Below are 249,395 nucleotides of genomic sequence, written 5' to 3' on the forward strand. Positions count from 1 at the left end.
CCGTCCTTGGAAGCAAACCTACTACGAGAGGAGGATTCTCCAGCCTTGGCCCTCGAGTGCTTAGCCCTCCGTGAAATCTGGAGTCCCTTTTCCGTATAAATGGCCCATTGGTCCAGCACCCTCTCTCTTCGCAGGGATGGAGGAGCTTCCTTCTCCTCACGGAAGAAAGTTCTTGACGTGGTTTGGAAAAAGAACAGGCCAGCTCCTCCACTGGGTAGTTCTGTTGACTTCAATCCTATGATGATTTGCACCAGCTGGGGATCTGGCCCACTGACTCCCATGGACCCATGCTGATTTACACCGGCTGGGAATCTGGCCCATTATCTCCCATGGGGCGATGCTGATTTGTACCAGCTGGGGATCTGGCCCATTGTCTCCCATGGGGCAATGCTGATTTGCACCGGCTGGGGGTGTGGCTGTAGATGTTCCATGCTGCCTTCCCCAGGGCAACTTCCCCTGCACGGTGAACATGGCGGTAACTGCTTGGCCAGTGGCCCTGCAGGGGACTTACAGGACTGATTATAACCACCCAGACTGGGCATTCGCCTCCGTGCTGGCCCCGGTGCAATGATGCAGGGGAAGCAGCTGGTGCTTCCCTTAGCTGGGGCCACGGTGCCCAGTGCTGGCGAGCGCAGATTTCACGTACACCTCCGCTTCCCCTTGGGGGGCTTTGTGGGGTGCCGAACCCACAGGGTGCATGGCTAGCCCCTCTTCCACCCTCTCCGGCCCAGCCCGGGATGTCCCCTGCCCCGGGCTCCGTGCCAGGCATAGGGCCCCAAGCTGGCTTTCTGCTAGGCAGAGGGGTCGGAGCTGGCATAAAGGGGCTGCAGGCCAGCGCTGAACGGGGGGCCTGGACTTTCCATGGAGCTGAGGCAGCTGCACGGCTTCTGGGGCCTGATCCAAGGATTCCACTGAAGTCAACAGAAAGATTCCCAGTGACCGTGACGGGAACAGGAGTGGGCCCTTGAGGCCGCCTTGCTGTCCGTAGGAAAACTCCCAGTGACTTCAGCTGGCGCTGGATCATGCATTCTGAGGTCATTCTCCTTCCATTTGGATGCTGGAGCACTTCTTCACCTCGCTTATCCCGACAGCTTATTTGGTTCATTTCATTCCGTCGACGTAAGTGCCTGGGCATTCTACCTGTAATCCCTTCCCACTGCGAGTCCAGGAATCAAATCCCCACCAAGTCACTTCTTCCCCCAGCTGTTTGTCTTTTATTGAGTTCTTTCTGTGGCAAGACAACGTCACTCGGAAATATAAGTCGAAAGGGAAATTCTGAAGCGCCTTCCTGTTTCTTATATTATTCGGTGTAATAAATTCTCCATTCTCAAAGAGGTGACTAATATTTCAGGCCACTCTCTACTAAGCTGATTTCCTGGCTATGCAGAGCAGAAATATGAAGTTGAGGAATCGGAGTAACTGGAGTTTCTTGATATCTTCATTCCCTGTGTTATTCAGGTCCATAGCCAGCGGGCCAGCATTCAGGGGCGGCATAAAAAGCTTGGATTTTCTACGGAGTCTATGAGAGTTGGGTGTTGTTCTCCCCGTGACTTTTGATCTGATTCAAGCACCTAACTCCCCTGGGAGTCTGAAAATCCCAGCCTTCTGGTATATCCGTTACACTCAACCTACGGACGATTTACCTGGACAGAGAGGCAGTATAGTCCAATGGTTAGATCACTAGTTTGGGAGACTTGGGTTCAATTCCCAGTACTGCCCCAATCTGTGTGTGTGACCCTGAGCAAGTCACTTAGCCCCTCTGGGTATGTCTACACTACAAAAAAAAACAAAACAAAAAAACCCCCAAACCCAACCAAATCAGCGGCAGCGAGTCTCAGAGCTCGGCTCAAGTGACTTGGGCTCCCGCTCAGGGGTAAAAATTCAGTGCAGACATTCCCGCTCAGGCTGGAGCTGGGCTCTCAGACCCATCCCCCTCACCGCCTGACCAGGAATGTCTACACTGCAAACCCAAGTCAGCTGAGCTGGGCTCTGAGACTTGCTGCTGCTGGGTTTTGGGGATTTTTGGCAGTGTAGACGTAATCTGTGCCTCAGTTCCCCACCTGCAAAATGTGGGTAACAGCAGTGCTCTAGCTTGCAGGGGGAGTGTGAGGATAAACCCATTTAAGATTGTGAGGGGCTCAGATACTCTGGTACTAGGCCCAGAGAAGTACCTAAAATAGACAGAATCCCTTTCCCCATGGAAATCCTGCTTTCCATCGTTCCAAAGTGCAGTTGTAACATGCTGGCTTATCTAGCACTATGGTGGCTGGTCTACACAGAGAATAACTTACTACTGTTCCAGCTACTGGAGACGCTCCTTTAGCTCAACTAGGAGAGACCCAAGCTTGCTCAGGGCTAGATTCACTGCGCAGCATCCACAGTTGGGGCCTGATTATGGGTGCTGAGCTCTTGAAAATTCTGGCCCTAGCACGGACAGTTGTGGTTTCCCTCCCTGCTGTCAGCTCAGTCAGGAGGACTTCTTACGCTCATCCCAACGGGGAAACTCTGATGCCTTGATCATATTGCACAGCATCTTATCCCACAAACGGTCCCACTGAAGTCAGTGACTCTGCCCCTGAAGTGAGGAGCTGCCCAAGATGAATGGGGGGTGGGTGGGAAGGATTAGAATCTGTCCCTAAATTTGCTTCCCAAGAATACAGTTACAAGTCTCCTTGTTCTGTGGATTTTTCTTTTAACAAGGGCTGTCAATTAATCGCAGTTAACACAAGCGATTAACGCAAAAGCAATTAACTAGATTAAATCAAATAATCGCAACTTTAATCCCACCGTTAATCAATAATAGAATACCAGCTGACATTTATTATAAATATTTTTGGATGTTTTTCTACATTTTCAAATGTATTGATTTCAATTGCCACACAGAATATACGGTGCTTGCTTTATATTATTATTTTTGATGACAAATATTTGCGCGGTTCAAAAGATAACCGAAAGAAATCACATTTTTCAATTTGCCTCACACAGCTCAGTGGTTTGAGCTTTGGCCTGCTAAACCCAGGGTTGTGAGTTCAATCCTTTAGGGGGCCATTTAGGGATATGGGGCAAAAATTGGGGATTGGTACTGCTTTGAGCAGGGGGTTGGACTAGATGACCTCCTCAGGTCCCTTCCAACCCTGAGATTCTATGATTCTAAGTGCAATCTCTATCGTGAAATTGCGATTTATAAATATAGATTTTTTTTCACGTAATGTCACTCAAAACCTACAGGCCATTCAATGGACTTGAAGAGTCCATTTTTTCGCAACATCCAAGAAACGCTCTGGACACGTTTCAGCATAATCTCTTCAGTATGCATTACTGTTACAGCAAAGACTGCAGTGTCCAGGCAGCATCAATCCGGTGTGCCGTGACTCCAAGATCACTGTGATTGCTCAAAGATGGCCAGTGGTCGCCAGTCAAAGCAACAGCTCGTGCATTTTTTGGAAGCTCCACCTTTGTAGGCTTCTCGTTGTGATGTAGGTCACGTATTTGCGATGCAATGGTTCCTCGGGAGGGCAAGGAGTCTGACGGATTGGAAGATGCAATTTGAATAACATTCTGCCATTTACAATGCTGCGTGATCTACAGTCCATAGCTATCTGCTTTGCAATAGCATTGGGTAAGCTGTGGGTGATCAAGTATTGTTTGATCCATGGGCTTGTAGCCATCCCAAAACTCTGGAAGCGTACTCTGTCACGGCTGGCAGGATTCATTTGCAAGAACTGGAGATGAAATCATGGTTAGCGTGCAGATGATACTGCAGACTTGAAGTACGTTGACGGTGTTGGAACTCAGCCTTGCAACAGCTACAGATAACCCTCTTTATATCCAGGGACCAAGCTGGAAGTTTTCTTAAGAATAAACTTCTCATTCAAAATCCCTGAACTTTTGCTGCTTTGCTCATTAACTTTTTCCGACATTTAATCACCAGATCGTGAGAACACAACAGAACTGCGCTAATGTCCGCCAAGCGGTGAAGTACCATAAGTGAAGAGGGTCACATCAGAGGGGTGTTCAACTCGTGCTTGTTTTAAAAATACTGCGCTCATTTGTTTTGCATTAATCGCTTGCGTTCACTACGATTAACTGGCGGGCCCTGAAAAAAAAAAATTCTACCTTTGTAAGTTGCACGTTCACGACAAAGAGATTGCACTCCAGTACCTACCTGTCTGAGGTGACTTGAAAACCCACGATTTCTTTTATCTTTTTTTACAGTGCAAATATTTGTAATGAAAATAGTAACATCAAGTGAGCTCCGTGCACCTCCTGGTCTGTGCTGTGACTGAAATCAACACATTTGAAAATGTAGACAAATACCCGCAAATATTTATAATACATTTCCATTGTATTATTCTATTATTATTTAACAGTGCGATTAAACCTGTGATTAATTGCGACGATCTTTTTAATCTCGCGGTTAATTGTGATCCTTTTTTTTCATCATTTGACAGCCCTACTTTTAACCCAAGGTTTTTAAAAAGGCCACGTACCCTGATCTCTCCCAGTAACGGGCACAACAGGTGCACCAAACCCCACTCCTTGGGGTCCAATGTTTTACTCCAATTCTATTCTCTGTAGGTTCTCATCCCGCCCCCATCAAAGCAGTATCCCACTGGTCAGTCGGGCATGAAAGCGACGTGCTGGACATCTGTCCTTCTCTTTCCCATCCTCTCCTCCGGGGGAGAATTGTGTGGTTGCCATCCTGGAGCTTTGGGCTTGCTTAAATTTGCAGGGTCTAGCCCTCTGAACACCTTGCAGATAAGGACCGGGACCTTGCACTGGACTGGCTCGTCTGTGGGGAGCCAGCCCGGAGAGTGGAGGACAGCTCTGATGGGCACGTGGCATATGGGCATTTCCTGTCTTTAACAGAGCAAGGCCAAGCCACTGGCCCGACCCCAAGGTCCTACCCTGCCCGCCTCGGTCCCCAGACCATGGCTGGTGAGACAGCCCTGGTCAAGAGCAGAGCTGATCAATATTTCCCAAACCCTGCCAGTTATAACAGAGGCCTGGGAACTCCCGGCCCAGCTTCTCCCGGCTCCCTAGTGCCCATAAGTTTCCTGCCAACCCACCCGCCATCTCTGGATGAAATGCACCACCTCCCTTTGCCCAGCGCACACAGCCGCAGACTCCACTCCTTTCTCTGCCTCGCTTTCCTGACGCACAGGTGCAGTGGTGGACAGAAAACACAGGGGGCCAGCAGACAAGCTTAACATCTGCACAGGTGAGGAGACTGGGATCTGATGACTAACACAGATGCTTATCCAGCTGTCTGCGGCGGGGGGGGGAGAGTGTGTGTGTGTGGAGGTGGCAGGGTGTGTGTGGGTGTGTAATGACAGGTAAGGTGCCACAAGTCCTTCCTTTCTTTTTGTGAATACAGACGAACACGGCTGCTACTCTGAAACCTGTCATTATGCAAGGCACTGAAAAAATTTAATTTGTTAGTCTCTAAGGTGCCACAAGTACTCCTTTTCTTTGTGTGTGTGTGTATGTGTGTAGGCGGCAGGGTGGGTGTTGTGCTTGGAAGGATTTCATTTTTCCTGGGCCTTTATTTCCTTCCCGTCAGTTTCTTCAGCGATATCTGCATTGCGTGGGGTTAGATGATTCCACTCGTCTTGAGGGGACTGACGCTGGATTCCGCTAGTCCTTGGGAACAGTTCATGAATGACTCACCTGCAACTCAGGCTTGTGATTCATCCCTCCGCTGGGTTTTCGAAAGCAGCCCCCTCCCCTGCACACACGCACACACCAAGGTAAATACATAGTGTAGGCCCAGCGCTGCTCACACAAACAGGGCATGTCATCCTGTCATCAGCTTCTCCTCTCCTTCGCTGCTCCTTGAGCTTAACCCTTGGCAGGCGACGCTTCCAAAACCCTTTGCGCTCCCTGGAGCTGCAGCCTGCTTTAGTCACACTCCACAGGATGGACGGTGGGAGTGCCCTGGGGAATTTGTTTCTACACCAAAATAGTGCAGAGCTCCGGGGCCTGGTTTTCCATCACCCTGCCCCTGTGCAGTGCTTTACGTCAGGGCAAAGTGCGGGCGGATTGTTCCAGCCCTGGTAGTGCGTTATATCTGTTTGGCACCGCAAGGCGGAGTCGAATAAGGTGATGCTGCCAGCGTGAGACTGGGCTCCCGCTAGTGTGACTTATCGAGTAAGCAGTACCAGTGTGCGAGCCTTGGTCTGTATCAGTACAGTGCGTCTACATTATGGATTGCACTGGCCGGCCGCCAGCAGTGTAACCAAACCGGTGCCAGTTTCCCTAGACAATTAGCTTGTAAAGAAAGACTTGATTCCAGCTTTGGGGCCCAGAGCCAGGGCAGGATGGGGGGAAGCCTTCTTATTTCATCCCTGGTGCGCCCTTGCTGCTGGCTCTCATGTTCCTCCCGGTGTCAAACGGTTCCTACGCTAGTCCCTACACCTTCCTCTGAAGCGGCTGGTGCTGGAGACAGGACAGCAACTGAAGGGAGCTCTGGTTTGATCTAGTGCAGCCATTCCTAAATGCATCCCGATCTCCTTCCATGGATCCCCTGTTTTGCATCCCCAGAAAATAGAGGGTTAGAAAGTCAAGCTGTGGGTTGGTGCTGAAAGGAGCGAGGCCAGCTGCCAGGGTGAAGAAGATCCTAGCAAATGCTGCATCACCATGGAGACCTCCTTCCATCCTGCCCTTATGGCCCAGCGCATCAGTAGGGTAGCTGCAGCTGGTCAGCTGTCTCTTCGTGGCTCTTCCCACATTGCATGGACTCCTCCCACATTTTTTCAGACCACACCCCTCTGCCCTTTGCAGAGAATGGATCTGATCCTGCTCCCATGGGAATCAGCTGGAAGAGTCCCGTTGACTTCAGCGGGGCCAGATCTGTCTTTGTGAGTTGGCCTGGGGACAGGAGGCCGGATAGGAAAGTTTAGCTTCTGCATGAAGACAGGCCTTGTAGGAAGTTGCGACGCTCTTTGTCTTGCAAGCCACAGGAGGCTATAAACTTATATTTTCTGAGGATTTAAACCCTTTCTGCACCATTTTACTACAATGGACACCTACGGCCCATGACCCATAGAGCTGGCAGATTTGGTGTCGTTACCATAGTGAGTTGTGGATAGTTTCCCACTGTAGACTCCAAGCCAGGAAATACACCAGAGAGACTGACTTGCTGTAAACAGCTAGGGTTTCCAAAAGAGCCTAAGGGAGTTAGACACCTCTTGACAGTCAGTGGGATTTGGGTCCCTAGCCTCTAAGAATTTTCCAGCCCCTAAACAGAACATATTTTCAAGTTGGGTTTCTCCATCCTGGCAAAGTAGGCAGAAAGAAAAGCTATCTGGGGATTTCGCAGTGAATGGAGAATGTGGTGTGCAGTATTGAGACTGGAATGGGGCCAAGTGGTTGATATTTTCCCCAGCGCATCTCGGAAATATTTGAGAACCATCTGCCAGCATCAGATTTACAGCCTGCCCACAGAAACTTCACCTCACACCTCTGGCTCCTCATCCTCTCATATCCGGGGCTACGTCGCAGCCTCTTCTGGGCCAAAAGCCCGGGAGAGCAAGCATCTGATCCCAGACCGGCCCAGTGTCGGAGAGTTTGAAGCCAGAAGAGACACCAGACCTTCTCATCTGACCTCCCGCATATCACATGCCACCCACTCCAGCACCCGCACACTGAACCCGGCAACCCAAACTGACCCAAAGTATCATAGCCCACAGGAAGTGACACTATGGTGTGCCACAGGCAGAAAACAGGAGGGACCAAGGTGCCCCCAAGTGCAGGCAATTGATTGAGCGAGCCCCAGATGATCCTGGCAAGCGACCTGCACCCCACGCTGCAGAGGAAGGCGAAAAATGAGTTGACGGATCCCTTTGTGCGGCTCGGGGCTTGCTGTGTTTTACCACATGTGGTAATTAGGGGGATAGAGACTCCCACTTGCGGAATGAAGGGCCAAAACTCAGGGACAAACCACTGGCTTACAGTTTGCATCTCCAAGCACCCCACAGCCTTACAACCGTGCCCCCGCTGGGCCAAATTCGCTTCTGGTGTGAACAGCTCCACGGACTGCATCAATTGATGCAGCAGAGAATTTGGCCTTCAAGGTGGTATGCGTGGATCCCCGCATTGGATGTTCGAACCTGTAAGGGCACTGCCGAGTGTTGGCCTGCTAAATAACATCACTAGAGTCCAGCATCGCCATGGGAAATCCGGCCCGGGGTCCATCCAATCCAATGCCAGCAGCTTTCTGCAGGAGGCCATTGTGGGATAACTGACCCCAAGGAACATTTTTCCTCCTGACCCCATCCGGATGACTTACGCCCTGAAGCAGGAGGGTTTATAGCACTTCCAAAATTCTTGGGGCCGGATTCCTCTTGAGGCATTCTAGCCACGTAAAGGGGCCTTCAAGTGGTGATTTCCGGGACTATAGACTTCTGTGTGGGGAGCTGGTGCAGCTTTCTGCCAGGGGAGAGAGCTCCCCCTCAGCTGGGGAATTCTCAGCTGGCCAGCTATGGTTCTATGCTGGCTCCTTTGTGCCCCTGCAGAACTGAATCTGGGCCTGCAGCTCTAAACCTCGAGCCAGTTTAAAAAAAGATTTCTGCTGCCTTTCGCTGCTTGGGCACATGGAACCCGCTGCAAGAAATCTACCGAGATTTAAAGGCACAGGACACAGAAATAGCCAGAACAGTTCCTGCTGTTAAAACCCTAGAAAGGTAGGGCTGGAAGGGTCGTCCCCCCGCCATGCTGATATGAGGACATGCATGTTCCCTACTGCCAGTTTAACTCCACCATAAACTGTCTCCGTGAGGGCAGCATCCTTTTTGATCGTCCTGTTGTTCTTTGTCCTCCACGCCTTCTCTTCCCCCTGGATGGAACCCAATCCAAGATGTGCCTTGGGTGTCAGTACGGCCAGACCACGGTAACCTTCTCCATCTAAGGACTGAGTCTGCAGACTGCTGACCCGTAGGGGGCAGCACTTCCACGTTGGTTCTGCGATCTTGCCAATGAATTCCCGAGTCTTCTTAACCTACGCTGGTGGAACGCGTTCAGCTTCCTTTTGGGGACTTCCCCCATCTGCCACGTCTCTGAGGCAGACCACAGAGTTGGAAAGACAATAGCGGTGTATTGCCTTACTATGCCCATTTCACAGATAGGGAAACCGAGTCACGGAGCGTTGCTGTGACTCGCCCAAGACAGCTGAGGGAGTCAAGATCAGAGGTGGGATTAGGACCCAGGAGTCCTGACTCCCATGACCACTGGGCCCTTCAGTTTGCTGACAGCAATAAGTTTGCCCTGCAGCAGGCCAGAGCTAAGGGAGAGCAAACTGGATTCCCCTCCGCCTTGCGCAACAGCAGCAGAGTCCCCAGCTCCGTTCTGAAGGCAGGACCGACGAAAGGGGAAGCTGGATTTTCCAGTCCCAGGTGGAATCTGAAGCAGGAGTAGTTTAAGAGGAAAAAAAATATTTTGACTTGTGCACTGAGCTAATTTACCCTGGGGTCATGCAGAGGGGGTAGATAGGGAAACCCCAGGGGATCACCGATCTCTGCTCAGAAAGCTGTTTAATTGCTCAATGAGTTTCCATGGGCAATGTAGGGTCACCAGTTAAACACAAACACACACACACAGACACGCTGCTGGGTGTGCTGTGGAGCTATCCTACAAATACCAAGGGGCCAGATTTTCAAATGTGCCCAAATCACTTAGGAGCCTAAGATCCATTTTCAAAAGTCTCTTAGGGCCAGATTTTCAAAGGCCTTTATGTGCTTAAAGATGTAGATAGGCACCTAGTGGGATTATCAAACGCACCCAAGCAGCTTAGGTGCCTAATTCCCCTGGGAGATAGGCACCTAACTTGCTCCCCACAAAGTGCCCATCTATGTATTTAGGTGCATAGAAACTGCCCTTAGGAGCCTACATCTCACTGGCTTTCCAATGAGATTTGGACTCCTAAACTCCAGATCCTCCAAGGTATTTAGGCACCTGATGCCCATTGATTTAAATGGGAGGAGCCTAAATGTAGCAGGGAGGAGCTCTGCTCTCACTCCCTAGGGAGAAGGACGAGTTCTCGGGGAGAGGAAGCCCCGGGGATCCTGCCCTGGTCTGCAGAGTCTGGCAAGACGCTGAGAAGGGCAGTAGCCACAGGGAGTGGTGGCAGCTCAGGCTGGTAAATCCCGAGGCGAGCGTCCCCTGTGACCGGTGGCTTTAAAAATTTGATTCCTCCCCTCCCCGGGATCCATTTAGGCACCAAAATAAATGGCCAGGTCTTTGTCGTAGGTCAGCCTGTAGTGCACTGGGGTGGGGGGCAGAGCACTGCTGGGAAACCCAGCCCTGGTTGTGGGTGCTGACTCTGAGCCCTGGGGAATTGTCCCCGAAGGCTCAGCAGGTGAGCGAGGTCTCTTAGTACCACAGAATGATGACCTTGCCTGTCCCTGTCTGAGCCTGGAGCGCGGTGGCCTGGCTTCCCTCTGCTCCAGACGCCGGGGTTATTTCTAACGTGCTGTTTGCCCACTTGGCTTTAATAGTAAATTGATTACAGAGGTCCAGGCTGGGCCGAACTCCTCTGCCAAGATATTACAGCCTGCAAAAGAGTACAAGCACAAGGCGTGTGTCAGAGCTTGGCGCATCTCCACTGGCTTCCGGGGCAGACAGAAGAGCCTTGGCAGGGTCAAAGTGGGACCCAGACTGTCTTTGTAAAAACTCTGGGGTTTAGACATGACTTAAAAAAAAAATCCAGACAAAACAAACCTACATCCCCTGAGGTATCTGCATCTCAAACATAGTGCTAATGCACTAAAAGCCAAGTCTCCTCTCCCTTGAGCTCAAGGAGAATTTCCTTTGTGTTGTCAGTATAGGGCTGATGACACACAGGTAAGAAGTTCTGATTCCATGTAGTAGCGAGCAGTGCTCTCTCTCTGACCCCCCACCCCTCGATGGAGTATTATCCCCATTTTACAGATGAGGAAACTGGAGCACAAAGAGGTCAAGTGACCTGTCTGAGACTGTACAGCAAATCTGTGGCAGAGATGAGACTGGTTCTTCAGGAATTCCCAGGCCACTAGACAACACTGCTGCCACATTACTCTGTTCTCCAAGGGGCCTGAAGATCTGAGCGCCCGGGATATAGAGAGCCACGCTGCCATTGCTGTCTCTGAAGAATCAGGGCATGGTCCTCTCCCTCCCGCCCAAAAAGACAAACTGGGGCAAGGGGTGAGGATCAAGCCCTGGGTCCCCTTTGGTGGTAGCAGGGGTGGGGGGCTGTTGGGAAGCTGGTTCCAGCTCCCTGATTCTCCTCCCAGTTCCAGTGTAGTGCCACCTTGGGGCTGCTCTCACTTACACCAACTAGCCCAAGAGACCACCTGCCAACAGAGCGGGAGCACAACATGCTCTGGCTGCTCCTCTTCCCTGTCCCTTGCGCTGATCTATAATCTATATCCCTAATCCTGCCATGAGCAATCAGGGAGCGGGCTCAAGCTGCAGGATCAGGGCTTGAGTTCCTAACATATGAGACTGTAGGGAATTAAAAGCAAGAGAATTTTTAAAACCCAAGTTATCTGCCATTCTTTATAGGCTGTGTTTACCTGCCACATGTCTTGCATCCTGGTTTTCATGGTGGCAAGTCAGTTTCATTTTCAGGTTGGCAGGGCTGCAATTGCTGCAGTTCAGACATTCATTTGTTTAAAAGCAACTGATGGCACTAGTTGTCGGGATTTGTCTTTGAATTGTGGAAGTCTTTGCACCGGTTTGAGGCTGGCTTGGTTCTGGCCACCTTTGAAGTTGGAGCGAAGTTAAAGTTGAGGGCATTCCTTTAATATTGAGTTGTCTTCAACTGGACAATGCAGGTGCACAAAGTTAAGCGCGTGTGTGCAGGATCGGGGCCCAGGACGGTCATGTTTTCACCTCCTTTGCACTCATTTTGCCAGGGTGACAGAAAATGGTGAAGGGGGCTCTGTTCTCTGGAGTGAGTGTGTGCAGGATCAGGCCCTTAAATTGTGTAAGTGGCGTCATGGGGATTACCAGAAGAGAGAGACAAACGTGTAAAAAGCAGTCAGGACTCGTTCAAGGTGGCTTAGAGGAGTGTTAATTGGTGCATAAGGAGCCAGATTCTGAGCTCTTTCCAGAATTACTCTGGATTTACACCTGGCCTCACTCTGGATTCGCTTTGCTGTAAGTGGGATCATACACTCTCACTTTCTGTATCCTAGGGCTGGGAGTGTTGCCTTACCGGAGAGAGAGTCCAGCGAAGGGCAACAAAGATGATTAGGGGTCTAGAACAAATGACTTATGAGGAGAGGCTGAGGGAGCTGGGATTGTTTAGCCTGCAGAAGAGAAGAATGAGGGGGGATTTGATAGCTGCTTTCAACTACCTGAAAGGGGGTTCCAAAGAGGATGGCTCGAGACTGTTCTCAATGGTAGCAGATGACAGAACGAGGAGTAATGGTCTTAAGTTGCAGTGGGGGAGGTTTAGATTGGATATTAGGAAAAACTTTTTCACTAAGAGGGTGGTGAAACACTGGAATGCGTTACCTAGGGAGGTGGTAGAATCTCCTTCCTTAGAGGTTTTTAAGGTCAGGCTTGACAAAGCCCTGGCTGGGATGATTTAACTGGGAATTGGTCCTGCTTCGAGCAGGGGGTTGGACTAGATGACCTTCTGGGGTCCCTTCCAACCCTGATATTCTATGATTCTATGATTCTATGATACCGTGAAGGTTGCCTACCACTTCCCATTAGAATATCCTGTTCCCAGTTGCTTAAAACGTTGCCAAACGTTAACGGGTGGGGACGATGTTTTCCATGCCCGGTATCGACCTCACGCTGAATTTTTCTGGAAAGTTTCACCTCAAACAGTTCAGCCATTTCAGAGAGTGAGAACAGGGGAAACCCACTTGTTTTGCTCATGTTACAAAACCTCTTGCCACCATTTCTTCAGGAAGTGCCTCCATGCTTTGGAGCAGGGGTTTGGAACTGGGCAGGAGTCAGGCCTGTGCCTTTTGCCAGCTCTGTGAAAATGTGCCCAAAGTTGGCCAAGTTATAAGTCTCGGCAAAAATTAAATTTGCACATGCTCAGTAGAGACTTGTTAGAGCTCGGGTGATAAATTCTGCCAAAGATGCCATCCGCACGGAGCATGCTCCATCCCCCTCATAGCTCCTACGTGTGACCAGATTGTGCATGTGACATCCGCACAGAGCAATTTAGCATGCTCCAGCCCAGGACTGCAGGGACCGAGCAGGACTTTCCCTTGCAATTGCTTTGTCTGGCTGCCAGGGGTTGCTGCCACACCAGGAGATCGGGGTGGGTAGGGGCTCTGTGCTCTCAGTGCTCCCCCAGCTGGAGCCCAGGCAGCCTGGAAGAGAAGGAGGGAGGTGAAGGCTGATTGGGATGAGGATGGGGAGGAGATGTGAAAAGGGATTGCAGGAGCCAGAGGTGGGGAGGAGCGGAGGCAAGGAGAGGGGTGGGGGAGGATATGGGTGCAGAGGAGGGGGACAGGAGCTGGGCAAGGGAGTAGATAGGAGAAGGGGGGGGCAGGGGCAGGAGCCAGGGAGGAGTGACTAGTGGCAGAGGGGGATGGGACAGGCCAGAGGCACAGGGGCCGGTTGGTCTAAACTGCTAGCGCTCACTCCAGCTCCCTAAGCTGAAACTGAACCCAGGAGTCCTGAGCCTCCACCTTCCTCTGCTGCTGAAACCCACCGGCCCACGGCGTCGCAAACTGGGCCCTCAAAACGAGTGGACGCTTTTGCCACATCTTGGCCCGGGTGCGTCTCTGGGCCTCAGTTTCCCGTCTGTAAAATGGGGATCCTGGGCCCTCTCCCAGGGCGGTTGACACGCTAAGCGCGCAAGGGGCCGTGACACGCCCGGGGCGCCCCGGCGGGGAGGAGCGCCCCGGGGAGGAAGGAACCACGCCGCAGTCGGCGCGGGGGTTCGGGCGGCGTGCGGGAGGTGAGGCCCAGGGCTGCATATGGACCGAGGAGGAAAAGCCACAGGGCCTGACGGCATGAGCCTGGGGCCGAGGCACAAGGGGCCCGAATTCGGGTTGCCCCCCGGGAGGGGGTGGAGGGGGCAATTCACGGCATGGGCTCACTTTTGAGCGCTGGGCTTTGCAAACCTCTGCTCACCTCCTTCCCTGGAGGGGCGACCCTTTGCAGCCAGGCCTCAAGCTGCCCCCTCCCCCCCAAAAAAATATTCCTCTGGCCCTTTAAGACAGTGTCGCTGAGGCCACGCCCCCCGGGGACCAGGCACAGGAGGGGGGAGGAGGAGAGTGGCGGCGGCGGCGGCGGCCGAGGGGTGGGGGGGGGAGAGGAGGCTATTTTTAGCCCAGGGTTCCGTCACGTGACGGTGAGTGACGTCACCGAATGTTGTTGTTGGTGGCGGGGCCGGAGGGAGCGAGCGGAGCCAGCTGCAAAGATGGAGGAGAGGCGGAGCGGGCGCTGAAGGAGCCGGAGCGGGGGGCAGCCGGATCCCTGGCGGAGGTGGGGCAGAGCCAGCGCAGGGAGGGGGCCCCGAGCCCGGCTGGGCCCAGCTGCAGCCACCCCCCCTCTGCCCCCCCCCCGGGGGCAGCAGCGCTGCAGGTAAGGGAGGGGCCCGCCCGCCCCGGGGACGCAGCGCCCCAGCCTCTCCCGGGCTCCTGCCCCGTGCCAGGGGAAGGGGAGCCGGCCCGGCGGCGCTCCTGACCCCGGGGGGGGGGGGCGTGCAGGGTGCAGCCCCCCCCCCAAGAACAGGCTTTCCAGCGGCTGCAGGGAAGCCTTACCTGTTACAGGTAACCGACCTGTGCGTGCCCAGGGGAGCAGGGGCCCGGGGGCGCCCAGCAGCTGTTGGTGGCTCAGGGCTTTGTTAGGGAATGTTGCAGGGAGAGGAAGCGCTGGGGAGGTGGGGGGGGGCGAATTGGGCTGGGCGGGTGTGGGGGAGGCAGGCACCGCCTGGCAGGTGCATTTGCAACGTGTGTGCACCCTTGGGTCGGGGTTGCTCATGCATCCTGCTGCCAGAGATGCCCCGTCCTTCCCTGGGATGGGTAAAAGTCTTTTTTTGGGGGGTGGGGGGGCATCCAGGCCCCTGGGTGTGCAGGGGCTGCCAGGACGGGCCCTGGGACAAAAGGCAGAGACTGGATGGTTATGAAACGGCAGCGCAGAATGCCCAGGCTGCCTGCGTGTATGGGGGGGGGGGTGATCCGGCGCAGGGGGGTTGGCAGCGGGAACGTTGCCTCCTTTCGTCAGGACTGGCTGAGCTCCAGCTTGTGTTGTGTGTGTCTGTCTGTCTGTCTGGTTGGTAGGTAGGTCGCGATTCGGAGGATGTGCCTGGGGGTGTGAGACAGGCTGTGTGCGCGCCAATCGCACCGCACTCCTTGGAAGCAAATCGGGGGCACATGGCTCTAGATGAGCAGCGGTGGTTGGGGGGGCAGGGTGGTGGGGTGGTTTTTCCCCTGGGGGCCTTTAAATGGGAGGGGGATCGTTCTGGAGCTCCCCAAGAGGGTGCATGCTCCCCCGGCTGCATTCCCTTACTGGTGCCTGGCCTTTGCAGCTTCTGGAGACTACTTGTGGGGTGCAGCCCTGCCTCCACCCCCTGGATCCCTTTCTCTGGACACCTGCCCTCGTAAGGGCTTAAACTTTGTGCCGTAGAGACCAAGGGGATGCAAAGCCGGTTTGGATGCATGAACACCCCCAAATCCCCATTATTTCAAATCGAAATCTTGTCTCTTGACCTTCTCGCTGGACGGCTTCGGCACTTCGTTTCCCCATTGCTGGCTGGGATGGGAGAAGGAAAACGGGTGTATTATTGCCCATGAGACAAAGGTTTGCTGATGCCTCGTATTGCACGCTAGCCGTGTGCTATAAATACAAAGCGGGGTGTGTGTGTGTGCACGTGGGGGGAATGAAAAGGCTCCAGAGCAGCAGCTGCTCTTAAATAATTTATACTTCCTACTTGCATCCTTTTGAGGAGGACCGTCTGGAATATTGCAGCGCTTGCAGCCTCATTGCCGGGCGATGGGTTTTGTTCCTGTGGTCCCTGGGCCGTTCTGCTGGTGGATGCGTTTGCTCCTGCACCTCTGGTCTTTGGGGCTCGTTTTCCCTTTTGCTTTTGGAGCTAGATGGCTTGCCTGCTGAGGCTGGGGGGGCGGGAGGGGATGATGGGGGGGTGTGGGATTCACTCCTCTCCCTGCTTTCCTTCTCCATCTGTCCCTTGTTATCCTTGCAGGTGACCAGCAAAATGGGGCCATGGTAGGAAAGATGTTCCTCCGGGAAAACTGCTTGCTAATGGCTTGTCTGTGTGTTCTGTTCAGATCACCAGGCCCAGTGCGCCCCGGTGCTGCAAAGGGTGAGCCAGATTCTGCTCTTGGCCACGCTGGTGTAAATCCGGAGTAACGCTATTGACTTTGGCGGGGTTACTGTGGATGGATGCGGGTATAGCTGAGAGCAGAACCTAGGGTGCGAGCTGGTATGCACGGTGCAATATGCAGTCTGGTGGTGACCGTGAAGAACCCCGGCAGGATCAGAGAAGTTAGAGCTGAGAGATTGGTCAGGTGCCACCCAGCCCATGGGGGAATGGACGACAAATGCTCTTCCCTTGGACAGGTCTTTCCATGCCCTCACGTAGCTCGCTGCCGGGAAATGTTTCCTAGTATTCATCCTCGGTTTTTTTCCTCTCCGTTCCTGTCCTCCTTGCGTAATAAGTAATGCCTCCTCCCTGCGTGCTTACACCCTTTCGGATGTCTGCAGAGCGTTACTATTTCTGTCTGCCCATTGTTTAACTCTTTAAACCTTTCCTCCCAAGGCAGAGCCCTTCGCTAGTTTGTTTCTCTTCTCTGAACTCCCTCCTCGCTCTCGGGGCTCACGCTGTGCCCGGGACGGGGTGTGATCTTCCAGATGCCATCGCTCCTACCCTAGAGGAGGCAGGATGATGGTTACAGAGGCCTCAATTGGGATCAGGGTCTCATTGTGCTGAGAGCTGGACCAATTTACCATGAGACAGTCCCTGCTCAAAGGAGCATATGGTTTGAATGGGGACAAGGGGTGTGGAACACTAAGAGGAACATGAACAGCACTGAGAAGGGAGTTTGGTCTAGTGGTTTGAGCAGGGGCGGACTGGCAAGTAGGACTCCTGGCTTTTAGCCCTAGCTCTGGGAGAAGAGGGGAATCGGATGGGTTAGGGCGAGGGTGAACAGGACCTTGCTTTATATTTCTCTAATTCAGACAGAAATTAATTCAGGGAAGTCCTCTGGCCTGTGTGATCGAGGAGGTCAGAGCAGATGATCACAAGAATCTCTTCTGGCTTAATAGATGAAACATTTGCTCGTCCCAAGAGTTCAAAAATCACGAGATGGGCATAATAAATTTCATGCTTTTTTTAAATGTGGGGTTCTTCTTCTTTGACTTCCGGTGCAGCTGCCTTTTGAGGCTTCATGGTTTCAAGCTTTTCTTTGCGACCATGAGGAGCAGAGAATTCTTGAGGTAGGTGAAGGCTGTGAGATGCTCCTCCTGTAATCACATGACTGCTTGTAAGAAAAAAGCCCCGGGTCCCAAGACGTGCAATAAAGTCACAAGCGTTGGCAGTGCTGTGTGCCCTTAAGTACGAGCCTGGTCCAGAGCCCGTTGAAGTTAATGGAAAGGGTCCCGTTGATTTCAGTGGGCCTTAGATTCAGTTAGGGTGACCAGATGTCCCGATTTATAGGGACCGTCCCGATTTTCGGGGCTTTGTCTTACATAGGCTCCAATTGTCCCCCCACTCCGTGTCCCGATTTTTCACACTTGCTCTCTAGTCACCCTAGATTCAGTCCTATGGACTGGACTTTCCAAAGCTCTCAGTCCCCAGCAGCTCCCATTGTCTCAGTGGGAACATGAGCATTCTGGAGGATCCAGCCCTACAGTGTCTGCTTTGGAGGAAAATCCCTGGCTTTACGTTATTATCCTTGGGGTTTCCAGTTCCATTTTTTTAATGTTTACATCTCTTCTTGGTACCCCATTGTTAACCACTTGATGGGGCTCCCTAAAGACCTCACTTTATCCCTTTCCAATGGGACAAGTCTGTCCCGGGCGAGACCTCACTTTATCCCTCTCCAATGGGACAAGTGTGTCTCAGAGGGGCCTCACATCCTGCCGTGGGGCACGAGAGCCTCTCGAGAGATTCAGCAGGAAGAAATTATTATTAGTTTATGAGCCTTCTTGCTGTAGCACTTTGGAGCTATAGTCATGGACCAGGACCCGTCCTGCTTGGCGCTGTACAAAACACTGAATGAAGAGACAGCCCCTGTCCCAAGGCTCTTACTAACCTTGGCCCAAATTCAGATCTTCCCTGGGTTGTCTCGAAATTTGTCAGAAATTTGCAGACTCAGATCTTAAATGTTGTGGCTAATTTTGGAATCATGATTTTGGCAGCCAAATCCCTTCGGTGGCTTTGAAAACTGGAGCCTTATTTGTTGTCCTTTTAGTACTGCCACGCTTGAAAGCTAGGCTCTGGGCTGCAGGCAGGGCCAGTGCGCGGCTTGGTATTCAAAGCTTTGGCCCAGCGGATTTCTGATCCGATCAGAGGGGATTTGATTTCAGAAAGGGCCTTTCCTGATTAATTATGTAGCTAGCACTGCTCACTCAGAAAGGGTCCACAGGGGTTTTCCGTGCTGCTGTATGTACAGAGACTCTAAATGCAGCTGATTCTGGGGTGGGGGAGGAAATAGCAGCTGGTGCGTGGAGGGTAAACTTTGTCTGAGCAGAGCTATAGGCCCATGAAAGATGCCATGGGCTCTTGCTGTGCGGAGAGGATTTATTAAAAAGATCCACCCATGGACCTCAGTGGGTTTTACTCTCCTCTCTCTTAGGCTGCCTTTCTGACTTACGGGGGGCTAAATGAGAGAAGATTAGGGCCCACTTGATCTATGATCTGTAGCGTCTAGAAGTCCCTGCTGAGATCCGGGCTGCATTGTGTACACACGCATCATAAGAGACAGGAGCTAACTGTCTAACACACAAGGCAAAGGAAGGATTATCTCCATTTTACTGTTGGGACAGTGAGGCACTAAGGGACTTGCCTGAGGTTGCACAGGGAGTGTGTGGCACAGCAGATCTACCAAGTTGCAATGCAGAGCTTTAACCACAAGACACGCCCTCTCCAGGAAGGATGCTCGATGGAGACAGGCTTGCTCGGATTTGAAGCTGTGATTCCGGGGAGCGTTTAATGAAATCCTAGTGTTGTGGTTGTGGATGGGCATTTTGCTACTGACTTCAACAGGGCCAGGATTTCATCCCGGGCTAATGGCTATGAAGCCATCTCAAAAATGCAGCTGTGCTCCATGGTTGTGTCTGTGACTCCAACCAAATGTTCACAGTTGACTAGAGGAAGGATGGGGCTGGTGGGTTTTTGTTTTAAGCTGTCTGCCCTGGAAACTCATCTGTGCATCCAGCTGGACTTTTTCCTTCTCCCCCGTCGTCCTGTCATCTGGATCCAGCCTGCAGAATCTTTCCCTCGGTGACACCTGTGTGGCCCTGCTGTCTTCAAGTGCAACCGGAACTGGAACTTAGTTAATGGATTCCACTGCTGACGTGGGAGTCTGAGCTGAATTCAGCCCATTGTCTCATAGCTCTGCAGGGTTAGTGTGAATGAGAAGCGTTGGCTGCTACAATCAATAGGTCTGACTGTGATATGAGCAGCTCTGTAGGGTAGGAGGGGGCTGGTTTCTTTACACCATCGTTTCTGTGAGCAGAACCGCGTTTTAAGGGACTGCTAGACCCCGTGTGGGCTGGATTTCAGGATTGTGGCTGATACTGACCAGTGTAGTAATGAGGTGGTTCGAGTACAGGCTTGGACATGAAGGCCTTTTCTTGTGGGATGAGGTGGGGAAGATACTTGGCCAACCCCCTGGAGTTATTCCTCTTGGGCCAGATCTCCAGCTGGTGTAAATTGGGATAGCTCCAGTGTGTTCTTTACCTGCCATAGGAGCGTGATCTAATGGGTAGGATTGGGTGGATCAGTGAGCCTGGAATGTGTTACCATCTCTGCCACTGAGCTGTCGGGTGACCTTGGGCAAGTCGCTTCCCGGCTCTGTGCCTCTGTTTTTCCTCCCACCTGGTGTATTTAGACTGTAAGGCCTGGTCTACGCTTTCCCGGCATAGTTGTGTTGGTTAGAGGTGGGATTCTTACGTAGCTGGGCGGATAAAAGCCTGACTGCGGTCAGTTCTATCCATATAAAAGCCCTGATAGCTCAGTGAAGCTGGCCAAGGGAAACTGGCTAGTGTCGCAGTTGGTTTCCCTTAGCAGACTTCCAGTTTAAAGAGCTGGCTGCAGGGGGAAACTGGCTGGAGTTTGTCAGTTTCCTTCTGCAAGCTGTTTATATCGCCCAGGGGCGAGTCCTTTTGTGGTCCCTCTGCGGGCCTGGACCATGGGGGATCTGAGTCTGTCACAGCCCCAGATCTAGGAGGATTGGTCCCTTAGCTGCAGCTGTAGGAGCTTTGTGCTTTTTGCTCTGGAGGTCTCCCGTTAAATCCCTGCATGCTGGCCACGGTGGTACCCCTCCCCCCATCACATAAGGAGCTGGGAGTGGAAGGGTCTGTGCTATCCATTGCCTTTTAGCAGGCTCCCTATGCACTGCAAAGAAGCTGGCTAGAAGGCCCGGTGGGTTTTCCCTCTGCAGGCCTCCTGGGTGAAAGCCCTCCTGGCTCTTGCGGTTTCTGATAACCCTGCCGTCAATCAGGGAGTGCTCCAGCCGGGGTTGGATGAGCAAAACTGGGAGGATAAAATGGCTCAGTTACTTGCAGCAGCAGGGGTCAGGGTCCAGAGTGGGGTTTGAACCCAGCAACTTCAGGGCTAAGATCACGAGGCTCTGCTGCGCTGGCGGGAGGAGGAGCACCATTCGCTTGCCGTTGCGGGAGACTTTTATCCTCTTTTGTGGACCAGTGTCGCAGAACGACTGACCCTCGGGGAGGGTGTAGTTCATCTGTGACTGGTCAGCTGATTTCCAGTTGAGGCGAGATGGTATCTGGGCCATACGAAGAGACAGCCCCCGGGGTGAGGGAGTGTCAGAATGGGGTTGGTGGAAGCTGTCTGAGAACAGAGGAGGGAGAGCTGGAGCAGGGGACAATTTCCTGCGGAAGGAGCAGCAAGAGACCTGGGGTACCAGAAACTGGGAGCTGCTGGTGAGGTGCTGGGAGGACTGGGCTGGGGCGCGCTGCAGGAAGGCTCATGCAGAGGCCGGTAGGAAGGAGGGCAAGAACCAGCTTTGGTTGTTGTGAGCGGGGCCCAGAAGCCAGGCGTTGGCCGGGGAGGGAGGTTCCTCCGAGCAGGGGTAGGACCGTCAGGTGAGGAGGCTTGGAAGCTGCAGGCAGGAGACCTGAGGTGACTTCGGGGAGAGAAGCGGGCTTGGAGCTCCCAGGGGGGATGGGCTGCGGAGCGGGGCCCTACCAATGGGACTGCGGGGTTAATGACTCTGGGGTGGGTGACCTGACGTTGAAGAGCTGCTGTGTTGTAACCTCGTCTTACCCCGGGGTTTGGGGAGGAACTGGGGCCTGTGGCTCCGAGGGGTTTGAATTCGCTGCTAGCGCATTCCTCTGCATGGGTGGCTGAAGTTGGAAACCGAGGCAGGTTGTGTCAGCACCCACGTTGGAGGGTTTCCCCCGTTAACGACCAGCCACTAGCGGGGCAAAGACCCACATTCTCCTGGCACAGCTGTTCTCCACCGGACCCATTCTGGGCACCCCTGGAAATCCCTTCGTCTATGTAGGTTTTTGGAACGTGCTCATATCCGGAGTAGCCATTTGTAGGCAGAACCCCCCCCCCCCATGCCCCCTGCCCATTTAGCAGCGTGGGAAAGGCTGGATGGCCGTTTTCTTCTGCCTGGCTTGTGACCCCCTGGCCATAGGGGCAGGATCTCTTTCCTGAGAGCTCCGTTCAAGCTGCCCCAAGCACGCCCTCCCTCGCTGGGTTCTGCTCTCCGCCCCTCCCCTGCGGTCGGTCGAGCCTTATGGGTTGCCGGCTGTATTTGCTTTAGCACTCAACCGTGCTGCGAAAACCACTGAGTCAGGTGGCCCCGCTTGTCCCATGCCAGGGCTAGAGCGTGGTCTGGGCTGGCGGCGAACACGGGACCGGGTTGCCTCCCCGAGCCGGGCCACGGTGTGAAAGCGTGCCAGCAGACCCAAGGCCTGGGCAGGCTGAGACGTGTTGGAACGGCCGGTGGGGGTGGTGGGTGGCAGGGGGAGGCATGTCGGGCGGGGTGGTGCAGGTGGGACCAGAGATCCGGGAAATGGGGCAGCGGGCACAGGAGCAGGGCGGGGAGGAGACCCAGACTGGAAGGTGAGGGGCCGGACGAGGCAGAGGGTCCTTGCCTGAGAATGTTCCTTTGAAATGCCGCGGCATCCAGTTCTGTAGCTGTCCCGGGAGGAAGAAGGCGTGATGCCAATGCCCATCGGAGCTGTGAGCGCTCCATGCCAGCCCTGCCCTTCCTACCCTCTGAGCTGGGGAGCCGGTCACGCCCCTACCTGGCATTCCACCGGTCCAGAATCTGCATGTGGACCCGGCCTGAGCAGGCCTCCTTATTGTCCTGACTGCTCGGACGCTAGTGGGGAGTTTGGCTCTCACGTGCTTGCCGTGGGCTGTTTCCCTGTCTGCGGCTATGGAGGGAACCTCTCAGCCCAGCGGTTACAGTAACTGAGTGGTTACGGAACAAGAGCGGGAGGCAGAGATGCCCAGCTCCTAATCCTGGCCGTGTCGCTCGTTCCCCCTGGGACATTGCGCCAGTCGCTTGGGGCCTGTTTCGGTTTGAAAGGGCAGGTCCGGCCTGCCCCGCTTTCCGTCCGTGCGTGACCACCGCCGTGGTGCACCAAGATCTGGGGCTTGTGGCCGTGCGCAGGGCCGGCTGTGCATCTGATTGGCCCTGTGGGTTTGGAGCTGCCTGACTTATTTCTAGTGAAATCAGGGCCGTCGTTTAACCTTCTTCCGCACCTCGGCTTCCCCGTACGTAAGGTGAGGATAGCGACCCTGTCTCTTTCTCTCTCGGGAACAGGTGGGGCTTAACAAGCCCATGTCTGCACAGGGGGTTAAAGAGAGGCAGGTGCGTGTTGTTGCTATCGGACAGAGACCATGGTCATTGTTTGTGGCGCTGCCTCCAGGATCGGGGCCTTCCTGTGCTGGGCGCTGTTCATACACAGAGCGGGAGGCAGTTTCTGCCACGAATGGCTTGCAAGACAAAGGGTAGGAGGGGGGAGACTGAGGCACGGAGGTGCCCTGTCTTGTCCAAGGTCACCCAGCAGGTCAGACCCAGGAGTAGGGTCACAGGCAAGTGCCCTACCCACTAGACCGCACTGCCCCTCTGCAGCACAGTCCAGCATGATCCATGTACATTCCTGGCTGCTCCGTGCCCGCAGGCTCATGGGTATCGGGCAGCCTGGGAGCCATTAGATCCAGCCCTGTGTCGCTGAAGTGTGGCCGTGACTGGTTGCGTGTACTGATTAGTCACTTTCAGCTCACTTGCTCTCTCACCCCTTGGCGATAGTGCAGAGCTGGTGGCTTTATCTGTGTGTTCACACCATACCCACCCCTCTCTCCCCAGGGTCACTAGGGTAGATAACAGCTATGGGACTGGAAGGGGAGACCTGGGCCAACCCACCTGTTGCTGAGTCGTCACAGGACCAAGCATGTGTTGGCGCGGAACAAGGGAGAGCACAAGGGATGGACAATCGCTCCCTGCCCCACGCTGTGATCTCCTCTGTCCTCCACCTCAGGCTGACGCGGGTCAGCGAGCGCTCAGGACCTGAGTCCTGGGACCCTGCCGGGGGGCTGGTATCAGCCCTGGAGTCCTGGCGTGACTTGGGTCCAAGCCCTGTCATGCTGCAGTCTGGGCGGAGGTCGAGCCGCAGGTCTGAGTGGTGCAGAATGGCCGCGTTGGCACCTGGCTCTGGGCGCTGTAAAGCCAGGTTTGCAATGCAGTGCAGACGCTCGAGTCCAGGAGCCCGGGTCTCACAGACCAGGGTTTCCAATGTCATGTAGGCAAAACCTTAGAGGGAAGGCCTGTTTTCCCCTCTCTGCATGCTCTTCCCCCTGCCCTGGTGGGGGGCTGGTTAGCCCGGGGCCCTGTAAATGGTCAGTTCCTGGCCCTAGGAGCGACCTGAGCATCTCCCAAGGGCCTGGCTATGGTGTCTGCAGCATGGCCGAGCAGGCCGGGGTGGTAGCGGATGAAGATGCTTTGCCCTTCTCTAGCTTAATGCAGCTTCCCTCCATGAGCGGCGCCTGGATGCTCCCTCTGAGGCTGGTTAACGTCAGCCCTGTTCCACGTGCTGGGCAGACGAAGCCCAGAGAAGTGAAGCCGCTTAACCAAAATCACAAAATGCGTCCACAGCTGGAGCAGAAAGAGATCCCAGGAGCCCTGAGTCCCACCCCCGGGCTCTAGTCCCTGAGCCTTCTGCCTTCCTAAATGCTTGTGCCCACAGGCCGGCGGCCACTTCATGACACTGGCAGTTATTAGCTGGGGCGGGGGAGATCTGTTTTTTAATCTGGATTCGCTCTTGAGAGCGAGCAGTCGCTGACTGCCCAACTCCAGAGTGTGTGTGTGCTCACAGCCTGTCTAGAGAGCTCTTCCCCTTGTCTGCCTGTTAACAGCTGATACAAACGGAGGTGACAGGGAGCAGCCTCGCTGAATTCCCCCCCCACCCCGAGATGAGAGCCTTTACCTCTCTACGGCAGCCTTCACCCCACAGAGCAGCTGTGAAATGCAGCCCCCACTGGGCAGAGGGCAGCAGCCAATTCAGAGCATGCTACTCCGGCGGCGGGCAGGAAGAGCATTTGACCAAGGTTACTGGGGCAAACCCTGGCTCTCACAAATTGTGCCAGGGGGTGTTTGAACCCCAGATGGAGCAGACAAGGACACTCCTTTCCTCTGCGCTCTTTGGGCTGCAGCCGGCTAAGGCAGATGCTGCAAACGTTGGGACAGATTCTCAGGGGTGTAAATTGGCATCGCACCAGTAACTTCAATAGAGCCACAGCGATTTACGCAAGGTGAGGATCTGGCTCTTTTTGCTTACACCTCCGTGCCAAGGCCGTCTGCTAGCAGTGTCTGGCACATGGCTGGCTGCATAGAGTTTAAAGCATTTCTATGTGAGCTACATTTTCTGGGGCTCCATAGTTGCTTGGAAGATGCTTTAAGCCGGAGAGCTTTCCTCAAGTCTCCCGATGCATTCCTAAGTGAGAAGCCTCCCCTGTGGCTTGCGGTCGGTCGGACACCTTCTCTGCTTCAGGCTTGGGAAGCCTTTAAATAGGCTTTGGTTGTCAGACAGGTTTCTGGCGCTGATGTTCTCAATCCTACAAGCCAGCCCTGCTATTCCAGCTCCTTCCGCTCTTTGCAATCAATCTGTCCAGGCGAGAGATGCATGCCGGGAGCGATGCCCATGGAGCAGGGCAGTGGAGGGCATTTGCACCAAATCAAAGTGTTGCTCAGAGCTGGGGCATGTGGCTACCCAAACTGCAGGACAAACTCTGGTGTCTCCTGTGCAGAGTTAGAGATTGTGGCAGCTGCCCCCATCTACGCCAGCTGAGGATCTGGTCTGGTCGAGTTAATAACAGATAACCATTTGCCCTCCTCTATCACTCTTCATCTGAGGATCTCAAAGCATTTCACAGACATAATTTGATTAAGCCTGACAACCCCGCTGCGAAATAGGTCAGGGATTATATACAGCAGGGTGTTCTCTAGAGGGGAGAGTGTGTAGCAACTGCAGGCATTGGGACTTCCAGCTCTGCCACTGATCTGTTGTGTGACCTTGGGCAAGTCACTTTGCCTTTCTGTGTCATAGGGAGAAATAAGAGTCTGCTTCAGAGGGGGGTGTAAAGGTTATTTTGTGCATGAATGCCAGTGAAGTGCTTTGAGGACATCTGATAGAAAGTGCAAGGTAAGTGTTTCTTGTGGCTCACTTCACCCAACACTGACATGCAGCCACCACTGGGTGGAATTGCAGCAGTTGTTTAACAGCACACAGCAACAGTGTAGATCGGAGAGCAGAGAAGCTTGCTCTGTCCAATGGACAGAGCAAGGAAAGAATTCAAGGTAAGCCAAAGGGGACCACCAAGCTCTAGTGAAGAGTGCCTGAGGATCGCTGATGAGCCCAGGGAGTCAGGGCCACATCCGTCTAAACGGGCGGCACCCCCCGATGATGAGGATAATCTTGAGGGGGATCAGTACTGGCTGATTCACTACTGAACTGCCCACCTGCACTATGGAGGTCTCCCATCCAAGTTCTGACCAGGCCAAGCCCCCTTAGCTTGTGAGCTCTGGCGCATTCCAGCGTGAGGTGGATTGGCTGCTGGAATGGGATACTCCCTGTTCTTACTGGCGGGCAGGGCGGTGATGGTGGTGAGGCTGCGTTTGTTCAGAGGGGCTTTCAGCACAAAGCTCTAACGAAAAGAGTGGTCAGCTGCGTGGCCCCATCGGGCTGGCTGGTTTGTAGGGTGGTGTGGTGAGCCTGGGATGCAGGCGAGGACAGCATCGGGGCAGGGGGGTCTTCGCTCCTCCGAAGGATCCAAATTACTTCCCACCGCCATCTCCCTAGTAAAGTCACCTAGCAAAGAGGGGAGAGGTTGAGACTCCCTGGCCCATGGAAACCAGCACAAGAGCCCTGCCTGGGTGAGAGGCAGGTGTAATGCAGGCCAATCCTGTGCAAATTCCCTAGCCCCGGTCCTTGCCCACAGCATCTCGCTCCCGACCTGCAGCCCCTCCCTGCTGGTCCAACCCTGGGCGCCTACCCACAGCTGGGCTGATGCACCTCACTCCCAACCTGGAGCCCTTCCCTGCTATTCTGATCCTGAGATCCCCGGTATAGCCTTCGCAACGCCCCACTGTCCTGACCCACAGCACCCACTGCTGTTCCAATGCCAGCTTCCTCCCATCTATCCCTCTGCAGCTCAGCCCTGGCCCGCTCCAGGGCAGCCCCCGGTGCTGATTTCAGGGGTGGGTTTGTGCGGTGATCTCTCTCACCTCAGCAGTGGCTCAAACCCGGTACTCTGAAGGGTTACGAGGGTTCCCTCAGCCTCTCTGACTTACGAGGAGAGGCTGAGGGAACTGGGGTTATTAGTCTGCAGAAGAGAAGAGCGAGGGGGGATTTGAGAGCAGCCTTCAACGACCTGAAGGGGGGTCCCAAAGAGGATGGAGCTCGGCTGGTCTCAGTGGTGGCAGAGGGCAGAACGAGGAGTAATGGTCTCAAGTGGCAGTGGGGGAGGTCTAGGTTGGATATTAGGAAACACTATTTCACTAGGAGGGTGGTGAAGCACTGGAATGGGTTACCTAGGGAGGTAGGGGAATCTCCATCCTGAGAGGTTTTTAAGACCCGGCTTGACAAAGCCCTGGCTGGGGTGATTTAGTTGGGGTTGGTCCTGCTTTGAGCAGGGGGTTGGATTAAGATGACCTCTTGAGGTCTCTTACCACCCTCATCTTCTATGAGTCTATGATTCTAAGGGTGAAGGCAAGCCCCAGTCTCTCTTTCCCTCCCCCGATTGGCCCTCCGAGCAAGAGCCGCTTTCTGGGTTTCCTGTCCCATCGTTTGAGGGGCTCGGAGGGGGAAGTGTGGCATTTCGGGGAAGGCAGGGGTAGGATCCCTGCAATTCCCTAGGGCATGGCTGGCGGGGCTGAACTTGTTGGATCTCCAGTGGGGCCCAGCACCGCTGCTTTCCGGCCCCCGTGAGCAACTTGCTGGAGATCTTGGCATCTCTGATTTGGAGGGCGAGATCCATGCAGGCTCACGGCGCTGCGCCTGGCCTGAGCTGACCTTCTCCCTGCCCTGCTGCAGTGACCCAGCCTGTCCCCCTTCCTCCTGGGGCTGCCTCTGCCTAGCCAGCAAACCGTGCCTCGAGCGCTGGGCCATGCCGCCTGTGGGCCATGCCGCCTGTGGCCCGTGCGGGGTTCAACAGCCTGCCAGCTCCCTTCCAAACACAGACGCGCCTGGGTGCAGGCTGCCAGGCTTAGTGAGGAGACGCTAACAGGGCCACCTGTTGAACCGGCTCTCTGGGGATGTTGGTGTCAGAGCTGATTACAGATGCGGGGCTGTGTGCAGGGATCCCGGATGGGGACAGCAGGGGGCTGTAGGTCAGGATTGAGATGCACTGTTTGGGGGGGGGTGCGCGGGGGGGGCAATCCCAAGACTGGAATAGCAGGGGGGCTACAGGGCTGGATTGAGGGTGTGAGGGGGATCCCAGGGCTGCGCGGGTGGGGGGCGCAGCAGGACCAGAATGGCTGATCTGCAGAGCTGTGTGTTGGGGACCCCATGAGTGGAATAGCACAAGGGGACAGTCAGCAGAGCTGTGTGTGTATATGGTGGGGGGGGTAGCCTGGGGCATGGCGTGGGGCAGAGGCAGGGACTGGGATCACCTCTGGTGTGGTGTGCCCGGATTGAGGTGCTCAGAACTGGGATAACGGGGATGCTACATGGGAGGCTGGATACCAAGGCCAGGAAGGAGATGCCCTGACAAGCCCCTAAAGTCCTGCCAGGAGATCCTGGGGAAAATGTCCGTCCTGCAGGCCCCTGGCTGGCTTGGGGGAGGTGGCTGGATCTCCTCCCCCATCTCCCTGTTGTGGGGCTGGTGTGGTTGTCCAGAGGGGCGAGTCGCCCTGCCCCGGGGCGTAGCTCTTGGCAGAGCTCGCTAGGGCAGGTGGAAAGGAGTCAGCGCCGTGACCTCCCAGCACTCTGGACCGATACCCGCGTCCCTGAGCCAGTGCTCAGCGGACGGGGAGGGCTGCTCCTCCTGACTTCCCATTCCCACCCCAGCTCTTTCACCCTGTCAGCCCACGAACGCTGCCTCGATCCGGCCGGGTGCAAAGCTCTGTCGGCTTCAGCATGGGAGCCCTGCAGGCCCGGGCCCTGGGTGATGTGCAGATTGGTACCTTCTCTTATTGCCCCTCCTCCTGGTTCCTACATACCCCGGGGGGGCTCCCTCCTCTCCCCCCCCCCCCCCCGTTGCCAAGTGCAGCGGGTCCTCTCTGACCCAGCTCTCCTTTGCTGCAGATGCCCATTGCTGATCGCGATTTCTAGGTCATTCTTCCTCACTCCTCTCTGCCTGCCGCCTTGTCTCCGCTCTTCTGGCCTGGGGGCTCTCCTGGCCTTTGTGGGGCCGGCCCTCGGGACAGCACCCCCTTTGTACGCGTCCTCTCCAGGCAGGGACGCTCCCTCTGCCCCGACGTGACCCCCTTCCCCCGACAAAGAGGTCGCGGGGCTGGGCCCCTTTGGCAAGGGCAGATCCGCAGCTGGGAATGTGCGGGCTGTGGGCTCTGGGGCACCGCACTGAGGGCTCTGCCTTCAGGATGTGCCCTGTAGGTCCTGCTCCTTCATCCCTCCCACCCCACTCCTTTGCAGGAGGAGGCTGCAGCCAGCTTGGGGAGGGAAGCACCACTCCATGCTGTCCTCTTTTCCAGGCACTAAACCCGGGGCATGGGCTTCCCGCAGCAAGGCACCAATCTGGTGCTGCAGAGCCACGGGCGGGCGACGGGCAAGACTAACCCAAACCTCCAGGGAGCGCACGGATGGATATTTCCCTTCACCAATCAACCCGCTCCAGCACATCGCTCCTGGAGGCGAGACATGCATGGTGCAAAGCCATTGCCTGGGTGCCCGCTATAGGTCTGGCCCATCTGTCTGTACAGGGCTGCAAGCTAACCCCTAACCCAGCCCCCCGCTCCCACGCTGGGGAACCCATTTCCCCAGCCTTAGCAAGGAGGGGAGTCCCCCGGGCATCAGGGGCCTGTTTAATCCCAGCTGGGGAAACCAGGGCTCCTGGGGGTGCCATCCAGAATCTACAGTCTTCACTCTTATGCCAGTAGTAGCTGGCGGCCCCCTGGCGCAGGGTGCTGCATGAACCATGTCAGAGAGAGAGACTCTCAGCCCATCCAACAGGGCAAGGGAGCCAGAGGCCTTGAATGGGGAAGCCGAGTGTAGGCTGCAGGTGGCAGAGCCGGGACTAAAACCGAGGTCTCTTGAGCCCTGGTCTGGCGCTCTACCCACTAGACGATGCTGCCTGCCTGCCTGCTTCCTCAGCTCTCCCCTGAAACAGCTGGCTTGCACTGGCAGGGCCCTCTCTGGCGCTGCACGGAAAAAGGGCTAGATCCTGCTGCTGTTGAAATCAAGGGAGGCTTGGATGCGGAGCAGGGCTTGGTCCTGGAACTGTGCAGATGGATTAGTCCTAAAGAAATGTTCGGAGTTAACAAATGACTTTCCATCATTGCTCTGGGTGCCTGATAATAATCATTTTTAAATCTCAAGCGCTTTCCATCTGTCAATCTCAAAGCACTTTACAAAGGAGGTCAGTATCACTATCCCTCAGATGGGGAAACTGAGGCACAGAGGGGCACCAACTTGTCCAAGGTTACCCAGCTGGTCAGTGGAAGGATGGTTTAGGTGCTAGGGCTCAGGAGGCCTGGTTCGCTTCGCAGGTCATTCATCTCTCTGTGCTCCCATTCCCCGTCTGTAAAACGGGATCATCGTGCTTCCTGTCTTGTCTATTTGGATTGTAAATGCTCTGGGCTGGGGGTTGTCTCTTGCCATGTCTGTCCAGCACCTGGCACAGTGGGGCCCTGATCTTGGTGGGTCATGGAGGTACCACTGGACTAGACTATCTGTAGAATTAGTGTCACTGCTTCCCCTTACCGGATGGAATCGGAACTGCTCATCTGTGTGTCAGAAGCCCTATACTGCTGATAGCTGGCGCTGCTTCCTCTAGCTCAGCCGGCCTGTGCAATGGGAAGAGGAGGATCCCAGCTCTTGCGGTCGAGTGCCGAGTGACCCCAACGTAGTCAGCGGTGGCTAGGGCTTGGTGACCTACCTGGCTTGCTTTGTGCAAGGCACCTGCTTGTACCTGGCCAGCTGGGTCAGTAGCTTTGTTTGCAGGCAGGAGCCCTGCTGTGCGCAATCCCACCGGCTCAGCTCTCTCCAGCTAGGCAGAGAGAGGAAGCTGTGATCGAGGGCCCCGTTCTCTCACTCGCAGCACCGCTGGCTCTTGCTCTCCACCAGTGCCAGGGGAGAATCGAGCCCCCCGGGCGACTGGGTCTGTAGGTAGACCGGTCTCTCTCCCACGTGCCCAGGGCTCCCCCAGTGGCAGATTCTGGGGTCCAGCTCAGTCTAGCCAGTTCTGGGGAGAAGCCCAACTCGCAGAAGGAGGCGGCCCATCACCCTGTCCTTTCTTCTGCAGGAAGGAGGGAGGGGAAAACTGGGGCGTCTTGCCTCGTAGCCCTGGAATTGGGAGGGGTGCGAAGCCTCTGACTGTTGTTGCTCTCCAGCAGGGATCCGCCGACGGGCCGGCCACGAGGGATGCCTGAGACCCTGGGCTGGCAATAGAACTGCAGCCAGCCACGGCTCCGGGGAACGCTGTCAGACGCCCGCCAACCCGCTTGCTTCCCAAAGACCCTTCGCCGACCGGTCTCTGGCCAGGACGCCGCCCGCCTACCGGACAACATGAACTCCCAGAACGAGTCAGGTGAGTGGGGAGCTCTGTCGGCTCCCTGCCCTGGGCTGGGACAGGGTTGCATTTGGTACTTGCAGCTCGTGGCTCTAAGGTGGGGGGAGGCAGGAGGTGGCCTTGAGGGGCCTGCTTTGAGTATGTGGTTTCCAGCTACTTGGAACCAAGGGCTCATTCGTGAGCAGGAATGGCTCTGCTGTAGACTCGCTTCCAGGCGGCTTTCTCTTAAACTCCCTGAGTCTTCACTCTGGGTGGTTGCTAAAGAGTGTGGGGGAGGGAATGTGTGTGTGTGTGAGGTGGCTGCTGCCCTCCACCCCAGAGGTGGCCGCATTTCAGCAGGTGCTCTAGAGACGTAGCTGTCAGGATCCGTAGCCCCCTCCTTGTGTGTGAATTAGCCTGTCGGGGCCAGCGAAGTTCTTTGGCCTAGGTCCAGATGAAAGGTGACTTGGGCGAGTCCCTGTTTGCACTTGCGTCGTTGGTTGCAGTGTAGTAACTGGGTTGGTCCCGGGCTATTAGGGGGACGAGGTGGGTGAGGTAGGATGAGCTCTGTGTAGCTCGAAAGCTGGTCTCTCTCGCGGACGGACACTGGGCCAATAAAAGATGTTCGCTAACCCGCCTTGGTCCTCTTGCATTGGTTATGTGAGCGGCTTGGCAGAAAGCGGTGGGAAACCAGATTCTCGGTCTTCTCCCCCTGCCGTCGGGCAGCCCACAGAACGGTTCTGACCTATACAGAGGGGGAGCTGGTCCCCCACCAGATGTCCACTTCCATGGGAACAGGCCCAGCACTGCAGCGGGGAAACCAGCGGGACGGGCTTAGGTTTGGGGGAACTGGCCTAATGGAGAGGCCGATTTGGCAGCAGCAGAAGTCAAGTTGGAGAGCGGATGTGACGGGGGTTTCCTGTTCGGGTGGTAAAGGGTTAAGGAGCAGAAAGGAGACAATTCCCTGTCACTTCAGCGGTGTGTGTTTGAGATGCTGCTCTCAGTAAATTCCACCCCGGAGCTCTGAACTGGTTAGTTTCCAGTTCCCAAAAGAGCAGGCCTTTGTCCCGCACTGTAGCCCAGCCGGGCCGGGGGGAACCGGGAGCTCGGTTCATCTCACGTCCATCACACTCAGTGTAAAGGGACGTCGCATCTCTGCTGCGGGCACTTCCCAGCCCAGGATCTTCCCTCTGCTGCTGGGAAGTTATAGGTTGACCTGAGGCTTGGTATAGTGCTATCTGGGGGCTGACCCATGGTGCCGGGCAGGCTGGCGTTGGTTCAGGCCTAGAGTATTGTCCCTGTTTTACCACTGAGGAAACGGAGACGCAGGGAGTGGGTAGTGACTTGCCGGCCAGTGTTTGAGCAGGGAAGAGAACCCAGGAGTCCTGTGCTTTCACCACGAGGTCACATGTCTCCTGTCCTCGTTGGCTGGCAAGGTCCCGTGTTGTGCTGACTTTCCGCGGAAGAGCAGGGAGGCCAGTGTGGTGTCAGAGGTTTGGGTTGGTGAAATCCTGCCCTGGACATACAGGTTCCCTGTGTCAGGACATCTCTGTCCCGGCGAGGTACCAAGGGACACGTCAGGTGTCCCTGCCAGGGATTGGGGGAGTGGGACAGACCCATTCAGTCTTCTGGTCCCTGCTCCTGCTGGCGCTCGATTGTTCCCCAGAACTTATGTGCTCAGAGGTGCTGAGCACCTAGAGGGCCCCAAGCCAATGAGAGCTGCAGTGGGCTCTGCTTATGGCAGGATTTGGCCCTGTATATATTTGATAAACCTCTTCACATTTTGGTCCTGGGCGGTTGCATTGTCAGCGCAGGCTGAGAATGGCACAGCACGTGTCTCCTATGACCGGGGGGGTGCCCGGGTGAAGGTTACATCCAGTGTTGATCTGCCAGGAACAGACTTCCACTTAGCTCTGTGGTTGAGAGATGTAGGCAGATGTGTTCGGGGCTCTGTTGGGATTTTGAGGTTCTTTGAGCTCTTTGCCGGGTGTACCTTGTATTGTAGCCATTTGGGTTGCTTGCTGCAGTGTGTGTGTGTGTGTGTCCCCTGCCCTCTACTGGGTGGAATTGTGAGTGCTTGACTGTGTGTCAGAAGAACTATACAGCAGAGAGCTTGTGAAGATTCCCCTTTGGCTCAAGTGGCAGGGACGCGGTGTTTCTCCAATGAGGAGCTGAGTTCTAGACCCCTCTGCTGCTGGGAAGTTACGGGTCGACCTGCAGCTTGGTGTCGTGCTAACCGGGGCTCTGGCCCATGGCTGGGGCCCTGGGACATTGTTGCAACCCAGATAATGGGGTATAGGAGGGGGGGCACTGCAGGACCTTGGCACGCAGTTCCCAGGCCCGGATCGCGGTGCCAGAGCCAGGCTGTTTAGCTGGCTAAGGAGGCTCGTTGGAAGTAATTTAATGACCTTTTTTTTTTAAAAAAAAAAAAAAAAAAAAAGCAGCAAGCTGTAAACAAAGGTTGCGAGGAGCGAGGTGGCAGCGAGCGGTCTCCTTGGCAACAGCACATTTGTGGGCATCGGCGCCCAGGCTGGGAGCAGGCCTCTCGGCGGTTCTGGAAGACGTGCCTGGAAAGCCGCTGCTGTGTTTGTTGCCGTTGAATTTGTGATCCCTGCAGGCCTAATTGATGCGTCTGGAAATGCTCAGGCCAGGGTGGGATGCTCCTTTTTTGTGCTTCTCCCTCTGCCCCCCTCCCATTCCCTCGGGCTGTTGCATTGTGCGGTAACCAAGCCGGAGGGGGGGAAGGCGGGGGGCTGATGGAGGGCTCGGGATGTGTTGCGGCTTGCTTGGGGCTAAGGAGCCTTTGCTTGCCCCTTGCTGGCATTTCCCATTTGCAAGTAGGGCCCTGCCCGACTCAGCTGAGGGCCGTGGCGTGCCGGGTGCTGTACCATGCAGTGTGGGAGACAGGTGCAGGGCCGACCCAGCAGGCCCCCGGGCTCCATTGCAGAGGAAATGTTCCGTACAACCCTGTGTGGTTTACCCGCCGGATGGGAAACTGACCAAGGATGGTCCTGTGGGACTCAGGATGGCTGGAGAAAATTCCTGCCTCTGCTACAGACCTTGGGGATGAGTGCCATACCCATTTTACAGATGGGGAACCGAGGCTCAGTCATGCCTGGGCATCTCAGACTAGGATCAAGGCTTTATGCTGCCAGGCACTAAGAATACCACTCGCTCCCTCCCCTACCGCTTTGTCTGGCTTGTCTCTAGATTATAGACTCCGTGGGTCCAGGACTGTCTCTTACTGTATGTTCATCCAGCGCCAGGCACAATGGTGCTCTGATCTCATTCAGGGCTCCTCGTGCTGCACTAATAATTTGATCTTTTCGCTTTCCCGTGTGCCTGGTCCTCCTGAGGGAGTGCTCGCTTAGTGAAATACAGAAGTGCTGAACTGCACTTAGTAGCTTGTGAAAACCCAATTCCCCCTGCTGTCGCCACCGAAGTAAGTTTATTTCATAGGAGAAATCAGGCCTGATTGGACTTTGTTTTTTTCTTCCTGTCGGACTAAGGCAGTGGGTATCAGTACCTGGACGAGCACCTGTATTGTGCCTTAAAACTCTGCAGCCAGGTGCTTAGAGGGAGGTGTTGGTGCGTGGCCCTGGGCATTACGTTCGGCAGACGGCAGTGCAATTGCTAACCAAGTTGGCATTTAAGTGGTCCTAATTAGGCTTTAAAGCTAACAGTCTGTGACTGGGGAAAGTTCACATGTCCCTGGGGGATGACGCTTTGGCCCTGGAAAGAGGCAAAAGGGACAATCGCTCACCACTCGTTTACTGTGTAAACCAGTGGTTCTCAGCCTTCCCAGCCTGCTGGACCCCTTGCAGGAGTCTGACTGGTCCTGCCTACCCCCGAGTTTCACCTCCCTTAAAAATGACTGGCTTGTGAAATCAGACCTAAAAACACTGAAGTGTCACAGCCCCACACTGTTACTGAACAACTGCTAACTTTCTCACTTTTACCCTATAATTATACTATAAATCCATTGGACTATAATTATGGTCCTTCCATTTCACTGTATAGTCTATAGAGCCCTATAAACAAGTCATCGTCTGGATGAAATGTTAGTTTGTACTGGCTTCATTAGTGCTTCTTACGTAGCCTGTTGTAAAACTGGGCAGATCTCTAGGTGAGCTGATGTTTCCCCCTTGGAAGACTGCTGTGTACTCCCAGGTGTATGCGTATCCCTGGTTGAGAACCACTGGAAGGGCACAACTGGAAGGGTTGCTGGGGTCGGGCAGCGGGATGGTATGGCCTGTAAAGTTCTCCCCCAACTTCGAGCTCCACCATGATTGCTGGTGAAAACGAGCAGTGGATGGGCTTGTAATTGGAGCTCTGACCTAGAATTCAAGAGAACTGGGTTCAATCTCAGCTCTGCCACAGACTTCTTGGGTGACGGTGAGTAAGTCGCTGGCCCTTTCTGTGCCTCAGTTCCCCAAACATAAAATGAGAGAAATCCTTCCTTTGTCTACGTCGACTGGCAGCTCCTTGGGGTAGAGACTCTCTGTACAGCAGCTTGAACAATAGGGCTTCCATAGGACAAACAAAAATACCGGTGAAACTGACATTGGATTGGCCATCATTAGGGTTCAGAGTCAACACAGCAGCAATCGCAGCTGGAAACCCAGCCGCAGCCAGCCAGGCAAGGTGACACTTGATGGGCCTGGTATTTTTAGAGTCAGGAGGTGGGAGGGGTGGGGTGGGGGTCAGCTTCTGGAATTCACAGGTTTCAGAGTAACAGCCATGTTAGTCTGTATTCGCAAAAAGAAAAGGAGGACTTGTGGCACCTTAGAGACTAACCAATTTATTTGAGCATAAGCTTTCGTGCAGCTCACTTCATCAGATGCATCCGATGAAGTGAGCTGTAGCTCACGAAAGCTTATGCTCAAATAAATTGGTTAGTCTCTAAGGTGCCACAAGTCCTCCTTTTGGAATTCACGGCGTCCATGGATTCTTATCGTCCTGGGTGGTGAGAAATCCAGATGGTACCAAGTGTCCCCAGCCCCTTCCTCCCTTCCAAAAACAGAGCAGGTTATATAAACGCTGCTGCTTGGCTCCTTTTCAGTTGTTGGGCTGCCTGCATTAAGGAAGTGTCATGCAATTGCTGCTGCATCTTCTCCAGTCCCCCGTAGGCTGAGCTCTCGTTGCCTTCCCTTCTCCTTCCTGGCTCTGGACTCCCTTCCCTGAGCGTCCTCGAAGAGCCCTGGGGCTAGTCGTAAGAAATTAATTAAGCCAGAAAGGGAAATGCGGCTTGTTCCCGCCTTGTGCTGTGTCACCCTAATGGGAAGAGGCACGCGCCCCAGCTCTCCGACCTCCTCAATTTCTTGGAGCCTGGTGGGCTGGTATCTCCTGTTGCTGATCTCTGGATGTAGCTGTTCCCTAAACCATCTAGGGTCCCCCACTGCACGAAGGACCTGATTCTCTAGGGCCCTGCACCTCAGATTCTTGATAGCACCAGAAGAGAATGGATACACACCGCTGCCATTGGGATTGGGTCGCGTTTCATACCCGCTTTGCAGTGGCGTAAATGACCCCGTGCAGGTTCAGAGCCATGGAGAATTGGGTCCTGGATATTTTCAGAGGGTTGCTTTGCACCTGGAAAGTTGGAGTCTGGATCTTCCTGTCATTTTTCACTAATTTAAAAAAAAAAAATTAACAAACAATGCAGGAAAGCCGTGGTCTAGTGCTTTGAGCATGTGGTTCTATGAATATCTGGCTCTTTTCTGCACTTTTCCTCCATAGATCTCAAAGTGCATTGCAAAGCAGCTCAGTATCACTATCCCCATTTTACAGATGGGGAAACTGAGGCACAGAGCAGGGAAGTGACTTACCCAAATTACCCAGTAGCACTGCTGGGATTAGATACCAGGTCTCCAGAGCCCCGGTCCAGTGCTCTGTCCTGAGTTCTAATCCTGTCTCTGCCACCGACTTGCTGTATGACCTTGAGTGCAAGTCATGTGTCAGTTTCCCCGTCGGTTAAGTGAGGATAATGGTTGGCCACCATTTTTAAGTGCTTTGAGATCAATGAATGAGAAGTGCCCAGTGTTTCACCAATGGATTTTGAAGCCAAGATTTAATAAAAGTGTACAAAGGAAGGTTCTTAATTCCGCAGTGAAGCCTCATGTTCAAGAGTGTGAAGCAGCCAGCTGCTCCCATTGGGGAGCTCACGTACATGGGGGCCTATATAGAGGCCCATGTGTCGGCACCCAGTTCTGAATGTTTGGTCCGAGTGTCTGATCCAATAGACATATGCAACCATTGATAGAAAAGAAGGTGGCTACTTGGCCTACTGGGCAAATCCTTGTTTGCCTTGATTAAAAAAAATAAAATAAAGAACGAGGAAATGAGACCCCGAGCGCCCTGTCCGTGTGGCCGAGGTTTTAGAAACCCAGCACTGGGAGCCATGTTCTGGTTCCCACAGCAACCCCAATCCTCCTGCAATGCCCAGAGATCAAGGCAGCGAAGTTCCTCGTTATAATTAGCAATAGAAAACCCTTAAAACACACACGCTGAGTCCCACTAAATCCAAGACAAATTCATAGTTGTAAAATGCCTGCTTTTCATTAGAGCATCGTCCATCCCGGGATCTGAAGGTGCTTTACCGATGTTAATTAAAGGCTTGTCTTAACCCTGGGAGGTATGTTAATCAGGATTATTCTCTGTTTGCGAATGGGGAAATTGAGGCAGAGAAGCACAATCACTTGGCTGAGGTCACGCCATAATGATTTCAGAGCAGAACACAGAACTTCTGACCCCTCCAGTCTCTGCTCTAATCACTTGGCCACACTTCCTCACTGTTCCCGTGACTCATCTGGCGAGAGAGTAAGTCACGCGGGAACTTTATTTTTTTTGGCGTTTAATCTTTGGCTATTTAGTGCTGAAATCTGCTTAAATAAGCGGCTCATGTGATCAGAGATTAGGCTTGTGTGTTCCTTCTGGAGCGGTTCCTGTTAATAGGAGATTGGTTCTATCACAGTTATTATGGAAGCACCTAGAAATCCTAGCCAAGACCGAGGCCCCATTGTGCGTCTGAGCTGTGTGCGTTACCTTATCCCCGCCTCCAAGACCGGATCCAAAGACAACTGGAAGTCGGTGGAAAGACTCCCATTGACTTTGGTGGAGTTTAGATCAGGCCCTTGTGGAAGACGGTGGCTGGTTTGCTGCTGGCCTGTCAGGATTGGGATTGTAGGGGAGGGATTCAACTGGTTGAAGAAATCAGGGGGTTGCAATGCTGGCCTGCCCAGGGTTCATTGGGGGTCTGATGGAAAATGAATTGATGTCCGTGCAAAGGGCTCTGTTGATTTCAGTGGGCTTTGGATAGACCCTCGTTTAATGGGAAGATGCTGCCCATGGAACGGTGCTGCCTGGCATGTCTCTGCTGAGCAGCGAATTCCTGCCTTACTGGCCCTCCCCTGGGAAGTCCAGGGGCAGTTGGCAGTGGGGTGAAAGCTGGGGGTTCAAACTGGTCCCTGTGTATGCTGGGTAAGGGTGGAAGGAAATCCTGTTCTCTACGTCACATCTTTCTGCTGCGGAGGGAGGCGTGGTCTGAACATGGCGTCAGAAGCCGAGGACTATTTGGTTCCAACCCCAGCCCTGCCACAGGCATAGTGTGATGTTGGGGGCAAGTCACTTCCATGCACTCTGCCTCAGTTTACCCCTCTGGACTAAGCTTAGTCCTTACCGCACAATGTGGGAAACCACTGGTGTTTGTAGGATGCTTGGGATCTAGGAAGTGCTCATGTAAGTGCTGGGTATTATGCTAGGAAGGGAACGGAGATGTCTTGGGGGGTAGGGAATGTAACTTATTTTTGTGATGTGCTTTTTCATAGTGCTTGAATTAAACCCCTTGTGCAGTCGGTAACTATTATATTGTCCCCATTTTACAGATGGGTCAGTAAAGGCACAGCTAGATGTCAGTGGTAAAGCAGGAAATAGACCCTACAGCTCCTGAGTCCCAGTGCAGGGCTTTAGCCACAAGATTTTCCTTCCAGCACGCTTTGGGTGATAGAGCATCTCTCCGTGGGTTTCCTGTTTCAATCAGGGCTGGCTAAGCTGTGACAGCCTGTCAGTGGAGAGGTGTTGGCATCTTGCTCTCAGCGGAAAGGCCAATAGACTTACAAGCTTCCCTGGCTCCTCTGATGTCAGAGGACCTCCTTGCTGGTTTTTCCCAGGTCTGAGCAGAGGCAGGGATGTATGCACTGCCTGTTTATAGCTGCCTCGTGGATTTCAGGTTTCACGCTGGTCATTATGTTTAGTATTAAGAATCTCCTTGGACTGGAGTATCTCTTGTTCCCCAGCTGAGGGAGACACTGCACTGCTCTGAGCTCCTAGGCTGAGTGACCCAGGTTGGATCGAAGAGGCGGATTTGAGTTTCGGGAAAGGATGCGTTTGTTCCAAAGCCAGGCGAGCCACCGGGAAAGAGAAGAAGAAAAGCACGTTGGAGAGTGCATTTAAATTCTAGAAAACCATTACAAATAAACACGGGAACAGCTAGCGACGGGCAAGAACCACAGCGCTGGGCCTGCTCCTTGCCCTTAGGATCAGAGCCCAGATTGCGACTGCTTGAGCCCGTCTCCAGAAACCGTTCTGGGGGGTGACTTGAAACAGGCCCAGTTAGCATGGCCTTGCAGCACCTTACCACCTTTAATCCTCCCAGCACCCCTGCCAGGCAGGGCAGGGCTCATCTCCCCCCCATTCCAGATGGGGCCCTTTGGCCCAGAGAGACTAAGGTGTGTCTACACAGCAAACAGCAGTGAGTCTCCGAGACCGGCTCAACAGGCTCCGAGGCATACGCTGCGTGACTTGCACCGGGAGCAGGGAACTGAACCTGCATCTCCAGGGTCCAGGCACCTTAATTACTGGAGGAAGGGCATCTGCACTGCAAGCAGAGGTGTGACCTAGATCAAAGCCAGTGGAAGTGTCTACACTGCGTTCTGTCACACACTGAGTGCAGGGTCGGCCTACCCGTCCAGCGTGAATCCTGGTTGCAGTGTGAGGGGTGAAGGGACCGGCCAACATCTCTCAAGAGTGCCAGCTCCGTTAGGAACCTGGCATGAGATGTTTCCGCAGCTCTCGCTGGTGTCGGTCGGACCTGTGGGTGCTCAGGCCCTTGGTGTCTCAGACTTTGTCTTCGCTAGCAACAGGGTGCTCCGGGGTGGATAAAGATTGAGGGTTTTTTTTAAAAATTTAAGTCAGATTTTTTGTTTGTTTGTTTAATTTATATTTTTTTCTTGTTTAAAATGAAATCTGACTTTAGTACAAAAGATAGTAAGGCCTAAACTCCTTACACACACACACACACACACACACACACACACACACACACACACTGTTTTGTGTGTGTGTAAGGAGTTTAGGCCTCACAGTGCATCAGGATGGTAACTGGAATTTAGTTACACTTACACACACACACACACACACACTGTTTTGTGTGTGTGTGTAACTAAATTCCAGTTACCATCCTGATGCACTGTGACACCAATTGTGAGCACAAAGTTAATGACCTAGGAAATAAGCAATATCTCACCATTATCAAGCATACGAAACATGTACAATTAATACGAATCTGAAAATGTGATGCAATATAACGACTTACATAAATGTGTCAGTAGTTACAGGGGACCCGCCTAGCCTGTGGAAAGATGGACCAAAGCTAGTGCAAAGGCTCTGGTTGTAAATCAGCGTGTTTTAATGGCTATTACAACCAGTGAGACGGCACCTTTCTTTAGCAAAGAACTGAAGTACAAATGGAAAAGTTGATTAAAATCAAGGCTTAAATTCTCATAGATTATTTCCTGGAGTCCCCCTTCCATGCCCCCCTCCCCCATTTGGGGTGTTGGGCTTCAGCTGTGATGTGAGGGTCTCGGGGCTTTAGCCCTGCGGGAATGGGGGGTGCTGGGGCTCGGGGCTTTAGCTCCACGCAGGGAGGGTGGCTCAGGGGCTCGGAGTTTCAGCCGCGGGGCCCCACGGACCTCCTGAAATCAGCTCGCGGTCCCCCCAGGGGTTTAAGATATTTGCCAGAGCTCCACTCTGAACAGTTCTGTTTGCATTTTAGCCCTGATTAAAATCAGTTATTTACGTTGAAAATCCGCTCCTGTGGGTGTGTTCCTAACTCAGGTGAAGACAAGGCAGTGTCACAACAAGTCACAACAGTTAGTGGGTTGATTTCAAGGCTGCAGGGGGTGGTGGGGAGCCACATGTGGAATGCAACCTGCTGACCAAGTGCAAAGAGTCCCCATTTCTTTCACTGAGCAGCCTGAACTGTGTTGGCTTGTTGAACAGAATCCCTGATTCACCGGGCCCGGCTTCCTTGGCACGCAGCCTTAGGAGCGGGGAGGGTTCGTGCAGCGGGGGCCCGTCATACGGTCCAGGCGGTGTTCCGAGGCTGGCTAATCCCTCTTGCTGTTGAGGCGGCAACGGGAAATGGCAGCCGGGTCACGGAGTGCCCGTGGCGAACTGGGGCCGGGCGTCGGCTCTGCAGCTGTGTCAGGCTCTGTGCTGTACCGGTCCCAGCCGAAATCCACCAGCCAGAGCTGCCCCTGGAGTCTGATTTCCCCACTGCCATGCACGCCTCGATGACGCCACCGGGTGAGAACGGGAGGAAATCCACAGGGGCTAGAAGTCACGAGAACTAAAAAGGCCGTGTAGGAGTCGCTCAAGGGAGTGGAGGGTAAAAACAGAGATGGGAGGAATTGGGATTGGGGCAGCTCAAGTTACCAGCTGGTAGGAATTCTCTGGGGACCTGAAGGAACAAGGGCACGGGATGCAGACCCCTGGGTGGAGGTGCTTATATTGGTTTAAAACTGGCTACCATACGTTTAGCTTGCCCTGGCCGGTTGAGATGCTAAGTCTGTGCATTGTCAGGGTCTTACCCCAGTTGGGGCGATGCTGCCCCAGACCTGGTTCATAGAATATCAGGGTTGGAAGGGACCTGAGGAGGTCATCTAGTCCAACCCCGTGCTCAAAGCAGGAACAATCCCCAATTTTTGCCCCATATCCCTAAATGGCCCCCTCAAGGATTGAACTCACAACCCTGGGTTAGCAGGCCAAAGCTCAAACCACTGAGCTATCCCTCCCTCCCTGGAGGAAGTCCATGGGGAACAAGGCCTTAGGTAGGGAGAGGGGGCAAAGTGAGGCTCCATACAAATCACGATTGGCTTCAAAACCAGAAGATTTTTTTTTTTCTTCCAAAAAATGAAAAAACATTTGGTTCTTTTTCTCTGTCGGCTTCCTGGGTTTGGAGCCTTCAAGAGTGTTTTATTGTCTAGCCTTTTTCCACAATCACGGGAGCTAGAAATGTATTTATTTTTAAAAGGAAAGCCAAGGTTCTCATGGAATCATGGGACTCCAGGAGCTGGGGCTTTTAAGGAAAAACACCAGATTGTGTGTGCCTTGGCATCTGTGGACCTGGGAGAGGGCACAACTCTTGTCTGGCGATGGGCATGTGATGCCTTGAATTACACCAGGAGGACCGTGCTCTGGTTTAACACCACTGCGGCTCTGCTTCCTTCACCAGATTGGCACTGGGGCAGCTGAGGCAGGGTTGGTTCCACCTGGGAACTGTAGAGCTTCCTGTCCGCTCTGTGCGCGTCCATCAGAGCAGAAGCCCTTTTGGGCAGGGGCCATCTTTATTTTGCGTCTCGTATTGATGCGGGACTTTGGCTCCCCGGGGGCTGTGGAAGGGCAGGATTGGGCCCCCATCCCTGTGCGCGTAGTGAAGGAATCCTAGAACTCTGCCTGCAGATGGGACTTGCGCAGCTGGCTGGGGGCTGTGTGTGTGAGTGACAGAGCTTTGGGGGAGAGGAGAGACTCTAGACTAAGCAGTAGTTATGCTAAGCCAATTAGCTTTGTAATCTAATTTGTGGATCTAAAAAGTGTATGGGGGGGTGGGGGGGCATGATAAAGATCTCGCTGTGGGGTTGTGCACAGAGGCCGGAGGGTCAGATGCACCCTCTGAGCTCGGCTCCAACGCCCAGATCACATTGCAAAACATCTTTTATTTGAACGTGGGGTCGTTTTTTAAATCCTTAGCCGGGGCCATCTGATCAGCCAGCCCGGGACTCTGCCCAGGGCCAGCTCCGAGGTTGGCTGGTCTGTCCCCAGTCTGTCTGGTACGTTTCCGTGGGTGTTCCATGCTGGTGGAAGGTGCCGGCCTGGTGAACCCTGCGAGGGTGGGTGAAGCCTGTCAAAGCCGAAGGCCCGCCCCCTCAAATGGGGAATTGGCTAAATGGGGGAGGACAAACGATGGAACCAGGACCCCGGTCACAGGGTCAAAAGGATTCAGCCTTGGCTTTGGCACCACGAGCCCCGGACGGTGCCGGATCAATTCAAGGAGGTAATGCGAGTTGCCTGGAGGAACTCTGCCCTGATCCAGGAAATGGATGAGAGACCCGAAAACAGACCCTCCCCCAGTCTGAGGGTGTCTTCCCCCCTCCCCCACCCTCACCCCCATTCCTTCTGGATGGCCCCTGTCTTAGCCACGATCCGGTGAGGCCCCAGACAGGGAGGCCAGGAAGGAAAAGCTGCAGGGAGAAGTGCCCTGGAAGCAGGCAGGTGCCAGGGTCTCTGTCGCCCCATAAAGGGGCGGGTGTCGGGGGCTGAAAGCTGCCAGCCTGGCAGCCCTGGAGCCCAAAGGGGCGTGAGCAGCAGCAGGGCAAACTCTCTCTGCAGGCCCTGGTCTGAAGCCAGAGGAGTCTTCTTTGCCCCCGGCCCGTCTGCTACTTGGCCTTGCTGCCGGAAGCGCGTTTAGGGTAGGGCGACGCAGCAAAGCTGGCCGTGGGCTACCCAACCTGAGCTAGCTTGCATCCAGCGAGCGCGGCTAACAAGAGTTGTGTAAACAGCTCCGCGTGGGCCAGGGAGCCGGGTACGCACCCTGGGGGCCGTGCTGGGCGCTCTAGCTTGCACGGAGACTTGTGCTGTGCTCTGCATCCTGCTGTTGGTACCCTGCTAGCTGCATTCACGCCCATACCCTGAGGCATCTCCCCTTGGTTAGGACCTAGCCCCGCTCCTCCCCGCGGATAGGCAGCGTGCTCTTCAGTGCTCGTCGCTTTTGATGCGCTTCGTCGTTGAGTTCCAGGCTGGCCACGGCCGCAGCTGCAGGGTTGCACCGTAGGGACGATGGTGCATGTTACCGAGCAGCAGTGAGCACGGGCGGGCCAGCCTCCCTCCCTCTCGGGGTGATCTATTCAGTCTGGTTTTGCCCTTGGTGCGAATGCTGAGCCCTTCCCACTGAACGCGGGTGGTTTCTGGAGCTCCAGGGTCAGCATTCAGTCGCTGACCTGCCCTGGGCTGTGCTCCTTCCCGTGAGCTGGAGGGGGGAGCGGCTGCTTGTTCCCTTCCCATCCCTTGAGCCTCCCAGCCTCGCCCTTTTCAAGGGGCCCCGGTTCTGTGCAGCGCCTCTTAGAGGCAAAGCGGCAGGCGGTCGCTTTCAGTCATCTCTGCACTCCCTGGATTCTGGGTGAGCTGGGCGTAGATTAGAGCAGCCCCGAGGGCGGCCTGTGGCCTAGAATCTCCAGAGTGGTGTGCTCTAGGGATGAGCCCCCTTTTGGCCCCGCTGTACTGTGACCTGGCCCTGCCTCTGGCACGCGCCCCTAACTGGGAGCTGCAGGTGACCGGGGGAGCGCATGGCCACTTGTTGTCCCTACCTCCTTCGGTGCAGGGAATTCTCTGGCCCCCGTAAGCTGCTGGGTGTTGTCAAAACGTAACACAACTTTAGTTCTTAGAATTCAGAACGATAACACGTAAGAGCCCAATCAGAGGGAGACAGAGCAGGCTGCTCCCTAAAGCAGTGAGACCCAGCTCCCCCCATCTTAGGCCAGGTTGGCTCTCTGCAAACTGACTCTGCTCATACGGCCGCTTCCCTACGGAGGCCCTAGCCCGCAAGCAGGACCAGCTAACCCCTTCCAAAGCAAAGTGAGGGCTGGTCACTTTAACAGTTTTCAATCCACCCCAGCATGCAGGAGAATCTGTCCCAGCGTAATTTATGTTGCAGAAGATTTGGCTGCGCCGGCGAGTGATTCTTGAGATCTGTAGGTTCCAAGCCAGCGCCCGCTAACGTGTGTTGTTTTGTTAGCTGTGGGCTTTTTCCAGCTGTTGTCCTCCGTTCTATATTCATCACGACTGGATTGTCGTCAAACCCACCCTGTAATTTGTCCAGTGGGAATTCCAGTGACATCTGGGCTGCCAGGGATACAGCCTGGTGGGACCCACACTTCAAAGCAGGGCCTGGGATGGCTTAGTCTAGCAACATAAAGACTCGGCCTGTACCAGTAGGAACCGACACCTACGAATCCCACTTCCCTGAAAGCGTCAGAAACAAACACGCTTTCCTGCTGGCGTGTGCATGCGAGACGTCCGTGTCCGATGTTTCTGCATGCTGCCATTCATTTGGTGTTCTAACTGGTCTCTTCGCGTATCACCAAAACAGCAATGACATGGAGATCTCAAAGCACTTCACCAAGGTAGGTCAGCAGCATTGTCCCCACTTTGGGGAAACTGAGGCACTGAGGTGAGGTGAAGTGACTTGTTCAAGTTTGAATAGCAAGGAAGAGAGCGCGGGAGTCCTGACTCTAACCACTCTGCTCTAACCACTAGGCAACCTCCCCTGCGAGGTTTGGGAATAGAATTCAGGACTCCATAAGGCCAACACCTTGCTCTACCACTAAACAACACTCCCCTCCATGAGCTGGAAATTGAACTCAGGAGTCCTGACTCCCAGCCCCCTCGCTCTAACCACTAGACCCCACTCCCCTCTGGGAACCCAGAAACCCAGAGCCTCGTGCTAACTGCTAGACCCCACTCCCCTCCCAGAGCTGGGACTCCCAAGAGTTCTGACTCGCAGTCCCCCTTCCTCCAACCACTGGACCCCACTCCCCTCTGTGAATGCCAGCTCTCCAATCCAAACCCCTCTGAAGTTTGGGACAACTCCAATCAGGGTTGGGATTTGATGGCTCGGACCCTTCGTTGCTTTTCTATAAAACCACAAAAGAGCCAAAAATAAAATAAGCTCCATGGCCCCATATTTCTGCGCCAGGCTGAGTGAGCCCCCCAGGTGCTGGGAGTTCCAGGGTAGTTTGAGGGGGCTGGGTCGATGCAGCAGGGGCTGGTCCCTTTTGCATACAGATGTCCTCTATGGCTTTTGCTGCCTGCCAGGGCTGTTTGGGTTCTTCCCTTCCCCCTTTCAACGCGCACTGTATTTTTAGAACTCTGTTTTCGTAGCTCACAGGCAAATCCCACTTGTCTGGAAAGCCGCCTCTCCCTGCCGCAGATGGGAGCATCGTGGGGTGAGCTCTCTAGCCCCCCCAGCTGCGAGAGCCAGAGCCTTGTGGCATCCTAGTGGAAACTACGAGCCCCCCACCTCCCCACCTGGGTGCTCCGATCTTCACTGTGGGAATAGCCCGTTGCAATTCTGCGTGGGTTTATGTTTCTAATCTCATGGGAATTGCCAGACCCGATCAGATCAGTGGTTCATCCAGCCCAGTAGCCCATCTTCAACAGCGGTGCCATCTGCTTAGAGGAAAGAACTTGGCAGGAGGCAGACCTGCCCTCAGGGTATTTTTCCTCCTGACCCCTACACCTTGTGGCACGAAGCAAGAGTGTGTGCAGCCCCTTCCCAAACTCGCCAGATTATTTTGGCATGGACGGTGATGACTCTAGCTATTCCTGTCCTCCCGCATACGCCTCTTGAATCCCTTTTGCCATCATGCTCAGCGTTTGGCTATAGCGGTGTCCAGTGGCAATGAGTTCCACAGGTGAACCGGGCATTGTGTGCGAGTGGGTTTTGGCTGGCGAATGTGCTGGTCTGTGGGGATTTGGCATGCCGGAGGAATTGGTTAGGACGGGGTGTGGCCGGCTGGGGGAAAAGTTATGCAGACCTGGATTGTATGTGGTAAGTAGCATACAAGGCCATGGGGATGGGTGAGACCATCACAGGGCCTCTCATACCACTCAAGTCACCAACGTTTGGAGCCTCCAGTAACAGCTGGTCTGTATGCAGTGAGTGGAGCGGGGGGGGGGGCTGTTTTAACTCCTTCATGGCTGTGCCTGAGTCCTAGTGGGCAGCTTTTAAAATCCATGGGCCAGGAGGGCACCCGGCTCATGGGCTCCGCAGATCAGTTACTTTGGGCCTGATCCTGAGACGTCGAAGTTAGTGGCCGATGTGGGTTTGCTTGGTGCTTTTCAGGCCCAGGCCCCTCTGTCCTAGGCTGGCAAATGGTGGAAAGCGGTGAGGCCAGCGTGCCGCCCAAAGCCACAGATCACACCCTCAGCAGCAGCAGTAGGATTTAGGGGTGAGTTTTATTTCTCCGGCTCACAAGAGTTCCCCGTCCGTCGGCTCCTTTGCTCTGCCCCAGACTCTCCTAGGGGTATTTCCCTGCATGGCTTGCTCCCAGCCGGGCTGCGTCTTGGCCTTTTATCCAAGGACCAGCTGACCTGCCGGCTATGGCCGGATCCCTGGCCTCAGCCCCGTCACCCAGAGGCAGCTACCCCTTAAAAGGCCAGCCCGCCCGGTGCCGCATAACTTCCTTGGCAGCCGCTCGGCCGAGCGTGTTGGCCTCTTTCTGTGACGCTCGGAGCACGTGGCAACTGTGAGAGCCAAGCTCTCCCCCTGCTTGGGAACTGAGCCCCTGCCATGAGTGGACCCTGCCCCTGGCTTCCATTGAATTCCACCGAGTTCCTGAAACGCAGCCGGCCCCAGAGCTGCACGCATCAGTTACCCACAGTCCGCTGAACAGAGCAGCCTGCCATGGAGGCCGGTGTTTGGGTCTGATTTGCATTATTCCCCCCCCCACCCCCCCGCCCGGCATATGGCGCCCCTTGCACCAAGACTCCCCTGCATTGAGTGTTTAGCCTGGAGCCGCTCTGCCCTGCCACAGAGCAGTTCAGGATAGAAACCTACCACGATCTCCACTCAGGTGGAAAGCGTGGCGGGCAGGGCGTCCCCTTCCCCCAGAGCTGGTGGGGCGGGAGGGGGCTGATCCCGAGCGCCCTGCCTGCTGCTTATGTTGCAACGCTGGACCTTGACGTGATCCGCGGGGTCAACCGCGCCGAGGGGGGAAAATATCCTGTGGCCTCCTGCCCGTTTGCAGCCGCAGGAATAGCTCGTCTGACGTCAACTCCAAAAGTGCACCGCGGGGGGGGAATGGCCCATAAATAACCCTGCTATTAAAAGTCTAGGGTTCGGATTAACACACTGATAAATAAACCAGCGTCCCCTTTGCTGGGCTGGGTCAGAAATTTAAACACCGCCCCAGAACGTAGAGCCTGAGCAAGCCTGAGAGCACGCGGGGTATGGGGCCCTGAAAGGTGATCCTTGGCTCTGTTTCCATGGGCACCTTTGCCATGGGCCGGATCTACTGCCGGGGCAGTTGCCTGGGGCAGTAAACATGGGATGGGGGGGAGGGGGCGGGGGATGGGAATGATCAGTGGGTATTGACGGTGGTGGATTGTCTGTCTGGATGTGGGCAACCTCGGTTTTCGCCCAGGGCTTTGCTAGAAGGGTGCTGGGGCTGCAGTGGAGCCAGGCCCCCTTGGCGCTGGGTGCTGTACAAACCCGACCTAAGTGACGCTTTGAGGTTGGCTTTGCAGTGCTTGGTGCCTTGTGTGAGCATCCCCCAGGACGGGTGCATCGGGGGCAGCGGCCCAGCAAGCTTCCCCTGCCCGTGTATCTGTCCTCGGTCCTGGAGGGGACCCCAATGTATGGGAAGGGGGAGTGAAGTCTCCCTGTCCCACACAGGCATTGGCCAACGAGGGGCAAGTAGCATAGGGCACGGGGTGTCTTTGGTTTTCATGATGCCTGTCCTCTAAGAGCCTCGGTTAATTTCACACACGTCATCGGCCAGCGCGCGGTAACGACTTTCGGTCCCTCCCAACTTCGGCTTGGAGTCGGAGCGGCGACCTAGAGGAGAGGCACCGAGTCCTCGCGTCTTCCCCTGAACCTCGGCCCAGTCCCCAGCGGGCTTCCCGGGAAGGTGCTGCAGGAAGTGCCGCGAGGATTCCCACGTTTGCCCTGCCGGCATCCGTGCTCACCGCTTGATTCACGGTGCGTTTGGCCCGGTCTGGCATCGCAACCCCTACGGCCAGTCCGTCCCGCCGACAAGCCCCAAGGAGGCTGGATTCAGTGCTGGTGTAAACACGTGCCGCTCCACAAGAATCAACGGAGCGGCGCAAATTTGCTCCAGCAGAGAATGACCCCCCCACCCCCGGTTCCCAGGAGGCTGCAGGCCACTAGCTCCCCCCGGGAGAAGTGGTGTTGCTAAAGCCCAGCCCCCAACGCTTCCCCCCCCCTGTCCCGCCCCCGGGGCTGCTTTGCGGGGGCTCCTCAACCTGGGACTGGGGGAGGGGAGGAGCATTTTTTGACCCTGGTGAATAGTTTTGGCCCCGTGGCTCAGGCGTGCTGAGGAACAAGGGCCAGAACTTTCTCTCCCATCCTGCACCTCTCCGGGTTCTGTCCACGGGGTGGCAAGGTGCAGCCCGATAGGCGGCAGCTTCTCGGGTCAGCCTGGCCGGTTGCCGCCGGGGCCCGTGGCCTAGTGGGAGCCACCGCGGGAGCCGCGTGCTTGCTTTCCCGGCTTGCTCTTACCAGGGCCCCGAACTCCCACGCAGAGATTTTTCCCCTTCCCGGCGAAACCTGGGGTTTTATTTCTGGCAGCGCTGATGCGGATTAACGTCCGGGGCAATTAGGGCCTCTTGGAGGGAGCTTTCGCAAGCCTCACTCGGTGGCTTGAGTTACTGAGCCGGGCTGGCCTTCCATGCAAAACAACACAAAAAAGGGAAGAGACCGCATCGAGGTGGAGTCTGGGGGGAGCTGCATTTGTGGCTTCCCGTGCAGGCTTGGTCCCGGCAGCAGAGGAAGAAGAAACAACTCGCTGTCAGATCCCCGCCTGCCAGGACAGCGGGTTAAGAAGGGCCCGGGGGGCGGGGGGCCACTGATTGAGCTCTGCCAGCTGGGGCCTTCTGCCTTTACCAGGCCCTGAGCTGTTCCTGCTGCAGCCATACGTGGGCTCCAAGAGGTGGGAGACCTGGCTCAGGCTTCTGGGAGAGGCTGCGCTGTGGGTGAAGTCTCCTAAGCTGTTGGGTGGGTGTAGGCAGGACACGGGGGGCCGCTGGCTAAGCCATGGAGCAGATTGCTGGGTGCTCCCTGTGGCTAAACGGGGGAGGAGCGGCCGGCCGGCGCTCTGAGCCCCACGCGGGGTGGGGGATGCTCTGGCCAGATCAGCCCCTGCTGAGGGCCAAGCTAGCTCCTGAACTCACACTCAGCAGCTCCGTCCCTCACGGCTCGGGGCAGCCTCCGTCTGCCAGGTGCGTCTCTAGGCTCTGTGCGGCTGGGTCCGCTGGCTGGCAAAGGGCCTGGCCACGGGTTGAACGAAGCCGGGAGGGGCTTGGCCTGCTGAGCGAGGCGCGAACGCAAAGCCGCCTTTCCCTACGGGGACCTTCCTTCCTGTGGCAAACCCCCTGTGTTATCCCCTGCGTCCTGGTGGGGGGGTGGCAGGGGACGCCGGGCTCCTAAATTTTCAGTAGCAGCCATTGGCCGTGGGTGCCTGCCTGGAGACCCAGCTAGGGCGGGAGGTTCCCTGCCCGTTGTCCAGGGTCGCTTTCGTTCCATCAGATCGCTTAGAACAAACAACCTCCACCCACCAACACCCCCCCCCCCCGCAACTCCGGGGCCTGGGTCCTCGCCCCTGCCCTAGCTATCCCTGGTGCTCTTTGGGTGGCTGACCTGCGCAAGCAGAAAAGTAAACTAAGTGCAGCCATGGGAGGGGGGTGAACCCCAAGCTTGGGGAGGCTAGTCCCCCCTAGCCACGCCCCTTCCACGCCCACCCGAGCCCTGCCCCCCACTGTGGCTGCTGGCCCCTGCCCAGTGACCCAGACTCCTGTGGCCCCGGAGAGCTGGGGCAGCACGGGCCCAGTCCCCCCGGCCCCAGAGCGCTGGGCCGCGTTGCCCAGCCCAGTCCAACCCCAGGCCAGCCGGCCTCCTCTCCCAGCCCCTGAAGGCATCCCCCGGCCGAGCTGCCAGCCCCGGCGCTGGACGGGCGGGCAGACGGCATGGTCAGAGTGCCCCCAACCCCAGCGCTGGGCAGGCGGACGGGCAGGAGGTGCGGCCGGAGCGCTGGGAGGACGGGTGGCGTGGCACAGCCCCGGGGGCACACCGCAGCCCCTAGCTTGCCTGCCCCAGCCTCCGGCACAAAGGGAAGCCTAGACAGGCTGGGGTCTGGGGGTGGAGCCTGGGCAGGGGGACATCAGGCTGTTTGGGAAGGCAGAGCCTTCCCATGCCTATGATACCCACCGCCCATGAGTGCAGCCGTGTGAGGGTTAGTTAGCCAGTCCTGTTTGCTATTGCTAATCCATGCTGTCTGGCTGTTGGGTCTGTCTCGCTGCCCCTCACCGGGGTATCTGAGCACCTTCCACATCAAATCAAGAGCCAAGCCCCTGGTGCGTTTCGTGGGGTCTCTGGCCCTTTTGGGGCTCAAAACTTGGGGGAGGGTTTTGTTTTGAGGTTTTTTTTAAAGATTGGATTAATTTCCTCCAGTCTGGAGGGGGGGGTTAGGGTTGAAAGTTGGGGTTTGAGGGCAGGAGGGCTGGTCAGGGTTGTCTGGGGGGTGGAGGGGGGATAGGGCAGGAAGGTGGGGGTCCCAGTTGAGTGTTGGGGTCTGGGGGTAGCAAATGCAAAGGCTATTTTGAAGCCATCCCCCGTAGACCTTCTGCTGATCTAGTCAATTTCAGACTGGGGCAAAGAATACTGTAGAAATTAACTTTTTTCTCCCCGCCCCCTCTCGTGTTTCTCCCCCCCCCCCCCCCAAAATCCAATCTGTCTCTCTCCTGGCTCTGTTTGGTAGGGCTCTCAGCCCTCCTTCCCCTCTCCCACCCCCAGGGAGGCAATTCCACTGACCCCTTTGGTAAAAGCTTTATCTGCTAGGCAGGCCCCTAGGAACAATCCCAGGTCCCTGAGCATTGGACTATTTATAGCCGGCTCCTCCCCTTCAGTTCTATTTTAGGTCACCCTGGGCAGCTGCTGTCTCACTGGGTGGGAAGGATGGGAGAGGAAAAAAAAAAAATGAGATAAAGGGAATTGTCGGTGGCGCAATTAGCAAAGGGCTTCACGGGCAAGCCCAGCCCCTTCTGCTTCGCAGGACATCTTAGCTCAGTCGTGTTTTGGTGACGCTGGGAGCCAGCTCTGTCTCCGCTCCTGTGCGGATGCCTGATCAGTGCTGTTCTTCCCCGGGTGGGGAGCTGCCTCCCGGCGTGAATCAGACCGTGCCTGAGATGTGAAACCCTCCTTCTTCTCTAGACTAGCGCCTGGACCCCCTTCCGGAACAGCGGGCCCTTCCCACGCCTGGCCTCTGCTGTCTGCAGTTGGCATAAACAGTGACTATTAGAATTTTGTTTGCAAGATTTGAATATTATTTGTTTGGCCCAGCAGACGAATCTTTTTGGGGTTGCTGTCGAACGCTGCTCGCTGACTCGGATGCTTTAACTTTTCCTCGGAGACCTCCGCCTTTTGCTCTTTGCGGGTGGAGGGCGGGGGACGTCTGATGGTTTTCGGCTGAGATTCGGCACAACGGACCCCCCCCGCCCCGGCAAAGGAAAGCTCCCTTGCCCTGCGCCGGATTGTAAGGCGAAGGTGCGACAGGGAAGGAAGCCAGCGTGGATTGCCTTGCTGGGCCCTGCGGTAGCTGGTGTCTGAGTAGTTCCTGGCATGCTTCTCGTGCCCAGGACGCTGGGGCCGCCCGCGATGTTGCAGACGATTTACGAGAGCGAATCGTGTTTTTCTTCAGATGGGGTATCCGGACGCGAGCAATCGCTGGAGCTCCTTTCGCGGACTCGGATCCATGGCCTTCCCGTGGCAGGTGAGTGCCGCGCGATCGTTAATTCGGCCTCGTCAACGCTGTTGATTGCCCTGAGTGTCTAGAACGGAGCAGGAGGTGCCTCTGGCATTGGTGGGGGCTGGACCCTGCCATGGGGCCGCTCCATCCGTGCAGGGCGCTGTGCATCTCGTAGGATTGGGCCCATGGTGTTGCAAATACGGAGCTGGGTTTATAAAGTTGCCCGGGGGGACAGGTTTTCGAGGGCTCAGCGCTGGTGCTCTGGGGCAGGTTTTCCAAAGGGCGCTCTGCCCCGCTCGCCCTTTCGGAAATCTGGCCCTCATTCTGGGTGCTGAGCTCTCTTGGGAATTCTAGTCCTAGGGCACGATCCTGCCGTGTACGCTGAGCCCCGCGATGGAAGAGTTGCTCAGGGTTGGGTTTACCCTTCGCGGAGCCAGGAGCCAGGCAGATGGTCAGGGTTTCGTAATGCCATGTGGCTTTTCTTTGGATCCTTTGAGTCTTCACTCCGGGGTTAAGGTGCTCGGAAGCTGAATGAAAGCCTGGGAATATGGGACGGACTTGCCTGCCAGCAGCTGCTTCTGCCAAGCACCCTTTTCCTTTCCCTGTCAGAAGGACTCAGCGCATGGGTTGATTTTGATGGTGGCCCCGTGATATTCCAGCTCCTGCCACGTCCCTGAGCCAGCCAGCTGCGGTGTGGGCCTGAGCCAGATCCTCAGCGGCTGTAAATGGATGTAGCTCCATTGGGTTCCACCCTGACTTACAATTGAGCAGCTGTCTCTGTTGCCTCAACAGGGATTCAGCCTCTGCTGCCCCTGGGAGCCGGATCCAAAACCTGGGGGAGTGTATGGCAAGACTCTCCCCTCACCCCCACCAGTGGCTGCGGTGGGCTTTGGATTGGGTCCTCAGGACACAGCTGGCCCTGAATAGAGACCGTGGTGGGTGGCGGCCCGCACCAGTGCCCACTGCCGAGGTTTTGGCTCCGAGCTGGCACAGATGGCAGCTGCAGAATGGGTCACTAAATGACCTTTGGCCTGGAGAGGTGGCAGCCCGGTTTCCCCTGCGGTGCGGGGAAGCACGGTCCGTCGCGGCGTGTCCGTGGAGGGGTTGGGTCTCTTGAGGTTGTGTGGGTTGGTGGGAGTGACACGCGACCTTGCGCTGAGGGACGACGCGCCCAGGGCTCGAGGCGTTCGGCAGGGCACGGCTCCCGTCCCTTCACGCGCACGCCTCGTTGTCCGGCGTTGATTCATTTAGCTGCCGGCCACCTCAGGGCGAGGGGCTCCGGCTTTCTAACTTCCCAGCGCCATCAGCCTCGGTGGCGTTTAAGGAATGAGAATCGCTTGGAGCGTCAGTTTCCAGCATGGAGCAGGGAGGGTTGATCTGTCAGTGACAAGGGCAGGGGGTGGATGCAGGGACATTCTGCCCTGATTTACCACCCCTACCTCTGGCTTCCTGAGATCTTCAGCCCTCCTCTGAAGGCAGAAGGGAGATACTCCCTCCCCTCTTCCAGTTTGGCCTGAAGCCCCATTCAATGCCCGGCTGCAACTGGCTTCTGCAGATAGAGCCCCATGCAGCGCCGGCAGCCCCTCGGATCTCAAGTGGACAGCGTCAGCTTCCATTTTAGCCCCAGCTCGCTGCCTTTAGGTACCTGAGATGTTAATAGCACGGCCTCCCTTCCTTCCTTCCTTCCCTGGATTGGGAGATGCCTCTGAACCACTGGGCTGCCCCTGCCCCTCCTGTAGCTGACCGCCTCTCAAAATTGCACAGCCTGTGCCCCCCGCCCTCCCTTCTCATCACAAAGAAGGGCTCCGTGTTCACAAACCGCATCCATGCACTTGCGTCAACTGGGATGTGGAGTTCGGAGCTGGTTCTCACAGGGTGAAGGAAATGGGGGGCAGCAGAGGGGCGTGGGGGTGCGGGAGAGAAACCCAGAAGCCTGTCGCCTTTTGATTGCATAGAACCGTGCGCAACGGGGTCGGTGCCTGCCAGGCTGGGAGACGCGCTGGCCCGTCAGTGCCTGGCCTGGCAAATGGGTGAGTGTGGGTGTGTGACAAGGGTAAGCAAGGAAGAGGATGTAGGGCTGGATGATGTGCAAGTAATTGTCAGCATTACCTAATCCTGGTGGAGTTTGCAGCTGGCCGGATCCCCTGGCTTTGGGAGGATTTGCTTGTGTGTTTGCGTGCGTCAGGATTTGGGTGCCTGGTTACTACAAGTTGTAAAGCAGCCTGGCTGGGGCTTGGTCTGACTCCGCTTGGATGCTGTGGCTCCGTGGGAAGTGATGGGTTTGATGCAGGACTCGCAGGGTGAGCTTTTTTCACACAACGCACAGTCGACCTGTGGAACTCCTTGCCAGAGGATGTTGTGAAGGCCAAGACCGTAACAGGGTTCAAAAAAGAACTAGATAAATTCATCTAGGATAGGTCTGTCAATGGCTGTTAGCCAGGATGGGCAGGGATGGTGTCCCTAGCCTCTGTTTGCCAGAAGCTGGGAATGGGTGACAGGGGTGACACTTCTTGATTCCCGGGTCTGTTCATTCCCTCTGGGGCTCCTGGCATTGGCCACTGTTGGAAGACAGGAGACTGGGCTAGATGGACCTTTGTTCTGACCCAATGTGGTCATTCTTATGTTCCCATGGCCTCGTGTTCAGTTATCGCCGGACTCGCCTGGAGACGCTCTCAGGACGAGCTGCGGGGTGGGGAAAGGGTGGGGAGTGGGGGGGCGTGGGCATGATCCTGGCCCTTTCAAAGCGGGATGGTTCTGGTGTGCAGGTGAATGCAAAGATACGCCTGGAAATCCATCCTGGGCAAGGTTATGACTTTGTCACTGAATTTTTTAGTAAATTTCGTTGCAGAGGTGGGGTGGGGGGACCAATAAGCCACAGAAAGGTCACCAAATAATGTTGTTTTTTGCTCCATCAGTATACACAAGACAATAGTGGGGGGCGCTGAAAAGTGAGGCCGGGGGGCGGAAGGGGGAGAGCGAAACTGATCTGCACTCACCTCACAGCGGCAGCTCCTGCCCACGAGTCTGGGCCCAGTTCCTTGCTCTGGGCATTGAGACCCAGGACATGTGGTCGTAGGTCACTCAGGTTTGGCCTATCTGCCCCTCTCTGTCTATGGAGGGGTGGACGGGCCAACCCGGAACGGCCCAGCGACCCCGTGCGTCAGGTCACAATGCCGCTTGGCTTGGGGGCTCTGATCACCTTTGGCCAGCTCAGGGGTAACGCAATGGCACCGGTTTTCAGCCCAGAACGGAGGTGGTCCCAGCTGGAGTCTGCCTCGGGCTTTATTGAATAGAATATTAGTAGCCACCAGTCAGGCGCTTTCCCGCGACGACAGAATCGGGGCAAACAGTTTAACTGCCCCCCCCCGATTCACAGCGGCGTTTGCCCTTTAACTCGTGCTGCCCTATAGACAGCAGCTGGTCAATGCGGTCTGACCCTGTGCATCCCCAGGGCTCAGAGAGGCAGCCCTGCTCCCCATTTCACAGAAGGAGGGAAAGTGATTTGCCCAGAGAGACACAGCAAGGCAGTGGCAGGGCTGGGGATTACATCTAGGTCTGTGCTCCCCGTCCCGTGCCCTGCCCCACCACTGCCTCCAGAAGTGGGCCTCTGTCCAGCTCTGTAACGGTTCAGCCTGCGGTTCCCCAGAGCGCAGCAACCGGCGGGCCCTGGGTTGTGCTCTGCTCGGTGCGTGTCACCCGGGGGAGGTGCTGAACGAGGCGCGATCGGGCTCTGAGCACTGCTGAGCCGTGAAGTTACAAAGCGCATCCCGGATGGGCGCCCTCCCGTCATGGAAATGGACGCGGCGCGTCTGATCATGCCTGGGTGGGGGGTCGGCACGGAAACCCCATCCGTCTTGCTGCTTGTGTCCAAGGGAAGCTCGTGCGTCGGCCCCTCGGTGCGAATGTTTAAAAGGAGCGCAAGTCGCCGTTCGCCAGCCGTGAGTCACCCTGTCTGCAAAACCAGAGGGCCGGGAATGCAGGGCCGCTCCGGCCAGCTCACCGGCTTGGCATCTCCGAGGGCACTCGCACAGCATCGCCGGGCCATGCTAATAAAGGATTTTTTTTTTTTTAGAGGGGGAGGAATGTGGAATGTAAACACACGTTTCAAATAGAAACCTTGTAACCTTCTGGGATAAACAGGCGGTCACGGGGCAGGGGGAAAGGCCGGAGACTCCACATGGGACATTTCAAGTGATATTCCACCCCTCTCCCCTTTCATTGTGGGGGTGAGAAGAAAGATGGCAAAGGAGTTAACCCTGGGGTTCGTGTACACTGCATGCTAAGCCCAGACTCAGGTCTGAGTCCAAGCCCTCCTTCCGCCCACACGCACCTCAGTCTGACTTGGATTGGCGTGCACTCAGGACCCGGGTCCTAGGACCCTGCGAAGGGGGCTTGTCAGAGCCTGAGTCCTGCTGGCACTCGGGTCCAAAGCCCCGTCCTTTTGCAGGGGGCACGCAGCTCAAGTCGCAGTCCCGAGTCAGAAGGTCCGTGTGGTGCAGTGCGGACGTGGCTGAGAGACCCAGCAACTGCCAACCCAGGTTTACAATGCAGTGTGGATGCTCCGGCACGGGGTTGGAAATGCCAAGGCCACAAACCTGGGTCCTACAGACCCGGGCCCAGTGTGCGGTACAGACGTACCCTCTGTGTCTTAAATCGGGGCACCCAAGAACTGAGGCCCGCAAAACTAGAGGCACGTTTGAGATGGCGTTTCTACAGCATTTTGCTCCAAACTGCTTCAGAAATGATCAACGCTAAAATGCAGCCAGCTCTGGGGTGGAGGGCAGCAGGCCCCTTGGCACGCTACACACAAGAGTCAGAAGGGGATTGGATCTGATGGCTTCCACCGGATCTTGGTCCGCACTGTGTGTTGGCTTCTCCTGGCCGAGTCTGGGGCTAGTTTGGGAGGAGCAGACAGCAGGCGGGGCAGAGACGGGGGTTTGGGATAGCACAGCATCTTGTCGGTCAGGGTTAGTGTCTTGGTAGAGGGATGGGAGTGGTGCACAATAAGAGGTACTGCAGGTCAGGAACCAGGGGCTGGAGGCAGTGGGGTCGTGGGGAGTGGCAGGAAAAACCAGGAGACCTAGGTTCCATTCCTGGCCACTGACTCACTCTGTGGCCTTGGGCAAGTCATTCAGCGTCTCCGTGCCTCAGTTTCCCCATATCTTGTTTATGTTACAGAAGTGACTAAAGGCCTGATTGTGCTCTGTGCTGTACAAACACACAGTGAAAGATGGCCCCGGCCCCAGAGAGTTCCTAGGATAAATAGACAAGACAGCTGTGGGATGGGAGAGGAGGCCACTTGCCAGAAGTTGCTCATCAGCTCAGTGGAAGAGCTGGGAATGGACCCTGGGTCTCCTGATGTATGCCACCCACTAGGTTGGAGACTCTCTCCCCTGCCTGATAGCAGCTAGAGGTGCTGACCTACCCTTGTAAAGTGATCTGAGCCAAACCATAACGGGCGGTGCTGAAAGATCCCCATCCCAGCTATTGAAATTCCACTTTTGTCACTGTGAAAACCCGTCTGGCTTTTACGCTGCTGAATGTTTCTGGGGCTGTTGCCTTGGGAAAAGCCCTGCGCTGGTTTTACAACCTGCTAGGCTGTGGGATTGCGGTGTGCACACCATCTGGGCTGCTGTTACCCTCGCTGCTCATCAGGGCTGAGGCAGGCCAGTCCGAGCCTCTCCGCAGAGCTGTCTGGGTGTCCCCTCCCCCCCCCCCCGGACGCAGTACACAAGGTTCAACCCTGCCCTGCAAGGGAGAAAAGAGGGGCATGTCAGGAGGAGGGTAACCAGACAAGGGGTCTGCAGACCTGCGTTCCATTCCCACCTCTGCCACTGCCTTGCTGGGTGATCTTCGGCAAGTCACTTTAACCTCTCTGTGACTCAGTTTCCCTTCTCACTCTGTTTTCAAGTGGGAGCTCTCTCAGGCAGGGCTGTCTCTCACCAGCTGTCTACGCAGTGCCCAGCACGGAGGGCCCTGATTTTGACTGTGGCCGCGGTGCTACTGGAATAAAAGTAATCTGCCTCCTAGATATGTCCAGCTGGGGCTGTGATAACTGGGGAATCTGCCCACTGGGCTGTGTGGCTCATGGTGAGTGGGGTGATGTTGTATCTCCTTTATTTCAGGCTGGACACTGTCACTTGCTGATTCTCACTCACCAGCCCTGTGCTGCCAGTCTGGTTGAAATGTCTCCTCTCCCCGCCCGAAACAGCTGTCAGAGCGAGGGACCGGCCACCCCGGGGTGCTGGATTGCAAAGCCAGCCCAGGCTGTTTACTTGTGACTCCGCCCTGAATGTTATTGGGCTCAGATTGTGCTCGGCGGGGTGTGTGTGTTTATGACAGCAGGGGAAGGGGAAAAAATCGCCGCGGAGGTGGAAGTGGATCCGAAAACAGGAGAGAGAGAAATGCAGAGAGGAGACTGACGGAAGGAGCAGAGACGGGAGAGAGAGAAACCCCCTGTGTACTGACCTGTTAACGATTTATATTTCGGTGCCACCCAAGGGTCCCGATCGTACCCAAGCGTGGCGTGAGAGGCAGTCCTTGCCTAGTCAGGCTGTCGCTAGGGCAGCCCACTTATCCTGGTCGTGTGTGTGTGTGATTTGAACTGAAGCAATCCCTAGGGCCTCCCCCCCAAAGCGTGCCAGGTACTGCAGAGATGTAGTGAGACAGCACTGGCCCCCAGGAGCTTACCGTCTAGAGAGACTGGGCGGACAGCAGAGAGGGGTTCTGGGACACGGAGGCTGGTTTTTCAAGGGCTCAACCCCCCACAATTGAGCCCAGATTTTCCGAAATCCTCAGCCCCCAGCGGCAGCCACGGTGACCCCTCTGGCACTGCTCTCTGGAGAAAGAGGCCCCAGCCCTTTCGAAAATATACCCTAGTGTGACGTGCGTAGGGCCCCCCAGGGAGTGTGTCTGGGCCACCAGGTCTCCTGTGACCCAAGCCCCCTTCCTTGCCTGAGTTTCCACCCTCTTGTGTCTTACAGACATCAGATCCCACCAGACTCCCCCCTTTTGCTGGCAGGAAGAGCACTCCTGGGCAGTTGGGGTGCGATTGGCAAAGACCGATCCCCTGAGCATGATCCCCGTCACTGGTGTGAGTCCAGAGGCCTGGGTGGAGCTCACTCCTGGTTTACGCTGGTGAAAATGGGCCAGCTGCGATAGTGGACTCGCTCTGGTGGCTCCAGACCCGCTCGCTTGATTTCTCAATCCGGCTATTCCCGGTGGCGATGTGATCCTGTAGGGCGCTTTCGAAAGCATGCCAGCGGCTAAGAATACCGGGCCGGTATTTTTAGAGCTGAGTTTTAAGCTGCTTTTCGCTGCCAGCTTGGCAGCAAGCGCTGCTCTCATCCCGCTCCACTGCGGAGCCTGGCAGCTGTGTTTGTTGCGGGAAGGAAGCTGCGCTCCTGCCGTGCCATGGCCTTGCCAGGCAGCCGGCTGGGAAGGAGAGGTAGAGCAGGTTCACCAGCCTTAGCTGTACGGTTTATTTCTTTGGTCCTGTGTAAAGGCCCAGGAGGCACACAGCAGTTAATCATCCCTCTCTGTATGGTGGAGATAAGATCTGACCCCACCAAGGATGCCACGCCGGGCCGCTAACCTCCCTGTCTTCGCCCAGGGTGTTCTGTACTGCAGTAACCTCCAGCGGCCCCAGCCGAGATCACGGCCCCATGTGCCTGGTGCTGTACGTACGCCTAGCAAAAGACAGCCCCTGTCCCGGGAAATTGACTATCGAAACAGTGGGAGAAGGGACCAGCCGTTGTACTGAGAGGTGACATGCAGGGAGTCTGTGGCAGAGATAGGACGCACCGTCTTCCAAGTTTGAGGCCAGGGCTTTTAACCACAAGGCCAGCCATGCTTTATGCCCTGCCTCCCTGCCGTCCAGCCTTAGCTACATGGCTGTTCACGGGAGAGAAGTGTTCACGCAGGCTGGCCCCTGTTAGCCAACCAGTTTATAAACCAATTCAACTCATAAACCAATTCAACTCAGCAAGATCTTGTGATTCTTGTGTAAACAAGGCTCCAGGCCCCAGGGGGAAGGCGTGATAGTTTCCCGGCCTCTTGGATGGGCCGGGGAAGGTATCACCCCAGCCTGAGCCGACGTGGCCGCTGCAGGGGATGTGAAGGGTGGGGGATCCAGTCCTAGCCAGGGAGGGAACTGGACAGGTCCAGTGCTGGCCGGCGGCTGCCGTCAAGGCCCGTCAAGGTCTGGAGAAAACTTTCTCTGATCTGGAAATAGCTAACGCAGGGGCATCGTGCAGCAAGTGTAAAATCCCCTATAACGCCGGGTGACGCCTCCCAGTGGAAGCTGCTCCTGGCGGCCGCAGGTTTTAAACCCTGCTGGTGGTTCTGCAATCAGCTGCATCTACTCGGCTCTGAGCAGAGCCTGGGAACCGCTGCTGCCTAGCTCAGAGCCCTGGCGGCTGGGGTTCTGGTTCGGCCCCCGGGGAAGCTGCCAGGGCATTTGGTTTGGGCCCTTCTCTCAGCAGGGGAGAAGTTTCAATGGCAGAGCAGCGGGGCCGGGGAGAGCCCAGACAGGCGGAGGCTAAAGTCGCCCTGTGCCCTGCAGGAAAGCTGTGCTCCTGGCCCTGGGGCTCTAGTGAGACGCAGCGTTGGGTTCCTAGTCCTCACTGCCACCAGCTGTCCAAGCCATGAGGAAAGAGAGGGCCCCGGGCTGGACCTCAAGGGCTTGCCACTGGCCTTGGGCAAGCTGATGGATCCACTCCCCTCCGTCACAGGGATGTTGGGAGGCTGGAGTCCAGCAGTGAGTGCGAGGTGCTTGGAGGCCTGCATGGCTGGGGCGCTGGGTGACCTCTGAGGGGCTGCTGGGAGCTCAGGTGCTGGGTGGTTGCTTCCAACCAGAGGCTCCCCCTGTCCCCCGCGGTGTCCCTCCCCAGCCTGCTCTCGCTCCCTGCGATTGGGGTGCAGCATTGATTCCTGTACGGTGTCACCTCTGTTTTACAGGTGGGGAAACTGAGGCACAGGGCCATCCAAGCCAGAATTTTCTTAAGTGTTCAGCACTTGGGGCTAGATTCCCACCCCGACTCACCCGCAAGGAGGTCAGTTTCCCATTTAAGCACCTAAATAAGCAGCCTTATTCATAGAGGGACTGGGGATTCAGGATGTGGGAGAGTGTGGCCTAGTGGCTAGAGTTAGGTGGCAGGACTGCTTGAGTCTCTTCCCAGCTCTGCCACTGATATGCTGTGTGACCTTGGGCAAGTCCCTTTCTGTGCATAATATTTTAATGCTTTTGTCCAGGGGGCTTTCAGATCCTTGGGGGGAAATGCTCTGTGTGTCTTTATCTGCTCCCCCCCGCGCCCCGGCCCGCCTGTCTGGAGCAGGCTCCGATGGGTTTGCAATGTTCGTAGCTCTTTTGGAGGAGAGGGACATTTCAGGAGGACAGAGCATCCTGGTTCGCCCCCCTGCACAGAGTGATTCTGGCCCTGAGTCCTCCCTGCAGGGGCTCGCCCTGCTGTCACTGCTCCATGGGGAGGAGGCTCCCGCCAGCAGCCTCTCCCCTGGCCTTGCAGACCCTCTCTAGGCAGTCCTCAGAGCTGTTTCCTTGGGCGCTTGCAGCTGGGTATTGTCCCTGCTGCTGAAGAAGAATTGCACCATCTCCTTGGAGTGGAAAATTAATTGCTTGCAAGTGTCAGGCGCGAGGTCCCCTTGGTCCCAATTAAAGCAGTGGGAGCCTGTTTGTCGGGGGCTTCCTACCTACGTAAATCCCTCTCTCCAGAGTGCCTGCCACCCCTGAGGAGTGTCCCTCGCTTCCAGGCATGGCCGAGACTTCCCTGCGCCTTAGACTGCCCAGGGGTGGGGCAGACCAGGGAGGGAAAAACGCAGGAGGGATTTGCGCCTTCCTTCAAGGAAATCTGAGCTTTGTATACTCGTCCTTTCGCAGTCCCTGTCTCCCCAGGAGGGGGTGCAGTGCGGGTATGGTTGCACTGATGGGGGGAGCACCCAGCCTGTCCCAGCAGGGGGTGCGGTGGGGGGATGGTAGCGCTGACGGGGCCGGGGGGGAGCACCCAGCCTGTCCCGGCAGGGGGTGCAGTGGGGGGATGGTAGCGCTGGTGTGGTGGGGGGGGGGAAGCACCCAGCCTGTCCCAGCAGGGGGTGCAGTGGGGGGATGGTAGCGCTGGTGGGGGGGGGGTGGGGCGGGGGGGGAAGCACCCAGCCTGTCCCAGCAGGGGGATAGTGCAGAAGTGTCTATGCCCAGCAAACCAATGCAGGTTTCAGGAGGTGGCTGTTCAGTGGGGATCTCTTTAAAAACCGGGATCCTGCACCTGATGCCTCGTGCAGGCTGAATTTCTTCCCTGGGTTTTTAGGGGGCCAGACCTGGAGTGCTCTGGATTTCAAAAGCAGGGTGCAAGGGCCAGCTAGTGGGTTGGAACCCGGGGCCGGAGAGCCAGCACTCCCGGGTTTTCTTTCAGGGGCTCAGCTCCTGCTTCGTGCTTAGAGCAGGGGCCAGGGAAGCAGGACTTCTGGGTTCTCGTCCCAGCTATGCCAAAGGCCCGCTACGTGACACAGAGCAAGTCGGTTCCCCACTCGGCGGCTCAATCCCGCCGGATGGTAGGGTGGGGTAACCCCGATGCGCCGCTCGGGTTTACCGTTTGCAAAGTGCTCTCGAGACCTTTGGACAAAATTCCAAATCTATTATTATCCTGGCTGGGGGTTTTCTCGGCGGGGGGATTGAATCAACACAGACGCCAAGACTGAGCTCGGAGACGAATTCCTTTCCCTTAAAGAAACTGAGGAAATCTCTCCAAGGGCTTTGGAGTCACAGGACTGGCACCAACCGCGCTGGGTTCCCGAGGCGGCATGGGGACCCCTTGGGAGCTGCCCTCTGCGCCCCGTACTTCTGTCACCTCGAGATGTTCCACCACCCAGCAACCTTTCCTTTGACCCCGATGATCTCACCACTGTTGCTTTCAGAGGTTGCCAACCTGGCTCTGACGCAGCCTCCAAAAGCGACTGGCCCAGCTCGGGGGAGGTAGATTCCACTCTCAGATGGACCCGTGGCTACCGCAATCCCTGGCCACAGCGGTGGTTTGATTGCATGGTTTGTTTACAAAGCTGTTTTCTTCCCCTTCAAACCTTCACGGGCTCTTTTAAAGAGACACCGTTCTAAAGTAAGAGTGAAGCTGAACTCACAGGGCCTGGATTTTCTGTAGAGCCTGATTCTCACTCCCATAAATCAGGAGTCTCTCCACTGGCACAAAACGGCCAGGTGCAGAGAAGAGTCAGGCTCAAAGGGTAAAAATACACCGAGCGTTTCTGGTGACGACCATCGTAAACCAGGGTCATGGCAGCAAAACCAGAGGCTGGCAAACAGCACCTGCTAGGGAGTTTTGAGGTGGGTTGTAAAACTCCTGAAAATAGACTCAGTGCAGGATGAAACTGCCGGCCGGCCGTTTTGCTACCACCCCCCATCAGTCTGGCTTTGAACATTCCTTTGCAGCAGTAGCGTGGCCTAGTGGGTAGAGCACTGCGGTAGTGGTCAGGTAATCTGTTTTTGCCCAGCTGTAATTTAGCCCAGGGACTGGGGTGACTGTTTATTTTGGGTACTTAGCTGGCCCCCAATTACTGTGATATCCAAGCACCTCATGCTCTTCGGTGTATTTATTTTCACTCCCCCCTGTGAAGCAGGGCAGCGCTGTTATCTGTATTGTACAGATGGGAAACCGAGGCACGAAGAGGCTAGGTGACATGCCCAGGATCACAGAGTCTGTGACTGAGCAGAGGTTTGCACCCACCTCTCCCAAGTCATAGGTCAGCACCCTAACCACTGGGACGGTGACGGGTGAAGTTAGGGGCCTGGAGATGGTGGTGTGGTCCCAGCCCTAGACGAGGGCTTAGGAGATCTGGGATTTATTCCCAGCTTTGGTTCTTGACTCCCTGTGTGTGACCGTGGGCAAACCACTGAATTTCTGTGCCCCTCAGTGTCCCACTGTAAAGCTGGGACAGTTCCCCCTCCTGCCTGGTGTTGTCTTCGGCTCTTTGAGTAGGGCCTGTCTCTGCAGCACCCTTGGGTGCTGCTGTCATATATAACGGTAAGGAAAGGATGGAAAGCCCTGGATCTTCCAGTGCTCTGGCCCCGCGGTGTCCCCGCTCCCCTCCCAGTGAAAGAGGGAGACGGTTGAGGGCAGCGCACGCTTTTCTGTCACACCCTTGGAAAATGACTGGGTGTGTGTGCAAGGCGTGGACCTGGGTGGATCATCTTTCCAGACCACAAACGCTGGCTCTTGTATTTTTACATGCGTCTAATTGGGGCTGTCAGGGGAGAGAGGCCGCTCCTGCTCCTCCTCGGCTCCCTGGGGCTTTGCCGTGGAATTTCCCTTCCCCTTTTGGGGAGGCGGTGGGAGAGGGTCGGCCCTGCCTTTCGCTGACCAGGGCGCCGGAGGCGTACGGGGTGGGAGAGGGGCCCACGGAGGCAGTTGTGGTACCAGCCCCTCTGCAGGGCTCTGCGTGGTTGTGCCAGGTAGCCAGCCTGCTCGTGCCCAGGGTTGTGCCACAAGTACCCAGTGTAGGGAGGACCCAGAGGATCCCAGACACGTACCCTAGAGCGCTGGTTATGCCATGTAAGAGCAGCGGGGCTGGTATGCAAACGAATTTCTCGGACCCGTGCAGCCGGCAACCTGGCTGCTTTGCAGAGAGGCTCTGTGAACACTGGGGATTGCGCAGCGGCAGCGGGGCGAGAACTCAGACAGCACAGGCACTGGAGCTGAAGATTCTCTGTTAGCCATATAGGGCCTATGACACACAGGTAAACAGTTCTGTGTCACCAAGTAGGGGGCAGCAGTGCTTAGGTGTAAATGTGATGCCCAGTCACCAAGTTCAGCGCCTGAGATGAAAGTTCCCAAGGTTCTGACCTGGGGTTTTTTGTTCAGCCCACTTTCTGACGACTATTATCTGTGTTTTTGCTGGGGATGAAGGTGCAGTGCAGACAATGTGATGTGTGGGTGGGGCTTGTTCTGATTAGCACCCGATAACCATGTGCATCGGGGCAAACACTTTCCAAGGAGCCGTGCTCGGGTGGGAACCGGATCTCAGCAAATACATGCACTCGCCTCCAGCAGAGGACTCCTACTGCCCAGTGCTTAATTTGTACCAGGGCTGAGCCCCCGGCACCTCTGGGCCTGGCCGTTCACAGCCCCCGGCACCTCTGGGCTTGCAGCATCAGTTATGAAAGTAAAAAAAATTGCTTTGAGCCCTGACACCTTTCATTACACATTAAGCCCTGCTGCTACCCCAGCAGGGACTGGACCGTCCAGGGCTGGGAGATGGGGAGTAACTGACTAGGGATGAGGACAGGCTCTCCAAAAGAGCGGGTGCTGTGATTGTTATAGAGAGGTGGAGCTAGTCACCTTGCTCCCCCCAGAGCTCACTGGAGCCTGGCCCGCTCTGGGGGGCCTCCTCTATATAGCCCACTTCCAGAGGGGCTCCGAGTGGAGGTGATGGGAGCATGGCGCAGGTCGGCAAGGTGCCCCGTACTTTTCTCATGGCGGTGCTGGGATTGGAAGCGACTTCCTGGGAGCTGAAGTGCAGCCGGGCCTCGGCTGTGATGTGATTTGGTTCGAGCCCCTTGCTGGTCGGTCCCTTCGCTCAGAATCCTTTTGCTGCCCCATGCGGCTCGCCGAGGTGAAGGGGGCAGCGTGGTCTGCCCTGCCGTGTAGCAAGCGTGTCGGATATCTACCCTGGGTGGCTAGTGGCTCCCTAACCGTAGATCGGGATATCTGTGTCGGATATCTACCCACTGGGCCGGCCATCCTCTCTGCCTCACCGTCCTAGGCTATAGTCCGTAGCTGCGCCCGACGGAGCCGTGGGCTGGGCAACTCCCCGCCGCCTGCCCCACCGCACATGCCCTGCTGCTGGCCGGCCTGACCTCCCATCATGGGATGCCAGCTGTGAACTCTTGCAGCTTCCCCCAGGCGGGTGTTGGGCTCTCTCGGGAGCCAGCCAGGCTGTGCACCCTCTGGCCAGAGAAAGCCACTTCTAAGCAGGGCTAAGTGCGCATTTGGCAGGGGCTGGCCCAGGCTGCCCCCTTCCATCTGCTGCAAGGTCAGGATTATTTTTAGACTCCTTGCCCTGGTGCTGTTGAGGCAAGGGAGAGTTCTCCCCTGTCTTGGTGTGGGATCTCAGCCACTAAGGTGTAAGGGTATCTGCCTCCCCCCCACCCCCATTCCCAGAGCGTCCTCCGTGGTTTAACCTCCCCGCACGCTAAATCCCGGGCTCCAGAGTCGCTGGCTAGTGCCCTAACCACTGAGCCATCCTGCCCCTTCCCCTTCATCCCTCTTCCTTGCAAGCCAACACCCAGGTGCACAATCTCCAGTCCTCCTCTGGGCCATTCTCCTCTCCGCCCTCGTGACCCGGCCTTGCTGGAAATGCCAGCCGCTCGGGGACCCCCTCATGCAGCTGGGTAGAGCAGGCACGTAGGGCAGCAGAGACCCAGAATGGATGCATGCATCCGGGAGCGGGAGCTGAGGGGACGGTGGGCGCAGAGGGGATGGGGAGCCTGTGATGGGTCTGAGCTGCAGTAAAGGGGGAGCTGTCCTGCTTGGGAAGGAGGGGGTGCCAAGCCCCATCGGTGTTTCATGCTGGTGCCCCTTGTTCTGGGCTGCCCTTCTCAGGAGCCACAAGCCTGCAGGGCCACCAAAGCACCATCTGGATTCTGGGCTTCTCTGGAGCCTGGCAAAATAGCAAGTGCTCTGTGTGAGCGGCTACCTGCTCACCTTTACACCCTGGTGATGTGGGATGGTGTATGTCTGTCCCCCGGCCCCCAGCACCAGGGGAATTTGCCCTGGGCCCATGGCAGCCCCCGGATCCAGCCCGCCTGCCCCCCTCTTCCCAGTCAGCCCTGAATGCAGAGGGTGAAGCAAATGGAGGGTAGCTGGGAACACTCACATACGCACACGCACATCCCATGCCTGCATCGCACAGCAAACGGGGGGGTAGGTGGGAACGCACACGTGTAGTACACACACACACGTGCAGCAAAGCGAGGGTAGTCGGGAACGCACACGTGCAGTACACACGTTGTGCAGCAAAGCGAGGGCGGCTGGAAACCCGCACCCCGCCGCATGCTGTGCGGCTGCTGGACGACCGAGCAATCGCCGCAGCCCCACGGTGGTTCCACGCCCCGGAGAGGGCCAGCCAAGAGGCTCGGCTGCCTCCCGTCCCTCCCTCTGCCAGGGGCGTGCTGGCACCAGGGAAGGAGCCTGGGCTGGAGCTGCGGATGCGCCCAGCGTGCCAATCAGCTAGTGCGGCTGCCGGCGGGCGCAGGGGGGAGGCTCTGTCTCGGCTTGGTGTGGTAGCCGAGCCGCGTCCGTCCTTCCATCCGTCAGCGTCAGGGCGTCTTGAGGAATGATCCAAGATGGGGGAAAAGGGGCATTGATATTCCAGGCCATCCTCCCCTCCCCGCCCCCCATCCACCGCCCCCGACTTCCTGTTTGGCTTAGAACAAGTTGTTCATTCAAGTATGCCGGCCCCGCCGCTCGCATACAAATGGGCTTGCGTCGGCAAGGCGGTTACTCACGACCGCGGTGGCAACTCAGCTCCATTCATCCGCAGCGCGGGCCAGGCCCAGCTCCCGGGGAGGGGAAGGGGGGACTGCACAGCGCTTGCCGGCCGGGGCCCTTCTCTCCCAATTTCCAGGGGCCTGCCCCGTTGCAAGGGGGCCGCTTGCAGTGGACGGGCTTAGCACAGTGAGGGCTAGTGCTGTGGGGGTGGACTGGGAGCCAGGACGCCTGGGTTCTGCACTGTGCTCTCTGCGCCCCCTTGGGCGGGAGATCAAGGCTGCAGTCGCCGGTAGTTTTTTAGGGATCTGCTATGAGACTCTTTAGATCTGTTTTCCAGGGGCTCTGAGTGTCAAAGTCACTGGGAGCTGCGGGCCCTCTGGCCAGAGGCACGCTCACGCTGGCTGTCTAGACGTGGAAGCATCTGGAGACACCGGCCTCCTGGCTCTCTGCGCCTTGGCTTTCCCATCTGGGAAAGGGGGCTCCCGTCCCCGCGGGGCTATGCTAGGCAGTTTTACCGATGCCTGTTGAGGGCTTGGGGAGCAGAATATCCCCTTGTTTCGGCAGCTGGGTCAGATTTTTCGTGACCATCATTCATCGCCACCCCTGCTTTCTGGGGCAGACCCCGCAACCAGGACTGGAGAGCTCGAGTCAGTTCTCGGCTCCATCGCCGACTCCTTGTACGGCCCTGGGCAGATCCTTTAATCTGCCTGGGCCTTGGTTCCCTGTCAATCATCTGGGAGTAACGAACAGCCAGCCTGTTGCTGGGCTTGCCTTGGCCGATCTTGAGCTCACCAGGGCACGGACTGTCTCCTAGCACAGTGGGCCCTGATCTCAGCTGGGGCTTTTAAGCATGGCCGCAGTAGTCGGAGTAATAAGTACAGTCAGATGCATGCTGCTAGTGAAATACAGCCCTGTCACGAAAGGCCCCAGAGCATTGTATGGAGATTTACTGCCACTCATTGTCTCCTCTCCTCTCAGAATGGATCCGCATTGGAAGGGGACACTGAGGCCCAGAGAGGAGTAGTAACGTGCCTCGGAGCACGTGGCGGGTCATTGGCAGGGTCGGGAAGAGAACCGGGGACTCCCAGAGGGCTGCTCTAGCTGCCAGGCTGTGCTCCTAGAAGTGGAAATAAACCTAGGGGTCGTGATTCCCATTCCCCACCCTTCTAACTGACGAAGGGCGCTCCCTCCCATACCGATGCCGGTACGAATAAGGGAGTTATGGATGCTTAAGGCAGCATTGCCTAGTGCCTAGAGTACTGGACTGGGACTGGAGAGACCTGGGTTCTATTCCCGTGACCTGCTAGATGACCTCGGGCAACTCATTCTGCCTCTCTGGGCCTCAGTTTCTCCATCTGTAATATGCGGACAAAGATACCGACCTCCACTTTAATGTGCTTTGAGGTCCACTGCTGAAGAAAGCTGGGCGGGGGGAGGTTATGCCGGGCGGCTTCCAGGTAGGATTCTCTGCTAACGTCCAGCCCAATTGGCTCAGGAAATGAGGACCAAAACGTGAGGAAATTCTGATTTCCCTCATCTTTTCCAAGACCCCCCCATAGCTCAGCGCTGTCCCCACAGCCAGAGCACTGGAGGAGGAGATTTCTGCCACAGCAAAGCTGGAATTGTCCGCGCTCCTGGCAGGGGGAGGCGGGGTTGGTGTTGCGTGAACGGCCGGCACAATGGAGAGCAGGCTCGGCCCCTGGCTCAGCGAAGGGCTGGATCATCACAGCGTCGCGGTTGGGTGCTGGAGGACTGCTCTGGTGGCGTCACCGGGCAGCACGGCTGAGCAGCCCTCTTGCCCTTCGACTCCCTGGCATCCGGTGTGGGAGTCCGTGCCAGGGAACATCGCTTCTCTCGGAAGCTCTGCAGGCTGGGGCCTGCCTTTAGCCAGCGTGGGGCCAGCCCTGCCAGTGGCCCTGAGGGGAGACGGAAATTCAGTCCCGGCTTCTCTGCCCTGCACGGGGCTTACATCATCTGCACTGACGTTTAGCGCACAGGTCATGCGGTTCACCTTAAAAGGGCTTCCCACAGGTGGCCTGGGGAAAGCGAGATGCCAGGACTTGACTAAGCAAGTCGAGGTAGAGCTGGGGATAGAACCCAGGAGTCCTGACTTCCCTTGCTCTCCTGACTAGACCACGCTGCCCTCCCAAGTCAGGAATAGAACCCAGGAGTCCTGGCTCCCAGCCTCGGAAAGTGCTTTGGGATCCTCCTGCGAAGCACCTTATCGAGGAGGGAAGTCTGACTATTCATTACACCGAATGTCTTGTGGCAAGGAGGGAGATGCACCGGCCAGGTCAGGAAAGCCGGAGGGAGGTCCCACTGAGCTGGCTGCTCCGAGCCGGCGACCACAAGCCCGCCGAAGGAGGGCACAGGCTCGCCGATGGACGGATTCCCTGTGCTGGAGGCCGGGCTGGAGCCTCTTTGTTCTCCCGTACAGCTGGTTAGGGAGCTGACGGTGCATTTGGTGTTCACGGCTGGGAACGGCCAAACCCATGGTCCTAGCTTCCTGTTCCGGTGCGGGGCACTCGCTGGGCAGATGGGTGAGGTTCCACGTCCGCTTTCTCTTCCAAAGCCAGCTTGGTGCCTCCCGGCCATCCCGCAGAACAGCGGCTACGTGCCACTTGGCGCAGGCGTGGGCAGAGTCCGGACCTGCCGCTGGCCGTCTGCCCCAAGCCCTGCCAAGCCGCAGCGGCATCCCCTGGGCAGCCGCACCCGTTGTCAGCAAGGGGTAATTTTGCTACGGCCTGGGTGTGACCATGTGCCGGGGCCTCCTTCATTAGGAGCGAGTGCAGTAAATGAAAGGGGAAGACAGCCCTGGGAGAGCTTAGGTCACAAGGCAGAGAAGACGGCTTTACTCCGGGTTTCTGCGCTAGACATGCCCTGCTGGGCCCAGTCACCCATTGCCCTGCACCGCGGGCAGGCGTTCACAGCCGGGCACAAGGTTACCGCTCGGATCGGAGAACAGGGTTCTTCTCCCGTTGGGCGTGGATCGAAATGGGTGCTGGAGAATCAGTGCCATGGTGGAGCCGCGTGCAGCCCACCACTGGAAACCTCCTAAACCCTCAGGGCTGCTTCTAAATAAATGACCTGATCTTTGCAAAGGGCCGAGGACCCTGCAAACCCCATAGAGGTGGCAGGGAATTGACGGAGGTGGGGGGAGGATGTGGCCTCTCTGCTGAACAGACCAGGTCCCCAAGGGCTGGAATGTGAAATTACGCGCTTAACATTCGGATCCTCTGGTCAAAAGTCTTGGCTGTCGCTTCCAGATGTGGCACCGATTCTGGCTGCACCTGGGGTCTGATTTCCAGGCAAGACCAAGCAGCCACGGTTTCCGGCTGAAGGCTTCAGAAGCTGATGGGGGCCTAGGCACATATAAGGTGTCTGTTTGGACCCCCCCAAAAATCATGGGCCGCTTTATAAAATATAGGCCAGAGGGTATCGAGGCCTAAAAGGCGTTTAGGTTCCTAACTTCCAGGGAATTCAGTGGGTCTTTTCAACGTTCGTGAGGACGGACTAGGGCAGGGGTTCTCAACCCAGGGGTGGGGGGTTGTGACCCCCTTCCCCTCCACGTATTGCTCAGTAAGCCCAGCTGGCTCCTTCCCCCGTGGGAGGGGAGAACGTGGGCCAGGTTCCCAGAATGGAAAAAGGGCTTTCAGAATGCAAAGGGGCAATTCGCTCTGGAGCCAGGCATACTACAGGCCCTGGGGCTGGGATCCTGGAGGCCTTTCAAACCCCAGTATAGGGCAGTCTTAAGAAGGCCTTGAAAAAGCCTCAGAGCGGTGGGCCTGATCCAGTATCTTTTACTCACGCAAGCCACCCCATTGACTTTAACCGGCATACTTTTCTGCATAAGGGCTGTGGTGTGTGCGATCCGTCCCCAGGACTCCTGGGTTCTATTCCTGGCTTGGGAGGAGGCTGTCATCCAGTCAGTAGAGCAACGCTGTGGAGAGCAGGGGAGAAAATAAGAACACAGGTTCAATATCGTCGGAGTTGCACGGGGCTGAGAATTGGAGCGCGTGGAGATGGGGATAGATCGGAGTTGCGTTTCACTAGTAGGGTACTTGTGTCCATAGCATTGGCGATCACAGATGAGAACAAAGTGTCAAACACTCTGGGTCAAATAGGATTGCCCTGCTTTTATAGATGGGAAAACTGAGGCATGACACAATGAGGAAAGTGACTTGCCCAAGGTCACGCGGCAAGGCAGTGACCTGACTGGGAATAGAATATAACTCTTCTGATATCCAGTGCGGTGTTTTAACGAAAAGGTCATGCCTTCCCCCAATATGTTGCACGCTATATATAGTCCGTCACGTATGTATAATAATATTTCATGCTGTCCCTCACTAACATAGGTCTGGGAGGGATTCCCTGGGTCTAGGAGCCCAGGCCCCTGTTACCTCACGGCAGCCCTGTCATATCCTCCTGTTCATACACATATCGAGGTCCGTCTTAATCCAGTTCGGTTGTTTGCTCCACTCCTGTTGGGAAGCTCTCCCTCCTCGGATGGTTATTCATTCATATTTGATAGTGCCGCCTAAGGGTATGTCTGCCCTGCATGCTAACCCCAGCTCTGACTCAGGTCTGAGCCCAACCCCTCCTCCCGTCCATGCACAAATCAGTCTGATTCAGGTCAGCAAGCACTCAGGATCCGGCTCCTAGGACCCTGCTAGAGGGGTAAGTCAGAGCCCAAGTCCTGCAGAGACTCAGGTCTAAGCCCTGTCAGTTTCCTGTGTGGACACAGCTCAAGCCACGGACCCGAGTCAGAAGGTCTGCACAGGGCCATGTGGACACGTTAGCACGGCTGAGAGACCCAGATTTACAATGCAGTGCGGATGCTCAAGGTGTGGGCTTTGAAATACCAAGTCCACGAGCCTGGGTCCCACAGACGTTGATTTCCAGTGCAGTGTAGATGTTCTCCGAAGGGCTCAGCTGTGATCAAGGCCCCGTTTTACTTACACACATTGAGCTCACAATCTCAATAGACAAAGAGCAGGAGGGGAAACTGAGGCACGGAGTGGTAAAGGGACTTGCTCACGGTCTCCCAGCAGGTCAGTGGCAGAGCTGGGAACAGCCTGGTGGCACCCATTGCTGTGTCGTAACTACAAGATGAGTTGTCTTCTCTCTGTTTTGCGCCGTGTCTGGATGTTGTTGCTAATGATCTGTCTTGCTGGGCTCCTTGGCGTCCCAGGCACAGACCCAGAACCCCCTGGTGCTAGGTGCTATACAAACAAGGAGAGTTAGGCACCTAAGTACCTTTGAGGATTGGGGCCTCAGTTCCCCGTGTGTAACATGGGCGATAATATTCCTATCTCTGAGCATCAACGCAGTAAAGCTTGTAAGGGGCTTAGACGCTATGGTAGTGGGGGCCATGCAGGTGCCATAGGGAGCAGTTGAATTGCTACATAACATATATGGGGCCTGATTCTCCCTCGCATGGCAGATTGTGCCATGAAACTGATCCCGACAGCGTGTTTGCAGCCCCTGGACACAAGCATAAATGATGGTGCAAGGTGGTAGATAATCAGGCCCTTGCCATCAAGACAGTCCCACTGCTTCACACCCAAATGATATGTATAAACAGACCCTAACGCAATTCTCCACCCCCTCCCCCCCACCCGCCAGGTTTATACAGATTTAATCTCTCTCATTTGCTGGGAGTGTTAGATCAAAAGCCCCGAGGCAGGGCCCACCTCCGCAGAGACGCTGGGACAAGAGGATAAACACTCTTGATTTGATGTCAAATTATTGAACTGAGCAGGGTCGTCTGTGTTTGTCGCTCGCCCTACGCACGGGCTTGTACCACGTCACCGCCGCGTCAGCAGCGTTGCCATGGCGAAGGAACACAAAGGTTCGGGTGTTGTGTGTGTCTGGGAGTTGGCGGGGGTGTTGTGTAATTCAGCAGACTGGAGCTGTTAATCACCGTGGGGAAGTGCAGGGGTTGTGTGTGGGGAGCTGGCTGAGCCTTGACCAGGCTTTCGCTACCAAACCGAGCTGTCTAGATGCGTCCCCTGATGGGCATTCTTGTCTCGGTGGTTGATTCTCCTGGGGTTGGCTGGCACCGCTCTCGGGCATTTCTAAAGTGCCCATCCTTGCAGTGCCCAGGCACCGGTCTGGTTTCCTCTCGCATCTTTCCTCTGCCTGCCCCTGATTATTAGCTGTATTGGAGTAGCGCCTGGGAGCTTCAGTTATGCTAGGCACCGTCCAGACACAGAATACAATGACAGTCCCTGCTCCAAAGGGCCACAATCCGAGGATAAGACCCAGGCCAACCGGTGGATTCAGACTGGGGAGATGACTGAAATGACCGGACCATACTGGCTGGGCTGAGGGGCAGTGGCCTCAGCTCCCAATCTGCCTAGCAGTTGCCATGTTTTTTGTAGCCCCCTGCCACAGCCGGGCAGAGCTGGAAGAGGGGATTTGAAACCCCTCGCTTCCTCTCCACCTGCGGGCTGTTACATTAGTACCATTCGTAGCAGGAAATATTGACGTGACGATAGCGCCCAAGTCAGGCTCGGGGCACTGTTGTGCCGGAGGGTCGCACGCCCGCGACTGTGTTCCCAGGCGGGGGGGGATTATTCCGGCTGGAAAGCGAAAATGTGACTCGCTCGTTCCGCCGTCTCTGCTTCGTTATTTCTCCGGCCGTCGCAGCGAGGGGATGCCTGGTTTGCGTGGCGCGTGGGGAACACTGGCACCAGGCAGAACGTCGCCCCTGGACATGCAGTTCACTTGCCAGGGCTGTCTGCCTTCCTCCAGGAGGGGGCTGCTGCTGTGGTTCGACAGGGATGCCAGAGAACTGGAGGTTCTCTCCCCAGCTCTGCCACTGACCTTGAGCAACGTGCCTCAGTTTCCCCACACCTGTGGAATTGGGTTAATGATACTGATCTACCTTCGGCTGTGAGCTCTTTGGGGTAGGTGCCTTCTTTTTGTTCTGTGTTTGTACAGCTCTTAGCCCCATGGGTGCCTGGTCCATGCCTGGGCTGGCTAGGCACTACCGTAATTTACCTAGTAGCAATAAAAATGTACAGCACCTAGCACGTTGGCTTTGTGGTTCGTGACTGGGGCGCCGTAGGTGCTATCACTATGCTCAGAAATAATACAGTACCTCATAGTGGGGGGCAGTGGAGGGGGTGTGAGACTTAACTCATTAACGTTCAGAAAATGCTTTGAGATCCTCACGGGGAAGGGACGGCGGGCAGCGATCTTCTCTCTCCTCTTTCCTTTTGTAGCCTCTTCCCCCTTCTGCCTTTCGCAGCCACGCTCACGTGCCAGCTCTCTTCGGGGCTGTCCTCCACCTCCCGCTTCCACCTCCCCACCCTGCTCACAACAGCTGCTGTGGGGCATTGTCTATATTTAGCCCTGTGTGTGTTGGTCCCCCCCGCCCCGCCATGTCATTACAAGAAACCTGCAGAAAGGGGATAATTTCCTGGAGAAACGCCTCTCGCTCCAGGAGAGGGGGCCTGTGCCGGATCTGTGCCTTTGCGGGTTAATGACCGCGCACATGGTTTTACGACAGACGGGGAGACAGTCAGAGGAGTGAGCGACTGAGTCACGCACAGCTCTCGACTCATTCACAGCTTGCCAAAGCCCTGGTGCCCGGCGCAGCCCTGCCAGCGGAGCCGACGGCGCACAAGGGGCTGCACGGTGGGTTACGGTGCCGTGGGCGATGACGGGAGTGTCCCGCTGAGCAGCGAGGCTGGAGGAGCTGGACTCTGGATCTGCTGAACCCCAAGGGTTGCAAGGGGATGGGGACTGGCATCCCATTCCTGCTGAGCCTCAAGGCTGCAGGTGGGGATGGGGAATATCCTTCCTCTCCTACCCTGGGCTCTGGCTAGGCCCCCCGCGCTGGGACCTGCATCCCAGACTTGGATCTCTGCCTTGGCAGTGGGGGACGGTGGCTTTTGCCTCCAGGAATCAGCTCTGCGCAGCCGATCTGGGAGCCTGTAGAAGTGACTCTGTGAGGATCCGGCCTGGAGCGCTGGCTACTTCCCGCTAACAAGTGTCTCCCCAGTGGGCATCGGATCCCACAGCGCACGTTGGCCGGTGCAGGGGGGAGTAAAGGGCTGGCCAAGAGGGGAAATGGTGCCCCCTCCAATGCCCTGCATTGTGTCCAGGGAGTGAGAGGTCACTGCATTCTGGTGGGTATGCAGCCTCTGCTGCCAGCAGCGAATGCCCCCTTGCCGGATCTCTGCCAGGAGCGAGGGGTCCGCAGGGGCTGACGGACACAACACTGGACACAGCCAGCCTGATCGACTGTTTGTTTAACCCTGATCCAACCCAGCCCCCAGGTTAGCCAGCGTGTGACACTCCTAGATGGGCTGAATGGACGGAGGCTCTGGGACTCCATTAACAGGGGGCCGTGTCCGGCCATGGGCAGACAGAGGGAGGGTGGGAACGGGAAATGCAGGAGTTTCCATGACCTGGATTGATTTGACTTGGCCCCATTCTCTAAAGCACCCTGGGACGCTGGGCCCACCGGGGCACCCCAGCTGTTCTTGGGGCGCCGGGCCCACTATGGTCCCCTGGCTGCTCCTGGGGTGCCGGGCCCCCCGGGGCCCCCCAGCTGCTCCTGGGGCACCGGGCCCACTATGGTCCCCCGGCTGCTCCTGGGGCGCCGGGCCCCCCGGCTGCTCCTGGGGCGCTGGGCCCCCCGGGTCCCCCCGGCTGCTCCTGGGGCGCCGGGCCCCCCGGCTGCTCCTGGGGCGCTGGGCCCCCCGGGTCCCCCCGGCTGCTCCTGGGGCGCCGGGCCCAGCGGGCAAGCAGGCGAGCAGAAAGGGGAACTCTCCATTGCTTTTCGCTGAGAGGGGGCGTCCTCTCGCCCTCCCCGCCAGCTGGTCCCCGGCGGGGGCGGGAGGGGGGCCGGTTCCCAAGGCCTGTCTCTGTCTGCTCCCCAGCGGTCGACGTGAAGCCGGCGCTGCCCGTGGCCATGCCGAACTCCTGCGGCGCCGGCGGCCCGGCGGCCCTGCGGCCGGAGGCCCGGGGCGGTGCGCCCAGCGTGGACCCCGCCCTGCGGGAGCAGCAGCTGCAGCAGGAGCTGCTGGCCCTGAAGCAGCAGCAGCAGTTGCAGAAGCAGCTGCTCTTCGCCGAGTTCCAGAAGCAGCATGAGCACCTGACGCGGCAGCACGAGGTCCAGCTGCAGAAGCACCTCAAGGTGAGGCGCCCGGCGGGGGCTGCCCCCGCCCCGCCCCCCGGAGGGCCTCTCCGAGCCCTGCCCAGCTCCGCCAGCCCGCGGGGCTCTCCCTGTCGGCACCGCCCCGCAGGCCCAGACCCTGTCCGCACTCAGCAGCTGAGCAGGCTTGAGCCTGGCTGGCGCCCGGAGGGGAGACCGGCCCGGCAGGAGGCTGCAGGAGTGGGTAGAAATGGCTGCCATGGCGCCCAGCCCCCTCGCCTGGGGGGGTCCACCGCTCTAAAGCGGCACAAAGCCTTCTGGGAGGAGTTAGTGACTCGAGAGGGGAAGGGCTGGCCTAGTGGGGTGGGGCCCAGCTCTTGCCAACCTATCCTGAGTTGGTGTCTCACGGTATCAGGCCCTCTTCTGAAAGCCCCAGCTCCCGGAGTCAGGTGAGGCCTGAGAATTGCGGCTTTCGTTTAAAAATACAAACAGTTCGAGCCCCACCCCCTGGGTTGCGGAGAGAAACGCGACCCTGAAAGGCTCCAAAAGCAGAAAAGGAATTAAAAAAGACAACCCCCCCCCATTATTATTTTTTTAAATCTCATCATTCGGGGTGGAGGGGCGTGGCTTCTGGGTGAGGTTTGAAAGCCTGGGGTTGGCCAGGTTGTTGTTACCATGGCACAAGGGGGCTCTGGTTTCAGCTGAGCTTCAGAGCCAAAGCTCTCTGATCATTGAAATCCTGTGGCCCTTTTCATGAGGACCCTGGCGTCCTGCCGCATTCTGATTGGGGGGAGAAAGGGGGTTGACTACACTTCACCAGCCCAAGATTCCTCTCTTGCTTTAGCTGCGGGCAGCGTTCCTCCTCATTTCCCATCCGAACCTGCTGTGGAACTGCTAGCACAGGGTGGCTGCCCCGTTCCACCCCAGAAGTGGCTGCATTGCAGTGGTGGGCAGAGGTTGCAATCCTGTGGGAGACCTTTGGAGGCTTCCAGAGGCACTACATAAATCAACCACTAATTATTATTGTTACTCATATCACCGTGGCATCTAGGAGGCCTAGTCATGGCTCAAGTTCCCACCGTGCTGGGCGCTGTACAAACAGAGTGCAAAAACGACAGTAATACACAATTGTCCTTCCTTTCCCCTGCGTAAAGGAGGGAGCTCTCCCCTATGGAGCACTGCAAGCTTCTATAGCTCCTTTCATCCTGAAGGATCCCAGATCGATCCCTTGACATGCAGCCACCTCTGGGGTGGTACCCCACCAGCACATAGCATGGCAATGCCAGGGGAAGGGGCAAGAGAATTTGAGACAAGGGCAACCCCCTGCTGCTCCCCGGCAGAGCCCACAGGAGCTTGCTTTACCGAGGTCTCGTCCAGACAGCCCGCATGCTGCATGGGGTGGAACGTACCGCAGCGGGCTGAGCGGCCGGGGCCGGCCCGTGGACTGTAGGTGCAGGGGGCCTGATTCTCTGCTCGTTCACCCCTGAAGCCAACACAGCTGCACTGGTGGGTAGGAGAGGCGTGTCCGGGTTTCAGACCGGAGGCTGAGAACCCAAAGCCCCCCCCCACCCACCAGCCTGTTATAGCCAAGGAAGGCAAGGAATGCAGGTGGGACAGACTGTGCAAATTTTCCCAGCATCCCTTGCTGGCTCCCTGCATTGCCTAGGGCTCGATGTCCCAGCCGTCCCTATTCCATCTCATTGCATCTTTGACCCCCCCCCCGCCCCGTGCTGGCGGTGCAGGCCTGGCTCTCGTCGGATGGGGGGGCTTCCATGCACGCTGCCCTGGTGGGGGGCGCTTTGCCAGCTCCTAGCAGGGCTGCTCTGAGCAGCTCCCTCTCCTCAAGGAGCCCGTGGGAGAGCCGGCCGAGTCCTGGGTTTAATCCTTGCTCGTGGCGGGATGCCTCCTTGCCCACCTCCAGTGCCCCCCCACCCCCAGCCTCTGAGCTGAAAGAAGCCCCATTGCACCAGCCACAGCCGGGCCTTCTGGGAACCACCCCCCCCCGGTCTCCCCTCCCTGCCAGCCCCGCGCCGTGGGCTGTGACTGGGCCCCGCAGGCAGGGGGTGTGTGCTTTTCTGACGGCAAGAGGGTGGGGCCCCTCCACGCTAACCTGGGTCCCCCGAACGAGGGTCTCCTCTGCCACCTGGGTTCACCCTCCCTCCCCCTCTCACCTGTCCCCCCTCCGGCTCTCACTTGGTCTGCCCCCACCTAGTCTCCCCCCCAGCTACCCCCTCCCGCTCTTCCCTGGTCTCATCCCCCCCGCTGCTGGCTTCTGCCCCCTCTGCCCGCCTGATCCCTGGCCCGCTAACCCGGCCCCCCTCTGCCTGGCAGCAGCAGCAGGAGATGCTGGCAGCGAAGCGGCGGCAGGAACTGGAGCAGCAGCGAAAGCGGGAGCAGCTGCGGCAGGAGGAGCTGGAGAAGCAGCGGCTGGAGCAGCAGCTCCTCATCCTCCGGAACAAGGAGAAGAGCAAAGAGAGTGAGGGCGGGGCGGGGGCGGGGGTAGGCGCTCGGCCCCCCCCCCCCTGCCCTGCGGAGCTTGGGCCCAGCTGGGGCAAAAGCTGGCCCGGGGGCCGTGGGGATCGAAAGCCTCCCGGCCTGTATTTTTGATCTGGCTGGGCTCCAGTTTTAACTTTGAGCGGTGATGCCTATGCCAGGAAGGCCCAGACTTGCCCCGCTGAGGGTGCCCCGTGGGCAGCTGGCCGGGAGCTCCAAGGGGAGTGGCCTGTTATTCCGACAGGGAGCAGATGGCAGCTTGCCCTCCTCTTTGGTAGGCAGGGGCGGCCCGGGGAGAGCGCAGATCCCAGCCATGCTCCGTCTGGATCCCGGCGGAGCTTTGCTTGCTGGGAGTGTGGCTCGAGAGACAGCATTGCATGCTGGGGGAAGTTGTCTCCCTCGGCCCTGGGGACACAGTATAGAGCTTTGCAGGGGGGCACGTGGCCCCCGGCAGGGGCCCAGTTTGCACGTGACCTGGAACCAGAAGTGCGGGAGGGGCCCCGGGTGAGGCCCACGCCCCTGAGACTCATGTCGGGTCTGGGCTGAGCGTTCGGTCCTGACCCGGGTCTAAATAAAAGACCCAAGCCCCTTGTCTGCCAGCCTTGGTGGGGATCTATTGGTGCGTCCCCGCTCAGCGCCCAAGTCCAGAGGTCACCCAGCCCAGGAAGCATTAGCCCGCGCTCAACGCCCGTGGGGCTCGGGGAATCCTTCTCCCCAGCCCTGCTCTGGTCAGCGCTTGGTCAGCCTGTGCCTTTCCCGTGGACCACGTCCTGTCTGTCTGCAGGTGCAATTGCCAGCACAGAAGTGAAGCTAAAGCTCCAGGAGTTCCTACTCAGCAAGTCAAAAGAGGTGACGGCAGGCAGCTTCAACCATTCCCTCCCACAGCACTCCAAATGCTGGTAGGTTGGCCGGCGGGCGTGGCAGAGCCAGAGAGGAGGAGCGGAGCGCTGGATGAACTGGCTGGGGCCTCTCAGAAGACTGAGATCCCGGACTCCTGGGTTCCGTGCTCTGCCTTGGGAGGGAGTGTGGTGCAGTGGTTAGAGCTGGGGGGGGGGGCGTCAGGACTCCTGGGTTCTCTCCTGTGCTGTGGTCTGGTGGGCCATGCAAGCCTGGGTTCGCAGTCCCTCTGTCTGCTAAGCCACGCGCCCCCCCCCCTTGTTTCCGGCAGGGTATCTTTGTTGGAGCCCTGGGGTGGGTAGTGGGGTGTGTACAGCGTAACATCCCAATGGGAAGTCTCTGGGTGGCGTATGGATGCGCCAGCCTTCCCCAGGAGGCCAGGGCATCACTCAGGGACGTGTGCGGTTAACCCGAATCCAGTCAAACCAAAATGGCCCTGTTCTGGGTCCCAAGGAGGGACCCCGGCCCGGCGCCGAGGCTGGGAGGTGGCTGTGACGTCTCTCTTCGCCTCTGGCTTTAAAAATGGGCTGGCACACGTGGTGGCTAATTGCATCCCAGCGACCTACTCCACTTCCTGAGCCCAGGGATGCTTAGGGGATAAATCCACTTAACCGGCTAAAAACAGATCCCTGACGGGCCGTCCCCCTCCCCCGCACTTCCTCCCGCCTTACCAGTAACGTTTTGTGTTTTCACCAGGGTCCACGCACCCTGGCCGGGGATTGCTCAGAGACCCCGGGGATCCCACCGAAATTGTTACCCCCCCCCTCCATGTACACATTTCTCCTGATCCTCTCCAGAGCTCTGCCAGGAGCTGTGCGTGCAGCCCTGGCCGGGGGGGATCCCGTCACAGCCCGATGGTCCCTCTGCCCTGGTTAGAACGTGGTTGGGTCTTGGAGCGGAGCCAGGACCTGTCCCACGTCGCAGCCTTGGCTGGAGCGAGTGCTTTCGGTCTAGACGCTGGTGCCCCGCTGCTCGGCCCGAGGATGTAGAACCCAGCGGAGGCAGGCCTCAGTCCCATCCGGACAGCTGCTTTTTATCCGCCCCGGGGAGGGGATCGGGTTGTCACTTAGGTCCCCCGCTCGAGTTGATGGGGCCTGAGTTACACTGTGTCACCTGGAGGGCATCCCCAGCTAGGCGGGGAGAGAGGGGTTGTGGGTAGGCTCAGATAGACCCGTCTCCCTGCATGGGTAGGACTGACGGGGGGCTGGATCAGAGTGAGTCTGCACTCAGGCTAGGGCACGGGGCAGCCTGTCTCTCTACGGCCAGTTGGGTGCACAGGTACCAGCTAACGGGGTGGGCCTCTCTAACAGCTTTGCTTCTTGGCCTGTCTCCGCAGGGGAGCCCATCATACCTCGTTGGACCAGAGTTCCCCTCCCCAGACAGGCAGCCCGGGAACACCACCCTCCTACAAACTACCCCTACTCGGCACATACGACAGCAGAGATGACTTTCCGCTCCGGAAAACCGGTCAGTGCCGCTGGAGGGGAAGGGAAACTTACAATCCGCCTCGGTGGGGCTGGCTGGCTGGATCAGGGGAACAGGAGCGGCTTTGCCTCCGGGCCACTGGTTCGAATCCAACCCAGGGCAGTAGCCGGCGGCAAAGGGTTGCCACCTGCTGGCTGTTTGGGAGCCTGAGTGAGATGAGCTGGGCAGGTCTCAGTCTAGTTCCCGCTGGGCAGGTGTCACAAAAATGTGTCTGGAGGGAGGTGGGGAGGATCTGTGGTTGTAGCTAGCACAGGTTCACCCTAGCATGGGGAGGGCTGTAATTATTAATATAGGACCTAATATTCACAAGAGCCCAGTTCTCATTTGGACACCAGAATCAGAGGCCAAATTTTCATCAGAGTCCAGCACCTTGTGAGCTGAGCATGTCTGGAAATCTGGCCCTGATACGGGGAGTGGAGCCCTGGCAAACCTGGCCCTGAGCTCTTTGCAAAGCCCCTAGGGTAGAACGTTAAGTGCTTTACGGACCAGACCCCCCGCCCCAGAGACCAAACAGCCATCAGAGGGCAGCAATTGGTGCTCACTACCGCCCCAGGCTGGATTTGACCCGCCCGCCCGGAGGCAAAGCTGCTTGAGTGCCCCGATCCAGTCCAAACAGCTGGTGTCTAGAAGGGGATGGCCTGCTGTTGTGGGTGGAACGGGCCCCTGAGGACTGAGGGGTGCAACGGACACCCTGGGGTCCCCCTGGGGAAAGGGTCAGCGTGACAGACAGAGCGGAAGGAAGGTTGTTCCGGGCTCTGGCAGGAATGTAGGATCCGGGGGAGAGTGAGCTGATGTCATTCACTCAGCCACAGCCCCTCTAGCTGAGAGCCGGCAGGAGGCTGCTAGAGCCACGGGCGCCGGGCACTGGCCAGGAGCTGCCAGCGAGGGGCTGGGAGGCAGTGGGAGACGGGCCTGGGGCAGCGAGTCAGGGTGGGACCGTTCATGGTGCTTTTCCTTTCCCCGTCCAGCCTCGGAACCCAACTTAAAAGTGCGCTCGCGGTTAAAACAGAAGGTGGCCGAGCGCAGGAGCAGCCCCCTGCTGCGGAGGAAAGACGGGACCGTCATCAGCACGTTCAAAAAGAGAGCCATCGAGATCACGGGTGAGCGACGCCTGCACGCCCAGGGGCCCGGCTGGCGGGCTGCCTGCGGGACAGACTCGCGGGGGCTGCCCGTCGGCGCACGGGAGCCTCTTGATCGTTCAACACGGTGCTTTGATTCTGATTAAACGGAAGTTGTGTCTGGTGTGGTCTAGAGAGGGGAGGGGGGACAGCGTTGTGCAGTGGATAAAGCACCTGGCTGGGAGCCCAGACTCCTGGGTTCTAACCCCAGCTGTGCCACTGATTTACCCTAGTGGTGAGTCACTTCCCCTGTCCATACCTCAGTTTCCCCATGTGGGGTGGGGGGAGGGATGCTGCTGCTGCCTCCCTTTGTAAAACACTTGGGGGTCGATGCCTGAAACCTGCTACAGTGTAGAAGCACTAGATACTCGTATCATTAATTGCTGGGCAGCATGGTCTCCAGCAGAACTGTTCCTCGGACACATGACAAACAGCCACCGTGATGAACAAGCCTTTGGGGATTGGGCGTGCTCACAGCTGTGGCTCCAGTCCATTGTTATTTTGCAGAAAAGCTGAACCCCAAAGGGGTGAGAATGTGATGTTCAGAAAGGAATGGTTGGGCAGGGAGCGATCGTCTTTGATTAGACCCGCATGGTGACCTTGAATTTCTGTGCGGGGCTCGGACAGGACAGAGAAGGGCGTGGTAGATCCTAAGCAGAGAGAAGTACATAGGCTGTGTCCTTTCATTGCTTCACCCACAAACATCAGCCGGGTGGAGCACTGGGTCTCTGAATATCATCACGCTGACCTGCGTCCAGCGAGATCTCCTGCTGCGTACGCAACCGCGCGCCTGATTTGAACCCGCGGCCATGGGGAATGCACGCGCAAATCACGTGATCGTGCGTGCAAACAGCAGCTAAGGTGCAGTTGTGTGCGTGCTCCTTTTGCTTGGGAAAGGGGGAGACTCTCCATTGTCATTTCGCCTCGTTTAGCTTCGGGAAGTGCGGGGAGGGTCAGTTAGAATTGCTGGTCTGTGCCTGGAGCCCCGGAGAGGCTAAATAGAGAAATATCTGGCTGGCGTGTGCGGGTGGTGAGTGTTGTGTGCACAATTGGCTCTGCACTGGGAGCGTCCCGTTAGCCTCTGGGGCATGGATGTGGGCAAGCTGGCTGATGCTCCCTTAAGGGAGAGACTTGTAGAACAAACATCCCTCGCAGAGACACAGCCAGAGTTCGGTCAGTCGCTTAACCCAGTTGCGGAACTCTTTGGAAGGAAGTTTTTGCCCGTGTCCACACTAGGGCTGGTGCTGGCAAGGCACTGTTGGTTGGGCACATGAGTGAAACTTCCTAGAGCAGAGCAGGCCTGGAGGAGACTAAAGCCTTGTCTACATGGGTACATTTCCCCAGTTATACCGATATCGTTGTACAGGTATAATCCCTGTTTGGACCGTCTCAGCCCTGAGCGGTTTTTCTCAGCGTGGTTTAGTCTCCTTCCCCAGTGACATACGTGATCCTCTTATGCTGGAATAAGATTGTCCTCACGGGGGTTGTACCTGTACAACTATCCGCCGTAGGTTGCAGCGACGCTGCGCTGTAGTGTGGACACTCCCTACATCGACGGAAGGGGGTTTTCAGCGATGGAGGTGAAATCCACCTCCCCGAGCCACAGTACCTAGGTTGGCTTAACTACGCCATTCAGGGGTGTGAATTTTTTTTACCTCCCTGAGCGATGGTGTTTGGTCGATCTACATTTTAAGAGTAGACCAGGACTTAGGTTATAGCAAAGAAACTTTACTGTGTATCCAAGGCCTGGGTGATGCTGGTAGATCTGAGGATGGATTATAGTCTGCATCAGTCCCTTTGACTGTGTATGTGTGTCCGTTGTTGGCTACTCGGGTTTGCAACTTCCAGGGTAAATGTCTGGGCCAGAGCTGGTGACCGGTCCAGCCCCCGCCTGCCTGTTTCCCCTGCAGACCAGAGCACGGCACTGAATTTCCATTTGGAGACCGAAGATGGAAACCTCACTTATTAAGTGGAGGGTCTTGATGGTAGCAAGGCTCTGGGGCCCTGACTGGCTGCCTTAGTGTCCTGATGTTGGCTTTGACCTAGGAACCCAAACAGCTAGGATTTTCCAAAGCACATCAGATGCTGGTTGAGTGACAGTGGGAACTGCTGGGCCCATTGTGAAAACCTGGCTCTGATTTCAGCATCTGAACGAGAACTGAGCTCTGGCCCTGCAAGTGGCTGCATGCCTGCATCTGTAATTTTCACTCCATGCATCTGAAGAAGTGGGTTTTTCACCCACGAAAGCTTATGCCCAAATAAATCTGTTCATCTTTAAGGTGCCACTGGACTCCTTGTTGAAATTTGGCCGAGAGCTCTTTTGAAAATCTGTCCCTGCGTGGCGTGGAATCTGTTTGCCAAGGCCGCCTGCCACCAGCCCTGCTGGGCGAGCTGACCCGCCCGAGGTTTATGAGAGAGGGAGCTGCTGACAGGGTATCCCCTGGATGTTGAAATTCAGGCCCCCGTCGCTGGTTGGAAATAGCCTAAATCTGGGGACCGTCAGGGCATGCTGCAAAGCCCATTCCCCTGGGCTGGGGAGGGGCATGGATTCTGTGATGGGGATTTTTAGTGATGGTCTCTGCAGAAGGGCTGGGGTTTGTGGGCTTGGCTGCTGCTTCCCTCTTGCGTTTAATTTCCTGGTTGGATTTAATATTGTGCCTGGCCCCCTGGAGCCTGCGCAGACAAGCAGGGACGGCAGACATGCACCGATTGACACCCGCTGGCGATCGGGCCCGTCCATCTCTCCGAAACCCAGGCCGGCCCGCCCCCGGCGACGGGATCCCGGCTCCGCGAGGAATGAGCCAGTCGCCCCAGCTCCTCTGGCGGGGCTGCAGCCCGCTCGCAGTTATGCAACCAAGCGTTAATATCGAATTAAAAAATTAATCCAGAGGCCCTGTAATCTGTGCAGGGCCGTGTGTGTGTGTGTGTGTGTGTGTGGGGAGGAGGGGTGGATAATCTAGGAGCATCTGTTGCTCTTTAAGGAAATATTTTGCAGGGGAGTGGGGTGGGGACAGATGCAGCAGCTGCCTCTGAGCCGCTGTTATATAACGTCCGAGGCGTTCTGGAGCCTCCCTGGGGCTGCTAGTGGTGGCAGATGTCAAGGGCAGGGGCAGGTACTTGTTTTCCTGAGTTGCAGGGTGGAGTCCCTCCGCGGAGCGTCAGTGGGCCCGATCTGCAGCTGGGGCAAGTCTGTTGACGGCCATGGGCCAGATCCCAGCTGATGTAAATCAGCATCCCGTGGAAGTCAATGGAGGGATGCCGGTTGACGCCAGTTGAGGATCTGCCCCCTGGCATGTAGGTGGTGCTTGGAGATCCACTTTCCCCCACCTAGTGACAATGGGTGGGGGTGGGAGGGGTGCAGAGCAGGCTGGGGACGGGGGCATGAAGCCAGCGGTTGTTTTCGTACCTGTCTGGATTGGAGGGTTGTGCTGACCTGGATTTCTAACCTGGAGTGCCCAATGGCCTGGGGCAGCTGCAGCCGGGGAATGGGGAGGCTCGGGGGGGTGGGGGGTCCATGCCCACCCTGCTGTGTGGGAAGATGGGATTTTTTTTCTTTTCGGTGCATTGCATCTGGATTTGTGTTAAATCCAGCAGTCTCCGTGGCGCGGTCATTTGCTCCATCCACTACTGACTCCGACCGCTATCGGCTTACCCTTGCTTGCACCGGGGCCCACGAGGGCGCAGCCCTGGGGGATACGGGCCATGGCTGGGTAGGGAACGTGATCTCGTTCCAGCCGTGCGAGAGGTGGCAGCGGGACCATAAAGCTCATGATCACAACTGCATGTGTGGCCAGCCCCCCCGATTCCGGACCACGCAGGGAGCCGTGCGGAGCGGTAATACCCTTCGCTGTAAAGGGTCCTGTGTCAGGGATTTAGCAAGCCCTGAGCCCGGCTCTGTGCCCATCCTTTGGGCCCAAGAATTGGGGTCAGCTGATGATAATTACATTTCATCCTTCCCTAGCTCCTTCCACTCAGGGCTTGCAAAGTGCTTGGCAAACACTACAGAATGTAACCCCTGCAGCCCTACCCCTGCGAGGAGAAGCAACAGTCGGGGAAACTGAGGCATGGAGCCAAGCAGTGACTTGAACGCTCCCCGAGCTGGGACTTGAACTCCTGCTGAGTCTCCTGTCTAACCACTAGACAACACTCTTGCACCCCTCTCCCAGTGTGGAAGGAGTGCACTGACGCTGGGGAAGTCTTGCCCAAAGGCAGCGTCCCTTCCTCCCAGACCCATGGCGGGTCAGTTGTGCAGATATCCATGCCAAATTGGCTGGTGCAGATCAATGCCTTTGCTAGTCTGGCCCTCAGGGCCGGTCCAGGTCCATGCTGGATGCCCAGGACAGGGTGAGCCCACTTGGGAAGACCAACGAAGATTGCAGGGTTTAGCTCCCGGCACTCGGGAACGACATCTGGATTGGCCTGGCATTCGGGAGCATTGTGGGGAACGGGCGTCTGTGCCGGCAGCTGATGACGTATACGCAACTCTCCCTTTCTCTTGCAGTCTCCTCTGTGTGCAACAGTGCCCCAGGGTCCGGTCCCAGCTCCCCGAACAGCTCCAACAGTACCATCGCTGAGAATGGCTTCGCTGGCTCTGCCCCCAACATCCACACCGAGGTAAGGTTTGCAGAGGGAGCCCCCCCGGGGGGCGCTGGGCCTCCCCCACTCCAGTCCTTGCTTGCTTTCTTCAGCGCGAGCCCTGACCAAAGAGCTGAAAACTCGTCTCCTCAGTGGACCTGCCCCGTCTCCATCGACGCTGCACTGATACGCGCTCGGCACTTTTCCTTGTTCTCCCCGCTCTCCGGGCAAATCTTGTGGCTGTTGTAACGTCAAGGACGTTTCCCTCTTTTCTGTCTTGTCTCTGAACGTTTTCTTTGGTTACAGGAGGGCCGCAGCGTTCCAGGAGGAAAGGGTTAATATTGTGTCGTCCTGTGGTGGGGATTGCTGGGGGCTTCACATCGCTGGCGTGTGACACAAGCGACCCGCCCGCGTGTGCGAGGCGTGTCTGGGTGGATGCTAGTGGGACGATGGACTTTCTAGTGGAAACGGCGCCGATTCTCTCGCTCGCCGCAGTCGCGTGACTCCCAGAGGGTTGGGGGAAAAGAGCCTTTGGGTGATTTGGGATTTTGAGGGTATTTTTAGCTGGGGCTGGGAGAGTGACAGGGCCTTTTTCTTCCTCTGTAGTTGGGATGCTGCCATTGGGAAAAAAAAAACCCAAACGTATGTTGCCTAAAAAATAAAACAAAACAGCCAGTGACCAAACTAACCCCCCCAGATACCTTCCTCAGGATCCGAGTGACATGAGCTCGGTAGAGTCAGGCGGTCGTTTAAATCTCATTCCCCGTGGTTGCTGCCCTTTGTTTACTTGTTCCGGTTCCTTCAGCTGGAAGCTGGTCAGTTACCCTTCCTGCTCCTTGGTGTTTTCGGAGGGGAAGGTCCCCAATGCAATCGCCGTATGTAGTTTCAGGATGAGCAGACGTACCGGAGCGGCTGGTGCAGAGAGATTGACGGCCCTGGTTGTGGGGTGTGACGGGGACAATGTCCCCTTTAAATCGTTAAAGGGACCATCCTGGGGCGGCCGAGCTGGGCCCCCCATGTGCGTGCTGGGAGAGGACCGGGGACGTTCCACTCACAGGACATGGGGCGGGGTTGGGCGGGCTCTGGTTGGCCGACATGGAGTTCCTCGCGACCACTCGCAGCCCTGTGTCGGCCACAGCTAGTGTTTTTTGTGTCCACGGGCCCTTTGGCTGTGTCCCTGGTGATGCACAGTGCCGGATCTCGGCGGGACGCGGGTTCTAGGCTCCCACCATCAGCCTATCAGCTAGGCCCTGCTGGTCGTCATCAGGGGGTTCCCTGGCCTGGTCCTACAGCCTGCAAGATCCTCTGAAAACATCCAGGTCCGAACCCAAATACAACCCACTTGAGCCATAGGTTTGTTCAGGTCTCTGCATCTCTCTTCCCCCCGCCCCGCCGAACGAACACAGGAGGGCACTGCTCTGATGGTGGTCTCTGGGCTGCCGCTTGGCGTAACTGGTCGTGATCCAGGCGCTTTGCTGGAAGAGACGGGGACGCCCCCTCTCTCCTGCTGTAGTGGGGAAGCTGGAAGCATGCCCAGGATCTCCGTTAACTCCGCCAGGCCCAGGATAAACCGGAGGGACAATGGAAGTAAGAGGCAAGCACAGGGCGAAGGCACAGAGAGAGATGGGGCAGGGCTGGCCGTGTGCCTGCCCAGGGGAGCCATCCGGCGGGTCGGCAGAGACATCTCTTATCGCCAGTCAGCCTGAGCTGCTGCCCCCCGATTTCTGCAGTGGGGCTTAGCTCCCAGATGCAGGTTGCTGCGTGGATAAGGGCAGAGAGGGCGAGGCTGGGAGCGCCGAGGGGACACCTCACCTCGGGGGCTATGTGGGCTGAACAAATCCATGGAACGAAGTCTGGGCCCTACAGTGTCGGCGCTGAGTAGGGAGGGTGCTCACTGGGGGAGGGAAGAGGGCATGCTGGGGGGCACCCTTTCCTGGGGCACCGGAGCTGAGTAGAGGTGGAATTAGGGGGAGGTTCTTCTGGGGTGCTAGGGGCGGGGCATTCACCCTCCTGGGGTGCCAGGGCTGGGCCGGTTCTCCCTGGGGTGCTGGAGCTAACGTTTTACCCACCGTATCTGAATTCAGCAGGGGGAGTTGGGGGGGCCGGATCCCAGGCCATCCAAGGACAGGAGCTCGAGAGGTGCCAGGCTGTGGGGCTGCAATGGGGCTCAGCAAGTTCCTCGGGGGCAGGGGCCCAGAGCAATAGTCATTGACGCGGGCAGCGTCTCTGCCCCTCGGCTGCCTGCAAGCCAGTCCCATTACCCTCCGTTTTAGGGATGGGGAAACTAAGGCACAGAGCAGGGACAGTGACGTGCCCAAGGTCATGGGGGGAGTCCTTCTTGGCATCTAATAGCTGCAGAGCTGAGACCGTAGGGACCACCCCTCTCCATCCACACGCTGCTTCCCCCCCACCCTTCCCCAAGGCCCTTGCTAGGACAGAGCTTCGGGCTAATCTGCTTGTTTGACGCCTGCGTTGGAAGAGAGCACCCCCTGCTGGCTAGTGCTGCCCTAGCAAGTCCTGTTTCTGGCGGGCTGGGGCTGACCAGCCGCACCTGAGCTGTTGCCACGTCCTCCTCTCTCGCTTACGTAGCTTTTTACCCTTGTCTCTTTCTTCCCCACTCCCTCCCTCCGTCCTTCCTTCCTTTCTGCAGCAGCTGCTCCCCCAGCACAGAGCCCTGGCAATGGACGGGTCCGCTAGCCAGCTCAGCCTCTATACCTCCCCGTCACTGCCCAACATCTCCCTGGGACTGCAGGCAACGGTCACCGTGACCAACTCGCACCTCAACGTGAGTATGGGCGCAAACGTGCGGCAACCCGACCCCCCCCCCAGCGAGGATAGAGGCAGTAGGGGGAACAGAAGCCGCGCTTCGGGGCAGCGCCTGGCACTAGGGAGAGTGAGGCAGACCGTGCCCATGCCAGGGGTGTGCGCTGTCGGGGCACACCAGGGCTGCATCGTCCCGTGCACCAGCACAGGGCGGGGGCAGCGTGGAGCCAGTCTGAGCTGGGGGCCGTTTCGCACCCACGTCGCGCGGATGTCGATGACGGTGGGAAAGCCCGGCCAAGAACCCAGGAGTCCTGGCTCCCACACACTAGAGATAATCTGCACGAAGGCAGAGCTTTACCTCACAGCAGGGGTAGTTAATAGGCAGACTGGGGGTCATATCCCGACCGCCAGATCCTTTTGAACAGACCCTGAAATCTTTTAATTTGCTGCTGCTTATCGTTATTGTTGGGGGTGTTTTTAAAATGATTTTCTCTGGAGTCTGGACCTTGACCAAGAAATTTGGACCTTGACAAAAAAGAATGGACTATCCCTGCCTTACAGGGTGAGCAGCACTCGTTTCCCTCGAGTTATTTGAGGGGGGCAACAGCACCCCCATTCTGATAAATCTGGGTAGCATTGCTGTAGATTAAGGGTGAGATGAGCTTAGAACCTCAGCCCCTAGTAGCAGGAAAACGACAGGCAGAGGAACGTGCTCTGCTGTGTGCCAGGGTAAAACTGAGCAACCCTGAGAGCCAGGAGCTCCTGTGTCCTGAGCCTGGCTCTGCCACCGGAACCTGGCATGGCCTTAGTTAAATCACTTAGCGCTCTGTGCCTTAGTTTCCCAGGGAACAGTTCTTCACAGGAGCATAGTGAGCAGCAGTCAAAGCGCGTAAAGCACTTTGCCGGTGAAGAGCTCCATAAAAACAAGCCAGTCCTCTTAACCTCCATTTCAGGGATGGGGAAACTGAGGCACGGACCGGGGACAGCGACGTGCCCAAGGTCGTGCAGGGAGTCAGCGATGGAGCCAGCAATAGAACCCAGGGGTCCCGACCCCTCGTTCCCCAGCCCTCGCCACTAGGCAGCTCTCCCCGCCTGAAAGAATTGTCATCCTAAATAGCGCTAGATAAATGCTAAGCTGTGGTTATTGTGGGGGTAATGGGAGAGAGTTGCTGCAGCTGTAGCATGGTCCCCCCCAGGCTCATGGCCCCCCAAGGCTCTGTAGGTGTGTCCAGGGCTTTGCATGCCCTGCCTGCAGGGGGAGCTCCTAGGAGATTCTCTTTGCAGCTTACGCTAGTGTCGCTAGGGGCCCCCCTCTGATCTGCCACCCTCCCCTCTGCAGGCCCATGCGCTCAGACCCCCATGCATGGCCAGGTCCCAGAGCAGAGCTGCAAACCCTGGGATCTCAGTGCAGCCTGGAACTGGGACCGTAGTTTGGGGGCCAGCGTGCATTGGGGGCCGAGGTGTGGGGACTTCCAGCCCGGTCAGGGTGGGGAGTTTTCTGATCACCCACAAATGGGTCTGGGTCTGTGAACCTGCTAGGGGTGACTCGGCCCCGTGCAGCCAGAGGGGGGTGTGGGGCTGTTTGCCTGGCCTGGGGATGTGCCCTCAGGGTGAGCTGGGCTCCAGACAGAGAAGCCCCTTGCGACTGGCTGCGTCTGGCCGCTCTGCAAAGCCCAGCGTCTCGCTGGGACCCCACTGTCCCACCGGCGGGTCAGGCTGCTTCCACCCCCCAGGGAGGGAGGCACTTTACCCAGACAGGCCAGGCTGCTTTGGGGACCCGGTTCTGACCCGGCTGATTCTGCGCAAGCCCTGGGCTGAGGGGCCGACTTCAGTTCTGTGGTGCGGGTACCGGCCGGAGCCTGCTCCGTCCCCCTTGGCCTGGTCCCACTGGCTCCCCTCTCTGGGGTGCTCAGCGCGTCGGACCCTGCTCCTGTCAAATGTGGCTGTACCGGGGAGGCTGAGTGCTCACCCCACCACACGCACGTCCATCCGACACACACACACAGGTCCATCGGCCACCCCTCCACCCCCCACAGGTCCATCACACACCCACACACGTCCATCACGCACACACACAGGTCCATCTCTCTTTCTCTTTGTCACACAAACACAGGTCCATAAGACACACCCACACCCACACACGTCCATCACGCACACAGACAGGTCCATCTCTCTTTCTCTCTATCATACACCCACACCCACAGGTCCATCGCACACACACACAGGTCCATCTCTCTTTCTCTGTATCATACACCCACAGGTCCATCACACGCCCACACCCACACACGTCCATCACGCACACACACAGGTCCATCTCTCTTTCTCTCTATCTCTTTCTCACACAAACACAGATCCATCAGACCTCCCACACCCACAGGTCCATCCCACACCCACAGGTCCATCACATACCCACACCCACACACATCCATCACACGAACACAGAGGTCCATCTCTCTCTCACACGCACACACATATGTCCATCAGACACACACACACACAGCCATCACGCCCCACCCATCACGCTGCCCTCACCAAACAGCCGCCCGTCACACACAGGTGCTATTGAAGAACCCACCAGGTACCGGTGTGGAAAGGCCTTTGCAAACCTGGCACTTTGGAGTCTTGGTGGCATTAAGGGCCCTAAGATGGTTGGGCTCAGTACGGGGGGTAAGCGGGTAAAACTCTCCGGCCTCCTTGTTTGGAAATGATTGTCCTTCCATGCGGCCCCCTCCTTCTCTTCGTTACTGTCTCCACCCTGTCCCGCACATCAAACAGTCGGGGCATCCGTCACCTTTGACTTTCCTTAGCTGCTTGTGGCTCTGTTGGTTTTAAACCGTAATTAGCAAATCCGAACAAAGAATAATACTGAAGAAATCAACTGTTTCCCCGAAAAAACAACAGCCCGGCTTGAGGATGGGCCCACGGCTGCAGAATGGGTCCTTGCCCACATGTGGGGACCGCGGGGTTCGGTCAGCTTCCCCCAGTTGCTGTCACATTTTTGCACGTGATTTCCTCCCCTCTTTTCCATCTCTCCCCGCAGGGCGGGAGGAGGCTGCAATGGGGCGAATGCAGGAGAATGGGGACTTAGCCCGGTCTGGGCTCGAGGCTGGGAGGAGTGGGGCATTCGCTGTCTCGTGTCTCGCGGGTGTTATCCCACTGCTCCGATTCTTGCATGCCCGGGAGAGAGCAGAGCTGCGGGGCGGGGGGCTGCAGGGCAGGGTTCGGGTGCGTTGGCAGAGCGGGGTGCGCGGAGGGGCAAGTGCAAATATTGAAGATGCGTTGGCAGAGTTCGCTGCGTGCTCCAGCCACGCCCTGTGCTCCTGTGAGCAGCTTACACAAAGTGGAGACCTCGTCCCTGAGAGCCGAGGGGCCGAGCAGCTGTTTGGATGGGAAGGGGCTTGGCGGGAGAGGGATTCGTCCTGCCCGGAGACAAAGCCTGCTCCTGGGGTTGGAGCCAAGAGGCCGCTGGTCACTCCAGTTTCCTTGAGCCGAGTGAGGCCGGGTGTCCAGCCAGGGTCTGTCTTGAACAGTGGTTTTCAACCTGGGGTCCGTGCAGCCTTGGGGGCCCACGGACTATGGCTAAGATTTCCAGAGGGGGCCGCGCCTCCCTTCGAAATTTTGTAGCGGTCCACACATGAAAAAAGGCTGAAAACCCCTGGCGGGGGACCGTCGAGAGCCCAAGATTTCAGGCCTGCGGCAGCGTGGGCATGCCAGGCGTGGCTCTGAGGTGGCGGGAGCCTCCCTGGTGGTGTTCGTGGTTGTGATGGCGGTGGGCAGAGCGGGCCCTTCAGCTCAGGCTGGGGGTGTCGGCCCAAGGGCTTAACCCTCTTTAATGCGGATGGTTCCAGGCAGATCTAGGACGGGCACCCAGCTGGCCGGTGCCACTTCTCGAGCCGGGCGTGACTGCAAGCCCATGGCAGCCATGGGTGGGCACGCTGGCCACCAGCCAAGGTGCACAGGGCATGGGACATCTTTGTCAGCTCCACCTTCACTGGGGCAGGGCTTTGCAGCCATCTGGGGAGGGGAGCAGAGATGGGGACAGACCCGGATGCGGGTTACTTCATTCATGGTCCTAATACCCCCCTTCCCCATTGGTAAGCCCAATGGGTTTGTGGTCCACAGGAGACCCTGCTGCCCCCGTCCTGGCTGGGAGCCCTGAGCAGGCAGAGGTGTGTTTGTTGGGGGGGAAGGGGACATGATCGCGCCCTCCTGTGCCTGGCCAGCTTTCAGGAGCAGGGCAAAGGTCTGCAGAGGAGCAGCCCCCCCCCCCCCCCGACACTCTCTCTTCTCTCTCCTTCCCCCGCAGGCTTCCCCGAAGCTCTCCACCCAGCAGGAGGCGGAGCGCCACGCCATCCAGTCGCTGCGCCAGGGCGGGGCCCTCACGGGCAAGTTCATGAGCACCTCGTCCATCCCCGGCTGCCTGCTGGGGGTCGCCCTGGAGGGCGAGACCAACAGCCACGGGCACGCCTCCCTGCTGCAGCACGTGCTGCTCCTGGAGCAGGCCCGCCAGCAGAACACGCTGATCGCCGGTGAGGGCGGGCGGGGGGGCCCAGGCCATGCTGGGGGAGGGCAGGGGGCCATCACCGAGGGACAGCTGCCCTGAGACGGGGCTTGGTATCGTTCGGACGCCCAGTCCCCGGCTCTAACCACTAGGCCAGAGCTGGGAACAGAGCCCGGCGTTCGGACGCCCAGTCCCCGGCTCTAACCACTAGGCCAGAGCTGGGAACAGAGCCCGGCGTTCAGACGCCCAGTCCCCGGCTCTAACCACTAGGCCAGAGCTGGGAACAGAGCCCGGCGTTCGGACGCCCAGTCCCCGGCTCTAACCACTAGGCCAGAGCTGGGAACAGAGCCCGGCGTTCGGACGCCCAGTCCCCGGCTCTAACCACTAGGCCAGAGCTGGGAACAGAGCCCGGCGTTCGGACGCCCAGTCCCCGGCTCTAACCACTAGGCCAGAGCTGGGAACAGAGCCCGGCGTTCGGACGCCCAGTCCCCGGCTCTAACCACTAGACAACACCCCTCTGTGACAGAATCGCCAGCCTGCGGGGGGCCAAGCTGGAGGCAGGCCAGAGGGGTCGTGGGATGGATAGCCTGCTGGGAGGGGGGGCTGCCTTGCAGGCGCAGCAGGGGGCCGGGGCGCAGGGTTTCGTTCCCGGCCGTGCCCCCGCCCTGCTGCCTGGCGTCGCCCTGTGCGTGTTTAGCGGCGTGGCAACCTACACGCCAGGAGCAAGGCCGGCCGCCTGCGCAGTGACCAGCGCGGGGGGGGGAGAACCCAGGCGTCCTGACGCCTTGACCAGCAGCCCCCCGTGCGTCCCGCTTGACCCTCCGCCCGGGTGCTCTCTCCTTCCAGTGCCGCTCCATGGCCAGTCCCCGCTGGTGACGGGCGAGCGCGGCTCCACCAACATGCGGACGGTCAGCAAGCTGCCCCGGCACCGCCCGCTGAGCCGCACCCAGTCGTCCCCGCTGCCCCAGAGCCCCCAGGCCCTGCAGCAGCTCGTCATACAGCAACAGCATCAGCAGTTCCTGGAGAAGCAGAAACAGCAGCAGCAGATCCAGCTTGGCAAGGTTGGCCGGGGGAATGGGGCAGGGCGGGGCGGCTTACGGGGCGGGGCGGCTTGAGCCTGTCGATCACCAGAGAAAGCCCCCCCTCCCCTTGGGCCACCTGCGAGGCAGGGGGGGGGGGCGTATCAGCTGCCATACGTGGCCCCGGGCGCCAACCCCTTGTGCCCGTAGACAGCCCCAAGAGCCCTTGCCCCTCTCTTTAAAGATCATCACCAAGACGGGCGAGCTGCCCCGCCAGCCCACCACGCACCCCGAGGAGACGGAGGAGGAGCTGACAGAGCAGCAGGAGGTGCTGCTGGAGGACAGGGTGCCCCTGGGGCCGGTGGCCTTGGTGGTGGACGGCTCGCCGGAGAGCGAGAGCACGCAGGACGAGCTGGAGGAGGACGAGGGCGGCGAGCCGGTGAAGGACGACGGGGGCGCGAGCGGGGATGAAGAAGAGCCCATCGACTCACCGGAGGTGGAGGAGCTGGGCATGGCTTACAAGCAGGTGAGCCCCTCCCACTGCTCCCCTAAGTGAACTCGGGTCTCCTCTACCTTATGCATCATCTGCCAGGAGAACGGCCCCTCTCTTTAGGCTGACAGGTGGATTCGAACCCAGGACTGTCAGCGCTAAGGCCTTGTGCCGCTGCTGCTTGGGCTAAAGGAGTGACTCCCCCAGCTGGCACCTGTAGTAGGCTCGTATCCTCTTCTGTGCTCCAGCCACCAGAGGGCGACGCTGTGCTAATGGGGGATGTGGGACCCCTGGGAGGAGGGGGCAGCCGTGGGAGATGCTCGCCCCAAATGTTTACTCCAGCTGCAGCGTGTGGCTGCAGGGGTCACGCCGTTCCAGCCTGCACAATGGGTAGGGGTGGGGCAGCTGTTTGCCCTGCAGATCCTTCCAGCCCGCCTTGATCCAGGCACGTATCCTTGGCCCATCACCATGTGGGTCCGGATCCCAGCTTTCCCCATCCCCCATTGAGGGGTTTGGCTCAGGCCCCCAGCTTCCCTTGCCAGGGTGTGTTGTGCTCATGGGGGGCTGCACCGAGGGCTCGTCATGCTCACAGCTGGTTGGGAGGGGGCGTCCTTCTCTCCTGAGGCTCCCCACCGGGCTGCTGGGAGAGCCAGGGGGGCTGGGAGGTGGGGGGCTCGCCCTGGCCAGCCAGCTGTGGCGGGGCAGGGTAGCAGGCGCTCGCCCCGGCCAGCTGGGTCCAGCTTACACAGAAACGGGCTAGTGAGATCATCGGGCAACTGGAAGGTGGCTAGGGCTGGCTCCTGATGAAAGCCCCGGCCGGCAGTGGAAAGTGGCCCCAGTCGCGGGGCTGGGCGCATGAGCAGAGCCACAGCTGGCAGTGGGGCAAAGGCCTGGGCACAGTAACCACCCGCTTGCATGCCTGGCCGTGCTCTGGTATGCAGGCCCACCTCGCGTGGCCGGCCGCACGCGCCCCCGGGGCGCTCTCACGCCTGATCGCACCCTCCCAAAGCCCTGCGTCCTTTGGCACGCCCCGGCCCCCGTCTCCCATCCTGCCCAGCTGCAGCCGTTCGAGCCAGCTCTCCGCGGCCCGCTTCGGCTTTCAGCTCCGCCTCTGCCGAGCCTGCTGCCTGCCAAGCCGGCTCCCCATTCATCAGCCCCGGCTCTGAGGGGCGAGTGACTCATCCACACCCGCGCATCGCCCTCTTTGCTCCCCGCTTCCGGCCCCCGCACAGCCCCCCCCCGCGTCGTACCCAGCTGCTGCTGCTTCCGGGGTATGACTCATCCAAAGCCTCTCGCATCCCCGCTCCCCCGGCTGCTGAATATTTGATCGGGCGGGGGTGCGTGTGGACGCGCGGCGGGAAGGGATGAGTCTCGTTCCCCGGAGGGGATGGGGTTTGTAAAAGGAGAGCGGTGCGGGCGGGCAGGTGGGAAGCCGCTGGTGTCTCAGCAGTGCCAACGGTGCGCTGTGGTGTTGTCGGGCCCTGGCACGAGGAAAGGGATAGACCTGGGAACTGCACCCCTGGGCCAACCCATGCCCTTAACCTCATCACCGGGGGTACCTGGGGCACTGCAGGCTGGTTTTCTACAGGGTTATAAACATGACACAGAGGAAAGGGGCAGGAGGAGCCTGGCTGCTGGGCGAATGCGGATGCCACAGCCTGGGTGTTGTGGGGCATCGAAAGCCAACCTGGTTCAGCGGGAGGCGGTATGGGGCAGATTCGGACAGATGTGCGAGTGCCCAGAGCTGGCTGAGTGGGACTGAAGGTGCCCGCTTGCCCCGTGCGCTGGGCCCCCTGCCAGCTGGCCATGCCTCTGCACAGATCCTGTCTCTGCCCTACAGAATGTACAGTCTTAATAGGCAGAGCAGACAAAGGATGGGAGGGGAAACTGAGGCACGGAGAGGGGCCTGGGTGGGTCAGTGGCAGAGCTGGGAACAGAACCTGCGTCCCCGCTTGTTGCCCTGCCGCTGGACCGTGCTGCCTCTGGAGGGCTCGGCCGTCGGTGAATTTTCCGCCCTGTGTACATCCTCTCTCTGCGCCGTGTTCTGGCAGGTGTTCCCAGACGCTCAGCAGCTGCAGCCCATCCAGCTCTTCCCAGCTTCCCTGACAATTGCCACCCTGCCTCACCAAGCGCTGAGCCGGACCCAGTCCTCGCCTGCCACCGCGGGCATAAAGACCACTACGGCTGAACCCCCGGTCAAACACCTATTCACTACCGGTAAGAAGTCATGTGTCTCGCTCCTCCCAGAGGTCACCTGGGGGGAAAAGCAGCCCAAGCCATGCCCACAGCCCAAGCTCCACCCTCACGATGCTGAAGTGGGGTGCTGTTTACAAAAACGTGCAGAAGCACATAACGTGATCATCCCTCTCCTTTCTTGAGTGCTTTGATCAGTCGGGGAACCGCTAATGCAAACAGTCATCATTAGACTTCAGAGTGAACATCCCGCTGCGCTGAATGGGGCAGCTCAGGCCTTCTTCGTGTGCTTGTCTGCGGACTCAGGTGGACATCAGGATGTGGCTCATGCCCGGGTCAGCTTTGGACGGTTTCTTTTACAGCCCTCAGGCCCAGAAACTTTTAAATGATTGAGAAAATGAAAATGTAAGATTCTGGAGCAGGGTCTGGCAGGAGGAGTCTCAATTGGCCGAGACAGCCAAGTTCTCTCTGCTTTTCCGGATGATCTGCCTTAGAAAAGAGACCCAGGACTACGCTACAATAAAAAACCCGCGGCACCAAGTCACAGAGCCCGGGGCAGCTGGCTCAGGCTGCGAGTGTAAAATCGCAGTGTTGATGTTCAGGCCCGGGCTGGAGCCTGGGCTCTGGGACACTCCCGCCTCGCAGGTCTCGGAGCCCGGGAAGAGCCCACACGTCTACACTGCAATCTTACAGCCCCTCAGCCTGAGCCCTGCAATCTGTCTCTTCTCCCAGCCGCCACACCGAGTAGGGTGGGTGACACCTGCTCACTGCCCCTAGGAAAGCCTCCAGGGCTGTGCCCCAGGCCATGGGCTGCCCCACAGCCAGAGGGATCTTGGCTGCCATGGGGTTCCTGCCGTACTTCCTGTCCCTTCCCTTCTCTCCCCCAGGCGTGATCTATGACACGTTCATGCTAAAGCATCAGTGTATGTGCGGGAACACTAATATTCACCCAGAGCATGCTGGGAGAATCCAGAGCATCTGGTCCAGGCTCCAGGAGACCGGCTTGCTGAGCAAGTGCGAGGTGAGGATCCTAAGGAGGAGGCTGGGGGAACGCCCCTGCCCTGGTGCAGGGTGGGGGGATGTGGGGGCTCAGGAGGCAGCTATCAGGGGTTGAACCTCGTGCAGAACGTGTCATGGGACCATGAGTAGCTGGGGCCTTGGTTTATTGTCCCACCTCAGAGATGGCAACCGTGGCGCCCCGGCACCATCTCCGACGTCGTCACTGCAGAGTTAGCCCCGGTGATGGGCACCCGCCCGCGCGTGAGCAGCCATGGGGCAAAGCCCTGCCCAAGTCACGGGGCCCTTGCTGGCACTGCGTTCCCCCAGGTGTGTCGCTGGGACTTCCGGGGGCACAGCCCCCCGGTTCTTGGTGTTGCACTACACAGAGCCGCTCTGTGATTCTCTCTCGTGGGAGAACTTGTCTGTCCTTGGCCCGTGGGGGGATTGTGGGACTCGGCGTGCAAAGGGTTTAGCCGGCGTTCTCGCTGCAAAGTGAGGTTATCAGCCCGAGGGAAAGCAGCACCCGGGCGCCAAGCCTCAGCCGTGCCAGCCAGCTGGGGTTGAAAGCCCCACCAAATCCGGCGAGAGGGTTTTGGGTGTGGACGGGGGCGGGGGGAGAGCCCGGATTCACTGTGTAGTGCAGACGTCGCCCTTCCTAGCGCAAGAGACTCGGGTGGGGATGGACCCTCCCCAGCTCCATCCAGCCCGGCCAGCTGCCCGCCAGAGGTGTCAGTGAGATCGGATTCCCCCTGCGTGGAGCAGCCTGCCCCGCAAAGGGGGTGGCAATAGCCCACTGAGAAACCCCCGCCCCTGCCAGCCTAGGGATATGGTGGGGAGGGGGTATGGCTGGAGTGTTCTGTGCTGCTGCTCTTCTCTGCTGCCCACGGCCTGTAGGGGGCGATAGGAAGTGCAGTACAGGTTAAAGCAGCTCTGGGGTGGCTCTGAATTACCTCAGGGGCTGGAGAGGGCTCTGCACGGCCTCCGAATACAGGGAGCACACCCCCTGCAGTCCTGCCCCACGGGAGGGGACCCCAGTCAGCTGACTGGTCCCCAGCACGTGAGGTAAGAGCATCCACGATCCAGCCACCCCTGGCTGCAGCTCACCCCGTTCAGAAGCAGGGTTGTCACCTCTGAGGTGCAAAAACCCAGGACCCCCGGTGCTGATCCTGAGCCCCTCGAAGCGGACGGCTGGCCGTGTGCCCCGAGCACTGAGACAGATTTCCCAGCCCAGCTACCTCCATAAAGCGACGATCCTGGGACCGTCTGGCCAGGCACAGCCCCGCCGGGGACCTGCCCTCACCCCTCTCTCTCTCTCTGCCAGAGGATCCGGGGCAGGAAAGCAACGCTGGATGAAATCCAGACGGTCCATTCGGAGCATCACACGTTGCTCTATGGAACCAGCCCCCTCAACCGGCAGAAACTCGACAGCAAGAAGCTGCTAGGTATGTAGCCCTGGTAGTGCCCCGTCTGAGGGTGACTTCGGGCCCTGCCCGCTCCCACCAAGTCCCTGGGCTTTTGGCTACGGCGGGAGGCGGGTTGGGCTGTTCACGCTCCCTGCCTCGTGTGCACAGCAGGGGCAACGTCGTCTTCATGGTGGCTGCATCTTTTCTTTTACTCTAGCAAAGGCAGGACTGCCTAATGGTTAAAGCAGGGGCCAAGGCGTCAGGACACCTGGGTTCTGTCCCTGGCTCTGGGAAGGGAGGGAGGCCTGTTGGTTAGAGCGGGAGGGGGGAGGAGGGAGTGGGAGTCAGGACGCCTGGGTTCTGTCGCTGGCTCTGGGAGGGGAGTGCGTCGTAGTGGCTAGAGCAGGGGGGACTGGAAGTCAGGGGGACTGGGTTCTTTTCCTGGCTCTGGGAGGGGAGTGTTCCCTATGGGTTAGAGCAGGGGCGTTGGGTTCTTTTTCTGGCTCTGAAAGGGAGGGTGACCTGGTGGGCCGAGTGGGGACCGAGGACCCTTTCTGCTCTGGTGAGCGGTTGGATGTTGGACTAACTAGTCCAAATCCAGTCCGTTACTCCGGCAGCCGCTGGGACACAGCCTCAGTGGGCCCAGTGGGGAGATGTGTCATGGCAACTCCTACACCCCTGTGTCCAGATTCCCCCCCATTTTTACCTCTTCCCAGTCCAGATGTCGAGGGGCGGGGTGAGGGGGACCGTGCCCTCCCCAGGCAGGGGCGTGGGCTCTTGGCTGTCTGTCACTGCTCCCTCTGCTCTGCCCAGGTCCCATCAGCCAGAAGATGTATGCGGTCCTGCCCTGTGGCGGCATCGGGGTGAGTAGCTCCTCGGGGGCGGGGCTGGGGAGCTCGGGGACTCCACGGTGTGCCCCCCAGGCGGCCCTGGTAACGGCCTGGCTTGCTTTCTGGGCAGGTGGACAGCGACACGGTGTGGAACGAGATGCATTCGTCCAGCGCCGTCCGCATGGCCGTGGGCTGCTTGGTGGAGTTAGCCTTCAAGGTGGCCTCGGGAGAGCTCAAGGTGAGTCTCCCGCACGCAGCCAGGTGTTTGGGGGTGCTCCGTCACATCTCCCTCTAGTGGCGGAGCATGGCCACTGCAACGGCCTGCTCCTGTCTGTCGTTATTTGTCATACTGTAGCGCCAAGGTAAGGGGTGGGCAAATTTTTTGGCCCAGGGGCCACATCTGGGTATGGAAATTGTATGGCAGGCCATGAATGCTCATGAAATTGGGGGTTGGGGTGCGGGAGGGCTCTGGCTGGGGGTGCGGGCTCTGGGGTGGGGCTGGGGATGAGGGGTTGGGGTGCGGGAGGGTCTCCGGGCTGGGACCGAGGGGTTCGGAGGATGGGAGGGGGATCAGGGCTGGGGCAGGGGCATGGGAGCGGGGCAGGGGGGCACGCTGTGGCCGGCACTTACCTCAAGCAGCTCCCAGAAACAGCAGCATGTCCCCACTCTGGCTCTTATGCGGAGGTGCGGCCAGGTGGCTCTGCTCGCTGTCCTGTCTGCAGGCGCCACCCCTGCAGTTCCCATTGGCTGCAGTTCCCGGCCAATGGGAGCTGCGGGGGTGGTGCTTGGGGCTGGGGCAGCGTGCAGAGCCCCCTGGCTGTCCCTATGCATAGGCACCGGAAGGGGGACATGCTGCTGCTTCTGGGAGCCATGCGGAGTGGGGCAAGAGCTCGACCCCGCTCTCCAGCTGGAGCACCAGAGTCGGGAAAGCTCCAGACACTGCTTCCCAGCGGGAGCTCGAGGGACCGATTTAAAATGTCTGGAGGGCCGAATGTGGCCCCCAGACCGTAAGTTTTCCCGCCCCTGGCCTAGGGGCCCAAGTCATGGTGCTAGGCGCTGTACACACACAGAACAAAAAGACTCTCCCTGCCCCCAGGGCCTTTCCATAGCTGGAGGGGCTGACCCTTTAGCTCAGGGAGTAGGGGATTGTGATTTTTGGTGCTGGAGGTCCCAAATTCACATGGAGCTGGTTCACATAGAGGATAACAACCTACTGCTGCTAGCAACTCAGGGAGTTCTCCCTCAGCTCTCCTGGAAGAGAGCTGTGGTGTGGAGATGAGTCCTCACTGATCCGTGTTGGGGTTCATCAGAAGGAGTTAAGGGGGGAGCAGAGCACTCCCCCAACACTCTCCCTCCTCCTTGACTGCGGCAGAGAGAGCTCCCCTCCCCTGTCCCAACCTGCTTTAACCCCTGCTCCTCAGACTTCCCCCTTGGGGCTCCAGCAGGGTGGGTTTGCATATGTTGCTGGGCTCGCCCACGGGGAGAACACTCCGAGGCCAGTTGCCAGGTCAGAGGAGCCATGTGGGAAGCAGCCTTGCCTGCATCGGCCTCTCCCGCATGGTCTTGCTGATGTCGCTGGGATCCGGCAAACCAGCCCCCATGACCCTGCCCGTCCTGCCCTGCCCTTTGGATTCTGGCTGTGGTGGCCGCGGAGAAACTGGGCGGCAAAGGACAGGCTCCCTCGAACGCAGTCGCTCATGTATTTACCCCCAGCCTGCTGGCACAGGACTGTTCGTTGCCCTGAGTCAGGGAGAATTGGGGACGGGGGCTGTGTCAAAGCAATGTCCCAGGGATTCTGGGTTCTGTCCTGTCCGGATCAAATGCACCGGGTTTGATCAGAGGCTGTCTCTATCAGCCAGCTGCTGCTGAATTCCCCTTTCCCCCGGGGACCAATAGAGGGGGACACGGCCTGGGATTGGGGGTATCCAATATTCCCATGGCACAGAGCACGCAGGGACGTCTCCCGCCTGCGATCACGGAACCCGCCCCTGGGAAAGGAATTCCAGGAAGAGACACCTGGGAAAAGGAGGCCCCCGAGTGGTATTCGGAGCTCCTTTTTACACTATCCAGCCACTGGAAATGAAACGGAGTCACAGCCGTGTGACTGGCCTCCGGGGATCACAGTATTGTCTAGGGGTTAGAGCAGGGAGGAACAGGGCCGCAGCACTCCCGGGGTCTAGTCTCAGCTTCGGAACGAGGCGTGTCATTATGTCATTAGCGCAAGAGAGCAGGGGGCAGGACTCCTGGGTTCTCTTCCCAGCTCTGCCGAGGAGTCGCCTCGTGTGACCTCGAGCGAGTCTTTTTACTGCTGCGCCTGGTTGCCTCGCCTCTGAAACGGGGCACGCGGGACGAATGGCGGCCGAGGCGCCCAGATCCGCCCGTGAAAGCTGCTGCTGTTTCTGGAATCCAGCCTCTTCCGTGAGCAAGACTCTGCCGCTGGAATCCAGCTGAGGACATTGATGCTGATGGAAGAGGCAGGGTAGACTGGGCTAACAGGAATGGCGGCTTCCCTGCGGGGGGAACACCTGCAGGGTCGCTCCAGGGACTGTTGTGGGTCACCCTTCTGCTCGTTCTGTTGTCATTTATTGTCTGTATTGGGCTGGGAAGCCCCAGTGATAGACCCGGGCGCCCATTTGTGCTAGGCACTGTCCCAACCCAGGACAACACGTCAGTCATAGAATCATGGAATCGTAGAATATCAGGGTTGGAAGGGACCTCAGGAGGTCATCTAATCCAACCCCCTGCTCAAAGCAGGACCAATCCCCAATTAAATCATCCCAGCCAGGGCTTTGTCAGTCCCTGCCCCAAAGCTCTTACAAGCTAAGTGAAAATAGCCGCTCTAATTTCACGTCCCCTCCCGACGTTTCCGGCCATCCCTGAGTCTGGCCCGGCCTTTCCTGAGCACCGTTAGAATGGGGTGCGGGAGTTTCTAACCTGGCTCGCTCCTTTAACCGCCCCGTCTCTCTGGTTCTCTGTGCAGAATGGATTCGCCGTCATCCGGCCCCCGGGGCACCACGCGGAGGAATCGACGGCCATGTAAGTAAGGGCAGAAGTTTGTTCCCTTCCGTCCTGGCAGGCAGGGGAAAGGGGCAAATGGCAAAGTGACCCAGAAGGGCTGGTGTCTGCCCAATTCCAGCCTGGAGTTCTCACCCCATCAGGGGGGCGCACTGTCACGTGGCTGGGGGGCTATCGGGTTCTAACCGAGATCAGTCCGCTCCAGCCCTGGGGTGAGATTTGGGGCGCCCCGCTAGAGATGCCGCCAAGGGGCCTGGTACTCAGGAAGTGCCTGCCCCTTGGAAGTGTCCTGAGCTGGGCACTCAGAATCCCTCTTTGCCCAGCTCCAGCATGATTCAGCAAAGGGGCCAGGACCTGATTTGGTCTCATCTCCACCAGCCAGGCTAGATCCGTTCTGTCCCAGAGGATCTGCGGGGGCCCCCCTTTCACCTGCATCTCCAGGGAAATATTACGGGTGTGTGGTGGCTGGCATGGCTAGAGGAGGGCATGCCCCTCCCTTGCAGGAATAAGGAGGGACCCCTGCCAATGTCAAGGTAGAAACCGTCCAGGCTTTGTCTGGGTGATGGATGAACCTGGGGTAGCATCGGCTATGTTTAAATGAGAGGTGGGGGCTCAAGCTACAAATCTGGGTCTGGATTCACTCCTGTCCTGGCCAATTTGTCCCACTTGCATGGCACAAAGCAGTGGACTCTTGGCCCTCACTGGCCCACGAGAATTCCCATGCGGTGGGGGGCCCGTCAGCTGGCACAGGGGGTGGGGTGGAGCAGCCGCTGATTCGAACTCAGCGTACGATCCCAGACACCTCGCAAGCTGGTATCAATTAGAGCAGCCTGTGAGCTGCTCTAAGTGGTGGCAAGAGACTGGGACCAGTGGAGAGGCCCTCAGGAAACCCTGGAGGGGAGCTGGCCCCTTGCACTGAGCTGAGGGATGTTGTCACAGGAAAGAATCAGGACCCGGCTCTGGTCCCATCTTTCGTTCTAGCAGCTGGGGCTCTAGGCCGCTTTCTCTGTCCAGTGCAGGCAAAGAGTGTGTTCTGGGCCCTGTCCCAGCCCAGCACTTCACCAACCCTCCCCCTGCCCCGCACGCCCAGTCCCCAACCCCCTGGATGGTTGCCGGAGCATTTATGTGACCTGACTTTTGGGGGGCCTGTCTCCCCAGCCGTCATTCCCGGAGCACTGCCCTGCTGCCGGCTTTTACCCACCATGCCCCGTCGCTCTGCCCCGAGCAGGATGAAATGACGCTTGGTGCTCTCCGGGTGCCAGGGCTTCCCCAGTGGCGTGGCGCTGAGCCAGTGGAGCGGTGGGGGGCCCGGAGAGCAGAGAAGCCCTAGCGTAGATGCAGGCAGATCAGTGGGGCCAGTTCCCCGCTGCCCTGGCGCTCACGCTGGCTAGGAAGAGGTAACCACATCTCTCTCCTCTCCTGCCTCCTCAGGGGCTTCTGCTTCTTCAATTCCGTCGCGATCACTGCCAAACTCCTCCAGCAGAAGCTAAGCGTCGGCAAGATCCTCATTGTGGACTGGGTAAGGAAGGTGGCCAGGCCAGCCAGAACATACCTCCCATTGGCTGGGAACTGGATTCCTGCTCCCCTTGCAGGGGCTGGGGCCTTCTCTCTCCAGCCAGCCCTGCAAGAGAAAAAAAATCCCCTGCCTTTGGCTAGCTTTTGCCCGGCGTGATGGAGAACGAAGGGGGTTGCGGGGTTGACGGTGTGGACGCAGCCCCTTCCCTTATTCCAGCCCCCCTGCAGTTTTGCTGTGTAGCTGCATCTACACTAGGGTCTCTAGCCGGCACAGCCATGTCAACCAGGCTTCACGCCCCTGCTTGCCATAGTTACGCCAGCAAAGGGCTGTAAGGCAGACCTGGCCATGGCTAGATCCGGTCAGTCCTCTCCCTGACACCCGGGGTTCACCTCGACTAGCTGCCCCAAGGTCAGAACTAGGGCACCTGGGATCAGACAGCCGGACAGCTGATGAGTTAGCATCGGGGGCTGGAACTGCACCTTGCTTTGCAGTGAAGACCCAGCCCCTGGCCTGGTCCCACATCCAGGTTTTGGACCAGTACAGCGTTGTCCATCTCAAGCCCTGGTTTGGTTAAAACCCTGGCTATAAAACCCCGCTTCCTCTCAGCCCAGCCAGGCTCCCTGTCTCCAGACGCTAGACAAGCTGAGTTACTCATTCAAAACACAAGCAGAAACAACCCCCACCCCCCCCACACCCCCTGCCTCCCAGAGCCGACTCTGTTCAGAAGCTAAAGAAGACCCCAAGCCCCATGATTTATGTTGCTTTCCCTTTGCAGGTGGTTTCAAAGCCCGGAATGGGTGACAGCCAGCTACCCGTTCTCTGTACCACTCCCATCAGAGACGCTTCTCGCCCCCACCCCTGCAAATGTGGCCAAGTTCTTTAGCACCTTAAATCCTTTCCCTTGTAACTGACACGGCCATCCAATCCGCGAGGCCCTCAGCTAAATAAACCCAGGAGGTTCGCCGCACTAGACTGACGTGGAAAGCAAAGGGTGTGGCAAAAGAATCCCGCTAACGGCTTTCTCTTTCCACTCCCGCCCCCGCCCGTCGCCCCCTCTTTGGGCCCCCGTCAGCTTTCCCCTCCTGGTACGAAGATGTTTGCGGGGAGGGCTACGAACGCAGGTTGCAGGAGCGAGTAACTGCACCGACTGTTCCCAAGGGCGGCTACAGTCAGTGCACGTGCGGCTGCATTTGTGTGCACGGTTGCTGCCTGTTCTCGGGTGCCATCATTAGCCTCCAGAGTTAACACCCGGCAGAGACAAAAGGGGTCTCTGGTCACGGCTGCTGCCCTACACCATGGCCTCATTGGGAAGGTTTAGGGGCTGGAAAGTCGCTCGCTGTTTCCCATGGAAGCAGGCTCGGCGCTTGCCAGGGGGGCATTGGGTACAGCAATCGGGCACCCTTGCCATAAAGGGGCAGCTGAAAAGGGCCGGAGGGAGGGTGGCCGCTGGGATCCAGTCAGCCCCAGTCCTGATGGAAGCTCGTTTGTATCTACCGGTCTCTGCATCAGCACAGGGAGGCCTTTGGCCAGACCCGACCAGTCCCCACCCTCCCGTCAACGGGGGAGCCCCCTAACCGTCTGTGCTCCCCGCAGGACATTCACCACGGCAATGGCACCCAGCAAGCCTTCTACAGTGACCCCAACGTGCTGTACATCTCCCTGCACCGCTACGACAACGGCAACTTCTTCCCAGGCAGCGGGGCCCCCGAGGAGGTGAGCGCAGGGCCGGGGGGCTCTGGCCAGAAAGGCCCAGTGCGCGCGGTCTGGAGGGCGTCTGGTGACGGGGCTCAGCGCGGGAGCTGGGCCTCTTGTCCGAGGCCCCAGCGGGGGAGCCTGTCCCAAGGCAGGCGGAGGCATCAGGGTGGGGGTTGCAGAAAGGGGGTCTGAGGCAGGACCGATGGGGTGTGGGGCGGCTGTCGGGCCCGTCCGCCATCAGGTAGGGCTGGGATGTGACAGCTCCCAAGGATCTGACCCAAGGGCATTCCCTGCTTGGGGGTTATACAGTGCTGGGGGAAAGGGGGAGGACCCTGAATCCCCTTGTAAGGCTCCCTCCGTGATCCCCCCGTCCCCTCCCCGAATAGCTAACCGAGAAGGGGCAAGATCAGAGCAGCTGGAATGGCAGAGCCCTGAGCCGGAAGGGCCCCCCTGTGCCAGGTTCTTCCACAGGGGCTGTGGGGGCCGGGCTTCTGCTCGTGGTTTGGCCCATGGATCCATGCACGTCCTGTGCACGTCTCCTCTCTTGCAGGTTGGCAGCGGGATGGGGGTGGGGTACAACGTCAACATAGCCTGGACAGGCGGAGTGGACCCCCCCATCGGAGACGTGGAGTACCTGGCCGCGTTCAGGTAGGGCTCCCCCAGGGGGCACCACATCGCTGGCTGCGGCCGGCTCCTCTCCAGGGCCGGGGTACCCCCCAGGGGCAGTTTGGCCTGGATTGCAGGACTCCTGGGTTCGCATCCTGCCTTTGCCTCAGCGCCTCGCTGGCAGGTAGCTCTGGCCGAGAGGAAGGAGAGACCCAGGGCCCTGCCACTGACTCACTGGGTGTCCTTGGGCCAGTCACTTGGCCTCCATCCGCCGCAGACTGGCTGGTGCTGGGAAGAGGTTCGGGGCTAGTAGGACTGGTGTGACACTGACCCCGATCGGGCCGGGCCAGGGCAGTGTCTGCTGGGCCAGCATGGCTGCAGCCACAGTGGACAGTGCCAGCAGCTGTGGCCCTTTGAGCAGCATTATCCCCACTTCGCAGGGGGAGAAACTGAGGCACGGAGCAGGGAAGTGACGTGCTCAAGGTCAGCCTGCAGGCCAGTGTCAGAGCTGGGAATAGAACCCAAGAGTCCTGCGTGACCGTCCTACTGCCTTCCCTGCTTGTTCTGGCTGCCGCGTCTCCATGTGCCATGGAAGCGTAGCTGTTGCGGGGAAGGGGGCCTGCAGAGAGCCCTCCCTAGGGTTGGGGACTGGGGAATGCTTCATCTCTTTGGGCCCAGAAAATGCTTTTGTTTTGCTGTGGGGAGCCAGGCAGCGGGGGCGGGGGGGGGGAATCCCAGAGCAGGAGGGGGGCAGGGACAGGGACAGGGGTTCCCAGGAGGCCAGGGCAGGAGGGGTGTAGGGGGAGGGTTCCTGAGGGCGGGGAGGGGAGGGGAGTAAGGGAGAGGGTTTCTGGGGCAAGCCCCGCTCCTCCACAGGGTCCGAGATGTTCTGTGCCCTCTCACTGGCCAGGGAGCCGGTCTCCCAGCCCCGGATGACTCAGCCAAGGGTTTCTTGAGGCTGGCGTGCTCTGCTGGGGGCCTCACTCACGGTCTCCCCTCCCCCAGGACGGTGGTGATGCCGATAGCCAACGAGTTCTCCCCGGACGTGGTCCTGGTCTCTGCCGGCTTCGACGCAGTCGAGGGACACCTGTCTCCCTTGGGCGGCTACTCCGTCACGGCGAAATGTGAGAGCGGGGCCGGCATGCAGGGGCCAGTGGGGCTGCCTTGTGGGGGTCGAGGGCCTGTGTTTGGGGGCCAGTGGGGCTGCCCCATGGGGGTTGGGGCAAGGGCCTGCATCTGGAGGCAGGCAGCGCTGCCCCATGGGGGCTGAGGGCTTGCTTTCGGGAGCCGGCTGGGTTGCCCCATGGGGATCGGGGCAAGGGCCTGCGTTTGGGGTCATGGCTTGGAGCAGAAAAGCGAGAACCATGAAAATTGCAGCCTGCTCCCTGGGCCGGGGCTGGGTCCCCATAACGCCTCTCGCCAGCTCATTTGTCCATGATCCAAGGGCTGGTTCCCCAGGCGGGAAAGCCCCTGGAGGGTCAAATGCCCCCAGGCAGAGGGTTGGCACAGGGTCCGGGCGCCACTCGCTCCCACTTCATCTTCCAGGTTCAGTGGCTTGGGGGACCCTAAGCGCTGAAGGGGGAGCTCTGATTCCCAGGCGTGGCCTGGGGATGGATGTCGGAGCCAGGAGGGACCCAGGCCAGGCTCTTTCCCTGCCGGGTTAGCCCTGGGCACCTCTACTCATTAGGACCCAGCAGCTCCAGGGTCTCCGAGCTGGGCTGCACCTGGTTCTCCTGAGCTCCCAGCAGGCCCCCGTAGCCGTGGGGCTGATACAGAGATAAGTGCTCTCGGTGCCCCCACCTGGCTTTCCTGGGTGACAGGGGGAGAGTCACTGCCCTGCTCTGTGCCTCAGTTTCCCCATCTGTGAAATGGGGGCTTAATCCACTGACAAAGCAGTTTGCAATCCCCAGGTTGTGGGCAATGGTTAGTCTGTCTGTCTATCTCCATGCATGCAGGCATACCTGTCTGTCCATCTGTCTTTCTCTTTATCTCCATGCCTACGCCTCTATCGCACTGGCCCCTGTTATCCCAGTGCCCCTGAGTGCTAGGGGAGGGTCTTGTCCCACACTGACCAGGGCAGTTTCTCCCCCTCCCTGTAGGTTTCGGACACCTGACCAAGCAGCTGATGAAGCTGGCTGGAGGGCGCGTGGTGCTGGCTTTGGAGGGAGGACACGACCTGACAGCCATCTGCGATGCCTCAGAAGCCTGTGTCTCCGCCCTGCTTGGCGTGGAGGTCAGTGGAGTTCCTGCCCGGCGCAGCCCACACGGGCTCATCTCTGGGCCTCAGTTTCGCCTCCCTGTTTAGCCTGCAAGCTCTTCTGGGCTGGGACTGCGTCTTACTTTATCTGTGCAGCACCTGGTCTCAGCTGGGCCGCGAGGTGCTCATGTGATACAGACAATAAATATTATCAATTGATATAATTTAGTATCTGCATTACAGCAGCGTCTAGGAGCCCCAATGACAGGGCCTCCATTGTGCAAACACAAAACAAAGAGATGGTCTCTGCCCCAAAGAGCTAACTAAAGAGGTGACCGCAATACAGGGGAAAGCGGGCCCCAGACTGGGCCCAAAAGCCCCAGTTCAGGACAGCATCTCTCTTCGGGACGGCCCTTTGGCATGTGGTTAACTTTAAACAGGTGCTTCGGTCCCCTGGACCGTCCCTGGGTGAAATCCTGGCTTCACTGGGGTGAGATTTCACCCAATGTACTCAGCAGGACTTCAGCACGTGCTCCGAATAGTTTATTGTTGTTATTGCAGGGGCTCCTCTGAGCCCCCAGCGGGCCGGGTCCTTGGTTGTGCTGCGCAGACAAGATGGTTGCACGTGCTTAAGTGCTCTCCTGACCGGAGATGGATTTAATCGCACGCTTAAATGCGTTGAATGGGAGCCCGCGGGCTGCCAGATGCGCAGGGAACAAACTGAAACACAGGGACAGATACCGGTTCCCTCTATTTGCTCTCTCATGTCTCTCTGTCTGGTGCCCTGCTGGCCAGCTTGGCAGAATTTGGTTTGGGGTTGTTGTTTTTTTTTAATTTTGATGGATAAAATCAAATTTTCTTTTTAACCTTTGTTTCTATTTTTGTCGATTTTTTTTTTTTGGTTCACCGGCCCGTCTGGGGGGTGACAGACCCCCATTGCGGGGAAGGCCCCCCACCCCCCACTGCTGAATGGCTCCTCCTGGGGGCTCGTATTCCTCCTCCACCTTGCAGTCCTGGTCGGAGGGGGTGGGGGTCTCTGCTCTGCCCTGCCAGGACCGTAGCCTTGTCCTTGTGCCTGCAGGGACCGTATGTCAGTAGCTCTGCGGCTGGGCAGAGACCCCAGCGGGTGAGCGAGAAGTGGGGCTGCAGAGGGCTCCCTGCCTGGCCGTGGGGCCGGTGACACCCAATCCCAGCAGGCGCAAGGCATGGGAAGGGGGAGACTGCACTCGCTCCAACTGTTATCCGTTGATATGCTTTGTCAGTTTCGGTGTGTCAGCTGAAATCAGCACTGATCGACCCTTATCCATTAAAATCGAATCCTGCCATGTCTAACAATCGGCTAGATGTACCCTGGGTGGTATGGGATTTTTCTCTGCCTTTCTCTGAAGCATCGGAGACAGGACACCGAACCCGGCGGGGGTGGGGGGCAGAGAATCCTCTTGTAGATGCCTGTCTCTGGGGTGTTTTGCGCACATGCTCAGGGTCACCCTGAGCTCCAGATTTGGAGCCGGGAAGGATTTTTCCCCTGGTCAGATTGGCAGGGACCACCGGGGGTGGTTTCACCTCTCTGCAGCGCAGGGTGTGGATTACGGGCTGGGATCCTCTGAGCATCTCTCACCTGATCAGTTCCCCGCCATTGCAGGAAGCTCCGGAATCGGCAGCCCTTCAGTCTCTCCGGTTCCCTGCCTGCTGGTGGCAGGTAACAGTTTAGCCTCTCGAGGGCAGGTTTGATCTAACGAAAGTCTGAATACAGGGGAGTTAACGGCCTGTGCTGTGCCACAGGTCAGGCTGGTTCCAGTCGGGCCCTAAACTCTAACCTCTGTGAAAGTTCTAGTGATCCCAGCTGAGCCAGGTACCTGACCAGGAACCGTGAAACTGACTAGAAACAAGCGTGAAACTGACTATCACCATGGGTAGGGAGGGAAGTAGGAAAAAGAGAACAGACCTCAGAGCAAGGGATGAGTCTGGCGCTATAAACCCTCCCAGTGTGTTACCAGGGGAAGGGGGCATTTGGGAAGGGCATTTTCTTTTAAAAGATACATTAATTATGGTCCTGATCCTGCAGTTGAAGCGCACAGGCGGGTCCCGTCTGCCTCTAAGGAGCTTCTAAGGCTGCCTCTAAGGCGAGATCCCCCGCCCCCCCCCCCCCCCCGATCAAGGGTTGAGGTTTTCAGAAGTGCTCAGCATGGGCCTCACTCCGCTCCCAACAAAGGCGCTGGTAAAACCCCCATTGATTTCAACAGGAGCAAACTGAGGGTAATTGGAAAAGCCCTCCCCAGGGGATTCAACTGGGAAGCCAGGGCCCCTCCCAGCCCCAGGGGTGGGGCCCATCTTATTACTGTTGTAACTTTTATATGATGGTGTCACTGTATAATAATAATAATGTGGGAAGTGGGGACCCCCCGTCGGGGAAAGTAGACTTGAATGAAGCGAGGGTGGGGAGGGGGAGGGTACAGAACATGCCCCCAACTCTTTCTGAGTCTCTCTTCTCTCCCCATCCCCCCTCTCTCCCAGCTGGAACCCCTGGATCAAGCTCTCCTGCAGCAAAAGCCAAATGTAAATGCCGTGGCCACGCTGGAGAAGATTATTGAAATCCAGAGTAAGTGGAGGGGGAGGGGCAGCCCAGGGCACTGGGTCTGGGGAGGGGTTGGGGAATCCCTTCAGTTGATGGCCTTTAGTTTCACCTCCGGGCAGAACTTCAGAGGGGGATAGGAAAAGCGAGTCCCAGATGTGCTGGGGGTGGGTCATAGGATGAGGAGGCTTTAGCTCTTCTCCCAGCAGGAGGCGCTGTGGCGGATGGGGCAAGAGAACTCCCAGCTATTCCTGCCCCAGCCTCTCCCAGCAGGAGGCGCTGTAGGGGGTGGGGCAGGAGCGCTGGCTGTGGAGGGAGCTCCCCTCTGTGCCCGTCCCAGCCACCCCCAGAAGGGGGCGCTGTAGGGGGGTGGGGCAGGAGTGCTGAAGCGGGTCGTCAGAGTGGGGTTGTCAGGCGCCCCCAATAACTCACTCCCGGTGCCTGCAGGCAAACACTGGAGCTCTGTGAACCGCTGTGCCTCAGTGGTCAGTTGTTCCTTGCTGGAGGCGCAGAAGGGAGAAGCCGAGGAGGCAGAGACAGTAAGTGCCATGGCATTGCTCTCGGTCGATGCCGAACAAGGAAGCACAGACTGCAGCCCCAGGTATGGCCACCCCCCCGCGGCACCCTCTGCCTTTGTACGTCCTCGGCATCCTGGATGTATTGTACCTTGTTGCTTACAACTGGGATTAGCCTCCTTGCTTGTATCCCCACAATACGGGCCCGAGTGCGGTCCTCAGCTGGCTCATTGAGCCATTTTTGTTGGAGGTGGACTTGAGTCTGGGTCTAGATCTGGCTCTAAACTTCCCAGTAGCAGGGGGATAGAGCTCCAAGCCTCCTGCCTCCAAACAACAGGCCCTTGAGCTAAAGGACAATCTCCATTAGCCCATATCTGTACAGGGCCTATGACACAGAATTGATCAGTTCTGCACCCATCCAGTAGGGGGCAGTGGTGCAGAACTGATCAATCCGGCCAACTGACTGCAGTGTGAACCTGCTGATGCTTCTTCATTGCCCAGCTCAGTGCATGCCAAGGGATTTGCGTTTGCAGGTGAAATTCACCCTGGGCAGCGTGTCACTGGGACAATGCCTCATGCTGGTGCTTCCACACGGGGGGGTCATTTCTCCTTTCTCCTTTGCACGCCCTGGCTTGTGAGACAGCTCGTCCTCCCCTCCCCCTTTTTGCTCGCCTACTTACAGCACCTGGGCAAGCTCCCACAGGGGAGCTGTGGCTGAGTTGAGGCCCCTTGGAAAAGTGAATCCATGGAGTCCATTTTCCTCCTGCCCGCTCGCATTGCTAGTGACCAGTAACACGCCGCAAAGACCCCAGTGCCCCGAAACCACAAGCAAAACTCCTCCAGTCTTTGGCGCAGCCGAGACGGTGGGAACCATGTCCCGGCAACCAAACACCGCGGGGTCTGATCTGCTTCGGTGGGGTCTGTGGCGTGTCTGCGCCCAAGGCCCCAAGGGCTGGGGGAGACGGGGAGGACAGCAGATCATGGGCCACGTTCTCCTGCCCGCTCGCAGGAAGGAGGGCAGCAGGAAGCGATTGGATAGCATGGCGAGGATCATGTTCCAACACACTCATCCTCTGCCCCTTGTCTCCCCCCACCCGCCTTGCGTGTAAGGGAGCGAGCAGGGAGGGGGCTCAGACTCTGGCCTGGTCTAGAGGGAGAATCAGCCCCAGTTTCAGTCACAGGGCAGACCCCCGAGGCACAGAGGCAGGGCTAGGCTTGATGCTGGTGGAGCTTTGTCCTGGGGTCAGCTCGAGGGCCGCAAAGCTCAGCTTTCCTTGGCTGCATTTGGGAGCAGCTGGCCAGACTCTGGTGCAATCAGGAGCTAATCCCCAGTGTGTGCAGTCTCCCTGCGCCTGGCACGTCTCCTTATTTGTGTTCCTGTACCACCTACGAACCCTGTGTCGCTAGGTGCTGTACACATATTGTACACAGACTGTCCCTGTCCTCAAAGAGCATACAATCGCTAAGGCCCGACAGACATGGACAATCAGCAAATACAGATACTTATCCCCATGCGTAGCCCCGACCCTCACTCCTTTGCTAGAGGGACACGTTTTCTAGCATGTTGCGGGGGCTGAGCAATTTGGAAAGCCCAGTTATCTCTGTCACCCCTGGAGTTACCGAGTGATGAGGACTTTTGAGAACTCTTTATTTAGGTACCTAAATGGGAGCTGGGTTCTTCGGATGGTCCGGGCTCCAATTGCGTGCGCTGAATGCCGGGGACCATCCGTCCCTGGAACACAACCTGAGATCAGGCCTTCCGCCTGAGAGCAAGCGCCCGCCCCATATTAACAGCTGGTGTCTCTCTCTTTGCCCCTAGACAAGTGGAGGAGCCGATGGAGGCGGAGCCTGTTTTGTGAAGTGCCAAGCCGTCGTGGAGCTGTCACTTTTTTGTGGGTTTTTTGGTCATTTGTGATTTCGTTCCCCCTCCCCCTCCCCCCCAAAAAGGAATTTTTTTCTATTAAAAAGAGGAGAAAAAAAAAAAAGGCATACTCGACTCCACAACAAAGCCGTGTGTGTGATTGTGTCCGTCTCCACGCAGCTGAGCACACCAGCCTCTGTCTTGTCCCCGCACCTTTGGGAGTCAGGGGTTTGGCTGGTTTCGATTTCCTTCTCTCCTGTCTTTCTTCATCCTTCTTCCCTTTGGTGACACACGGTAGCAGCGAAACAAGAAACTGTTTCACTTTGGGGGTCCTTCATGCTCTGTGCTCAGGAGAGAGGAGACGACCCGGCTGATTTCAAATCCAAACGGCAACACTGTCCTGTTTTCTCTCCCTCTCTCTCCTTTTCTCGTTCCCCTTGTTCGCTCACACCGCAATCCGAGCTCGGTGACTTGCTTTCTTTTTTCTTTTTAAGCCTTCACACCTGAATTCATCTTTCTGTCAATTGTGTGGAAGTGTTTCTGAGACATAAGTGACTCTGAATGCTAACTGAGGACGGTCTCTGGGGGAGGAGAAAGGAAATATTCGTGCCTTTAATTAAGTCATTTTTTTTAATGCCTTAATTTCTCTGTGATTTTCATTTTGCTCTTTTGAGTTACCGTTTCTGAGGGAGCTATACATATATAAATACGGGGCAGGGGAAGAGAGTCACACTTTTAGTTTGATTCTCAATCAGCCCCCACCCCCAACCCTCCCTTCTCCTACCACACACACTGTGTAATTAATCCCATTGTAATTAAGAGAGCCATTGTGCATCCGTGTTCACGACCAATGCTTTCTGGAAGTTCTCTTTGTTCTGTTCTCACAAAGCCTCGTCTCGCTGTAAATAATTTGATTTCTTGTCTTGTGTGCACAAAAAACGTTGTCCATTCGTAAAAAAACAAAAACAAAAAACAGAAAAAAAAAGGAAAAAAAATATTTTTCTTTTCCTGTTACTTCACCAGCCTAAGAGAACTTAGAAGGATTTTAGCTTTAAAAGAGGAAAAAAACAAAGGTATATAATTTTATTACAGATGTATTATTTAATAGTATTTTTTTAAATGCACTGCACATGCTTTTCCTTTGGAAAGTTGGGTGGTGGGGGGCCGGAGATTTGCACCAAGGACAGAGCTGGGTGGTTTTGTTTTAAACAATTTCTAAGTTTTGGGTGATGTCAGCCTGCGTGTCGTGTGGTTTTTCTCTTTGGTTGAAACCTCTGATGAGGTCTGTCGGGGTCACCGTTCCCTTTGGGTTTAATGCTCCCAGGGACTCCCGGTGGAATGGCCTCTTGGATCATCTCCACATTCGGATTCACCTTTCTGTTCTGCCCTTTTCGTAGGCACCCACGGGTCCTGGCTGTGGTTGTGTAGCGAGGAGATACAAGTCACTGGGGGGGATTAGGTTTGTCCTGGTGTGGAGGGATAGGACGATGCCTTTTAAAGCTGTGGGCTGACAGGAGACTGAGGTGGTGCTTAGGTCTGGGGCTGGCCCCGGCAAGGGGCTGACCTGTTGCATTGGAAGGGGGGTGAATTTCACCCCGGCCTACAGGAAGTGATGCGGGAGGATTCCTTGCCGCCCGCCACTGTGCCAGGCATTCTGGGAAGTGGCGGGGTGGATCTAGAGCCCTTGGCTGCTGAAGGTGCTGCAGTTTGCCCCACCTGCAGGAGTCTCAGTACTAGACCCAGATCCAAACAGCCCCAGAGATAATCGCTGGCCCCTCTGATGAGGCAAACCTGAACCCTGGATCCAGCCCCCTCTAAGCTTTGGGGACTGTCCCGCTGCCAGAGGACCCTTCTTTGTCGTCAGTTGTCTTCCTCTCCCCGGCTCAGATCCCTTCTCTCTGACACCGCAGTGGGAGTAGCTGTGCTGAACTCCCCCCATGAAGGCCCTGTCTACGCTGGGGTTCAAGCCCTGACTGCAGACAGGGCTAATGGCCCCTCCCAGAGATACCCCAGGGACTCTTCACCCCCCTTTGCAGGGTGAGGTGCTTTGGGGAGGCTAGAATCCCCCTACCACGCTCCCCAGGTTGCTCCCCCAGCCCAGGGCAGGCCCCTTCCAGCCTGAGCCTGGGGATCAGACTTTGCCCCCGCGTTCCCGAGTTGCTGGCTGAGCACTGGGCCCCTTTCATGGTCTTACTTGTCTCCCTCCCCCATACGGTTTCTTAGCCACAGGGCCCAACGGCACGAGCCCATGCAAGCGCAACGGGTGTGCGGACGAGAGGGAGCGTCACAGCACTCTCGGCCCGAGGCTCCCTGCCTGCTGCCCCGCTGCAGCACCCTGCCCCTGAAACAGAGAGGCAAGCGGCCACTTGTCTCTTGGGCCCAGCGCTAACTGAGCAGAGCTGGGGGGACTTAGTGTAATACGTACTTGTGAACGCTAGCTGGTGCCGTTTGGCAAGGCAGCTCTGCTCCCTAGAGCTCTGCGCTTATCACTACGGCCCCTCAGTGCCGCCAGGTGATAAACGGGGTCTTTCCCTGTAGAGCAACTCGCTAACCCTTGGAGGGGAGAAGGATCTATGCAGCTTGGCCTCCTCCTGGCTGGCTCTGAAGGGGGTTCCCCTGGGATTGGCGCGATTGCAACAGCTCCTTAGTCGGGGTCATTTGGCGCGTGGCTAAACCTGCCGGGGGTAGTGCCAGGCCAGCTCACCTCACTTGTAGGCTGGACTCCTGACCCACCCAGGAGGCCTGGCAACGTGTCGGTAAGAAACCCAGCTCTCTCGTTCCGAAAACCAGTGCCCTAGAAAGAGCGGCTGGGTTGACAAACTTAACTCAGGTGAAACTAAGAGAGATGGATTATTGATCCTCTCTAGGATAGGACGGTGGCGAGGGAGGGACGGGACTTATGCGGGTTGTTCTTCCATCTCTGCTTATATGGCTCCCCGTCCCATCCCTTCTCTCCAGCATGGTGCTGGCCATTAGCTTTGACTGCAGTGGGGCGAAGGTCAGATGGTCTGTTCAGAGCCTCTTGAGTCTGGGCTCTTGCCGAGCTGTTAAAGGCAGAATGAGCAGGGGTAGAAACAAGAGGGGCTGGTTTACTGGCAGCTGGGCAGCTTCACCCTGGCGGCTTCTTTAGGAAACCTGCAGTGGTGGCAGGGTCCGTGGAGCAGTGACTCTAGGATACGCTGCATTTCCCTTTGGTTGTCGGTTCAAATGCAGCTCAGGTCGGCAGTGACTGGGTCTGTCTACACTGCACGGTAAACCCAGGCTCAGACTCACATTTGGGCCCAACCCCCCTGCCATCCACACACAAATCAGTCAGGCCCTACCTGGGGTGGTTGGGGGGCGGGGCGGGGCGGGTGTAAGCCTGAGCTCCACTGTGAGTCGGGTCCAAGCCCTGTCATTTTGCAGTGTGGATGCAGTTCAAGCTGCAGACCCGAGTCAGAGGTCTGCCCAGTGCAGTATGGGCCTGTTAGCATGGCTGTGAGCCCTGGGTCCAACACTTGTAAACCCAGGTTTACCACGCAGTGTGGACGCACAAGTGTGGGCTTGAATCCATAAGCCTGGGTCCCACAGACCCGCGTTTGCAATGCAGTGTAGACATACTCAGTTGGGTCCCAGTGATGCGCTGCAAGGCAGACATACTCGGTAGGGTCCCAGTGATATGCTGCAGGATAGCCAGACTTGGTAGGGTCCCAGTGATGCACTGCAGTGCAGACATACTCGGTCGGCTCCCACTGACGGAGGTTCAGCTGCGCAGCCTGGATGTCAGATTTGTCTCTATAAATACCTTTTGAGCAGGTCACCCTGGGCCCTGGCTTGGATCTTCACCTCCGCCTTTTGCCAGCAGTGCCGAGGCATGACATACAAAGCGAGTCGGCACTGAAAGTTGGAAGGCTCCGTTCAGTTCTGAGCCGCCCACCCCTAGCGGAGACGTCGCCCAGTCAGGCGGCCGTGCAGTGAGGTGGGGTCTCCGAGCATGGCCCTGGGGGCTAATACGGAGGGTGGATTTTGCCCAGGTGACAAAACCCACCTTCCCACCTGGCGCCACTATTCTGTCTTGGCAGAGATGTCCAGGATTGAATTTCCCTTTGCCCTGCCAGGGTTGCCCCCTTCAGGGCAGAGCTGGCCCGGGGGAAGCTTGCCCATGCTCAGCGGCTCCATTCTTCTTGGCAAGGCAGGAGATGTGAAAACCCCGGCAGAGCTTCCCAGACTAGGGGCTCGCTGATCTCAGCTGGGCTCTAGCCCAGAGGCCAGGAGAAGTTAGGCACAGAAGGGTCTACTATAGCTCGCCTGAGCACGCAGGGAGTTGGAACAGGGATCGCAGCCACCACTCGCTGGGCAAACCCACTGGAGGAAGGGCCCCGATGGGTCATTCGAAGCCATGGGTGGTCCCTTCGAGGTCCTGTCTCCACTGAGCTCCCAGATCCCCTTCTCCCCTTCCCAGAGCAGCACGGAGGTCGTTGCCAGGTTTCCAAGGGGCATATCCGCAGGCAGGGTGGTTTACAAGGTTTCGCTCACCTGATTAAAGGCCTGTCTAGAAGCCATGCTAGGTCCGTTCTGCCAAGAACCCCTGTCCAAATGTGAGTCCCGCTTCCCTGGGAAGGCCTGGCCGTGGCTTGCCCGCTGGGCAGGCAGAGCCTGAGTTCCCTGCTCGAATCCCAACTGCTTGCAATACCAAGCAAGGCACCCTCAGCTCTGTCACCACAGCTGGCTCCCACGTGGCAAGCCCTGAACATGGCACCAGCACTGCTGGGGCTTTGCCTGGAAAGCTGGAGCTGAGCCCCTTGAAAGGCTCAAGCTTGTTCTTAGTTACCCCTCCCTGAACCATACTGCCCCCTGGAGCCATCCACTAGCTCCTAGGTCCGCTCCGTGGAAACCCCACGGGCCAACAGCAGCAATTGCACCTGCCTCTTCTTTGGGTGGGGAACCTCCCCTCTGACCCACCTTGGCTAAACGATGCCCTGATCTTGCCACGATGGTAGCACAGTGCCCTTCATCTGCCCTGTCTGCTCTAGAGATGCAACTGCCCTCCCTCCCCCGGTTACAACCCTGTTTCGTTTTGGAGTGTAGATGGGACCTCATTTTGTAGCCACGCTATGGCACCGCTCTAACCCAGTTCCAAAACGCTGGCAGCAACCCGTCTCCGCTCCGCAGCGCAGCCCTGGTGTAGCCAGCACGGAGACCAGCCGGTCTGGAACTGTCACCTGGACGCGGCTGTATCGGTAGAACCCTTCGACTGTCTGATGTACCAGTAACCAGAGGGTCCTGTTTGCCCTCACCCTGCACCTCGCACAGTCATTTGGGTGTAAAACGCTACCAGATCAGACCAGGCGTGTTTCACACCCTCAGGGCACTCGAGCAAATGACTGGCATGGGGGTGACAGGCCCATCTGATCTCAGCTCCTGAATACAGTTGAGCCCCCTCTGCCCAAGTAAAGCCAAACTGTTCGAATCAAACACTGATCCTAGAGTTCGGGGAGGTGGCGGGAACCTTTTTGCTCATAAAGTCCTCCAGTCTTAAAGCAACCGAGAGAAGAAAAGCATTTTCCCCTTGGTCGCATTGTTCCTCATCATGGTAATGTTTCTTTTGGGACAGGGGAGGGCAGTGAGCCGCCCTCCCCCCTTTTGCAGTCTGTCTCGGTTGCATTATGGGGGTGTCAGTTTCTGCCTGGGTTCTATTCTTCATTCATTTGCAAAAACAAAACCAAAAAAAAAAAACCCCAAACCAAGCCATGGCTCCATTGGACACCTGTAAGTGTTTGTCCACGGGTGGATTGTGTCCCATGGTCTCATTTCTGAGTTTCACGCCGTCTCTGCAGTATTACGTTGTTGGGGGTGGTCTGTGCCGTTTTTGTTGTTCCTGTCCCCTGGACGCTGCAAGATGCCACCCCCTCCCCGGGGTGGGAACTGTTTCTGTCTGAGGGTTTGGTTTTGGTTTTCTGGTTTTTTGCCCTGCTCTCTGTCTCGCTCTCGCTATGGTTTTCAGTTGAGTATTTTGTAATCTGTTACAATGTTTGTCCTTGTGTAAATAAAACTGTTTCTGGCAATACCCGCTGGTGACGCTGGCGTGCGTGGGTTTGTTTGGGGTTGTACCTTTCCGCCAAGCCTGCCAGGGCCCGAACAGGGCCGCACCAGCCCTGAGTTTCACCTCCATTAAGGCTGCCGCAGCGGCGTTGGATTTGCGTTGGATTTTGATTACTGGCCTGATTTTCAGAGGTTTCCCGCAGCATCAAGGGGATTTGATGGTCCTTTCCGCTGTCAGAAAGGGGCTGTGCGGCAACTCACCAGGTCGGAAGGCTGGTCTAGTCGGTAGGACACTGGAAGGCACTCTAGCCACCTGGGTGCTCATCCCAGCTCTGCCGTGTGGACTGGGGCACGTTGCTTCAACTCGCTGGGCCTCAGTTTCCCACCTGATACTGCCCTTGCTCCCACAGGGGTTGGTGCTTGTGTTAATGAGCAGAGGCACTACAGGGATGGAAGCCTTCGAAGTACACCCACAAATAACTCACCCTGGAAAGGTTTTAAGGGCGGCCGGACTCCCTCTCTGAAAGCTGGTGTAAATGACTCTCTAAGTTCCGTGAACTGCATGATGGTCCGGGGGGGTGGGGAGGGGTTGATGGACCAGTTCAGCGGCTGAGTTAAACCCCGTGGCTGGTTCTTTAGAAGGGTTTTGTGGAGAACAACACAGGGCAGGCAAACCCAGACCTGCCCCTCTCACAAAATGGGCTGTGTTGCTAGCAGAAAACCAGCCCCTTTTGCACTGGTTGGGGAATTCCATGTGCACCGTCTGTGCTGGTGGGGAGCCTTTGCTCCGCATCATGGCCAGTTCCTCCAGACTGGGGGGACACATCACGCCCCTTCAAATCCCCATCCCCGCCCAGTGGTGGGGTGAATGAAGAGCGGCTCACTTTGAATGAGGTGCCAGGGATCACACAGGCAGTTCCAGGGTCCTTTATTTGGTTCTCAACACCAGGAATAAATACGCGCAGCCAGCACTTGGCCGTTACCCTGTAGCACCTGGGCACCCCAGTCACGGACCAGGCCCCTGCTGTGCCAGGTGCTGGCCAGACACATGGCTGAATCACTTCCCCCTCCCCCCACACAATCCTCCCCCTAATGTTTCAAGTCACAGAGGATTTGCAATGACACAGACAACATACGCGAACAGAAGCATTTTAGCTACAGCCTGTAAGTGCCGCTACCACCGGAGGGAGGTTGGCCTGTGGCCTCGTCACTCAAGGCCTTTGGCCCTGTCAAGGCTAAGTGATGAGACGCTGCTTGGGGCACCGTGACCTTGTCCAACACCTTGGCCTGGTTTCCACCAGCACAACTGATCCCCGGTTTCCAGCTAGTCTGCACCAGCACTTAACAACGTTACTAGTTTCCTGGCAGTGTGGCCTACCGGCTAGAGAGTGACTGGAGAGTCAGGAGCCCTGGGTTCCATTCCCAGCTCTGCCACTAGTCTACTGGGTAACCTTGGGCAAGTCACTTCACGGCTCTGGGCCTCAGTTTCCCTAGCTTGAAAAATGGGGATGATGACTTGGTCTTTCATAAAGCGCTCTGAGATCTGCTTCTGAAACGCTCTAGCAATGCGCTAGATGTTAGTCTAGAGACCATAGCTGGAAAGAGGCAACGTACTAAACAATCAAATTGGAAGCAGCTAGAGGATGAGGCCTAGCCAGCATGGATTTGTCAAGAATAAATCATAGAATATCAGGGTTGGAAGGGACCCCAGAAGGTCATCTAGTCCAACCCCCTGCTCAAAGCAGGACCAATTCCCAGTTAAATCATCCCAGCCAGGGCTTTGTCAAGCCTGACCTTAAAAACCTCTAAGGAAGGAGATTCTACCACCTCCCTAGGTAATGCATTCCAGTGTTTCACCACCCTCTTAGTGAAAAAGTTTTTCCTAATATCCAATCTAAACCTCCCCCATGCCAAACCAATCATGCCAAACCAACCTCCTTTCCTTCTTCGACTGGGGTACTGGCCTAGTGAACAGCGAGGGTGCATTAGACGTGATATATATTGATTTTAGGAAGGCTTTTGACACAGTCATGCATGACAGTCTCGTAAGCAAACTAGGAAGATGTGGGGTAGATGAAATTACTATATGGTGGGTGTAAAACTGGTTAAAAGCCTGAAGTCAAAGAGTAGTTATCAATGGCTTGCTGTCAAACTGGGAGGATGGATAGTGGGGTCCTGCAGGCGTCTGTCCTAGGGCCAGTACCTGTGTCTCTGATAGTGGAGTGCAGCATTCGCTTATAAAAGTTGTAGCTGACACTAAGCTGGGAGCAAGGGGCCAAGCCCTTCGGAGGACAGGCTTAGAATTCAAAAGGACCTTGTTAAATCAGTGACTTTGATCTGAAATCAACAAGCTGAAACTCAATAAAGACAAGTGCAAAGTACTTCACTTCGGACGTAAAAAAAGCAAATGCACAGCTACAAAATGGGGAGTAGTTGGCTAGGTGGCCGTACTGCTGGAAAGGAGCTGGGATCAATCCTGACTCACACATTGAATATGAAGCCACAAGGTGATGCAGTTGTGAAAAAGGCTAATATCATTCCGGGCTGTAGTAACAGGAGTGTCATACGTACGACACGGGAAGTAACCGCCCTGCTCTTCTCAGGACTGCCGAGGTCTCAGCTGGAGTGCTGTGTCCCGTTTTGGGTGCCACGCTTTATGAAAGATGTGGTCAAACAAAACAGAATCCAGAGGAGAGCAACAAAAACGATCAAAGGTTTAGAAAACCTGACCTGTGAGGAAAGGTTAAAAAAGACTGAGAAAGTTTAGTCTTGCGAAAAGAAGACTGAGGCGAGACCTGACAACAGTCATCAAATATGTCAAGGGCTGTTACAAAGAGGATGGGGATCCACTGTTCTCCATGTCCACGGAAGGTAGGACAAGAAGTGATGGCTGCATCTGCAGCCAGGGAGATTAAGGTTAGATATTAGGGAAAGCTTTCTAACTCTCAGGGTAGTGGAGCTCTGGAACAGGCTTCCAAGGGAGGTTGTGGAACCCCGTCATTGTAGATTTTTAAGAACAGGTTGGACAAATGCCTATCAGAGATGGTCTAGGCGTACTTGGTCCTCTCTGAGCACGGGGGACTGGACTAGATCAGTGTTTCTCAATGCCCGGTCCATGGACTGGTGCCAGTCCCTGAGAGCTCCCTGCCTTTAGGAAGGCAGCAAGATGGTCCCTGGTATCAAAAAGGCTGAGAAACACTGGACTAGATGACCCCTTGAGGTCCCTTCCAGACCCATATTTCTAGGAGCCTATGGTAGTCGCAATGCAGCTGGAGAATAGAGTACCACATTTTCTAGTGCGGATGCACCCATTGCATTCACACACAACTGTCCCAACCATTGGATGCCCAGGACGAGGTCTTCAGTACCAGCCAGAACAGTTTCTCTGCAGTCCAGACAGGAAGCTACCAATGTTGGAGCCACAGGGGGCCAGCTAGTCCTCCAAACAGCCCACCTTGCGACACACTGCCTCGTGTTAGGGTCTTACCCAAGACCCCTTTCTCCCAGCACAGATAAACCTCCTTGATGCTAATGCTCAAGAGGCCAGATTCAAGCTGCTGGTTTATTTGGATCCTTCTCACATGAGGCCCCATCTAAGCCAGAGGAGAACCTGCATTAGCCAAAGCAGGGCTAAGTAACTGAGCTTTCCAGCAAGGTGTTCTAGCCAATGCAATCCTCCTCTAGCCCAGAGCCAGCTGCTCTCATGCACAGCCGCACTGACACACGGGGCTGAACCAGCAGACGGGAGAACAGCATTTGGCCTCTGTTGCATCTAATGACGCTGGAGGCTGGGAGGAGGGATGCTGCTACTTGCTGGGAGATTTAGTTTACATGCCTGCGGGTAGTTCCAGCCACGCCCCCTAGGGTGAGTGACCCACCGTCTGTGTGGGTCACTGATGCACCGGACGTGCTACTCGGAGCGTGGCCGGGTCTGCGTGAGAGGGAGTGACCGGACCAGCCATGGAACAAGCGCCACCACCACCCATGGGAAGCTGGCGTATTTCAGAAAGTTCAGGCCATACCACAGGCCGACCTTCTCCGGCTGTGCCGTGTTGTTCAGGCCCTGAAGGGCGGCGAGGGCCAGGCCGGCACCCGCGGCTCGCTGCTTCCAGCCGGGTCTCTCGTGCCTCAGCTGGGCGTAGAGGGAGGAGTGGGTGGCCAGCCCCAGGCCCAAGGCTGAGGCTGTGTCCCGGCACAGCGACGCGAAGGGCCTCGTGTCTACGCGGATCCACTCCGGGTTCAAGCACCACTTAGTGGCCAGGTGAATTGACCTAGACGAGCGGTAGAGAAATGTCAGCGCCTGAAAGCTCTTCGCGAAGGGCCCCGGCAGTAACTGGCATGGCGAGAGGCCCTGCCACCCCAGCTCTGAGCTTGTCAGGCCTGCTCAGCCCTGAGGAATTGGCCAGCCCTCCTGTGAGTAATTCAGTAGGACAGCTGGAGTCCACATTGAACCTGGGCCTTAGGGCAGTGCCAGAGAGGGGCTTTCTTCCAGCCCCTTCCCCCTCTGGGGTCATAAAAGGTCCTGTCAGAGGGGAACTGGCCCTTTAAGAGAGTGCAGGGTCCTGAGGACCTATGACTGATTAGCTGCCTCCCACATGGGCTTAAAAGGGGGTACCTGGGCCCCAGAGGGTGGAGTCCTGGAGAGTCAGAGCTGCCAAGGAAGAGCAAGGAAAGGGCCACGGGAAAGACAGGGAAGCTGCAGAGAGCAGAAAGCTCTGCAGGCCCTTCCTGGGACTAGGGAGAAATTTCTAAGACCAGCTGAGGGGCGACCAGCTGACCTTCCTGAGCTGCAGAGCCAGTGCCGGGGGGCTGAGGGCTAGGAGACCAGTGGAGTAGCTAGCTGAATGACCCTCCTGCCCTGAAGAGCCAGAGCTGGATGGCTGAGAAGGGCTGAGCTGTTGGTCTGTGTTCTGAATAAATTATGCCCAGAGGTGGCTCCTTGAATTGGGCCAGGAAAGAGCCTGTGCTCTTCTTAGACCTGGACCAAGGGGATGCTGAGGCAGACGCACCGGTGGTGTGCCTGCCTGCCTGCCGCAGAGTGGCCCAGGCAGGGCCCCCTTGGCGCCACTCCCCAAGGCACTTTCAAAGAGAGTGGGTGTTATCCTGGTCCCTGGGCACGTTCTCTCTTGGGCAATTCTGCCTCCCTCAGCTGGAGTGACTGTGTCGCACCCCGGAGGAAGGGCGGGGATTCCTGTGCATAAAGCCCTGGGGGAAGGAAGATGCCACAGGAAGGTAAGTTGCCAGTAACCTGAGGAGCAAGAACCCGGTGGGTTTGTCTGCCAGGGTCCTGCAGCCGGTCAGGCCACACTGGGCCTGGGTCTCTCCAATCAGGAAGCTGTGCAAAGGGACCCTCTTCCCGTGAGACGCTCACCAGTCGATGTCCACGCCAAGAGCGACCATGCTCCAGTACAGCCCAATGGCGCCCAGCAGCAGGGCCAGCGAAGTGGCAAGGTAGAAACTCAGCTTCCTCTCTGCGGGGACGCGGGCCTCCAGCATCCAGCCCAGGGCGGCTCCTAGGCAGCAAAGAGACGCAGGGCAGAAGGGCAGGGAGTCTTGGCCGGCAGCAGCCTGAGGACTGGGACAGTGAGGAAGGGGCTGTAGCTTGAGCAGAGACTGATGCTGCCCGGCAGTGAGGGAGGAGGGTGCTGGCCACAGGTCCCTGCCGATGAGGGGAAAGAGGGCTCAGACACCACCAGCTGAGTGGGTCCTGAGGAGCTGATGGTTGCTGGATTCCCGCTGCTCGGGTCAGCTGGGGCTCAAGGTGACGGCTCACACAGGGAGGGGTAAGTGTAACCCACTGCCTGCCATCCGCCAAACCTGCTGGAGCTGTGCTGGCCATCGAGGGTGGGCTCGGAGAGGGGAGGGTTAGCAGACTCTTAGGGCCCAACAGCCCCAAGCGGATGATTGCAGTGATCTACCTGAGCCTGATGGCGGCAGGGCAGATGGATGTGCCCCAGCGGGAGAGGCGCTAGCCAGATCCCTTCAGGGACAGCAGCTGCCTCCTGAGGACAAGTCTCCCACCTGTGCAGCCTCCTCTCCCACGAGACCCCGGTGGCACCCTCCTCACTGGGGCTTAGAGCAGGCTTGCGGCAAGGCTGCAGGCTAACTTGGCCAGACCAGCGTGACCAGGGCCAGATCACATGGAAACCGAGTAGAAAAGCCGTGCTGGGACCTAGGCCAGACCACGCTGGTGCCAGCCACGAGGGCCTGCCAAACGGCTCGGCTAGTACAGCCCCCAGCCCAGATGGGGCCAGTGTCTGAACGCAGTCACCACCTCCTTTCCTCTGGGTGACAGCCAGACAGCCTCCTCCCTCTGCCTGCCAGGCCCGAAGCATGCCAGGCCCACCACTCTCCCAGCCTCCCCCGGATCTACTAACCAGCCACAATGCCGCCCAACACCTGGTGGGGGAAGTGTGCCAGGATGAAGATGCGTGAGAGCCCCACAGCCAGCAGGAGGCAAAAGTAGACCACGAAGGGGGTTAGCTTCACCAGCCAGCTGTTGGGGGAGGAAAAGTAGACCACGAAGGGGGTAAGTCCAGGTACGTACCACCAGGGTACCTGAGCACTGCACGGTTCGGTCCTAGTCACCAGCGAGTCTGATCCCCTTTGCCCTGCACCGTGAGCAGTCACTTGCACTGTGACAGGCGTTCTGAACGCTCTGTGCTGGCGGGAGCGACCGTGTGAGGTACAGGGCGCTGGAGAATTGGGCCAAAGAAGAGGGGCAAAAACGCTTATACGTGAGGCAAAAAAAGAGAGTCGAAGGGGAGCAGGAAACTACAACAAACCGGTGAATTTTTAGCAGAGATTTTTCTTGGGTTTGTGGGAATTGCCCCCAATTTTTCAGAGGGTTGTTTTCTTTTTTGCAATAGTCGCTCACAGCGGGACAGGGGCACGTGGCCAAAGGACAAGTGCTACATTTCCTGGAAATGGTCCCATTTTTGCCAGGGGCTTCCCAGTCACTCACTAAAACCCTGTATGATACAGCGTGGCCAGAAGGCAGTAGGAGAATGATCTAGGAGAGAGATGTAAGTCCCAGGATAAGGAGAAGCCTTATTCCCTGTAGAGGGAAGAAAGGTTTCTATAGATTAATTAAAAGCACCTGAAGCCAATTAGAGCACCTGAAGCTAGTCACCTGATTAAAACCACCCTGCTTCAATCAGCCAGGGGAAGGAGTTGGAGCAGAGTGCAATCTGGAGGAGTTGAAGTAGAGGAGAGTTTGGAGAAGTGCTGTGGCTAGCTAGAAAACCAAGACCCTAGGTAAAAAGACACCCGGCTTGTGCAGAGAGAGGGGGCAGGAAGCCCCACAAGCTGAAGAGCAGGAGAGGGAAGTAGCCCAGGGGAAAGAAGCACTAGTTCAAGTGGTTTACCATTACCCCTAGGGCCCCTGCGCTGGGACCTGGAGTAGAGGGCGGGCCTGGGTCCCTCCCTCTCCACTCCCCTTCTCTGGGTTATTAGTGGGACAGTAGATACACTAGTTCGGGGCAGGAAACTGCACCCTGAACCCCCCTCCAAGAACGGGAAGCGCGGGACCCATCGTAAATCATACCGGCAATTTGCTACACCTGTCTTGGGCCCCAAGCCAGCAAAACATGAACGCCCAGATTTGGAAGGTATTTCGGTGATGCTGCACTGAGTGGTGTGATGCCCAACAAATTTGGGAGCCTTAAGCCTCCTTTTCAAAAGGGATGTAGGCACTTAGCCCAGACTTAAGGCTCCTAAATCAGTTGGGCACTGCAACGCTGAGTGCAGCAATGCCTAAATACCTTTAAATATCTGGGCCTTAAGCCCTTGGTTAAGTCCCTCCCTGCTCAGCAAAGCTCTTATGCACATGCTTATCTGTGGATGCACGTTCAAGTAGATTTAAGTGCTCCCTGAACAGCTAGGCACACGTATAAATGTTTTGCTGAACAGGGACCGCCTGCTGAATCGGGGCTTAGTTTAATAATACAATTAGCTAACATGGTATTAAGCCCTTCCTAGCACCTAGTGGAGACAGGGTTTAACACCTTTCAGACACGCTGGGTTTAACTACTACTAGCGGTGACAGATGCAATGTTTTGGCAGCATGGAATACAGCACGATCGCTCTCCCGTTAGGCCAGGAAAACAATTGCTAGGCGGCCCATGAAGCTACACGACAGTCTCGGAATATTCCATATGGCCGTAGCATCTGTCACATCTCAATATAATCGTCTTTGAACATTCCGTGCTTCCAACGCATTGCATCTCTCACCCCAGCAATTGCATTTTTAGACACCCGGGGGACAGATTCTTCGCTGGCCTGGACAGCACGAGCTGGGGATGAAATGCTACCAGATCTGAATGGCTGTAGCTTTCCACCTGCTTTGCACCTATGATGACAAAACATTGGGGGCAATGAAGCCTCGGGCCCTAGGGGACTGATCCTGATTGGGGGGCTCAGGGCACTACTGTAGCACTAATTATAAATATAACCAATAGGGTAATAGTTGACCCATTGGAATAGGACATGCCGCAGGCTAGATCTGTACAGCAGGGCTCAGCTGTGTTACGACAGCCTCCAGGCAAATGCCCACCCTGCCAACAGTGGGGTGTCGGGGAACTGCCCGTCCCAGGACCCCTGCGGTACCTACCTAGTGGAGTGTTGGGATGCCAATGCCGTGAGAGCAGTGGCGATGGGCCACAAGGCTGCCCCTGTGATCATGCAATGGCCGGAGGGGCTACCTGCATAAAGGGAACACGAGAGATTAAATAATTTTCCTGCCTGTATCTGTGAGAGGATAGTTAGGATCTGGAGGTAGCATGGCCTAGTGGGTAGGGCATTGGACTAAGACTCAGGAGACCTGGATTCTATTTCCAACTCGGCAGGGGGACCATGGAGTGGGGGGGGAGCAAGTGTGCGCCTCAGTTTCCCCATCTATGAAATAAGAGAAAATGACACTGACCTACTTCGTAAGGTGCTGTGAGATCTACTGATGAAATGTGCCAGGAAAGAGCTGAGTGTTAGTCGTCTCCTTGGGGAACGAAGGGGTACTGACCCATTCGGCAAGACTGTTTGTAACCAAAAGTCACACAGCCAGTCTGGCCCCCAGTAAAATCCATCGGCCTGTGCTGAAACCACCACTGCTAGGGACTCCTGGCCAGATCCTCAGCTGGTGAAAACTGGAGTAGCGCCCCAACAGAGGGGCTGGCCCTCACAGTCTTATTCTCTGCTCACTTAACACCAGTGTAAACAGGGAGTAGCTTCAGGGAAGTGGCTAGCGTTACCCAAGTATGAGAGGGGAACTGAGCCCAGAGAAAGGTGGCAGTATCAAGGAGATCACAGTACTATAAAATGCTGTATTCAAGCTGCATTGTTTCTATGACTTAGATCTGGGCGGACTTCTGGGTTCTGTGGCTGGTGCATTACCCTGCGCCCCCCTCACTATAACGTCATGGGAAAGGTGTGGTCAAGAATGGCCTCAGGTCTCCCGCTCTTCTGGTTGCTGGCACTCAAAGTTCTCATTGCATGAGTATCCACACCCCAGATGCATGGAAATAGAACCTTCCTTAGAGCCATCTGCCCTCGTGGGCTGGCACCCAGCCACCGGGGCAGGAGACTGGGGCTTCACGGGGCAGAGGGGAGGGAATGGTGATCCCAGGAAAAGGAGCTGGAGGCTGGACTTTCAGGGCAAGGGGGAAGTCAGGCTGGGAAAATCAAGCAAGATTCCCCTTCATTCCACTGCCTGCTGTCAGACAGCAGACCTTCCCAGGGATTTCCTGGCCTAGAAGCAGGCAGTGATATTTATTACTTGCCAGTGTTGATGGCACAGATTTCACTTCCCACCGTTCACTAATGTGTTCTGCTGAGAATCACAGGCTAATTAATGGCCTTACAGCTGAGCTCTGTCTCTCCTGTGCCATGATCCAACTGACTGGTTACTTAAGGCTGGGGCACTGTCTGTGCTGTCCCATCTCCAAGGCCTGGACAAAGTGGGCTGCAGAACAACACGTTGAGCACTGTCAGTCCACCAATGCAGACGGGGCCTGCAGCCGGCCACATTCTGTAGATGCCCAGGGCCCGGCAATATCCTCCTCGCAGATGGCATGAGCCCTCTGACGACAGTGGGAGTCGGATCAGGCCCCGAGAGCCCATTGCCGCTTAGTCCTCAGAAATCAAAGTGGATCTGAGGCTACCTTTGTGTAACTAGCCACCCAAGAGACTAGGAAGGAGTTTGTGTGCGTCCCATTAGAAATCCCCTCTGGCCTCCTTTTAGGACTGCCTCTTACACAACAACCAACAACAATGACCTCATTGATTGCCCTCTTCATCTGTAAAAAGAACAGGAGTACTTGCGGCACCTTAGAGACTAACAAACTTATTTGAGCATAAGCTTTCATGGGCTACGGCCCACTTCATTGGCTGCATGCAGTGGAAAATACAGTAGGACGGTTTTATATAGCAGAGAACATGAAACAATGGGTGTTAACTCTTGTTATAGAGTGCATGGTAACACCCATTGTTTCATGTTCTCTGCTATATAAAACCGTCCTACTGTATTTTCCACTGCATGCAGCCGATGAAGTGGGCTGTAGCCCACGAAAGCTTATGCTCAAATAAATTTGTTAGTCTCTAAGGTGCCGCAAGTACTCCTTTTCTTTTTGCAGATACAGACTAACATAGCTATTACTCTGAAACCTCTTCATCTGTGGATCTCAAGGCACTTTACAAAAGGAGAGTAGGAATCCTCATGGCCATTTTACAGATGGGGAAACTGACGCAGTGGGAGGTTAAGTGGGCAGGCCTTCCGTAATGAGGGGACTCGGCTTCCAGTGATGGTACAGGGGTGTCAATCAGCTGTCCTGGCCAAATTCCAATGCTGAGTGTTGCCTTCTGCTTCCCTAAATTCCTTCTGCAGTTTCAATTCAGTACCACATGCTTCACTTCCCATCCTGAACTCTTATGTAACAAAGCTATGCACTGTTAATCAGCCGCCACGTTCCCCCCTCAGAGGGGACTGCATGTCAGTGGTTGGTAATGTGATTCCTGTATATGTGCACGTGCTGAAAAGCACTTTGCAATCCTTTGGGAGGAAGGGGCTAATGGGAATATAGGACACTGCTGTTAAGAGCGGTGGTACTTTCCAGAGACATACATACTGAAACTTTAGCCATCTTAATAACCAACCTGGCCCTGTTTCACAGGAGACAGGGAACTGGCGAAGCAGGACCTTTTCCTTGCTGGAGAGTCCAGATTCATAGACCCACCAGAATGGCCGTTCACCAAACAAGAACCTAGGGGCAGAAAGAGGAGACAGAGCTGTGAAGGCTAAAAAACAAAATGCCCAAGTCTCCCAGAAGCCACATCCTCTCTGGAGCCAATAGCCCCATGGGACACAGTTGAGGGCAAAGCCTGATCCATAACTTAGGGTACATCAGGGCTGATATGTGACCTCAGTGCTGGCCAGGTCCTTTCCCTCTAGATGGCTGGGGAAGCAGGTCAGCTGATTCTGGTTCCTGGTTTTGATAAGTCTGCCCAGTCAGCAGGCCTGTGGCCATTGCCCAGGGATCTCCCAGCAGCACACGGCCTGGCATATGAGCCGATCTGTTCCGACTGACACCCAAGTAACTCCACTGGCGGTAGCAGAGTAACGCTGGGTCTGCACCAGTGTGACTGAGCTCAGGATCCGGCTGCGCGTGCCTGTGGTTGCTATTTGCTGGGTTATTAAGAGAACGCCTGAAGGTTATAAAAGGAGTAGGAAGGGAGTGGAGAGGAGCAGAGGAAGAGAGAGAGTAGAAAAGAGGAACGTAGGGAAATAGAGACGAGCTAGGTGATATTTATGGGCTGTGTGGGCCTGACCCATAGCCCACTGAAGTCAATGGAGCATCCTATTTTGATGGGAATAGGATTGGGCCTGACTCAAAGCTCAGCAGAGTCAATGGACAGCCTCCCATTGATTCCTATGGGCTTTGAGTCAGTTCTAAGACCATATATAAAGCGGGGAGGAGCATACACTGCTTCAGACCTTCCATGGCTCTTGGCAGCGCTGGGTGCCACTGAAGTCCTGAGCCTCTTTGACCCCCACACTCTTTGCTCCTTGGAGAGCACAGCCACCTGTCCAGGAGCATTAAAGTCGGGTGAGGTGGCAGGAGCAGGGCCCTGTAATCATGATGACTTTTCTAACTGCTGTTGCTGCACTTTCCACCTGGGATCTGGAGTCACGCTTGGATCTTTCTGCCTCTGCCATTGCTGTTAGTAATAAAGATCCCACAGCTGGGATTTACCTGATGCATCTGTCTTGAGGCAGAAACAGCCTCTGGCTCACTCTCCCACAGTTGGGCTAATGGGAGTGGGTACTTTTAAGTGGCAATAGAACATAGGAGTGTAGGAACTGCTACAATGGATCAGACTGGTGGATCCATCCAGTTTCCCCGCTTGGATGGTGGGCAATTCTGGATGCTTCAGAAGACGAAACCATGCAGTGAGCAGATTTTATTTTTTAAGGGGAAGCACATGATTTGGCAGGGAGTGGCTTTGTCTCACTCTGCTTCCTTATTGCAGGAGCAGTGACTCATGCTTCCCGTAAAAGTGGCGATGCCGGCAAGACAGCGTGTGCCTTACTCAGTTTTCCTAGAACAACATAAAAACCGATCACTGGGAAGATGGGTTTCATTAGTAATAACATCCTGAGCACATGGGTCTCTTGGTCCAGTAAGTCTGCTACCTGGGGCAGTGCAGGGGATTCTGCCCCTGAGCTGTGTACGTGTCTATCGGAATGTCTTGGAAGAGACCTTTTCTCACCATTTAGCCACTATATTGAGCCACTCGGAGATTAAACCGATCCACAGCACTGCCACCCCGACCTTCCGGTCCAGAAAATACGCCAGGGGGAAAAAGACGATGAAGATACATTTGGGATCGGCCAGGCAGGTCACCCAAAGCCAGAACCTCTCCAGCCAGGGCGGCCCGGACTGCAGCCTCTCGGCAAACAGAACTCCGCTGCTGTATAAGGCGTCCATGACGGCGAGGCTGAAAGGACAGGGGAGAGCGTTAGCCTGGCCTGGACCCGCGACCGGGCGCAAGTTGCGCCCGCCACGGCATGGGGCGCAACTTTAAGCCCCCCCCCCCCCCCCCCCAGTTTGTGTGACACGGGGGAGGGGGTGCGTGCCTGGGCTGAGGCAGAACAAGGGGCCGGGCTGATGTCTAGGTCCCTCTGTATCCTATCTCTACCTGCCACCGTATTTACCACTCCTCCTAGTTTAGTATCATCCGCAAATTTGCTGAGAGTGAATTCCACACCATCCTCCAGATCATTTATGAAGATATTGAACAAAACCGGCCCCAGGACTGACCCTTGGGGCACTCCTCTTGATACTGGCTGCCAACTAGACATGGAGCCATTGATCACTACCCGTTGAGCCCGACAATCTAGCCAACTTTCTACCCACCTTATAGTGCATTCATCCAGCCCATACTTCTTTAACTTGCTGACAAGAATACTGTGGCAAATTGGAGGATTGGGCCAAAAGGAATCTGATGAGGTTCAACAAGGATAAGTGCAGGGTCCTGCACTTAGGATGGAAGAATCCAATGCACCGCTACAGAGTAGGGACCGAATGACTAGGCAGCAGTTCTGCGGAAAAGGACCTAGGGGTGACAGTAGATGAGAAGCTGGATATGAGTCAGCAGTGTGCCCTTGTTGCCAAGAAGGCCAATGGCATTTTGGGATGTATAAGTAGGGGCATAGCCAGCAGATCGAGGGACGTGATCGTTCCCCTCTATTCGACATTGCTGAGGCCTCATCTGGAGTACTGTGTCCAGTTTTGGGCCCCACACTACAAGAAGGAGAGACTGAGGGAGAGGCTGAGGGAACTGGGATTTAGTCTGCAGAAGAGAAGAATCATAGAATCATAGAATATCAGGGTTGGAAGGGACCCCAGAAGGTCATCTAGTCCAACCCCCTGCTCGAAGCAGGACCAATCCCCAATTAAATCATCCCAGCCAGGGCTTTGTCAAGCCTGACCTTAAAAACCTCTAAGGAAGGAGATTCTACCACCTCCCTAGGTAACGCATTCCAGTGTTTCACCACCCTCTTAGTGAAAAAGTTTTTCCTAATATCCAATCTAAACCTCCCCCACTGCAACTTGAGACCATTACTCCTCGTTCTGTCATCTGCTACCATTGAGAACAGTCTAGATCCATCCTCTTTGGATCCACCTTTCAGGTAGTTAAAAGCAGCTATCAAATCCCCCCTCATTCTTCTCTTCTGCAGGCTAAACAATCCCAGCTCCCTCAGCCTCTCCTCATAAGTCATGTGTTCCAGTCCCCTAATCATTTTTGTTGCCCTTCGCTGGACTCTCTCCAATTTATCCACATCCTTCTTGAAGTGTGGGGCCCAAAACTGGACACAGTACTCCAGATGAGGCCTCACCAATGTCGAATAGAGGGGAACGATCACGTCCTTCGATCTGCTCGCTATGCTCCTACTTATACATCCCAAAATGCCATTGGCCTTCTTGGCAACAAGGGCACACTGCTGACTCATATCCAGCTTCTCGTCCACTGTAACCCCTAGGTCCTTTTCCGCAGAACTGCTGCCTAGCCATTCGGTCCCTAGTCTGTAGCTGTGCATTGGGTTCATCCGTCCTAAGTGCAGGACCCTGCACTTATCCTTATTGAACCTCATCAGATTTCTTTTGGCCCAATCCTCCAATTTGTCTAGGTCCTTCTGTATCCTATCCCTCCCCTCCAGCGTATCTACCACTCCTCCCAGTTTAGTATCATCCGCAAATTTGCTGAGAGTGCAATCCACACCATCCTCCAGATCATTTATGAAGATATTGAACAAAACCGGCCCCAGGACCGACCCCTGGGGCACTCCACTTGATACCAGCTGCCAACTAGACATGGAGCCATTGATCACTACCTGTTGAGCTCGACAATCTAGCCAGCTTTCTACCCACCTTATAGTGCATTCATCCAGCCCATACTTCCTTAACTTGCTGACAAGAATACTGTGGGAATTTGGGGGGGAATGAGGGGGGATTTGATAGCTGCTTTCAACTACCTGAGAGGTGGTTCCAAAGAGGATGGTTCTAGACTAGTCTCAGTGGTGGAAGAGGACAGAACGAGGAGTAATGGTCTCAAGTTGCAGTGGGGGAGGTTTAGATTGGATATTAGGAAAAACTTTTTCACTAGGAGGGTGGTGAAACACTGGAATGCGTTACCTAGGGAGGTGGTGGAATCTCCTTCCCTAGAAGTTTTTAAGGTCAGGCTTGACAAAGCCCTGGCTGGGATGATTTAATTGGGGATCGGTCCTGCTTTGAGCAGGGGGTTGGACTAGATGACCTCCTGAGGTCCCTTCCAACCCTGATCTTCTATGATTCTATGATGAGAAAACAGGTGCCCCCGAGGGACAGGGAAGCCTGCCCCCCCCCACCCCCTTCCCTTGAGACTTCCCCTTTAAGGCGGGGGGAGGGGCACCCGAGACAGGGAAGCCCGGCCCCCCTCACACCTCTCCCTCCCCCAAACCTTCCCCTTTCGCGCATTTCCTCCTCCAAGGGGCTCACGGGGCCTGTCCCACCCCCCTCCCCCAACGAGCCGCGTGAGGCTGACGCAGGACTCGAACCCGGCTCTCCCGAGCCCCCTCACCCCCCCGGCTCGTGCCCTAACCACCGGGCCGCCCGAGCCCCCGCCCCCGCCTTTGAGTCCTTCCCCCCCCCCAGCCCGCGCGCCGCGCCACTAAGTCCTTCCCCGCCGCCCCGTTACCCGGCAGCTCCCGGATGATGACGCTCCCGCTCGGGCTGCGCGCCCCCTGCCCCGCGCCTACATTTCCCAGAGGCCTCAGCGGCCGCCGGGGTTCTCCGGGGAGGAGGCGGGGCCGCAGCGGGTGCGCCACGCGCGCTCTCTGCCCCCGCCGGGGCCCGGCTGGGTGGCCGGCCGCGCCCCTCCGCCCGCCTCGTCCTCTTCCCGCCCCCGCCCCCGCCTCGTCCTCTCCTCCTGTGCCCCGGATGTCCCGTCCCACGGCCCCTAAGTCAGCTCCTGGACCCAAATCCAACGCCTGCCCCCCCCAGTCCCACCTGTAGCCCCCCCCAGCAGTCATCCCACCTTGTAGCCCCCCCCTCCTTCCAGATGCATCCCCTAAACTAGCGCAGATCCCACTGACCTCTTTCTCCTTATGCCCCACTCCTACCTGTATCCCAAATCTCCCCCCTCTCCACCCTGTTTCCCTCCCTACGCCCCAACCCTACCCGCTATATCCCTCCCGTGCCCCACTCCCAGCCTCCCTCCTCCCCTGTACCTCCAAACCCACACCATGCACCCCCTGCATTTAGAGTGACCAGCTAGCAAGTGTGAAAAATTGGGACAGGGAATGGGGGGTAATAGGTACCTCTATAAGACAAAGCCCCAAAGATCGGGACAGTCCCTATAGAATTGGGACATCTGGTCACCCTGCCCACATTTATAATCTCATTCTCTAACCTGGGCCCTCAATCCCATATAGCCTGCTGTTACTCCCGTGCCTGAGTCAATGTGCCTTCAGTTCCATCTTGTTCAAACCAGGGGATCGCACCACCATGTTGCGTGACGGACACTTGACAAAATTACCATACTTAGTGACCGACGGACGGACAGACGGACGGGGGTTGTCATTCAGAGTCATTCAATGTTTCTTGAAAAATTACCACGGACCTGAAAATTTTTACCACGGACACATTGCTGACCTCTGGTACAAACCCAGTAAAGCAGTAAATTAAATCTAAACAAGATTTTTTGGGAAGGGGAAGTAACCAGCATATTAATAGTCACGTAAAACCACTGGGAGATACTAGAAACCTTAAAAAGAAAAGGAGGACTTGTGGCACCTTAGAGACTAACAAATTTATTTGAGCATAAGCTTTTGTGAACTACAGCTCACGAAACCTTGCGTGAAGTGCATGTCTATGCTATTATTTATGTATTGCTATAGTGCATAGTAGCCCCACTGGGAAGTTTACTCTTAAAGGTGACCTGCAAAGTGGTGGGAGGGAAGTAGGTTTATGCCATTGTTTGCTGCTCTGGACTGGGATGTTTAAGAAGGTTTTGGGGGGTTCCCCCTCTTTTTACAAAAAAAGTCTTCCTGGCTGCTTCTTTATGTTCAAAATGTAAGTATTTCCTATCCTGGAAAACTCTGTGGATGACTGGAGGACTAGACAAGATTTGATATCTCTAAACAGGGAAGAGGGGTAGGGGAGTAAACCTTCCATCCTTTCTGGCAGAGGAGGAGTTCCTTTCAGGCTGCCTTTCTCCATGATTAAGAAGCAAAAATGAGTACACACCCGATTTAAAACAAAAAATCTTTGTAGGTCATCTTTAATTTCATCAGTGGTAACAAACTAATCCTCTTTTTGCTAAACCGCTGCATACAAAGGGAGAAGAAATAAAACACTTTCTTGACCCTTTCCAGAAAAGTAAGGAAGATGCCTGGTGCTTCCTCAAGGGACTTTCACAAGAATCTAGTAAACAATTGATTTTGGGGTGGGATCCCATCCTGTTATGATGCAATTGCTTCTCCCAGATTGCTGCAGACTTGGCTACTTTGGAATGATGAGATACAAAGTGCTTCACCAGGGATAAGGAAACTGTGTGGGAGTTGATCGTTTTATTCTGCATCATAGCATCTTTCCAAGGATCAGAGAGGCATTTTTATTGTGGGCTTGTTTGTTTGTTTGCACACATGCCACACAGCAAACTTTAGCCTGGATCCTAAAGTGAGATCTGCGCAAGTGTGGGGATCTAATCTCCTTGCAGGGATTGGGGCCTTTATTTGTATCACATGCATCCCACATAGCAGGATGTCTGAATGGCATCTCTGTTTAGGCTGCACGCCGTTCTGGGCTGGGGAACTGACTGCTGATGTGTTGGTAAAGAGCTTGACTCATTTTGGAGCACTGCAGAAAAGGTGGTGAATAATAAATGCAAGATTTATTTTTTATCATTGTTAATTTGCATGGACCCACTTTAGCATTTATTTAATGCAGCATTTCTGTAAGGGTGTGTGTGTGTGTATATATATATATATATAATATATGCATTTCTGTAAGGGTGTGTGTGTGTTTATATATATAATATATGCATTTCTGTAAGGAGGGGTGTATGTGTGTGTGTGTATATATATAAAAGATACGCATTTCTGTAAGGGTGTGTGTGTATATATATATATATAATATATGCATTTCTGTAAGGAGGGGTGTATGTGTGTGTGTGTATATATATAAAAGATATGCATTTCTGTAAGGGTGTGTGTGTATATATATATATATATAATATATGCATTTCTGTAAGGAGGGGTTTATGTGTGTGTGTATATATTGGGTGGACGAGTATGGAACCTTTGCTGCATCCTAAACTGCACAGAAAGCCCTTCCCAAGGTCACACAATCCCACCTTGCACGGCTGGCCTCGCCTCCCCGCTCCAGATGGCCCCACCCACTCCTCCTGACCACGCCTACCCACAGGTCACACTTCCACCTCGCCTTGCTGGCCCCGCCCCTCCCCGCCTGCGGCGTCTCGGGCCCCGCCCCTCTCCTCCTCTTCCCAGACCCCCGCCTCCTTGCGTCGTGACGCCAGACGCCGCGCGGGGCGACGCGGCAGCGCCCCCTCCGCTCCCCGGCCGTGGCCCCGCCCCCCCGTGCCTGGCGTGGGGCTCCCTGTGGCTGGGTGGCTGAGCCGAGCCGAGCCGCGGCGGCCGCTGCTGAGACAAGATGGCGGCCCCGGGCGAGTACTTCAGTGTGGGGAGCCAGGTGTCGTGCCGGACCTGCCAGGAGCAGCGGCTGCAGGGCGAGGTGGTGGCCTTCGACTACCCCAGCAAGATGCTGGCGCTCAGTATCCGACCCGGGCCGAGGGGAGCGGGGAGAGCCGGGGCCGGGCCGAAGGGAGCGGGGAGAGCCGGGGCCGGGCCGAGGGGAGAGCGGGGAGAGCCGGGGCCGGGCCGAGGGGAGAGCGGGGAGAGCCGGGGCCGGGGCCGGGCCGAGGGGAGAGCGGGGAGAGCCGGGGCCGGGGCCGGGCCGAGGGGAGAGCGGGGAGAGCCGGGGCCGGGGCCGGGCCGAGGGGAGAGCGGGGAGAGCCGGGGCCGGGGCCGGGCCGAGGGGAGAGCGGGGAGAGCCGGGGCCGGGGCCGGGCCGAGGGGAGAGCGGGGAGAGCCGGGGCCGGGGCCGGGCCGAGGGGAGAGCGGGGAGAGCCGGGGCCGGGGCCGGGCCGAGGGGAGAGCGGGGAGAGCCGGGGCCGGGGCCGGGGCCGGGCCGAGGGGAGAGCGGGGAGAGCCGGGGCCGAGAGCGGGGAGAGCCGGGGCCGGGCCGAGGGGAGAGCGGGGAGAGCCGGGGCCGGGGCCGGGCCGAGGGGAGAGCGGGGAGAGCCGGGGCCGGGGCCGGGCCGAGGGGAGAGCGGGGAGAGCCGGGGCCGGGCCGAGGGGAGAGCGGGGAGAGCCGGGGCCGGGCCGAGGGGAGAGCGGGGAGAGCCGGGGCCGGGGCCGGGGAGAGCGGGGAGAGCCGGGGCCGGGCCGAGGGGAGAGCGGGGAGAGCCGGGGCCGGGGCCGGGCCGAGGGGAGAGCGGGGAGAGCCGGGGCCGGGCCGAGGGGAGAGCGGGGAGAGCCGGGGCCGGGCCGAGGGGAGAGCGGGGAGAGCCGGGGCCGGGCCGAGGGGAGAGCGGGGAGAGCCGGGGCCGGGCCGAGGGGAGAGCGGGGAGAGCCGGGGCCGGGCCGAGGGGAGAGCGGGGAGAGCCGGGGCCGGGCCGAGGGGAGAGCGGGGAGAGCCGGGGCCGGGCCGAGGGGAGAGCCGGGGCCGGGGCCGGGCCGAGGGGAGAGCGGGGAGAGCCGGGGCCGGGGCCGGGCCGAGGGGAGAGCGGGGAGAGCCGGGGCCGGGCCGAGGGGAGAGCGGGGAGAGCCGGGGCCGGGCCGAGGGGAGAGCGGGGAGAGCCGGGGCCGGGCCGAGGGGAGAGCGGGGAGGGCCGGGGCCGGGCCGAGGGGAGAGCGGGGAGGGCCGGGGCCGGGCCGAGGGGAGAGCGGGGAGAGCCGGGGCCGGGCCGAGGGGAGAGCGGGGAGAGGAAGTCTGTGGGCCTGGTGCCCGCCGCGGGGGTGGGGGAGAGCCCGGGGCTGGGAGCGGGCCTGGATGGGGCGGGAGCGATCCTGCTCAGGTGGGGGTCACCGTTTGGGGGGCTCTGCTGCGGCCTGGGAGCCGCCTGGCGGAGCGGGGAGAGCAGCGCTGGGGGGCTGGCGTGTGGGGCGGGGCTGTGATATAGCCGGGGGGTTGCACGGGGCGGGGGGCTGTGTCTGATCTACCTTGGGCACTGTAGTAGGGGGGAGAAGAGGCCGGAGTGGATGCTGCCCAGCTTTGGAGGGAAAATGGAGCTGGGGGGGGGGTGTTTGATCTTGCCTTGGGACACGTGTGTGTGCGGGAGGGGGGGCGGATTTAAGGGTGAGAGGTAGATGCTGTGGGTAGGTTGCTTGGGGAAAGAGTGATATGTGCTTGCTTCTCTGTGTGGCCCACTGCTGGCTATATAGAGGTAGAAGCCGGGAATGGAGATCCTGGCAATACATGAGCCCATCGTGAGTCTCTGGACACACTGAAAAGGTTAGTCTACAACAGGCCATGCAGGCCTCTCGCCACATGCTCAGGAAAGGCCTTGCAGGGTGCCCCAAGGTCTGTGTGAGAGAGAAACTCCAGAATCAAAGTCCATACCACTGCATGTACGAGCTCTGTCTCCAGCCTCCCCGCCTCCGGGCACTGCTAGCCAGTGTCAGGGCAGTGTCTGAGCTGGCCTTGGGAGTGCTGCTTGAACCTTTCACAAGGAAGTGGAGGCAATCTGAGTAGGTTGCTTTGTGGGATGTTACAATGGTTCCTCCCCTTCTGGAGGGGGCAGTGCTATCTGGGTTTGATGAGAATGTGGCTGTTTAACAGCAAAGGGAGGCTGAGAAGTAGGGTCAGATGGTCTAGCTTGCGGGCCAGGTTTTGATCCCTTTCCAGAGAAAAGGATGTGATCTGGACACAGTGCTCTGGGGAGTGATGTATTTTCCCCAGTTTTCTCTCCCCTAAGTTTCTCCTTTTTTATATGAGTTTCTGCAGGTGAGGTTTTCATATCAGTTGTAGTGTTAACTTTGTCTGGTGGGAGGGTGATCTGATTGTTCTCTGCTTTTAAGCTGCAGGTGTGCCTCATTTATATGGATGAGACCAGTCTCCCTCCTCTCCTAGAAGTGGAGAGGCAGTGTACAGAGCCATATGTCTAATACAGTCTCCTCATGCTAATAAACCCACCATCTCTCTCTCGCCTTGATATGTTCTTCTCTGCTTACTCTAGCAGACAGATGAAGGAGAGGAGGACTAACTATCCCTCTTCATCGGGAACAGATTGCGCAGGAATTAATGTCAGTTCTATAAAGATTTTTCTGGGGGTGGTAAACTGATGGCTAATTTACACTTTTCTGTCATTCTAGAAGTGTCAAACTACTTCAAATGCATGTAAGGTTTATGTTATCGAAAATGTGGTAATGAATGGGAAAGTCTGTTCTATGAATCTTTAGAGCTTGTCACCTGATTATTATGTGGGTGAAAGCATGACTAGAGTAACTTTTGTGTTCAGGTGGCATCTGCAGTAAGGTAATGTTCTTGGTAGAGACTTTAGACCTAGTGTGTGTCTGTTAAGGTTTGTCTACATGGGGAAGTAATTCTGGAATAAGGTAGAGCATGAAATTAAAGTGCAGTAGCTATCCTGCAATAACTACCCATGCACACACTCTTACTCCAGAATGAGTGCCCCACACAGAGAGTTATTTTGGAGTATCTTATTCCGCAGTGGCTTATTTTGGTCAATTTCTCCATGTAAATAAGCAAAGGTTTATTGACATCTGTGCTGATCAGCAATGCCTTCTCCCCACCACCATCAAAACCATGACATAAACCCCTCTAAGCTTCCTTGACTAGAATGGGCACGGTTGTATGTACCCCTGAAAAGCATGCTGTAGATCACACGGCATCCTAGGTTCTCTACAATGTAGTTATAACAATTATTAGTAAAAGAAAAAGATCCTGTCCCATGGTCAGGGAAGCCATGCTGGCAGCAGCTGAGTTTAAGTAGTTGTTGCTAGCACTGTTTCTGGTTTCTACTGCTGACCAATCGTTCCATTGTTACAGGGTTTAGTGTGGTAGAAGAATTTATATGCTGAAAAGCTGACTCTTCTATTGACTTGTTCTCTAAACTCCATCAAATAGCCCTCCTTACCAGTTGTCTTTTTAGACTTGTTAAGTGTGTCTGCCTGGATTTGTTTTCCTTAATGCTGTTTTCCTCCAGAATGTCCCTCTTCCAGTGGAAAGCCCAACCATGCAGATATCCTGCTCGTAAACTTACAATATGTTTCAGAAGTGGAAATAATTAATGACCGCACGGAAACCCCTCCTCCTTTAGCATCACTCAATGTTAGCAAGGTAAGGACCCTTTATCCTTTTGTGTGCTCATGGATTTACACTTGATTTGATTGACAGGAAGAGTTGCATTTCTTACTGTTAAAATACCATACTTTGCCCAATGTTTGCTTAGCTGACATTGCTTTTATGAATTTAAATCAAAATATTCATGTGCAGGTTGCTATTCTGGTTCCCCACATACTGTGAAGCACTTAGAAGTGCATTAACGTTTCTATGTTAATGGGCAGTCTGTCCATCTTTATACTTAGCGGTCATCGTTCAGGCCTAAAGTAGAGAATGTGGAGGGGGGTTTTCCAAGGTGACTAGTCCATGGACAACTGAATTCTTCATTGTGCAGATGAAAATGTGATGGTCTGGAATCTTGTGGCCATGCTTAATTAGCTGCATGTGTTTTGCCAAAGCATGGTATGGAGCATACCTGGCTGAATGGAGCTAGAGGAGGAATGGGTTATTGGCCATTTCTTCTGCTTAATGTATTTTACAAGGAAACTGACGAGACCAACTTTTTTTGTCTTGGGTCCAACTTGCTGTTCAGCCAGTGCATACCTGATTTTAGTGCTGATCACCAGGCTTGTCTAGGTTAGTACGGTATGTGTACACTTTTTGGTCCTGTTTACAGTGTCAAAATCCAGGGGGCTTTTGGACGTGATTTCAACATGGCCTTGTCATGGAGACTGTCTCTGTGTCTTAACTATCCTGAAGCGTGCCACAACCTTGGCGTCTAAACTGCTGTAGGTGCAATTTGGGACCACGTATAGTCCACTCTGCACCGTAAGACCCCACTCAGTCAGTCAGGGTTTTGCTGTGTTGTGACTGGACTCAAGCAAGGCTTATAGGATACACGGACCTATGATCCTAAGGCCGTGTATACATCATGGACACCACAGCGGCACAGCTGTACTAAGCCGCTGTAACACCTACAGTATAAACCTTTCCACTACGCAGAGGAGGTTTTTCTGTTGCTGTAGGAGCACCCACCTCCCTGAGCAACTGTAGCTATGTTGACAGAAGCATTCTTACCATACACCTAGCTGCATCTATGTTGGAGGTTAGGTCTACATAGCTACGGTGTTTGGGTATGGATTTGTCAGATCCTGAATGCTGTAACTACGTCCACCTAACTTTTAAGTGTAGACCAGGCCTAATAATGGCAAGCTGGCATCTGAATGTTAAAGGTGTGTGAAGTGGCAGTGACCGAAGGCTTCCTGTGTTCAATACCTCAATGACTATCTAATGTTTTAAGTTCAGTTAGCATCTCTTCTAGAAAAACTGCAGCTGTGTGGAACCCTCCGTTTCCTGCTGAAGCCCCAGTATTTCAGCAGTAGAAAGTCACAGCGGGAAGTGAAGAGTAACTTTCCTGTGTCTAAGTGCAGTGGAAATCTAGGTAGGTGGATTACAATCACCTGAGCTGGAATTTAGCCAGGACACTAGGTCTAACACCCATAGTCTTATGTAAAAGTACAGCCGGCTCTTCAGTGACCACAAGTGGTCAGGATCTCTTGGCCAAAAAGTAGCTTGCTTCATAGTGCTGTCTCCTTGCAATGCTAATACAGGGTAGTGCATTCCTTGCTCACAGAGCTTGCCGTCGGCTGAGTCTCCCATCACTGCCATTTTCTTTGGCAGGTGGTATGGTCAAGAACTGACATTATTGGCTACAAAATCACAGGTCAAAACCGCTTGTATTTGTTTCCCGTTTTGGAGGTGATGCTAATTGACAGAAGTGGCTATGGGCAGGTTAACACTTAAGCAGTCACCCTTCCAGCCCATGTTTGCCATGTGCCCTTGCTTTATTCAGTCTCCAATGGATTCCCATCAATTGGCATTTTCGCGCTCTTGTGAGCAGGTCAGAGTCCCTATGGAGGGAAGGCCCAGAAGCCTTGAAAGACACGGAGTGTCAGTTGTATCTCGGGGATCTGTGTGTAACTTGAATGTAACTTCCCCTCTAAAATAGATCATTTCTGGTTTTCAAGAGGTACTGTCTGAGAAATGGAAAGGGAAATGATCTGGTGCAGTCAGATAAGTTGGATGCCTTGTGCTAAATGCCCCAGCCAACTGGGCTGGGGAAACAGAGCGGTGTAGGGAAGGTGTAGCTTAGTTAGGGTTTTGCATGATCGGTGCTGGTCTTCTAATGGCCCCTGGAGCGTTGGAGAAAGGCTTTAGCCCGTAACTGCATGGTAGACAAATACATCCTTCAGCTGCATTTCAGTGTACAGGCGAGTCTCATCTTACGCGCATTTAACATGTGCGAATTCAGCTTTCCGTGGTCGGCAAAAACAAGAGAGAGAAAAATAACAATTTAGATACTGTACCTGTAGTGCGGGCGATTCCGCCTGCCGTTACACTCAATGTAATTTTGACCATACGCGATTTTCGCTTTACGCACTGACTGCAGACTGTAACCCCAGCGTAAAATGAGACTCGCCTGTAATCTTAGTGAGGGAGGGAATGGACACAGTTTCTGGCAGGGCTGCCTCAGCTTGATGGGCCTTTTGGGGGTTAGCATTCTTCTGAGTTAAAATCGGAGGGCAAGCGGTCAAAATTAGAGATTTGGAAGCTTCAAGGTATAGATAAATTTTGGATTTGGCTTTATTTGATTCATTTTAAAGTGGAGGGAGGTTTCAGGGCAGGAAATGCAGTTGAGAGAAGCAATCTTAAACAGGGTGTGGCTGCCATTTTTAAGGAAGTTTTTAGGGGTGGGTGGGAGGGAGAGGGGGAAAAATCTGACCCAGGTGGTGGTAATTGCTAACAGACAAGGTAGTATTTGTGGTGGGTGGAGTTCCCAGTATAGCATTAAACGTTCACTATAGAAGCCATCCACAGTAAGGTAACATGACACGATACCTAGGAACCACAGGCTTTGTCCCTAAACACAAGTATACTCCTTTTGTGGCATTGTCTGTGGCTTATGTTAGTTTCGTTTTGCTTATTGATGGATTATTGTGTTGACCAAGGTATCAAATGACCCAATTACTGCAGAAACTTAATTACACCTTGTAGCTGCATCACCTGCTGTAACTGTAAATGCTACTACTTAGGTGTAATAGATGTTACAGGTCCTTACTTGGCTATGGGGGGGATCACTGTATGCATAGCACATTTAATAGTGTATTAACCAACAAACTTATTCAATTAAAAGCACTTGGTTAGTTATTTTGCTGGCAGGAAGGCTCTATAGAAATTCTTCAGTGCAAGAAACCCAAATCAAATTGTACTTCCGCTGGCAATTCAAGTGTCCAGAAATCTGTCTGTGTTCCCATAATTAAAATATGGTCTTTGCCTGATTGAGACGACTGCAGCATTTTATACCTCTTGCATTTACAGAACTCCTCTTCCAAGGGCGGCTGTGTAGGCTGTTGTCTGGATGCTTCAGGACTGGGAAGTAGTGCAAACTGCTAGCTGGAGTGTCAGAGAAAGTTAAAAATGCTACTAAAGGGATGTAGAGAAACTCTTAACGGAGTACAGATTTCATATGGGGGCGGGGGATGATGTATGAAGATGGAAATAGAGAGCTGCCATTTAAAGCAGCAAAGAAAGTATTTGTCTACACTAGTCCTAGGTGTGAATGGAAGAATGAGGGACGGGGAGTGAATGTTGGAGATTCGGTCGCAGGTGGATGTGGCAGCATGGAGAAGAAATCCCGGATCCAGCACAAATAAAAGAGCCCTGGGAAGGGGAGGTGAGCAAGCAGGGAAAGTGGAGAGAGGAATTTAGTTAAGGTGAAACTTGAAAACCAGGAGGCAACGCTTGTGAATAGGACTGGTAAATGGATGTGCTGCTAGAAGGCAGGATGGAGAGAGGGTGATATGTTTATGCATCCTGCGGTGAAAGTCGAACTATGGTATTTGTGATGCCCACAGGACCTGGCTGTAAAAGATTATAACAGGAATTGCCAAGCATTAAGAAGGGTAGATGATGAGGATGTTTGGTCAAGATGTGGCTGAACGAAGACAATTTTGCAGTTGCAGTGGTGGGCAAACCAGGGAGATGTTCTGGAAAGGATCTGAATTGAGGACTCTTCAATCTATGGCCTTGGGAGCAAAGTAAAGGAGTTGGAGAAAGGAGAACTGTGAAACAAACATTATTTCCCCGGGTGCGAATGTCATCCTTTGACTAATTTAGTGTTAATTTCACTGGTGTGTTCAAGCCGGGAGCTGGCAGTCCACTTAGGAAGCTGAAGGCTCAAAAAATGAGTTTAAGGAGCTAGACTAACACTTGAAGGTAGCCACAAGATGTCCTATGCATGGGCTGGATGGAGACTTATTGGCTGTAGTGTTTCCACCAGAAACTAACAGTGGTTTGAAGGGAGGCTGTAACATAGATGGCTTTGGGGCTTGTCAACCGCTTTGTTGCTGTGAGCCCTGCGTTCAGCCGCGTACAACCAGTAAATTGTCTCTACCTCCTAGAATCCTTTTCCCTGGCTGCACAGCTCTGTAGAGAGGATGCCACAGGGACTGTGCTCCTGGGGCCTGAGACATGGCTGCAAACAACTAAGCCCACTTCAGTAGAAGGCTGGCTAGAGATCAGCGTCTGCCTCACCTTGTTGTAACTAGACTGCTGGTTTATACTGACACCATTACTAATGTGAGCTTGTTCAGCCTGTGCGATGAGATGTCACTCTGCATCTGTATGGTTCTGAACTGGGAGTGGCCCTCTTGGGATAAGAGGGCAACAGGTCTATTTGTCTAATTAACTTAGTTGCCATTTAGTACCTGGGGGGATGAGGAGTCTCAGGGGAGGGGGGGACTGAGGAATGTGACTAGGCAGCTTATTGGAACTCGGTGGCTTTCTTTTAGGCTTGCACGTATTCATACCATTCATATATCTGTGAATAGGGAAGGGAAGTGACTCATCCATTCACAGAGCTCTTGCACAAGGTGTATAGCTGAATCTGCTTAATAGGCTCATAGCAGCAAGTTCAGATGCTCTTTGGAGACTGGGGGAGCTGGAACGGCCGAGTATATTTGACAGTGAAACTGCTTTGAATGCTGGAATTGGAAACAGTGTGAACTAGGCTTTTGCAGATGCAGTTAATTTTTCTCTTCTGTAGGTAGCAGTGGTAAGTAATAGAGCACATCCTATGAGCTCTTTTGCTTCTGTAAGGACCTTTCAGATTAGGAGCTTGATATGTGGGATTAATGAACACCAGTAAATGTGAGTTTGTTACCCTTAGTTTCATTCTTCAGCAGGTGACTAAGTACATTGTTCTGGTCAGAGGCTGAGGGCTGGAATCCTAGGGGTTTCCCCTTGATCCCTCCTTATTTGTAGGTGGACTAAAGCACTGTTTAATTTAGGGGGGGAGGAATCCCTAAAGCATTCTTTGGATGTTGTCTGCAAGTCTTAGACATGCTTTGCTTTGGTTTACTGTGTTTATGTTCCTGGCTGGGGGTCTAGTTATGTGAAGACAGTGATATGAGCTCTCGGCCAGCGGAGGCATTCCCCCCCTCTGTCTGGCAGTGCGTGTGACTGGCCGCTTGGTTTTGAGGCGGTGGGCTGCTGTGTAGAATGTACTAACACTCCCTCACGGGGGAGATTTGCTCCCTACAGTGTAATTTCTTGCAAAGGCAGGGTCCCCACGAAGACCTGACTGGTCTCTCCTGCATCTCTCACATGCCAGGCCACTGGACAGGGAATGTGTATCCAACGTAGCCACTGTTTTGAGTTAAGTCAGCACCCAAATGGACAAAGAGCCTGTCTGAGCATCCAGCTCTCTCCGTGCAGAGGAGTCTTCTGCTGAACGCTTCAGTGTCTTGTCAAACACAAGAAGCTGGGAATAAACTGCTGGTTGTGTACAATAAGAATGAATTCAGTCTCTCAGCTACAGAGGGGGATGCATTACAGGTCCAGCCTTCACTGGGAGCAAGACCATGCAAACTGCCACCCTGTTTAACTGAGGCGGTTAAGCAGCTCCTAGAACCGTGACCACCCTGGGCATTCTCTCTGCTGACAACTAGGTGAACCAACCATACTTTGCTATAGAAACCCGTTAAAGCAACCCTTCTCAGGCAAAAAATCCCTGCTCCCACAAGTCAGGGAAACAGTGTTTTGCAGCAGCCATATAGAAACATGGTTGTTGCTTAGGTGACTTTTATCCACTGTAAATTACCGGAAAACTATGTTGAAATGAGTCTTGTAATCCAGCTACCAAGTGAGATTAGCTCTGAGTGATCTTTAACTAAACCATCAATCAGCAGCCAGAAGGATTGCTAATGAGCAAGAGCAGGATTCCCCCCATCCCCTTTTGGTATTACAGCTTCACAGTTCTTCAGTAAAAGTCTCATTCACCTAAGCATTGAAACAGGACACAACCAGCTGCTTTTTGGCTAGATTTTTTTCTCTCTCTGTGGGTGGAGGGGAGATCGATCTTTTGCTATTGTCGAGAATTGTTTGTAGCAAAGTTCCTCTGCTCGGTGGCGCGTAGGATTTTCATACTGGGAAGGGGGTGTGGGGGAGAGAATCTTGATGATGCATCTCACAGCTGTGTGAAATGTGCCATTTCTAGCTAATCAAAGGTGACTTTCCTTGGGATATTTGGTGTGAGCCTTCAGGAAGACTGTGCCCTGGGACGGGCTGTTTTGCGAGTTGGCTCTGTATCTACAGAAGATGTTTTCTAGGGATCAGCCGGCATGAGATGCTTTCTCCTTTATGGCAAAGAAGCATCTGCATTCTGCTGGCAGTCTGTTAACTTTACCCCTGTCGTCCCTGTTCTGTGAGCTGGGAATGGATCCCTCTCGTGGGGGCTATAGCACAGAGGTTCTCACCCTTTTTCTTTCTGAGGCTCCCCACCTCCCTCCTCCCCCCCCCCCCGCCCCTCCAACATCCTATACAAACTCCATGGCCCACCTGGGCCACCACAACTTGTTTTCTGCATATAAACGCCGGGACTAGCGTTAGGGGGTGGCAAGCAGGGCAGTTGCCTGGGACCCCATGCAACGGGCCCCGCCAAGCTAAGTTGCTCAGGCTTCGGCTTCGGGTGGCAGGGCTCAGGGCCCTGGGCTTCAGCCCCATGCAGTGGCGTAACCCCACCCCCCCGTGGGTACTGTATTCTACAATAATTACTCTGCTTTGTGAGTGGAGTAACTATTCCAGAATAAAATTGCTCTGATTCTAGACTAGAGTCCACAGAGAGTGTGTGGGGGGTTGTGTGTGTCCTGAAGTAGCTATGTTGGGATAGTTATTCCAACATAACTCCGCTGCTCCGATTCCCTGTGTAGACAAGCCCTCATAACCCCAATAACCCACCTGCTGTTAATACCTGAAATGACCACGATTCTGAGATTAGGAGATGGGCAATTCTGCTGCTGTGTATTTGACAGCACATTTGTATATAATCTCTTTTTTTCCTGCCTGTGTGCGCTTTGCACAGAAATGAGGGGGCACAAAATAGGAGAATGTGACTGTAAAGCCCCAAAGTTGTCAGGGGACTCCAGGGCAGATGTGGTTACGAAAACTACCTTAAAAAGACTAGACTTCTTTTTTAAACTTAGGTACATAAAGGTCTTTGAGATCTTTGAATGAAAAGGGCAAAGGTCTGTTTGCATCCTCTGTTTTTTTTGCTACCATCAAACAAGCTTAACCTGTGATCTAAACCATGAAGTGCAGAGATGCATTTTTAACATGTGAGAAACATGCATAGCATGAGCATTTAAAGTACCTAACTTCCAGGGTAGTGCCTGACGCAAACAGGCATCATACGCATTTTCCCAGTAGGCTTTCTCTGTGTGGTGGAAACGGCCTGTCTCAAGTCCAAATCCAGCCCTGATCAAACAAGCTGCTAATACCTGGCTGTTCTGTGACTTGCATTAAATGAGCTGGCAGTCTGTCCCATACCTAGCTGGTAGGAATCTGTGTCATGGTTTTGGGTGGGGTTTGTTGGCCATCTCCTCTGAGAGGCCAAGCACTGAATGGGCTGGGAGACTTGCCCTTGGAGGTTCCCTGTCAGGTCTGTGCGGTACTGATGGCAGGCAGTGTCTGGGAACCTGTAACTCAGGCTTGCAAAATTACCATGAAAATGTTTTTTTTTCCCAGCACAGAAGCTACTAGACTCTGAGCACCTTGAGGCAGGGACTCTTATTTTAGCGCTGCACAGTGCCCGGCCCCGTGGGGCCCCGATCCTGGCTAGGAATACATCTCCTTTGAATAGTCAGAACTATTCGTAGTGGGGCTGAATCAAGGGAGGAGTGCATGGTGCTTCAGATGTGCCAGCTGCATGAGAGGAGACCAGAGATCTTACAAGCTAAGTGAGCTCTGTACTCTGACCACTCAGGAGTCCGGTGCGTATCTGAGCTCTAGGCTGGAGCATTGTTGCTTGCACTAGCGTGGTCCTGAAGTCTTTCTGCTGGAGCCCTGCTGTTGCTCAGTTTAATTTCCCCTGTGTTTACTTCAGTAAGGCATGTACCAGGTTATTTCTGGAGCCGGTTGCCTTTATGCAAACCATTTCACCAGCAGGATGCACCTCTGTCAAATGCAGGCCAGCCAGTCTTAATTTCTCTTTGCCGCTCCCTCTCTCCCACTCGGGACGCTGCTGTTTTGTGGTCAAAAATCAATAACGCTCTGGGTCTTTGTTTCCCTCCCTGCAGCTTGCCAACAAAGCGCGGACAGAGAAGGAAGAGAAGATGAGCCAGGCGTATGCAATTAGTGCTGGTGTCTCTCTGGAGGGACAGCAGCTTTTCCAGACTATACATAAGACGTAAGTTGGCTGCGGGAGGGTGGCTGGGAGGTCTTTGTTTCCTTCACCCTCAGATACGTGAGTGTGCCTGTGTTCTCTAGCGGGCGGGGTAACTCTTCCTGGGACGGATTCCGAGAGCTTCCCTCTCGCTGGTGGTCTGTCTAGTCACTCCCAACTACCCATACGTGTAACAGGACCTCCAGGCTCCTCTGGGTTGGCCCCGTGTCCGTGATTGCTGCCCTCCCCCATTGCTATGTGCGCTGTCCGGCCTTCCATGGGCCCTGGTCTGCTGCAGCTGGACTGGCCAAGCTGCCAACTGCTCCTCTAGGCCACACTTCAGCTCACTATGTAGTGTGGGTGGAAATGGCCCCATGGGACGGAGAGTCTCAACCCTGCCTAGCTTCCTCAAATTACAGCTGGAGCTGTGCCATTTCAACCCTCTCCCTGGCCTGTGGCAGCCTGTGGCCTTGTGAGCAGTTGGACTGAAGTGCAAGGGGTTTGATTAGCCAATGTCCCAGCCCAAGGCACAGTCTAGTGTTACAGGTACATGGGAGAGCTCCCGCGCTTCAGAACGCAATCAGATCTGCAGTTCCTCAACGCGCCCTGAGCATGCTCCCTTCCCGGAGGGCTTGCACCTCTACCTGGCAGAGCGACTTGTAACTGAGAGGCGATGTCGTAACTCCAAGCCCACAACAACGGTGGTTGTTGTTGAAACAGTGGTTTCAGAGTAGCAGCCGTGTTAGTCTGTATCCTCAAAAAGAACAGGAGGACTTGTGGCACTTTAGAGACCAACAAACTTATTTGAGCATAAGCTTTCGAGGGCTACAGCTCATTTCATTGGATGCGTGCAGTGGAAAATACAGTGGGGAGATTTTATATACGCAGAGAACATGAAACAATGGGTGTTACCATACAGACTGTAAGGAGAGTGATCAGGTAAGGTGAGCTATTACCAGCAGGGGAGAGAGAAAACCTTTTGTAGTGATAATCAAGGTGGGCCATTTCCAGCAGTTGACAAGAACGTGTGAGGAACAGTAGGGGGGAAAAATAAACATGGGGAAATAGTTTTACTTTGTGTAATGACACATCCACTTCCAGTCTTTATTCAAGCCTGATTTAATGGTGTCCAGTTTGCAAATTAATCCCAATTCAGCAGTCTCTCGTTGGAATCTGTTTCTGAATTTTTTTTTGTTGAATTGCCACTTTTAGGTCTGTAATCGAGTGGCCAGAGAGATTGAAATGTTCTCCGACTGGTTTTTGAATGTTATAATTCTGGACGTCTGATTTGTGTCCATTTATTCTTTTACGTAGAGACTGTCCAGTTTGGCTAATGTACATGGCAGAGGGGCATTGCTGGCACATGATGGCATATATCCCATTGGTAGATGTGCAAGTGAACGAGCCTCTGATAGTGTGGCTGATGTGATTAGGCCCTATGATGGTGTCCCCTGAATAGATATGTGGACACAGTTGGCAACGGGCTTTGCTGCAAGGATAGGTTCCTGGGTTAGTGGTTCTGTTGTGTGGTATTTGGTTGCTGGTGAGTATTTGCTTCAGGTTGGGGGGCTGTCTGTAAGCAAGGACTGGCCTGTCTCCCAAGATCTGTGAGAGTGATAGGTCGTCCTTCAGGATAGGTTGTAGATCTTTGATGATCTAGGAGAGGTTTTAGTTGGGGCAGAAGATGATGGCTAGTGGTGTTCTGTTATTTTCTTTGTTGGGCCTGTCCTGTAGTAGGTAACTTCAGGGTACTCTTCTGGCTCTGTCAATCTTGCCTCTAGACAGATCTCTCATCGGGACGCTGCTTCCCGTAATCCTTCCCTGGAGGTACCGGCTGTGCCTTCAGTGATGTGCTGGCCCAGCCACGCCCCCAAGGCTGGTTCATCAGGACAGGGCAGCAGCTCACTCCTGTCTGCAGTGATCTGGTTTCAGAGCTACCACAGCCAGTGTTGGGAACAGGTGGGGGCCCTTTTGAAACCCACATGAGAGGGGAGGTAGGCGGGTGGGAGTAGGAGAGTTATGGCTCCGGAGCTGCTGGGCAGTTGTGGGTGGGGGTGAGTGTACGGCGGTATTAATAAAATCCTGCCCTGTTTCTGCCTTTCCCAGCATTAAAGACTGTAAATGGCAAGAGAAGAACATAGTGGTGATGGAAGACGTCGTTATCGCTCCTCCGTACCAAGTGGAAAACTGTAAAGGCAAGGAGGGAAGTGCCCTGAGTCACGTACGCAAAATAGTGAGTAGAGGGAGGGTGAATCCCCCCCATGTAGGTACCTGTGGGACCCCATCATTGTCACGTGGAAGAACCCTTCCCCCCACTCGGTGCTGTCTGCTCCCAACGAGGAACGGTGCATTGTGTCCGAAGGGTAGCTGCAACTCTTGTTCCAGTCAGTGCCTGCAGCAGGGTTTTGAATCAAGCAGGAAATGGTTTAAAAGGGGTCTCCTAATGGTCCTCTAAAGGGGCCTGGTGTCTCTTGTACCTGTTTCCTGTGGAACCTCTCGCTATGGAGCCAAGCCACTTCCAAGGCTGGACTCTGCTGTCCGGTCCCCGTCCCGGTTTTACTGACGGAGCAGTCAGGCTGTGGAAGGAGTTATGGGTTTGATATTAAAGCTTTATCCACTGGGGAGTTGTGATCTCCCTGGCACCCACCCCAGGTCACATAGACCATGGGTTCTCAAACTGGGGGTCGGGACCCCTCAGGGGGTCACGAGCTGTCAGCCTCCACCCCAAACCCCGCTTTGCCTCCTGCATTTATAATGATGTTAAATATATAAAAAAGTGTTTTTAATGTATAAGGGGGGGTTGCACTCAGAGGCTTGTGAAAGGGGTCACCAATCCAAAAGTTTCAGAACCCCTGACATAGACCAGTCTCTGGGGAAGAGTATGCCGTTCCGTACTGCCTGTGTCTGAGTGTGTCTCTTTGCAAACCGTGTAGGACAAATACAGCTGTTGAGTTGTAGCTGAACCATTGACGGTCTCCATCTACCAGGGTGGAGGAGGTGGAGCATGTGCCCGTAATCCCCATCCCAGCTGCTGCAAATCCCACTGGTCGCAACGATTGCTTCTGGTCACCATGGACCACTTTCTTGCATGCGCCTGGCACCCACGAGACCCGGTCACCCCTGTTCGCACGCCATGTGAAATTGTACAATTAAAACTCAGCAATGTTGATCCATCTTCTCCCTTTTTCTCTTCCCCCCTCGGCCAGGTTGAGAAACATTTTAGAGATGTGGAAAGCCAAAAGGTAATGCAAGGTTCACAAGCACAGCAAACACAGAAGGAAGCCACCCTGTCATCCTGAGTCCTGCCCCCTTCCGATCACCGGGGGCACTCTTCCAAGATCCAGCAGAAGCCGACAGGATTTCTTCAAAGGAGGCCGGGGCGGGGGAGGGCCAGGGTTCTATTTTATTTCCGGGGGGCTCTTTAACGGGGAGCTCCCCACTTCCAAACTTTAGACTTTAAAACAAAAAAAGAGAATAATTTAAAAGATCATCCATTACTTGACTGACAACCTTTCTTTTTGTCCGCCATGTTTTCTCCTAGGACAGTCAGACTTTGTTAGTTTTATTTTTGACTTCCTTTCCTCTTCCGCCACCCCACACAACACCCCCCCCTTTTATTTTTGTAAAGGGGGTCCACCATTCTCCCCTCCCTTCTTTGACGTAGGAGAATCTGCCCTTCCCCCCAATACCCTGCTAAAAATAAAAATAACAATCTGACTGTGTTAACTGAATCGGGGCCTTTCTGCCACCGGCATGGTCCCGTTTTAATTTTGTTTGCACAGGGCAAGGCTTGAATTAGAATTATTTTTCTTATCTTTAAATATATATATGAATATATATATTAAAATGTTCTTTAAATATTTTCTGCTTCTAGCAGTTCTCTTCACCGGGATCATGGCAAAAAAAAGAAAAGGCAAACAACCCTCCCCACCCCTAATCAGCCTTGGCAGAGTTGGTGGCTTTGCGTGTGACACTCTGGAGAGTTCACACACACGAAGACTGGGGATTTGGGAGGGCAGGAGGTGGTGGTGCTCCCTAAATCGTAAACCTCTTCTGACAGCTTTCTTACTGTCCTGTGCTGAAGGCGAGTTGGCCCGGTCTGGGAAGACACAGGCGCTAGGAATAACACAGGATGGTGCTGCTAATTTACTCCTCCCTGCCTCCCACGGTACGGTACAGCAAAGCCGTCTCTTGTCCTCAGTGGGCTGGCAGATCCGGAGACACGGTGGCTTTCTCTTGCATCGCGTCGGCTCATGCCACCGACTATCGTGCGTGTTAGGTCGTGTGTAGGCTTCTGTCTTTTTCAAGGTCAAAATTATCCAAATGAACTTGGATAGCAGGCCGTTTGTGCTTGATCCCCTTTCCGCTCCAGGCGTGCGTGCGTCTGGGATCCTTACAAGCTGGGACACGGTTTGTATATGTCCGAGTGCCCATGCAGAGAGCTGCACTGTGCTCCATTTGCTAAGAGAGCACGAGGGCTTTTGTCACTCTGTCAAACCCAACCCTAAAAGTCTTTAGTCACCGGGCTGCCTTCCCCTGTCCTGTACCGTACCCAGCTGGCATTCATGCGTCGAGCCATTTGGCATCGCATGCTGCATGGGTGACTGTAGCCATCGGCTCGGCGGCAAGCCAGATTATGGAGCCGGTGAAACTGGCTTCCTCCCAAGCTAGGCAGGGGTACGGCTAAGCTGCGGAAGTCTCGCGATTATTTTTTATTTTTTGCCATGATCTTCCCCCTTCCCTTTTTTTTAAATAAATGGATCAAAATTAAATAATTCAAGCCCTGCCTTTAAAAGAAAAAAAAATGGAAATTTTTTTAGTATTGTTTAGCAAAACAATAAAACCCAAAATTTTTTTAACCATCAAAAGTGTCTGCATTGGTGGGTTTGTTTGGCTGCAGCCTGGTGCCCGGCAGTGAGGCAGAGCAGGGGTTTTGTGCAGGCTCGAGCACACGGAACCCTCCTCTGGGTTGAACTGCCCTGGCCTTCGATTGACTGCCTTGCCTTGCTGTTCTGTTGGAAAGGCAAGCTGCCTGCTTGGAGGGGGCTAGGCTTCCGGAGAGCAGGGTGCAGGACTTGAACAATGTCCTCATATCAGGGGGACACTGTTGGACCCCCCCAGTGTAGGTACTGGGTGGGGGGGAGGTGGGGGGGTGAAGCACAGAGCAGAGACTGCTTCCAGCTGTGTCTTTGGAGCTGTGGTGCATAGTGCCCCCCCTGCTGTAGAGAGGGGTGGGGGGTAACAGCTTGGTACTGCATTGAATGGGCACGTTTGTGCCATCTCGGGCAGGTGACAGAGATGGGCTCTGCCTGCTCTGTGCCTAGTGTGTAGGAGGGGGTCACACCTCCTTGACCCCATACGGGCCACAACTTTCTTAACCAACTAATTGTAGCACAGATGGAAAAAACCAGCCCTGGAGGAGAGCGGCATCAGGCCGCAGACCACATAGAGCATGTGTGGGGCCCAATGCAGACCTCGGCTGGGCCCATCCAGCTCTTAGCCAAAGCCCATCAGCATGGGGCTGCTGCTATTGGGAAGCAGGTGCTGTGGGTTCTGCACGGAGACCTCGTACTTCCCTGAGTTCGCTCCAGGCCACTGGCCAGCCGTGGCTTGGCGGGAGTTTTGCAAGAACCCATCAGGCTCAACCTAGAGGTGAAGGGCTCCAGGACCCTGTTACTGAGCCAATTGATGGCGCTTGACCCCTTCTCCAGCAGGGAGAGGAGAGGGGAATTGTCCTGCGGAGAAGGGGTCTAGCAGCGTGTCTGCCTGGCTGGCTAACTGCCTTGAGCCCTCGGGCTGCCCTACAGCCATGGGGATACTTTCCCAGCAGGAAGCCACTTCTCTGCCCCTCGCTCGAGAGCAGAGGCTGCTGGTGAGGGCGATGCTTGGAAAGCTGCTTGGCCCAGAAGCTCGCTCAGATCCATCCCCTTCGGGTCTAGGGAGAGAACTGCAGCTGCCCCGCACTTGGCCCAGCCGCTGCCCGGGCTAGGCCTTGGCGGTTGGTTTTCCATTGTTCCGACAGCATCTCTCTCACACTCGCACAGTGGCTGAAGCATCGCTGGGGTCCTGGCCCCATAACAAGGCTGTCTCCCTTCCCTGGGCCCTCTCACTAAGTAGGGCTGGTGGTGACCAGCCTCCTGGGGGAAGCGGACATCTGGGGGGGTCTCGGGCACAGGCTGCTACATGAACGTCTGCTAGGGGCGGACGGTGGGGGAGGGTACTACCTTGTACAGCCCAACTTCTGCTGGCGAGAGAGACAAGCTTTCGAACGACACTGAGCAGCTCATCAGGTGTGGGAGATGTGGGCCCCCCTCCCATGTGTTCTAGGGGGTCCCACATCCAGCAGGGGCGGCTTGCAGAAGTTGACCCTAGGCCTACGCGGCCGTGCTCCCGTTAACATGCCGTGGTGAGCAGGGCAGCACATTCTCCCGTGGGCTTAAATGCAGCTTTGCTGTGCGTTTTCTGTCCAGCAGGGTCACATGCCTGTTCTGGCTGCTGGAAGCAGTAAGGACTTGGGGGGGGGGGAGTGGGACAAACTCCCCTAAGGCCAAAGCACCTGACAAGCTTGTCTCTTGGTAAAGATCAGAGCTGTTTAAAAGGCTTGAAGCTGCGGGATGAGGTGGGGGTTTCCCTGGTGCTCTGGAAGGCTGATGGCTGCCTTCTGTGGGGCTGGCACCGAAATCGAAATCATTCTTCAAGGGCGGGATTCTGCTCCTCGGAGCTGCTTCGAGAAATATTACGCTTCCTAGCTGTGCACGGCTGGCCTCTGCTGGAGTACAGGGGAATTATGCTTCCCACTCCAGCTGGAAAACTACTGGAACTGCAAGAAGGGTGTCTGAGATAAATGGTCTGTAGCAGTGATATCCATTCGGGCCAGAGGATTAACTGGTGGAACTCACTGCCACAAGATATAATTGAAGCGAGAGCTGCTTAGGATTCAGAAAAGGATTTAGATGGCTCAGGGCAGCCACAGTTGCATTAATGTGGGCTGTGAACTGATGCTTCTGGGCCTCAGCCAATTGCTGAGGGGGTTTTGGTAGAAACTTCTCTGGGATAGGTAAGCCCAGAATTTTCTGAACTGGGGTTTCTTGCCCCTTCCTCGGACTGCATGGAGCCCCTACGGCACGTGCACTGTGGCCAAGCTTTGGAAAGAGACTGTTAAAGGGCAAGAGAAGTGTCTCTCTTCTGTTCAGGATCTCCAAGCGGTCTGCAAGCAGCAGTGACTTACGAACCCTGTCTGAAGCTTGTCAGCCTCCTTCAGTGCAACCTTGAATAGAGGCCGATGTCTCTTGGGGCAGGGGGAGAGGGGGAAGTGCATGCTTGCAGGGGTGGCAGGCGTGTCTCAAGGAGCACAGAGGGACGCCCGCCTGCCTGCTCCCCTTGCATGCAGTGTGACGGGGGGTTGGGGTTCCTGCTGCCTCTGGCTCTGAATTGTTGGCGGCTTGGCAGGAAGATTCTAATCGTGCTGCTCCAAGGATTTGACTTAGCAAATCGTGCCATCTACAAGGGCCTATATAAGTATGGTCAGACCAAGGTCTATCTGGCCCAGTGTCCTGTCTTCCGACAGTGGCCAGTGCCAGGTGTCCCAGAGGGAATGAACAGACCAGGGCATCATCACGTGATCCATCCCCTGTCGCCTGTTCCTATATACTTGGGCCTAGACACTCCCTTTGCTTTGTGGTCCACGCAGTGTCTGGATCTGTCCCCCGTGTGGGCCAGCCCCTGCTCTGATCTGATACCTGGGGCTCCGGTACGTCTCCTCTTCTGTCTCGCACGTTTTCATATTAGCCTCCCTGGGCCTCTCCATGGGTGTCGCGTTGAGTCGGGTGCTCTGGCGGCTGCGGCTTCGTCCAGCGGGAGCGTCTGGTGGGGGACAGTGAAGCGGCTGTAGCAAGCGGTGATCTCGGCCCCGCCAGCCAGGCAGGCCAACACCTCACAAATGAGGCCGCGTGTGGCTTTTGCCAAGGGCCTAGGAGCGGTAGGCTCATGCCCAGCGAGTCCCCCGGTATCCTGGGCGGAAAGTCCCGCTCTTGCTGAATCCCTGGGGCTACGCACTTCACGCTCTGGTGGCCCAGCTCACCCATCGCGACGGGAGGGCCCCCACCCTCACTGGTGTTAATCCACCTTCCAGGGGACAGGTGGACCTAACTATGTGGCTCATGGGGGTGGATTTTGCACCCCCCCCTTCCCCGCAGCAATGTAGTTGGGGCGACTTCACTTTTCCGGGCAGGCCTGCCCCAGAGCCCCTTAGCACAAAGCCGCCTGCACGTTGCACGGTCTGTGAGCGCCCCTGCTGGGGGTGTGTTGGCATCGCTGTGGGAGGCGGGAAGGGCTGGGGTCGTCATTTGCTGTTCGAGGGCCTGCTCCTTGGGGTGGAGTCGGCTGAGCGTGGCTCTGCGAAAGGCCTTAAAGTGGGCAGGAGCACTGGGGAGGGGGGCTCCCTGCAACTGCAATCCCAGCCACTCCCAGCAGGGGGCGCTGTAGGGAGCGGGGCGGGAGCACTGGATGTGGGGGGGAACCCCCAGGGACTGCAATCCTAGCCCCCCCTGGCAGGGGGCGCTGTAGGGAGCGGGGCAGGAGCACTGGATGTGGGGGGGAACTCCCAGTGACTGCAATCCCAGCCCCTCCTGGCAGGGGGTGCTGTAGGGAGTGGGGCAGGAGCACTGGATGTGGGGGGAGCCCCCAGTGACTGCAATCCCAGCCCCTCCTGGCAGGGGGCGCTGTAGGGAGCGGGGCAGGAGCACTGGATGTGGGGGGGAACCCCCAGTGACTGCAATCCCAGCCCCTCCTGGCAGGGGGCGCTGTAGGGAGCGGGGCAGTCCTAGCATCTCTCTGGGGGAGCGGGGGGTAGATTAGCTACAGCTGTGCGATCTGTTCTAAGGGAGGGAGGTGGCGGCTGGGGGGAGGGAGCTGGGGTACCGGTGGCCATCCCTCCCCCAGGTGCGTGTGCACCAGATGGAGCATGTCCCAGCGTGTCAGGTGTCCGGCCAGGCTGGGAGCGCTGGCTTCGTACGTCTTTATTGGACACTAGCCTTGATAGCTGCTGGGGGTGGGGAAGGCTGTTGAATTATGGATGAGACGTGAGGGTGATGAATTTTGCATGGCTGGCTTGGGGTCTGAGGGAGTGAAACGTGAGACGCCACACTACCGGCCCGTGAATTTGAAACCCCGGGGCTTTGCTGGAGATCCTGGCTGGAGAGCTGAAATCTCACTGCAGTGGGAGGAGAAGTGGGTTGTGGGGGGGAAGAAGGGCCTACACTAAGCTAGAATCCCAGGACCATGCAAAGGAGCAGCCTGATTGTCCCTGTGTGTCTCACCGAAATGTCTTGGTGTGGATCTGGAGCGCTCCGCTTGCCAGCGAAAGGCAGCCAGCTCTGGGGTGGAGTGCAGCAGCTGTTTCACGGCATGCAGCAACGTCCTGCGGCATTTAGGACAAGGGGCAAAGAAGGAGCCTGGATCCAACTGCCAGGACAAAGGGGGAGCTTGCAGGTGGTGGGATGTAAATATAAACCCCGGGCACCCAGCAGGCCCTGTCACTTGTTCTACGTGGGGGTGCTGGGTCCCAGTGATGCTGTCTCCAATCCTGCGCCTGCCTTTGGGCAGACCCCCAGCTGCTCTACCCCCCCGCCCCCATTGGGTCAGGTAGCTCATTCGACAGCTGGGCTGCGACGGTGCTCCCCAGAGATGCAGAGGCCACCGTTGTCTAAAAGAGGTAACTGCCTTTCGGCTGCCCAGGGTGGGGGATGCCCCTGCATGGCCCCTTAAAGTGCTGGGTGCTGCCAGGTGAAGCCAGGGTGCCTGGCGTTTTTCACCCAACAAGAGAAGCTCCTAACACCTGGGGCGGCTTTTGATGATGTCGGTGACTCATCCCAGCTGGCACGGCAAGTGGGTGGCAGGGCCCCTGGCTCCCTGTCTTCTGCTTCACGGGCCAGCCCCATAGTCCCTTCCCAGGAAAGGAATCCAGGCCCCGGGCGGTGTGCTTCTCTAACCACTAGCTCACGCTCCCTCTAGGATAAGAAGGGCAGACCCTGGGGGCTCCTGTAGGCATGGAGACAGGGCCCCTCTTGCGGGTAGAGGGGACTCTAGGGTGGGCCCGAGCCAGCCCCCCAACTGAAGAGGCCAGAGGAGAGTGGAAGGATGAAACCCCTGTCTTTCCAGCCTGCCCAGGCCCTCTGGGCATAGGCCAGCAGTGCCCCCTACACACACCTGGCTGGCTTCTGATATCATGGCCTCCTCTGCCGTGGCGGCTCCTGCAGGGTATCACGATGCGCGAGGGGCAGGGTGGGGTGGCACCGAGCCAGGCGGCGTCAGTAATCCCGAGCCCAGATTAGATTCTGCTCGCTCCTGGGAAGGCAATCCTCTCCTGGCAGCTGGCAGCCAGCGCTCTGCATGCCCAAGGGACCGGGACGCGGGGGGCTGCGGTCGAGTCGGGCCTGACTTCCAAGGTACGTCCAGGTCCCCAGCCGTCGGGGCGGATGGGGGCGAGCGTCTCTGGCGTTCGCTGCCTTTCAAGTCGGCCAGCTGCTCTCGCTCGGCCAGCTGCTCACCCCTTCGCTCTGGCTGCCCTGGCCAGGCTGCAGAAATTGCACAGCCCACCCAGGAAGGGTCAGCTGCAGGGGGCACCTCCTTCCTTTTGCTTCTCCAGGCGTGATCAGGAATGGTGGAGGGGTGTGTATATATCCCCCCTTCCCTTCCTCCCTGCGGGTGCCTAGACAGACAGATCTTTGCTTCCTCTAGGGAGGAGCTGCCCCTCAGTGCAAACCCCCAAAGGCCATGCTGGGGGTACAGCTGGGTTAGAGGTGTGTATCTCGATGCCCCCCCTTCTTGGACTCATGCTTCGCGGGTGAAAGCCATGGAGTAGGGATCGATGGGATAGGATGAACCGGGACTGTCCCACGGACTCTGGGGCGGGGGGGCTGCGGTCCTTTCTGTGCACCTCTGAACGATGCAGGGGGGAGGCCGGGCTAGACGTGAGGTTGCTCTGGACCCTTGGGCAGGTGGGTTATGAGTAAAGCTGGCAAAGAAGGGATTTTTCAGTTGCTGGCAGTGCCGAAAGATTGCCAGGGGAAACGGAAAACACGGATTTAAAAAAAAAAAAAATCCAGCCAATCCCAAAGATTCTGAAAAATGTTGTTTTGTTCGACCCCCCCATGAGACGTTTCATGGGGGTGTTTAATCCAAGCCAAGGGACGGGGGGGCTAGACTCGCAGCTGATGCCACCTTCCTTCGGCCCAGGCTGGGGAAGGGGGTGATTTTTAACCGGGAAATGTGGCGAAACGTCCATTTCGCTGGGCGCACGCAAGCTGGCGAAAGGCTCTTTCTAGGGCGAAGAATCAAAACGCCCGGAGAGGCGCAGCCAGGGAAATGCTACTTGGAGCTTTCTGAGAGTCGGCTTTTCCGCCTAGTCCCCTGGTCTGTGGCCATGCGATGCTGCCATTTTGCGTTTGACGGCTTACAAAGCTTGAACTGCTGGAATCGCAAGGTCTGTTGTCACGTTACCGCCCCTCCCCGCCTCCATTAGTCCTGGCACCAGTGAAAATTTAAATCAAAAGAGCGAGGGGCTGTGACTCCCTTAGCCCAGGGCTTGTGGCCTCCCTCTAAGCCGTGGGTGTCCTCTGCATTCCAGCCCCAGCTCCAACCTGGGGATTCAAACCGGGCTCTCCCGGGCCCTGGGCGAGTGCCCCAGCTGCCGGGCAAAGGATTGAGTGCCCCAGCTCCTGTTTTGCCAGTCTGGGCTGGCCAATGGAAACGTTTCGTCCTGATGACGCCGAAACGAACCCTTTTGACCTGCCTGGAGACGCCCGTTCTCGGTTTGACTGAGTCAGTTCCAGAATCGCTCCAAATCCGTGAAACGTTTCAGGCGACCGGAATCCACATTCTTCAGCAGAAGCCTTGGCCCCAACATTTCCCCCCTCCCTGCCGCTCTCGTTATGATGCAATCGATAACTACAGGACCGTGTGGTCACTCTGCTCCCCACCGGACCTGGGGCTCATTCATTGCACAGGGTGGACACTTGCGAGGGCAACCTTAATGCTGCTTTTGCCAAACTGTCTTGAGTGCTTAACTTTGAGACCTGAGTGACATTCCCATAATGTAGATATTTTTTTGGGGGTGTGTGTAATTTCCTAGTTTTTTTTTTAAGCAGGAAAAACCAAAGTGTGGGACTCTGTAATGCACGTTCTCCAGCACTGGCTGCAGGATTTGAACCCAGGACCTATACCACTGACGCACAGAACCCTGCCGCTTGAGGTAAGGATTAATTGCACTCGTGGCAGCAGGAGTAGATGGAAGGTGCCATGGGAGGGTTTCCATGTGGCTAGAGGGATGGGGCCAGGGCTAGTTGTTTTTTTTTTTTGTTCCCTCCCCACAAGGCCCTAGGCAGGCTCTGTGGGTGCAGTGCTTTGGGCATCCTCCTTGCTGCCTCTGGGTGCCAGGGAAGAGCTAGCCACCTCCACCCCCATGAAACACTTCTGCTGCTCTGCCCGGAGCATGCCTCTCTAGCCCTGCAGACAAAGAATCCAGGGGTCTAGACCCCAGCCCGGAGTAGGGCTGGGTCCCTTCCCCTGCACCCCAGCCTCCACGGCACTCAGCCCCCTGCCTATGGGGGACTAGTCCGTCTTCCCCCAGTCTCTGGGAACGGTTGGAACCGGCAGCTGGCTGGGTGTGATTGCTGCCAATCTCCTGCTGCTGCAGGTTGCCCAAGGGCCACTGGCCTAGCTGTGAGACCTCCTTATGGTGGGCAGGGGGCAGTGCTGAGCCATGGGGAGAGGAGGCGTGAGGAGGGCACCTGTCAAAAGGAGGAGGCGGGCACAGGCCGGATGGGAAGTTGGTTGTGAGCCGGAGCTGGGGTGGGAAGTGCCCCCCCACCAGTGCAGATCAGATTTCCATCCCCAGATCCTGGCATGCTCATCCCTTGCCCCCTGACCCCTCTGCTGCCAGCATCCGGGGGGGCATTTCCCCAGGGCAGCAGCTGACGTCAACAACCCTAAACTGCCCCCATTGCAAGCCCCAGTGTAGGGGGCGTGCCGGGGGGTGGGGGCAGGAGGGAACGCTCCGTACGCTGCTACCGAGATTTCAGGCTAGGGCACCCTGGGGAGCAGTCTGATTTCCACCGGGATCTGCTTCACCCCCAAGTTCAGCCAGGGCCCAGGCTGTCTTCAAGCTCCTGCCCCACCCCTGCAGTGCCTCCTTAAGGCTCAGCACAAAAACCTTGCCCCGCACCCGCCTCTGTCCCGAGACAGGAGCATCTCTCTCTCTCTCTCTCTGCTGGCTGGAACGGGCAGCCCTGGGAGCAGCGTGGGTACCCCCTTAACGGCTGCTCTCTTCCCTCCTCTGCCCAGCAGATCTAGCGCAAGGCAAGGCCACGGCCCCGCTGGCGAAGCGAGGGGCTGGCCGGCAGGGCTGGAAAGAGGAGCCCGGGAGGGAAGGCGAAGGCACTCCGCTGCCCGAGGACCTATCCAAGCCATTCTCTCCCCGCTGGATCGTTCAGGTTCCGTCTCCTGCTTTGACCTGGAAGGAGAGAGGCCAAGAAAGCTCTGGGCTCGTCACTCAACAAAGGACTCTTTGTTACAGCCTCCTCCAAGGAAACCAGACCCCCTCCTCCCCCCATCCGTGGGGCGGAAAGCGATCCGGACGGGGCTGCCGGCTTGGCTGTGCCCTCTCTCTCCTTCCGCCGGCGCTGGGGTTCTGCTCTATGTGGGCCAGTCTCTTCCGCAGCCTGCCTCCATGATGCTGCCCTTCTTCCTGGCTCTCCCGCTTTGGGTCCTAGCGGCAGGAGCCACCAAGGCCTGCCCGCACCTGTGCGTCTGCTACGAATCCTCGGATTTCGTGGACTGTCGTGGCCGGCGCCTGGCCCACGTCCCCCGCAGCATCCCGTCCAGCACGTGGCTCCTGGATCTGAGGCACAACCACCTGACCAGCCTTGAGGCAGGCTCCTTCGACGCCCTGTGGTCTATGAAGATCTTGCTCCTGGCCCACAACTCCGTCAGCCAGCTCTGGCCCAAGGCCTTCACGGGCCTGGGCTTCCTGGAGAAGATGGACCTCAGCCACAACCTCCTGGCCCAGCTGCCTGCTGACTTCTCCGATGATCTGGCCTCCCTGAAGGAGCTCAAGGCGGCCTACAACCGGCTGTCGGCCGTGGGCTATGAGAGCCTGCAGCATCTGGAGAGCCTGGAGAAGCTGGACCTGAGCTACAACCAAGTGGCTTCCATTGAGAAGGGGGCCTTTCGGGGCCTGTCCAGGCTCCGGTACCTCTACCTCCAGTCCAACCGTCTGGGGGTTGTTCACAACGGCTTCTTCTCCATGCTCCAAAACCTGGAAGTCCTCTTCCTTGGCACCAACAACATCAGCGCCATCGAGCTGGAGGCCTTCACCTCCCTGCACAGCGTGAACCTCCTGGCCTTGACCGGCAACCAGCTCATCCACCTCAAATTCAAGACCATCCTGAACATCCAGACACCTAGCACCCACCTCCAGCTCGCCGGCAACCCCTGGGCCTGTGACTGTGACCTCCAGCGGGTCTTCAGCAAGATCCTGAGCGTCCGCCACCTCCACGTGGAAGACTACTCCAATATCACCTGTGCCAGTCCCTGGCAGCTGGCCGGCTTGCCTCTGGTTTCTGTGGACGCCCAGCTGTGCGTGGCCGAGACGGCCACTGTCCTGGTGATCACGGTCACCGTCCTGGTGACGGTCATCGCTGCCATCGTCATGGCGGAGAGGAACAGGAAGAAGAGGCAGGAGAAGAACTGGAACGAGTTGGACGGCCCCTTCGACCTGCAGGAGAAGTGAGATGAGGGGTGGGAAAGCCGGCGCCTGGTGCGTGAGAAGCAGCCGGGTCCTTTGCCGCGGCTTTTGAGCTCTCCTGGATCTGCGCTGACGGGCCCTATTCCCAGCTCCCCGGGACCCAAGCCCAGATGCCTGGTGTGGGGACGGTTTATCCAGCGCCGCCCTGCCCAGAGCCGCGGCTGCTGCACTGACCGCAGGGGCCTCCCACTTGGTCCCGAAACGTGCACCTGGACATGAGGGAAATGATTTCCCTGCCCCCCATCCCCACAAATTGTCCCCTCTCAAAGGGCAGGGGCTGAGAGCTGGGCCAGGTCCCTTCCTTTCACCGGCTCATCGCCACGCCAACGGCAGCCCTGCCGCGCCCCTGCACCTGTCTCCCCTCCCCGGCCTTCAAACCCTCCCTCGGGCACCCCCACCCCCACACGCTGCCTTTTAATAGCTGCCCTCAGTGACGCCTCTCCTGCCCCCTGCTGGCCTATGGGGGGATTGCACAGATGTAGCTGACTAGAACGTGGTGAAGCGGGGGAGGGAGGGAATCTCATCCCCTCCCCGCCCCCCCCCCCCCCGACTACGCTGGCTCCACAGGGCTGATGGGAGGGAAAAGGGAACGGTGCTCTGGTTTTGCCCCTCAACTCAGCAGTTCTGGCTCCGTGAGGCCTCGCAGCCCTCCCCTACGAGGCAGGGATTACCCCTGCCTTACAACTGGGGAAACTGAGGCACGGCACCTTGGTCAAGGTCAGCGCAGCGATCTGGGAATAGAACTCGGGGGTACTGACGCTCGATCCCGCCGTTCTCAGTCCCCCGCACTCTGCGCCGAGCTGGCCCGTTGCCGTGTGGGGGGCAGTGTTAAAGCGCTGCCTTGTGGGAAGCGCTGGTTCAAGGGCGGCTGGGGCTTCCCTTGGCTTCTCCCCCTGGAGGCCAGGTGTGATGAAGTGGGACTGTTCTTAATGGTTCCTCTGAATAGTGTGGGGGTGCCTCAGTTTCCCCTAGGCAGTTCTTAAGTATCTAGGGGGTGGGGTAAGGGTGTATGATCATTGCAGAGCCCTAGAGGGCAGGTGTGTGCAGGGGTCTGGACACAGAGAATAGCCGACACCCTGTTTCCTGGCACCTGATGGGCTGGGCCCTTCCCCCCTGCAAGGTGAGAGCTAAAGGGTTGGAGAACAAAGGAATCCGGTGGGAAAGGGACAAAGCCCAGAGGAGGAGGGGGCTGGAGAGAGTTTCAGTTTGGGGCTGGCTGGAGACATGGAGTGAAGGGGCAGACGGGGTTGTCTGGCTCACTGCCCCCCAAAATGGACCCGGCTGAGGGGTCTTGTTCTCTGCACCTGCAAGCTCTGTTTTAGACCATGTTCCTGTCATCTAATAAACCTTCTGTTTTACTGGCTGGCTGAGAGTCACGTCTGACTGCGGAGTTGGGGAGCAGGACCCTCTGGCTTCCCCAGGAGCCCCGCCTGAGCGGACTCACTGTGGGAAGCGCACGGAGGGGCAGAGGATGCTGAATGCTCCGAGGTCAGACCCAGGAAGGTGGAAGTTGTGTGAGCTGTGTGTCCTGCAGACAGGCTGCTCCCAGAAAGGCGACTGCCCCAGAGTCCTGCCTGGCTTCATGGGGAGCAGTCCCAGAGCATCGCCCGGGGACCCCGTGACACCAGGGCAGTGGGTGGGGAGCTGCAAGGCAGAGCTGGTTGTTTGCTCTGCAAGTGAAACCTTGTGGGCTAGTGGGGGGCCCTTGACTCAGTGGCCGGAAGGAGCCATAAGGTTCCACCCACCTGCTCCACATCAATCCTGAGGCCAGGGCTGCCTGGGGGAAGCTTGCCTAGGAGCTCTGGCCTAGTTCTGACCCTCCCTTTGCACCTAAACCAACGCCCTGAAGAGCACAGAGGCCTCGGCAGCAGGGTACTGGCTGTGGTCGCAGGGTGCTGTCCAGAGCCTCTGGCTAGCCCTCAGCCCTCCTCCCAGCTGGCCCAGCGGTGCTGTGAACCATGCTCCAAGCCACAGGGCCCTGGCTGCGCATTCACCCCCTCGGCCCAGTCCCGGACCCAGCCGCACAGCTCAGCAAAAGGCAGCAGCTCTGGATTAACCAGTGCATTACAAATCCTCCTGCCGGAGGGCGAGTGGCTGGAGAGCGGGGCCGCGTCCAGCCCCGCCAGGAGGCCCGAGTGCCTCTTGGAGGGAGAAGGAGAGTGGGGATTAGGTCAGGTCAGGTCGTGTGTTTGGTGTCACAGATGAGCCAGGCAGCTCTCCTGGGGGCCAGGAGATTTTACGATTTGTGGGGCATGAACCTCTCGGCTTGATCTGGCAGGGAATGTGGGAGCAACAGGACAGCTGGAGGGCGGGGGGCAGACTAGGGATTGTGACACCTGAGCACGTTCAGTGGTTCTGTTCCAGCTAAGGCCCTGATCCTAATGAGGAAGGGCTGTGCGTCTTACAGGATCAGGCCCTGAATCACCTCCCCGCTCAGGCTCCTGCTAAACAGTCCTGCAGCCAGAGAGCAGTGCTGTGTTTTGAGCCGGTCCCAAAGCTCATGTCTGCCAGCAGCTCTTCGGGCTGGGGCAAATCCCCTGTGGAGTCCTCTACTGGGAAACCTTTGTGTCAAGGGTTTCCTGGCTGCTAAGATAATTAACGATGCTCTTCCCAATGGTAGCCTTGTACAGCCGCCAGGCTGCATAATCCTGTCGTGGAAAAGAAATAAAATCTGGTTTTCCTGGGTGCGTGTGTGTTGTTTACTGTGTGTATTGCTCCCAAGGCGCTGGAGCAGGGCTCCCTCATTCTGTGTGTACAGCACAGCGAGACCGCCCCTGCCCCAGGGAGCTTCCGGGCCCAGTGACGCTGGTTGGCAGCGTTTTCCACTGGTCTCTCCAAACTCTCTCCCCTCTTCTAATGTCTCGGTGCTAATTAAAGGGCCAGGCAGGTCTTGTTTCCTGAATCCAGGGCCAGTAGGGGATAGTGAGATACAGTGAAATGATGGCTGGGCCAAATGTGCCTCTTGGTTCCCCACCAGTGTAGTAAGCATGCCGGTGGTGAACTGAGACTCTAGAAACCTGGGTTCTGTTTCTTGCTCTACTTCTGACCTATGGGGTCACTTTCCCTCTCTTGCTCAGTTTCCACATCTGTAAAATGGGGATAATGGCCCTGGCTTCCTTTCTAAACGGCTGTGAGCCCTATTAATGGAGCGGTCTAAGTATTGTTATTTGAGCACCTCTTAAGGGGTTTTGGATTTATCTCCACCGTGCCCAGGTGAAATCTTATCCCCATTTTACAGACAGGAAGCTGAAGGCTAGGGCCACATTTTCCGACGTGCTCAACAGGATGGCTGTTGGACGCACATGTCCCCAGGGCTCTGGGCGTCTAAAAACCTGACCCCAGTTCTGGGTGGTGACCGCTTGAAAGCCGGACCAAGGTCATGCTGGCAATTTGTGACCCAGCTGGGATGCGATCCCAGATTTTTCCAGCCACTCCACAAGCCCAGCCTTCCTCTTGCATGTCCCTCTCCGATTCGCTCCTGGTGGGGCGCAGACTGAATGCCCTGCACAGGGTATTATGCACACAACCCCCCTAATGCCGACGGGCATGGCAGCGCCTGGGTCTAGGCTGAGAACTGGTAAGACGCACACGGAATGAGTTCAAGTACAATTCAAAGCTAGGCAACCCTAATTCTCTAAACCTACCTGCCCTTTGAAAATGTCCTGGCCAGAGCTTGGGCCGTAAGAGCGGGCGCCGTATGGAGGCGGTGGGGGACTCTACTCGTTAGCAGGGAGAGTATTGAACTCAGCCGAACTACTCCTGCGTGTAAAGTTACACGCCTGCGGACGAGCGCTTGCGGTTCAGGCGAAGAGGAGAATTTTGCTCATTGGCTGGAACCCCGTCAACTTGTTTAAGGCCCAGAAGGCGTTGGGGGACAGGCCACATTTTCACAAGTGCTCAGCCCCCCATTTGGGCAACAAGGTAAGTAGCTGGGTTTTTCCAAACAGCTGTACGTGTTGGGTGCTGGGCTGCTTGGAAAACCCAGCTGTAAGCATCGCTTCTGCAAATCTAATACTTATCTAGGTGCCCGTGTGAGGGCTGTCATATGTACCAGCACCAGGGGGGCTGAACCAGGACCTTCAGAGCTAAAAGTGGGAGCTGGTACAGCTGGAGGTAGGTTTGATAATTGATCCCTGTAACGGCCTTGTTCTCTGTGGGTCAGCACAGAGCGGGATCTGTAATGCACATACATGGGTGCTGAGCCGCTGGAAACCTGGCTGTTAGTCAAATAGCAGTGAAGCCAGTTACGAGAGTGGGGGAAATCTGGCCCATCACAAGTCCAGGGCCCAGACTGAAATGCCCTTGAACAGAAGATCATTGGTCCCCCATCCCTCTACCATCTCATCCCCAATCTAAGTGAGCTCAGGTATTATCCGCTGACATCGCAGCCAGCTCTGCGTCCTAAAGCTGGATTTACTGCATTTGCAGAAAACACACACTAAGGGCAGGAAGCCAGCATCCCATAATCCCACATTTTTAATTAATCCCCCCATCACGCTGGAATTCACCAGCTGTAGGAGCAAAATGTAAGGTGTTCTTGGCAGGCCTGAGCTCTCTGTAGGTCCGTCCGGGGTCCCCCAGCCAGCGAAGGGAGAAAGAGGTGAATTCTCCCACGGAACCATCTACACCGATGGGCAAAGCTGCAGGCTGGCACCTGAAGGCCCAGGGCCAGGGTTTATTGACGGATTATTAGCTAGAAATATGGCAAGCACTCCCAGGGCAGCACTGAAGGACGGGGAGAGGAGCGTGACAGCAGGGTGGGGATCGACCCAGCCGTGACTCCTGGAGTCTAATCCCAGTTTGTGGAAGGGGCTGGGGTTTAGGAGCTGAGGGTGAGGGTGAGGGGATTGGGAGTCAGGACCCCTGGGTTCTGTCCCCTCTTGTGGGAGGGGAGCAGTGGTTGGAGGAAGGACTAAGCCAGGACCCCTGGGTTTGATCCCAGCTCTTGGAAGGGAATGGGTCGGGGAGGGGATTGGGAGTCAGGACTCCTGGGTTCTGTCCCCTCTTGTGGGAGGGGAGCAGTGGTTGGAGGAAGGACTAAGCCAGGACCCCTGGGTTTGATCCCAGCTCTTGGAAGGGAATGAGGCGGGGAGAGAATTGGGAATCAGGACTCCTGGGTTCTGTTGCCAGCCCTTAGCAGGGAATAGGGAGGTGCATGCATTGGGCAGGGGGTTTGGGAGTCAGGACTCCTGGGTTCTGTTGCCAGCCCTTAGCAGGGAATAGGGAGGTGCATGCATTGGGCAGGGGGTTTGGGAGTCAGGACTCCTGGGTTCTCTTGCCAGCCCTTAGCAGGGAAAGGGGTACAGGGTTGGAACCGGGAGGTGGTGGGAGGCAGGACTCCTGGGTTCTGTTCCCAGCAGGGGGAGGGGAGGAGCAGATCTCCCGGGTTCTCTCTCCCTCGAAGCAGCTGGCTGGTGTGGGCGAGGGGGCTGCCCTTGCCCTGGTCGGGCCCTGTAGTGTCCCGCAGTGCTGGGGGGGAGGGGCGGGGGACATCGACTCCAGCCCACCTCCGCACCTCCCAGGGGAACCTCCCGTGGCCGGAACCCCCGTGCTGGCAGGGCGCGTTTCCGGCCGGGCAGGTGTGGGCACGGACGCGAGCGGAAGCGCGCTGCCGGACCGGCCGGGCTGCCCCGCACTAAGATGGCGGCGGCCGGGGCTCGGCGGCGGCGGTTGCTGCGGCTGCTGATGCAGCTCGGCTCGGTGCTGCTCACGCGCTTCCCCTTCTGGAACTGCCTCAGCGCCCTCATGCTCTTCGCCGAGCGGGCCGACGCCCGCAGGTGGGCGGGGCCGGGGGCGTCAGGCGGGATGGGGGCGGGGCCAGGAGGGATGGGGGAGGAGTTGGGGGTGGGGGAGGAGCCAGGAAGGATGCGGGAGGGGCAGGGAAGGAGTCGGGGGTGGGGAGGAGCCAGGAGGGATGGGGGAGGAGTTGGGGGGTGAGGTGGAGTCAGGAAGGATGGGGGAGGGGCAGGGAAGGAGTCGGGGGTGGGGAGGAGCCAGGAGGGGTGGGGGAGGAGTTGGGGGGTGAGGTGGAGTCAGGAAGGATGGGGGAGGGGCAGGGAAGGAGTCGGGGGTGGGGTGGAGTTAGGAGGGATGGGGGAGGGGCCAGGAGGGATGGGGGAGGGGCAGGGAAGGAGTCGGGGGTGGGGAGGAGCCAGGAGGGATGGGGGAGGGGCAGGGAAGGAGTCGGGGGTGGGGTGGAGTTAGGAGGGATGGGGGAGGGGGAGGGGCAGGGGAGCAGTCAGGAGGGATGGGGGAGGAGTTGGGGAGGGGCAGGGGTGGGGAGGAGCCAGAAGGGAAGGAGTCGGGGGTGAGGTGGAGTCGGGGGTGGGGAGGAGGCCGTAGACTTTAGGATCGATGGAGTCAGGGTCATGGGTGGGGGAGGAGGAGAGGGTTCGGGATGGGGGTGGGAGTGAGGATAGCTGGGGAGGGGGGCATTGGGGTCATGGGGAAGGGCAGGGTTAAAGGTAGGGTGAGAATTGATCCCCGAAAGGCCAGCAGCTGGCTGGGCTACACGCTGTTCCTAGGCATGGTCTGGTTAATGGCCTTGCATCTGCTGGTGCTAAAAGAACATCAAGGCTCTGCCTTAAGCCCAGGGACTCTAGCTCAGGCTCTAAATCCTTCCTTACCGTACCTACCTCACGGTGCTTCGCTATTGCTTATGTGAGGGGCTAGACTCTTCCTGGTTAGGGTTGCCAGGTGCCCGGTTTTCTAAAGTTCAGTGACTGCGAGGTGGGGGGAAGTGCCTGGTCATTAACCCAGCCCCTGCTTAGCTGGGGGCTGCCTCCTACCTGCCCGCAGGCTCCTTGTTAGCCTGCAGCAGCTCCTGTCCCAGCCCTGGATCAGCAGAGGGAGCCCGGGTGGTGGTGGGGAGAAAAGTGGGGTGGATCCAGCCAGCAAGGAAGGGAGAGGCGTGTGTGATGGGGTGGACCCTTGGGGGAAGAGGTGGAGAAGGGGGTGGGAACTCAAGGGAAGAGGTGGAGCAGGGGTGGGGCCTTAGGGGAAAAAGTCAGGGCAGGGCCCATTACCAGCAATTAGAAAGGTGGCCACCCTATTTGTATTGCAATACCCAGATGCAGCTAATGCTGGAGTGGAAACCCTGTAGCCCTGCATGTGCCTTTGGGGAGTTAGAGGTGGAGCCTTTCTGATGGCACTGGTGTGGTGCTGGGTCACCCAGAGAGGCACTGTGAATGGCTTTGAGCTTATTTTCAGAACACGTGGAACAGCAAGCTTGGATAATTTGAGTGGCCTCCCTTCCAATTCATGGTAGGCATTAGGGAAGGCAGTGTTGCCTAGTGGATAGATCCCTGGACTAGGGCTCAGGAGATGTGAGTTCTATTCCTGGCTCTGCCACTGGCCTGCTGGGTGACCTTGAGTATTTTGCTTATCATCATTACTCATGTTTATTATGGTAGTGCCTATGGGTCAACCAAGATGGGCCTCTATTGTGCTAGGCGCTGTACAAATACAATAATAGACCTTGCCCTGGAGAACTTATATTTTATTTTTTGGGTGGATTTGTTTCTCCTCTCTGCGCTTCAGTTTCCCCCTCTGTAATATGGAGATAATGATACTGATCTCCTTTGGAAAGTGCTTTGAGATCTATGGAAGAAAAGAGCTATATAAGAGCATGGGATTATTATATTATTGTTAGAGAAGGCTGCAGTTGAGGCATGCTGATGGGGTGACGTGGGGAAACTTGCCTTGCCACTATTTGATCTGTACATACTCCAGGAGAAATACAGGACCTCCCTGTCCGGGGCTGTCAGTGGGACATTTATCCACAGGCTAATGTGAGAGAGACAGCTCAGGTCTCTAATATCTCCAGCCTGAGAGCAGAGTTCTCCCTAAGGCAGTGCCCAAACACAGTTGAGCACCCTGGGCTCACATACGGACGGAGGGTTGTGGCTGCTTTGTCCTGCTTACGTGGTATGACTTGATTCCTCAAATGTCCAACTGGATTGAAGCTCCTTCCTTGTCTCCCCATAGGAAACCCGACATCCCCGTCCCTTATCTGTACTTGGACATGGGGGCAGCGGTGTTGTGTGCCAGCTTCATGTCCTTCGGGGTGAAGCGCAGGTGGTTTGCACTGGGAGCTGCTCTTCAGCTGGCTGTCAGCACGTACGTGGCGTATATCGGGGGCTATGTGCACTACGGTGACTGGTTGAAGGTGAGGTGTTCGTCGGAATTCCCTGGATGGCTGATCAGCTAGGGGGCAGCTGCCTCTCGTCTGTCCCCATGCCAGCCTCGCTTAGTAACTCTGGAGTGTTTGGCCTATCTGAAATGAGTGTACAGTCCAGGCCCCCAACATCCAAGTGAAGCTTTCATCATCATTGAGCCTCCTTGTTGGCTCTTCCAGCAGGGAGGGCAAAGAATTAAGAGGCCGTAGAGACCGAAGTGCTCCCTTGCTCCTTGAGATCAGGACGGTGTAAGCCCTGCTAATGCCTGGGTTGCATCTGCTTTGTGAATAGAAGAAGGCTTCAGTCTCCATGTTGTTATTTCAGTGAGCGCAAGAATTATCCCCATCACCCTTTTCTTCCCCTCCACTTCTGCCCCCATTTTGATCCTGCTAGTCCGCTATCTCGTGGCCAAAGCAGCTGCTTCAGTGAGATTGCATAGTGCACCTAACTACAAGCCTACATGCTTTCTTCCTGACCTCAGCTGATGATCAGCTTGTGCCCTGAAATGTGAAGATGAGAGGTCTGTATCCAGTGTAATGCCCCTGCAGATGCTGTTTTCATGTATCTAAATGCCTCGTTCTTTTACTTCTTTTAAGTTTATGGGGCTCCTTTTCATTTCCCAGTCACTAACTGATACACACACTGTGTGATTCCCCCTGCAGGTGAGGATGTACTCACGAACCATAGCTATCATTGGGGGGTTCCTGATCTTGGCGAGTGGGGCTGGTGAGATCTATCGTCAGAAGCCACGGAGCAGGTCCCTGCAGTCCACTGGGCAGGTCTTCCTCGGCATCTACCTCATCTGCGTGGTGTGTACCCAGCGGGGCAGGAGCTGGCTGGTGCCACGGTGGACTTAGCTCAGAGCTGGCTTCCATGCACAGCTCTGCCTTTGCTAGCCAGCATGCATTGGCTTGCATTGGAATCACCAGAGCGGGGGGACTAAGTGGGGTGATCAGAAAGAAACTGGGATTTAGCACTTTGCATGTGGCTGTAGCTGCAATTGGGAAAGTGTGGGTGTTGGAGCAGCTTGTGTCACAACTGGGGGGAGATCAGACAAGGCCTCTGGCCTCTTTGCTTGTTAGCAGAGGCAATATGGATATTTACAATTTGCACATCTGTTGCTGTTCTTTCTTGTCGGCAGGCCCTTCAGAGCTGGGGGGATTCTCTGTGGGGCACAGGTGGCCACTTAGGGTGTCCCTTGGACTAGAAGGGGCTGTTGCCAGAGAAACACCCCAGCTGCCATGGTTACTGCCCAACCCTGACCTGCTTGCTCTGCCTGTGGACTTTTTTGCTACTCCCTACTTTTGTTCATTTAGGTGCAGCAAGGCGCCTTTGGGTGTCACACTGGTTCTAGAATTCTTTGCACTAGCTGCCAACTGCACCTCCTTTGGACACCCCTGCAGCCTACTGCAAAGGATTCTGGGGTGTTTAGAAAGCCACAGACTGGACAGAAACAGAGGCCGTGGATTGGCTCTGTGGGAGGAGCATCAGCTTTCATGATCCCTAAGAACAGCCCTGCAGGGTTGAGGAGGCAGAGAAATGGAGATAGTATTTTGGCACCAGTTATGCCCTTAGTCTTTGTGGTTATTGTCTGATTGAGTAGCAGGCACTATTCCTTCCTGCTGCGGCTGTGTTTAATCAGAACCCCCAGCATGACAGCAGGGGGCTCTGTGCCACCGCCTTTCAGAAAGGGGATGTAAAACTGGCATTCTGATCCCATGGTGCTTTGTGCAAAAGTCAGCTATTAACGTTAGTCTCCTGGCCCAATTCCAGGCTGATGATTAAACTATAATGAGATCCAATGGTTAGAAGTTGAAGCTAGATACATTCAGACTAGTAATAAACTGGCAAATCTCGAGTAGAAGTTGGGAGGTTATTTTACCTTGGTATTTGGCACTGGTGTGACCACTGCTGGAATCCTGTGCCCAGTTCTGTTGCCCGCAATTCAGGAAGGATGTTGATAAATTGGAGAGGGGTCAGAGAAGAGCCACAAGACGAATTAAAGGGTTAGAAAACCTGCCTGATGGTGAGAGACTCAAGGAGCTCAGTCTGTTTAGCTTAACAAAGAGAAGATTAAGGGGGTACCTGACTACAGTCTGGAAGTACCTACAAGGGGAACAAACACTTGATAATGGGCTCTTCAGTCTAGCAGACAAAGATCTACAAGAGCCAGTTTCTGGAAGTTGAAGCTGGACAAATTCAGACTGGAAATAAGGCATGAATTTTTAACAGTGAGGGTAATTAACCACTGGAACAATTTGCTGAGGGTTGTGGAGGATTCTCCATCGCTAGAAAATTTTTAAATCGAGGTTGGCTGTTTTTCGAAAAGATCCACTCTAGTTCAACCACAAGCAGGCTTGAAGCAGGAATTAATTCCGGGAAGTCCTGATATGCTATGCCGGAGCTCGGATTAGATGATCATAATGGTCCCTTTTGGCCTATACTCTATGAATTGCATTGTGCTTCCTTCAGTTTCAGTTGGTCTCCTGCACCCCTAAACTGCTGGGTAGTAATTGGGTGCATGCAGTTAAGCAGCTGCCATTGCGCACACAATCCCCAAAGCCTTTTGGGATGAAAGGCTGTGGATACATCTACACTGCATTTGGGAGATGTGATTGCACTACATGTAGACATCCCTGAGCTAGCTTTAGTAACGACAGCAGTGAAGCTGCAGCAACATAGAATCGTAGAACTGGACGAGACCTCGAGAGGTCATCTAGTCCAGTCCCCTGCACTCAAGGCAGGACTAAGTATTATCTAGACCATCCCTGACAGGGGTTTGTCCAACCTGCTCTTAAATATCCCCAATGATGGAGATTCCACAACCTCCCTAGGCAATTTATTCCAGTGCTTCGCCACCCTGACAGTTAGGAAGTTTTTCCTAATGTCCAACCTAAACCGCCCTTGCTGTAATTTAAGCCCCTTGCTTCTTGTCCTATCCTCAGAGGCTAAGAACAACAATTTTTCTCCCTCCTCCTTGTATATACTTGAAAACTGTTATCATGTCCCCTCTCAGTCTTCTCCAGACTAAACAAACCCAATTTTTTCAATCTTCCCTCATAGGTCATGTTTTCTAGACCTTTAATAATTTTTGTTGCTCTTTTCTGGACTTTCTCCAATCTCTCCACATCTTTCCTGAAATGTGGCGCCCAGAACTGGACACAGTACTCCAGCTGAGGTCTAATCAGCGTGGAGTAGAGCAGAATTACTTCTCGTGTCTTGCTTACAACACTCCTGCTAATACATCCCAGAATGATATTTGCTTTTTTTGCAACAGTGCTACACTGTTGACTCATATTTAGCTTGTGATCCACTATGATCCCTTTCCTAGTACTCCTGCCTAGGCAGTCATTTCCCATTTTGTATGTGTGCCACTGGGCGGGGTGGGGAGGGAGTTTGGAATATGTACCCATGGTCCTGGCTGGACGGGGCTAGATCAAAGCTAGCTTGGATATGTCTAACTGTGCTGCAGTCACCTGACTGCAGTACAGACATATTCAGAGTATATGAATTTGCTCCTATCTCTTGGCTTACTGTTCCACTGCACCCTACAGGCCTATTCCCTCCAGCACAGCAAAGAGGATCGTCTGGCTTACCTCAACCACATCCTAGGTGGGGAGATCACCCTGCAGCTACTCTTCATCCTCTATGGGGTGCTGGCCCTGTCATTCCTGTCCGGCTATTACATCAGCACAGCCGCCCAGATCCTCTCGGTGATCCTGCCCCTGGTCATCCTGTTCATTGATGGGAACCTCGGCTACTGGCATGACTCCCGGCGCGTCGAGTTCTGGAACCAGATGAAACTCATCGGGCAGAACGTTGGTATCTTCGGGGCTATCATCATCTTGGCCACGGATGGTTGAGATAGGACATGTGGGGGCGGATAGGACAGGCTTGGGGGAGGGCTCTGCAGTTTGGGGAAGGGGATGGGATTAGGTTTTTTTAAAATCACCATTATTTATTCTTTTTTTACTACTTTAAAAAAATTCCTATTTGATTTTTTCCCACTGACGGGCCAGGGGACTCAGCGGCTGCCTCCTTCTCGAGCACGTTAGTCCTTCATCGCACTTTGACAGGTGTTTTAAGCACAGCCCTATAGAACCTCACTCTTCTGCCTCTGTGTAGCAGCAAAGGGGAGGGGTCCTCCCGGACACTGTAGAACAGCTGCCCACAGGGTCAGACTAGCTCCATGAGTGGTATGAGGAGCATAATTCCTCTGCTGAAAGGAGGAGTGGATCCTGGAAGCTTTGGAGTCCCTCTGGAGAGCCAGATGATTGGTTACTGGAAAGAAGCCAATGTTGAACTGAATGGGGGACTTCAACGCTGCCCCTTCATAGTCTTTGGTGAATTCTGCATATTGGTTGCAATGAGTGGGGTGTGTGGGGATCATTGTGTGTGGTGGGTGGGGAGAACGGTAATAATAAGCTAGCTCTTATTTAGCACTTTGCATCAGTAGATCTCAAAGCGCTTTACAAAGGAGGTCAATGTCATTATCCCCATTGTACAGATGGGGAAACCAAGGCACTGAGCGGGGACATGACTTGCCCAAGATCACCCAGTGGGCCAGTGGCCAAGCCAGAGTACCCTTACTCCATTATCAGGGGGTAGCCGTATTAGTCTGTATCCACAAAAACAAGGAGTCCGGTGGCACCTTAAGGAGTCATTAGTTACTCCATTACTTAAGCAATTTCATGTGGTTACAAAGAAACCCTGCTCCCCGAAAGGATGCAGTGCTGTGGAGAGGAGCGATTTCAAAGGGGAACAACCCTCAATGCTCTTGAGAGGGAGAAGGAAGCTGCTCCAGAGATGAGAAGGGAATAATTTTGCCTCTCCTCCTGCTCTGTGTGCATACGTCCATGCTGTCTCCAGTCCATCATTGGAGCATGCACGTGAATCCGTTGTGCACTGGCTTGTCTCCTAGCACAGCCCAATGGAGGGAGCAGATGGACGCTGCTTTACAACCGGACAATCCTGCCTGCCAAAGCCTGGGGGAAAGAACAGCTTCATAGAGAGGGGAGCTGCTACCCGTCCCCCTAAGAGAGGTGGGATTTCCAGAGTGCTGGGGTGGAGTGACTGAGTGAGGAAGGGAAGCTTGAAAGGGGAGAAAAGTCCAGTTCCCAACCCCCCATTTCCACGTCTTACAACCCTGGTTAGTAACTGTCAGTCAGGGGCAGGTTCGGAGACTACGCTCCATGTTATAAGGTCACATGCTGCCTTTGCCCCATGAGGGCCTCCTGCCACCAGATTTGGTTTGTCTTTTGTTGCAAGGCCAGCTGCATGCCGGATCTCTCTAGCTTCAGTGCCGTGCCCGCCTAAGGAGAGCTCTTAAACACGGGCATTGTCTCAACTGCCTAGCTCAAGCCTTCCACTTTGTCCTGCTTTTGAGTCTTCCCTGTTTTCTAAACCACTTTCCCCATCATGTATTTCTGATGATTAAATGAGAAAAGGCTTTTAACTCCATTCCTTGAGTTTTATTTCTTAACGGACGTTGTTTGGCTTTAATCAAGGTGGTACTTCTCTGGTCCCCATTACTGTTATCTGAGCACCTCACAAGCTTTACTATGTTCATCCCACACACCCCTGCTGAGCCATGTCTATTAATCCTATGTTACGGATGGGGAACTGAGACTCAAAGGCCTAAAGTAACCCTTGGTGTCCATGGCTGTGCAGGTAACAGACCTTGAGTCTTCCGAATCCAGGCTTGTGCCCTAACTACTGGGCCATCCTTCCTGTCTTCCCCCGAATCACAGGCATGTGAACGGAGGAAACTTCAGCTGCGTTTCCACTCCAGAGACAGAACGTCAGATCTTACTTAAGCCACCAACTTACTTAAGGTGGCAAGAGAGACATATAGGCCAGAATTTTTTAACAAAGTTAGGCACCTAAATAAGCAGGCTGACTTTGAGAGGTGTCGGGCATCAGTGGAATACCTAGTACCTCCCAGATACTTATTCATTTGTCCTCCACCACCCCTCTGAGGCACGGCCATGTTGTCATCCCCATTGTACAGATGGGGAACTGAGGATGAACTGCCTTGCCCAAAGTCATGCAAGAAATCTGTGGCAGAGCTGGGAACCAAGTCCAGGTCTTGAGTCCTGCTGCCCAGCTCCTCTCCTATCTGAACAACGTCTCCCATCTTCCGCTTCACATGTACGTTGCTTTTAGCTTGTGCCTAACAAGTTGAAGCTATAGTGCCTGTATATTTCCTCTCGGGCTTACTGGTGCTCACGGTGGGTAGCGCTGGCATTTTAAGAGTTCATTGCAGGTTCCTGGCACTTAACCAGACAGGTTCTCCTTTAACCCTGCCACAGGCGATGCTAGTGCTTAAAGAGATCATCTCAGACTTACTTCTCTTGCTCGTTACTGGCTGACTAGCAAGAGTTCACAGTAGATTCATGGCAAATATCTAGCAATTTGACATTTAAATATTTCACTGCCAGGGATGCTGCACGAGTAAGTCTGTGATCTGGGTAGCATTTTCAAAAGTGTCCAGGGGACTTAGGAACCTGTTTCCATTTGCAAAAGTTGCTCAGGAGCCTAAATCCCCCTGACAATAAGACTTAGGCTTTGAAATGGGCCATAGGCTGCTAAGTCACTTAGGCCCAGATTTGGAAAAGTATTTAGGCATTGCGGTGCTCAGTGAAACCTAATTGATTTAGGAACCGACATCTCATTTTCAAAAGGGATTTAAGCACTTAGGTGCCAAAATCCCATTGACAGTCAATAGGATTTAGGCTCTTAAAATGAGGTTTAGGTTCCTAAATCAGTTAGGTGTCACAATGCTGAGTGCATCAATGCCTAAATACTTTTACAAATATGGGCCTTTGTCACTTCATAGAAGATCAGGGTTGGAAGGAACCTCAGGAGGTCATCTAGTTCAACCCCCTGCTCAAAGCAGGACCAATCCCCAACTAAATCAGTTGTCAACTTCTGACAATTTTACCCCCTGTTTACATGTGGGGTTTTCAAAGGGGCTAGAGGCATTAGCTGGAATTTCACTGGTGGTTTGGTGTCTGTGTCCCTTTGGCCGCTCTGAAGTTCCCAGCTGACATTTGTCAATCAGTTTTGGTGCCCAGTAGCCTTAGGCACTGGTTAAGGAGAAATTAATAAGACCCTAACATCATACTAAAGAAAGGTGAGACACCTTGAAAAAGAAGCCAAAAATCACATTAAAAGTTGATGCTTTCCAGCTACTCTTGTTGTCTGTTTTCTGCTATACACATTGTATGGAAAACTCCACACCCAGGCTGTTGGCTCCTATAAATACAAGCTTGTGTGTGACTCCTACTTACTGTTCCACAGGATTGTAAGGAAAGATGTCGCTGCTCTTTTTACACGTTCGTTAATGGAGCCTTGTTGGTCCCATTTTATAGGTCGGGAAGGTGAGGCACAGAGAGGGGAAGTGACCTTCCCACGGTGAGTCAGTGGCAGAGATGAGACTTGAACCCAAGAGTCCCGACCCCCTCGCTCTAACTTCTCTTGGCAACAGTCTGCACAACGCAGGCTTCCCTAGCACTTTATTAGGGAAAAGCTGGGTGCTGAATTGGCCAAGAGGGTTCTTCGTGCCAATTATTTCTCTGGGAAGGTCCATGCAGCTCCATGCATGGCTGGCCATTCTGTTTCTTCTTATCCAGTCTTGATGTACAAAAGCCTGACTCCTCCCAAGCCCGACCTGCTCCGCACTCACTCTGACCTAGTAAGATTGCCCTATGGTTTGCAAAATGAGTCTGGAATGGATTTTGCGTGGTTTACCAGCTCATAGGAATCCCGGATGTCGGACAGTCCAAACCAGAAGAAGATCCACTGGTGGTTGGTGAAGCTTCCGTCACTGTGCTTGAAATACCTGACGGAAACAAAACAAACGCTTAGTCCCAGAGCAATATCTGTATCCCACAGAGCAACAGGAGCGTCCGGTGATACCATTACAGGGATAATACTGGGTCAGACTTGCCACCCACTGTATCTACCTGGGCACTCAGAGCATCTGAGTCCCTCCTAGACATCCGTGATTGTATCCTTGCAGCCCCTCTGTAAGTGGCATAGTAGTGGTAATTCTGTCTTACAGAGGGGGAGGTCCAGAGTGAGTGGGAGGAGGGGACAGGTCAGCGTTAAGGGGCATTGGCAGGGTGGCATGGGAAACCTAGGCCTGGTGTAGTAGGGGGTGCTTTGCATCAGAGTACAGCTGGACCAGCGGAGTGGTGGAAGGGCCCAGCCCTGGTGTAGCAGGGGTGTTACAGTCAGGAGTGAGAGGCATTGGCAGAGCTGGGTGTGGGGACCCCAGCGCTGGAATAGCAGGAGGCTGCAGGGCAGGGTTGTGGGGCGTTGGCAGAGCTGGGTGTGGGGAGGCCAGGGCTGGAATAGCAGGGGGCTGCAGGGCAGGGTTGTGGGGCGTTGGCAGAGCTGGGTATGGGGACCCTAGGGCTGGAATAGCAGGGGGCTGCAGGGCAGGGTTGTGGGGCGTTGGCAGAGCTGGGTGTGGGGACCCTAGGGCTGGAATAGCAGGAGGCTGCAGGGCAGGGTTGTGGGGCGTTGGCAGAGCTGGGTATGGGGACCCTAGGGCTGGAATAGCAGGGGGCTGCAGGGCAGGGTTGTGGGGCGTTGGCAGAGCTGGGTGTGGGGACCCTAGGGCTGGAATAGCAGGGGGCTGCAGGGCAGGGTTGTGGGGCGTTGGCAGAGCTGGGTATGGGGACCCTAGGGCTGGAATAGCAGGGGGCTGCAGGGCAGGGTTGTGGGGCGTTGGCAGAGCTGGGTGTGGGGACCCTAGGGCTGGAATAGCAGGAGGCTGCAGGGCAGGGTTGTGGGGCGTTGGCAGAGCTGGGTATGGGGACCCTAGGGCTGGAATAGCAGGAGGCTGCAGGGCAGGGTTGTGGGGCGTTGGCAGAGCTGGGTGTGGGGACCCTAGGGCTGGAATAGCAGGAGGCTGCAGGGCAGGGTTGTGGGGCGTTGGCAGAGCTGGGTGTGGGGACCCTAGGGCTGGAATAGCAGGGGGCTGCAGAGCAGGGTTGTGGGGCGTTGGCAGAGCTGGGTATGGGGACCCTAGGGCTGGAATAGCAGGAGGCTGCAGGGCAGGGTTGTGGGGCGTTGGCAGAGCTGGGTGTGGGGACCCTAGGGCTGGAATAGCAGGGGGCTGCAGAGCAGGGTTGTGGGGCGTTGGCAGAGCTGGGTATGGGGACCCTAGGGCTGGAATAGCAGGGGGCTGCAGGGCAGGGTTGTGGGGCGTTGGCAGAGCTGTGTGCTGGGGAGCCCAGGGCTCGAATAGCAGGAGAACCATTAGTGTGTTTAAAACTTGAGCCCAGAACAGATGTGCTTCTGTGTCGGTGTCCACCAGGAGGGTGGCATTCTCAATGGAAATGCTGCTCTGCTCAGTTCCCCTTTCCACTTACCAGGGGTTAATGGGGTTGGTGACGCGAGACCTCCAGAAGAGGGTCCTGAGGTCCTGCCGTATGCACTCCCACAGCATCTGGCCGGAGCCTTGGCTTTTCTTGGTGGAGCTGACCACAAACTTGTCCAAGTACGGCATGCCGCCCAGGACCGGCTCCTTTGTGATGATGGCTGCTGCGTTGTAGCTGGGTGACAAAGGGCAGGGTGAGCGGGCCTGGGAGCGGCACAAACAGACTCTGCGTGGCAGGGAAGGCTTCCAAGAGGTAGGGAGGAGATTTTGCACCTTCTGTTCTCCCTCCCTCACTCCCCTGGGCCCACGCAGCTGCGACTAGGGTTACCCCAGCTCTCCGCTTGCAGTAGCTCATAGGCACTACAGGAAATAACCACTTTGTGCCTGGCTTTCGAGTGGCCCCAAGGTTCAGAGGCTCTGGGGTTTGGGTCTGTACTCTACAACAGGAGCCAGCCGGGAAGGCTGTTACTTGCCTTTCGTAGGCCCATCTCATGCTGCATGAGAGGGTAGAGGCCCTAGCTGGCCCCGTGGTGTGAGGTGCTGCCCGTAGGTAGAGACAATCCCTGCCCCCAAGAGTCTCCTGTCTAAACAGATCAGGCAGAGAAAGGGGGGCAGGGAAGGTTTTCAGACCTCTGGGATACAAGACAATCCCCAGAACTAACGGCCTTCAGCCAGATGCTAGGGCCACTCTGCACCCCAGGGGCTGCCCCTAGAAGTGGCTGATTAGGGATCTCTCCCCTTCTTAAACAGCCCTCTGCCTGCCTGCTCCTAGAGCTCCTGGGCCCAGCACAGACGTGCAGGGGGCCTCCTTACCCCTCTGAGAAGTAGATCGAGTGCAGCCTGGGCCGTATGGAAGCCAGATAGTCCCCTCGGAGGGTCTTCCCGAAGGAGGTGTTGATCAAGGAGACCAGGCGCTGCTGGTCCAGCTCCTCCAGCCTCTCGGCCCGCAGCATACGCTCGGCGTTCCTGAACAGGGTCCCCGAGCCTGGAGCCAAAGGGAAGAGCGAGGGCGTTGCTCACTCGGACGGTCTCCCGCAGAGCAACAGCGCTCTGATTCCTGCTCCATTCGCCAGCCGCGCCGGTGCTAATTCTCCAGCCGAGCTCAGCTCCCCAGTCCCGCCCGGAGATAGCGAGGCAGGGCTGAGCCCGTCGGGGCAGGGGCAGGGGCAGGCCCCAGCGGCCACACGCACCTTTGTTGCTGAAGATCTCGGAGAGCAGCGTGCCGGCAGAGGTGATGACGGCGGAGGCCTCGTAGGGCAAGCGGCTCAGCAGGTCGACGATCACCCTGACCTGCTGCTGCTCCTTGTGGCCCACCCACTGGGCTTTGGTCACTAGGTCCAGGTCGGCGGGCAGGTTCACGTTCCCCAGCACCTGCACGGCCAGGAGGGGGCTCAGCAAGGAGATGGGCGATGGCTCCATGGGTTAGGCCCTCCTGGCCCGTCCCCTGCTCCGGGCCGGCTGCCTCCAGGAAGGCCTGGAATGGGCCCAGCCCAGCTGCTGAACCCACGTGGAGGACACTTAACGCAGGCATGGGGCATGGTGGGGAAGGTTGGCTCTCACTCTGCCGTGGTCAGCCCAGTAGAGGGGTGCAGTGCAGGGGGCTGCTTTGACCGTCTCCCAGCTGATAGGCAAATCCCAGCAGCAGCCTTAGGCCTCTGTGGGCCCCCTAAGGTCCCTCCCCATGTGTATGTGCCTGTCCTCCAGCCTCTCCCCATTCGTGTACCACGCTCCTCAGCTCCGTCTCGTGGCTTCCCGGCCCGTGCAGGGGAGGGGCTTACCAGGAGCTGGGGAGGGGTGAAGGGAAGGCGGGCAGGGGGGGCCAGCAGGCAGGAGGACGTCGGTGGGTGGGAGGGAAGCAGGGCACCGGAAGTGGCGGGATGGGAACCCATGGCCGGGCAACAGAGGGTGCATGAGCCGGCGTCTCCCGTGCCAGGCCCTGCGCTGCCCTTACCCACCTTCTGCCCAGAGTTCCTGATCCCCCCGGTCATGTTGAGGAAGATGATCTTAGTGGGCAGCAGTGCCCTGGAGATGGCGGTGGTGACCTCGACGGAGTCCAGCAGCAGGCACTGGCGGCTGTGGGTCTCCCCGACGGGGCAGATGATGGGGATGTTCCCCATCTCCAGGCACCACTGCAGCAGGTCGCTGTCCACGGAGATCCCGCTGGGAGCGGAGAGAGAGAGGCGTTAATGGGGGCCAGCGGTCGGGTACGGAGAGCCAGGGCTGCAGGCTCAGCGGCTGACCTGGAGTGGGCGGCCGACTGCTCCGCTCCTAGGACGGCGCCGGCCCCGAAGAAGGGCATCGTCGCAGCGGCATTCTGGCGCAGGGCATCCGTCAGGGCCTTGCAGTTCTGGGTCAGCAGCGCCTTGGCATCCCGGAAGGTGAGGGTGTCGCTCAGGGAGCTCCGGGATGGCAGCCCCAGCACCAGCAGGGGCTTCATGTCCATGCGCTGCAGGAAGGCCAAGCTGAAGGCCAGGCTGGTCACGGTCTCCTTGCAGCGGGAGACAGCCTCATCCACCTGCCCCCGGGAGAGCAAGGGAGCCGCGTGTCAGGGCCCCCAGGAGGCTGGGCGGGCGCCGCCCTGGGCCCCGAACACCTTGGGGTGGACGCTGCCGGATGGGCAGCCCTGGCTCCGCGTTAGCCCGTGGCAGAGCCGCTCCTATTGCAACTGCGAGCGCCTGCCGGCGCTGGGTGGCTGTGAGCTTGGGGCCTGGCAGGGCCGGTGCAGAGCCCTGGGGTGGGGGGCCATGTGGCTGGGGACATTGGGGCCCTGCTGCAGCCCAAAATTCCCCTCCCTGCCTCTCCCAATAGACTGTTCTCTCCCCTCCCCCACTACAGCTGTCACCCTCCCCTCCCAAGGACAGCTGTTACCCGGCCCCTCCCCACTATAACTGTTGCCCCTCCCAGCCCCTCCCCACTACAGCTGTTGCCCCTCCCTTCCCCACAACAGCTATCACCCCCTCCCCTTCCCTCCCCCATCAACCCATCCCCACCCCAGTCCCTGTAAGGCTTGGTGCCCTTTGTCCCTAGCAGAGACTGTTATCAGCAGCCCTTATCTGGACCCTTGCTATCAGCCACAGCTGGGCTGAATGTTTCCGAGGACTTGTGCCCTCTCCCTGGCCAGTGCTTGGCTAAAGACAGCTGCCGCCCCCCAGGTGTGGGTGGGGTGGGAAGGGAGGAAGTGGTGGGACCACTCTGGGCACTGCTGGCCTGGCTGGGCCATTACCCCTCTGACCCTGCGTGCCCATCAGCCAGCTCAGACCATCAGTCCCTACAGCCCAATGTGCTCCCCCCTGTGATGCCGGAGCAGACAAATGGGCCCATCTGGGCTGGCGCCTGCAGACGGGGCCGCATGCAGAGCCCCCTGGCCATGCCGCCATGTACTACGTAGGAGCCGGAGGGGGTCATGCCGGCTGCTTCCTGGGAGTTGAGCGGGGCAAACCCCCGACCCCGCTCCCCGGCAGGAGCTGAGGGCCAGATTAAATGGTTTGAGGGGCCAGGTGCGGCCCATGGGCCACAGCTTGCCCACCCCTGCTCGATAATATCCTGAGGCAGTGAGTCCCACAGGTTAATCCCATGTTGCTTCCAACTCTTATTTCCTTGCCTCTCGTTTGACTTGGCTGCCTTTTTAATCCCGGCTCCCCTTTTAGTTAGCCCTGCAGCTCCTCCCCATGTGTCCCTCCAAGCTCCCCGTGTCCCCTCTCTGCAGCCCCATCCCCAGCATCTCCCAGCCGTCCACCCCTGCTGCCCCCTCTCTGCACCCCCCTGGGCTTTGGGGCCATACCCGTCCCCTGCTTGCCCCACCCACAGGGTCCGATGCCCGACTCCCACTCTGCATCCCCCTGTCCTCCTGGGCCGTGCCCACCCCACCTAGCTGTGGGTCCAGTGTCCCCGGCTGTGCCTGCCCCCCCACCCCACGGCCGTCCGGCCCAGCCGTGGGTCCAGTGCCCCTGGCTCTACCCCCCCCCCCCCCACGGCCGTCCGGCCCAGCTGTGGGTCCGGCGCCCCCCTTACCTCGATGACGGCGAAGGGGCGGCCGCCGGCCTGGCCGAGCGCCTGGAACTTGGCCAGCCAGTGGCCCGCCTCGCTGGGGCCGCCGCCGCACTCCCGGAGAAAGGCCTGGATGTCCCGCCGCACCACGGGGGCGGGCACGGCCCCGGCCCCGGCCAGCTCCACCCGGGCGCCCGCCAGCCCCCCGGGGCTCTCCCGCCGCCGGCCGCCCAGGCGCTGGGGGCCGCGGCCGCCCAGCACCCGCGGGACGGGCGCGCAGAGCAGGCGGCCGGCCGAGGCCGCCGCGGAGCCGGCGCTGAGCGAGCCCATGGCGGCGCGGCGGGCAGGCTGCAGTGGGGCCAGCCCCGGGCCAGGGCGACACCCTGGGGCCTCCCCCGGTCCCCGCCCCCTCACTCCAGGCCCCTCCAAGCAAATCAGCGGCCGGCTGCCGAGGTGCCTCCCCGCCGGGGCGCTGGCCCCTGCCCGGCACGGGGCTGTGCAAACAGCGGCTTGTGCAAGCCCAGCGCGTGCTGCGGGGCCCGGGCCGGGAGCCGGAGCCAGGTGCTCGGCGGGTTGGGACGTCCCGCTCCCTGCAGGGATCAGAGGCTCCCTCCCCCGGAGCTTGGGCCAGCTCCCACCTGCTAAGCCTGGCCGGGCGCTTTCCCTGCTTCTACCCCCGGCTGGGCTGCTGCGCCATCCTCGCCCACTGGGTGCCTGACCTGAGAGTAATCCTGGGGCCAGCTTGGCAGAGGGTGCCCGACCTGGGGGCTGCGATGACAGCCGTGTGCGTGGGGTTCGCAGGCCGCAGGTCTCTCCAGTTGGGCCCCCCCCCCCAATCAGTGGCTGCTGTTGAAAATGACGGTTTAAGGCCATAATGAGTGGGTGGGAGCTCGGCACCGAAATACCTTTGTGGATCTGGGCTTGAATCAGTAACCTGCGCAAGGAGTCAGTAGCAGAACAGGAGAATGGAACCCAGGAGTCCGGGCTCCCAGTCCGCCTGCTCTAACCACTAGACCCTATTCTTTCCCACAGCGAGGAACAGAGCCCAGGAGTCCTGCTCCCAGTCCGCCTGCTCTAACCACTAGTCCCTATTCTCTCCCACAGCGAGGAACAGAGCCCAGGAGTCCTGCTCCCAGTCCGCCTGCTCTGACCACTAGACCCTGTTCTCTCCCACAGCAAGGAACAGAGCCCAGGAATCCTGCTCCCAGTCCGCCTGCTCTAACCACTAGACCCTATTCTCTCCCACAGCGAGGAACAGAGCCCAGGAGTCCTGCTCCCAGTCCGCCTGCTCTAACCACTAGTCCCTATTCTCTCCCACAGCGAAGAACAGAGCCCAGGAGTCCTGCTCCCAGTCCGCCTGCTCTGACCACTAGACCCTATTCTCTCCCACAGCAAGGAACAGAGCCCAGGAGTCCTGCTCCCAGTCCGCCTGCTCTAACCACTAGTCCCTATTCTCTCCCAAAGTGAGGAACAGAGCCCAGGAGTCCTGCTCCCAGTCCGCCTGCTCTAACCACTAGTCCCTATTCTCTCCCACAGCGAGGAACAGAGCCCAGGAGTCCTGCTCCCAGTCCGCCTGCTCTGACCACTAGACCCTATTCTCTCCCACAGCAAGGAACAGAGCCCAGGAGTCCTGCTCCCAGTCCGCCTGCTCTAACCACTAGTCCCTATTCTCTCCCAAAGTGAGGAACAGAGCCCAGGAGTCCTGCTCCCAGTCCGCCTGCTCTAATCACTAGTCCCTATTCTCTCCCACAGCGAGGAACAGAGCCCAGGAGTCCTGCTCCCAGTCCGCCTGCTCTAACCACTAGACCCTGTTCTCTCCCACAGTGAGGAACAGAGCCCAGGAGTCCTGCTGCCAGTCCACCTGCTCTAACCACTAGACCCTATTCTCTCCCACAGCGAGGAAGAGAGCCCAGGAATCCTGCTCCCAGTCCGCCTGCTCTGACCACTAGACCCTATTCTCTCCCACAGTGAGGAACAGAGCCCAGGAGTCCTGCTCCCAGTCCGCCTGCTCTGACCACTAGACCCTATTCTCTCCCACAGCGAGGAAGAGAGCCCAGGAATCCTGCTCCCAGTCCGCCTGCTCTGACCACTAGACCCTATTCTCTCCCACAGCAAGGAACAGAGCCCAGGAGTCCTGCTCCCAGGCCGCCTGCTCTAACCACTAGTCCCTATTCTCTCCCACTTAGCAGTTCTGATTCCCAGTCCTGCTCTAAATGTTGGACCCTCTCTTTCCCCGGACCTTGGAATAGGGTCCAATGGTTAGAGCGCAACTGGGCGTCAGGACCCAGCCCTTTGCTGTGACCAGACTGGTGAAGCGGTAAGGAACATGAGCAGCAGCAAAGACCGTTGTGGGGGGGAATGTGCCAGTTACTGTCGGGGTGTGTGTGTGTTATAAATGGTAGCGCGTAGTCTTAGAAACAGCGGTAGACAGGGATGCATGAGACTGATTCTCATGCAAATGCTCCTGGAAGCTTTGATAAATGGTCTTATAACAATCGTGGCTGGTAATTAGTGATAATTGGAGTCTGTCCGGGTGAACCTGAGTAAGTGAAGCCGTTTGTCATACACATTGAAAAGGATTGAAATCACTTCCCTCTGCTGCCTTTCTGCAGTTGTTCCATGGTGAAGTGTAGTCGTGAGAAAGCGAGCGTGCTGCATTGCTGAGAGACAAGTGGGGTGGAGTTTTGGGTCTGCCCGTCTGTCTTTCTTCCATCCCAACAGAGCCGGGGGGGTAGGCATTTGCAGCAAACCAGAAAAAGAAAAAGGTCACAGCCATTTTACAGAGCTTTGCCAACTGTCCATGTCGTAAGAGAGAGATTCCCCCCCGACAATACTGTGAATGCTTTTCAGCAGATCTTGTCTACTTCACTCATTATGGGAAACTGAGGTACAAAGCAGTGTTCTCAGGGCGTCTTGGTAGCAAAGTCAGGAACAGAACCCAGGAGTCCGGAAGCCAAGTCCTGTGTTGTCTCCTTTAATATCCCTCCCCTCCCAACTTCTCTAATCCCTCTACCTTTTAGGTGTCTAACTATTGCCGATGTCTATGTCGTAGGTCACCCAGACGTTCTGGGCTCATTGCAGGGATTTCTGGGTGAGGAGGATCTCTGACCTGTTAGTCAGGAGTCCCATCCAGCCTTGGAGTCTATGCATGTATTTCACTCTCTGGAGCACCCAAAGGGGCTCACCAGACCGTTGATGGGCCCATAGTATGAGAAGCTCTGGACTAAGCCAGAAGCCCTGTGTGGGACGCAGCTCCTGATACGTTCTCACTTTGTGTCTTATCAGAATGACCTGCCAAGGCCTTTTAGCTACGTGATGATATCTTCGTGCCCGAAAGCTGTGAGTTGGGGTCAGCGTTGTGTACCTGGAACAGCATATCAGAGCCAGGGCCAGCTTTCTGTTGACTTCCCAGGGTTCGCACTTGGGTGGCTGGGAGAGGGATGTGGTGGGTGCGTTCTGCTGTCATTTCTCAAGAGCTGATGTAAATGTAAGAGCAGCAAGGCAGCGGATTGTGCCCCGGAGAGAGTGGAGAACTTCAAAGAGAGCTGCTCTGTAGAGATGGGCTGTTGATAGATAGGAGAAAGCAAGCAGTCAAGGGCTTCGGAGGGTGGGGGGAAATGGATCAATGTTGGGGGGAGGGATAGCTCAGTGGTTTGAGCATTGGCCTGTTAAACCCAGGGTTGTGAGTTCAATCCTTGAGGGGGCCATTTAGAGATGTGGGGCAAAAACTGGGGATTGGTCCAGCTTTGAGCAGGGGGTTGGACTAGATGACCTCCTGAGGTCCCTTCCGACCCTGATATTCTATGATTCTAACATCCAATTCCCATAGCAGCCACCTTCCTGCAGAGATTCAGGCCTGCTCTATGCCTTTTTTATATGGGCGTAACTAGGTCGGTAAGGGAGGTGACTTTTTCCGATGGCTAGGAGCCCCTCCCTGGATCCAGGACCCGCTGGTGCTCGGCACTGTACAGACAGAATGAAAAGATGGTGTCTGTCCCAGGGGGTTTCCAACTGATGTGTAACACTGTACCCCAGGTGGGCTGTCAGCAGTGGGGATTGAGATACGGCTGTAGCAGGCTTATCAATCTCTGTGGGGCCCAGCCGCCGCCAGAGAGGGACCGAGTGACACACCACACTGGCATTTTTTCCCACTGCATGCATCCGATGAAGTGAGCTGTAGCTCACGAAAGCTTATGCTCTAATAAATTTGTTAGTCTCTAAGGTGCCACAAATCCTCTGGTTCTTTTTACGGATACAGACTAGCACGGCTGCTACTCTGAAACCACACTGGCATGGATTACGTGGAGACAAGAGACAAATGGATTCAGACACAAGGAATCAATGAGCCAATATAGTTCTCTAATAACAGGAGGCCCAGCTGTCAGGCTGGGAAGTCTCTGTTGAGGAGGGAAGATCAGCTGATGGGGATCCCTTAGATATCTGAAGGTTTCTGGGGTCCCCTAGAGAAGAACCTCTCTTTTTTTCCTGGAAATCATTTTCAGAAATAAAACTAGTCAGTTTTCTGTAACAATTGTTCAGTGTCTGGGATTTTTCACCCATTGAAAAGCTGAAAAAAATTGATTGACAATGCAAGTTTCCTGGGGCAAGGTTTGGTTCTGATGTAAAGTTCGTTTTGCATCGAAACGATGTTTGGATGGAAACGTCCTGCCCAACTCTAATCGCCAGGGTCACTTTTGGCCCGTGTGCGGCCTCTGCCCCCTTTTATTTCGAACTGCCATCACGTGCCGGGAGATCACCTCCAGTAGGGGAAGCCCAAAGAGCAGCCAGTGAGTAGAGGGGATTATAGTCAAATGATCACAGAATTATAGATGTGGGGCTGGAAGGGACCTTGAGAAGTCATTTAGTCCAGTCCCCTATGCTGAGGCAGGGCCAAGTAACCCCAGATCATCCCTGACAGGCGTTTGTCCAGCCTCTTCTTCCAAACCTCCAGGAATGGGGATTCCACAACCTCCCTTGGAAGCCTATTTCGGAGCTTAACTGCCCTGAGAGTTGGAAAACTTTTCTTTATATCTAATCGAAATCTCCCTGGCTGCAGATCAAGCCCAATTCTTCTTGTCCAACCTTCAGTGGCCATGGAGAACAATTGTTCGGTGTCCTCTTTCTAACAGCCCTGAACATATTTGCAGATTGTTATCAGGTCTCCCTCAGTCTTCTTTTCTGCAGATGAAATATGCCAATATTTTTTACCCTTTCCTGATAGGTCAGGTTTTCTAAACCTTTGATCACTTTTGCGGGTCTCCTCTGAACTCTCTCTAGTTTGTTCACAGCTTTCCCGAACTGTGGTGCCCATCTGGGCCTTACTAGCGCTGAGCAGAGCGGGACAGGTACCTTCCCCTGTCTTGCATACGGCACTGCAGTTAATACAGCCCGGAATGATATTAGTCTTTTTCACAACTGCATCACATTGTTGCTTCATATTCAATTTGTGATCCACTATAACCCCTGATCTTTTTCAGCAGGCTAGTCCCCATCTTGTAGTTGCATGTCTGTTTTTTTCCTTCCTAAGTGAAGTACTTTGAACTTATCTTTATTAAATTTAGTCTTGCTGGAATTCAGACCGATTCTCCAATTTGTCCAGGTGGTTTTGCATTCGAATCCTGTCCTCCAAAGTGCTGGCAACCCCTCCCAGCCTGGTGTCATCTGCAAATGTTATAAGCATCCTCTCCACTCCGTTCTCCATGTCATTAATGAAAATATTGACTAGTACTGGACCCAGGACTGACGCCTGCGGGCCCTCACTGATTAGCTTGAAAGCTGTTCTCGTCCCTTCACCCCCTGTGGGGCTGGATGAGATGTGTCAGGGCTCTGCTGTCCCCCATGCTCATGCCATGAGGTTTATTCCATACCCAAAAAAAAAAAAGACATTAAAACACTGGCACTATAATGATTCCTTGTGGCAATCGGCCTGCGTCGCCCTGCGCTGGCTTCCTGTTCTGTCCCACGCAGAGGAAAAGCTGCTGGTCTTTATAACCTCTGCTCCTTCCCAGACTTCTGTTCCAGACGTGAATTGCGCCCCTCGTGCTCCCTCTGCTCCACCAATGATCCATCTTTCACGCCAGGCCCTTCACCCTCCTGATCCCTCTTTGCCAGTTCCCCCCTTCTCTGCTGTTAAGTCTCCCCATAGCAGTGACCTCTGTGGTGCTCGCAAGACGTGAACTGAGTGTTCGGACCCGAGCCGGCTCTCACATGCAAGCCCAGTCACCCCCTCCTCGTTAAGGCTGGGTTATGGGAGGAGGGATAGCTTAGTGGTTTGAGCATTGGCCTGATAAACCCAGAGTTGTGAGCTCCATCCTTGAGGGGGCCATTTAGAGATCTGGGGCAAAAATTGGAGATTGGTCCTGCTTTGAGCAGGGGGTTGGACTAGATGACCTCCTGAGGTCCCTCCCAACCCTGATATGCTATGATTCTATGGGAGCGGGGGGGGAGCCTCTGCCTTTGTACGGCAGATAAAGGAGGACTTGAGCCTCCAGGGTGCTCAGCCAGGTGCCCCGATCTTCAAAAACACAGAACTCCCCCAAAGAGACCAAGGGCAAAGCTGCAGTAGGCGCTAGATGCTGTTCCTTGGCGAGTCGTGGTGCCAGGACACTGATGTCCTAGAAGAAGCGTGGCTCGAGGGGATACGCTGGGGCAGAATGGAGCTCGCAGGCAATCAGGTGTGTGGGGTGCCCTGTACTCCAGCCTTGCTCCATTGCCCGGCTGGGGGCCACGCCTCTGCCGGAAAGGCGCCAGGGCCGTGGGGGAAGCTCTCCTGGCCCCCTACGCCAACGTTCTGGGGTCTCCGGGACGCTCACGCCCTACTGATGGGTTTTGCGTTACTGAGCACTGCTCTTCAAGGCCGCATTATGCCCGGTGCTGCACCAACCCACGTGGGGAGACAGTCCCTGTGCCAAAGAGCTTCCGGGTTAAGCAGACCAAGGCAGGATTGCTGTCCCCATGTAACAGACGCAGAACTGAACGGTCACGCAGGGCGCCAACGGTGGAACTGAACCAACACCTGTTCGGCCCCTGTCCAGCGTCTTCACCGTCCCCTCGTCCGTCCTGGCCACACCTTTCATCAGGCCGGAACCTTTAACAGGGAAAAATGAAAAACCAGGCCAGAAAAGGGATAGATAACAAGAGAGAAAATATCCTAATGCCTCTCTATAAAACCTTGAATACGGCGTGCGTATCTGGTCGCCCCATCTCCAAAAAGATCTGTTGGACTTGCAAAAGGTACAGAGAAGGGCAACAAAAATGATTAGGGGTCTGGAGCAGCTTCCATATGAGGAGAGATTAATGAGACGGGGACTGTTTAGCTTGGAAAAGTGACAACTAAGGGGGAATATGACAGAGGTCTATACAATCTTGACTGGTGTGGAGAAAGTAAATAAGGACATGTTATTTACTCCTTTACATAACACGCGAACTAGGGCTCACCCAATGAAATTAACAGGCAGCAGGTTTAAAATAAACAGGGAGTATTTCTTCACAGGATGCACAGTCAACCTATGGAACTCGTTGCCAGGGGATGTTGTGAAGGCCAAAACTACAACCAGGTTCAGAAAAGAACGAGATAAGTTCATGGCTATTGGCCAAGATGGTCAGGGGTGCAACCCCACACTCTGGGTGTCTCTAGCCTCTGTTTGCCAGAAGCTGGGGATGGATCACTTGACGGTTGCCTGTTAGGTTCATTCCCTCTGGGCACCCGACATTGGCTGCTGTCGGAAGACAGGACACTGGGCTAGATGGACCTTTGGTCTGACCCAGTTCTTACATTCTTGGCTTGCAGGTCCTGAACACCCTGATGGATGGAGTTGGTGTCTGCCTGCTGCAAGGCTTGGTACTTTATAAGGCCCTAGTGACCTAGCTCAGGGCTGCACTTCCCATTGTCCTAGGGGTGATTGTCCCAGGTGCTGAGCACCCCTCCGAGGGGCTGAGTGCCTTCCAGGCATTCGATTGATCCCCATGTTAGCAGGGAGTGTGACTCCATCTGCCACGCACCAGGACTGTGGTTCTGTTCTTGAGCTAGCTGGTTCAGCCAGCATGCTTGTCCGCAAGGAGGTGTACCTCTTGTCCCAGGCCGGGTGTACACCAGCGCTTCCCCTTAATGGATGCACCTTGGCTGATTGCCGCTGGGTCATAGCTGGGATCGGACTCTTGCTTGACCTGGCAGCCAGGAGCTGTGATGCCCGGCAGATGGGTGGCACATCATAAGGCTCGGTGACATCTGGTAATGGATATTGGCACTAGAGGGCACCATTACCACGTCTCTTGCAGCCCGCCACATGTCCTGTGCAGTGGGTTTGCTGGCATTCCTTGAATTGATACCATGAGTTTAGCTGGGTAAATCTCCATTGACTACAAACCAAGAGAGACGGAGAAGGGACCTGGCCCTTCCCCCAAGCTGTTTGTTTGATAAGGAGCAATAAAAAGCCACTGGCAAACCATTCACGGGCAGCGGACACAGAAATCATTTAAGGGATAGGTTGGTAGCCTCACGGGGGCGCCGTGCATTGCCATGCAGGGAGAGCTGGGTTTGCGTTCTGGGCGCCCACGTCTGGAACGCCCCGATGGGGGCGCCGTGCATTGCCATGCAGGGAGAGCTGGGTTTGCGTTCTGGGCGCCCACGTCTGGAACGCCCCGATGGGGGCGCCGTGCATTGCCATGCAGGGAGAGCTGGGTTTGCGTTCTGGGCGCCCACGTCTGGAACGCCCTGATGGGGGCACCGTGCATTGCCATGCAGGGAGAGCTGGGTTTGCGTTCTGGGCGCCCACGTCTGGAACGCCCCGATGGGGGCGCCGTGCATTGCCATGCAGGGAGAGCTGGGTTTGCGTTCTGGGCGCCCACGTCTGGAACGCCCTGATGGGGGCACCGTGCATTGCCATGCAGGGAGAGCTGGGTTTGCGTTCTGGGCGCCCACGTCTGGAACGCCCCGATGGGGGCGCCGTGCGTTGCCATGCAGGGAGAGCTGGGTTTGCGTTCTGGGCGCCCACGTCTGGAACGCCTGATGGGGGCGCCGTGCATTGCCATGCAGGGAGAGCTGGGTTTGCGTTCTGGACGCCCACGTCTGGAACGCCCTGATGGATTAAGGTGCTACGGCTGGTTGATCGACTTTACGGGGAGGAGGCAGCCGGGTTCTTAGCCGGAGCGAGGAGTTAACAGTGGAACTCCAGCCAGAGAGAGGAGAGAGCCCCTGCTGTGTCCTTCGCCACCCTGCTCCCCCCGCAGGCAGAGTGGAGGTGCCTGCTCTCAAGGGGGATCTGGGAACAGGATGGGAGGCAGTATTGCCTAGCGGATAGAGCACTGGACTGGGATCAGGAGCCCTGGGTTGTGTTCCTGCTGGGTGGCCTTGGCCAACTCACTTCCCCTCTCTGTGCCTCAGTTTCCCCATCTGTGAAATGGGGATAATGATGCTGCCCTCCTCGGTAAAGCACTTTGAGATCTACAGGTGGAAAACACTACAGAAGAGCTAGGGATGGTGATGATTATTTGACCCTGTCATTCTCCAGCAGTAGCCGCCCTAGGTTCTGCAACATAGACAGGACTCAGCCTTTTTTACCACTATGTTAGCTAGTCCAGCTCTGAGCAGGATCAGACAACCCAGAGCCATGTCTGCTCTAGGCTCCCTGACGCTGCTACCACCAATGGACAATGAAGGCTCCTAGTTTTCCAAGCCGGCCAGGGCCATAGAGTCTGGAACTTCTCCCCAAGAAGTGGCCCATGCAGGTGAGAGCTGAGGCTGCAGGGGCAGGGGCTTGGGGTCCGTGTCTACTTCGGCTCATGCCATCCCTGCTCTGTGGCTAACTACAGGGCTTGGCAACGCACTTGATTCCCAAATCTCCCAGCTCTGGCAGTAAGGGGGCCGCTGGGAATGAACACGTCAGTTTCGCCTGGGCTGTAATTTTATTTATAACCAGTCTCAGGCATCAGCGTCTCTTCCCCAGAAATTAAGGGGGGGGCTTAGCTGTCTCGTCATGAGCAGTCCTGAGTCATCAGCGTGTGCCACTGAATTTCCCAGCCAGGGCAAATAGACAGGCGCCGAGGGGGCCCTTTGATTCACACTCAGCCCACTGATGTTATAGCGTGTTCTCTTCGGCGCTGGACCCGTCCCTGGCCCAGCGGACTTCCACCAGGCCAGTAAGTAACCTGACTTTTACAGATTGGTTCATTTCTTCCCTGGCAGGCCCACAACGAGCAGCTCCTCCATGGCTCATGCGTCACGCTGATGGTCAGTGAGTGCCGACAATGAACGGCTCATGGTGCCAGGTGCTCGGGTGAGGAGACTGGGCGTCTCTGCAATACCTTCCACCCGGGATCTCATGGCTCCTTACCGACATTGAGGAATGAATGAGCAGGCATGGATGCACTGTTGATCCTCGTGGCTGGAGGAACATGGGACTTGCCAGAGTGGCTCAGATCCCCAGGGCCATCTAGGTCAGGTTCCCGTCTCTGACTCCTCAGCACCGGGTTCTGACCCCAGATCTGCCTGCCGCTGGCCTGTTGAGTGACCCTGGGCAAAGTCACCGCTTCTCTGTGAGCCTCAGTTTCCCCTTCTGTTCAGGGGGACGATGAGCACGTGCATTCTGGTTTTAAACCCCCAAACCAAAAGGCTTGGCTCCGATTTAAAGGGGACTGGTGGGTGGAGGCAGCTGGACGAGTGGGACGCTCTTGGTCTCTGCCTGGCGAGTCCCGGGGCTGCGACCTGCAGCCACTTCAAATCCAATTTCCCTCTCCGCCGCGGGGCCAGGTGCGCTGCCGGCCCGTTGTCCCAGCAACAGGCTCGCCTCGGCTGCTGGAGACCAGCACGCGTCTGAGGGGAACAAGGGGCCCTTCCCGGCCCAGCGGACAGCCCAGTGGAGAGCAGCAGGAGCGCAGATGGCATTCCTCTGCTGCTAATTAGATGCTGTGGTAAATGGGGGCTGAGGGAGGGGAGGAAGGGGTATGGGATCAGGGCTGGAGGAAACAAGGGTAGAAATGGGGGCTGGGGGAGGGGAGGAAGGGGTATGGGATCAGGGCTGGAGGAAACGAGGGTAGATATGGGGGCAGGGCTGAGGTGTCCTGAGAAGGTTAATTGTCCACCAGCAGCTCAGCTGATGGTAAGGAACAGCTGAGGCGCCTGGTAGGCCCTGCTGCTCTGTAATTAACACGATCAGTGGGCTCACATCACCCCCTTGCTGCTGGCTTCAGCCTGCCCCACGGATGCGTGCCCTTTAACCTCCCCACGGCAGGAGAGCTGAGATTTGGGGCCTGAACTGGGGAGGAACGGGATCTCTTCCCTTGCAGAGGGCGCAGTGCTGGCTGCCCCTAAACCAGAACCTGGGGTCGGCCCTTCTTATTGTTTGTCTGGTGGGGAACTCAAGCATCGGGGGATGAAGGGACTTGCCCAAGGTCAGACAAAAAATCTGGGGCAGAGGCGGCTACATGTCTCCTGGGTCCCAGCTCAGTGTGTTAACTACAAGTCAGTGGAGCAGGGCTGGAGACCTGGGTTCAATTCCTGCTTTGGACAGCCCGCTGAGTGTGAGGGATGGAAACTGTGAGGTAAGAGCAAGGCGTGATTATGAATTGAAACCACGAAGGGCGTCGGGGCCAGTAAATGAACCACCCAGACTGGACTTAGCCCATGATATCAGACCGAGGAGCCTGGCTCCTGGGGGAAGCCCCCCGAGATCTTCCAGGGGTCAGGAGCTCATGTTTCAGGGGGTCTCTGAAGGGAGAGTGTTACCTACCAACTCCTCCATCCCCTTTCTAAGCGCTCTGTAGCCGTGTCCACATGCAGGCCATGGATGGATGGGGAGCAGCTGAGGCCCCTCATGCCAGTTGGGCATGTTCACTCTGGCATCACCAGCCTCGTGTTTGAGCCATGGGTCCCAGCTGCACTGAATGGGGCACATTGCAAGAGGCTGGGATACCTACCCCACACTTGGCATCCTGGGTAATTTTCCACCCAGGATGCCCCTAGAAGATCAGAGGGACTGGGGGAGAAAGGGCCGTATTGCCATCAGCCCTTTCCCCCGATCCCTGCTGGGGCTAACACCATGGCCAGCCAACTCTGGCAGGCACTCAAAAGGTCTCCCCTCCCAGGGCTGGCTCTGTGCCCTTTGCTTAGCTGAGGAGACATGACACAAGAACCAGGCCTGCATTTAGCTTGCTTCCTTCCCCGCCCCAGCCCCGGTGCACCTGGCTCCAGACTCTCCGTCCCTTGGCTCCCCGGGCCCCCTCCCCGGCCGGGCTCCCCCCTCCCAAAGGAAGCTGCAATGCACGAGAGGCCATTACAGCGGGGGAACAAACACAAGGATGGCACACAGCCGCTAAGTGGCTGCCTGTCACCCTGTGGCGCTGATAAGGGAAGCGGGGCTGGGGAGAAGGGTTTTAACGCAGCGCTCTCGGAAGCATCAGGCCATAAAGCTCCGTGGGTCCTTGTTTGCACAGCGGCTCCACTTAGCGTGAAGGGCTGGCTGGGAGCAGCCGAGTGGCCCAGAGTGCCCCTTGCCTGCAAGGTTGGTGGAAGAGGAGCACAAGATAGGGCAGCCCTAGTCTAGGGGTGGCACAAGCCACCCTCTGGCTTCAGTACCAACAGATAGACACATCTGGTCCACTGCTGGGCAAGGCTCCCTTCCTGGCCCCTTCGCTCCTGGGAGCACAGTGCTGGGACTCGGTTAGCAGGGTGGTTACTTCCTCCCCCAATCCCAGCCGTCCTATACAACTGGCAGCTCTCCCACTCGAGCACCTCCTTCCCAAGAATCTCCATGCACTTTGCAAACCATGCAGTGACCCCCCCGCATGCCTCTTATCCGCATTGTACAGATGGGGAAACTGAGGCACCCCAAGGGGAAGTGACTCGCCTGGGGTTGCACAGCAGGCTAGTGGCAAAGCAGGAGTGACTGGGTGACCTGCAGTGGCCTGAACTGTGCTGGATGATCTAACAGTCCCTTCTAGCCTGAAGCTCTGTGCAGCTGTGAAGACATCTGTGACTGCAGCAAAGAGAAACGGCCCTCGGTGGCAACAGGGCCTTGGCTCGGAGAGCAGCTGCTGGGCAAGTTCATAGCCCAGCTCCGGAAAGCAATGGAGACGGAGCTTAACCTTGTAAACTTGCTTCACAGCGGCTGGCCATGGGGCTGGGATTAGAGATGGGACCTGAGCCCAACCTTGGATTCAGAACCGCCCCAACCTTCCTGGTCCGGGCCAGAGCTTTCTGCCTGGCCCTCCTCTCTGCAAGGAACTTAACCAAACCCCCCCTCTCAACCAGGGGGCTGCAGAGGGCCAGTGTCACACCCAAAGTGGGTGACAGACGATGGTGGGACATGGGGGTGTAGCCAGAGCATCGCCAACTGATTCAGGGCATCCCCTTCCGTCTCTGTTACTATGGGATTATTGGTGATCCCCTCCGTCTCGTACAGGAGCCGGGTGGTAGCCCTTTACGTAGGTTGTGGGTCTAAGTGGTGTTCACTGGGTTCTGTTTTAGAAGTGGCCAGAGCAGGCCCCTGCTGCGCCCATGTGGCTACTTCTTATTGCTGTGTAAAGAGGAAAGGACCCAGCACCCTCCACCAGCAAACCCCAGGGCAGGGTGGCACAGTTAGCCACGGCCCCAGGTCTGACTCTCCCTGGGTGCCGTGGCGAGCTGGAAGAAGGAAGATAGCAGCCCGTGTGGGGCCAGAGAGAAGGGAAGAAGGGGCATAGGTGTGGGTGACAGGGAGGGTGTGTGTGTGAGGGGATAGGAACGAGCTGGCTTGTATTCTTCTTGTGCTGTTTGAAGTGATTTCCAATCAGGGTGAAGTGCAGCACGGCCCCAGGCTGGAAAGCAGAAGCCTGTGTCGAGTGCCCCAGCCACAGGTGATGCGGAGCGCAGGCTGCGGGCAGGGCCTAGATTGCAGACAGGGCCGGGGATCAGGTGCTGCAAACCATGGCCCCGCTCAGGGCGATGACCTGGCGAGACCAGGAGAGCGGGGTGCGTAGTTCTGGGGACGTGGCCAACTTGACATTCAGCTTCGTGCTCAGCAGAGCTATCAATCCCCCTGCTTCAGGGCATGAGCCAGCCACTCACTCAGGCAGGGGTCAGGAAGGGACTTCCCCAGGGCAGGCTACTCCATCCCTGAGCAATAGGGGAGAGAGGCCAGTGAACCCCGTTATACCCAGCTCTGGGATAGCACCTCCACCCCGTCCTCTGTGACCTCTTTGGGCCCCATCCAGAGAAGCTTTTCCATCCCACTCCGCGACCTTTGGAAAATTGCTTTTTACAGCCTCTCTGGTAAATGGCGCGGAAGCCAGCTCGGTCCCGTCACCGAAGCACCAGCTCGTGTCAACAGCGTTGGCTCCGGAGCCATGCGCGTGAGCTGGGGGGCGGGGGGGCTGAGTGCACTGCCTCTGCTTAGCCAGCCTTGCCTGTCGCCCGGCGTGCATTGAGATGGCTTGTCTGACGTTTGTAAGTCATTCGAGAGGATTAGGCCCGTCTCTGTGTCAACACAGGCCAGAGGCAGGGCCATGGGCCGTGCTATTTACACTGCCGGGGCTCTCAGGAAAGACGTGGCCTGGAGGGGATCAAAAAATCAATGTTAGCTTAGCCAAGCGGCAGGACGTTCGCTTTCCCGTCGCTGGGGGCCGGCCTGTGCCCTCGCCACCGATCTGTCTAAGCCGGCGCTTTCCTCCCGTCGGGAGCAAGGCCGAGCTGTGAACGAACCCCGTGTCCCTCTGCCCGGCCACGCTGCTGTCTCGGGGCCGAGTCTGACAGCCAGGGAGAGGGGCCGGGGGCCGGGTGTCACCCAGATGAGGTCTGAGCGTGGTTTGATTTGGGCACCTGGCTATGGGGCCCTCATCATCTTTCTGTCTCCCCATCCCCAGCTTGTTCCCCAGGTGCTGATTGGAGTCCCGCGGGCCCTCCAGGCAGGTCGGTCTAGGGCTAGGACCCTCTGTGGGCGCTGGCCAGGCCCAAGCAGGTGGCAAAGCCGTGCCCCCCTCGACCCCGCCCCCAGCTCACCTGCCGCAGGGGGTTCCTGCAGCTGCCCCCACCCCCACCCCCGGGGTGCCAGGCCTTCCAGAGCTCCCTCTGGGTTAGATTTTAATGGCCCCATCTGGTTGGTTTTGACACCATCCAGATTGCCATGGAGCTCAGTGGGAGCTATGGGCACCCGGCGCCTCTCAGGATCTGGCCCATTGGCTTTGACAGCATGGATTGGGGCCCCAGAAGGAGCTGAGGGCCCGGGGATGCTCAGGGCGAGGTACCCAGGCGGTGACACTCCATCTTTGTTAACCCCGCGTGGGTTTGGATCTGCTTCCAGGCGCCCAGCCCGGCGGGGCCAGCGGCTGCTTGATTTACCCGTTCCCCGTCTCGTTCGCCTCCTTCAGAGCCTGAGTCACCCTCGGTTAATCCCATCAGGGGCTTGTTAACCAGCGAGCCTGTCCCTCTGTGAAATTACCTCCTTCTGGAAATGTGCTGGTGGCTCCGGAGGTGCGGGGGGGACACAAGCGTCCGGGGCCGGGATGGGAAATCTCACCAGCGCCCCAGGAGGGCCACACACCACAAAGGTGGAGGAAGGCCCAGATCCCAGCTCAGGGCTGCACGGACCTGGGGCGCTGGTGTGGGCCTGTCTCTAGTATCGTGCTGAGATCTGGGAGGGAGCATGGCCCAGGCGCCGGAGACGTGGGTTCAATCCCAGCTCGGCCCCAGGCTCTGTGTGAATGTTACAGCCCGTGTGTTTGCCACGCTGGGCAGGTTGGTGTTGGAGGGGGGGTGAGGCACCCCCGGGGGCCCATGGGAGTCAAGCAAAGCGGGGACAAGCTGCCCTGGCTGGTGGGTGCTTGTAGGAGCCACATGAGGGGTGAGATGGAGTTCAGGGGGCTCCCCTGCACCCAAGTGCCGCCGGCAGAGGGGGCTGATTGTTTACTGATGGCTAATTACATGGAAAAACCTTGCAGTGCCCAAGGGCCGTCTCTTGCCCCCCAGAACCCACATCCCAGCTTGGGAGGGAAGGGACTCCAGGTCTGATCCTGCTCTAGCCCCTCTGCGCTCTCCAGTGGCTCCCACCTGGCTCCTCTCCCTCTGCATTCAGGCTCCCCTCTCCGTCCCCCGAGCCGCTGGGGGTTAGACACACGCTTGGCAGCTGGGGCCCCCTCCCAGCCAGCCCGGGGCCCTGGAAGTGAAGCCCACCCCGGGGAAGCCGTCCTGAGTCATGGGGCGAAGGTGGAGCGGCTCCCCGGGGGCTGGCAGTACTCAGTGGGTGTGCGAAGCCAGCAGGTGCGGGGGGGGGGGAGCGGAGTGAGTGGCTGAACGGTTGCCATCAATTCGGATTAAGGAGGTCAGGCTGAGACAGGGCCAAGCCTGCTGGAGCTCCCGTCTCTCTCCGGCACAGAAAGCCCCGGTGAGTCTGATCTGGGGGAGGAAAGCGCCTGCTTTGATGGAGACGCTGGTAAAGATCACGCAGCGTCAGGAAGCACCTCGCGGGGGGAGCCAGATAGTTTCGTTGTCTTCTCATGTTAGCCAGGGAAGTGGTGGTTTGCTAATCTATTCCCAGCAGGGGGCGCTGTAGGGGTGGGGTAGGAATGCTGGTTGTAGGGGGGCTCCGGGCCACTCCAGCCTCTCCCAACAGGGGGCACTGTTGGGGTGGGGCAGGCTAGGGGGGTCTCCCCAAGGTGCAGTCACTGCCGCTCATTTAGGGTGACCAGACAGCAAGTGTGAAAAATCGGGACAGGGCATGGAGGGTAATAGGAGTCTATCTAAGAAAAAGACCCTATAAAATCGGGACATCTGGTCATTTTAGGCTTATTACATGCCATGAACAAAAGGGGCTAATTGCAAAGCTAATTTTTATCCCTGAGCCGCTTTCCCATGCTTCCCTCGTGAAAGGGGAGAAGTGTGTGAGTGGCGGGGGGGGGAGGCGGGGGGGGGGCGTGCTGTGGGCACTGCAGTGGGAGAAAGCAATCCTCTTCCGGCTGCCTTTGCGTCTCTCTCTAATTAGCGTTCCTGATGGTCCCCTCAGCAATTATCAGCACGACACAAACCGTGGGCAGGCGGGACTGGTGCTTCCATGCCCGGAGTGGCATTAGGGGGCCTAGAGAGAAGCCCCTTATCAAGGAGGGCCTGAGGCTCGGAGAGACACATGGGTGCTATGAGCATAGGGAGTGGGGTAGGAGGCCAGGCTGGTGTCACTGGGGACAATGATTTGATGACACATGGAGCTTCCTATGTGACATGAACCTGCTGTTCTGGGGCAGCTGCTTAATGAGGCCATAAAGGCTAATGGACTGGCTGTTAACAAAAGGCGGCTAATAGCTTCATTTCATGGGTTCTGGATCCCGGGGGAAGCCCTTACAAGGCTGAGCGCCCCCTCCCCCGGCACTCCCCTTAAAGAGTGCCGTGCGTCCCGGAGTGCCTCATGGCCTCCCGCGCTGCTGGAATGCAGCTGCTGCTGGGGTGGAGCAGAGTGGCTTTGTTAACAGCTGGGCAGCGGCCCGCTTAGGACAGGAAGTGAAGGGTGTCATAAGAGGACAGCAGGGGCTACTGGGTCACTGCTGACTCAGAGGGAAGAACGCCACCTGCTGAAGCATCATCTTCCTGCAGTCGGGGAGGGGACAGTGCCCTAGGTCCAGGGCTGGGGTCCTGGATGGAGCAGCTCGCGCTGTGGCCTCTTGCTCATGGACTTTCTCTTCCACCGCGGCCTCCCACTGGTGGCCAGGAGCTCCCTCCATCCCAGCTCCTCGGTGCAGCCCCTGCCCTCAGTGGGGTCAGGAAGGTCACAGCTCCTGACACTCCGTGGTGTGCCGGGGGGGGGGGGGGGCCCGCCCCACTGGCTGAGCCAGCACGCCCTGTCTCTTGCCACCGATCTTCCCAATGGGCAGGAGAGGTTGGTGCTCACCTTGCAAACCAAACTGGCCACTGTTGCTTGGCTGGGGCCCACGGCTGGGGATGCAGCCGTGAACTGGCTTCACTGGGGGAGCTGGGAAGAGGGTGGCAGCCTGCCCAGCTGCCGCCGGTACCTAGTGCCCTCAACCGATGCTTTGGCAGCATGGCGGACTCTCGCTCAATAGGCTGGATTGGACGTCCCTGGTGCCCTTACTCTATATGAATTTCCCTATCTGTGCCCTGCCTCCGCCCAGGCCAGGCGGATGTGGACCCAGAGGAATATTGCAGGGTGGGGTATTGATTTCATCAACCCAGTCCCCCCTCCCCCCACGCCCAGATCCATGAGCATCCTCTTCCTGGTCTGGGGTTTGCTCCCAGCCTAACCCTGAGGACCCTCTGTGATGAAGCGGGACTGTTTAACTTTCTTAACAGCTCTCACTCCATCTGAGACCTTCTCAAAGCTCTCCACACTGGATCCTTCGACAGGACAGTCAGTGGATCCATTCAGAACAGAAAATTTCTGGCTGTTAGGAACTGAACTGTCTTGATTAAATCACTTTCACACCCTTCAGTTGCAGTAAACTGCTTGCAAAGACTCCATGAGGATTCCTTTCCCTAGGGGCTTTTCTATGCAACAATTCACCCTTCACAGAAATTCTGCCCTTACCCTCTTTACCTAGGGCTTGCTCTAGAGAAACACTTTCCTGAGCAACAACAGACTCTTTCTGGGTCTCCCTTACATCCAGAATTACCTCTGGCTCATCCGGTGGATTCCTACACAATCCCCTTTCAGGCAAACTTACAGACTTCCTAGATAAAAGGTCAGAAGCATTCTCTTTCCCTTTGCCACACACAAGTTCAGGAATCTTTTCCTTCTTCGTACAGGTTTCCACACCCTCAGTAGGTAACACAATCACATCACCTTCATGCTCTCCTTGTGCCCCAGCTAGGATCTCACCCTGATTAGACAGAGTTGCTCCACCCTTTCCAACAACACACTAGCAACAGGCAAATCCAAGCACCAGAATTGTCTGGTCTCTGGGATTTTGCTAGGACACTAACTGGATGTGACCTAGTTACAGGGCCATTCTCCCGAGCAGACACAAACTGAGGACCATTCCCTTCCTGGGCTTTAGTTGAATCCAGAGCCAACTCTGAGACAACTGCACTATTCTCAACCATCACAGGCTGAAAGGCCCCTTCTGTCTGCTCCACAGACAAAGAAGAGCCGGAGACACATTCTCCTTTCCCAGACACGCAGCTTGGGATCTCATTCCCCTTGTCCCAGCACACAGGGCTGTTCACAGACAAAGCCCAGACGAGGGGGGCTGGAGGGGGAGTCAGTTTGGGGCTGGCTGGGGACGAGGAGTGAAGTGCAGATGTGGTTGTCTGGCTCACTGCCCCCCAAAATGGACCCAGCTGAGGGGTCCTGTTCTCTCTACCTACAAGCTCTGTTTTAGACCATGTTCCTGTCATCTAATAAACCTTCTGTTTTACTGGCTGGCTGAGAGTCACATCTGACTGCGAAGTTGGGGGGCAGGACCCTCTGGCTTCCCCAGGACCCCGCCTGGGCGGACTTGCTGTGGGAAGCGCACGGAGGGGCAGAGGATGCTGAATGCTCCAAGGTCAGACCCAGGAAGGTGGAAGTTGTGTGAGCTGTGTGTCCTGAAGAAAGGAGACTTCCCCAGAGTCCTGACTGGCTTCATGGGGAGCAGTTCCAGAGCATCGCCTGGGGACTCCGTGACAACTGGTGGCAGCGGTGGGATGTACTGCACCCCGTGGATGGCGCTTCCTGCAGTAAGTGACTGGGGAGCAGTAAAATGAAGGGGGATTGACAGGGACCAGGTGTGCTGAAGGCTCAGAGAGGAGCGGTTTCGGGGGGCGGTTAACCCCTGGGAGTGTGTGACCAGTGAGAAGGACTGTGCAGTAATGGGGGCCCCCTGGGGACTGCAGTGAGCAGTCTCAGGGGCGGAGGAGCCTGTAGCTTGACTCTGGGAGAGAGAAGGACTTTTGCAGTAACAGGGTCCCCCGGGGGATTGCAGTGAGCAGTCCCAGGGGTGGAGGAGACTGCAGCTCGACCCTGGCAAAGAGGTGGTGACCTCGAGAAGGGCTGGCACACTAGGGGTTCTCCCTGGAAACCGTGGGGAGCTGAGAACACACAGGCCTGTGAGTCCACAACAACATGGGGACAGCGGAGTGATGGCCTGTCACCATCTCTTTAAGAAGGACATTGTAACCCTGTGCAAAAAGAGAGGGTTGTGCATTGGAAAGTTCACCAAAGCACAGTTAATCGTGCAGCTGGAGGAGGATGACCGCTTGAAGGAACAGATTCCTGACCCCCAATGGGGCTATCGCAGGATCTGGGAGCAGCTGGAGTGGTAGCCAGGCATCGCCAAGACTCCTGTCCCCGACCAGACGAGGGTCTTCCCGGTGGGGCACCCGATCGTGGGATCGGAGACGGACGGGATTGGAGCTGAGTCCGAGGGAGCAAGAGGACTGTGAGAGACAGCGAGAGCCCGAGAAAGAGCTGCAGAAGCAGCAGCAGCATGAACTGGCGGTGGGGGAGCGGAGAGGCCGAGGGGACCTCCCCGGGGTGAGTGGGGATAGACCCCGGGGGGCCAGTTCCGCAGGGAACCTCGAGACTAAATTGCTGCCCCTGGTTGGGGGCAGGGGGGATGTGGATGCCCACCCCACTGCCTTTGAGCAGGCTGGCGATTTGAACCAGGGGGACCGGGAGCAGGGGGACCGGGACCGGACCAGGGCATGGGTGGTCAGGCCTAGCGGTTGGAGCAGTGGTGGTCAGAGGCCAGGAGTCGGGCTCGGCCGGACTGGAGCAAGGCTGGGAACCAGGCAGTCACAGGAGCAATCAGCCGGCCCCAGGCTTAGCTGCAGGCCCTGATTCCTGGCATCCCTGGAGGTTTCACACTGGTGCAGAGGGGATGGTGGGACCCTGCCATCACTGGCACGGGAGAAGATGCTGCAGGGACCTGCTCTGTAGGAGACAAGTGCCCTTGCTGGTCTTTCCCAGCTGCGGATTCTTTGAGCCAGTCTCAAAGGTCCTTGCTCAGTTCTTATTCCAGCCAAACTTCTATGGAAGTCACTGGTACTGCAGGATTCACCCTCTGCGTATGGATTGGAGATTCCCCAGGGGTTTGCTTCGGGGTCTGACGGCTCCCCTGGAAGTTTGTTGGGACAGTGCCCCAAGCGGATCTCCAAAGCCAGGTCGGAAAATGTTCCTCTCTGCAGTTTGGTCCTGGAAAACGCTTGTTCGATTAAACTGGGTCATTTGTTTTGCTTCTCAAAGTCGCGTTGATTCTGATGTAAGTTCACGGGGAACCAAATTGGGGACGAAAGTTTAGAAAATGTCAAAATGCTTGTGGAATGAAAAAAGTTTGCCTTTTTCATTGTGAAACGTATTCGCCATGCGGGCGCCCATAGGAGTCGAAATCCAAACGAAACATTTCAATTGCCCGGAAACAGGGATTACTTTTGTTTGGAATTTCATTTAATGGAAAGTGTGGAAATTTTGGCTTTTGGGCCCAATGCCGGGCGAATTCCACTCCCTCCCCTCCCCAATCTTCAGATGTTTCCCAGAATGGAAAATCTATTTTCTGACCAGTTCCCATTATGAGAACAGGGAATCGGACCGCAGGTGTAAATGAGGGTGGATCCATTGACTTTTTTGTAGCTTACACCCCAATGGAAACCAGATTCACTTGGGAAGCCAGTGATTAGGGAGTGTGTGGTGGAGAAGGCGTCTGGCATCCTCAGGAGGCCAAGCTGGTTTGAGTGTCTTTCTGGGCCAGTAGACTTTGGGTGTTTGGGGTTGCAGCTCTGACCTTCCTCCTTGATGTTCCAAAGACTTCTCGGGGCTGTGACTGCTCCCTGTTTCATTCACTCTGTCCTGGCCGTTAAACGGAGTCACCCTCCCCCGGTGGCCGCTTTTTCGGGGCCAAACTGAATAATGTCCTCAGGAAATTTCAAGTGGAAAGAAAGGGCAACTTTCCCAAAGCTTTGCAGTAACCAATGGATGTTTTTTGAGCAACTCTGCATGGTCCCCAATGTGCTGAGGGGCCGGTCCTGATGGACGGGCTTCATTAGGAGCCGAGTTCTTCGGAAACTAGGGTCCTCGATTACGGTGTGTTGAACCCTTTAACATTCAGCTCCACCTGTCTGGGAGTGTGACCCCCCCACCCCGACTCTGATGTGGCGATAAGATAAAACACCCAGGGAAGAAAGCGCGAGTGTTCTCTTTGGCTAACGGACATCAATAGCAATCAGTTTAATCTGTGTAAAAAATACCCTTGTCCCGGAACCTCCTTAACCGATCAATTTGGGGCTAGGCACTTGTTTAAACAAGATAAGGGAGTGAATTAGCCAGACCCCCCCCCCCCGCCCGCTGCTGCTGTGTACACTGCAGCCCAAATTCAGTTTAAACAGATGCCACTTCATAGGACACAAACCTTTTTATTGGTCTCTCAAGGTGCATTAGCCCTTCTGATATGGGGGAAGTGTGTGTGCAAGGGGAAATGCGCCAGGAAATGGACTTATGTCTCTGTCACACACTGAGCCGCTCTGCCTGCTTGGGATGTAAATTGCTGGGCTCACAGCGTAGTTCACTCCCCATCTTATGGCTCCCACTGAACCCGCGCTGGCGGTGATGCCTGATGGTTAGGGCACTTGCCTACAGCTTGAGAGGCCCGTGTGACTAGAGGCAAATCTCTTAGCCTTTCTGTGCCTCAGTTTCCCCTCGGTCTCATGTCCTCTGGGGGTTCTGAGGCTAAATGCATTGAAAATTGTGAGGGGCTCGGATGCTGTGGGGTTGGATTTCAGGCTTTAGTGGTTTTTTTTTTCTAATAGGTAGCCATTGCAAGCAACACATGGGCAGTGCACCAGCCTGTCCCTTCCAGAGAACTTGGTTGCTTTGAATTCTGGGGGGCCAGGTTAGTTTTGACAGTCCCGTCCTGCCACTCCGCGGTTTGGCATTGCTGGTGGCTTTCCAGGCAGGCTCGGCCTGGGACCTCAGTACTTGGGGGTGGAGTGTGTGTGTGTGTGTCAGGGCTTAGATGTGTTGGTAGAGCTCTGTGAGTGTGTGACGGGGAGTGAGCGGAGATACAGGAGCAGGGGGCTTGCCCAGAGTGGGACAGCAGTCGCAGTGTGGGGAAAAGCGGGGGGAAGGGGGAAGTAGGGGCATCCGTGGAACTGTGTTGCCATTTGCAGGGCACACCCCTGCACTGCCCCGCCTCCCCTCCTCCCCCCCAAAAAAACTTTTTGGTCGATTTCCCCCCTCCCCCGACCAGCTGTATGTGTGACCTTGGGCAAGTAATGCCCACTCGCTTGGTGCCTCAGTTTCCCCATCTGTCAAATGGGGTCGGGGGTACTGAGCTTCCTTTCTAAAGAGCGTTGAGATCTATGGCTGAAAAGCCCAATGGAAGAGCTAAGGGCCTAGCTACATGCTTCCTACATCGATGGAAGGTTTTTCCATCATAAGAACGGCCCTACTGGGTCAGACCAAAGGTCCATCTAGCCCAGTATCCTGTCTTCCGACAGCGGCCAATGCCAGGTGCCCTGGAGGGAATGAACAGACCAGAGAATCATCAAGTGATCCATCCCCTGCTGCCCATTCCCCGCTTCTGGCAAACAGAGGCTAGGGACACCCTCCCTCCCATCCTGGCTAATAGCCATTGATGGACCGATCCTCCAGGAACTTATCTAGTTCTTTTTTGAACCCTGTTATGGTCTTGGCCTTCACAACCTCCGTGCAATTAACTCACCTCTCCGAGAGGCGGTAGCTGGTTTACGGAAGAATTATTCCACCAACCTGGCTGCATCTAACCCTAGCACTCAGGGCGGGAATTTTTTCACAGCCCTGAGCGACGTGGCTAGGTCGGTTGAATTTTTAAGTGTAGACCTGGCTTAAGTATTGCAGCCTGAATCTACCCCCGTCCTGCCTGTATGGCTCCTGCTTCCTCCGGCAGCTCGGAATCACGCTCCCCTCCCAGGCCTTCCCTCCTCCCGTGGTGCCCGTTTCTTCTTCCCATTGATTGAGCTTCTGGCTCAAATTAGTACTTAATGACTTAACAAAAAAGGAGAAAAGAGCATTGATTTGGTGTGATTGCGTAAATAACTTTGCCCCAGCCCCCTCCCTTCTCGGATTGCCTCTGAAAGGTCCCTGGGGGTTCCGAGATGAAAAGCGGGGGCTCTGGTGGGCCAGGGGAGCCTTCATCAATAGTTCCCCCGCTCAGGTGTACTCAGCGCGGGCTCGGCTCCAGGTGGACCCCAGCTGATTGCTGGGCCCCCAGGTGCAATGACTGGGGTTAGTAATAGAGTCCCAAACGGCAGAGAGGACCTAGGACTCCCGGATGGCAGGTAGCAGCAGTTGCTGTTTCTTACCTTGTTTCTGGTTAGAGCTGCTCATTTCCAGTGTTAGGGTGTCAAGGCCTGCTGTGGTTGGCTCCTGGATCCTTAGGAGGCTGCAGGTTCGGAGGGAGGGGCCCTGGCAGAGCTGGGGGGGACGGGGGACTGATCATCAGGATAGAGGGGCCCTGGCAGAGCTGGGGGGGGACTGATCATCAGGATAGAGGGGCCCTGGCAGAGCTGGGGGAGGATGGGGGACTGATCATCAGGATAGAGGGGCCCTGGCAGAGCTGGGGGGGGACGGGACTGATCATCAGGATAGAGGGGCCCTGGCAGAGCTGGGAGGGTGAGGGGGCTGGGAGTTGGGATAGAGGGGCCCTGGCAGAGCAGGGGGGGGATGGGGGACTGATCATCAGGATAGAGGGGCCCTGGCAGAGCTGGGGGAGGCTGGGAGTCGGGATAGACCCCTGGCCTGTCGCCGTCGCCCCCCCCCCCCACCCCCACCGCTCTTGAGTGAGTGGCGCTGTTGGGTTAGGAAATGGACTGGAAAAATTCAAGGTGGCACCCAGTGCCGGACCTTCCTCAAATGGAGAGAGCCCTGCTCGTGGGCTGGGGCTCCCTTCCCTGCCTCTGCATGGGGTGGAAGAAGGTATCCACCCCCCGCCTCTGGCTGAGCGAGAGAGAACGCAACCCAATGCGGGGGTCCAGTGGCATGAGGCGCTGGCCCTGCCAGCCAATTTTTCCATGAAGTTCCCCGCAGAGAGGATGTGGGGTGGCACCCCCAGAAAAGGGAGGGTCTGTCCAGTGCCCAAAGTCCCTGCTGCTCCTGCCGATGCCAGGTCAGCCTTGCTAGGGAGGGACAGACTGTCCTTGGAGTGGGTTTAAAGCTCATTTTGACTTATGGGCCAGATCTATGGGCGGGGGGATCCCTGTGGGTCTGTTCCCTTCTTGACCTGCGAATGGCAGAGCATGGGGCTGAGCTAGCCAGTGTCAATCAGCAGAGGAGCATAGTCCTGTGGTGGGGCGCTAGCCGGATACCTGGGTTCAGTTCCACTGCAGGGTTTCTGGGTGATTTTGGACACGCCTCACAGGGCCAGAGGTTCCAAGGTATTTAGGCACCTAGTGGATTTTCCAGGCACCTAAGCAGGTTAGGCTAACTCCCATTGGTCTCAATGGAATGGAGGTAACTGACCTGCTTAGGGACTTTGGGAAGTTCCACTAGGTGCCGGTCTGCATCTTTAGGCACCTTTGGAAATCTGGCCCTTCCCCTCTCTGGACCTCAGTTCCCCTTCTGTACAATGGGGAAAACAGCCCTGCCCTGCCCCCCACGGCAATTGGGAGCCAGGTCTGCACCTAAGCTAGGTTGCGTGGCACCATTGGCTGTGGGAGATGTCATGGTCTAGTGCACAGGGCTTGTTCTAGTCCCAGCTCTGCCACTGACCTGCTGGGTGACCTTGGTCATGTTGCTTTCCCTCTGCTTCCCCTTCTGTCTTGTCTCTTTGACAGGGGCCAGCACCTGGCCTCAGTGCTTCTGTCATATGAGTAATAATTGACTTAGTGGAGCTCTGTGGATCCGTACCAGCTGAGGTTCTGGACCCCGGGTTCATTTTCACCCCTGGACAGAGCAGGACGTCCTTGTCCCTTTTTCGCGGCCTATCTTCTCAGCACCGCCTGCCGGGACGTCCCCCATGGTCCCCACCGCTCTCCTCATCTCTGCTTTGGGGACGGCACGTCCTTCCCGCTTTTGAGGCTCTTCCAAAAAAACAAACCGACCCCAGAGCGCATGAGAAACCAGCTGGGGATTCTGTCCGCTTCCCAGAGCTGGCAGCAGCCAGGCAGAGGCTCCAGCTCCAGACGGCTGCAGCGTGCCAACTGGGTCCCCCGGCGCCAGGCAGGGGAGGGGGAAGGGAGCTTGCGGGGGGAACTGGAAGTCCTTTCTCTGCCTCCCAGCAAAGGACACAGAGCCCGGAGGGACTCTGGAGAACAGCCTAAGTCACCGGGGCTTCTCCCAGGCAGGCGATCACATCACGGCGTTGGGGGTTCAGTGCAGGGCTTTGGGGGCTGGATCAAACCTGTTGTATCGTTGTGGCCAGATGATTATTTATGACTGCGGGAGCCCCAGCCGCGGACCAGGCCCCCCTGTGGCTAGTTCCCCTGGCTGGGGGCTTGCTGGGTAACGAGGTGGGAGCCGTCCGCTCAAGCGTGTGGCTAATTGCAGCAGCGCACTGAACAAAGAGAGGAAATGAGGCATGTTGGCCACGGCGGGAACATCCTCCATGTTCCCTGGCAGGGGGTGCGCGCAGGGCTGGGGCGCGGAGCAGCTTCAGGCATTGTCCTGACAGCCCAGTGCTCCCTGTGTATCTTCCCCCCCCCGGCCCCGTCGCCCTGCCTGCGTGGGCCGTCCTCTCTCCTTCCTCCCTGTCTGTCTCTATCCCTCTCTCAGGCTGGGAGCTAACTGGCCTGCTCCCCACCAGCCCTATCCACCAGTCTGGGCTGGTGGGGAGAAGGTCCTTCATCCCGGGAAACCCCACTCTGAGAGCCCTGAGCCTGGGGACCGTCTAATCTGAGAGGCTCCATCCAGGAGGCCCCTCAAGCCGAAGCCTCCGACTCCAGATCCTGCTGCCAGAGACCCCCAGCCCCAAGGGACTGGGCTGTAGGAGACCCTCCTGCCTCAGTGTCCCACCCAAGCGGGCCCGTGATCCAGTAAAAGATCCCAGATTCTAGGCGTGGGATCCAGGTTTCCAGCCCGGCCCACCCCCTAACACTAAACCTCAGCCGTACCAAGGCGAGCCGGCCTGTGGCTACGGCCTAACCATGGTGGCAGTGAGAGCCGGTGTCTGGGTGACTATCTCCTCTCCACGTTCCCTTTCCCTTGCCACGGGAGCATGCCGTCTCCTCTTGACTTCTAGCTCCGGCTGGCCGGCAGCCCGGGATGCGTTACCCACGGGGGTTCGATGCCGCGCCTGTGACGAGGGCGTCTGGCGAGGCCGAGGGGAGGAGGGGAGCGGCTCAGGGTGGGTAATAAGCTCTGATTGCAGCTGGCAGGGCACCAGCCTCCCCTGGGCCGTGGGCAGGGAAAGGGCAGGTACTGGCTGGAGATCAGGGAGGCTCCGGGGAGCCGGGAGTGGCCGCTCTGATCAAAGCTGGTCTTTGAGGCCTGGGGCAGTGGGGATCCAGCATCGACACCATCCGGAGCTGGGTTCCCCAGACAGCTTGGGGCCAGGCCAGCTGCCTGAGGCAGTCGGGAGAACAGGGCTCCTATGGCTGAGCCGGCAACTGCCTCTCTCATGGGCTTGGGCCAAGCTCTTGAACAGGGACTTTGGGGGCCTTCAAGGGGCCTGGTGGTGAACGGGTGGGTGCTCAGCACCTCCCGGAATCCAGATCCCTAAGGGGTCTCAGGCTGGCCTCCGACGCCTTGGCCTTGGCTTTAGAGACCCTCGGCTGCAGGGGCCTGATTTCCCCTCCCGGAGCCGCTGGGCCAAGGCGTAAAGCTTCCCCTTCCGCCCCAGGTGTGACGCGGAGAGCCCGGGTTCCCTGCCCAGCCCCCGCCTGAGCGGGCGTGGGGCTGTAAAAGCAAAGAGGAAGCTGTTGGAGTGGGGGTGACCTAGGGCCAAGGATGTGCCCCCCTCTGCCTGGGGCTGGCAAGGCCCCCGGCGGTTCTTACTCAGCCGTTTTGCTCTTGGGCTGAGATAACACAACCAGCCCTGCGGAAAGACACTTGGGCCGAGCTAGTGTTTGGGGCTTTATTTGACCTTCCCGACGGCCGTGTCCGCTCCCCGGGCTGCGGGCACCTGCAACACAGGGCGAAATCCTTCAGTGGGCACCCAGCTCCGCTCAGGCGCCCAGACCCCCGGGCCAGACCGAGCCTCTGGGGGCAGGGCTGTGACTGAGGCCGCCCGTGCAGTGTCTGCATGTGGGCCCGGCTGTTCGTGCACGAAGGGGTGCGTGTGAGATCCTACAGGGTGGCGTGCGTCTGTCTCGATTTGGGGGTGACAGTCAGCTACACCACGCCCCGCACTGCAGTGAGACCCGAGATAGACAGGCGGGGTGTAAGGGACTGTGTGTCTGGGTGTGTGAAGGCATCAGGTGTGTGTGTGTGTGTGTGAGAGAGCAGGTGTGTGTGAATTTGTGTGGGTGTGAGACTGTGTTTGTGCAGGGTGGTGGGAAAGGACTGTGTTTACAGGTGTGTGTGCAAGACGGTGTGTGCGATTAAGAAGGGGTGTGCATCGAGGTGTGTGTGTGTGTGTGAGCCCAGCTGTGTGGGTGAACGTGCTGGGGTGTGCCGGTTCACAGGGCTGGCCAGGTTTTGGCCGCCCCGGGCTGTAGGTTGGAGCGAGGCCCGGCTGGGCGCCGGAGCTCCTCCGGGGTGAGGGGAGGGTCACTCCGCACCAGGCAGCCGGACTCTCTGCTCCTGACCTTTGCGAGGCGCACGGTTCTGGCTCCGAGTCAGAGGAGCGTAAATACCAGGACTGGCAGGGGCTGCCTGGCACCAGATGACAGGCATGTGATGGCTCGTGTGGGAAAGGCAGATGGAGCATGGGTGGGAGCAGCCCTGGTAAGCCTGGGTGGCCAAGCTGAGGTGGCCTGGTGGTGATCCGACCTAAGCACCCACTGAGGGACTGGGGGTGCTGTGCCAGCTGGATGGCCCGGGCGCCCTGAGAAAAACCCAGCTGTCCTCCGACACAGGAACTCTCTGGGTACCCAGAACAGCCCAGGAGGGCTCACAGCTCCCCTTTATCTCATGCCAGCCCCAGGGGCCTTTACCCCACTCCCATGCTGTAGAGATCCTGGCCAAGGGGTGGGATGCAGGGCTTCACCTTCCAGGGGAGCATCCTCTGTGAGAGAGGTCGGTACCACCTGGTTGCCGAGCTGTGCCACCCCAGTGAGCTGGCATACAAAGCTGTACACCATCAAGTCCCATGTGTGCCTACTCCTGAAAGGCAGCTACCTCTGGGGTGGGACTAGGCAGCTGTTTAACAGCCCACAGGAACACTGCACAATAGGTTAGGACAGGGAGCAAAGAATTCAGGAGAGTTGAAATCAGAGATTTGGGTGCCGGGGTATTGCAGGCTGAATGGACGTTACCCACATTTGAATTTGGCCAGGACCCCAGCATTAATCTCTCTGCACTGGAGGTTGGCAGGACTTTTGGCTTCATACAGGCATGTGCCATGTGATTTCCAGCCCTGTGATGAGTATCAGGGCAGGTTCTCCAACTGACCCACTGCTCCGACTCCTTGCATCTCCCCAACCTGCCTTTATGTCCCTCCCCAAACACCTCCTCTCCCCCTCTGCCATCCACATGTCTCTTCACCCCCCCGCACTGCCTGTCCCACATGTCCCCGCCCCCACACTGGCTGCTCCCTTCTCCGAGTTGCTCTGACAGGCCAGCACCGGGCCTGCAAATCCTTCCTGACAGAGGGTCGGGGGGCAGTGACGTGCCTGTCAGCCGAGGCGAAGGGCAGCTGGCAAGTAGCGGGACCGTGCCTCAGAGGGACAGCCCGGTGTGTGCTGGAATGACGCCCTGTCCCCGCTAGCTGCAGAGGCAGGCGGAGGGGTGCTGGGACACTAAGCAGTGTGGATGGGCAGCGGAGGTCGGGTGGGGGAAGCCAGGTGCCGGCTGTGCCACTTGTAAATGGCGCATCAGAACCAGAGACATGATTCTGACCTGGGCAGGCCCTGAACTTACTTATCGCCTGCTCCTGGGGCCAGGCCCAAACCATTTTCCACTTCCCTGGTGAGCTGGTCAGAGCTCAACCACCTTCCAGGTGAGTGTTGTTGTGGATGCCATCGGCCGGCCCAGATTTGCTCAGCAAACTGGGCCCCCCTGTTGGCAATAGATTTGGGGGTTTGCTGTGCAAGCCCGTCGCCCACCTCTGCCGCACTGCAGTCCGACGTGTGACCGCACGGGCTCGCTGTTTGAGTGCGTGCCCAGGGTCCTGGGAACGCGTGTTGCAGCAGCTTCATTGCTGTTGTTACTCGAGCCGGCTCGATCACCGCTAGCTTGCGCACATCTCCACGGGCTGCAGTCAGGCTCCCGACTGCAGCGCCGGCGTGCCCCGAGACCCTCCCATTTGCTGCATGTCCCAGGGTGTCTGCATCTGCCCTGTAGCACGTGCTTTCCCTTTGTGTTTGAGACATGCCTGTGGGGCGCAGGGGAGCCACATCCTGCCATCCCAAGCACCTAGGCAAGTATGCATCGCTGACCCCTCCTGAGTCTGTGGCCCCGTTTCCTTGTCCTCTGAGCCAGACAAGGCTCTGAGCCACCTGAGGGTGTTTGAGTGGATGGGCCCGAGAGAATGGATGTGCTTGTCCATGGAGGGATAGCTCAGTGGTTTGAGCATTGGCCTGCTAAACCCAGGGTTGTGAGTTCAATCCTTGAGGGGGCCATTTAGGGATCTGGGGCAAAAATTGGGGATTGGTCCTGCTTTGAGCAGGGGGTTGGACTAGATGAGCTCCTGAGGTCCCTTCCAACCTTGATATTCTATGATTCTATGTTCAGGTATGTGTGGGAGAGACTCACAATTGTTCATACACCCCCATTCTCACCCACATGTGCACAGACACTCTGTGCTCCCACGTGTGCTCACACCAACACACTCGGCTATAACTGTGTGTGCGGAGAGAGCGACGGTACCTGTTGAACCCCCCACCCGCAGGGCGTCTGCCTCTCTCAGTCTATTTCCAGCTGTGTGTGTGGGAGAGAGAGATGCTCCACATGGCCCCAGCTCTCAATCCCTCGTTGATTTTAGCCCCACTCCGGGGCTGTCAGCAAGAGGAGATATAATGTCTTAAATCTCAGCTTCCCGACTGGGGCCATTAGAGCAAATGGCAGAAAAGTTCAGCTCCGGGTTACCTCTGTGGCAAAGCTGTGGTGTTATTTATTTCGTGGGGGTTTTAATGTCCTTTGTCAGAGCTGCTGGCTGGTAATTGATATCTATGATACGATTTGTCAGGCACTCACATCAGCTCTCAGGATCATGTGTCTTGCATCCTTATCTGGGTCCTGATGTGTCAGCGTGGCTCAGGCTGGCTCGACCCTTAGAAACCCCCTCAGGGCCTTGGAAGAGGGCAATGAGTATTTGCTTCTGTCTTCTTAAAATGATGGGATAGGAAATAAAGAAATAACTTGGTTTGGGCTGGCGTGCGTAATAATTCTCTGCCCCTCCTGTCCAGGGGTCTCAAAGCTTCTTACTAACATTAATTCATTAAACCTCACAACCCCACCTGGGGGCAGGTGGGTATCATTACCTCTGTTCTACAGAAGGGGAAACTGAGGCACAGAAAGGGCTGAGGTGGGAATAGAACTTAGGAATCCTGACCCTGCTCTAACCACTAGACATCATTCCCATGTGGAGCTGGGGTTCTAACTCAGTTGTCCTGCTGTAGCCACTAGACCACGTTGAGCTGGGAATAGACCTGAGCAGTCCTGGCTTCCGTTTGCCTGCTCTGAACACTAGTCCTTACTCCCACCCAGAGCTGGTCGTAGAGCCCAGGAAATCCAAGTCTCTGCCCTTTGCTTTTACCACAGCTCACCCTGGTGATTGACTTGGCTCAGGTTCGAGCCTGGAGTTTGGCAGGGACTGGGTACCTAACCCACAAAGGGCAGGGAAGGGGCATCTGCCATTAGGGTGACCAGATGTCCCTATTTTATAGGGACAGCCCCCATTTTAGGGTCTTTCTCTTATATGGGCTCCTATTGCCCCCCACACCCTGTCCCGATTCTTCACATTTGCCGTCTGGTCACCCTATCTGCCATGCTTCTAGGTGACCCGCTTCAGACGACAGGCTCTCGATGGAGCTCAGACAGAAGGCCAGATGCAGCGTGACACACAATCCGCGCTGTGTGGCTTAAACAATGGTAACTCAGCTCTGTTTGTTATACTAGCAAATTGATATATCTTTATACACCTCAGGATTCCCACTGGAATAGTTCCTGCGGTTGCTTCTCTCTGTTTCTTTTCTTTTCTTTCTTTTCTCTGGTCTGTCTAGCTCCTTTCCCACTTCCAGCTTCGACTCAGCCTGTAGGGAATCATCTGGATTGACTAAAAATCAACACACGTTATAAAAGGATTAGAAAACGTGACCTGTGAAGAAAGGTTGAAAGGAAGGGGAATAGTTAGTCTCGAGAGGAGAAGGCAGAGCAGGGACAAGATAACAGTCTTCAAAGACATAAAATGGGTGTGATAAAGAGGACGGTGACCAATTGATCTCCATGGCCACCCAGGGTAGGACAAGAAGGAATCAATTGACTTTGCAGCACGAGAGATTTAGGTTAGATATTGGGGAAAAACTTCCTAAGGATAAGGATAGGTAAGCACTGGACCAGGCAGGTGATGGAGTCCCCGTCATTGGCAGGGCTGTAAGAACACGGTGGGGCCTGGTTTTCGTGCGGAAACGATAACTTGGAGTGTGGTGTCTCCTCTGGGCTGCTGCCCTGCGTTGGAAGGTAGCCGGCGTGTCTTGAAAGAAGGTGCGGGGGGAGCGCCCGGGGGTGGCACTCCCGGCGGGGGCTGGCATTCCTCAGGAACCAGGGTGAAGGGCAAGCTGAGACTAGACCCCGCAGGGGAGCGTCTGTCGAGGGCCACGTTGACATGCTCATGTCTGACCGCACCGAAGCCGCAACTTTTAACTGTGGCCGCAACCGTTGAATCAAAACCGCAAGACTTTCTTGCAGCCTGACTGGGGGATGCGCAGTAGGCAAAGGCTAGACCCTGTCATCTGGCCAGCGAGGGCACGACTCTGGTGGGGGTAGCTGGGGCCTCACCTACTTAGTGGTGGTAGAGAGCTTGGCCAATGCTCCGACTGTTGCTACAGCTAGGGTGCATTGTTGCTCCAGGCAGCCCGGATGGTCGGCCCTGGGGTCTGAGCACCCAGGTGAGCCTTGCCCGGGTGCGAGTGGCCACGTGGCAAAGCCCTGCCCGGGGGCGTGCGTCCTCACCCATGCCGCACGCCCCCATGTGTGCTGCTAGGAGTTCGGGGGAGGACGTATCCCATGGTGCTTTGTGCGGCATGGGAAGCTGAGCCTCTCTGTCGTTCTTCCCAAGTGACTTGTGGATGAACTTGTCTGTCCCTCTGGGCGCGCGGGGGGAACTGTGGGACGGCATTGGAGGACTATCAGCATTCGAGTGGCTTAGCCAGCATCCTGGCTGTAAAAGGGCAGATTACCAGCCCTAATGAAAGCAGCCCCGGGGCTCTAAGCTATCCCCACAGCTGGGCCAGCTAGCTCCAATTGGCTCTCCAAAACAGTGGCTATGTCTGACAGATGCCCAGCTTAGCCGCTGTGTGCCTTGGTTTACCCATCCGCAGTGGGGGCGGGGGGAATGATATTGACCAATCTCAAGGGAGTGAGGAGGAGCTGTTTGGGGGAGGAGCTGCCGTGATGCTGTCTATCTGGGGCAGCCGGATCCTTGATGGGGGCTCCTTGGAATTAATAAAATCCAAATAGATTGTAACAAGGAATGACTGTAATTTGCCTTGAGATCCTGTTATAAGGGCTATCAAGGTGCCAATGTATTAGCTGGTCCATATTCAGGGAAAACGCCCCTGGGACTTTAATGAGAATTTTGCCTGAGAGGGAAGGAGGCAAATCTCTCGGGATCCGGCCCCTTGCTCTTAATGCCAAATCCATAAAGAATTAGTTTCCCCTACGCCGAGTTGGGATTTAATGAAACTGAGCTGCAAAGGGCAACTCATCAGTCCATAAAGGGACTTTGATGACTATTGATTGGACCAGGAAACTTTCTTGGAGAATAATCAGAGTCTTAATGAGAGATTCGATGGCGGAGCGGTGATTAATTAACTAATCACTAACCTTTCTAATTATGGGGCTGAGCTGGTTGGCCATGTGTGTGATTGCACACACATGTGTGTAAATCATTCGGAGCTTGTTTTATGTTGGTTATTTTTTTTTAAATGAACTTTTATCCAGCACTTGGTGTGGGTGGAAGGAGAGGGAGCGCCAGCCCCGGAGCGGAGTGCCAGCAAACAGCGTTAGGGCAAGGTCCAACCCGCAGCACCACACCCCATGGGAATTGAGTCTCAGAAGACCTGCGTTCTATTCCTGGCTCTGCTACTGGCCGCTTGTGTGGCCTTGGGCAAGTCATGTCATCCTCCTGCCTCAGTTTCCCCACCTGTAAAAAAGAGACCAGTGTCATTATTCCCCTTTGTAAAGTGCTTTGAGATCTACTGCTGGGAAGAGCTAAGGAAGAGCTTGGGGTTTCTTGTTCTCTCCCTCTCCCCTGCCCCAGTTGTTAGCTGTGCTGGGCAGGGACTCTGTGTTTGTACAGCACCTGGCACAAAGAGGTCCCAGCAGGTCTGATCTCCAGGCACTGCTATAAAAACATGATTTGATAAAAATGGGCTGGGGGTTATTCTAAGTTGGCAGCCGGGGAGCGGGGAGATGTTCAGCTATCACCAGTGGGGGTTCTAGCAGCTCCCCAAGGGCTGAGACACTTGAAGTGTAACAGAGCAGCCTTCCGGATACCTAGGGCCAGCTCCTCACCTCCAGTTATAATTGTTCCAGTGCAGCCCTTTCCACCCCTAGAGCCCACAGCACTTTACAACGGAGGACAGGATCGCTATTCCCCATTTCACAGCTGGGAAAACTGAGGCACAGCATGGGGAAGTGACTCAGCCAAGCTCACTGGGCAGCCAAGACAGGACGAGAACCCACCTCTCTGAGTCCCAGTCCAGAGCCCATAAAGCTGCCCCCAGCTCAGTAGCTGGGGGCAGGGATTTCTCTGGTGTGTGAGACGGTGCAGGGTCTGTGGCAAGAGGAATGGCCTGTATGGGGTCATTGCAAGCTGGCGTAGGCTAGAGCAGCCCGGAGGTGGCTCTGACTAAACCAGCCCCGAGGATCAGGGGAGCAGCTGTGGGGATCTGGGTGCTGGGGTTCCTTGGCTAAGCCCCCTCCGCCCCCCGGACCCCCTGCAGTACAGACTGGCCCGGGAGGCAGATTGCGCAGTCCCTGACTCTCCTTGGCTTCCTGCTCTGCATAAGCAATGCCCAGGGGATGGGGATGGGGATGGAGAGGGAGGGTGCGGAGCCTGCTGGAAGGTGCAGCTTGTACTGGGCCAGACAAGGACCCACGGCCTGAATCCGTCAAAGGATACGGACGGACGCCCAGGGAGCGGCACGCTGCGCAGTGACACGCCGGCTCCCTGGTGCCGTGGCTGCCTTTGCCGGCAGGGCGCGTGGCAAGGATGGTGTCAGGGGGCTGATCCCCCACCCCTGCCGTCCCTGTGCTGAGCAGTCAGGGTAACCCCCTGAGGCCTCTCCCCTGGGGCCCAGCTGGCTGTGCAGAATTGGCCATCCTGAGGCCACTGTCCCAGGTGCTGGGCTATTGGAGGGGGTCACTCAGCCAGGCTCTAGGGGAGGTGGCCCAGGCTCCGGGCGCTGCAGCCCTCCCATGGCTGGGATTTGGGAAAGCTCACTGAGCCACTGCCCGGTCTCTTCCACCCAAGGATGGAGAGTTCATGCCCCTGACCATGTGCTCCCCTGCATGGCAGACGCCAGCTCTCCGGCTGCAGGAGTCAGGGAGCTGCGCCGTGTGTCTTGTAAATATTTACTGTGGCTGGCTAGGTGAGCACGCCAGCTCTGTTCCCGTGTCAATGGCGCCCCCGTGGCTGGTTGGGTCAATACCCAGGGCAGATCCCCAGTGAATTTCCCCAGGGCTTTCCCAAGTGGCAGTGTGGTCCAATGGCTAGGGCAGTGACCTGGGTTCTAGTCTCACCTCTGCCACTCATTGAGCGTGTGGCCTTGAGCAAGTCCCTTATTCCGTGACTCAGTTTCCCTGCCTGAGCTTGTGCCTGTCTCATCTATTTCAGCTGGAAACTGTTTGGGGGCAGGGACTGTCTCTTGCTAGGTGTTTGAATAGCAGGAAGCACTACTGAGCCCAGAGGCTGCTCGCTCTGTCTATGATCTCCACCCCGGACCCTTTCTTCCACATTGATGACATGGCTCCAAGCATATCCCCCAGAATCAATGGCGTTATCCTGACACCTCCCCCCCAAGCAAGGCAATGGTTTTATCCCCATTGTACAGATGGGAACCTGAGGCAAAGAGAGCCTGAGGCCCAGATTCTCAAAGGTGTCTAGGCACCTAACTCCCATGGGCGTTCAGCACCTAAATCCCTTTGAGGATCCGGGTCTAAGTGACTTGCTCAAGGTCACCCAGGGAGTCAGCGGCAAAGCAGGAAGTTGAAGCCAGTGTCATAACTGTTTGCCTTATGTAAGCCGTTTTGGAGCGTTTGCCTTTTATGTTCCTGTCCTCCTTTCTCCTCCGCCGCTGAGTCACTACGTCCGCACCGCTGCTTATTTATAGCCGCTCCCGCCTCCCCGCTCCCCTCCACTGGCATTGTCCCCCAAACAGCCTTGTGTGGAGCGAGCCGTGACCTGTGTAGATCGGGGTGGGGACAAACGACCGAGCCACGTGGTGCTCGGCATTCATCTCCATCCGTGTCACCTGCACTCTGCCCACCGGTGCAGCCCGGTCTGGGGTACGGCACAGGGGTGTCCGTACAGCCACGAGGCGGGGTGATCGCAGCGTGTTTAGACATACCCGGCTGCCCCTGCCGTCCTAGCCTAACGCTGCAATTCCCAAGCAGCTGCAAACAGCTCCCCTTCCCCCAAATCTTTCCCTTTGACCCTGAAATGTCGAATCCGCCCAGCAATGGGCAGTCTTGGATCATGGACAAGATCGAGGGGCCATATCTCATGAGGCATCAGGGCTAGAAATTAATGCCCCATCCTGGTGGGGAGGGGGAATTTCCCCTTTGGAACAGCACTCAGCAGGCCAGGAGAAATGAGATTTTCCAGTCATGAAAGGGTTTGATGTAGAAAAGGGGAATTAGGGTTTTTTTCCCCCCTCCCTCCAGGCCAGGCCGGTTGGATTCAGGTTATTGCGGCAATCTTGGCTTGCCAGGGTTTGGAAAGTGGCACCGGTCACATGCTTTGAAGACGGGTCCAGAATACGTGGCACATACAGAATACGCGCTGGGCTGGTACAGGGCCAAGGGGCTAGCGGTGTTCGGCTGGGACCCCTGGCATAGCTCCCCCGCGGCATCACGGCAGGAGAATAAAGTGCCCACCGGGTATTATTATATATTATTCTAGCAGCGAGAGATCCCCAAATAGGGATCGGGCCCCCATTGGCTGGGTCTAGCACAGACCCACAACGAAAAGGCCCTGCCCCAAAGAGTCGAAATACCCAGCAACAAAACCTTTGTCCTACCCCACTCCATGTTCTGTAGCTCTGCGGACACTCCTAAGCTTGTAAGGTCACACGGAAACACCCTCCAGTCCTGGCATTCTGGGAACACAGGGGTTGAGTTTCTGGCTGGTCCTGGCGAAGGGGGGTGAGAATGAGCATTGGAGGAGCTGGTCGTGCAGCTGTCTGTCTGTCTGTCTACGGCAGAAAGAAGAAGAAAGATTGAGATGGACCGCGAGGCAAATTGGAGTTGAAATAGATTATTGAAAAGAAAGAAAGAAAGGATTGAGATGAACAAAGACACAGAATTTGAATAGCTCACCAGCTATATCAGGGGTGGGCAGACTACGGCCCGGGGGGCACATCCGGCCCTCCAGACGTTTTAATTTGGCCCTCAAGGGCGGCCGGAGGGGGGACATGCCGCTGCTTCTGGGAGCTGCTTGAGGTAAGCGCCACCCGGAGCCTGCACCCCTGACGCCCTCCCCCATGCCCCAACTCCCTGCCCCAGCCCTGATCCCCCTCCTGCCCTCCGAACCCCTTGCCAGCCAGATCCCTCACCTCCTCCCGCACCCCAACCCCCAATTTTGTGAGCATTCATGGCCTGCCATACAATTTCCATACCCAGATGTGGCCCTCAGGCCAAAAAGTTTGCCTACCCCTGAGCTATATATTGGTCAACAGAGAATCTCCTTTGACTGCTGTCTGTCTCTGTTCATTTATCTTTCTGTCCATCTATCATTCCAACTCCTTCCTTCCATCATCTCCTATCTATCTGTACTGATGTTATTGCGTGATTGTACTGAGTGACCCCCTTACAGATCGGGCCAGTCACTCTGCCCACCCCACCGCCCAACCAGAATCACTTCACCCACCACTGAAGTGCAGCCACCTCTAGGCTGGAACACGGCGGCTGTTGATCAGCGCTACATAACAGTTTGGGACAGGGCGTGAGGGTCCAGTTGGGATGACGGTGGGAATCTGATGCAGAGAAGATGTGGGGGTTTGGCCAGGACACCGGGGCTAGCCCCCCCAACTCTGCCAGGGGACCCCGAATGAATCTCGCTGCTACATCCCCCTGGACTCCGGAGTCCAAACACTGTTGCACCGCTACCCCCACCCTCTCCTGTTCTGATCCGTGCCCGCCCGCAGCACCCAGCCATCGTGGAGACAGTCCCACAGCAGGCTCCAACCGTCTCTCTCCCCCGACCCCCGTGTCCTTTACAAAGGGAAGCTTCTCAGCCAGTCTCCCTAGGACTCATCCCAGTGCCCTCCTCCCTTGGCATGGACCCTGCTCTCCTTGGGGAGGCTCAAGGATGGCTGATGGCAGTACATTGATCAGTGACTGCTAAGGGGAGGGAGAGAGGATGAGGGAGGAGCCTTCCTCCTTCCTTACTTCCCCGAGCCAGCAGGGCTATAAAGCCCCTGGGTGGTGAGCAGCCAGAGCAGCCAGAGCGGTGAGAGCAGCAAGAGGGACTGGAAGCTCCAGGTTCTCCCATCCTGACACCCGCACCTCTCTGTACCTCCTGCGCCCCGACGCCTGCCCGCGGTGAGTAGCTCGGCCAGGGGCTTAGCTTGGGGCCAGGCGCTTCCCTTGGGGGTGGGGAGCTGGGGTGGGGTCAGTTTGCCCCCAGTCAGGGATAAGCTGAGCAAAGAGGGAGGTTGTGGGTGGCGGCATGACCTCCCCAAGGGAAGCGGAGAGACCCCCATTGTTTGGGGCCATCCCAGTTCGACTGGGTGAGGAGGGGGGTCGGCCCCGAGTCTCTCACTCCCATCAGCTTCCGGGGCAGGGGTGGCCCTGGGAGTTACTGGCCAAGCACAGTGGGAACGTGCAGCGCCTGGCGCTCTGGGGTCCTGGGCCTTCTAGGTGCTACCGTAATACACCTAATAATGTGCAGCACCTGGCACTCTGGGGTCCTGGGCCTCCTAGGTGCTACCGTAATACACCTAATAACGTGCAGCACCTGGCACTCTGGGGTCCTGGGCCTCCTAGGTGCTACCGTAATACACCTAATAATGTGCAGCACCTGGCACTCTGGGGTCCTGGGCCTCCTAGGTGCTACCGTAATACACCTAATAACGTGCAGCACCTGGCACTCTGGGGTCCTGGGCCTCCTAGGTGCTACCGTAATACACCTAATAATGTGCAGTGCCTGGCACTCTGGGGTCCTGGGCCTCCTAGGTGCTACCGTAATACACCTAATAACGTGCAGCACCTGGCACTCTGGGGTCCTGGGCCTCCTAGGTGCTACCATAATTAACATCATAATGCGCAGCACTTGGCACTCTGGGTCCTGGGCCATGCCTAGGGCTCTTAGGTGCTACCGTAATACACCTAATAACCCGGGGTTCTCAAACTTTTGTACTGGTGACCCCTTTCAACTAGCAAGCCTCTGAGTGCGACCCCCCCCTTATAAATTAAAAACACTTTTTAATATATTTAACACCATTATAAATGCTGGATGTAAAGCAGGGTTTGGGGTGGAGGCTGACAGCTCGCGACCCCCTACGTAATAACCTCACGACTCCCCTGAGGGGTCCCGACCCCCAGGTTGAGAACCCCTGATGAACACCATTTGGCACAACAGGGGTGTTGGGCTGTGCTCAGGGCCAGCAAAATATCAATCATAATAATAAGGAAAGCCTGGGGAGGAGGGAATGGGGGGCATAAAGAGGAGGGTTTGAGGGGCATCTTGCTTTCCCTCCCCCTCCCCGCCCCCAAATCTCTCCTGCTTTGGGTCTCAGTTCATTATTCCCCAGGGAGCGGTGTCTGATGAGCGAGGGGGGCTGTCAGCGGAGGGCGATACAGGGTCTCAGTTAGGGGGCTGAGTAGCCATCTCTTCACATTTCCAGGAAGGTGGGTCGGGGAACACGTAGATGGGTCTCATGCTTACTAAAGGGAAGCCAGTGTGGCAGGGCCGACCTCAGCCCTGGCATGATGCCCTTAGAATCAGTGGGGGGAAGCCTGCCTCTGTCAAGTTGCTTTTAGACACTTGATTTCAGGGGCATCGTCTAGAAACCGCCCCCCCCCTCCCCCGCCCCAGTCTTTACAGTATGTATGCAGCAGGGAAACACAACGGAAAGACTCTCTCCTCCCGTCCATCGCACACACACCCAATGGCAATGCAGATCTAGAGACAGGCCTGCACATGCAGACATAGACACAAAAGGGCCCCATCTCTTTCATCTGTACAGCGGCAGGCGTGCAAAGAGGGTGGTAGAAATAACACTGCGACCCTATGGACGCACACAGACTAGTAGGGACTTGGGTGCATTTGGACCAGTGTAACTCATTATCTTCTGTGGCTGATTTGCAGGGGCGTAACTGAGCTCAGAGTCTGGTCCTGAATGCGGCGTTCGTCTCGTTAAGCCTGGGTGCATAAATGAATGAATATGGATGGTGGTCTGGAGTCTTAGCTTTACCGCTTCGAAGCACTATGCCAAATATCAGTGTATCTACCCCCCTGTAATACAGACGGGAAATGGAAATGTAGGGCCAGAGTCTGAGCTTCGCTGCCCTGGTGTAAATCAGGAGTAATGCCACGGAAGTTAATGCTGTTACAATGGCATAGGTGACAGCAGAATCAGGCTTTTCGTGTTGAACAGCTGCTGTGTTCCACCCCAGAGCTGGCTGCTTTGGGGAGGTGGAAGAGTGACTTGTTTATGGGATGCCAGAGGGAGCTGGGCACTTCATTCGGGCTCCTTTGAAAGTCCCAGCTTTCTGTGTGGTGACACAGCAGGCCAAATTTACCTCTTGGTTACAACCACGTAGCCCTGGGGGGGGGGGGCCTGCCCAGCCTGAATGAGAGGAGACTTCCACCCAGGAGGTGCAAACCTGTAGGGATGAACGGCAGGTCCTGTGGGGGACCACAGGGAGCTGGAGGTCAGGAATCAGAAGGGGGACCAGAATCTGGGATCAGGATGCTCAGCAGCTCAGCTGCCCTGTGCGTTTGCAGGAGAAGAACAGGGCCGATGGGTTGTCCCCCTCCTTGGTACATGGAAATGTCCCCTGGGCTGGATGTCTCAGCAAATGAGCACACAGTCCTCTAAGGAACTGGGAAGGATCAGTGTCCCATAGGGGATGGGACATGATTGCAGCTGGGCAGCCATTCCTATTTGTATAGCAACATCTAGCAGCCCCAGCCATGGACGGGCTCCTGAGAGGCAGGACTTCCAATCGAAATAGACACACAAAGCATGGGAGGGGAAAGAGGCACACAGAAGGGAAGTGACTTGCCCAAGGTAATCCAGCAGATCGGTGGCAGAGCCCAGCTCTCCTGATTCAAACAAGACAACAGGGTGTGTTGGCCTTAGGGTGAGGGGCGGGCAGGTGAACCTGTGCCCCCAGCCAGAACCTTGGAGATTCGTGAAGTTCAGGACCACTTTTATTTGGGTCCTTGGACTGGCAGCAACCCCTTCCCCATAGAAACGCAGCTGCCCAGCAGGGGTCAGTGGAGAGGGTGGCAGGGGCCATGTCTATATTCGCACGGCGTGTTCACCCCGTTTTTTGCCCTGCTCTCAGATGGTCGCCTCTGCGAAGCTCTGGCCCATGCTGGTTGCCGTGACCCTCTGCGTGCTGTTCTGCTTGGGGGCGCTGGTGGAGGCCTACCCCCCGAAACCAGAGAACCCCGGAGACGACGCCTCCCCGGAAGAAATGGCCAAATACTTCTCTGCCCTTCGGCATTACATCAACCTAGTGACGAGGCAGCGGTGCGTGTGGGCGGCTTGGGCTGGGCACGCGTTTGTGTTTGTCCACGCCCTGCGCGGGTGTGTCCGTGCGTCTGGCCACGGGTGTCCGGGTTTGGGCATGGGCCAGCGCGGGGGTCTGTAGGTGTGTGTGTGGTTTTGCCGTGCAGGAATCTCACGGGTTTTGTGCAGGAGAGTCTGTGTTTGTGCCCAGGGGTTGCCGGGTCGGGTGCCCGGTGGTGGGGGGCATGTTTGTGCACAAGCCCGGGGTGTCTCTGCACAAGTCTGCGCCCTGTGGGTGGTGATGCGTGTGTGTCTTTTTGAGCACGGACAGTTATGCACAAATGTGGGTCTTTGTGCATGACTTTGCCTGGGTTTTTTCCTTGTGTGGGTATGTGCCTGAATGGGGCAGGCGTTTATTCCCCTAGCCCCCATTTGCAGCCAGATCTGGGTCTGCGGCGTCATTCCCAGCTCCGTGTTCTCACTCCAGCGAGAATCGTGAGTTTTATTCTCTGTCTGCCCTGGATAATCTCCCAGTGTAGCCCGTGGAAGAGGCAGGCTGCTGGGTCCCCTGGCCCCTGGGGGGTCCTTTGAGGAGCACAGTGAAGACGGCAGCCATGAAACAGGACATTAAGCACCAGCTCCATCAACGCAGCTTGCCCCGCAGGAGCCCGTTAGCCAGGGGCTAATTGCAAACCAGAGGGGACTGCTTGCAACGCTCCTCTGCCAGGCCCCTAGCCCCTCACTTGCACATCCCCCCCACCCAGCCCTTTCCACACACTAAGACGCCCCCCCCCCCGCCCTCTCCATACACTCGCACTGCCCACGCACACTCAGACAACTCCCCATGCCTTGTGCCCCTCTTCCCCCGTGCCCTGGCACACTCCTCTCACTGATCCCATCTGCCCCCCATCTGTGCCCCTTCCCCCCTTTCTGAGTAGCCGGGAGGATGCTGGGCTCTGGGGCCTGCCCCGGCCAGGCGGCGTCCGTGAACCCAGTGCTCTGTTTAACCGCTCCCCAGGTATGGGAAGAGATCCAGCCCCGAGGCCTTGATGTCCGAGCTGCTCTTCGGGGACAGCAGTGACCACGCCGACAGATCGCGGTGAGCGCGCCCCTGGCCTCTGGGGTTCCCTTTGCTCCAAAGTCAGCAGTCCCCCCCCCCCCGACCTCCAGGGTGGCAGGGGATGCACTGGGGCCCTGTCCATGCTGTGGTCTGAGCACCCCGCATTGTCCTACACCACCCCCTGGGAACTGGCTGCTCCTGGGACCTAAACCTGAGCAGACATCTGGAGCCGATGGCCCCTAGGGGCTGGATCAACCCCCGCCCCTTTCCCAGACTGGACCCCCTCAGTGAGGGGACTTGGAATCCGGATCCAAACTCCATGGCTCGGGTCTGACGTGAATGGTACAGGTTGAAGGGGGGGGGCTACGCTGGGGTACAGGGAGGGGTGATCCCCATATGCCCCAACCCCTCCCCAACCCCTCTCCTGACCGCCAGGCTGGCCCTGCCCACCCTGTAGGTTGGGGGAAGGGAAAAGCGTGTCCCAGTGGCGGAATTGGGGGGGGGTTGCCTCCTCCCTGCTGGTGGGGGTCAGCGACTGGCTGCTCTGTGGGGAGGAGGGAGAGATGGGGATAAGGCTGAGGGGGCAGAGCTTGAGGAGGGGGCTGGTGGGGAGGGGGGGGCTCTGCCTGACCTTGCCCCAGTGTCTAACTCCCCACTCTCTCCGGCAGGTACGAGGACTCCTACCTATGGTGACGGGCTCCCTGCTCCCCCCCCCCAGTCTCTTTTTAAATGTTCCGAATCTTTTGGTGTCATTTGCGTTTTTAATTGAACCCTGAGGAGCTGGAAATCTCTCTGCAAAGAGGGTCTTCCCTCCCCCCCCCCACTCTTTCCTGGCCCCCTCCCCAGCCCCACCCCAGCCCCCTCCGAGGCACCGAGGCCTCCCTCCCGTACAGCACCTGGAGAGGCTGCATCGCCGTGCTCGGTGCTGTGGACTGCCCCCCAACCCCACGGCGGGGGTCACAGAGATGGATGTGGGCCCTGGGGGCGCGGGGCAGGGGGGGCCTCTCTGGGTTGTCGTTGTAATGATGTCTGTGTGCAGTGGCCAGTCTGAGCGGCTGGATCCCGACCCCTCGCTCTCCCCCCGAATCGGGTTGATTTTATTTTGTACATCATTTATATATATATATTTCCAGTGGAGCCTCTGGTCTCTGCCTCCATAATAAAGAGCAAGTTGATGGAAACAACCCACGTCTGGAGTGTTTCTGTCCCTCCCCAGCAAAGGCCGCAGGGCCGGGAACCCGGGGTTAAAAGAAAGGTCAGACGGGTGGAAGGGCTGGATGGAAGCTGTCAGGTCCCACAGCACCAACTTAATAACACAGAGAGAGAGATGGGTGTGTTTGGGAAGGGGGGGGTAGATAGACAGAGAGATTAGACAGGTGCGTCTGGAGATGGATGGATGGGGATAGACAGACAAATATGGGGATGGCTAGATAGATTAGATGGGTGTGTATGGGGATAGATGAATATGTGTAGAGAGATGGGAGTGTGGGGGGATCGATGGATATGGGGCTGGATAGAGAGATGGGAGTGTGGGGGGATAGAGGGATATGGGGCTGGATAGAGAGATGGGAATGTAGGGGGATAGAGGGATATGGGGCTGGATAGCGAGATGGGAGTGTAGGGGGATAGAGGGATATGGGGCTGGATAGAGAGATGGGAGTGTGAGGGGATAGAGGGATATGGGGCTGGATAGCGAGATGGGAATGTAGGGGGATAGAGGGATATGGGGCTGGATAGCGAGATAGGAGTGTAGGGGGATAGAGGGATATGGGGCTGGATAGAGAGATGGGAGTGTAGGGGGATTGATGGATATGGGGCTGGATAGAAAGATGGGAGTGTAGGGGGATAGAGGGATATGGGGCTGGATAGAGCGATGGAGTGTAGGGGGATCGAGGGATATGGGGCTGGGTAGAGAGATGGGAGTGTGGGGGACAGAGGGATATCGGGATGGATAGAGGGATATGGGACTGGATAGAGCGATGGGAGTGTAGGGGGATCAAGGGATATGGGGCTGGGTAGAGAGATGGGAGTGTAGGGGGATAGAGGGATATGGGGCTGGGTAGAGAGATGGGAGTGTAGGGGAATTGAGGGATATGGGGCTGGATAGAGGGATATGGGGCTGGACAGAGAGATGGGAGTGTAGGGGGATCGAGAGTTATGGGGCTGGGTAGAGAGATGGGAGTGTAGGGGGATCGAGGGATATGGGGCTGGATAGAGAGATGGGAGTGTAGGGGGATTGAGGGTTATGGGGCTGGGTAGAGAGATGGGAGTGTAGGGGGATTGAGGGTTATGGGGCTGGGTAGAGAGATGGGAGTGTAGGGGGATCGAGGGTTATGGGGCTGGGTAGAGAGATGGGAGTGTAGGGGGATCGAGGGATATGGGGCTGGATAGAGAACTGGGAGTGTAGGGGGATCGAGGGTTATGGGGCTGGGTAGAGAGATGGGAGTGTGGGGGGATCGAGGGTTATGGGGCTGGGTAGAGAGATGGGAGTGTGGGGGGATCGAGGGTTATGGGGCTGGGTAGAGAGATGGGCGTGTGGGGGATCGAGGGATATGGGGCTGGACAGGAGGGTGGCTAGATAGTTACGATGGGCATGTCGGGAATGTGTGGCAGGGGGTGCGACTCCTTTAAGGGACAATTTGGCGCTAATGGCCAAAAGCAGCTGGGTGTGATCAGGGAGCACTTGCCCTGCCCGGGTGCCGGGGCTGGATAGGAACCGGGGCGGGCGGCTGAGGGAGAGACCCGGGGCTGGGAGGGGTTGGTTTTTGGACTGTACCTTCGGTTGCTCCGACTCCAGGCTCCGAGATCAGGGCCTTAGGAATGGGGCGAGGCTGCTCCTGTCCCGCCCTGCCCGGCTGGCGAAGGGGAAAGGACCCGGCCTGCCTCCTCCAGCAATGCATCAGCTAGGGCTGAGCTCTGATTTTGGGTGAGTGGAGGGGAGTTGGGGGGGGGGTGTAGTTTGACTTTTCGTCTCCTTCTCTTTGGACTGTGCGGAGGCAGGCCGGGGGATGGGCCAGCATCGGGCTCGGAGGCTAGGGTGGAGCTGGCCGCTCAGACAGGGGTGAGCATGGGGCTGGCTCGATCTGGAGTCTCGGCTCTGGGGGGGACATCACTTGGCGAAGCTTCAAGTCCCTCGGTCGCGGGGAGCCGGCGGGGCCGTGGCTGGAGCTGACTAGTGATATTAGCAATGGCTGAGTCGTTGCCGCCCGAGTCTGTCTTTTGTCCCATTTATTCCAGCTGCCCTGGGCTCTGGTCCCACGTCCTCGGCCCCGTACCCTGAGCAGTACCAGGCTGCATGCTGCCCCCTGCCCTGGTGTCCCGGCAAAGGCCCAGCCCTGGCAGGAGAAGTGAACTCGTTTGGGGGTGAGAGTCGCTCTCTGTACTGAGCCCTCCCCGAGCCTCATCCCCCTGCCGTGCCAAGGGTGACGGGATGCTCGACCCCTGGGCCATATGGCTGCAGCCCCTGTTGTTCCAGCCTCTTAAACTGAGGTGCCCCCCCGCCCCTGAGCTCCATGTAGCTGCTGGGCAACAGAGGGTCCGCCCCAGGTGTCACAGGGACACGGCCTCTGTCCTGGAGAGGGGCTTGAACCGGGGCTGCTCCAGTTAGTCACTGGGCCAGTTCTCAGGTGGTGTATTCCGGGGAGCTGTGCTGACCTCCCAGTGCTGGGCACATATTGGGCAGGATCTGGGCCCTTGATTGGCACTGGGACCCACCTCCTGGATGGCTGCAAAACAGCACGCTGGCAAGGCGGGCGGAGATGGGCCAAATGAACTCCGGCTGGGGCGGGAGGGGCTGCTTGCTGCCCTCCCACAGGGCCCAGCCGGCTTCTAACCAAGCAGAGGGATGAAACACTGGGTGGAAGGTGCACGGGCAGCCCAGAAGATGGGAGGTCCTCTAATTATCCCAGGGCAGCCTCCCCCTGCTGTGCCCTTCATGCTGTCCCCAGCTGGCAAGGAGAGTGGTCTGCGGGGCTTGCCACAAATGGGGGTGAGCACTGGGTAGCGAGAACCCACCAAACTTGCTTCACAGAGGGGCCACTGGGAGGGGTGCAGCGGGGTATCGTACCGGGCTGGGTTTGCAGCTGTGACCTGGGAGGGATGGGCTCTCTGTGCTTCTACTGACCCCTAGAGCCATCAGCACGAATTGCCTCCCCCCCCCAAATCATGAATTAAAACAAACAAACCCCAAAGCCCCCTGTAAATGGTGTGTTCTCTGCATGTGCCCCTCTGATTTCTGAGCCCTCCGGGTGAGCCCGTGCCATGTGTTCATGTTTTTCTCTGCAACTGCAAGCGCTAGAAACATACTTAACATTAATAATAGCTGCGTTTCATCACATGACTCCAGCAGCTGGGGCTTTAAGAGAGGCGCCAGCCCTTGTGAGATTTGCAATGAAAGTGTGGGAGTTGGAGACACTGATCTGACCTCCTGCTCTCCAGGCCCCCAACTTTGCCATCGTAAGCTGCCAGCATCCCCAACTCCGAGCTTTCAAAAATCACCAGTCAGGCCCCCCGAAATCACAGGACCGTCTCGAAAAAGCATGAGACGTTTAACAAACGCTGAGCTGTGGGATCTGTTGGTTTGCCTGCTGCTTGCTGAGCCCGTGGGTCGCACTCACGTCATGTTTTCGTGGCTTTCTCTTGGTCGTAAGGTCTAAAAACGGCCTTTTTTGTAATATGAAAGCAGAGATTTTCTCATCATCCCTGGACTCCAGCAGCTCAAGATTCGGCAGCGCCCTCCCACCCTGGGAGGTTGTGACGCCTGAGAGTGAAAGCTGGGCTATTTCTATTCTAGCAGCCCTCAGGTCAGGGCCCCATTGCTCTGGGTGTGCAACAAACCGGTCCTGCCCCCAAGCCCTTACAGTCTAACTAGCTAAGGCAAAGGGGAGACAGAGACCTGGACAGGGGAGGGCCGTCCTTAGGATTTATGGGGCTCTATGCAGTATTATTAAACTGGTGCCCCTATAGGGTGACCAGATGTCCCAATTTTATAGGAACAGACCTGATATTTGGGGCTTTTTCTTATATAGGCTCCTATTACCCCCCACCCCTGTCCTGATGTTTCACACTTGCTGTCTGGTCACCCTATGCCCGACGGCAGCCCGGGCTCGCGTGTGTATTTTAGATGCGGGTGGTTTTTTGAAGGATTTATTTAAAAAACGTTCTGTCTGAAGATCCAAGCCTTTAAGGCTAAAGATGGATCCTCAGCTTGTGCATCTAAAAATCTATGCAACGATTTGTTTTGTCATCTTCAGCCGCTCACTAATGACATATTTTTAAAGCAAATTTTAAAGTAAGGTCCTGTAGACTAACATGGGCGGAGTAAATATTACAGGAACGCACAACTGTTTTGCTCAGTACATTCAGAAACTGACAGCCTATACCTGGGGGTTGGCAAATGCCTGTTAAAGAGCCATTCAAGTGGTAATGAAGCCATTTCCCTGTTTCAGTGTTGAGCTATAGGTCTGGCAGGCTGGAGGCGTTTTCACTTTTAAGTAGGAGATCCCCTCCTGAAGAAGACTCGCCAGGCTGCAGCAGCCAGCTGTGGGGGGAGCCTGCGGGGAGGGTCAGAACCGGGATAGGAAAAGGTGGTGGGTGGGGGGGACACTAAGACACAGATTTTGGGAGACAGGCCGGCCCTCGCTTACAGACAGCCCCGCAACCTGAAGCAAATACTCACCAGCAACCACACACCACAAACACTAACCCAGGAACCTATCCTTGCAACAAAGCCTGTTGCCAACTCTGTCCACGTATTTATTCAGGGGACACCATCATAGGACCTAATCACATCAGCCACGCCATCAGGGGCTCGTTCACCTGCACATCTACCAATGTGATATATGCCATCATGTGCCAGCAATGCCCCTCTGCCATGTACATTGGCCAAACTGGACAGTCTCTACGCAAAAGAATAAATGGACACAAATCTGACCTCAGGAATCATAACATTCAAAAACCGGTAGAACACTTCAACCTCTCTGGCCACTCAGTAAAAGATTTAAGGGTGGCAATTTTGCAACAGAAAAGCTTCAAAAAGAGACTCCAAAGAGCTGAGATTGAATTAATATGCAAACTAGATACCATTAACTTGGGTTTGAAGAGAGACTGGGAGCGGCAGGATCATTACACAGATTCAATCTATTTCCTTAAATTAAGTATCCTCACACCTTCTTGTCAACTGTCTCAATGGGCCATCTGGATTATCACTACAAAAGTTTTTTCTCCTGCTGATAATAGCTCATCTTAACTAATTAGCCTCTCACAGTTTGTATGGTAACTTCCACCTTCTCTGTATATATATGTAAATATATGTATATGTTCCATTCTATGCATCCGATGCAGTGGGCTGTAGCCCACGAAAGCTTATGCTCTAATAAATTGGTTAGTCTCTAAGGTGCCACAAGTACTCCTTTTCTTTTTGCGAATACAGACTAACACGGCTGCTACTCTGAAAACTAAGACCTAGAGGTGCCCAAAATTTTCAGGTGCCCTACACAGCCGCGGATGGCTAAGGACGGCCCTGCGTGACAGCGGTCTCCTGAGGCCAGTGCTCTGCCTGCTGGACCGCACTGCCTCGGGCTCACCTGCTGATCAGCTGCCCTCCCGGCTGATCTGGGGGGCTCCGGGCCCACCAAGGGGAGTGTAGCTTCCACCCGAACACCTGCCCCATGCGCTTACTCCTCGTGGTGCCGTGGCGTTTAGCTGCCCTCGGCAGAGCAGCACCCCACGGCAGGGTGTGTGTGTGTGGTGGGTGTATCTCCCCTTTCCGTTGGGGCTGGGTTTGGCCTCGCTGAGCGCCTGCCGTGTGGGCATGGAGAGGACAGGAAGAGGACAGAGCGGCAGCTACCGCCCATGGACCCCCATCACAGGGGGCGTAGTTGCAGCCCCTCCCTCCCCACAGATTTTGTGGGGGAGTCATGTCCCCTGATTTGGCTTTGTTCCACTTTGGGCACCAGCCCATCTTTCATAGATTGTGCTGGAGAGGGACCTCCTCCATAACACAGGCCCCAGAGCTGCCCTGCATTAATTCCCGGCTGGACCAGAGCAGATCTTCCAGAGCCACGTCCGCGTGGGATTTGTAAACTGCCAGTGACAGAGAATCCACCACAGCCCTGGGCAGGTTGTTCCAACGCTCAGTTACCTGCACGGGTAACAACTTGCACCTTATTTCCAGTCTGAATTTGGAAATCCAGTCCAGTTTCTAAATCCAGTTTCTCCTTCCAGCCTGTTAGACCTTTGCCTGCGAGACGGTAGAGCCCGTTGCCAACGCGTGGCTCCCGCTGGAGGGACGGATGGACTGGATAGTCACCCCTTCGCCTTCTCTTTGCTCAGCTAAAGAGAGAGACTCCAGGAGCTCAGCTGCTATAACCTCGGACCCCCCCGCCTCCAGTTTGCCCGCGTCCTTGAATTGTGGGCCCCGGCTCTGCATACGGGATTCCAGCCGCGGTCGCACCAGCTCCAAAGCCAGAGTTTCCACAGCCCTCGGCCTCCATCACCCACACCTGGGCCCGCCGGGTCTGACCCTGCCTGGCCCGGGTTTCCCCAGCCCCTGAGAACGGTTCCCGCGACCCTGGCCGAGCTGTGGGCTCCCAGCACTGCCCGGCCTGGGGTGCCACCTGCGGGCGGATGCCAGGTTTCTTCTGCAACTGCTGGCTCTTGAATACTGCGTGCAGATGTGCTGGCCCCATCTCAAAACTATATAGATTGGAAAAGGTTCAGAAAAGGGCAACAAAAATGAGTAGGGGTCCATATGAGGAGAGATTAATAAGCCTGGGCCTTTTCAGCTTGGCAAAGAGACAACTAAGGGGAGAGGTGACAGAGGTCTATAAAATCATGACTGGTGTGGAGAAAGTAGATAAGGACGTGTTATTTACTCCTCCTCATAACACAAGAACTAGGGGCCACCAAATTAAATGAATAGGCAGCAGGTTTGAAACAAACAAAAGGTAGTCTTTCTTCACACAACACACAGTCAAACTGTGGAACTCCTTGCCAGAGGATGTTGTGAAGGCCAAGACTATAACAGGGTTCAAAAAAGAACGAGATAAGTTCATTGAGGACAGGTCCACCAATGGCTATTAGCCAGGATGGGCAGGGATGGTGCCCCTAACCTCGGTTTTCCAGAAGCTGGGAGTGGGCAACAGGGCAACTTGATGATTCCCTGGTCTGTTCATTCCTTCTGAAGCACCTGGCATTGGCCACTGTGGGAAGACAGGACACTGGGCTAGATGGACCTTTGGTCTGACCCAGTGTTGCCGTTCTTATCTTCTTCTCTCCTCCTGCACCAGGGCTGGCTGCAGATTCCCATTTGCCAGGCTGTCTCTGACGGAGGCCAGAGGGGCTTCCCGTGTGGGCTTTGGTTTTATTCCAATGTAATGTAATCTATGGCCCCACTACCCTCTGTCCACCTTAATTGAACGGTCTCTCCATGCACATGCAGGGAAGCTCCCCACGTGGGGCAAAGAGCACTGGGAGGAGAGACCCCTCTGCAAACAAAAGGCCCCTCAGGTCAATGAAGCAGCTGCATAAGGTGGTGGGAGCAGGGACATCAGGACTCCTGGGTTCCAGGCTGGGCTCTGCTGCTGACTCACTGGGCGGCCTTGGGCCAAACACCTTCTGGCCCATCCTGGGCATCTTGTTGGTCCCCTTCTCCCCAGTGAAAGGTCTGGACCCCTCGTCCCCTTTGGCTCTCAGAGGTCAGTGGGAGGGGGCTGTTCTCTGCAGGGGGCTCGGAGGAGCTCAGCGGTGACTGATCTGGTGAAATATTAACCCTACCTCCCCTGGCGCTGAACAATGGACGCCTGTTCCCACATAGGACCCTGTGTGGGGGCCTCCCAGCCTCTGTGGGGTCCCAGAGCTGGGCTGGGGGAGGAGAGTGGGCACATTGGGGTGTCTTCAGTGACTCCTCCCCTCAGGGCAAGTCCGCCCTTAGCACATCATCCCAATTGGCATCTCCTGGAGAGCTGAGATCCTCCCCTAGCCGGAGACCCCCACAGAGCCCAGGTCTCCCCTCCTGGGGGCAAGGGCATGGGGATGCTGGATTACCCTGTGTCTGTCTTTGGGGCGCCCTCTTCATGGCTCCTGGATCCTTCCCAGAGTTAAGCAAAGGGAAGAGACAGTCATGGTGCTAGGGAGACTGCTTGGGGAGGAGGGACCGGGACCCACTGCCCAGCAGGGGTGGGCGGCGCGAGCGGACGGTGACGTCAGAGCAGCTGCCCAGAGTGGGGGAGTGATGATGCAGGGGCAGGCGGGAGCGGGGGCTTGGGGGGGTGTAAGGGGAGATATAAACCTCCGGAGCCGGCTCTGGCAGTGCAGAGGACGGAGGGACTCAGCCAGGCCACCCGCACCCCTGTGTTGCACTGCGTCTCTGCACCGCACCCCGCTGGATCAGGGTAAGCCCACTGGGCTGGGACTTGGGGGGATTCAGTGGGAGGGGGGAATGGGGCCCTGCCCCCTCCTCCCCGACATGCAGCGGGCAAGCCTGCCAGCACCCCACGTTGGTGCGCTCTGCCATGGGCAGGGAACGTATCTGCATTCGTGTTGTACAGCTCCATGCACATCTGCGGCACAGATGCCCCATAGTTCTGGAGAGTGCCCTGGGATTCCCGGGGTGGGGAGGTGGAGGGCTGGCTCAGGGGGGTCTCCCACACCCTCTCTCAGTACCAGTGCAGGACGAGCAGAGGGCGGATCTGGGGCGGCAGGGCTGGGGGCATTGCTTGGCAGAGTGGCCAGTAGCTGGTGGGTCCTGGCGGGAGGGGTGGCTGCCTTCGGACACAAAAGGAGACGTTTCCTCCCGGAGAGATGGAGCCAGCGGCAGGGGCTCGGGATCGGGAGCTGGGGGGAATGGAAACGTCTGTGCGTGTGGTGCTGGGTGTCTGGCCAGGCCGTGTGTGGTGTCTGCAGGCACGTACGCAGGCGGCTGGGCGTGTGTGCACGCGGGCCGTCGGGAGCGCAGGGCGGCTGTGACTGTTTGTGCGTGCACTCACAAGTGCAGGGCGGGCGTGTGCAATTCCCGCACCAGCCAGCACCATCTCCTTAGGAATCAGGCACCCTCCGGGGCTCTCCTGCTCCAGGGCTGGCTGGCTCGTCCTCCAGCCCCACCGCCTCCCCGTGGACAGGTGGGCCGTGCGCTCCCTGAGCCCGGCTGCCGCCCTTGGAGTAGTTGAGAAACCCAAGAGCCCCCTTCTCGCTCGCTCAGTGGCTCCCCCACCTCCCACCCCGTGTTGTCCTGGGGTCCTACCGGCTTCTCTCCTTGGGCCTGCCCTCTCCTCCCTGCACCCATGGCATACACAGCCATTCCTGTGGCAACATGGCTGGATCCCCCTCTCCCCTGTTGCCAAGGGCCCCCTCGAGCAGCCGCCCGTCCGGCTCATTCAGCATGGTGCGAGCTCGCCCCTTTCCTCTCCGCCTGCCTTCTCCCGTCCCCACGTTGGCAAGGCCAGCCTGGCACGCTCCAGCCTGTCTCTCTCCTCCCCCTGTGTGGTGTCCGTGGCCTGGGTCTCTCTCCCCGGCCCCATGCTGGCCTCCCCTCCAGCCCCAGCCCACGCGGGGGGCTGTCGCCCCGTCTCACCGGTGTGCGCTCTCCCTTCTCTCCTCCCCCAGATGGTCGCCCCCCGCAGGCGCTGGGCTTCCCTCTTCTCCCTCGCCTGCTGCGTGGCCCTGCTCTTGGGGCACCTGGGCAGCGCTGCCCCGATGCACCCCACGTACCCCGGGGACAATGCCCCCGTGGAGGACCTGGTCCAGTTCTACAATGAGCTGCAGCAGTATCTCAACATGGTCACGCGGCCCAGGTAAGCGGCTTGGCTAAGCCGGGGGGCCGGGCCTCCGGTCGGCTGTGCACCTCTGGCCTGGCCCCCGGGGACAGAAGGATTTCCCAGTCCCAGCCCATGGCCCCCGTCTCCCGTGGGGCCTGGCTTATCCATCTCAGAAGCCATGACTGGCTGCGTGTTTTTCTCTCCTGCCCCCCCTAGATACGGCAAGAGATCCAGCAGCCGGACGCTCTGTGGAGACCCCTATGACCCCTCGGGATGCTAAACCCGCCAGGTAAGATCTGTTCTGGGAGGGAGCTCAGGAATGGGGCGTGCGTGCACACTGGTTCATCTGTTACCGGCAGGTTACCGGCAGACCAGTAAGTCAGTAAGGGGGGCCCTTCCCTTCAGCCCCCTCCCACAGCGGGGGGTCAGCCGGAGATGCCCTCTATGGTGTTGGCGAGGCAGAGGGATTCTCTTCCCTCCGAGCCCCTACAGAACTTGCCCCAGCACAGCGCTAGGGGGTGCTGAGCTCCTGGAGGTGCTGGTTTTTGGGTGGGGCGTAAAAGTGAGGCCCCAACCCTGTGCGCTCATTAAAGATCCTGCGTTTGCAAGGGCCGGGCCGGGTTCCGAGCTGGGAGATCACCTTTGGCCGCCCTGCGAAATATCTGGTGGTCGTGTTCTTCTTCGCCTCCTGCTCTGATGTCTTGTGTGGCAGGAGCTATTGAGAAGAGGCCACCTTCCACCCCAGAGGCAGCGGGCGGGGACAGAGGCAAGGGCGAGTGGGGGCCGGTTCCAGGTCAATTACTTTGCTGGAGGACGAGGTGTCTGGCTGGTACTGAAGTGGCTCATGTGAGGGCGTCTCTGGCAGGCTTCGCGAGAGGTCCTGGGCTTTTGCTTTGTCTCCCTGCCCTGCTCGGAGCCCCGTTCTGGCCCCAGCTCACAGCGCACCGGGCCCCTGCAGGAGAAAGTGCAATGGGCGTTGGTTGTGGGGGGCAGTGGGCGCACAGGATGGGCTGGGGGAGGCTCAGAGCTCTGCAGAAAATATCACAGCGAGGTTTGGGGTGTGTCGGAGTGGACAGCAGCGTGGTGAGAGCAGGGGGCTGGGAGTCTCAGGACGCCTGGGTTCTGTTTTCCAGTTCTTGAAGGAGAGTGGGCGCTTGGTTTATAGCAGGACCCGGGGTTCTCCTCAGATGTCTCTAAAGGAGTCAAGGAGGGATCTTGGCACCAGGAATCCCAGTTCGGCTCTGGGAAGAGAGTATTTTTAGTAGGTAGAAGAGGGGAGCGGGCATCAGGACTCCTGGGTTCTATTCCCAGCCATACCACTGGGCTGCTGTGTGACCTTGGGTGAGTCACTTCCCTTCTCGGGGCCTCAGTTTCCCCGTTTCTACAATGGGGATATCAATACTGTTGAGCCTCCAGGGTCCCTGTGAGGCTGCGTCGGTACCTGTCTGCCAAGCGCCCGGATAGCCCCGGAAAAGATGCTGCATGAAGACAGTGTTTGCATGGCCAAGGGGGGCGGGCCTTGGCATTCAGTGTTCCCGCAGTGCCCGCTAGGTGGCACTGACAGACCATGTCTCCAGGGCTGGCATCGCACCCTCTGTGTGAGGAGGAGGAGGAGGGAGATGAAGGGGCTGCAGAGGAAGGAGACCAGGCCCCAGCCGCGGAACAAGCCCTGCTCCCCGTTCAGCCTTACGGGGCCAGGCGTGGGGCTTCCCCCCCGGGAATGAACCATGGAGCAAAAGGGACGCAGGGCTCAAATCAGAGCATTACAAAGGGCTCGGCTCCTCAGCAGCATCATGGAGCAACCCCTGCAACTGGGAGGGCTTGACCAGCAGCGCTGGCTTTCCCGCAGGGAGCCATTCCCTCTCCTGGGCACTTCTCCCAGCTGCCTGGGTGGTCGGTGACAAGGCCGTCTAGTCAGTGTCATTGTCTGATGCTCACGAACTAGCACAAGCTTCTCCTGTTTGGGTTGCATCAGCTGCAGGAGAATATCATCTCTCTCTCTCTGTCCTATACCCACCCACCCCTCCATCCCTCCCTCCACCCATCCCCCATCCCCCCATCCCTCCATCCCTCTCTATCCCATACCCACTCACCTACCATCCCTCTCTATCCCTTACCCATCCCTCCCTCTCTATCCCATACACACTCACCCACCCCTCCACCCATCCCCCATCCCTCCATCCCTCTCTATCCCTTACCCATCCCTCCCTCTCTATCCCATACACACCCACCCACCCCTCCATCCCTCCCTCCACCCATCCCCCATCCCTCCATCCCTCCATCCCTCCATCCCTCTCTATCCCATACCCACTCACCTACCATCCCTCTCTATCCCTTACCCATCCCTCCCTCTCTATCCCATACACACTCACCCACCCCTCCATCCCTCCCTCCACCCATCCCCCATCCCTCCATCCCTCCATCCCTCCATCCCTCTCTATCCCATACACACCCACCCACCCCTCCACCCATCCCCCATCCCTCCATCCCTCTCTATCCCATACCCACTCACCTACCATCCCTCTCTATCCCTTACCCATCCCTCCCTCTCTATCCCATACACACCCACCCACCCCTCCACCCATCCCCCATCCCTCCATCCCTCTCTATCCCATACCCACTCACCTACCATCCCTCTCTATCCCTTACCCATCCCTCCCTCTCTTTCCCATACACACCCACCCACCCCTCCACCCATCCCCCATCCCTCCATCCCTCTCTATCCCATACCCACTCACCTACCATCCCTCTCTATCCCTTACCCATCCCTCCCTCTCTTTCCCATACACACCCATGCCTCCATCCCTCCCTCCATCCATCCCTCTCTAACCCATCCCCACCATCCCTCCCTCCCTCCCTCCCTCCACCCATCCCTCTCTGTCCGATACCCACCCACTCATCCCTCGCTATCCCATACTCACCCACCATCCCTGCATCCCTCGCTATCCCATACACACCCATCCCTCCTTCCATCCATCCATCTGACCCTCGGTATCCCATGCACACCCACTCATCCCTCCCTCCCTCGCTATCCCATACAAATCCATCCATTCATTCCTCTCTCCATCCCCAGATCTTAGCAGGCTCTTGAGTCTAGCTCTCTAACCTCCCAAACCTCTTCTCATTAAATAATGCGGGGTGGGGAATGAAATATCATTGCTACCACTCAGCTGGGCTGGGAACCCCGAGGAGAGTCAGCCCAAGGGACCAAGCACCCCGAGGACGGTGGAGGAAATATCTCTGCGGGGCGGCCGTTGGAGTATCAGGAACAGAGGGTGGAGCTGAGGGGCGAAGCCTCTTTACAGGGGGCCTGGCTGCTGCCCGCACCTGCCCAGCATCACACCTACCCCACCACAACCTCCTGCCCTCAGGGAGGGGGGCTGCTGCTCCGAAGTGGGGGCCCAGCAGAGCATCAGGCCAGCTCACCCTTGGGAGGAGGGGACAAGATCCCTCCTGAAATTCCCATTTCCATGTCTCCCTCTCGGGGCTGCCCCAGGGACAGCCACACCCTGCTGCGTCCAGCCAAGGGATCATGCCTTTAGCTCGCGGGGGAGGGGGCTGAAGGTCTGGGGTGCAATCCCCAGGCCCACCCTGGGAGCTGGCTTGGTGCACTTAGTCTGCACTGGGCGTGCAGGGCTCCGAGGGTGGGTGGCTGGGGGAGACATTCGCCCCCGGGGGGAGGGGTGAGCGGATGACGCTGCTGTCCCAGCATCCCACCTGTCTGCCTGCAGGAGCTGAAGGCCAGCGGTGGCACAAGAACAAGTGGGGATAAACTGGCCGTGAGCAAATTCCGGCTGGAAATTAGAAATGGGTAAATTCTAACTCTTCGGGGAGGTGTGTGTGGGGGGGTGCGGTTCTGGAACAGGCTCCTGATAGGAGCGGTGGGAGCAAAGAACTTAAAGAGAGCTGGCCCTGGGGTGGGGGTGTCTCTCAGGGGGCCGATTCTGCCAGCTGGAAGGCCCCTTTGTGCTGGGAATAGTCTCCAGGCAGCCGTGTCACCAAACATAATTTTTAAAAAGTGCATTGAGTCCACGTCCCCGCAGCACCCTGAAACAGCGGCTCTCCCAACTGCTCCATGCTGCTGAACTGGGCGTTGACTCTGTCCCCTGGGAGGATACTTTCCGTGGCAGCTTGAGCTATTTCAGCCCTGCTTCACTGTTCGTTTTATGGCAGTGCCTAGACGCTTCCACCCAGGCCTGGGTTCTGGGGTGCGAGGTGCTGTACAGTCCCAGCCAGAGACAGCTGATTGGTTCAGCAGACCCATCAAGCGGATGGGTTTCCCCATCGCGGTTGGCTGCGGTGGGGGATGTGAGAAGCAGCAGGGCAGAGAGGTCAGAGGGCATAAGGGATCCAAACCCCACTCCCTAAAACTTATGATTTGTATCCCCAGGCTTGGACCAAGTGCTGGACTCACACGCCCCAAAACCATGGTCCTCTAGCCCAGTGATTCTCAACCAGGGGCACGCGTACCCCTGGGGGTACACAGAGGTCTTCCAAGGGGTACATCAAAGCATCTAGATATTTGCCTAGTTTTACAACAGGCTACATAAAAAGCACGAGCGAAGCCAGTACAAACTAACATTTAATCCAGACAATGACGTGTTTATACAATAGTTTTATTCCAGTGGATTAATTTGATCATTGTATGGTAAACACAAGACAGGGAGCAATTTTCCAGTACTGGTGGGGCCGTGACGCTTTTGTATTTTTATGTTTGATTTTGTAAACAAGAAGTTCTTAAGTGAGGTGAAACTTGGGGTACACAAGACCAATCAGCCTCCTGCAAGGGGTACGGCAGTCTGGAAAGACATTAAAAGTTTTTAAGGTCAGGCTTGACAAAGCCCTGGCTGGGATGATTTAGTTGGGGATTGGTCCTGCTCTGGGCAGGGGGTTGGACTAGATGACCTCCTGAGGTCCCTTCCAACTCTGATAGTCTATGATTCTATGATTTACACAAGGAGCGTGGGGGGACCCCCTGCCCCGCATGAATCAGGAGACCTGGCGGCTCTGCAGGGTCCTGGATACAGCTTGGCACCGTCCTCCGAGCTGCTCTGGGGGTCCTGGGACATGAGTGGGGGAGGATCAGGGGAGAGGGGAGAAGTAGGTGTTGGAGCAAAGCTGGGAGGAGACAGGTTGGGTGCAGGGGAAGTATCGATCTCTAACCCAGGCTAAAGCCGTGGGGCTCTTGGCTGGAGTGTCCTGGGGCTGTGACTGCTAACAGAGGTGGCTCTTTACCCTGGACAATGGAGGCTTCTGCTTTTAGCTCCAAACCCCTCCAGCTCAGCTCGCAGAGAGGGACTCGGCCCAGGATGCCCTTATAAAGGGCAGCAGGCTTGGAGGACAGGGCAGACGGGAGGGATAGGGTTGGGGGGAGACCACGGGGCAGGAGATGTGGACGTGGGGTCACAACATCCCGAGGCTGCGGCGCCAACTGGGTCTCTTGGATCCTAACTGAATCTTTCTGGTCATTGCAGGGCATGATCCTGAGCGGCAGCCGCCTTGGGGTGAACAGGAAAAGGCCT

At 56.7% G+C, this 249,395-nt stretch overlaps 7 protein-coding genes across 23 annotated transcripts; 5 read left to right on the forward strand and 2 right to left on the reverse strand.

The window, feature by feature from the left end:
* The first annotated feature begins 14,301 nt into the window (after nt 1-14,301).
* HDAC5 (histone deacetylase 5) lies at nt 14,302-122,567 on the forward strand. 11 transcript variants are annotated; one of them, XM_073325925.2, is made up of 27 exons: nt 14,302-14,535; nt 31,188-31,384; nt 53,113-53,184; nt 77,564-77,820; nt 80,110-80,254; nt 81,056-81,170; nt 82,505-82,635; nt 83,622-83,753; nt 88,273-88,385; nt 90,997-91,131; nt 95,416-95,638; nt 96,457-96,671; nt 96,874-97,155; nt 99,171-99,336; nt 100,200-100,333; nt 101,633-101,753; nt 102,528-102,577; nt 102,675-102,782; nt 105,525-105,580; nt 106,991-107,078; nt 108,669-108,788; nt 109,321-109,418; nt 110,382-110,500; nt 111,476-111,609; nt 114,088-114,172; nt 114,593-114,746; nt 116,480-122,567. In XM_073325925.2, the coding sequence occupies exons 2-27, from the start codon at nt 31,363-31,365 to the stop codon at nt 116,517-116,519; spliced, it is 3,315 nt and encodes a 1,104-aa protein (XP_073182026.2). In that variant the 5' UTR covers nt 14,302-14,535; nt 31,188-31,362; the 3' UTR covers nt 116,520-122,567. The 11 variants fall into 11 exon arrangements, 10 of the variants coding, with proteins under 10 accessions (XP_073182026.2, XP_073182027.2, XP_073182031.2 ...); XM_073325926.2 differs by having other exon boundaries at nt 31,191-31,384; XM_073325930.2 differs by lacking the exon at nt 53,113-53,184.
* An 886-nt stretch (nt 122,568-123,453) lies between these two features.
* On the reverse strand, nt 123,454-138,427 carry G6PC3 (glucose-6-phosphatase catalytic subunit 3). 3 transcript variants are annotated; one of them, XM_073325933.2, is made up of 8 exons: nt 138,269-138,427; nt 135,949-136,147; nt 135,302-135,529; nt 133,688-133,794; nt 131,154-131,244; nt 128,920-129,038; nt 127,914-128,055; nt 123,454-126,813 (listed from the first exon to the last, which is right to left on the reverse strand). In XM_073325933.2, exons 3-8 carry the CDS (start codon nt 135,517-135,519, stop codon nt 126,453-126,455), a joined length of 1,038 nt encoding a protein of 345 aa, XP_073182034.2. In that variant the 5' UTR covers nt 135,520-135,529; nt 135,949-136,147; nt 138,269-138,427; the 3' UTR covers nt 123,454-126,452. The 3 variants fall into 3 exon arrangements, with proteins under 3 accessions (XP_073182034.2, XP_073182036.2, XP_073182037.2); XM_073325935.2 differs by having other exon boundaries at nt 135,949-136,171; XM_073325936.2 differs by lacking the exon at nt 135,949-136,147.
* Nucleotides 138,428-141,149: 2,722 nt separating this feature from the next.
* LSM12 (LSM12 homolog) lies at nt 141,150-157,476 on the forward strand. 2 transcript variants are annotated; one of them, XM_073325649.1, is made up of 5 exons: nt 141,150-141,364; nt 144,821-144,954; nt 153,531-153,640; nt 155,723-155,849; nt 156,550-156,785. In XM_073325649.1, the coding sequence occupies exons 1-5, from the start codon at nt 141,244-141,246 to the stop codon at nt 156,565-156,567; spliced, it is 510 nt and encodes a 169-aa protein (XP_073181750.1). In that variant the 5' UTR covers nt 141,150-141,243; the 3' UTR covers nt 156,568-156,785. The 2 variants fall into 2 exon arrangements, with proteins under 2 accessions (XP_073181750.1, XP_073181749.1); XM_073325648.1 differs by lacking the exon at nt 156,550-156,785 and adding an exon at nt 156,823-157,476 and having other exon boundaries at nt 141,151-141,364.
* A 4,982-nt stretch (nt 157,477-162,458) lies between these two features.
* On the forward strand, nt 162,459-169,776 carry LOC140903966 (uncharacterized). 2 transcript variants are annotated; one of them, XM_073326021.2, is made up of 2 exons: nt 162,459-165,866; nt 166,958-169,776. In XM_073326021.2, the coding sequence occupies exon 2, from the start codon at nt 167,343-167,345 to the stop codon at nt 168,402-168,404; it is 1,062 nt and encodes a 353-aa protein (XP_073182122.2). In that variant the 5' UTR covers nt 162,459-165,866; nt 166,958-167,342; the 3' UTR covers nt 168,405-169,776. The 2 variants fall into 2 exon arrangements, with proteins under 2 accessions (XP_073182122.2, XP_073182121.2); XM_073326020.2 differs by having other exon boundaries at nt 166,961-169,776.
* A 4,259-nt stretch (nt 169,777-174,035) lies between these two features.
* On the forward strand, nt 174,036-182,056 carry TMEM101 (transmembrane protein 101). Of its 2 annotated transcripts, none has more exons than XM_073325684.2 (4): nt 174,036-174,196; nt 176,406-176,586; nt 177,259-177,405; nt 180,151-182,056. In XM_073325684.2, exons 1-4 carry the CDS (start codon nt 174,060-174,062, stop codon nt 180,457-180,459), a joined length of 774 nt encoding a protein of 257 aa, XP_073181785.1. In that variant the 5' UTR covers nt 174,036-174,059; the 3' UTR covers nt 180,460-182,056. The 2 variants fall into 2 exon arrangements, with proteins under 2 accessions (XP_073181785.1, XP_073181784.1); XM_073325683.2 differs by lacking the exon at nt 174,036-174,196 and adding an exon at nt 175,439-175,682.
* A 1,868-nt stretch (nt 182,057-183,924) lies between these two features.
* On the reverse strand, nt 183,925-190,354 carry NAGS (N-acetylglutamate synthase). The gene is made up of 7 exons (XM_073325681.1): nt 189,999-190,354; nt 188,228-188,502; nt 187,943-188,147; nt 187,178-187,358; nt 186,801-186,972; nt 185,980-186,162; nt 183,925-184,439 (listed from the first exon to the last, which is right to left on the reverse strand). The coding sequence occupies exons 1-7, from the start codon at nt 190,302-190,304 to the stop codon at nt 184,304-184,306; spliced, it is 1,458 nt and encodes a 485-aa protein (XP_073181782.1). The 5' UTR covers nt 190,305-190,354; the 3' UTR covers nt 183,925-184,303.
* Nucleotides 190,355-199,960: 9,606 nt separating this feature from the next.
* LOC140903856 (peptide YY) lies at nt 199,961-234,296 on the forward strand. Of its 2 annotated transcripts, none has more exons than XM_073325762.2 (4): nt 199,961-200,111; nt 231,893-232,080; nt 233,078-233,158; nt 233,788-234,296. In XM_073325762.2, exons 2-4 carry the CDS (start codon nt 231,893-231,895, stop codon nt 233,810-233,812), a joined length of 294 nt encoding a protein of 97 aa, XP_073181863.1. In that variant the 5' UTR covers nt 199,961-200,111; the 3' UTR covers nt 233,813-234,296. The 2 variants fall into 2 exon arrangements, with proteins under 2 accessions (XP_073181863.1, XP_073181864.1); XM_073325763.2 differs by lacking the exon at nt 199,961-200,111 and adding an exon at nt 206,240-206,326.
* Nucleotides 234,297-249,395: the final 15,099 nt, after the last annotated feature.

This window comes from Lepidochelys kempii, chromosome 27 (genome assembly GCF_965140285.1).
Source record: "Lepidochelys kempii isolate rLepKem1 chromosome 27, rLepKem1.hap1, whole genome shotgun sequence".
Lineage (NCBI taxonomy): Eukaryota > Metazoa > Chordata > Testudines > Cheloniidae > Lepidochelys > Lepidochelys kempii.

Bases quoted from the DNA above. Each gene is read 5' to 3' on its own strand.
- HDAC5 (XM_073325922.2), top strand. From the start codon at position 53,034: ATGCTTCTCGTGCCCAGGACGCTGGGGCCGCCCGCGATGTTGCAGACG. The intron at 91,132-95,415 runs GTGAGTATGGGC...CTTCCCCCGCAG, and splicing joins TGACCAACTCGCACCTCAAC to GCTTCCCCGAAGCTCTCCAC. The intron at 110,501-111,475 runs GTGAGAGCGGGG...CCCTCCCTGTAG, and splicing joins CTACTCCGTCACGGCGAAAT to GTTTCGGACACCTGACCAAG.
- G6PC3 (XM_073325936.2), bottom strand. From the start codon at position 135,519: ATGGACGCCTTATACAGCAGCGGAGTTCTGTTTGCCGAGAGGCTGCAG. The intron at 131,245-133,687 runs GTTGGTTATTAA...CCCTTTATGCAG, and splicing joins CTCCTGTGAAACAGGGCCAG to GTAGCCCCTCCGGCCATTGC. The intron at 126,814-127,913 runs GTGAGCGTCTCA...CCGCTCGTCTAG, and splicing joins CTTGGCGTGGACATCGACTG to GTCAATTCACCTGGCCACTA.
- LSM12 (XM_073325648.1), top strand. From the start codon at position 141,244: ATGGCGGCCCCGGGCGAGTACTTCAGTGTGGGGAGCCAGGTGTCGTGC. The intron at 144,955-153,530 runs GTAAGGACCCTT...CCCTCCCTGCAG, and splicing joins CATCACTCAATGTTAGCAAG to CTTGCCAACAAAGCGCGGAC. The intron at 155,850-156,822 runs GTGAGTAGAGGG...CCCCTCGGCCAG, and splicing joins TGAGTCACGTACGCAAAATA to GTTGAGAAACATTTTAGAGA.
- LOC140903966 (XM_073326021.2), top strand. From the start codon at position 167,343: ATGATGCTGCCCTTCTTCCTGGCTCTCCCGCTTTGGGTCCTAGCGGCA.
- TMEM101 (XM_073325683.2), top strand. From the start codon at position 175,528: ATGTGCCTTTGGGGAGTTAGAGGTGGAGCCTTTCTGATGGCACTGGTG. The intron at 175,683-176,405 runs GTAGGCATTAGG...GTCTCCCCATAG, and splicing joins GGCCTCCCTTCCAATTCATG to GAAACCCGACATCCCCGTCC. The intron at 176,587-177,258 runs GTGAGGTGTTCG...TTCCCCCTGCAG, and splicing joins ACTACGGTGACTGGTTGAAG to GTGAGGATGTACTCACGAAC.
- NAGS (XM_073325681.1), bottom strand. From the start codon at position 190,304: ATGGGCTCGCTCAGCGCCGGCTCCGCGGCGGCCTCGGCCGGCCGCCTG. The intron at 188,148-188,227 runs GTCAGCCGCTGA...CTCCGCTCCCAG, and splicing joins CAGTCGGCCGCCCACTCCAG to CGGGATCTCCGTGGACAGCG. The intron at 184,440-185,979 runs GTAAGTGGAAAG...TGTTTCCGTCAG, and splicing joins ACCAACCCCATTAACCCCTG to GTATTTCAAGCACAGTGACG.
- LOC140903856 (XM_073325762.2), top strand. From the start codon at position 231,893: ATGGTCGCCTCTGCGAAGCTCTGGCCCATGCTGGTTGCCGTGACCCTC. The intron at 232,081-233,077 runs GTGCGTGTGGGC...ACCGCTCCCCAG, and splicing joins AACCTAGTGACGAGGCAGCG to GTATGGGAAGAGATCCAGCC. The intron at 233,159-233,787 runs GTGAGCGCGCCC...TCTCTCCGGCAG, and splicing joins GACCACGCCGACAGATCGCG to GTACGAGGACTCCTACCTAT.